The 253,551-nt window shown below is 38.5% G+C and overlaps 5 protein-coding genes across 8 annotated transcripts; 1 reads left to right on the top strand and 4 right to left on the bottom strand.

Moving 5' to 3' along the window:
• Positions 1 to 3,720: 3,720 nt before the first annotated feature.
• Positions 3,721 to 118,203, bottom strand: KCNT2 (potassium sodium-activated channel subfamily T member 2). Of its 4 annotated transcripts, XM_062497192.1 has the most exons (29): positions 118,109 to 118,203; positions 90,192 to 90,271; positions 84,173 to 84,272; positions 81,419 to 81,475; positions 80,682 to 80,730; positions 79,339 to 79,398; positions 76,042 to 76,116; positions 75,455 to 75,538; positions 74,783 to 74,877; positions 54,780 to 54,960; positions 52,515 to 52,679; positions 50,821 to 50,957; positions 48,901 to 48,964; positions 43,864 to 43,972; positions 38,395 to 38,503; positions 34,908 to 35,057; positions 33,551 to 33,780; positions 32,636 to 32,852; positions 31,252 to 31,357; positions 30,852 to 31,024; positions 29,151 to 29,222; positions 25,826 to 25,960; positions 21,556 to 21,667; positions 17,751 to 17,852; positions 14,318 to 14,401; positions 12,867 to 12,995; positions 6,125 to 6,425; positions 4,175 to 4,259; positions 3,721 to 3,832 (listed from the first exon to the last, which is right to left on the bottom strand). In XM_062497192.1, the coding sequence occupies exons 1-29, from the start codon at positions 118,201 to 118,203 to the stop codon at positions 3,721 to 3,723; spliced, it is 3,468 nt and encodes a 1,155-aa protein (XP_062353176.1). The 4 variants fall into 4 exon arrangements, with proteins under 4 accessions (XP_062353176.1, XP_062353177.1, XP_062353179.1 ...); XM_062497193.1 differs by lacking the exon at positions 81,419 to 81,475; XM_062497195.1 differs by lacking the exons at positions 29,151 to 29,222; positions 34,908 to 35,057; positions 81,419 to 81,475 and adding an exon at positions 10,571 to 10,591.
• Positions 118,204 to 128,572: 10,369 nt separating this feature from the next.
• Positions 128,573 to 155,960, top strand: CFH (complement factor H). Its single transcript, XM_062497451.1, has 24 exons — positions 128,573 to 128,633; positions 132,430 to 132,615; positions 134,434 to 134,539; positions 135,237 to 135,313; positions 137,046 to 137,240; positions 139,416 to 139,586; positions 141,040 to 141,219; positions 142,690 to 142,890; positions 144,128 to 144,304; positions 144,658 to 144,834; positions 145,690 to 145,866; positions 146,024 to 146,197; positions 147,246 to 147,428; positions 148,107 to 148,289; positions 148,745 to 148,927; positions 150,222 to 150,401; positions 150,773 to 150,979; positions 151,611 to 151,787; positions 152,417 to 152,593; positions 153,553 to 153,729; positions 154,185 to 154,367; positions 155,048 to 155,248; positions 155,520 to 155,714; positions 155,859 to 155,960. The coding sequence occupies exons 1-24, from the start codon at positions 128,573 to 128,575 to the stop codon at positions 155,876 to 155,878; spliced, it is 3,948 nt and encodes a 1,315-aa protein (XP_062353435.1). The 3' UTR covers positions 155,879 to 155,960.
• Positions 155,961 to 158,042: 2,082 nt separating this feature from the next.
• Positions 158,043 to 166,621, bottom strand: LOC134046720 (coagulation factor XIII B chain-like). Its single transcript, XM_062497428.1, has 11 exons — positions 166,540 to 166,621; positions 165,252 to 165,452; positions 164,614 to 164,799; positions 164,078 to 164,185; positions 163,783 to 163,959; positions 162,421 to 162,591; positions 161,997 to 162,089; positions 161,142 to 161,324; positions 159,501 to 159,704; positions 158,957 to 159,139; positions 158,043 to 158,266 (listed from the first exon to the last, which is right to left on the bottom strand). The coding sequence occupies exons 1-11, from the start codon at positions 166,619 to 166,621 to the stop codon at positions 158,043 to 158,045; spliced, it is 1,812 nt and encodes a 603-aa protein (XP_062353412.1).
• A 1,221-nt stretch (positions 166,622 to 167,842) lies between these two features.
• On the bottom strand, positions 167,843 to 194,645 carry ASPM (assembly factor for spindle microtubules). The gene is made up of 29 exons (XM_062497265.1): positions 194,337 to 194,645; positions 192,868 to 193,011; positions 191,146 to 192,502; positions 189,184 to 189,285; positions 188,330 to 188,476; positions 187,500 to 187,745; positions 187,278 to 187,345; positions 186,598 to 186,739; positions 186,390 to 186,520; positions 185,965 to 186,140; positions 185,719 to 185,864; positions 185,555 to 185,640; positions 184,047 to 184,259; positions 182,975 to 183,185; positions 182,746 to 182,891; positions 182,515 to 182,643; positions 181,423 to 181,617; positions 175,902 to 180,527; positions 174,830 to 174,979; positions 174,368 to 174,537; positions 173,401 to 173,560; positions 172,689 to 172,898; positions 172,008 to 172,157; positions 170,567 to 170,758; positions 169,936 to 170,128; positions 169,296 to 169,450; positions 168,577 to 168,753; positions 168,186 to 168,358; positions 167,843 to 168,107 (listed from the first exon to the last, which is right to left on the bottom strand). The coding sequence occupies exons 1-29, from the start codon at positions 194,643 to 194,645 to the stop codon at positions 168,002 to 168,004; spliced, it is 10,410 nt and encodes a 3,469-aa protein (XP_062353249.1). The 3' UTR covers positions 167,843 to 168,001.
• A 528-nt stretch (positions 194,646 to 195,173) lies between these two features.
• ZBTB41 (zinc finger and BTB domain containing 41) lies at positions 195,174 to 212,451 on the bottom strand. Its single transcript, XM_062497270.1, has 11 exons — positions 212,383 to 212,451; positions 210,482 to 211,685; positions 209,125 to 209,332; positions 208,341 to 208,410; positions 205,813 to 205,960; positions 204,988 to 205,117; positions 204,290 to 204,385; positions 203,654 to 203,760; positions 202,137 to 202,242; positions 201,050 to 201,138; positions 195,174 to 200,297 (listed from the first exon to the last, which is right to left on the bottom strand). The coding sequence occupies exons 2-11, from the start codon at positions 211,602 to 211,604 to the stop codon at positions 199,654 to 199,656; spliced, it is 2,721 nt and encodes a 906-aa protein (XP_062353254.1). The 5' UTR covers positions 211,605 to 211,685; positions 212,383 to 212,451; the 3' UTR covers positions 195,174 to 199,653.
• Positions 212,452 to 253,551: the final 41,100 nt, after the last annotated feature.

Here is a 253,551-nt window from a genome sequence, read left to right on the forward strand (position 1 = left end):
ATTGCTTCTAGCAGATTATCAAGAATATGCAACCATATTCTATGCACATTGCTTTGTTTTATAAATGCTACATTTATAGCATTGCCTTGAAGAAGTACTTTTTGTAACTTTGATGTACAAATTGATGTACCTGCATAGCGCTGCTTCATGTTATTAAATAATTTGCATATTTTAGTGACTGGTTTCTATTGGCTCTCAAGCAGAATTCAATGCTGCAAGATCTCATTTCAGTGTTCCAAAATTACAGAATGGCTGCTCTCAGCCCTAACTCTCTAGAAACTAGAGAACTGTGTGTTGCCTCTGCTGCATTTGATGTCATTTCAGTTTTTCTCCACTGCTGAAGACTGAAATTTATTTGTCCTTTAGCTTTTTTTGGCACATCAGGAAATAAAGATGTGTAATATTCAGTAGTATGTATTTGCATACCTGGAAGTTGTTAAAGTGTAGTTGTAGTATAAAGTTGTTTGAGAGAGAAAAAATATCTATGCTGGCAAATAACTGTTCTTTTAATTTCTGAGACAACATGTCTTCACTAATTCATTCATGCAGGTTTTAAAAGCTCAAGAACTTTATGCTTTTTACTTTGTATGTGAATTTCATGTGTGTCATGGAATTGGAGTGAAACAATTAAGGAAACACACTGCATACCACTGAAAGAGTTCTTGTGATTTTTTTTATTGCAGACTAGGTAACACATTTTCATAGGTAGGTCTGGCTTTGCTGGACATTCCCTTGAGAATGAAGCAGTTATTATCAGCTAGCACTCCCCTCTCTGGGTCTGTGACTCTGGGTACCAAACTGCTTGGGCTGTGCTAAGGCAGTGTTGGGGAAGAGGGGCATCTTTGGGTTGTTAATAGAAATGAGCCAGGAGGAAAAATACATACAGTTAAGCACTGTATAGGATAGAAATAATCTTTTTTTTTCACAGCTCCACATTTCTCTCTCTGCTGAGTGAACTGTTGCCTGCTCAAACTCCTCTGTTCAAGTCATTTGACTCTGCTCATTCTAGAACTTCATTGTCGCTCCTCCAGCCCTGAGCCTTGAGATTCCTGTTCCTCTGTCTGGTCTCCAGTCCAGTTAGACTTGTCTTACATTTCTGATAATCATGATGAGAAAAAGTGTGTGAACATAAGATTGCCTGTAGGACGACCATCAAAGAATCACCTCCCTGGCCACTGAGGGACTGTGCATACTGTCTCATTCAGGGTTAATGTAGTGGTGCTTAGGCTGGTCTTGGAAGATCAAAATCCCACTAGAATGCAGTTTGTCTGTGAAGATATTCCAGAGGAAGCAAACCTGTTCTGCTTTCAACATGAAAGACAGTATTATTCTGAATAGCTGAAATTTGTGGTATATTATTCATGGGTTATTAGAACTTCTGCTTCATCAGAAGCTTTTGTTAGTTTTTACTACCTTGCTTGTCTTCAGCAGATTTAAGAGAACTACGTGTTTTGCTCACAAAGATTGCCTTGCATTCATTTTAGGGACTCCAAGTGTCTCCAGGTGTCTTTGTGTTTGCTTTAGCAAATCTTCTGGGGCTAATGAGCAATCAGAAATTCATTAAGCCTGGAGAAATACCAGGTCACATTAGATACCACTACTGCAATCTAGCTGAGCAGCAATTCTGCTGAGTTAAGTGAGCAAATGGACACACCTGACTGCTTGTTTCTGCTGCTTTATGGGCTGTTAAATGTGAGGACTCCAGCTGTGGATCCTTTTGGCAGAGAGTCCTTAAATCAGTGGTGTGTGCTATACACACACACAGGGAATTTCTGTGAACTGTGACTCACACTAAAATCAGAGTATCCAGGTTGCCTGTTGAAGGATTGAAGGATAGCCATGGTTCTGGAAGCCTCTCTGCCTCCTTGAGACTCCATTAGAGAAGCCTTCAGTATGAAACAACAGATCGTCCTAATATTTTGGAATTAACATTTTTAAGAAACTTTCATTTTTTTAAAAAAATATTCAATTGGAGTAGAGTCTTCTCCCTGAAGTTATTAAAAATAGAAAAGTTATTCACACTGCACATGCAAACTCTTCTGGGTAACTTCTATTGACAGGTCTTGGACAAGATCCTGTACCACATACTGTTTCATGAAAAAATGTAGACTTCAGCCTGTGCAGCTGTTTCAATTGTTTGTTTCCCACAGTGATCATTTGAAATACTTCACCTGTGAATAAACTCGTGAATGACTAAAGTGTGGAAAAGCACTGAACAATAATGAACTCTAAGCAGAACCACTGAAATGTTAAACCTCGGAGTCATTAAGAGACAGGCAGAAAGTAAAAGCAGATTTTCTGTCATTCCTAATATGAACGTGATTTGATTTCAATATCTTTGCAATGCTGATAAACACCCTCACATCCAGGAGTTGCTTACTGGGCAACTGTTTCAGAAACAGAATGTACTTCTACCAATTAATACAGAAGAGACTATAAACAGTTTTGACTGATTTTTTTTTTTGTGCAAGTAGGACATCAAGGGAGTTCAGAGAATAATCATTTTTTCCATTTTAGACTACCTGCAAAATTACTTGTAATAGTTCTACCTGGATAGAACTTGTAACAAAAGGGAATTTAAAACCTTGAGTATGTTCTTCCCCATTTGTGACACTGATCTTGGAAGACCATGGACAGAAATGCTTAATTCTGTAGAAAGCTTGACAAACTGTAGCTGCTTCCGAAGCAGAGATTTCAGATCCATAAAACTTTTTCACACTATGTGAAATTACATTAATTTTGTGGAATGGGTTATAAATTTCTCTAATGTTCAGCAAGTTAGATAATTTCATGTAAAAATGGATCACTTTTGGGTAATCTGGATGGCTAGGCATGAAATTATCTGAACAACTGTAGTCCTGGCATATTCATGAAAATGTTAAGGGCTCGTCATAGGAATCACTGCCTAGAGGGATGCTCTCACTTTTGTGTTATAATCTACTCAGGCTTTTATAGACAAGCTCACCAAGGTTCAAAGGCCTGGGCTGCACCTGAGCTACCACTGTATGCAGCTTCACACAGTAACTTCCCAGATTTTTGCCAGTGTGGGGCGGCTGCCTGTGTCAGATGAGAAGGACCTTCCTGCAGCAGAGCTCTTCTTTCATTGATGTGTCTCAATCTTTTAACCTCTGTGGTGTGACCAGGTTGTGTCATTCAACCCGATCTGTGTAAGCCCAAGGAACAAAAACCCAGGTCCTGGAGGCTAAAATAGGACTGAAACTAATCTGTACTAATAAAAATGAGTGACAAGCTGAGATTGAAAGTTATTTCAAAGACTGAATTCTTGACACAGAAAGCCTTGTTGGCAGCTTTAGGTATTAACATATTTGCTACTGCAAATCAGGCATTGTCTCTCTATGGACATCAAATAATCTGATGTCAGTCAGAACTCAGTCACTGACATGCTGCCACCTGCATAAATACGCTTAGGAGCATCTAAGCAAAATGTGGTGGGATTTGACATTTGTTCATATGGGTTAAATAGCAGTGGGTGTCATCATTCTTTTAGGCTGACAGAGTTCAATTACTATACTGAACAGGCCACAGACCTGACAATCCCTGAAGTCAGAGTTTCTAGGCACCACATTTCAGTATTTGGTCACTTATCCACTGTCATTTTGTTTCCAAAATCTGAATAAAACGTACCACTCAGTTTGCAAAATGGTTAGTGGAAACACCATGTGTATAAAATTGTCTCTGAATTTTGTGGTGAGTTACGTATCAAAGCTGTGTCTCCTCCCTGGTGTCTTGTCCCACAGTATTGCAGAAGCTGTCCTTTCGGCTGGGTCCAGAATTTGGAACATAAGTCAATGGATCAGGTCGGATCAAGTATCTACAAAAAGAAATTACAGCTGTTACTAAAATAACATGATGCAAGCCAGGTAAGTGCATAGTTTAGTAATGTTGAAAAGATCTGAGCAAGACTTAGAGACTTACTTTAAAGGTGCTTAGTTTAGTTTCTCTGGTAGCATTCGTTAGATTTTTTCAATTTACGATATAGAGTAAGAGGAGGATGACAGGTTTAGAACATTACAAATATATGTATTATATATTTATATGTGCATTTTAAGTATATACATATATAGTATAATTGGATGTCTCTTTAAATAGAAGTCTCCATATTTCATTTTTTTGCAGGCCTTGTGACTTTTTTTATGTGCGTGATTTAACTTACACTATATCATTTAGCTCTAATCTTGTATCTGGAGAAGGGTTGATCAGGATGTAAGAAAGGGTGTTCTGATGATCATTCATTTCATCTAGAGGACAGGGAGGAAAAAAGTACCAAATAAATTACATTTACAAATAAACTGAGAGAAGCATTACTTCTGACATATTAATTTGATAAAAGTTCATGGACCTGTAAAAAAGTGTCTGGTGACAGAGTGATTTCAAATAAGTTTAGCAATTTATTTTCAACTGTACTCATATTAAAACTACTTGACATTATTCTCTTTTGAGTTATCAGTTCTAAAAACACCCTGTTGTCTAATGTTTTAAAACTCTTCTGGGTTTTTACAGTCATAGTCATTTGAATGTAACCCAATTTCAGGGTGATTTACCAATCTGTCCTGCAGCTTAGGTAAGTTTGTGGTGAGCAGGGACTCCTGTCTGTGCTTAGGTGGTATCAAGTTCAAATGATGACCAAGGTTAAATGCAGGTGTATGGCATTCTCATCCATTTCCAGATTTGGTCAACATAAACCTTTTTTTTTTCCTTTTTCTATTATCTAGGAAGCACTTCCCTTTTATCATCTATGCCAAGGGCTTGAAATGTGAAGGCTGTATACATGGAAATTGATATGTCTCTTGCATTTTTAACTGTTTTCCTAATGATGGGTTGAAATGAAGGCTGATAATTTTTAAGTTTTAAGCTACACTTTTATAGATGCCATTGCAATATCTCTTGTATCTTTTTCTCTTGGCACACTCCTTGGGTTGCTGCAGTGAGACTGGTTTTAATCGTATCAGACTAAAGAGGAGAGGCAAAAGGGGAGGCAATGCTTCTGTGTTAAATCCTCTTTATCTTTTTAGGAAAATATATAACTCAGAATCAGATAAATGTAATCAGATAAAGCATTTATCAAGATTTTGCTGCTTTGTAGATGGTATGTAATAGTCCTAAATTAGAGTAATGAAATAAATATTTACTTCTGGTGTTTAACTAGGATTTTAAAAGAAAAGCAGGAATACAACAGAGTTCTCTTGTTACTAATATAAATATGAATTAAATTTGCAAAACCTTTTTGTGTTTGATCAAATGTTATTGTGGTTTGTGAAATCCCTGGAAAATCTTTAGCCCTGAATCTTTCTGCAGAGAGCTGTATAGAAATACCTCAGAAAGAAGGCATAGAAATTGTCCAGATGGGGTGTGGAATAAAGAGCCTGCATTCACGTATCTAGAAATTCCTGGTATTTCTAGGAAATCAGACCCCATAGTGCTAAGATGCTACACCAAAGGCCAAGGCCAGAGAAAGGCAACGTAGCCAGCTGTGGTGCACATGTTAGAAAGTGTTCCAGAACTCTTGCCCATATAGCTTAAGAAATCCCAAAACAATCCTACAAACTAAAAAGCAACCTGACATCAGCCTTGCTGGAGAATGATTTGATGGATTAAAAAAAAAAAAAACTGGCATCTAAAGACCTAGTGAAACATGCTTTCTAAAAATGACTTTCATATGATAATTTGGCATTATTTTTGAAAACTGCTGGGAAAATATCCTTCACATATAAACAACTCCCTACCTTGACATATGAGTGAACTTCACAACAGCCCTGTCTTCATCTTTATTTAGAGGTTTGCAGAAATATGGTGCAGCCGTTCCATGACTGGGAAATGTTTATAAATTCAGCATCCACATATCATCTACTAAATATAAATGTGACTGACATGCTGCCTTATGAGCCTTCCATCTCAGCACAGGAATGGGTGATAATAGAATACATTAAAAACACTCCAAGTTACTCTTGCTAAATGAAGAAACACAACCCAAACCTAAACCAACAACAAAAAAAAAAAGCTTTATCATAAACCTAGTGTTTTGGTTTTGGCTCCATCATTTCTTACAAATAAGTTCACCTTGCCCCACGCTCATGCTGCTATAGAAGTACTGTAATGGTGGTACCGTATCCTGCTGGAGAAAGGCCCAGGTGCTTCATTCTGTTCTTCACGAGTTCAGCGAGCTCCTGCCTTTCTGACCTCCTGTAGAGGTTCATTCTCTGCTGGCTGATCTTCTCAGCAGTTTTAGCAGAGTGCCTAGGGGCCCTCCTGCTCAGGCGCCGTGCCCACTGCATGCTCTTCCTCCGCAGCAGCGGGTGGTCGGACTGCTCACTGGACGTCGAGTTCCGGTGATTACTGCGGCAGCTGAACTGGTCTTTGGTGTCTTTGGTGTCCTCCCAGTCCTCCACACTGATGGAGATTTGAGACTTGAAAGGAAAATGGCAAGAGACATGAAGGGCTGTATTAAATGGAAGCCGACAAAGATGTTCTCTTCCCAACAGCTGGACATGGGGTTTGCCTGCAATGGAGCTGAGGGGATTCAGCTCCTCATACTTAGCAAATGTTCCTGAACTGGGCGCCCTTTACTAGACTTTGATTTTCATGTAAAAATCTCATTTATAATATAAAGACTTTTAGCAAGTGCAAAAGCAAATAAGTGTTATTTTGTGCCAAATTGCACTGTGATTCTGAGAAGAGCAAATTTTGTCTTCTGATACTGCCCTTCCTGAATCTAGGAATCAGTTCTGAATGACTTCTCCACATTCTTCCCAGCCTGTATATTTTCAGAAATCTAAGTTGTGTAACTGCCTACATGTAACACACACTTACATGTGTGTTGCAGATTCATTAAGTAACGTTTCAACTTTGGCTGCACTGTTTTCAGTACTCTCTTAAGACCACCAGTAGAACATGCCTGTTAACTGTGTCTCAAATTCCCAGGTCTTGCAGCACACATGAAATTAGGATGCAGGAACCTGCAGTGTGATTCAGGGCACCTCTTGGGAAAGCAGTGCAAGACCTGGGAATTTGAGACACAGTTAACAGGCATGTTCTACTGGTGGTCTTAAGAGAGTACTGAAAACAGTGCAGCCAAAGTTGAAACGTTACTTAATGAATCTGCAACACACATGTAAGTGTGTGTTACATGTAGGCAGTTACACAACTTAGATTTCTGAAAATATACAGGCTGGGAAGAATGTGGAGAAGTCATTCAGAACTGATTCCTAGATTCAGGAAGGGCAGTATCAGAACCTTAAAGAACAGTGATATTACTCATATAGTGACAATCCCCCCCCCTCCCCAATACTTAAGAGCCAAAATCTGTTACTCTGTTGCTGTATTTTCCTTGTGCCACCCAAATAAGACCAATGGTATGTGCAGGTACAAGTGCTGAAATAACACAGGTGGATGGACTACAGGTGCATTTCTAACAAACAAAAGTTCCTAGCGAACATAAGAGGAAACATTTCAAAAGATAACTTTTGTTAATTCTTTCAATGTGTATTTTAGATTTAATGAGTTGTTTTAGTTTCTAGTTTCAATACCACTTCCATAACAGTCCTGAGTTCTCTTGTGCTACCTGAATGTCGTTTATTGACAATGAAATGGCAAAGTCCTTGCTGGTGTCAGTACAAGCACATCACAAAGTTACTGGTCACAGATTTCAATGTGGTGAGTGTTTAAAATAAATACATGAAGTATAAAACACAGATGATGTAAATGAACATGCCGAGTTCGAACAGAATATGCTGGTAGTGATCAGCAAATAAAGCAAATTTAATGGAGGAGTTACTCAATGTCCTTTCCCCACTAACATGAAATCTGAAAGGAAGATTCTGTTGACCTCATCAGTGCTGAATACAAGCTTTCTGTAGGAGGCTCACCACAGAACCTGTGACGTTTCCGGAGGCCATAAAACAATATTTGATATGAGTAAGCTGAATACAGTGTGAAAGATACGTGTTTTTCACTTTTGCAAAAACTAGCTTTTACCTGTGTAAAATAAAAAAGCAACAAACAAACCAAATCAAACAGAAAAACAATCAAACCCCATAATTAAGAAGAACACTACAGATGTTTATCTTGTAGCACTTCAAGTAAAATCACATTTTTAATATTCTGGACTAGGATCTTGCAATAAGCCACAAGTAAAGAGCAGCTAATTTATTGAGGCTCTTCAGCTTAGTCTGCAATAGGAAAAGGATTTCTTTATTTATTTTATTTTTAAACAACTTGATTTTTTAAAGTTTTATTTTTGACTCCACTGATGTCAGGACAGAAGAGAGAACCTGGATCCCTTTGAACAGCAATGAAATTTGATTTTGTTGTTTGCTAGACTGTCATTTTGGGTTTGTGTGCATTTTACAGCAAAGACTAAGGTAGGCAGAGTACATTACATAGGAAAAGGTGCTACTTATGGGTAGGAAGGAGCTATTTGGTATGAAAAAACCTGATACAAACTGAATGTAGAGGATGGTCTTGTTTTGCCTTTCTTCCTGCCTGCATTGGCAGCTTTCCTTGTCACGCTCTTGGCAAACCAAATAACCATACTTGCTGACAGCAGTAGTGTAAAGGCAGAGACCAATCGTCATCACTACGGAAAGGTAAGTTACTTTTTGAAACAGAGACTAAATGGGAGAGGCCAAGTGATAGAACAAGTTTTTTGTTTCTGTGAATCTGTAAATCCTTAGCTTGAAGTTTTGAAACACTGGCATAGGTGAGCTGAAAGCAAAAAAGAAGGTGATAAAGCTAAATATTTAATTCAGCAATGATGAAGTTTTTATCATGCCTGTTGAGATAGCTGTGCAGAACGGCCCTTTGCTAAAGGCAAGAGGAAAAAATTCAACTCGAAAGGCAAAACAAAATCAAAGTCCAAACTCTCTTTCAAAAGCAGCACAGAAGTGTGTCTGCCAGTAGCAGCTGTTAAACACACAGAAGATAAAACTCCAGTGCAAAGTACTTCTGTGTGCCCCCCTCTGTTTTAACCAGTCTTGAACTTTATTTAAAAATACTTTTGTAACTATCATTACTTTGAGGTTTGATTGTTTTCACTGAATTTCATTTTCTTGTTCCATAGCAGGCGAATCTGTTGCATGAGAAGCATGACACGTGTCACTCCTGTGCCACAAAGTGAAGCAATATTTGCCTTTAAACCCTTGGTTTTGTTTGCTTTTAAAGGCAGGTTCCTGTCTGACGTATCCCACTGTGTGCCCTAAAGTGTGTGATTGCTTACTCGTGCTGCCAGATAACTATGACCCACTCAGGCATGGTGTTCTAATAGAATGTTTCATGCCCTAAAATCTAAACACTAGACTGGTCACCACATGGAATGGGAATATAGTCACAGACACACCAGTGTGCATATCTGAGATAATGATGATTACAGTATCTGTGGTGATAACACCAAACATTGATCAACTTTAGATTTTTGCTCTCTCGCCTTGCTCCTCTCTGGCAGCTGTGTGTGAAGTGTGATATAGTTTGAAGGTTTAGTTTCATTTGCTCCCTTCTGAAGCAGTGCCTTATTTTTACCTTACTGCAAGGTTCTATACTAACTAAATTTTACTGCTCTGCCTACCAACCATGCTACTTACAACCAGGGTTCTAGACATGCTTTTCTGCTCCAAAAGCTCTCTAAACCAAAGTACAGCTACATTTTCCTTTTGTGATAAGCTTGGGGATTTTGCTCCACTAGCATTTAATGTGTTTAAGCTTAAGGCTTTCACCAGATGATCTTTTCACTGTAAAGAAGATTTATTACCTTTAGAATTCAACAGAAGCAGGCCCAAAAGGAACCAGAATTCCACTGGGCTTCTTTGAAACTCCCAGTCTGTGAGCTTTCAGATCTTTAGCAAGGTGTTTGTGTCCAGAACAATGTTGTTTTAAGATCTGTTTACTCAAGGATAATCCATTGCATAGTTCCATTTCCTGTGAGGATTTTACTTCCACAACTGAACCTAATGTACTGTTTCTGGCTGGAATTGAGCTACAATTTTTCTTAGCAGTCTATATGGGACTATGGTTTGAATTTGTGGTGATGATAATGTGTTAATAATGGGGATGTTTTCATTACTGCTGAGTGGTGATTACAGCAAACCAAGACATTTTCTGCTTCTCAGCCACCCCAGCAGCAAGTGGGCTGGGGGAGAGCACAAGAAGCTGGGAGAGGACACAGCTGGGACTGATCCCAACTGACCAAAGTGATATCCCTAAGCCATGGTGCTGTGCTCTGCAGGAACAGCTGCAGGACGATGAAGGGATGAGAGGACTTAAGGCATTTGTCTTCCCAGCATTGCTTGATGGAGCCCTGCTTTCCTGGAGACAGCCAAACACCCCCTGCCCATCAGAAGTGTGAGCAAACGCTTTGCTTTGCTTTGCTTTGCTTTGCTTGCACACACAGCTTTTGTTCAAGTTATCAAACTGCCTTTACCTGAGCTCAAGAGATTTCTCCCTTTCAGCTTCTCAGTTTTCTCCCCATCCCACCTACGGGGGAGCAAACAAGCCAGCAGCTGTGTGGGGCTTCCTTCAGCCAGGGCACCCAGAAACAGGCAGACAATAAGCAAATACTTACTTGTGAAGCCATTTCTCGTGACTGACAAAGGGAGGGGAAAAAGAAAACAAAAGACAATTTAAACAGAAGTGAATCTAAAGAGACAAATACAGACTATTAAACAGGAGCCACAGAAAAGCAGATGAGCAGGTAATGAAAAAAGATTTTGCATCTCTTTTTCATATTTTTTTAATTAAGTGGCAATGGTGTGGGTCATAGGTGTGATAGTCATTGAGAGGCAGACTAGATTCACTTGTTATTTAGTTACTGGGTCACTGAAAACTTGCTTTATTTTTAAAGAAGTTATGAATATCTGTCAGTGGAGTGAGGGCTTCTTATTTGCATAGTGAAAAAGGAAGTACCAAAGGATAAACTGCACATATTAAATATTAATACTGGCATATTTTGTCCTCATGACTCAAGTTAACCATGTTATTACCTGATAGTATACAGGTATGGGCAATACAAATTTAGTTTCTTATGTCTGTTTAAGCTCAAACTGATAATCACATTGAAGGTTCTCTGAGTTATAAGCCTTCAAATTTATGGTTAGAAATTCATCTTTCCTGAATAAAAAGTGAGCAAACTACTTTTCTCATTTCCATTTTTAAGATCTTACCCTATGACATTTTTCTGGCTTAATGTATTGAAAAGCTAAAATGATAACCCATGCTAATATTTCATTAGTGAAATAAGTAAAAAAATTCCTTTGACTTCAAAATGAACACTTTGCAGAAAGATTAGGGGTTTTAGCATCTCTACGTTTTTAGGTCTCTATCCATAAAGGCCACAGACAGAGATGTTGCTCTTTCATATTGTGGGGAAGAGGTAGATGAGGGGAGATTTCCCTGCTCCCCTCTAGAGGGGAATGGTTGTACAAATTCTGACTCACTAAACATGAAATTGCGCAAGTATTTGTGTGTCTGCATTCAGAGCCTTCAGCTTAAGACGACCAACTGCTTTTTCTTCACTTAATAAAGGAGGAGTGCCATTCTTCCACATTTGTTCAACACCTGATAATTTGAAATTTTAGCTAGGTTTCTCCAGCCTCCCTTCCTTAATCCTCTACCTAATTTAACTCAAATTCCTTGTAAGATTACCTGTGAAAGTTGGTAGGAAATAATAGGAGAGCTCCTTATTCTCTTTTTTTTTTTGCCCTCAAGATAAATAGCCAGCCCTGAATATGAGAATAAGGCATTGCCATGAATTTTATCTTATCCTTATTTCATGAATTCTTAACACCTAGTATGTTCTCTGTTTTGTGGAAAGCTGTGACAGACTTTTTTTCTTATTTGCAGTGAGGCTGACTACATTATTGTCCAAGGAATGATTCTGATGGATTATGTTAAGGCTACTATAGTTCAAAAGACATTGCTGCAGTGACAGAGTCCACTGGCTAAGCTGTAAAAGCCACGTGCAGAGACAGCACTGGTCCACAAAGAGATATAACCACGAACTGGGTGAAATCTTGCACAGCTTTTTATCACCCTTTTGTAATATTAACTTCAGCTGAATGTACTTCCTCAAGAGTAAGGAATGTACCTCCTCTTGCCGTTAAGCGTTATATGCCCAAATGTTTTCTAATATTTTTCTGAAACACAGAAAAGAAAATATAAGTTACCTGTCTTGGAAATTAGAGTAAACTACGTCTGAGTATTTCAGAAGAAAGCAAAGATTTGTTGCTCACTGCTGCATTTAAAGCCACAGTTTAATGAGATGGCAGTACTAAGGGTCATGTAAACAAATGGATAATACATGACAGAAATTGAAGCTGCCCAAACAAAAAAAAAAAGTATGCTAAGAAGTCAGTCAAAAATAATTTTGCTATTTTTTATAAGCAGAGAGATGGAGAAATGTACACATTTATGTGGGAAACACAGAAATATATATATATAAAATATTACCACTGCTCAGCAGCTAAATTTAGAGAGATCCCACAATACTTTGAATAACACTGACTAGAAATGAGCAACAAGAGAATGAATTAGAAGGTCTCGTGAGCAGTGAAATGCCACCTGCTTTGAGACACAGCGCTGGCATTGTTGACACAAGTGCCAGAGGGCTTGGTTCCAGGGTTTGTTACAAACACTGCCCTTACTGAGCACAGTTCCCATCCAGCCGCTCTTGGGCGCGCCCAGCTGCCCCTCGCTTCCCACCCATCCGTTCCCAGCAGGAAGCACAGGAGTCAAAGGCCAGGGGCTCTGGGCACTGCCGGAGCCTGGGGCTCAGCCTGGGTTAGTGTGACCATCCACGTGGCAGCAGAGGCCTCGGGCACTCTGCAGTGAAACCCCTGGAAAAACACGGTGAACTGACCCACCTCGGATGTTGTGAGCTTCTGGGATTCTGTCCTGTAGACTCCAATTGGAATGTCTCCTGTAGAGGAACAAAGCTTCTGATACAGTCTGGCATATGTCCTAATCCACAGATCCTCTTCTGTGATTTTCATCTGAACCAAATAATAGGAGGGAAGACTTTTAACTCTTGAGGGTTTATCACTTGTTTACTATGCTACTCATGAAACGAAAACAAAAAAAACAACTAAACACTAGCTAATAATTACACCATTGTACTGTTGCACCTTTGTTCCACAACAAATCTGCAACTTCTATTGAGTTTGTAAAACTGTTTCTTTTCCTTTCTCCCTGTTTAGAAGACATTGCAGTGGAAGAAGTTTTGAATTATGAACTTCTGGTCTTGGTTTAAGATTATTTAAAATTTGCATAGCAGCCTTCACCCAGCATCTACATTTGACTAAAACATAAATGAATAAACTAAATATTGTCAGCAGTAAGAAACTGGTGTGGACAGACTGGAGTGCATGAGTATTTTGAATTTTAATTTTGTCCACCAGACTGCAGGCTGAATATATGGAGACAAGGGAGTGGGGAGAAAGTAATACACTAAGCAGAAGTGGTATAAGAAGTCTTACATGAAGGTCACTTACTTCATTACTAGCTTTATTTCGAGATGTATAAATTCCTTTTTAAAGATTCACTTGTACTTTCAAACGTTCTTACATTCACTGTAATGAAGCTTAATGACTAACCAAGAAATATGTAATTTTTATTTGAAGTACTTCCTGCCTATAAAGAACTTGTTTTTTATAGATCCCCATAAAGCTACTTGTAAATAACTCAACTTGTATTGATCTGTTTGCTAGCCAGGGTACGATGGATGTGGGAGAAAACTGAAAGGTGGGGATTGTTTCAGTAAAAATTACTTCAGTTGTTTTAAATTTTTATGTGTGTATATACACAGTTAAATCACATTGGGGAATAAGAATAATGACATATATAACAACAAGAGGACTTTGTAAATCCAACTCCTAGTCATTTAATACATCTAATCTTTAAGTAAAAACTAATTATGCCTTTTATTGCCCACAGGAACAGGGACTGGGAGATGGTCCTGGCCAGGCTGCATAATACAGGTAGCACTTCCTGGTTTTTATATACTTAATTTCCAAATTGGTTTCTGAACTGCCATTGCTATTTCATATAAAATGTACTAGTCCTGTATTTTTCTGACTTTCCAATTTTCTGATTAATAGAATGCATTGTATTTTCTTGGAGATATTTGTTTTGCTATGAAACTAAAAATGGGTATGTTTTCTGTTTAGTTTCCTCATCTTCTCCCAGATGAAAAAGGAAACAGATGTTCTTCCTTGAACTTCCACAAAAGGAAATGCCATACAAAGAAAGTTGAAGCATTTGCAGACAGTACAGAATCTTCTCTGGTATTCTGTATTGATTTTTTTTTTAAACTTACAGAACAAAGAAACCCAGATCCTGGTGTGGTGTCAAGTCCCAGCAGAAGTCTTGTGATAGAAATCATATAATCTTTCACAAATGACTGCAAGATTTTTTTAACAGGAGAGACAGAAAAGAAAGAAAAAAAGCTTTAATGAACAGATGAGTAGGCAACCATTAGCACCATGTGTGAATTTCAAAGAAATTATACATCTGTGTTTACAGGCCATCTCTTTAAGATGAGATGTAAGTATCTTAAGATTTATGTACCTTTAAGATTTAAGCATCTAAATCACTATAGGAATACCTATCCCTTTCTTTTTGCTCAATTTACTTACATAAAGTAAGTTTTCCTAAACTGGCTCTGCATGTCCATGCAATGTACATACAAGATTCAGGAGACTAAGGCATAACAAAAGCATTAAAGCAAAGTTGGAAGTGTCAGTGGAAGTGAGGCGTTAATCCTACAAAGTGTGAAATTATAATGAACTCTTCTGTGCAAAAGAAATACTAGCATATGTTAGATGGGTCTGCAGTCCTCAGTGGGTCCCTCTGAGGTGACACTGCTATTACTTTATTCAAATGGGTAATCTGAAGGGTTTTTAAGAGTTGATGTGCCTTGTTGCTCTGCTACACTGTGCGTTGCTATTGGTTAAAAGATAGAAATTAGGTTTAGTGTAGAAGTGTAGACTAAGGCTGAGAACAGACATTAGATCAGCTAAAATCACAAATATTACTCCTCCTGGGTTGAGCTGCTGGAATGAGGGTCATGTGGGTGCTCTTCTAGCTGTGGCTGAGCTATTTTTTGCCACCTGTACTCAGGTGTAGCAGGGCAGCATTGCAGTCCTTGGAATGCAGCACACACTATAGCTCTGCTGGCTTAATGCAAATGCACAGGTAACAAAATGTTTTCACAAAGAAAGACCTCACAAAGGTATTACAGAAATCCTTTAGTGCTATCTGTATTTGTTCAAACTCAGAAGCTAGATAGATTTCATTTGATACACAGCAATTCAACTATTTTAATTTTTGTACTGGTACTGTCCCAGTTGTGATGGGCTAAACACCAAGGAGCATCTCAGAAAAAATTTGTTTGCAAATTAAATCTGTTTGTTATCTTGGCTGCATCATTTCTGCCATGGAACTTGCATTAGATTAACAAGTTTATTCACCAAGATTTGCAAGACCAGGTTTTCATATTTCAGTCACCGTCCTAAAGATAATTCAAAGGCTGTCCTTTCAGCCTGTAATGGGAAGCATCAGCTGAACCCTGACGTTCCCCATGTCATTTGCTGTTTCTTGCAGAAGAAAAAGACAGAAAATGGGACCATGAAAAAAACCGAAGAACTGCTGTTACAGAATTTCTAACTTGGAGTAAGAAAGATAATTCTAGAAAAATGACAGTTCACCTATAAGCAGTAGCAGTTCAAAGGAAGGACAGGTGGAATTAAAGTGAGAATGAGCATGTGAGGCTTTTTGCTTTAAACACTTTCTGCTGAATGGTGTTACTCTGTCAAGTTATAGCATAAAATACTGAAGTCACCTATGAGTTGGCAAGAACTGTTGATGATTGACAGATCTACTTCTATATATGTGTCTGTGGAATTTTTAGTTTTAGTATTGCGGTATGTGATGCTGATATTCTGGGGCAAGATTATGAAGATGTTTTATATGCAAATGCATTTATTTCTAGAACCTTATAATATATATGTCCATATACATGATTCGTTTATATATAAATGACTTCTTAAGAAAAGTCTAGCTCCAGGAATTTTTTCTATATATGTAGGATTTGCCTTTAGGAAATTTATTTGGAAGTAGAATTGCGATGAAAGAACACCCTTCGTGCACCAAATTACCAAGTAAATTAATTTCCCTGTGTCAACCAAAAGTATGTACTCTATCACCACCTGCTGAAACCAGGTGGGGCAGTGATCTTTGTCTTTTCCACAACCCATCCTTCCTCCAGGAAGATACCTTCTGTTAATGGGCAATTGAATCCCACTGCATGACTGATAAAATTCCATCATCCCATTGGGAGATGCTCCAGCCGGAGGGAGGAGCCAAGCATTTCCTACCCAGATAAAATCTGAGATTTGGAACACCAAAGCAGCCTTTTTTCCACTGGATTCCAGAGGAAAACCAGACCTTTCCACATCATCACTGGATCTTCAGAGGAAAACTGCACCTTTCTACAAGACCACTGCTTCAACTGAACCACATCTGTCACTGCAGGACTGCAGCCACCATTTATTTAATGGGACTGCTACCAGCACCCTGACTGATGGGGTGTCAGGTTGTATTCTGACCCTGCCAGTGGTTTGTTTTCTTCTATTATTGTATTTTTATTTTAATTTTCCTAGTAAAGAACTGTCATGCCTATTCTCGTATCTTTGCCTGAGAGCTCCTTAACTTCAAAATTACAATAATTTGGAGGGAGAGGGTTTACATTTTCCATTTCAAGAGAGGCTCCAGCCTTCCTTAGTAGACACCTGTCGTTCAAACCATGACACCCTGTCAGGATGTTTTCCACCTGGGTACTAAAGCACCCACAGGCTATCCCTTGGTAGAGGCAAAGCAGGAGGCTGCTCAGGTGAGAGGATGATGTGGGCCATGGTGGTGTTCCTGCTTATGCTGTGCACCTTGATCCTTGAAGGGTGGTGCTGGGGGCTGCTCCTTGGGCATCCTGCTGTGTCAGAGTGTGCAGAAACGTGGGCACTGCTGAAGAATGAGGAATATTGACCTATTTTCTACTCTGAAACTAGCAACTGCTGCCTCCATTTGTCCTGACTGTATTTTCTGATATTTTTTCTTCAACTCTCTGAAGCTGTGCTTTTCCCTGATTCTCACTGTCATCACTACTTCCTGGATTCTGAGCTACAAGGTTGGTTTGCTGCTCTTTCTTCACCCACTGTCTCTGTAACCACTGAATGCATTCCTTGCAAGGGTGAGAATGGCTTGCTTACTTTACAGTGTAGTGACAGGGCCTCTGCAGGTCTAGTCAACATGAGTAAGAGAGGACACTATGAAGTAATTGAGACTTTTATCAGCAAATGCAGAAGACTAATAAGTTTACAAATTAAAGTAATTGTGTTGTTTCTGTTAGGGGCATGATGCTGTGGGAATGGGCACTGCCTTTATTCCTGCAGAGTACCAGCACTATTGTATAACGTGTAATCTGTAATTAATATAGGCTTTACCAAAGCTATTTGACTATGGAAAGGTACATAAACAGTGTTACATTATGCAACATCAGATTTTGTGCAGTCACAGGGTGATTTTGGGATTGGTAACTGAACTAACACATAGAGCGTGGTCCATTATCTTTTGCCATTGACTGTTCCTGGTATAAACATACTTTAACATATCCTAGGTCAGAAAATAGGGTCATCTAGTAATTAAGCACAATAAAATGTGTGGCAACATTTGTGTTAAGTTACTGTTCATAGTACCTGATAAAGCAGTGTGTCCAGCATGCTGATGCTGAAAACCCTGCCAGCAGCAAAGGGCAGTCGAAACATAAATGCCAGATTAGATCCCTTCTCCCGCTCTTTCTGTTGAGGAATTAAAAAATAGGAAACATTTTTAATGCTGGTTTTGGAAGGACTGTGGCAAAAACACAAAATAGATATTATCTTGAAAGAAGTCAAAAGTGTAAAATTCCTTTACTCTCAACATTGTTTCTTCCTACAAATATGCAGCATATTTGTTCAATAGGTACAGTTTTGCAGGCTGAAAGATACTGATCAATGTATATGTTGTTTCAGTCATCACATCTCAAACTGCATGGGCATATTCCACCAGATCAGTTTTCAAAAGATGGAGGGATATCAACTGTGCTTTAGCTCCTGTTAACCTGTTCCAATTCCTTAGTTCTGGCAGTGGGCTGTCATCCTGGTCCAGGAAGTCTCCTAGTAACAGGAAACATGAACAGAATCTGATATAAAAGGGAAGAAATGGCACAGGGGTCTATCAGTGCCCTGGTGCTGCTGGCTACACTCTTTCTGGTACTGACCAGGATGCCATTTGCCTTGTGGCTACCTTGACACACGCTGGCTCAGGCTGTCAACCAGCACCCCCATCCTTGAGCAGTTTTCCAGCCACCCTGCCCCATCCTGCAGTGCTGCAGGAGGTAACTGTGACCCAAGGGCAGGACCCAGCCCTTGGCCTTGCTAACCTTCATATGACTGCACCAGGCCCGTTTAGTTTCCTTCCATCTCTTCTACAGCCTTGTTTTTCCTTCATTCTTGCTTCAAAGAGACTTGTGAGAAATATAATCCTAGTTTCTTGCAAGAACAAATTAATTTTCTGGTGTTGATCTGGAATAACTTCCTAAGAACCTGTCAGTTCAACAGCCAAATTTGTGTGCTAATAGGTTGTACAATTTTAGAATTTATAAAAATTGTTAAGAGAGCTATGTAAAATAAGACACCAATAATAAGAGGTACCAATCTCTTTTTATAACTCATATGTCATTATTGTTTTTTATTACTTAATGTTAATTCAAATCTACTTAATACCTGAATTACCTTTAAGAAAAAAAAAAACAATGGAGACAGGAAACAGGAGGCCCCATACTGAAGGTCAAAAAAGCAGCCTTAATTTGTAAATCACTGCAAATATACTGGCCCACCCCAGATACATTTCTGCTCACCTAACATCTGTGTGCTTATCCCTGTGGAAGATAAAAAACCACAGAATTGGGTTTGATTAAAAGATACAGGAACTTGTACTTATTTCAAAATGATCACTTACAGCTTTGGAATTTTTATCAATAACACCTGCAATATTTATTCGGAAAAATCCAGAGCAAAATATAGTCTAAATCTTATCCAAAACATTACAAACCCTTTCTTTCAAGAAAGAGGGAGTGGTTACCTCATGTTTTCTCTTATGCAAGACAAATGGAGAACATAGATTTCAAGTTTAGGGTGTGGGTGTTTTGTTTTTCCTTTTCTCTGTAGTCTAAAGGCCACTGCTGTTGCGTATGCCAGTGCTGAGTTTAGTGTCAGATTTATTTATCTCTAAAATAAAAGTTGCAGCTGCAACAGCAGATGGACATCTGATTTGTGTATCTGTCTTCTGCAGCCCATTAGGTTGAAAAGCCAATTTTGGAAGTGTGTTTCACTGCTACCTCAAGGCAACTTGCCTGACGTTCTCAGTCTTTCCGAAAATGAGGTGCTTAATGCAGAAATAACAAGCAACTGTATGTTTGACTGCTTTAGGTAATTTTTACTGGCGTTTTTAATTGCCTTTCATTTTGCATGAGGGAGTTCTGAAACTCAAATGAACTACAGCACCACCTGTGAAGTTCTCCCTGCAAATGTTAAGATGAAGTGCCTGGGAAATACCAACAGCAGGCAAGAGCAATGAAGAAAATGTTCTTTTTTTAAGATAATTTATCTGCCTCTGTTTCAGCAGAGCATAGTTTGGATAGGAAGTTCATTAAATGTTCAGCTTTCAATCTATCTTCATAACTTTTGCACAATAAATTAATAAAGATAGTCAAGAAGTTAAAATACTTTTAAGTATTTCCAGAATATTTGCTTGAAAAGTTAAGGACCTGTGTAAAGAAAGAAAGAACTGAGATAAAAATCCTGGTTTCAGTGCATTGAAGTAGACAGCCCACAGAAGCCCCAGCCAGCTGCTGGCCCATCTTGCCCTGGAAGAACTGGCAATGTATATTCCAGCCAGTTTTACCTTATCCTTCATGGATTTACCACAGAGGGAGGAAGTGCCACAGTGGAGGAGCCACATGTGCAAACCTTAAAGGGTTTGGCATTATCCCAACAAAGCTGAGCCTTCTGCTGCAAACAGCTCCTCTCTTTGCACAACAGCTTTTGTCTGGCTTCCCCACAGCCCTCCAGGTTATGTCTCTGTCAGAACACCACCTAACCACAAGATCAAGCCTTCATGTTATTACAGGCAAAAACAACAAGTCACTAAAGGCCACCCGGATATCTACATCTCGTGGTTGACATGTTAGTGTGATACCCAACCGAGTCAAAGATTTACTTCTCATCCTTTTCCCGTCTCATCCACACAGGCTGAATTTTTGCAGCATTCAATTCCTCTGTAAGAAGGATTCCTTCCGGTGACTGGGAAGATAAGTTTCCATGGAAAGGCTCTTTCCCACTAAGTACATGTTAAAATTACCTATGTAAATATTATCCTGTAAATAGTGGACTCTGAAATCCCTAAAATCTAGGAAATTTGCAGTACAAGTAGGAAATGGAAATTGTGTTAAATCTGTACAATGGTAATGATATTTGACACTAATTCAAGTTCACCAAGATACACAAGATAGATCTGAGGTGCACTGATTGGGAGAGTACATGAGAAAACCCAGCAATCACACTGATGGATAGACTGAGAGAAAGAAAAGAATGTAGTGAAGTATTTCTGCCCTTGAAGACTGTCACAGTGATATTATTTGTATCTCACAAACTCAGAATATGGCCTGAAAGATCATGAAGGGAATATTAATTAATACTTTAAGATTTTGGGAGTACAGAGGTGGGTAGGTCAGATCACCACTGAAGATTTGTGAGAAAGAGGACTGTCCTTGAGTGTAGAGAGTTAAATAGATGCACAATATTACCTCCTTTGCTCTACCTGTTTGAAGTAACAGTATTTTGAACAAGCAGATTAAATTTATCTCCATACAACCACAGTTCCACAATTTGAAAATACCAAATACACAAACAGAATACAAAGGTTTTATCTAACATATAAGTAGTGTCATTGTCCCTCTCGTCATTCTGACAGAAAACAATTCTTCTCAAACTGTCTCAGTAATGCCAGTATCTCCTATACATACACAGATACACAGAAATGTGTACAGAAGACATGATTATAGTGCCTTTAAAATGAAGTTGAATTTAAAAATACATTATAATAAAAGCTGTATGTTTTAAGCATTTAGTCATTTAAAAGATGCTCCATGTTAATTGCCTGTGTCAGCCTCTTGGAAAACCACATTAGCTCTGGAAATTTCATTATCCAAAAATATTTCATTTTCCTTGAGCAAATTCCACTATACAGTTGGTTGATTAATATTATATTGTAAAGTGATTAAATCAAATCAAACATTATTCTTAAATGAGGGTAGAATTTGGGGAAAAAAGTATCTTTTACAGTAGCTCCACAACCATAAATGACTGTTTCCACTTGTTTTGAAATCTTTGTAACAAAATCAGAAAAAGTAATAAAAATATAAGATTTAAATTGAGGGCAGGGGGAGGCAAATCTCCTTACCTTTTCCAGTTTGGACAGAGCAAGAGAATAGCAGTCTTTGGCTCTGAACTGCATGAATCTCATGTTGGCTGGGTGAGTTAGTTCTGTGATAATGCTTAGGCTGGAGAACAACCTGCATTTTAAAAGAATGTAATGTTTATACTCCTAATTATAACGACTCACAAATGTAAGGCTCTACATAAAGCTACAGCTTGTGCTTGTGTCCATGTTTTTAATGAAGTCCCTGAAACCTGTGGTGGGTCTGGGCCCAGTGAAATGCTGGTCCAACAGCACAGGAAACTACAACACATTCTCTGCAGAATTCACAAAGAAGCACACGCTGAGTTCAGAAAATACTTAAATGCTAGAAAGAAACAACTTAGTTTCATTAGCAGAGTTTTTATTTAATGACTGGTACAGTATCAGAAATCTGTAGGAAACAACAAAAAAAGGAAAAATTTAAAGCTTGTATTAGTAGCTGGTTGCATGTAAAGTGCTACTGATTTATGTACCCTTTCCAGTTGGTTTTTCTCTCTTGAGGTCTGTTTGTATGCTGTGACTATAGTCTGAGCAATATAGATGAAAAGTGACACTTGTGGGAGTTGCTGAGAAAATATATGTTTATGTATACTTTATGTTCTCACTTTGAAATATTTACATATACAAAATATTTATAACTTAACACAAATTCAGGCTTCTAAAACTAAAAGCAGTGGAGAAAGCTCAACTGTGAACTGGCTGAATTACACAGATTTTCAAGCAGCAGACTGAAGAGCCCCTCCTCAGCACTCAGGGCTCCAAGAAACAGATAGAAAATCATAGTTTACACTATTTAAATACTAAACAAGCTGAACAGAACACATTCTTATTTAAATCTTTCCTCTACAGATTCTTGTCAGAAAATGAGATGTACATCTACAGCCTCTTTCGCTGATCCTGAGGCTACTCATCTACAGTTAGCAATAGGTAATTGTAGTACTAATTACATCATTGATGTAATTCTTCTGTCTCACTTTTCACGGAAGCAGGATTTGGCAAGTTAGTTTCAAATAGAATTCAATGCACCTTTTTGCTAGTCTTGTCCTTTTCCCTCACTTTTGCAAGGAGAAACATCACTGAAATGGCAATTCAAGCAGAGCCTAAATGTGGGAAAATGTATATGCAGACTATCTGCCAATATGTGTTAATCCCACATTGTATTTAAAAACTAACACTACAGAATTCAGAATCAGGAGTAATAGGAAATTAAAAGCTGATCTCATGATAAAATATACACAGCAGGAAAAAATGCAGGCTGCTATGTTCCTCTTAAAGATGGTTTAGTTTAACACCAAGATGTGAAAAATTATTTATATTAGGAAATCAGTTTCAAAATTTGTATTGGTATATATTACTTACAAGTGCCTTTTAGCTGAATTAGGGGAAATTACCCTCCAGGTAGTCAGGGACAGATTGCAACTTGCCCTGGGTGTAAGGCACGCTGCCTGCCAGCTTTTAGCACTGGAACAGATCCCATTCCAACAAGAAAGGACTGGATGGGAAAGAGAAAGCCTGCACCAGCCTGATGGAAGGCACGGCTTGCTGTTGAACTCGTATTTGGAAGTCAAACAAGCAAGAGAGACATGTAGCTCTTTCCCAAACCACAATGTAAACCCAGAAAACAATGCAATGCCATCACATCACCTCATTTGGTTTATCTCTAAATTGGTGCTGACAGCTAACAGATACCTGTTACTAGCTGTGTACTGCTGGCAATAGGCTTCCTGCAGGATTTGAAACACAGCCTTTAAGTGGTTAACTAGCAAAACTTTATAGCAGTGCAGACCTACTGCCTGAGGAAACGTGCTGTTTTTCTGAGGTGGGCTCACACCTGTCTACAGGGACTCAGTGGTTGGCTTTTTATTTAATTTTAAAACGTGAAAAGCATCTTAAGGTATAGCCCAAGACTACTAATTTCTCCTTTTATTTTTAAGCTGTGATAACTTGTTCTTTCTTAGTCAGTGTGCCCATTTGAGTCACACTTCGTACTCTTGTGTCAGAGAAGTCAGTGCTGTGTCACAGCTTTAATTGGGATAGCACAGCTTGTATCCCTAACGGTGCTAATAACCCTGTCCTTATAAACAATGCATCTGCCTTCCAGGGTGGGGAGAACACTCTCCTGGCAAAGCAGGATTGCTAATGATGGGAATAATGACACAGCTGGTGTATGAGAATTGCCAGCCTAGGCTGAACCTACTGCAGCACCCTCACATGGCTTTTTCAGGCCTGAGTAACTCACATCAGGGGTGTTTAGATCAGCCTGTATCCTCTGAACAGTTTCACCTGCTGAGACTAAAGTGGAATCTTTGACAACGATGTGATATCACTGAAAACAGCACATTAAATCCAGTGGTTTAAAATCCCTCTTTAACACTACAATTGGTGCCAAGTGCTGTTGCTCTCTACCAAGCCCAGTCCTTTTTTCACTATTTTTTGATATTAGCTATTCATAAGTAACGAAAAACTTCCAGTGCATTTTTAAAGGTCATTTACAAAACTATTTACCTTAGTACAATGAATATAGTTTATTCTGAAGATCAGATAAATAACCTTACACCTCTTCCCAAAGCTTACTTATTTCTACAACTTTTATATTATATAAAAATGCAGTGAAATTATTACATTTAAATTATTTTTTTATTAAAAACAATTAAACTGTGTTCTAGGGAAAATTAGAAAAAAATTTAAACAATACACTACTTGTGAAAGTTTAGAAAGTTTTATGAAAAAAGTGTTGTTAAGTTTTAAACCAAGACATTTACTTTAATTTACTTTGATTGAAAATATGCAGTCTTAATACTGAGCCAGACATAGAGTTTGTACATGAGTTAAAGCTGCCATCTAGTTGAAAACAATGTGCAAGACAACTGAAGGAGTGTACAGTAACATCTAATGGCATACCTATTGTATGTAGTTTCTCTTTTACAAAGCAGAACACTACTAGGGGAAAAACCAATTGGGACTTTGCAAGTTTTACATTTGATACAACTCCTTTTTCCATTTGGGGGTAAACTGTGTTTCTGAAAACCTGTTGTATGCAAAAAAACCTCCGTGAGATGCCCCAGCACTGTATGGTTAGGAGTAGATCTGAGTGATGCACAGGTAGAGTTCAATTATAGCTTTAACCTAAAAATTTCATAGGTTGTAAGTATGAAACACACACCTGTGCAAGTAGCAGGTACCAATTCAGAAACTGAAATGTTAGAAAAAGACAGAACTAACACTTATTGGGCAATGCAGATTTTGCTTCCTTTGAGCACATGCAGAAATGCAAAGAGCATGAGTGCATTCTCACAGAGCTGCATTTACAAAAAAAAAATAAAAATAAAAATAAAAGAGCTCCATTGCACTTTAATGAGCTAAGTTTTCTCAATCACTGAAGGGTTCAAAAGACTTTTACTATGCATCTCTCTCTGGTCTTTGGTGGAAGATTTGACAAAGAAAAACAGGTAATTGCAGAAAAAGCAACATTGAATCAATTTTCTTCCAGGTCTGATTAGAATGAACACCAGGAAGTGCTAGCTTTAAGCCCCAAATCAGGGAGGCATTTCATAGCTGACTGTGTGGCATATTTTGTTTTCTGTAAGACTTTTTGGGCATTTTTATTAAGCAAGTAATATTTTTCTCAGCTCAAAGCAACACATTTTTTCATACTTATTGAACCAAGATATTGAACACAAAGGCCTTAATGAGGAGAGCTCTCAAAAGCAACAGCAAATCTCAGTGTTTTAGCTTTTCATCACAGCCTCCCCAGCCTCTTCACTAGACAGATCATAACATACTCTCATGTCTCTTACCACGCTGCTGTCATATGTAATGCTGTACACACGTGCCTAAAAACCTAAATTTTGTGCAAAACTAGATATTAAAAATGTGAACAATTACTACTAACTTTATAGTGATGCACTGCTTGCTTTTCAGCATTAAAAGGATCTGCTTTTTATATGGGCTTTAGCATTATTGTCTTTTCTCAACTATCTTTTGTCCTAAGTCTTCAACAGCAACTTTATTTTCCTTCCTGTAAACCTGACAGCTAACTTTTAAATTGATTATCTGCTTTTGGTATGCAAAGCATTTCATCTGAGCTTTCAGGAGAATACCTCAGTTTTTTAAGTGAATTGCTAAGCAGGGTGGGAAAAAGTTTGCCCATCTAAGACACAAATTCATGCAAAGGAATACTTGACATAAGAAGCATCAAGTATTTCACAATTAATGAGGATGTGCAGATAGATTGCAAAAAAAAAAGCCTTACCTGAAGAGGGTTTGAACATTCACAATTGTCTTGGCATCTGCCATGTAGTCTTCCTCAGCACTCATTGTGCTTTCTTTGTCCACTACCACCATATTAGCTGCAAAGGTGACCCCACACCTCAGTAAGTCATCTAGGCTTTTGTGAAGAGAAAAAGGGAGAAAGAAACAAGCAACTTAAATATGGAACACCTAAAAGATTAGCCATGGTTGGCATCTGCAGATCAGCTATGTAACACCTTCTAATATAATCGCTGGTAACATCTCAATTAATTGGTAGAGTAGAATATAGAATCTACTTCACTAGGTTGTTACAGTCCCTCTCTTTTGTTAATGATAAATTTATTTCTTTTTTTTTTTTTTAAATAAGCCTTTAAGTTGCTTGGGAAGACTTTGGTCTTATCCACTGCAACAACTTGCTCCATTGCAATTACTTCTGACAAGAGAAAAACCCAAACAAATGCTCCAGGTTGCTCTTTCCCACAGTTTTATATTGGTTTCAAAAATGTTAATAAATGAATTGGAGTGTTCTCAGGATGCTTTTAGGAGCAGCTGCAGAGCAGCAGAACTTTGTGTACAGCTGGACAATGTTTGTGTGAAGCCCAACTACAAAAAACACTCACAGACAGTTGAGTTACAGTTCTCATCATGCCTTGTAGCTTTGTCTCCAAAATGAAGCATGTTTCAGCTGTTTCAACAACATTTTCCACGGATCCTAAGCACCTTTTGACAAGTGTGGTGGGTTTTTTAACAACTTATTTTGGAAGAATATATACCATTATTTTTGAAACTGTGCAATGTCATTCATGGTTGACTACAGCAAAAGAAAAACTGATTTTATGTGATCTATGAACAACTGCAGTGCACAAGCAGAAGTCCAAACTTTTTTTCTGAGTAATTTCTATTTCTTCTTTTTCAGACTTTCAGTTGATCCCTGAAAATAGCAGCATATTCTGAAATACCCCGATTTTCTGCATTTCAATGTTTCATAAGCTCAACAGCTGTCCTTATTTTAGCAGTTACATTCAGCTGGCTTGTGGAGAATTTGAAAAATGCTAATGTGGAAGTATTACAGTTCTAGTTTTCAGGTACCTCTAGCTAAAGGTTTCTCAAGACTGACTAGATTTCTACACAGCTGTGAAATCTGTTCAGTTACAGATCTCAAATCCTACCCAAGGACTGGGGGACAGGTACCTACTACTTGACGTGTTTTGATGAAGTGCATCTCTGCTATGAATTTTGGTAAAGCTGATTTTCTGTAAGCTATCTATGTCTAACAAAAAAAAAAATAGAATGGTAAATTTCATGTATTCCTTTGGTGGTTTTCTCTCTGAGATGATGATACTTCATTGCTGGTGAAAAAATGATAAATACTTTAGATACCTAGATAGTAGGTTGGTACTTTGAGAATGTATTTATACCCCTTAAATAACAAAGGATCATTTGCATATTTTACAATGTATTTCTTAGGTACAGATGATCAGATCTGTTAGTTGTACATGATTTTAAAACATGGTGAGGAAAACAGAGGGAATATGTATGAACTACATTTTTTAAAGTATTCTTATTGATGATAACAGATGTCAAAAAAACCCTCTACAAACTATAGCTGCTTATTGCACCAGGAATTAAAGTGATTTTAGTGTCAGAAAAGATGCAGAAGTTCATGCTGGTATTACTGTGACCTTCTGAATTCTGAATAGTCACTTATTCCAAAGACTACATGCTTCATTTTTTTTTTAAAAAAATGCATTTAATTCTGAAAGAACAACAAAACACCATTAGGGAGGGATTTGGCAATTTCCATTTTGAAATAAACTCAGTAAATTTAAACAAAGTTCCATTTTCTACATTAGTAAAACAGGTTAATATCTGAGTTATTAATTACTTTGAATACTCGGAGCATTCCTGTTTTGAGTAAACATTTTGTTGCTGTTTGGTTTTTGCCTTTTTCCTTTTATACATTCTCTGAATTCTTCACACATATATCTGCAGCTCTGCAGCCTATTGTATTAGTTAGTTAGTTTTGCCAGTAATTTTCCATGACCTTTCCCTAGGCAGAAAGACAAAATAAATTCCAGAGCTCCAAGCCCCAGAAGGTGCAAGGCCCCAGTGCTGTCTTGGTTTTTTCCTGGGAACCAAGGCTGAGAACAGATCTTTGAGAAACATCTTCATGGGCAAAGTACAGCCAGTGCCAAGGGGGGGACACCAGATAAGGGGGCTTGACCTGGGGGGAAAATTCATCACCACTTGTCCTCCTAATTGGTGCTTTTTATCAATTATGGTAATTTCCTAAAACGTATAAATTTGTTTTTAATAAAACGTTAAAAAAAACAAATTTTCAATAAAACGTTTCAATAAAACGTATAAAATTGTGGGCTCTTGAGGACAACTTTCCATAACTGCCTCAAGGCTTCAAAGAAAGATCTCCTTTCATATTACTTCTTTACTAAAAATATCTCGAGTTTCATTTCCAGGTTGGGAAAAAAGGCAACAATTTAATTAATTACTCTGCCATCATGAGCTCTTTTTAAAGGAGCCCTTTCTTGCTTTATAGGAAAAAATGTAAAGTAAACAACATTTCTGTGGGCTCTTTGTAAACCTCGAAAGGATTCGGACTCACCAAGGTAAATCTGTAACTGTGTCACTATTATAAGCAGGAAATTAGTTTTTTGGTTTCTACAAAGGGGATTAATGTTATGGGCTTGTAGCCCCAATTCAGTATTCACTATGTAGTGAAGCAAACAGTTCTCTTTAAATTTACAATCTACACAGAGGAGTTTACTAAAATAATCCTGAGTCCTTGCTCTTCTCTTGTTTCTGCCTGATTTTCACATTAAAGTTCTGTTGCTAAAGCCATATCCATAAACATGTATTAGCAGAGGTGAAGACAGAAATGTAGGAGTAAGTGATAATTTAAGTAGTGGAAGATGAAGACTTTTGGACACATTCAAGACTGTTTACATTCTGTAGCTATCTTTACAAAACCTGAGTCAATGAATTCCAACAAATATGTAACTCAGTACAGACTAACACTAGAATCAGGGCTATAATCTGTTCATTTGTAGAGACATATGAACTCACCTAAATAAGTGTTAATCTTATGTTTTTGAAGATATTAACTTGTGCTCCCTGACATGCTTGTCACTAATGAGCTCCTTTATAAATCAGAAATTTGAAATCCCAAATTACAGCACACAGATACAGACAATGCATGCAAAAAGCTCATCTCCAACTACGGCACACACGCACAAAAACATGCAAAGACGACACACACAACAAACCACTGAGACTACAAAGGTAAGTTTTCTAACAGTTATTTCACCTACTTGTCGATAGAGCCCACCATGTAGTAAACCATTGGAAACCAACAGATTGCATCCAGAAAATGCATATCTGGCCTAAGCAGCAGATGGAATTACAAAATGAAACACAGTATCACAACAGCAGCATCTCTTCGAAATCATTTTAATTAACTGGTAGTTGGGTTGGGTTTTTTTTAAATAACTTTCTTAAACTTTGGCATTATAATGTCAGTTTAAGCAGAAAATAGGTTTTCAGAAAGCTGTGAATCGACAGTTTGCTGTGATCATAAAGAATGATCAGAATTAACATGCTTATATTAATAAATGCACCTCTAAAATCAGAAATGTTATGGCACAGGACAATTCCAACTGTAAGAACAAGTGAGCGATGTCAAAGACACACTACCAAGGTATACTCCAATGGATGCCTTAGGAGGACTTAAAATAAGCATCAACAATTCTTGATTAAAATGTAAAGTGGAAATCAAATCATCATTTGGGTTTTGTGCCACCTACTGCTTTCAAGCCCTACTCCCTTTCAGAGCAGGCACAGCAAACGCTGAATAGAGAGCCAACACTAAGGGTGTTCGTTTCATTAGCAAGCAGAGCTTTTACTTCACATTAATCAATCAAAAGTTTGGCTATAAAGTGTCACAACAGCAGTACAGTGTGAAGTTGGGCACTGCTCTGGCAAAAGGAGCTGGCACTAGAGGGCCCCCCGTGCCCATGGCTTTGCTCTCACACTGCCAGTGGAAGTGATTCAGCCTCATTTAGGCTCCTCGGTTTGTGGCATTCACTGTAGTACCTACATAAAAACCTCTGTTTTGCAAACACAGCTGACTAAGGAGCTGCCTGAGGGAAAGTGGGACACTTCACAGCAGGCCTTTGTAGAAAAAAAATCACTTAAACTGCAACACATCTACACAAAGGGAAATGTCAGCCCTGGAATCACAACCTACAAGACATTTTTGCTTTCTTAGTTTATTCTACTATTCTCTGTACAGCTAACCTCCATTTCTGTGTCTTTCAAGTGATTTTAAGCAGCTGAACTGTACCAAAGTGCTGCAAAAAAAAAGCCCAGAAAACTGATTTATTATCAGATTATAAACAAACCAGTCCTGACACAGGTAGATTTGTCTGAAATATTAAAAGCAAGAAATGCAAAATTCCAGTAGTCACCAGAGAGATATAAAAGTAACAACAGTACTGCAAGTTTTAATTTTCACCCATGGCTTTAAATAATTTTAGATAAATTGTGTCTGTGGGCGTCCTTTTGGCTTAAAGAACTGTTTATCTTTAAGTGTAGAGTTATTACAAATATACCTAACTGGTCCAGGCCAGTAAGTGCATTGTGTTAAGTAGGTTAGTGCTGTCATGTAGCTGTGAAACTGCTACACAGCTTGCTTTTTCAGTGTTTATTAAGCCCTTTAATTTTAGCAGCAACATTCACATTTCTGGGGGTAATTTTAAGAAAGTCTTGGCTGAAACATTGGCCATGAAGATTAAGAACATTTAAGTTTACTATGGGCATTAACAGTCAAGAAAAGGTCAATTTTGTATATGACAGTGAACATGGAGAATGATTTTTGTCACTAACTTTTCTCAAAGGTAAGTGTGCCATAATGTTTTTGATTTTCAGTTGGCCATGTGAAAAGGGGTCATCTATTGAAGTTATGGTAAAATGAGTTTAAAACTTTTTAGAAGGGGGAAAAAAAGTCTCCTTACGGGTTATCCAGCAGTAATACAATGGGGTTTAGCTCTTTCTTTGGTCGGTAATATGCTCTGAGTGGGACAATGAAGTTATATAAGCCATTTCCAGCAGTTTCTGCTGCAACTATAATCAATTTATTTTTGAATCCATAGGCTTTGGCATCTTCATGGTAGTTATGCTGGCATCCCTAAAATCAAAGTAGGAAACAAGTTCAGTAATGTGAGTATCAGATGACCAATAGAGTTCTGGTTACATATAAACACTTGAGACGTGATGAAAAGGAGGAGAAAATACAGCATTACAGCAAACACTGCATAAACTTCATCTCTAAGGAGAAATCAGAATTTAGCTCTGCTCAAATGCAAGATACAAATGAGAATGCAGGGTTATCCAGTAGCAGAAACCCCCTTTTACCTTATCTAGTCTTAGACAACAGAAGGGTACTTTTTCATGCAAAAGATGACAAAAGGTGGGAGAACTTCCAATATAAGGAGAGTAAGGAGGATAGCCTTTGGCATACCTAAAATAGAAAAAAAAAATATTTTTCAGTATAGCAAATTACAAAAACACAGCTGCCTACACAAGCATTTTATGGGATGTTTATCCATATGTCCAAGTTTTGGAGTCAAGTACAGGAAATGAACTATGTTTAATGGAGGTCAAAAGAATGTATTTTGCAGCCAGTTAAATAGAACTTAGTGAAAACTGCCATGCTTTTGGGGACTGAAGGAATTTTGCTTGGGATTTTGAAAATCTGTTGTATTTACTGTATCAGTGTGCTGTCAAAGTGTTTTGAACTGGAAACTTCTAAGTTAAAAAAAAGGATAGAAATTTAACATAAATAACTGTGCTTCTGCTCTTCCCTCTCCAATTTTTTTTTTTCAAACATTTACCAAGAATGAGTGAAGTCATTGCCTTTTAGCTTTAACAATGTACTTTCAAAACAGCTGAAATAAATTCTAAATGGCAAATCCTCTTCCCAATGACGTGAAATTTCTAATTTGCCTTAGTGGTTTTTTACATGAGACCTTTTAAATCCTGGCATTTTCAGTCTGCAGATTTAAGATGACTTGTCCTATTAATTTTTTCTCTGGAGCCCAAAATCTTCCCTGGGGCTTCTCACGCTTGTCACTGGTGGAGATGGCAAACTCTGCTGGTTGAGGCACAGCCTTGATTGTGTATTTCAGTTTTAACACCCCGTCAGCAATCCCAATAAACATATTTGCTCATCTGCACAGCAGGATTGAATCTTCTGGGGTTATCTGAGTAATGCATCATTACTTTCAGTAACACACTAATAAGCATTTTGAGTTAGATGTGACAAGTTTGTCCTGTACCGCTTTTTTTTGTCATTCCTGCATTTTGAAGTCACACACCCAACCCCAGCATTCAAAAACCCTGTTGGATGATCTGATTATCACTGCATTCTCATGATAGGAATACTTATCTGTTTACAAATTTGTTGAGTGCTCACGTAGTAATTACAGAAAGTAAAAAAAAAAATATAATAGGCCTAAAATATGCTATGAATGCATTGCAATACAGGACTACAGCTTTTATAACCACAGAGAGAAAATCTCCAGCAAATAGAAGAGTTAATCTGTTGTGTGTTTTTGTATTTCAAAGTAGGTTTATGGCATTCTGATAGCATTTCCTCGATGGGGATAATTCTATAATTTGGCTTCAAGGGACTTGCTTCCTAGAAGTCCTCCAGATTGATCTGCATTTCAAAACAGATTATCGATGCTTTTTTATATAGTATTAACTTTTCACTTTATTTTACATTTAATATACGTACTCTAAGCCTGCAGAGACTTCATCATCCGATGGGGTGGTTTCATCCTCGGACTGGTCACTGAGCAGGTCGCAGGTGTGGAGGGAGGAGGAGTCTGCAACCTCCAGCACTGGGGCTATGCTGGGCCTCCTGCCCTCCTTGCTGCCCTCGGCAGGGAGGGCCAGGGTGGCCCCGCTGGCCCCGTGGCACCCAGTGTCCTGTAAATCGATGGCCACGGTCCCTAGGGGCAGGGAAAACATTTCCTCAGTGCTTCTCAGAACCTTGGAACGAGATTCCCGGATTTAGTGGGGATTGCCTGGCTGCATGGCAAAGGACTGGCAGCAACACTGTGCTGATTGTGTTTATTCCATTCAAATAAAAGAAATATTTCAACTGCACTCAAGGAAAGCAACACTTTTCCCGATAATTAGTCTATGTCTACTTGTTAACCACCTCTTTAAAATCATACCTTATATAATCAGTCCATCAACAACCTGCAGATTTTACTTATGGTGGTTTTTTAAATTAAGAAGCTCATGAAAACTTCTTACAATCAAGTACAAATGACAAAGAAGTACTCACATGATTTACCCATTTGCTTTGTTTGCGTGCACTTCATAATTACTTTTTTATATCACAGTCTTAAGTAGTTTAATTCCACATTGTCAAGTAAAAGAGAATCAAATTCCATTTCTTTGTTCAGGGGTTTTGGCATGTGTGCTTGTTTGTTTTTGTCTGGGTTTTCTTTGTTGTTGTTGGTTTTTTGTTGTTCTGTTTGTCTGTGGGGTTTTCTTTAAAAATGAGGCCAAATGTTTGAAGTTTTTATATTAATTCTTTCTACTCATAATTATAGTTTCTTAAAAGTTTAGGAAGATGATTTAAAATGTATTACTCAATAAATAAGAATATGTTGTGATGTGATTTTTTTTTTTTACTTACCCATGCTGGCTATTATACTGTGTACTGGTAACCTGGAAGCTCCATGATAAGACAATTTTGATTCATGGTTTTTTCTATGCTTTTCTTGCTTCTTAAAAGCAGAATTCTCTTCTTTGGTGATATTTATGTAAAAGCATATATCAGTAGAACTCATGATATATCGAGGACCTGGATTCAGCAAAATGTTTTTGTTATCTTCCTTTCTAACACCAATCAGACAGACTCCAAACCTTAATTAGAAAAGGAAAGGCATGGTTCATTTTGCATAGTCCTGCAAACACCAGAATTTCCATTGTCAAAAATGAACCTCAGGTATATTTTTATTCTTTGCACCTTATGAACATTTGCAGCTTTCTCAACAAAGATGTTTGAAAAATGTGTTCTGTTAAATAGGCCACATCAAATCAGGCAGATTTTATGAGCTCATGAATTCCTAGGCACTTGAGTGCTTTTCATAATGCCCATAGTATTCTCCTAATGTTGTTGTAGTTGATATTTTCTGTCACATGAATAGTCCTTTTTGGGAAAATATTGGTATAAAAATGGATACATGATATGAAAAATTATTAATCATGTTAAATTGTTCCATTATTTATAAGTAATGGAAACCATTTTCATAATTCATTTTTGCAATTCTCTCTTTAAAATGCATTTGATTAGTGATAGAAAATAAGGAATTACAGCAAAAAACCCTCCTCTCCTTGATTAAATACAAGAATAAACCCAGCATTTAGGGTTTGATAAATGCTTATTTTATCAAATATATACAAACATACATGATTTGTGTTTATTTTGCATGTTCATCTCACAGACCAGCACTGGATAAGTGATGCATCATCTGGACCTTAAAGCAGGTATGTTACCATCTAACAGAAAAGAGTTTTACGTTTGACCAACCACCAGAATGTATCATGTGACACCTTTAAATTGAACATTTTCCATAATATGAATATGCCATAAAGGAAGCCAGATTTCCAGCTGACTCCTAAATAAATAAAAAAAAATTAAAAGAATTCCCACACCCTCCCACCCATTCATTTCTAGATTGTTTTGGACTTGCTGTTCTTGCAAAACCTATGAAAAGTGCCTTTTTTTTCTTTTTTCTGGTTGTCCAACAACATCCTGTATATCTTTCCTATTCTATTCTTTTAGACTGCGATGGGCTGTAGAGAATGAACATAAGCTTTTATCTGACCAGCTCCAACTCAGAGAAATATATCCCTATTAGTGGCCAGGTGCTTAAACCCAGGAACAGATTAATGTGCAGTACTGTGCCTTTAGTGAAGAGCTATGCTGCAGGCAAAACAAGTAATTCTTTCTTTGAAATTTTGATGGTTGATAAGAAAAATAAACATACTTTTTATGTGCATGGAAAGAAGCATATGTGAAGCTCTTCCCCTCATACTCAGCAAAAAAAGTACTTTCTTCCAGGTTAATGTGATACACTTCATTACCAGAGCATCTGCCATACATTTTCTGCCATTGTTCTGGTGATTGCTGACTCTCCCTGAAATATAAAGAGAATAATTTAACACTTAATGCTAAGTTCTTATTAATCAGAATGGTATTTCATGTCAATAGAAACTACAAATATCTACTGAAAAGGTCCCATAGGCTAATCTGAAAGAAGTATTTGAGATCAAATCTTGGTAATATTGTAAGTACAGAGATTATTTTAATGGATTAAATAGCAATTTCTGGTAAGTAATAGACATGTAAGAGTATGTACTTTAATATGAGAAGAGAGGTGGCTCAATTACTTTTAAATCACACAAATCAACTAGATCCGTGGCAATTTGAAGATGACAGATAAAACCAGCAGCACTCTCCTTATATTCATAAAGACAGTTTCTTCACATGCTTTGTGGCTCTCGTTCCTGTCTGAATATCATTAATAACAACTTATATAAGAGATAATCATTTGGCTTTGGTCATTTGATTTTTAAGAGAGATTTTTCTGCATTTGCTTATCTTTACCCTCTGGGTATTTTTGATTCCTGTGTCTTGTAGACTATTACAAGTACATAGCTTCTTTTGTCTAGGGCAAGAAAATAAGTGACAAAGCAGATCATCCTTTATGCAGCTGCTGCCCTTAATGCAAACAGTTCAGTGGAAATGTTCCAAACCTCAGCAACCCCAACACTTGGAGCCCTGGAGCTCCTGGGAACTTCCTGATTAAGCTTTACATGGAAACAAAGGTCTGCCTACATGATTTTTACTGGAGGTAACTGATGCCTACGTACGCATATGTGCAGATAGGTCATGAAACTGAAAAGTGTGTTCTGTGTTCTGCCACTTAGAGTGAAGATCTCAAGATACAGGACATGCTCCTTTTAGGCTCCTTTCCACATTTTCAGTACCTTAACACAATTCCTATTTTACTTTAATTTACCACGTTTCATCACTCTCATCATGAAAACATTTTGTTTCAAGATGAAAATAAGCGAACCATTTTTTATTGCAACACTATAAATAGTGTACTAGGTATAGAACTGCAGAACCAGCAATGTAATTTCAGAACATTTTCCCTTATTTCACTTCCCCCCCTAAAATAAAATGGTCACCTGTTTAATGTCTGCTTGGTTCCAGTGAGTTGTCTGAAAGCTTCCCATGGGGCTGTACTGTAAAGACCACATTAACTTCAAGTCAGAAGGGTTATTTTCTTACAGTATTTTGTATCATCAAACATAACCTAGGGTTGTACTACTAGTTCAGATAACCAGAAAACAGTTAAGGATAATTTTAAAGATTATTACTTAAGATTAATAATGAGATTATAAACAAGATTAAAGGTAGAATTTTGGTGTCTCACAGACTAAAGTTTTGAATTGCATAAACACCTGAGAAGAAAACAGGATTATTTACACCTCCATAACAGGTATTTAAAATTTGACTCCTACATAAGGTTTAATGTAGGTGTTAATAGCAACCATGATAAAAAAGGATCATTAAACAGGACCTAATGTAAATGAAAGCAGTTAAGTATTAATATCAGAAGTCCATTTAACAAATTATTTTCATTATGTAGATCTAATTTAGTATTTGGTTTGGTTTATAAATACATGTTTATAGAATTTTTTATTTGTAGTTTAAATAAACTGCTTTCACCTAATCTTTTTACTTAGCCAAACCCAACTGCTCATCTGACTTCATCTTTCATATGCATAAAGGTAATTTCACCAATTTTAACAACTAGCAGTTACTTTACTTCTTGTTCAGCAACAGAAAATATGTGGAAAACAAAAGAAAACCAAACCCTTTGGTCTATAAATTGGTCAAATCCAAAGCAGTTTTATGACTGCAGTACATTGACAAATGCCCTCATTCTGGAGTCTGTCTGAGAATGAATGCTCTAAAGAGTGCTGACTACAGTAAATAAATAATAACTAGACATTTTCACTTTTTCAGTCTTTCTGTATAAATACAGAAGAGTATTCTTACAGTAACAGACATTATACATTCTTACATAAATACACATTGCTTTAATCCTTCTGGATTCAATGTAATGCTACAACAATCTGTGCAAAAACTTTTGTCTTTTTTCTCCTAGTATACAATGACCAGACTAGAAAACTGTTAAATTTATTATGCTGGTTATATCTATCAATTCTGATTGCAAAAGAAATATTAAGCACTTTAGAATTCTGTGACAGTTACTTTGCATCACAGTTAGGAATCTGTAAATGAGCAATGTGACTGTGTTAAATAGTGAAATGCTGAAGTTCCTAAGTACAGCAGAAAACATTTCCCTTTTGTCTGTTTGGTTTTTTGCTGATGGAAAATTCCCTGACAGCTGTTAGGAACACTGCTCTTCTTTTATGTGCATACAATATGAAATAACTGGACAAGGCTCTGGATTCTATGCATGTCACAGAATGAAAGGTAGGCAGATAAAAATGCATGAAGAATGTACTTCATCATGGTGCTCAGCAGGTATCAAAACAGTGTTTTGTTGTCTTCCTACTAGGAGATTCTAGTGCAGACAGTGTCATTAAAATGTTGAGATTTGTTGTTCTCAGTAGTAGCAGTTCCAGGAAGAATTTCTGTTTCCCCCATTCTGGGCAAAGGGCAATACTAGAAATGTCATATTGAAGGTTAAATAACTCTGCTTATATATATACTGAGTTCATGGTTACATGAAAAAGAAGTTAGCATGTTAGAAGATTTACATAGTGTGTATGCAGCTATTCCATTTCTAAAATATATTTATAGATTCACTCTTTATTGCATCTGTGTGCCCACAACATTTCCATCAAGAATACCTTATTATTCCAAGAATACAGCATAAAGGAGATACACCAGATGTGGCAAAATGACTTTAGTGAATTCAGAGAAGTTCTACTGTGACTGTGCAGTCTGCAGAGACACCATAATTCTGCAGCCCTCCCAGCAGTGTGGTCATGTTAAAAATCACATATATTCGTTTGCTTCTTAATGTACAGGCACAGAACAGCAAATACCATATGTCATCAAAAAACACATTTTTTTAGTTAATTGAGGCAGACTTTCCAATTAACCTAATAGGTATTCTTAGGTCCTGTTAGTGCTCATAAGTAGAACTTCGTGACAGATAGAGGCACTTCAATCTACTAAACTAGAAATACAATTTTTTCGTATTTTATATTGTGGAAGTGGCACAACAGCATGCAAAAAACTGAAATAGTAGGGGGAGGGAGCATTCTCCTCAAAACTACACTGCCTTGAGTAAAGCATTTTTATGTTTTTATTGTGCAGAAAATTCCACTTTCTTTTTTAAGACTGTAGTTGTTCCTGTGGGAATTCAGGGTAAGCTGTTTTCCAAAGAGTATCAGCTATGGGGGTTTTTTATGGTACTATATACTTACTGTCCCCTAGATGTATGAACCAGCAGAGTGATTAATGTAGAAGTAGCTGGACATATACAATTTAGAGCTAGCATAGCATATTTGAATTCCTCTTCACATACAACATGATCTGCAGGGAAAAAAAGAAAGATACAAATTGTTTTACAAAAAATACTTTCAATTGAACAGCATTATCACTTCCTTGTCTAGGAAAATAGTGAAGATGGATCAATCAAAAGTTGGCCCAAGATCTTAATGTGCTTGAATCTTGAAAATCAGCTGTGTATAAATTTTCCCTATCTGTGCTATCTAACATGGATGGCTACTGTTTTAAATCCAGATCATAGTTAAAAGCTCTCCAGTGCTTGCTGATGGCATGAAAAGGAAATAGAAATAATTCTTTAATGTAATTCCCATATATCTGTGACAGTATTGAAATGGCTATAAAAAGGGACAAGCACAAAACTTGTATTTGCTTGTCAGTGTAGAAACAAAAAATCAGACAGGTTTTGTAAAATCATGAAGGCATTTAATACTAAGTTGGTTTTTCCCCCTCCGAATTTAGCGTTTGGTTATTTCAATGGGAGCAGAATTTGCTTCTAATCAGAAAGAATATTCTAGTAGTACAGCTGATGATCAAAACATAGGCACATGAAAAATGCTGAGTAAAGGCAGGCAAATAACCTCCCCACCTAGACCTGAACTATGCACACCTGCTTCTGGTTTCACCAACGTGTCACTGAAATCCTTAGAACCACCTTGCCTCTCTAAGATGCTTTCCTGACAGAATTTATAGTACAGCTATAAGTCTGATGACACTTCCTGAAAAAAAAAGTGAAGGCATATTTTGTGTGCCTTCTCCTCTTCTTTTGAAATATCTAGAGGCTTTTCAGTAACAGAATAATTTACTACTGAATTGAGTAATTAATTCTCACATTTTCTGAATATCAGTGCCTATTTGAATGTCATAGGAAAGGGATGAATTCAGTTATATAAAGACACTGTCAAGTGTAGGACAAAATGAGATTTCTCTTCCTGTAAATATATTTCAGCTGTAGCAATTAAATTTTCCTGCAGAAAATATTTCAGATAGAAATATGTTCTTTTCATTGACCATATGCCATTAATAAACCTACTTGAATTTCAAACCAGGGATTTTGAGAGGGTAAGGCATAGTCTGTTGTTTAAATGGAATATCTGCAGCCCATTACTGTTGGTCAGATGGCAAAGATTTACTGAAGTGAATACCAACTTCCTGACACTGAAAGAAAGGGAATTCTCCCTATTTTTTTTTGTATTTGTACAGGATTTTGGCAAATAACCTCCCCTTATTTTTTGTTTGGAATGTTGTCGTATTGTAGCTAAGCATTTTGAAACTACAAGAAAGAAAAATACACAGGGTAATGATTTTATCACCTGTTATTTCAGATCTTGCATTTGAACCCAATTGTACATGCCTGCCTAAATATATACAAGTGGAAGTTAATAAATCATGGATGGCACAAGGCAGATGAAAACTGTAACTTAAATCCTCCAGATACACTCTACTCTCTAACATATATGGTAAACTTTCTTGGCAGATGTTTATGTAAAAATATTATGTTAGCAAAGAATTTAGCACACAGCAAACAGAGATTTCTGTCCTACAACAGCCTCTTAATCATGTCTGTGTCAGATTCACATGATGTTGTTAAGTGTTTTTACATCAGGAGCCTTGGAGCTGGACTTGTGGACTATTTCTGCTCCTGCTGGAGACTGTGACCTTCTGCAGTTAAATTCTTGTATAAGACCAGGCCAAAAATGCCTTGCTCATTTCTCCAATTATTTGGCAGTTCATAGCTTTCCTATGACATAACTGTGTTTTTCATATGTATGCTCAGGACTTGTGGAGGATTACACAGAACTTTATCTACTGCTTTCTTTCTGAAGTGAGCAGGGAGGAAGCTGGATGACAGCTCTCCCACTCCTCAGGTCTGGGACATCAGTCATGTCCCCTGACAGCAGGTACCAGAATCAGCAAATTACTCATCCAGTGTGACAGCAAAACAGCCCCAGGAAACTGTAGTTTATCTTGAAGAGAATATTAAATATGCCAAATCAGCTTCCCAGAAAAATAAATATTTTGATTGAGTTTAAACTACAGAAATATTACATTTTGAATTTCCCTAAGTTGCTGTTTCCATTGAAAATATATTTTGACAGAAGTTTTGTTCCTAAGTCTGTCTCAAATGGATGTAGTAATGCAGTGGGGTGAGTTATGGTTTCTGTGATGTTGCTGAGGATAAAACAGACTCAAAATACTGATTTATGCAGCAGCAGCCATGTGGTAAGAATGATTGAGACCTGGCACAATTATTCTGAGAAACCTGGCTTTTGTCAATTTGGTAAGTTAACATGACCACTATCTCATCTGAGAGAGAAAAATGCCCATCCATTACCTCTAGACTATTTTTATCTGTAACTGGACAAATTAATCATCTGCTGCATTCAATATCCATTTTGGTGAATCTGGAATATGTTTCTTTGAAATAAACTACTGAAGCTTTGATGTCAGACCTCAACAATCTGTGCTAATTCATGGGTGCACTTTGAATAAATAGAGAATGTGAAAATGTATTCCCATTTCTTGGAATTGGAATTATATATAATTTCCAAATATTCAACGTAAAGCATATAGATACACACACACACATTATGAAAGTTTTCAGTTCAGCTCAGAAAATATTGAGTTTATTAGTCTCTGAATTGCATAAATATATTTTGGTCTGCTGTGGAAAATCTTCACTTTTTTTCCCATTTGTGCTGAAATGCAAGGTCAGGAGCTTGTACCAAGGGTACATGACCTTTTGTAGCCTTGTGTGGTCGAAAGAAAAGTGGGAAGATTAAGGATGTAACTGCCAGCATTATTGAAAGAAAAACTGGGAATGTCAAGGCATTTTTATATTGGAAATTACTCAGGAGAAATCAAAGCATTTTAGCTTAAGATATAAGACTGTTGCCTATCTGATCACTGTCATGTTAAGAGTGGCTGTGTATTTGAAGTGTTCACACCTTAAACTTGTGAAGGGCTTTGCTGGGACAAACATTTATGCCATTGTAGCAAAGTAAGTAGTTCAATATTTTAAATAAAGTAGTTAAAATCCACTGTAAAAAATACCAGAAGGCACAGAATGCTAGGATGTGTGTTTGGCATCAGGTGGAAAGTCAGGAAAACTGACTTTCTGACAGGTCCTCTGAGCCTGGCCAAGGTGCTTCCATTCTCTTGCTCTGAGGACAAAAATAAGTTCCCATTCTCTCATTAAAGACAGGAAAGATGTTTAAGTTTTGTTTACTGGATGGGAATACATCATAACAATTACTTTTCCCACGTACTGATTCTGCCTGAGGCAGAAAGCCTCCAGGGTGCAGAAAACCTCCAGGCAGAAAACCAGGCTTTTCCCTCCTATAGGAACATGCAGTCAAGTGTCTCTGTTTCAGGACTGCCTCATGCAATCTAGGAGGACTGGTCAACATAATATAAGCTGCTGAGAAACTGGGCTTCTAGTGGTTTATACATTTTCAAAGTAGTTAAGAGTTAAACTTTAGTTAGGAGGACAATTTGGTTGTACTTCTTCGAAATTTAAGAACTTCATTTTTGACACCTGTAGTCTCTAAACCTGTGTGTAAAGAAAAAAAATAAAAGGAAGAAGAAGAAGAAGAAGAAGAAACACTATTACTGAATATTTCAGGTTCAAAAATATGCCCAGTATTGTTTGGGGAAACCTCTAAAAGAAAAGAGTCATCTTCTCAAGGAATATCAGACTTAAAAGAAGCTTTTACATTAAGGCAGTAATAAAGCAGCCCTGAATCATAATAGGAAAAGCACTAAGAAGGATGTTCCAAAAGGCTGTGACAAATTTCACTCATAAACACTCTGGACAGGTCTGTAGTCTGGGTATGTGCTTCAGGATGATGAAGTGTTGGATGACATTAATACCAAAGGGGGATCCTCTTAGGAAAATACATACCAACAAATATTGTTCTTATGGCTCCAGCAGTGCCTAACCATTTGCAGTAGGTGAACATCCAGTGGTGATGCTGAAGTTCAGTTGAAAGAAATTTTACCAAAAGAGGTTTTCTGGGGTTTTTGGTTGGGTTTTTTTTGTCTGTTTGTTTGTTTGTTTGTTTTGGGGGGCTTTTTTTGTTGTTTGTTTGTTTGTTTTCTAATATGGTCCAAATTCTCTAACACTTCTAACAGACATGAAAAATTGCCTCTGTTTTAAAAAGTCTAGTTATATGTAAGCTCCTACAGAGACAAGCCATTAGGAATAATGAAAGTCTCTTAAAAACACAATTTGGAACAACAAATTAACACAGTTACTGATAAAGAAAAGCAGCCATGGCTAAAGGAGCAGGGATTATGTTTGTGCTGGGTGGTTTTAAGGGGGAGATGAAAAAGTACCATTGTTCTCATCACAGCATGAGCCTTATTCCCCTCTGTGCCAACTCTTAGCTTGAGATTACATTTTATAACTTCAGAACTGCTACTGATGGGTTTTTTTTCTTCTTCCTAACCCAGCAGTAAATTCCGTAGCTTTTAAAATTACAGCTTTAACTGTTGCTCTGGAGCTGTTCTGCTGGAATTTGCTTTTTCATCACATTCTGGGTGATGGAGGAGACTAATATTTTTCCATAGAGTTGTTTTTATATTTGCATGAATCAGCAATCTTTTCTTCCATGGAATATCATTCAAGAAAATTGACCTTTCAAAATGGCAGCTGAAAAGGAAAGCTTCTCTTCTACTTCAGAGCTATTTCTCCAGAAGTATTTGAGAGTTTTTGCACGTGAGCATATGTATGTCTATGTACTTACATATATGACTGTTTGGACATGGACAGAAAGAAAGAGAAACATATAATGCAGAGGAATAGTTTGTCAAATAAAAGATGGTAATCTCTTCTTACAGTGAATTTTTTCAGATTTCTTAACATAATTTTGCATTTTATGCCATGGTTTCTAAGGCACGTATTATAATGGATTTAGAATTAAATTCTATCTCTCTTTCAAAAATATTTGCAAGTAATCATAATAGTGTTTTCCATACCACTTGGTAAAAAACAGTCCAATGAGAAGATTTTTCCCTCAATCATTTGTTTGATGAAATCTGAATAGATCTTCTTATACACCCCGTAGTAATTATGTTAATGTAGACAGAAATTACTCACAGACATGGGTACAGTAAGCTGGACACCTGCCTGGATCTGTAATAAAGGAGTACTTATACATCAAATTATTCAACTCTTTACATTATGTAGCATAAGACTATTGATTCTTTAAAGTGCTTGTAAGTAAGTCTTTACCATTGCTAGGATGTGTATTATCTTACAAAACAGCACATTTAATCAGTTTCTAAGCAGTAAATATGCCCAGGGATTCTCACTTTGCTTGTGTTCCTGAAACAAACTGTCAAACACTAATGAGTGCTACAAATAACTGCAATGTTCCACTTACCTGCAAACTTGATGTGGAATTTATTCTCAGGCTTCAGTATCTGAACATACAAAGGACAATTTGGAGCAAAGTCTTTAACTGCCCATGCTCTTAGAATGGTTTGGTGATCCTAGAAGAAAGAGTACGAGGGGGTGCCAATGAAATACAAATAGCCATGTCAGATTAGAAAAAGAATCTATTATTAGACTGACTCCATTGAAGAAAACTCATTTTAAGACCAAGTGGCACCAGCTGGTATAGATGTTAATGTGCAAGTTATATAATTACTATTACTTATTAATTTCCAGAAATCTTCCACTAATAAGGTATTTTGAGCCTCTCCTATCTTTCTGCAAATGCTAATGATATTGTCATTTGGAAAGGGTAGCATTTGGAGGTGGAATGATCATGTGAAAACTTAAGATGGCAGTGATTAGTCATGTCTAATTAATCAAGAATTATGTAGCATAGATGTCCTTCCAAAGAGACTCATAACTAAAATAGCATTAAATGATGACATCAGGAACTGAGAGTTTAAAATTGTGGGTAATTCTAAAAATATCAGCTTAATTAAAAGCAGATCTTTGTGGACTAAAACATTTGCACAACTAATGTCAGGATTTAGCCAACAATTAACCAAAGATTCCAAGTGATTTTTCAGGCTGTTAGTTTTTGTTCTTGTTACCACGTGGCAAGAATGAGTTAACTGCAGGGTGAATACTGCTATCCATAAAAGTCATCTATGTGATAATTCATTCTTATTTTGAATTTTTGTGAAGTAAGACTAATTCCAGTGTATCATCCATTGGTTTTTATTTATTTGAAAATAAAAAGAAATGTTTCAGAGCTGTATCTCGGAAGCCATGCCTGGACTGAAATGCCTTGCCTAGTCATGATATTGGTGATATTTAAAGATAAAATATAAAGAATGATTCATTACATTTGCTGCATCAGCAGTAAGAAAAGGTTTCAGACTCATGAACACAAGGGAGAAACCTCTGCCTGGAACAGAGTGTGACTGACATATTCAAACCATAATATTTTATTACCAATTGAGATGTTAGCAAGAACTTTTTCTACTAGAAAAACTACAATGCAGTCATAAGAGGGTGGCAAAATATCTTATTTCACATCTTTCTTATTTGTAGTTTTATAGATGTAGTATTGCTGTGCCCAGTCAGGAGACTTAAGAGCTTGGGTGTAACCTGCTGCAGGTTTTCCTTGTATGCAGCCACTTTTTTTTTGCTTTTCTATAGCACGTAGCAAATTACCCTCCTCAGGATTTTTGTTGTGTGTGTGCTGCTCAGTTTTTTGCTGTTTTGTCTCAAGGTAATGACACACCAACACAGCTTAGAAGCAGCAAATGACTGGGTAATGTGCTAGATGGCCAATACACAGATACAGTACATGCCTAGAAATACAGGTATCTCTATGTTAGATATTTTATTGGATTGTTTTTTAAATTTTTTTTGTCTAAAAAGCCTGGTTTTATCAGAATGTGCAATGATTGTTACATATAAGAATGAAGATTTTATTAAAAAATTATTCAAATTACACTATTTTGTTAAAAACTTGAAAAAACCTAGAGCTATAGAAGTGAGAGTTGCAAAACTAAAGGTATGAATCGCAACATTATTTTTTTAATATTATTTCATAGAAAAGGTACTCTTTAAAATTAAAATCTCTTGATGATTATTTGGCACATTGGCAGTTTTAACACTGCAAGATATGCCTTGCTTTCCATTTTCTAGCTCTTCTTTGAACCAGCAGTCCACAAATATGCAAAATATATATATATATACACACATACATATATAGGGTACTTAAATGCCCAAAATAGCTCCATAAGATCAACTCAGTGGGTATGGACTGTTAATTTAACAACCTTGTATTATTGTTTCTTTTTTCCTTTTTCCACTTGGTATATCCATGTGTTTGTGTACAAAAGCTGGTTGTTTGGCTCCCAAGCTTTTTGCTCAGTTATTCTCCCAAATTCCACTCTGAAGAAGCACTCAAGGGGAGAGAAAGAAAAAGACAGGTGGGCACCCTAAGTGATTTATTAGATTCAGTCTCTTCATACAGTATTGTGGCTCTCTGTTTTAGAAATGTAGCAATTTCTGTGCTGTATTGCAGTTACTTTAAAAAATGTCCACCTTTCTCCCAATATATGGTATATATGTACACACATCAAACAGAGGTAACTGAAACAAAATTATGCTTCTGTTCCCATTATTAAACATATGGTTTTTTGGAAGGCAGTGAAAAAATACATTCTCTTCTATGTGATCTCCACACAATGAACTGAAGTCAGTGATCAAAAAAAAATACCACAGATACAAATGGTGATTAATATAGAGGTGATATTTAAGTTCATGTATGAAAAGCTGGAAGTTTTAAAGTGGGTGTATTTAAATTGTAAGAAGTCAAGGGGAAGCATTTAATATGTATTTTAAAGTAGTTCTGTTAACTGAATCTCTTTCTTGCCCCACATAACTTGATAAATTAGTTATATCCTGCTATGTTTGCATCCATATTGTGATGCCATTAAGGCAGTGTAATTTAGATTACCAGTATAGCAGAGTCACACAGTTTGATTAATGAAAGGGGGGGAAAAAAAAGGTGCAAGCTTGAATTGGACTTGAAAAAAAAATCTCTAAATTTTCAGAAAGCCTCAGAACAAAGCTGTCAGCAACAGCAGAAGTGTTATCACTAAAAGTTATTAATAAACAAAATAGCAAGCAATGAACAGCCAGGGGTAACCGTGGCAAATGTGTAAATCCTCTCCCTGAGCATTGTAGCTGGGGGGATAAAAACCCTCACAGGCTTCAAAAAATCACTTGAGTAACAACAGCTGTTCTGGTCAGGAATCCCCTCCTTTTATTTTGACAGCTGTCATACATAGGAGAGGATCCAAGGTTCTTTTATCAATTTGTCAGCTTCTCAACAACAGCAGGGTGGAAAATCAGTGGTACTTATAAAGATTGATACTGGGATGACAGCTGAACTTCCTTCAGCCCAGGGACAAATGAACTTTCTGAATACCAACATGAAGCTGCAGCAGTCCAGGAAATTCAATGCATTTCATTTTACAGCTCTAGGGGGCAGCAAGACAAAATAGTTTTTAAAAAATTTAAGAATTTTCTACTTGCAGTAAAAATAATTGCATTCCCTGTGAAAAGGTAATTTGACAGCAAAAGAGAAAACAAGGCAGAGAGGTGACACCTTGTTTAAAAGGTTCAGATCCCACTGGCCCTGAGACACCATTGTGGCCCAGGGGAAGGTACCAGGAGAGTGTCTTTGGTGAGATGTGCCCGTTTGTGTGCTGCAGGTACAAAGAGAAATGAGATTTGATAAAAGTCTGTAGTGGCAGCTGAAGGGTGCCAGGTACCATGGTGATGTTTCCTGAGGGCAGAAAGGAAGAGCTGCAGTGGGCCATGGCCCCAGAGCCAAACCTGCGCCGTGATGGCCACAATGGATGGGAGCTCCGGGGGCTCCGTGCAGAGTCCACTGCCTGCCCTACGGCACAGTCCAGCAGAGCTGAAAATTGTCTTTTCTTTGAGTAAATTCTGAAGCAGTTATGAGCAGAGATGAACAGCTGACTGGTGGTGTTGCTGTCCTTAATGCTGCATAAACCTTCTCGGTGCAGCGTAAATCACACGCTCTGATTTTATGGCATTTCTCATTTGTAACCGCTGTGCAGCTCTCAAGTACATTATGTGAAATGAGATGCTGTAGCTGATTTGTTCTGAATTAATGGCTGGCTCTTTGGCTGTTTTGGAATTTTTCAGTCTCCTAGAAGTTAGAGGTATTTTCCCAGGTATTTGCAAGAACTCTTGCTTGTTCTTACCTTTAAATACCCCAGACCCTCTGTCACTTCCAAGCAGTAGGTCTGCCTTGCCTGACTACTCTGGGATTACTTACTGCCAGTTCAGTGGCTTTCACTGCTGTATTTTCAGGAGTCTATTGCTGATTAATCAAATTCAAAGTCCCTAGGTCAGTAAGTATAAATGTTATAGCAAGAGCACAGGTTTATTTCTCGGGGAGCTCAGAGACTTTCTGCAGAGGATGGGTCCAGAACAGGGTCTTTATCTAAGATCTTCTAAGTTCTGATGTCAGATGAAGTAATAAGTGATAGAAAATGTATTAAGTAATGCTATGGATAGAATGAAAAGCACTCATTTCCCATTTTTTACTGTATCTGTTTTCAACATTTAGAAAAATAATTGCTATTTCTTACAATGTAGCACTAAAACAGTATTTTTAGTTGCAACTGCTTAAACCATAATTACTGAATTACAAATACTGATTCTGTCTTGTTAGGCAATTTATAAGCATCTTCAGGGATATTCAGACTAATATTGAACCCCTTTGGAGTTCAAAATTGAAGTGAATGAGGCAAGACTGCAATAATTTATTGTAGTGCATATGGTGAAAAATTTAAGTTATGTTCATAGATCCATCCTCAGCGGACTTCTTTTCTGGATATCTGTGATCAGTAGGTAATTTCATTAGCTGGAACAGTTGTAATTCATACAGTTTTATTCTTTTATCACAGATGCATTGCATAGAGGTTCATATTAGCAGTGTTCCTTTGTGGACAGTAACTTACCTGACTGCAAATAACTACCAGCATGGGTAAACCCATAGAAACTTATTTAAAGAATCTTGCCACTTTTCATTTTTGAAAAAAATGGCCAATTTGAAAAATGGTCAAATAGTCTCATATATATTGGTTACTTGTATTAGTCACAAATTTATTTATAAAGTTGAATCCTGGCTTTACTTCATCAGTTCTGAATATACCAGTCAGTTGATTCCTGTCTCTTTTCTGATTTAATAAATAAAACTGATTAAACTGAATATACAGAGCAGCTCAAGTACTTTAAATATTGACAAAGTACCATTCTTGGAAGTGATTAATGACCAATTATCAGTGTATCTATAAGGTACTATGAGAGTACTTTCATGCTATCCTGCCCTTGTTGCATAAAAAAGAACTGAGGGGGAGTAAGGGCAGTAAAACCTGTACATCCTCTCATTTCTCCCTCCCCAACTTACAGCTGCTGTCCTGTCCACCTCACAGCGGCTGCTCAGGATGAAACAGGCTTCAGCATTGTCCATCCTGGAAGAAAGGAGACAAATCTGTCACAGCCCAAGCAGGATTCACTAGTCACTGGACTCATCTCTCACAGTCAGAGCCTTGCAGAGAGAAACAGAACACAAAGTTGAGTCTGTTCTCATTTCTTATCCTGGTGACAGTAAAAGCTTTGCCAAAGCAGTAAAAGCAGAGTGGCCTCAAACTTAATTTGCAAAGTATTTATTTGCCATGAGTATGGAAGATGAATAAATAGCACCAGCCTGCCTGGTGTGTAAGAGAGCAATATGCACAAGTTATTACTGGTATGAATGAAAAAGAGAGGGCACATAATAGACTTTTCTTGCCTAGTGAGAGTAGAAAGTTAGGTAGATATACAAGAATAATGTGTTTGGGATAAATAACAGGCATTTCTCTGTATATATGCATTAAATGAATTATTTCCAGTTCCTGTTGTCTTTGATTAGGAAGAAAACATGAGAGCTCTGTGAGTAATTTCAGCTAAGCATGGGAGACTGGAAGACAGGGTCTTTTACCAAAGCTCGGGGAAAGAAAATTCAGTTAAATTAGAGGAGATTTTTTTTGCAAAAAAATGCAGTCTTTTGTTAATTGGCTATTCACTACCGATGCAGTCACCCAACTTTTGGTATTCCTTTACTTTTTCGTGTGACCTTCATCATGTTATTTTTGACATTGGGTTCACATATAATATATGGATATATTTTGATAATGAGACCCTTCTTGATTATTTTGTTGGTGGTGGTAGCCATTACTTTATTTATTAGAAGAATTTCATCATGTGTCTTGCTATCTCCTCAGTACATTATGTTCTCATTAAAAAGAAATACACCAAACATCTTGGGTATTGGGTTATATTTCATATCAAATGTTCTATTAAATTCCCACTATGCTTCTTCCCTCAAGAGAGGTTGAAAATTATTCTGTGACAGGTACATTCAATTACATGTTCTGCAGGAAAAAGCACAGCTCCACAGCTGACTACCTCCAGGTTATTATAAGTGAAATTCAAGATTATATTTAGGGAACAGCCTAATTTTAATTCTTGTAATGTGCAGAACAAATGTCAGCTAAATCCACATATGAATTCCTTCTTGAAATCAGCAAGAAAGCAAAAAGGATCTCTCCAAAAGAAAATTTCTGACCCTGAAAAAAGCTTGCTTGTCTTGTCAAATTTGAAACAGCTGTAGAACTAGTTATTTCAGTGGCAGAAGTCTGAGAAGATAAAACTGCTCATGAAGCTTCTCACAGACAAGATTCTTGGAAATAACTCCCCTCAGGTAAAGAATGACACAAATAGCCTGTCTGAATGACACAAATAGCCTGTCTGACACAGACAGGTACTACCTTAATTTTAGTAACCTATGACACGGAGCAATGCAGATGAGTTAAATCAGTTATTTGTGAAGAATCACCTTTCCCTCTCTTTAGAGAGTTTAAAGAGATGATCCTTCTACATGAATTCCACCATGAATTCCTTTGCAGCTCGACTGATAGAGCACTGGGGGAGGTGTGTGTGAGGAACTGTGCTTGACTGATGTGTTTTGATAAATGTCATTCACTATTAATTGGCAGAGAGCATCTCTTAGAAGTGGTGGAAGTATGTGGTAAGAGGAGTGCCCTGAAGAGTTCACGTATGTACAGCAGAATAGTTGCTTAATTTTACCAGGCCGAACTTAACAAAACTGTACAGTGGGTTCAAAATTTCAGACACTAAGAAAAACAAATTACATCAAAGAGCTTTGCTTTGCCTTCTAAATAAACATGGCTTTCCTTCTAGCACAGCTTTTGTTGCCTGTTAAACTAATTTATCAAACGGTATGAGTGAAAAAGAAAGTAAAAAAGAATGGTCAATATTTGCCTACTTGGCTCTCAACAGGTCTTGATCTTTTAGGGCTGAGCCTTGCAGGTAGATAACTCTTTGGGACCACATTGGGATTTGTAACACCCTTCGGACCTGAGCATCCATCTCCGTAGGACACAAAATAACCACATAATAGTCCTGTCAAAATACAAAAAAAGGGGAAATAGTCATGGTTATTGTTGCTGGAGAATGAGTCAACAGGGACTTGGGATGTCAAAAATGTCTCAGATAAGACACTGACAGACAGTTTATTTCCTCAACTTCCTCAAAATTTTTCCCTTTGCATTAATGGGCTAATCCAAACTGCTTCCTGTGCTACTTGGAAAAGTAAGGATGGTTTGAAGGATCCATAAGTGTAAAATGAAAAGGAGGGAAAAATGGAACGTGGGAGAGGACAGTGAGAGTTTAGGCCAGGCTGGTCATAGAAATCTTCCTATCTTCAACACAGAGATTTTTTGCAGAAAGCAAGATGGCATTGGATGCAGTGCACCATCTTTATCCTGCAGCTTCTTGGTGCACAGAATCATTAAGGTTGGAAAAGATCTCCAAGACCATTGAGTCCAACTCAATTTCAGCTATGGAGGGAATGTATATAAGCTCTTTTCAGTTACCTGTGTAGTATTAGGGCTTTTCTTCTTTGTCTCCAGTGTATCTCAGAGCCTGACTCATTCTTCAGCTTAGTTAACTAAATGTGTTTCAATCTGTGTTTGTACCTATAAAGAACTGGATTTCTTTGTGCAATTGCTTTTGCCTCTTACTAGCTAATTGTTTCGGGGAATATTTTGGATTTGGGATTTGGCAAATTGCTGCTCAGCCATATGAGGGTTATATTTGTGTGATTCTTGCAGTAGTTAATGAAGCATGATACCACAAGTAACAGAGAAGGTTTACTAAAAGGGTCTATAAAAGAGTCTATAGCAAAGGCAATGATAATAAATCCAAATTGATACCTCGTGGAAATAAGCTTCTAGATGTTCCAAATAAGCCACATGACAAGTCTGCATTACCTAGGGAATATGTGTACACTAATAAAATCTGTGTATTCTGTCAAGGTATTTGTTCTTTAAAGTACATATATTTATTTCTTAATTTCCACAATACCAAGAGGATCTACTCTTTGCAATCCTGTGCAATGTGCTCTAGGTTGACCCTGCCTGAGCAGGGAGGTGGACGAGATGACCCCCAGTGGCCCCTTCCAACCTGACCCATTCTGTGATTCCTAACACTGGCAAAAAACAAAGCAAAATGTGAAAACCAAAGGATGTTTTTACTTGTGAGGAGTTTTTGATCCAGTCTCAAAACAATGGGAAAAAATAAATTGAGTAGCATTCATTTATTTTCTGTTTTGGGGTAGAATCTAAGGAATTTGCATGGTAATACCTGTTTCCAAAAGGACTGGCATAATTCAACAAGGCACTAATTCTACCTATTTAATCTATTCACCTCAATATCTCAATTTAAAATGCCTCCAAACTCTGTATCTCAACTTCTTATTTCAGGTATAGATTCCCAATTCACCTATCTATTCCCAAAATCAGTTTTAAGAATTAAAAACCATTTCAGAAACTTTTCTTTAAAAAACAAACAAACAAAAATAGGACAACAAACGAACATTGTTTGGAAGTTGGGGGTTTTTTTTTTTGTTTTAGTTTGGGTTTTTTTTATTTGTTTGTTTTTTTTTTCCATTCTCAGTACCTGCAGTCTGGGATGGGCATAGAATTCATTTAAGAAATCCATGAGTAAGTCAATTTTCAGAGAGCTCACACAAAGCACAACGTGTTTTTCCGTCTGAGCTCTGTATCTACTGTAGTTTCCTCCGGACTTTTGCCTCTCCATCCACAAATATGCCAGCTGTTCAAACTGCAAGAGATGCCAATTGTCAGTGAAATAGAGACCAGCAGATGAGCACTACAACTCTATAATGACTTGGCAATGTTGCATCGTTCATCTCATGCCTCTGTGAAAAGCTGCCCATAGCCCACAATATCTTTTTTCTTTGTATAATGATCTCTAATAAAGTGATCACAAACCACAGCAATAGTGCCAGAATCTAACACGCACAAACAACACTGGAAATTCATTAAAATACCATGAGAATACACTAAATCACAGGAGTTTAGAAAAGAATGAAGGCTGGTGCCTTATTTCTTTAAGTCTTTTACACCTCTGAGCTCTCTTTTTTCTAGTACTGTGACATAACTGCTTCCCTTATATGAAAGGTTAAGTTTTCACACACATACTGTTAATATACTTGGAGAGGCACTATTTTTTCTTCGTTTGGGCAGCAACTCTTCCCAGAGATTTTATAATGTTCTGGAGGTGATGTTCTGTAAACTCTCTTATGTGCCTTATAATTTCAAATACAACTTAAATACACCACAGTTGCTGATACAGCAAGTTTGCCTTTGTCATCTGAACAATTTATGCAGGTTAACAGCAAACATTATTGTGAATCCTCCAGACCTAGGAGAATATTGTAACAGTCTGTAAAGAAACATAAAAATACCAGTTCAAAGCTTCTTGTAAGTAACACCTATTTGATACTGAGCTCAATTTAACTGTATGCCTGTGTGACAGCATCTCTTTCTCATCCACATTCCACATTGATGGAGAGGCTGGACCATGAATAATAACTGATTTCATTTCATTGCAGGGCAAAAGCTCAGGAGAGAATGCCTCCCTTTCCATTATGTGTATGGAAAGCTATATGAAGCCCCATTATCACTACAAAGGCATAAAAGAAAGTAGCTAAGAATAGATAAATTTATGTGAAATTCCAGTAGATTCTAGTTTATTTACTGCTCCTGTGGAGCTCTTGGGCCTGAAGTACGTATCAGAACTACATTAAGGATGAAATTTCTATGTCCTGGGAAATTCCAAATTTCTTAAACAGAGCATGTTTAGTTTTTGATAGAACATATATTTTACTAATTTTTCACTGAGTGAGAATATAATTGTGTTAGTCCATATGGCTATGAATACATACACTCAGTATTTAATTAGAGTGTTAAATAACTTCAAGAAAATTAATGCTGAGTGCTTGAGTTTCAACCCTCCTAGGGCTTGTGTGTTGTGTGCTCACACTGAGCTTTAGCTCTCTGCCAGAGAAGCAGAGTCTGGAAACTATGGCTATGTGAGAAATTTTGGAGCTTCATGGTCTAGCAGGTCTACTGTAAGCTTTGATAAAAACACAGAGTGTCTCCCCACATCCTCTTTTTCTGGCATAAGGCTGGGTGATCACCACGTGTGGAAAAGTGAACATCTTGGCAGGGTTTCCCGTGTAACCTCGGGTACTTCTTGTCATCCAGCCTCACCTAATGAGCAGCAAAATGTTTGGTACAAATTTAATAAAGCTGACTGACTTCTTGAAATACTTGGATTTTCATAAATTGCTCTTTCCCTTTTGAAATTGTTAGAAGTCTTAAACTTAGGCGGGCATGAAAAATTCCTAACTGTGCTGCTGGCTCTGTGTGCATGTGTTCCACACACAGCTGTGAACCCAATTTGCTTGAGTTGCAGATTTAATGAGATTTTTTTCAAGTTAGCACTGAGCTGTGAGAGTAAGAGAGGAAGTGGAGAGAACCAAGATTAGAAACAGGGAGAGCTTGCAGAGGAAAAGCTGTACTCATAAAGAAAGTGCTGGCTGCTGTTGTGGGTGTTTTTTGTAATTGCTCCATTAATAACAAACCCGTATCTCAGGATAAAGGAAGGCCTCTGTGGTACATGACTGGCACAGAAAACTTTTATCAGCAACAGCTATCAGTGACCCGTTTTTTTAGTATAAATCTAGAATACAGGAGAACATACAGGAAAAGGGAAAAAAAAGCCCACAACAGGAGAGATAGATGGTTCTTTTTTCTGACATTTTCTGTGCAATAATAATAGTAACAATTAATTATTTCAGTTATTGTTCCTTTGTTTCAAAAACAATTCTAAAGAGAAAAAAAAATCCACATTTACCTGTATGGGCAACACCACAAGAGCCACACAGATCATAATGACAACAAGCAGCTTTGAAGGCCATATCTTGGGTGTAACATCCCCAAAGCCCACAGTAGAAAATGTCACTATGCAGAAATAAAGGGAGTCAAAGAGAGTCAACCTGTTTCCTGCTCGTTCCAGATGCTGAATTCCACAAATACTACGTAGAAAAGAATGAATAAAGACATGAAAAATAAAAACCGTTCAAGCTTGATTATACGTGCAGAGAACTATTTTAAGAATTCATAAATTGCTTAGCAAAGACATTTTTTTCCAAGAAAAGTAAAAATTAGTATCAAACCAGAAGTGCTATATTGTTACAATTTTCAAATGTAATTTGCAATAAAATAAACACATTTTTTATTATTCTCAAATGATAGGCACAACTGTTGCTAGGTTTTGCTTAGTGGCTGTTGTGAAGAAGAGGTGGTATATAGAACACCATGGATTGATGCAATTCCCTTCTAAACCAGAACGAAACAGATGGTATAGAGCTGCCACCATTCAACATTTTTTATAGATATGTTTTAACTTTTTCAGGGAGGCTTTGCTGCCATGGCCAAGAAAACTGCACATACAGCTTTCTTTAAATCTCTCTCTTTATGTTGGTCTATGGCCCTTTCTGTGGTGAAAGTTACTGATACCAACCAGTTATGAGAGCACATGTTGCATATTGGGAGGTTTCTGCTGGTACAAGTGGGTACTGATAGTCTGGAATAAACTGAACATGAGAACTGCAGACTACTGAATGATCAGAGGAAAGAGCATCCAAGGTCAGGCTTCAGGCAGGAAGTGGAAGGTGCAAATTGGTAAAATTCTGCTCACTAAAAGTACGGAGCAGAAACACAGGGCTTGGCTGGGTCTGTAATAGCAGAGCAGGTGGAGTTCAGCCCTTCCAGTCACACATTCCTGACAAGAAGTAGGCCAAGTTAACTGGTAATTATTTTTCTTGGAATCAGCACGATGCTCTTTTGGTTTCGAGAAGCTGTAAGAGAATCTCTCCACAGGTCATCCTGCTATTTCAAACATTGCAGATTTCAAAAATACTTCACTTTGTACATATATATCATGGCAAAGAGCTTTCCAAGCTTAAAATATGATATAGTGGAATTACTGAGATCAGTTCAGGCTTTTAAATTATATTCACCAATATTTAAAAAAAAAAGAAAACAACCCAATGTGTGAACCACCCTGAACAGCACTTTTTCTCCCTCGAGCTATCAGGATGATTTCTCCTCAGAAAATTAGAAAAATAATTAATAAAATATACTGCATTCCTCAGTCATTATTCAAGAACACACTAAATATTATTCCTTCATGTATGGCATCCAGATGGTAAGAGTCCCTCATTAATATCTGCCAATGGAAGACCTTTGCATCACCAGGGAGACCCTGTGTTTATAACAGTATTAGCAGTTGTTCTTCTGTTCTCTGGTCTGTTCTCCAAATATAATTTAGCTGTGGGCAGTGGCATTTCCAGAACATATGGATCAAATTCCCAGTTTCCTTTTCACAGTTCTAGCATTTGTAGTTTTCACACATCTCAAAATGTTCTAAAAAGGGTGGGGTTTTTTCCCGTTGTTTGCCCAAGTATGCTTCAGTCAGAACTGATATTTATATTCCCATCCTGTTCGTCCCACATTTTTCACTGCAGTTGTAATCCATATCTTCCATTATTTCACTATGTTCACAGTTTCACTATGGTTTCTTTTTGCTTTTTTTTTTCTTTTTTTTTTTTTAGTAAAAGGATAATTATATTTTTGTCCCTGAAAATACTAACAGAAGGACTGTAAGTAATTATGCTAATGAAGTTTTCTTTTGGTCGCAGACAAGGAAGTTTCTCAGCTAAAGCCTTTTCTAGTTTTAATATGAAATAATGAAGTATACTGTAAAGGCACTGAAGCATGGGAAAAGAAGTTATTTTAATATCAATATTCACATGAAATACAGTCATTTTAAAAGCAGAATGGAGATGGATTTTCAGTTCTTTATTTTATTCCTCTCAATCACCTGTGGGCATTTTCTTCTCTCTAGCTGCCTTTTGTGGATATATCCCAAAAACACATAACCTTAACTTCAGGAATTAAGCTCATAAGGGCCAGGAAAGCAACAGTTACACTGAGCCAGGGATATGGTTCCCCTGTAACAGGACTATTACACCACTGCCCTCAACAGATTAAATATCTGCAGATGAGGTTGTATTGAACCATAATGCATGAGCCTATCTATTTTTTCTGGTGTTCATGACTATGAGATTGCTTGGTGCTTGTAAATGCCAAAGGATCAATTTCACTCCTTGTATCTGACAGGATGGATTAAAATACAAAAATTTGGTACCCTCAGGCTAGTTTTATCTAATTTTCAAGGAATTAGAATTTGTTATTTCTTGCTCTTTTTGTAAAACCTTGACACTTTTTAACAGCTTGACGGCAGGAATATCTCAGGCCTTCAATTATTATTATTGTTGTTGTTGCTGTTGTTGTTGTTGTTGTATTATTGAGATTTCCACAGCCAGCCTACCCAATCATACTTATATATACCACAAACCATTTCAGCCTTTTCTAAGTGCACAGTAGAATTCCCATTGAATTCAATGAGATCAAGATTTCATTTTATCTTACAGTTCTATGCATTCCTATTCCTTGAAGCCATCAAACTAAAGTGCCTGATCCAAAATGCTGTGGATTTGAGATGTTTCTCACAGAACTTAGTGGGCATGAGCCCAATTCTCACATTTAGTTAACAATATTAAAGTGAGTAAGACAAAGGAGCTGCTTCTTTGCTGAAGAAGAAATGCAGCTCTTCTAACAACTTGTTGATCAAATTGATTTCTTTCCTTGAAATTATTTGCACCTCATTTGCAGTTCTACCAAACTGTACTTGAAGCCCTCACCCTGCATACAAGGGAATGAAAAATCCAAAATCAGTTTACCAAGTCTGGGTGTTTTGGTGCTCTGCTGTTTGTCTTTACTAGAGCCAGAGAGCACCAAACTGCAGGAAAAAAATCTGATTTTCAAAGAGACAGCTTTATGGGAGTCTAATTAAAAATTAAAATATTACCTCTGTGACTAATCCCCCAAGAAAATTACACTTTCAGCTCACCAACAATGCTTTTAGAGAAATGCTACTCAGCATTGACACCACATTCTCATCTGTCTGGGAATTACCTGATTACACTGCAGAGAGAGTGCAGTGGAACATCACTGGATGCCCAAGAAGCCAAGTCCACATGGATTAGTTATTCCACTCCCCACAACTCACTGACATCTTTTAATTCATCCCAATTCCTTGGATGAAAATTCCTTAGATGAAAATATCAGCTTTTTTTTTTTTTTTAGAAATTAAGTAATCGTTACTTTTAGCATAAATTCTGCATGCAAAAATACACATGTTCTTGTCTGCTTTCTTGCAGCCTGACATAATGAAATGTGCAGCAATTTGGGCTTCATATTTTGCCCGTTTTGATATTTTTGGTGATATTTTTATCTCCTCGTTTGCTTCCTCTTCCTCTTTCATGTCCTGAAGATAAGTAATTTATTTAGTCAACCTTGGATAAACAAAATCATTTCAAGCAAGAAAGGAACGTACAGTAAAGGCAATGCTAACACCTACTTGATTTTGTGTAGAAAATAAACCACAGTAATAATCAGCACACAGAGAGTCCCTAGTTAAACATGAGGCCAATTCAGCACCTTCTATGCCAATTTTTGGACTCCTGTGAATTCAGGAAAGTTGTCTTTTCACAGCGGATCTAAGGGAGGCACTTACAACAAAACAAAATTGCCTCAACACAGAAGAGACTTAGTATTTCTAAAAAAGCCCACAGAAAGCCAAACTAAGTGTCTGCTGAAGCAAAAGTAGTATCAGAAAATATATTACAAACATCTAGAGGACAGAGGTATGATTCCAAATACTCTGCTACCACTGCACTTGAAAACCAAAAAGTAAAGAGAATAACATGTAATCTCTGAAGATTGGTAATGTTTAGTTTGGGTATTATTTGAACTTTTGAGAGTTCAGTCTCTGTTTTACTGGAAGCTTTCTTTCTAGTTCCAGGAATCTTTGTTTGCTTGAGTATCTTATGTGCCAAAACTAACTCCTGTTTGTAAATAAGCTGTCCCTACATGCACAATAGAAATAAATACTGTGGAGTAAAATAATCACTGAGACTGTCTGTTTTTTATCATACTGCAGAAGGATGTCACAGAAATTGATGTAACAAGAAACATTTGGATAGTATTTTGCAGATACTGTATATTAACTATCCTTATTTATAACCAATTGTTTAGAGTCTATTCGGTAAGAATTTATATTTTCATTTGTCAGCGCTGACAAATTAATCTGATTTCTACATTTTCTTTTCTAGAGAAAATTATTGTTTACACACACGACCTCCTGAGGTCTAAAATAATGCACCAGAGGCTGAGCCAAGTCAGAGCTGCTTCTGTGTGCTGAGGATTAAGCAGCAATTACCAGCACTGTTTTCTTTGGACCTGTAACTTTGAGCTCCACCTCTTACAATTACTTGGACATGTTTACAGCAGCTGGCTGAAGGGACTAGCTAATGAATGTATTTAAATCAACATGGATTAATTTTATCAGATTCAGTGTGATTCTGTGGCAAAGGCTTAGTGCTCCTGTACCACAGAAGTTACACCTGAACTAACTCACAAGTGTAGAAATCTTGCTTAAGCAAATGTCCTCAGTAGTTTCTCACACCTAAAACTCCTTACAAATTCCTCTTATCCTACCAGAGTATGGTGATGCTAGAACAAATTAGAAATTAAGCTCTCATTATTTGATTGTCCTTGATACTGCCAACTGCTGTTCATGTTATTTTAACAGTTTCTGAGCCTACTATCACAGATTTTTTCATTTTTCTTTATGAGAAAAATTGGAATGAACTATCAGTCAACAAAATTGTTGACAGACCACTAACTGTAGGAAACATTCATGGGTAAAGTACAAATACAGTGAAATACTGAAGAAAAGAACCGTGTTGACTTCCCAGATACAGACAAGCATTTGAGACATATTTTACCACTACAGTGACTGTCACTGCTTAAGGAAACTTCCTCAATTTCTACATCAAAATACAATGTACCTGTAGAACAGCCCATTCTTCAGTCTCACTCTAGAAGATGTCATACCTCATAAAAGTCTGATAAATGTATAGAGGTCTTGCTTATAATTGGGAAAAGGTGCTCACTACTTGCCAGGGATGTTAATGTTAAGCTGGTGCCAGTCTGAAGCCCTTGAAATGAAAGTGGTGTTTTATTTGTGCTGTATTTGGAGAATGCCCTGCTTTTTACACAGGAAAACAGTTTTTCATACTAGAAATTGTCTCTGTGGGGTGTTCAGTCTTCTCCAGAACATCATGCAGAGCCAGATGCAGGTTTGTCCCATATTTTAAAATTAGATGTTATGGAACAGCAATTCTCAGTGTGGAGAATTAGTATTCATATAATCATTAGACATGCAATTTTCACAAACTCTGGGTTGAATACTAATATAACTGGAGTGACAAAAAACTGCATTTCTTTTTCATTCCCTGTATCAGATGCATATGGAAATGTTGTCTGTTGACTCCTTAGTGACAATACATGCAGAATGTGAAGATGTTGGTAATCACCCTACCTGTGACCTAAAAACCTGATGCTTTCCAACACAACCCCTGACGCTTGTGTAAATAATGAAGAGCCAAACAGAAAGAACAAGGGATGACAGAAACTGCACAAGTAAAAGAGTGAAGCAACAATCACAAAATACTCTATTAATAAACTGTTAATCCCATCCAAAAGCCCTGGAGATGAGGTTTTAAGTAGATAAAAACAAAATGCTTCAATTTTTTCCAAGCCCTGCACCTCTTCTCTTCTCAGGTCTTTTCTAAAATCAGTGGGTTTTTTCTAATTTATTTCCTGAAAGCGATTTTCCATAAAAAATGTTAAAACAGAAAAACAGCCCCACTAGCTTAAGTAGATGTGTAATTTTCAGAAAGTTAATATGAGGAATCTGGTATAATATATCATGTAAAATATATCAAATTTAAGCACTACAATGAGAAGATGCTATTTTCACCTTTCATTCCAATAAAAGGCTTTAAAGCTATAGGAATTACTGAATTTCAGGACATAGAAAGTTTTAGTTGCATACAAGACAGTGAAAGAAATGAGGGAGAACTGCTGACTAAAAGATGAAGGTTGTCTTGATGCCTTTAAAGTAAATTGAATGAAATTCAAAATTTCTTCAAATACCCTTGCTGTTCTTAATGGGCAACAACCAATCTAACAAATGCAGTAGATCACCTGCAAGCTATTCATTGACTGGACAAAACAGATACTGGACATTGTGGTTTCTTAATATTAAAGGACAAAAGTTGTAGCAATCTCAGACATTTTTGCAACTCTAATGCCACTTCATCAGACAGTTCAACATAAATCTTTCTATTTTTCCAGACAGGATTTTTTTCAGAGACCAACTTTCATTTTCATACAACACGGACCCTTTTCCTTTTTTTTTTCCAGAATCACAATAGGGAAGGGGAAGACTTGGAGTAATTCAACAGGCTTTGAATCAAACTTTTCAGTTCTGTGGGACTTCGAACACAAGTTGAGGTAAGGAAAATGAATTTACTTCCACTACACAGCAATGCCACCATACCGGAAATTAATTCAGACTTTCTCTTCAGATGGAAAAATAATTTTTGTTTCCATTCCAATTTTATCTTTATCCCAAATGATGGTGTTTGATGATATGATTCTTACCCATGGTGTCCTTTATAAGCATTTTCCTTCCCCAAAGATCAGAACATTATATGTAGCTAATGGTTGCAAAAGCTAAACTTATAAAAATAAACTCTCCCCCTAGGAACTCATGTGACTTCCAGCAACTGCAGAACAACTTGTTAAGCAGAATAGAGTATTATGAAATGACCAAGTGTATATAAATATTTGTTTAATCTGAGTGAGAACCTTTCTACTCCTGCTGCTGCCTTCAGTGGGATAAGAAGTGGAGCTGCAATTGAAGAGCTCTGGTCATTGAGACTGCACAAGCAGGGTCCCTCTCTGGGCAACCTTCAGCTCAGTGTGTTTCCACAGGCAAGGCTGTCCACACTTCAGCCTCTAAGCCCAAAGGACCCTGTATTTATGTGTGCTTTCAGTCTGCCCCAGAGCTCTGATGATAAACAAAGTAAATTTTGGCAGCCCAGCTTCAGTGTGTCAACACTGTGGCACCCAAGAGCCTGCTGGAGCCTGAGGTCCTGGACTGCTCACACAAGGAGTTGGGAACTACTCAGGAAACAGGACCATGCAGTCACTACCTAACCACCAGGTACTTCCCAACTGCAGAGTGCTACAGAATTAGATGACATTCTATACCTACCTTTCCTTGGGAAGAATAATTAAGTAATCTATTTACAATATTCAAAAATTATATGTGTTGTGCTGGAGAATTCAAATGCAAACCTCTAATTTAATACACCTGAAATGTTATGCTTTATAACATCGTGTTTAATGTTTCTTGCAACAGTTTTGAAACACTCTTAGGGTGTAACAGTTGTTATGCAAACCACCCACACTCCCTCAATCAAACTGAACTAACAATTAAAAGATTCATTATCTGAATATTTGTTAAATGTGCATAAGAAAAAGATAACCCAGAATATTCTGTTAGCTACTGACAGAAACCTTTTGTTCATTTTCAACCTTACTCAAGTCATGGCATATTTTAATGACAAATGGATTTCATTTTATTGTCAAGTCAAAATCCTCTCATCAGATTTTGCATTTTCATTTGATTTTTAAGGATATTCACGGATCTTCCTTACACTTACATCCATTTTTACATCTCCTTGACAGCCTTTCACCTGTCACTTTGAGTGCAACTTCTTTTTGCTGCTCTCATTGCTGCTATTGAAACAGCTGCTTCAGGACAAGCCAAGTCACCTTACTCTAGCTGCGACATTTTATGGTTCCTAACACCATAATCAAAAAAGAATTTCTTAGAAAATAACAGATAAGTAATATTAAGGAAGAATGTACTTTCTTGCAATGCTTATCCTGTTGTGAAACTCAAGCCAGCAACAAATACAGGCTGGAGTGGTCGAAAACTTGCAAATGACTCAAATCAAATGCCTCTTGTCTTACCCCTTTAACTGCAGCCATGAGGCGTGCAGCCCTTTGGAAAGCTCACAAGTGATGTTTTCCTTTTCAGCTTGAATTTCCATTGACTTTGGGTAATGGGAAACTTTCTACTGTCCTCCCTTCTGAAAAATGTAAATATGGAAAGAATGTTTAAGATAAAAGGCTGTAGTCAGATCACATGAGGACAGTAGTGTACGTTTCTTGCATTTCAAGCTGCCCTATTAAAACACTGCTCATCAATCATCTTTGTTCTCATGGTGAGTTTTTCCTTTTAGTGTTTTGGCTGTTAGGTGCACAAATTTGGCATCATTTAAACTTCTTTCATATGCATAGGTGTTATAAGTGATGACCTCTGTCAGTGAGGTCACCTGTACAGGAAAGAACAAAGGCCACCAGTTACTGTCAGATCTGTAACTTCCCTGTCAACATTAGAAATAGAAAATCTGGCCAGCAAGGTTTGCTTGATCTGGGCTACAAAAGTAAACCCTCTGCATGTGTGTTTAGTTTGTCCTCAATGTAGCTGCTACATTCCAGGACAGTCTTAAGGCAAAGAGAGTTCAGTGAGCTAAATGGAAACATTTGCAGTGTTTCTGCTTGTCAAGGTGAGTGTCCACACAGCTGCTTAAAGGGGTGGCTGTATGGGCAGATCCTACAAAAGTGCACTGATATATCCAGTCTGTCTATTTAGAACACTAGATTCGTGGTGAGCAGAAAGTCCACTGCAGAGTGCAAGATACAAAGGGGTGTATGGAAACTACAGTGTGACCTAAAATATGGCCTGGGTTTTTTTTTAAATACTCGTATGGTATGCTTAGGCTCTTCTATTTCATAACAAATTGTCATTAAAAAAACAAGGGCACACATGAAAGTGAGTGCTACATAAATAAATTTTCCTTGTTCGTGTTCCTTCTGGAAAGGTCAACCTCCTTGTTGACCTGCAGTCTTAGCTAGAGACAACCTTTTGGACAGTGACCAAGGAAACAACTGGCCTGTGAAAAAATGTATAATTAAATACCAGACTTAATGCTTAGGTTTGCTAAAACAACAGAAAGGGGAGAAGTGTTAAATAGAGGCTGTGTAATGGGGTGAAAATTACAGGAGGTAATCTGTAAGGAGATAAAAGCAATATACTCTATCATGCATTACAGGGTAGACTCCTTTATGGTTTGAGCTCCTGCTTGGAAACCCAGCAATTCTTTTAGCTACGAGCCAGAGGGCTTGGATACCTTGAACTCTCAGTTTGATCAGCAAGCTCTGGGACTTCATCGTCATCATTTTCCTCCTGTTCCTCACTACTGTTAACACTGGTTTCCATTGGAATCTGGTGATTTCAATGAAATGTTTTAGTTGAGGAAATATCCTGAACTGAAAACACCTAAAGAGTTTTCTGAAGGTCAGAGAAATTTTCTTTGTGACACCTGTTTTGACAATATGCTTGCTTGAAGAAAAACTTCCAAGTCTAATTTCTTTGGCTGGAATTCAAATGGATCTATACATATTATTCTTTCTAAGAATCATTGAAATCCAAAACCTCACAGGACTCTTGAAAGGTGAGGTTTGACTGTTTAACAAAAACACGCAGGTTTAGGGAAAAAATAGTGTACATGATTAATACTCATCAACTAAAGCAAGGGCACAGGTGGCATCAGAATAACCAAAAAACAAGTTGAAAGAGTAAAAAGGGGAACTTCCTCAAGCAGCCAGGAAAATAGGACTATTGATCACAACACCAGAGAGATGAAGGCAGAGAGGAAGAAGGAAGATCACTGTGCCTACCAGGACTGACAGCATATTCTACAATTTCTGCTGTGTTTTGTCTGACATGTTTTCCCCTTGATTGCTTAGCTCATAGAGAATATTCAGTAAGATTTTATTCTTACTACACACGCACTACTACTCATAAAATTAGACTTTCACTCTGAATATTCAATAGGAAGCATTTCATATTTGTCTTAAAGTTGGCTGAGTATTTTGTGCATTTTTCTCCTTTTATAGTTTTAGAATATTATTGAAGTGAACAAAAAGAGATCAAGGAGAAGGAGTACACTTAAAAGATGACCCACAGTCATTCTTTTTGCCACAGGAAAAGTTAAAAGAGAAGTAAATTTCTTTACTGAGAGGGTGTTTGGGCAGTGCAACAGGCTCCCCAAGGAAGCAGACCTGGCACCAAGCCTGCCAGAGTTCAAGAACCATCTGGACAAAGCTTTTAGTCATATGATTTAGTTTTAGGTAAACCTGTTAGGAGCAGGGACTTAGACTTGATGATGGGTTACTTCCAACTTGAAATATTCAGTGATTTATCCAATTTTAGTAAATGCAAGTACATGCCCATATGTAGCTGTGCCCTCTCATCAGTAACTTTATTTTTAACTTCTCTGCATAAGATATTTGCATTTACTTATTTTTCCTCTGCTCATCTCTAAGGAAAAGAAACTTGCAAAATATAGGACTTTATTTAAACCAAAAAGCAGATTAAGTGCTCATTCTCAGCAGCTGACTAAGGCTTGTCACGTACGAAAGCCAATGGTTAAGATGACCTAAAATATAAAATAAAAAGTAACTGAAATGGAATGCCACAAAGAGTTTTGTTCTGAACAATGCATGCAGTTACAGCAGAACCTTTAAACAGCCTTGTCACTTGTATGATCCCCTACTCCTTCAGCAGGAGAGAGCACCCTGCTTGCTCTGCAGTGTCATTCCATACACTGGGTGTTCTGTGCCCATTGCATTTCATGCCTGTTGTTAACGTTTGCAGCCCACAATGTCAACCCATGGCTTGTTCTTCAGTTTTTACTAATGAACACCGACTATTTTTAGCTCCTTATGGCTGTGACTCAGGCATTTCCACTCTAATATACACTTATATATGGCAGAAACTCAAAACTTCCATAAAAGTGAAGAAATACAGCTGTGTTTATGCAAAGAATGGGAACTTATGTTCAGCTTTAGGCATACATTTGAGTTCCTTTGTAAGTACACAGTCAGCTATTTTACTGATGTTGAGATACAACACAATTCAACTAATTTACTACTTTTAACTTTTTTTTTAAGGTTTTAAATGCCGGTGGAGATACTGAACTCACTAATCAGAGAGCTGTTTATCTGGATTATACACTAAAGGGTTTATATGTACAAAGCACTGTTTTATGTGTTTGTATCACCCAAGTGTGACAATCCATGGTTGACTGTGCCTCTACTCTTCACTTCTTTGAAAAACATCTGTCTAAACATTATGGTAATTTCTAATGGATTACCAACTGTACAGAATATTTTTAAGTGCACTTTAGATGCGATTTTTTTCTTTTAAAAAGCATTGCAAGTGCACTAAAATCCTTCTTTTTAGATGATCTGGTATCACAACCTGATTTCTGCCAAAGCCTCTGAGATGCGCTTTCAACATGCCAAAAAAGCATCAACATGTTTAATACAGACACAGAGTGAATGAATAGTTCCTGGAGGCTGGTGTCAAGTCCTGTTTGTATGGCCAAAGTTATATCAAACAACTTTTTTAACTCTTCAGTTTCTGATTTGATAAATACGAACTTTGCTTAACTTCACACCCTTAAAATATAGTTGGAATATGAAACAGACAACAAAAGTGGACAAAGCACCGAAGAGTTATGCTGATCCCAAATCACCATAATGAGTTCACTGGAGACCCAGAGTATCTGATGGCATCTGATAACACCATTAAATGTGTTAGCATAAACCATCACACACACCAAATCTTTGTAAAGTAAAATAAATGGGTTGTCAGCCTAATAAATCAGTCAATGAAAGATATATTTATTTTTTTAAGTCTGCATGATAATGACTTCATTTTTGAGCCAGCAATTGTGAGTGATGATGGTTTGATGCCAGCTACTGAATGGTGAAGTAACATTCTCAACATAGTTACTCACCATTGTTACACTTGGCATTCTATTTGCAACTGTGATAGAGTATTTTCAAAGACAGCATGTGAGTATCAGGTTTTCATTTTAATGCAAAGACAAAATGAAGATTGTGAAATGTAATGCCCTCCTGTAAGGAAAGAGATGGAAGACTAAGTGTTCTAACACTTATTTTGTGTATCAAATTAGCCCTTTAAGGGGAACTATACCTGCTTTTATTTAAGTCTTCCCAAAACCAAAACCTAAGATTTATTTTGCCAGTATGATCGTACAGTATTTCACATCCTCCAGACTCTGGTTACATTCCAGATCAACTTTCATTCCAGCATTTTATTTTCCTGAAGTTATTCTTGTCACCCTTTTTCTGAAGGTAACAAACATCTTTGCAAATGTAACATTTACATTTTCACACAAGGCATCTACTTACAAGCTTGTGTGTTTATAAACCAATGGAAAGCTTACCAGAAAACCTCCATCCTAATAATCTGCATGCCTGCTCTCTTCACCTCCCTGGCTCCCTATGTCAAATCTGACTCTCTTTTTCCTGTGAATCTTTGTCAAGTGATGATAATTTTCAAGACATGCACATCTCAAATGCATATTGCACATATTAAAATACAGTTATTGTTTGGGGGTTTTTATGGAATATGGAATTCTATTATTCTTTGTTATTCCTTATTTATCCTTGCTCTTTGGACATTCACTTCTATGTTTTATCCAAAAACCATTTTATGACATAGAAAGCACATTTTGCTAATTTAATTTTTTAATTTTACTGAGACATTACATACTCATCACACTCACTCTATTTTGTGCTTTGTTCCTGCAAAAGAACAAGGACAGGAATGCATTTAGACCAACTTTGAGGAATTTTACATGTTGCTTTACATGTGTTGGCAAACAATAATTAATTAATATTAGCAATAAGCTCGATTTTATTACCTCTCACAAAATTCAAAATACGATTGCTGGAGAAAGGACACCATGGAGATGCAGTCTTAGAACTGTATTTCTAACAGTACAAACACTATATGGCTCAAAATAATTTGCTTTTTTTCCCTCCATTTGTAATTGTAATTGGTCTTTGCTGCCAGAACAAGCTCTTCTTGTCATGGTATCTAGTAATATTATTACTCTATTGCAAGATGTCATGATAATAAAAGCTGAAATTCTCCCAATGGCATACTCAGAGTGCATAATGTTTTCCAAAATATTGTGACTCCCTAATATTCGCAATGCATCTTTAATGTAAAGTTGTCAAGATCATTGATGTAAATATTAGCAGCACTTGGTATTTGAGAGAGATTTTTACATCCCATGGAATTTATTGGGGAAAATATTGGGAAAGAATCTGAGTGACATTTTATCTCCTTCTTGGGTAGGGATTTGGCTTTGACTATATGATTTGCACTCTCCTTAAATCTGCATATTCTGATTCCTGAAGTTTCAGTACCTTCACATGGCATTAAAAAATTATTAGAAGAGAAAGATAAAAACGCTTCAGAGGATAGAGGCTGGAACTTTCAGAATGCTAAGTAAGTACTTTGATGTGTAACTCCTATCAAGAGTAAAGGCCTTGCAAGACAGGCTGAAAATTCTTCCCAGTGTCAATAAAATATTGATTTATAGAATGTACTACTAGACTGTGAAATGGCAATTACATTAATTGTCAAAGAATTATTTACTTGACTTATAATGTAGGTGTACATACTGTATTGTACTGAAATACTGAGATATTGTGTGCTACAACAGAGAACAAAAAATGTGGATAAGTTAATTTTGCCTTTCAAATTTATACAAATTTAACTTTGCCCACCTATATCTACATTCAGTTTGGAACTACTGATTTTCAGATTAATAAATGACCTGCAACCTGTGCTAAAAAATTAGCTAAGTAACTTGAAAAGATCACAAGTACATGAAGCTGTCTTATTTTCCAGGGTGAAATAAAAGAACAGAAATCTCTCAATCACATTGTTTAATTGCTTAATTTAATGTTTCTATATATATTCCAAATAGAAGAATTTGCTTATAAATAATATTGTTGATTCCCCATTTTAGAGAGATTTTGTGAAGGCAGCTTTCAGAGCTATCATTTAGTCTGATTATTTTTTATTTTAAGCAAACAAGATGACTACAAATGTATCTCTCATACTAAGAAGTTAATTGAGATTGAACCTTCTAACCTTTATGACTTTTTTCCACAAATCACAGTAAATAGACTATTCAAATTGTTATTAATTTCACTGGTGTCTGTGTCTAGTTTTAAATATTCCATTACATCAGTGGCACAGAGAATTCCCTGCATGAGCCATGGGAAAGATGCTGACCTAATTATTTTAGAAATAACTATGTAGAAACATCTAAAAAGATTAACAAAGGAAATATTATGTCACTACCAAATTAATAACTAAAATAGCATGAAAATCACTGTATAATTACCAGGTTTCCATAGAAACTGTCTTTGATGGGTAGCCAAAAAGACTTCTGATTGAGCTTCAATACTTCTGCTCTCCCTATAATACATGATTTCTGATCTGCCTTTCACAAACAACTAACCAGCATACATCCTTATCCTACACTCTTTAGCAACACTCCTCAACAGCACTAATAACTCACATGCTTTTTTCAGATCTGAACTCTTGAACTTGAATATGAAAATTATTTTTAAAGTGTATTATTACAAAGACATCAGGAAAGAAAACTGAATACAGTAATATTTCTGTGTTGTCACAATGAAATAGTTGCATAAAAATATGAAAAGGCATTAATCAAAGAAACAGTTGTGGGTTTTATCTCATCTTTTCATGGTAATTTTCCATTAAATTTACTAACCTTTTGAAAAGCCTTGGCCATTTAAGGACTAATCACAGGCGTGAAAGCAAATGGACCCCAGCGCTAGCAAAGGTGAAAGAAGTGTGGCTATCCCATCAATTTGTATTCCAAAAGAAATTCTAGGAGTTTTATCTGAATTAGTTTCATTTAAATAAACTAAATTGGCAAACTAAATCTAAACTATTTTTGGCAACACTGTTTTCCCATGTGTCTTATACAGCAGATTTCAGCAAAGCCACCTTAGAAAGTTCAGTACCTAAAAAAGATGAATTCTGTATTCGGCATGTGCTTCTTCTACCAAAGCTCACAAGAATGTTGGCCTTGAGTTCATGCAGAGTTTTTTCCTGGAAGGCAGTATTTTACATGAACTCTAGTTGAATTTATAGATCATTTGCTCACAAATAGTAAGTGGATATTTTAGGAAATGTTTTGCTGTTGACATCCCAGGAGCTACACAGCCTTTTCATTGTCCTCTCACTTAAGGAAGTGTAAAAGCAGTGTCTGAACTCAACCTCAATTTTTATAGCACGCATGTAGAAAGAAAGCACCCATCCACACTGCCCTGGTTCCAGGAATTGAGAAGCAGGACGAGGGGAGGGTGGGAGTTGGTACAATGGATGTGGAAGGAACTGCATGTGCTACTGGCCTACTTTTAGAGCTACCTGCTGATGTTTGGAGAGCACTGCACAGGAATTTCAAAACAAGAAACAGAGATCCCATGTTTGAAACAAGCAGGTTCCTGACAGATCTGCTTTGTTTCAGAGAAAGAAAAGTACCACTGCTATTGCTTCAGTACTTCGTGAGATTCTTGTAATAGCTGCATAATTTCTTTTGTATTATTTACAGTTACTTAGAACTTTCCATTAATGTTGTATAACATTCTGTGATTTAAATTCTGCAACTCTTGTTTATTCTGTTAGCTCCTGAAACTTCACATGCTTTACTACTTTAGAATAATTGGATTCTGAAAGACAGAAGCACAGTCTTATCTTCTGCTGTCCTGATACGCAGAAAATCTCTCTAAATCAAACTGAGACTAGTCCTGAACGCTGATACTGCTGTATCTTTTTTATTATTGCTCTGTACAACAGAACATAACATCACAGAAAGAACTGTAGACCCAAAAATCCATATTTTATTTTACATTATATAATCCACCAACACTTTTCATCCTACTTAAGGCTAGGCATCTCTCTTGGATAACTGCCATGATAGGCTCCTGTCAAAATTGACACAGAAAGGTAAAGTCGAGACCTCCATGGGGTGCTTTAGCTCCCTTCAGATCATCTTCTGAGGTGTTTATATCCACTTATTGATAATAAAGGGAACTGAAGCACTGAGATATATTTTTCTCTCGAAAATTTTCTGTGATTAATCCTTTCTTGGTTGGGTGTTTTTTTTTTCTTTGATACATTGTCCCAGTCATAAGGTTTTGACTTGTCTTGTTTGGACTAGATCATTGTTGGGATTTGTCTTCATCCTTTCAAGCAACTTACTCCTACTGCTTCCTCCTGATGAAAACTGTGAGTGGGTAATTGCCTTTGAGACTACAGTACTGGCATTCTGTATTCTTAGGTATTCTGTAAGCTACTGTGTGGAAACATCCTTATTTTCTGATGCTGAAAGCACTGAAGTGTAAAACATGTTAAGATTGACCTCAGTGAGCTTTCCATGAAAGCGTAAGCAAAGTTTGTGCAAGTTTGAGTATGAAAAAAGTATCTGTCCATCTCAAAGAATTTGTAGCCACCTTCTTCACAAGCTAATCACTCTACACTGGTGATATATGACTAACACTGCTTTAGAATTCAAAATAACTTCTAATAGATGATTCACTGTGCCACAGAAAGATGCCTGAAATACTCATTCACTGTTATTTGTCTTCTTGTACAGTTTACAGAAATAATTAGTATTCCATTTGACAAACAAGTGCAAACATCCATTAGCTTAATGACACAACACATATTATGACTAGGTCTGTAATTCTCACTAGAACTCTCTTAATAGTAACTGCTGAACAGTCTGTCATATTGGAGCACACGTTTCAGATGTAAAATTGCTCTGGTTACAAGGCCACTGAGATGCTTAAAGAAAGAAAAATCATTGGACAGCCTAATCTGTCTTTCAAGTCAGAAAAAGAGAAAAAAAATATCCTTGCATGTAATCTATAAATTACAGATACACTAAAATGGTCTTATCGATTTACTGACCTGCAAATGAGTTCCACCCCCAGATCCATAAACAATTATCACCAAAGATCAAAGAGTCGAGTAGAGCATAAATTTTGTTGTGATTACTGTTTGCTCTGTAATAACATTGAAAATTGTCAGCTGTTTACAAAAACACAAAAGGAGCCTTTCTTTACTATATTCTGAGTGCAAAGGGCAGCCTGAATAATGGTATCTAAAGACTGTGAGATTAGCCAATCAGTTGTAACCTCAGATTATTTTTTTTAACTTTTCATTGGAAAGCTTCCATCTGAGTTGTAAGACATAAGATGGCATGTGCCCATCTGTGCAACCACCACTTATAAGATTCTGATGTGGAGATGTAAATGATGGCTTTACAGATGATGTATGAGGTGAAATTAATTTTCTGTGTGTTTCCTGCTAGTTATGGTAAAGTTATTTTGAAAATACTTATTACATACAGACAGGAACAAGGACAATGAGGAATCTTTCTGGGCATCCTACCATCTTGGACTTCTAATAAAATCATGTAATTCCCATTAAAAAGCTCCATTCCATCTCTGTCTCTGTCTGCCAAAAAAAAAAAAAGGTGGCTTTGAACAGAAAATCCTTTGTTTTAAAGCTATACTGGCTTCACAAGTGCTGATGCTGCTCCTGTTGCAGATGGCACAAGCCTGGCAACCAGGAGCTAAGGGGACTGTGGGGTTTTAATTGAATCCACACAGGGTGTGAGTGTCAGCAGGGAGGCTCGATGAGGGCAGGCACACCCTGAGCATGTCCCCCATCTTTGAAGGGGAAAGTGCTCTGCAACTGAAGGCACTGTACTCAAGCTACTAATCCAGACTTAGTAATTTTGCTTTACTGAAGCCATGGTACTAGATGGAGCAGGGCAGTGTTTCTAAATGGAACCAAAACCTGCTTATGAAAACAGACTGGTGATTACTGAAAAGTTTGTTGTGTGTTGTGCAAGTGCTGGCTCCCAAACGTGTTTGGGTTATTGATCTGGGTACTGCTTGCCTTCGCAGAAAATATGAAAGATGAGTCTGGTGAAAGGCACCCTAAGTGGACAGATTCCAGCAATGGACTTGGGTCCTCCTTCAGCAGGAAGAAATTCATGTAAGCTCTAAATGATGTCTATAAAATTAAAAGCGCTCTCGAATTCGCCATAGATTTAACATAATCAAAGTCACTAAGTTAACTGATTTGGACTGTTTATAGAGTTTGTGGTGTATTTAAAATATATAATCAATAGCATAAAGAAAGAATGTGTAAGAATTCCATTATGTGTATTCACATAGACAAGAGCATCAATCACTTGAAGATAACTCCAGTCTGAGAGAAGCTGAAGATGTCTGAACTACTATTCTCAGTCAAAAAGTGCTTTGTTTCCTTCTTACTGCATTATTAGGTGTCTTCACCTTATTTAGCTTATTTTCAAGTCTAGCAGGGTCAGTCCCTAGGTCAGTAAATAATGAACTATAATGATCTGCAGCTGTTGAGCCCAGCCATTATTACAGGTGAGCTTGCCACTTCCTGCATGTTTTACTGTCAGTTATCATAATGCCTGCTGGTGAGCAAGATACATAATTTGTGCAGCATTTCAGTAAAATATTGAAGTAGGTAGGTAAAAAAAAGGTGAAGGAATATTTACTCAATAGCATCTTGTATTGTAAAAAACTAAAAAGCAAAATTAAAAATGTCCAAGTCCTTATGCATATAAAATGACATAATGTTCAGTAGGAGATTAAACATCACAAAAATTCATTACTGTCGGGAACAGACAGCATTTGTCATTAAGCCCTAAGTGTGTGGCCCTAAGACAATGGGTAAAATTGGACCATTTATTTAGCCACTGGCTAGAGCAAAGTCCTCTTCTAAAAAGCCATGGGCTATGTTACACTTATTACCAAAAGGGTTAGGCAGCACATAACAGTGACTATCAGAAAAGCAAGCTAGAGAAATAAGTAAGAGAAAAATCTAATCACTGTCTCCAAAATGACACACCAAACTTTATCAATGTGCTGACCTAAAGGCATCTTGTCTGGCAAAACAAATACAGGTGATTTAGCCTTTCCACACAAAACCATCTTCTCTCTTCCCTGTCCTCTTGTACACCAGTTTGTATCACACTATACACAGTCCTATATTTCCCTCGAGTACAATTCTCAACTGTCAGGCACTACTGATGAGAAAATTCTGTATGTTAAGTAAGCTACAGAGCTACTGTATAGCCAGACTAATCATGTAGTCTCCCTTATCTGCCTCCAGCCCTGGCTAACACCATATTGCTCTGGCACAATATAGACATGGGGCAATCAAATGGTATTTCCCGTGGATGTAAATTTAAGTTGTTCAGGTCTTACAGCAAAATATTCTTCAGAGTAATACATTTTGGTTGTTTGAACCTACCATCCAGCACCGTCAGAACTCTAGATTAGTACATTCTACACCATCTATAATCTGGATTATTAACAGCTATCCCCTGTAATCCTTAGGGGAACCTGACTCAGTCAAAGTCTTAAGGCTAAGATACTGCACATTCTTCTCTGTCCCAGCAGTCAGAGGAAGGTGACCTTGGTGTGGGTCAATATACTTCTGTTGGTACTCTTCACATGTGAGTGACTTCTCTGCTGAGGTTGCACTCTTGGTACAAATGTAAAGTTCCCCCTGCTTTGTCCTGTGATTTTGCATCACCTGTATTTCCTTCCTCAGAGTGAGAAGGATTCCTTTTTCCATGCATGCACCTTCTGTTTCCAAACCCAGTGCATCCAGACCCCAATAGCACAGGTGATAGTTAACATTTTCACTGAAGTGTTTCCCCCTTCTTATTTCACTGCATGGCTTCCACCAGGCCTGTTGTATCACCAAGTAGGAGAGAAAGAGAAGCCAACATGTATAATAAACACAGAGGGGACTTGGCCACTTACCAAGTGAAGATGAGACATAATAAGGTAGATATTAAAATGAGGACTTGGTTAAACATTGCGGACTGTGTGCGCTGGATGGCTCGGTGAAGATCATTCTGTATTAATGGAAAATAGGTGTTATTTTGGGGTTTGAACCACTAAGTCAGGATCTGATTCTGTAGAGGAATTATGCAGTACCCTGATAGCAATGCAGTCACTCAAATACACTTAAGAGTTTGCTGATAATATAGAAGGTGCAGAAGCACCAGCTGTGATTCTGTGATTATTTAAGTAGTCCTTTGTTGATCACAGCACAATTCTGATCCTATTGCAAGCTGCCTTGAGGTCTGCTCATGTCTAGTTTACAAATTACAGGCTGCAAGGCCCAATTACGGCCTAACAGTTGAGTTCCCTGCAATTGTGTCTGAATGGCAGAGTAGTGAAAGAACCATCCGCTGCCATTTCCTTTATTGGCACAGTAACAATTTATACTAATTGAGATTTCATTTCACGTCTTATTTTTTTTCTAGTTTTCATGCAGAAAGCAGTTTAGTAATGCTTGACCATTTGTATAATCTAAATACAGATCTGGTTAGCTTCCTATTAGGGTGGGACTGTACTGCCAAAACCCCACTAAAGACAATATACTAAAAAAACACAATTCTAGAATATTTATTTCCTTTGCATACTTACGATCATATTTTCTAAAGCATGCTTTGCCAGCCAACAGTTTAAAAATACAGGAATAAACAGGTTTCTTAGGACTGGCCAGAAAATCTGAAAGAAAAATTAACAAATTCATTAGAAGCTTTTCAGATGAGGAATAGAGCTTTACTATTCAAGCAGCAATGAAACACTTGGGAAAAATACTTACTCTTAATGTGTTTCTAGCGTGAGATTTGGCTTTAAATAACATTTTTTGTCTTCTTTTGTGATTAACCACATGCAAGATAATTAGATAAAATAGGAACACAGTCAGTTTTCACTGCAGACATGAGTGATTCTTACATTTCTATAACCAGCTGGTTTATTTTATTGCTTGTACTGCAGGTGGAGTTAGAGGGTTTTGGTTTTGTTTGTGCCCATGGAAGAGGAAGAGGAAAGTTATCTGCATGACTTCACTCCAGTAGCAAACTATCTTCTTATTGTTGGCAAATTTCTGTTCCCATAGGCACAAACTCATCATCCAAATAAGAATAAAATTTTACTTTAAAAAAGTGGGAGTATTTGTACAGATATAAAAGTGCAATGTGCAAATGTATCAATTCAAATATGTTTACCGTGATGATGAAAGGGACAGCATTAATTATTTCCAGGAGAAAGGGTATTCTCAGAATTTGTTCCCAGATATTTCCCTTCAAAGAAAAGGAAAATAAACTCACAATATCACAGTCAGCTTACAAACAGTTTTGATGAGAAATACAAGTGGTATCCCAGTGAAACCCAGGGAATCTCTCCCATACCTGAAATTCGGAATATCATTCATCTCGGATTTAAACACATGACAAATGTGACTATAGAATATAGATCACTCTGGATCCTTTTTCCTACAGTTTATCATAATGTACTTCCCAAGCAAAAGATATATACTTTTAAATCTCCTTCCTTTCATCCTTTGCATTTATCTTTTATCTTATTTTTTCTTTCCCAACTGTTTTGGAAGTAAGGAAGAAATTGAGTGTTTCATATTTGAATTAGGACTACAATATCAAGTTCTCTATTTCTGACACCAACACTTCAGAACACTTCAGGGCTTTTTGGAAGTTGATCTTGCTTCCATGAAATGAGAGGTCTTCCCACATATTTCAGTGAAGTGGTACTGATCTTTTAATTTGCTTACTGCTATCAACAGGATGGGGATAATTCTAACTTTTCCCAAATCTGTCCAGTGACTATGAATGATTAAATGTTGAGATGAAAATCCGCATATTAAAAAAGGAAGGTAGTTGAACTTTAGTGATATATAGCTTTACTAATGCTGTGTATCAGGACTCTGTCATAGGTAATGAAATAATGGTGTAGCACATCCCATGGCAGTATTACAAGAATTTGCAGTAGGGCATTATATTTTCCGTTGCAAAGGCATGTGCATCTTCCCTGAAAAAATAAGCACCTGACACAGCCACTGAAAATGAAATACAAACTCAGTATCATATAAAATTATTTCTCCACTTTTAACTCTTCACATCTGGAAGCCACTATACCTTAGGGACAGGTATTATTGTCTTCCATGTAATTGCAATTGGCAAGAGTCAGACACACAAGTGAAATTATGAGGCTGTGAACTGAGGGGGGTGTGTATGAAGAGTAAAATCAAAATCAAATCTGATTTTTCAAATTGAACCATCTTGTGATTTCACAAATTTCCTCATTTTTAACGTTAGGAGTTTCCTCCTCTGCATTACAGAGAAGAAATGTCACATAATTTACTTGTGCAGCAAAATGCCAGTATGGATGGGCTCCAGGAAATTAGGGATGTATGCAGCTGTAGGATTCTGGCTTCCACATGGAAATACATTGTGAGTTCTACAAAACTGCCTTTTGCACTGAGAATGTATGGTGCTGCTCAAAGCCCTGAGAGTGCCTGAGCACCAGGCATATGCAGGATTGCCAGATGTCTGTGGCAAGTTTTGACAATGGAGATTTTTTGACATAGACATCTTTCAGAATTCTAGCCAAGGACAAACCCTTATGTAATACTTTAGGCTGTGAGAATGCAGATTGTAAACCTCCCATTCCTGGATCCAAGTGATCAGCATCACAACACAGTACTACATCCTTTGCACTCCTCTTCATTTAAAAGCCATAAAATTGTAAATTCACTGTATCATAGTAGTATGACACACTACTCTGCCCTCACTATTCTGCATGTTGAAGCATTTCTCATATGCCATGAACGAGGTATCAGAAAGGTCCATCTCTTGGGAGTGTTCTCTCAAATGGCAGCTTTATTAATTTTACAGGTTATTTGTGAAATTCTAGTAATATGCACTCCAATGCAAACTCAATCATCTTTTTCTTGTTTTCTTGCTCTCTAATTCTCTGACTTGTAAAAGTTAGTTACTTAAATTGTGAAATATTTGAAAAGGTTTCCATTAAGTAAGTAATCTGTCACAGATTTACATGAACCAAGGCACCTTTGTTCACCTTGTCTGTGCAGAAAAGCCTTACAGCGGGTGAAATAACACCCATTCTTGGCTTCAAGAGAATAGTGTAAAACTAGGAAAACAGGACCAGAGGGAAGGAGGTGTTTGCATCAAGTGGACTGATGTGATTGACAAATTCTGTAGTTCCTTGGATTAGTCTCAGAAAGATTTTAGTTCTTTCTCTTACGGGGAGTGGAATCACAAAATTGTCTCAACTTCTGTGACAGGTGTATCCAGCAAATCAGGGTAGTGGAGCTTTCCATCCATCACACACTAATGAGTAACTTCTCATGGAAGTTGATTTGCCAAGAATGCATCTTTTGTATCCACTGAGACTAATACAAATCACAAGCAGAACAGATGAGGAAAAGATACTGCCCAATAAACTCAGGAACACACAAATTGTGATTGCCCTTTACAATTGTGATTGGACTACTTCTGCCCACAATTGATTTGCACTTGTAACTCCCAACACTTAAATAATATATGCTCCAAGGACTAAGAAGAATAATTTTTAGACAGCAGACAACTGCAAGCCTCTTAGCATTATTGGGCACTATGGAAAACATTTATGCCATAATCACTCAATAAGCACACTGAAATACAAGTACCTAAATTCTACTGAGTGTCAGTAATACAAAATATAATACCAAAAAAAAAAAAAAAAAGATTATTCCACAAGATATTTTCATATTTAGAAACCAAATATTTTCATATTTTCTTTGGTAAAGGATTTCAAATGTTTTTAGTATTTTTCTCCTGAAGATACTAAAAATGCAGAGATAGAGCAGAACAAAATGGAATAAAGGAATAATTATATTAGAAAACAATAACTTTTAAAGGAGAATGCAAATACAAAAATACATTGTATTCACATCAAATTATTTCAATACGTTTTCAAAAGATATTCCAATAGCATTACACAGATGGATAACACAAGTATGTAGACAAGTATGTAGATATCCTTTTTGGTTTTTTTTTCTTTTAAGTACTGTCTTGGCCTAGTTTTTCTGTACACAGTTTTAAAGGGCTAAACCCTGAATTATATGTACTGAGTAGCCACGGCTTTGAAATCAAAGACAAATGTGTCCAATACATTATGGACACAAAAATAAAACATCACAATTGAAAAATCAGTGTCAAAAAATCAAGGTCACTTTTGAGAATGTGTTTTCAAATTACAGTGTGCCAGTGGAGAATAGAAAACAGTGAGCATTTAACTGCTGACTTCCACTCTTCAGATAGTAAGAGTTTGATCATGAGTTTGGAAACAGGGCTGCCTGTGTGACAATATGCCATCCTTGAAAACTGTGTTTTTCTCAACTCCCTGCTTGTACATCAGCATGGGCACAGGTACATAAGCTTCATATTTAAACATTTAACTCGTTATTTTTTAATGAATTATGCCTAAAAGTAACAAAGAGTATTTACCTTGTAGCTTAGATAACTTAGCAACAGAGTTTCAAAGAGACTTATTACAGCCACAGACACCTTAAGTGAAGTGGAAAAAATAAGTGTATTAATACCAGCTTTTAGAGAATAGAAATTAACATTACAATGAAAATAAAAGATTATATAAAATAGCTTTTCCATGAATCCTCTGAAACCCTCTCAGCTACAAGCATTTTGCTTGAAACTTAGATATTGTTATTTTTCTGAATTTCATTTATTCCTAAACAGAACCAAAATATCCCCACAAGACAGAGATGGAAACTGCAAATAAGGAAAGGCAGTCAGCTCTCTACATTCTTGTGAAGATGTTATGAATGTGTGGAAAAGCAAATGTTTCTCTTACTGTGTATAATGCAGAAAGTTGAAAGCAGAAAAAAAATATATGGATGAATAATTATTGATTTTAAGATTTAAATGCAGCTGAGCTTGATTTACCAGCCACCAATTAGATTATATGTAGTTAGAGCATGTATTAAATAGTTTAAAATATTTAAATAGTCAAATATCAAAAGAGTAGAATACTTTAATCTTTATAAATATTAAGAATTTACTTAAGTTCTTTGCATAGAAAGTATTTATTTTTAAATGCATATCGCGGGAATATTGCATCAAGATGGATTCTATCAGGCTGGAGCCTGAGGGAAAGCCTCAGGATTTAAAATTTTAAATTAATGCTCCCTACAGCTGAAAACTCTGAAGGGTATACAGTGTCTTTATCTAGAAGTAAAAAAGATGCTATGAATCAGGAAATAATTAAAATACACAAAATTATTAAAATAGACAATCAAAATATATCAGCTTCTACAAATAATTAATAGTTCTAGATAAACTCGGGCTATATTTTCAAATAAATCCCTACCCCCATCAAATAGACATAGTAGAAAAGGTCCATATCCATGGACAAATAAATATCTCAGTATTTTTAAGTCAAATTTAATAAAGTAATCTGAAAGCTAGGCCAAAAATTATTCAAACTGTGCATATTCTAAAGGTATTTTCAAGAGCTTCTTCCCTTAGAAATTTGTGTATTAGGTAGAGGTACAATCATTGCATTGGCATTGCACTAATCATGGTGAGAGAACATAATGGTATAACCAGTCTGGAAGCTTAAGTAGTAAGTATTTTCTTAGCAAAAAACCACATTTCACAGAGACAATCAGTAGAGATCAGCTGATCTTTACGCTTTTGGTGTACTTGGTGTTCAACATTTCCTTGCTGACATCAACATTTCTAAGTACTCTTTCACACTGCTACATTTCTGCAAATCAGTATCATCTGCAGTTGTTACATGGAAATAACTTATTTGGTCATTTACATATTACCTGTAATCCCCATAAAGGTAAACTTCGATTCACCCAAATTATGGGAGACCTGTTCGATACAGTAAGGAAATAAGCACAAAATTAATCATAATCTGGTGTTTCAAACAAACAGACAAACAAACAAAAAAAAGTTGTACATGTGAATGGAAATTAGAGCAGACTTACTGAAAAAATAAATTCTCAGCAATAAAAACTAATACTCGGTAGTTATCTACTGAGTATTGACATGTCTTGTATTTCTAATCCACAGCAAATCATTAGGCTCCTGTGGGAAAGTGACAATCCTTTTGTGTGAACATTTTGCTATCTGTATAATGATATAAATGGTATCTAACTCTTAGGCTGTCATATCTTGGAAGAATCCTATCAGTGCTAACAGGCACTTGATACAGCTCCACAGGAATGGGACACTCTTGGTGGCACAATAATTTCCTGTTAATCATTTACTGCTACTCAGAATTGTTTCGTTAAATTAAGGGCATCCTTTTTCATTTCTGCAAGGTATCAGATCTCACCCCAGCATCCTGTCCAGCAGTTCAATTTGCAATCAAGAGAAAGAATTAAAATATTAAATGTGGTTTGGACATTCAGAAATTGAAGTAACTGCTGAAGATTTATAGAAGCATCCCTACTACATGTTAAAATGCCACCATTCCAGATGGAAATGGATTTGTCTTCCTGATACCTTCCCACTATTCTGTGGACTTTTGGTTTGATGTTTTAACTTAGGAACTCACCAATCAATTGTTCCAGGTGTGTAGTTTTGATTAGAACAACTCCGGTTAAATTCCTGACTGATAGTTGCCGTATCATCCATGCAAAGTCCATTTCCATTAGCAAACGTGTGTGGGAACACAGACATAAAAACATATGGGAGGAAAGGAATATTAATTACATCATGAAGCAGTCTACGAAATGCACACAACAGTTTGAACCTAAGGTAATTGATACATTTTTTAAAGTAAAGTAACTTTCAGAACATACAGCTGTACATGCTCCATATCTGTAGAGAAAGGACTATGACCCATTCCAGGTTACATTTTTTAAAGACTTCTTTTCAAATTTAAAAACAAGACAACTGAAACGATACTTTGTAAAACTGAACAAAGTACACAATATATACTGAAGATCAAGAGACCCCAGAAATCCTAACCCATGGAGAGACTGATACAAAGAGCACATTCTCAACAGGAAAGACTGCAGCAAAGTACACTTGATACCCTCTTTTGAGGATGTGAGGAGTGCTGGAGATGCATGCAGCAGTGTTGCAAGTACAAAACTGGTGATACCCAAGTAAAAATATTGGCCATTATACACATGATGTTATCTTGCCTTTAATTGCTGGCACAAATCTTCCTTTTAAATGGTCATATAAGGTTGTGGGACTATTTAATCTGTTAATGATGACAAATATTCTTGCTCTTCCCTGGCAAGCAAGGTCAGCAGAAAATAAAGGGATCTGCAGCCCACAGATCTACAACTGTATTTGTACCAACTATGAGTGGGACAGTGTTAAATTGTACCCATTTTTAAGGATACTTTATGTCTTAGTATCTTTCCTGTACACACACTGTGCCTGAAGGAGTAAATGAAAAACACCAACTTGTGCAGACATTTCTGAAAAACAGGAAATAAATCTGATGAAAAGAATTCTTCCCAGATTTGCCACTTTAAAACCAACCAGGTGAAAACACCTTCTGTGGCCATGCTCTCAGCACGCTGAGTAGTTTCTTTCATCAGGCTGGGATACAGTACCTAGAAATTACTTTTTCTTTCATATCATCACATCTTTAAGAAAGCATTCAAGCAGGATCAGTATCTCTAGAGAATTAATGAGGTGCCATTTGTTTGTCTGGCACAGCTTCTAAGATTAGGGACTTAGTGGGCAGGCAGAAGGACTTACCTGTATCTTCTCAGGCAGACAAATGTTATTCAGAGACAGAACACACCAACTACACTCTTAGATGTACCACAACACCATGTAAGGGAATAACACGTATAGAAAATATAAATACACTCTCTGGTGAACTGTAAAACACTTGGATTGAAGGACATGCCAGGAAAGGTGTGAGGCATTCAGCAGTCTGCAGATGTATATGAATATGTATCTTGCATATACAAAGTATATTTGGCACGAGGTCTGATATTTTAACCTGCACACCCAGACAGAACCCAGTAGTACAATATACTCATTTGGGCTCACCAGAGGTCTCACAAGGAAAGAATTGCAGCATGCCAGAAAACATGATTCAATGGAAAATATTAAGTCCCTGAGTTGGTAACATGAGTACATTTCTAAGGATGGATTTCCTTTTCTACACAACTTTTTGTGATAACTTTGTGAAAACTTTCCTCCTAATGAAGAGACATTCTAAGGTATATGCAGAGTCAAAAGTAGTTTCTTATGGGTCTTGTTTTTCAGGGAAATTTCTTCACGGCCCTTTTTCAGATCTTACAAATTCTCATGATAAATTTTGACCAAAAAAAATCTCAAATGCATCCTCTGTACTTCCTATTCATATATCCTTCTCTTATGCACTGCTGAATAAAACAAGCACTCTTTACCTCTCTTTGCTTTGGATTTTGTTCTTGTAGAGAATTTCCCCTGTGCACTAGCTGTTTTTTGTGTTACCCTTACTAAATTTAACTGATATCCAAATATTAAAATTAGAAATCAAACTCTGTCCCTTGCCTAACATTGTGTAAAGACTGCTGGTTCTATCATCCTTAGCTTAGTATTTTCTGATGTGCTTTGTTTCTTTCAGCATTTAAGGACAATGAATCAAATCAAGTGAAAGGAAATACGTTAATAAAATGTGATGCTTATTAGCATTAAAAATTGAGGAGATTCAATATTCCCAGCATACAAATACAACAGAAGTACAGGATTAAATAAATTCTAATTTCTTCTACATTTGGTGATTAATTGTGTAACATTAAAAAAGAGGGTCATATAGAATACCATACTGGCAATTCAGAGTCTGCTAAATCATGCATTATATCCATAAATCATTGTGAGTATAGAATATACTTTTGGTCTCACTCTTCTGAAGCATTTAGAGAAAGCAGAAGGCTAGAAAATGATCAATATCATCTGCATGAAAACTCAGTTTCATGTATTTGTCTGTCCATTTCGGGATCTGAGGTTTAAAGTAATTTAGGCAAAATCCAAAAGGAATTGTTGCATAAACTGGCAATCAGGCATTTGCAATTTTACGTAGAAATGTTATATAATAATACATCTAAAATACATGTTTGCACAATTATGTCTGATGCACTGTATCTAAGGAAAGAGTCAGGACTGTTTTAGTGGTAAAGGGAAAAATAATATTGTTACTTTAGTTCTTATTTCCATTCACAATGTAAGACCAGCTTTGTAATTCTTTCAAAATATCTGGAAGACATAAATCCTTCATGTAGTCATTAATTTATTTCTTATAACTTAGATAATGATTTGAGAGAAGAAATGAGGAAGAAAACCCCAAACATACCATCCAAGTCCTTGTGTAGGATCATCCAGGAGCACACGAACTATGTATAGGAAACAGCTTAGTAGCTTGAGAGAGAAATTGAATAATCGTATTCTCAAACCTAGAAAGAAGAAAAGAAAAGAAAAGAAAAGAAAAGAAAAGAAAAGAAAAGAAAAGAAAAGAAAAGAAAAGAAAAGAAAAGAAAAGAAAAGAAAAGAAAAGAAAAGTTAAATATTGTATATAATATTTATTTATTAAATATATTAATTATATATTATATTACATTATATTATATTATATTGCATATCTCTATATGATATTGTTATATCATTATGTATAATTATGTAGCTTAATTAGATAATTATATATTATTTAATATCTATTTCTTTTATATATATATATAAGATTTAATATTATACAGGGGGTTTAAAAGTTTCACCAGCCTTCAAGGTAAAACTAAAAGGAACTAGAAAGATTTGATATAGTAAATAGCAAATGTCTATATAACCAGTCTGGGTTAGGACTCAGCCTGTTTTAATGTAAAGAACAATGCAGTCACTTGTTTGAAAACTATTCTATGCTGTTAATCTTTACTGATGCCATTATTTGGGTCTTTAGTAGTTTGAAAAGTTCTCTTTCTTGGGAGGGGAACCAGAACTACACAACGCTTTTTGAGATACAGGCAACATAAAAAGACATACTTTCAACCACAGGCAGAGGATATGCAGTGGCAAGCATTTAAATATTAATATCTAAAAAAGTCTTCATGCAGTAGCTTCACATACAGAATATATTAACTCTATTCCAACTAATAAAATATTAAACTGGAGTTATTTAATGCTGAAGTTGAATAACTATACATTCAAGAATCAGGACATCTAAAAGTCATGCTGAATGCACAACTGAACTGAATCAACAATTTGTTCTACAGACCATATAAATATTGAGATGTTCTAGCTGAATAGATATGCCACAAATACTATCACAAAATATTACATTATTTCCCAGAAACACAGGTTTAATGCACAAAGACAGGATTCCTTCAAAGGTATCCACATGGACTCTTACTTCTATCACATGGGCAGTTCACTGCCAATCAGAGCCATTATCTACTGAAGAGGAACTTCTTCGTGTTTTTATGTAATTTTGCAGTCATTAGAAGATTAAGTTGTGTATTTTTAGTACTGCTATTGAATTCAGCAGACTTTCTTGCTAGTGTGAATATTTGCATCTGACTCTTAGATGTAAGCATTCATTTACTATCTAAGTTAAAACTATTAGCTGACTAACGTTAAGTGACTGGAGGTCACTTGAGCAATAAATTATTTTTAGTCTTGCAAACTGAGAGTCCAGTTCTGCGTGGCTAAGCCCTTCTATTCAAAGCAGAATACTCTGAGTTTTACCCAGATGTGACTTCCCTTGCCCCAGTCACAGCAAGGACACTGTGCTTTATTGCTGTGTCACAAATACTTCAGCAGGCCTGCTAAACTCAATGTAATTACTTCTGTGGTTTAAGAACTACCCAAATAATGCATACCCAAAGCTCTGTGCATACATTTCCTTCTAAGGAGAGAATCACAATCATTTTATGATACTACTACTTTTTTTTGTAACTTTACTCAGTCCTAAGTTCAAAATCAGCACCTTATAGATAAAACTGATAAATCAGTTCTTATGTCTACCAGTTCTTTTCCCATTAAAACTCCATCTACTACAAATACAGAAAAATAGAAAAGGGATTCTTAAATATTTTACCACGTAATTTCTGAGAGAAATCTTTATTACACAAAACTGCTTATTACTTTTAACTGTGAAGTTTCAGTCATCACATAAGAACTAGATGGACTTTTACAACACTTTTTTTCTGTGCCTTTTTTCTGTGAACTAAGGGTTAAAATGCTGTTGTCTGTGAGAAGTCCCACAGCTGCTAATGGCAATTGGGTTTGAGAATATTAACCGAAGGATTCCTGCTCCCCTATCAAGAGTAATTAGACACAGACTATTTATTCCTAGAGGAAGAAAGGAAAGGAAAGGAAAGGAAAGGAAAGGAAAGGAAAGGAAAGGAAAGGAAAGGAAAGGAAAGGAAAGGAAAGGAAAGGAAAGGAAAGGAAAGGAAAGGAAAGGAAAGGAAAGGAAAGGAAAGGAAAGGAAAGGAAAGGAAAGGAAAGGAAAGGAAAGGAAAGGAAAGGAAAGGAAAGGAAAGGAAAGGAAAGGAAAGGAAAGGAAAGGAAAGGAAAGGAAAGTCCTATTATTTGACTTGGTCAGTGCTATGATCCTCATTTCTAGCTTTTTTGAAGTGTTGCTGAAGAAAACATGAATTGTTTGTTTGTCCTAAGCCTTTTGAAGAAGTCTGCTGGAATATGAATGGTTGCCCTAACAACCAGGCTATTACAACTAGAAAAGTAGATAATGTACAAAAAAACCCCTAATCCTAAACAAACAAAACAAAATATAAAGCCTACCAATTTTGTGTTGTCTAACTTTCTCAGGCAAGTACAGAAGTCTGTTGCTTTTCTCCTGCTTTTTAGCTCTGTAAATGTTATTCTTGGTGTGAAACACTTGTTTTCTGCATTGATAATGGCCTGGTTTTTAATCATCCTTTGAAATTATATATTGGTTTAAATGCCAAAAGAAAACTGTTCTTTTCTGATTAAAAGCTATATCAATACAGCAGACTGATGCTCCAGCCTGCTGCCCTAAACCCTTAACTCTCAAATCGTAGTTCTGATAGATCTAGAACTCAGGCTCTGGATATCCCCATAGGAATGGCTGCTTCCCACAGAATGGAAGGCAGGATTTTCAAACCAGACATGCTTTCATCTAAGGGTTCCAGTCAGCATCTCTAGCGATTGCATTTCATGGCTGGGGTTGTTTATAAAGCAAAGCAAATGACAGGTTCTGTAGCATAGGTGATTGGGTCAATTATTAAAATATAAATATGGAAGAACAGGCTTCAAGTCTATCCTGGGTCACCTCTCCTTGCTCTGCGTGCCTCAGCCATTAGTAACATATGCAACCACCTTGCTACACTTTGGATAATTAGTGGAGGCCTAACAAATGCATTTTTTCTCTGGTAGAAAGATTCTGCAGCCTCCTATCTGGGGATTCACATGTGAGTTGGAAGCAATGCATGTGTCCCACTATCATGGAGATGTAGGATTTCAAATGTGGGAAGGAAGGGCACAAACACTACAGAAGGCATTTAAAACAGGTTTTTAATTATTATTCTGGTTCAAACGAAGCATTTCATATTTGTTTGCTTCCTGTCTATTTTTGTTCTGTATTTCACATTCTGTCAATGGATCAACACAGTCTGCTTGACTTAATTTCTTTTTCTCCATTCAGAGCCAGATTGCTTAAGTAGCAGGGTCATTGGCACAGAATATCTCTATGTTTTGAATATGAGTGGTGCTTGAAACTTTCCTCTCCACCTGTTATGTAGTTATGTATTGTTTAATGGGAATGCAATTTGACTGTGTCTATGTAACAAAGTTGTTACACACTCTTGTCTTACTTAAAAGAAGGATTGATAAAAACATTTTAAAATCTATTTGTTTTGTGAACTAAATATAACTGTCAAATCTTAACATTTCCTTCTCAATTTAAACAAGTATTTGCTATTTTTGCAGGCATTTTTAAGTATAGAGTGATACATTATATTTTACCACTTCTGACTGTGACTTTCACTTTTATTATAAATTCTTGATGCTCTCCTTGCAAGCATTTTTGTAGATTAAATGTCAAATTTAGAGATGGTCTAAACAGAGTGATAGATACTATACCAGATGAGCATTTTAGAATCACCTCCCCTTATTCCTTTCCCATAAATCACAATATATCGTTGATTTTCAGCAAAATCATTTCAGTGGCAGCTGGCTTTAGGAGATGGACCAAAATATACTCTTAATAATTCATATCCTAGTGATAGTTATCCTTCATTCCCTCTTCATTGACTTGAAACTTCCCTTGGTTTTTTCCCCTTCGAGACTTAACATTGGCTGTGATAATGCAGTGTGGTCCTGGCAAGTACAAGCAAGTCATGCTTGTACGACCATATAATTTTCTCTTTTTCCTTTTCTTTGGGAGAGTGCTGAGTGACACCTTTGTAAGATACTTTTTTATACATTGTTTGAATTTGATTAGACATGGGCTTGCAGAAAGATTGAGTGGAAACTAGATTGGCATGAGACAGATGAAGGTTTGTTTCATCAGTTTAAACAAAGATAATAATTAATAAAACAGTTGGTATTTCAAAATACTGGCCCATATGTGATTTAGATCAGGATAGTATTCTGTAGAATAGACCTGACTGCTCTGATTGGCAAAACCATGTGATATTATCAAAAACAGTTTGGTGAACAGGTTTGATTTGTCACACTATCCAAAAAATTTGCTGATATCCTATTGACAATTTTTTTTCTCAATGACAGCAAGACCATCTTTAATATGTGAAGGAAGGTTTTCAGTGCTCTCACTGAACACTGGCTAAAATCTATTATCTTTGTTTATCAGCTCCCTGGTACCTCTGGGCAAGAGACTCCTCCTGTTTCAATGGAGTTTGAATGAGTACATGGGACTGAGTGGCAGGTTACTGTGTCACAGCAGCTTTTTGGAGACCTCCTTTGAGAAGATTCTGGTTCTGAGTACTTGAACATGAACCAAGATCTCCACAAGCAGAAGGAGTGTTTCAGCTTACTAATACTGACTACTTTGGCTTGGGGATTTTTCTTGTTTCATTCAGTGCTTTGATGGCTATCCACAACATTCCTAGGCTATTTCAGCACCTGAATTAAGATGAATTTCCCATGTGTGTCTAGGTAAGTGTAATAACTAATGCATTCCCTATGGATGAACCTCCAGAAGCTTTGTTAAACCTGTTTCTCTAGCTAAAAACCAGGAATTAATTCCAAAGCCCATATTGAAAATGTCAGTTATTCACAGTCCAATGCTTTTTTCTTTTCCCTTTCCTTTTAGAGGAGTATCTTTCTTCCCGCACTTGGAAAGTAAAAGAAGCTTAGCCAATAAAATTATCAAGGTCTGTGATGTAAAGCTAGTATTCATTTATTGCTACCCCTTACAGATAGATTTTTTTTTTGTATGTCTTATTTTTAAAAGCTTCATCTAGTCTCCCCTAATTTTATTTGTCGGGGTATTTTTAGACTGGGACATCAAAAAATTTCTTTTATTTTTTCTGTCTTTTTTCCAGACACAAAACCATTAAACAATTTCAACTGTACAACGGAGAAAACATATTCTTTGTAATCTAAAAGCTTTATGCATAAAGTCATTGTAATTTTAGTTCTTTACATATGAAAGGCAAAGAGAAGGAACTTCAGTCCTGTGACACAGAAGAAAATTAAGGTCAGTTACTGCTCTTTTGATCTCTGAACTTCACTGTCCTAACCAAGATTGGATAATATCCCATGTTTCCACCCACCTGGACCAGCTGCATAGATATATATAAAAAGATTAATATCCTAGTTCCTACACATTATTCTCTTCCATGATGGCCAATGACAGTAAGCACAGATGTCAATGAAGATATATTTAGGTTAGACTACTCTGTTAAGATTTTAAGTAAAGTTAGACTATAGGCTAATGACAAGGACTACATTTCTGAAGTGCCACATCTCCAATAGTCTCCTTTCCAATTTCTTTTTTTCAGTGCAGATAAATTTGAAATTTTAGGAATACATAATAAAATAGAACACTTCAAAAAGCTGGGTATTTTTGCAGCTTTTTTCCATTACCACCTCAAGTGTCTTTGCTTTCCTAGTCCCAAGGTCACGACTTATCAATGAGCATTGCTGCCAGATCAGTGCAAATTAGTCAACTTGATCACGACACAGAAATAAAATCACTATTTCATTTAACAATTCATGATGCCACTAATTGTTTGATCCTTCATGAGCACATTATTTTCAAGCTTAAATATTTAAACTCAGAAGAAAATTAATAACTTCACTGTTGCCTTTTACTGAATTTAATTTTACTTAAAGTATCACAAATATGCTTAACAGAAATTAATCCAACTGCTTACTTGATCTTTGGTTTTTGATGAAGAAGAGCTTTAGTCTCTCTTTAAATGTATTTTCATTCATATAGAATTCAACTTGCACCCTGAAATAATAAAAAAAAAGAAAGTATTAGGATTGGATATGAAAAATAATTAATCAGTATTTCAAAATAATTTGTTTCTCTAACCATCTATTCTTGATATATAACTGGAGGGACTTAGAATGAGTGTTCAGCCAAAAGCCCACGTGGCTAAATGACTAATATTGAAAGTTTAAAAAATCCCAAACCACATAAACAAAAACAACCCCACCACCACGAAGCGGAAGACCTTTCATTTATCCCCTTTACATACAGAATAATTTTTTTTGTTACTCAGACAGTCTACACTGCAAAATAAGAAGGCTCTATCCTTTCGGGATTTTAATTGGATGACCATTCTCCTATTTGCATATTAGTAGGGAAGATTTCCCTACTTGATGTCCAGGTTAATCTTCCCATCTCAATTGAACTCCCTTCCTGTAAAAGTGACATTTTAATGATCCTTCTTTTTTCTATCTTGTTCACATTTCTGTTAAATGTTCATGCCTCAGTCCACTTGTTTGTACTCACCTATAACCAAACACTCATGGACCAAACAAAATCACCCTCTCTGAACTTGTTTTTGTCACCATGAAATAGTGAGAGCTGAAAGCAAGATTTATGTTGCAATCCCCCCAGTAGTGTGCAGAAACTAACTCTCCCCCTGATTATATTAAAGCAACAGGGGCATCTTTCTTCCATTCCCTCAGATCTACCTGGATATGTTTCATCTGTCTGTCCCTCAGCTCAGCCTGAGTACCACTCATGCAGTAGCTACACAGACTACAAGAGAGAACTGTTGCAGGGACTGGCCAGGGAGGAAGTTGTGCATTAGTCCTGTAGAAAAACCCAGGCTGTTCAGAGTTGTGGAGCTCCAGTGCTTGCTGGAAGATGAGAGCAGCATTAGTTTCATTCTCACTGAAGTCCCTGTTCTACCCAACATAATGAATCTCCCTCCCTAAGCCAGTTCTCCCCCAGCAATGAATCTCTACTCCAGCACATCTGTGTCTTCCTGAGAAGTCAGAGCTCAGCTGGAGAAGGTCTATTATTGCTAGAGAATAAAGTAACACCATACAAGTGAGTTACTTCCCTACATCTCCCTTTCTCTGTAGATCATCATGTTTTGCACAGCTGCATGTACTTGTTCTGTTCATAAGCATGCTTGAACTTTATTTCAGCATTTCTTCTCAGCAGTCTTTCATCAAATAACTGTACTTCCACTACTTGGTTTTATATGTAGTCATATTTTTCTAGCAGAATCCTGACTTTAGTTTTTCCCTTCTTGCATGTGAAGCCTTTTGCTGAAACAATTTTTGTATGATATGCAGTTATCTGTAGTGTCTCTCAAATAGTTGTCTATACCAGATATTTCTGTACACGTACAGAATTGGATAGTTGTTCACTTATGGGCTTAGAATGGGTGGAATCACAGGCAATGTGACTTTTCATGCCTGCTTATTACCAGAAGTTTAGGCATATCACTTTGTAGGACAGGGTAATAAAAATAAGGCTCTATGATTCCCTCAGTGAAGTCAGTTAAAATTAACTAGCTATTGCCTTTGGTGTGTTTTATTGTAGTGTTCCTTGTAGGATGGGTAATTACACTATTTCCTATTCAGAAGAAGCACAAACACAACCTTATTTTTAAGAATCTATTTTCCAAGGTACTTACTGTCATTAATGCAGTGACAGCTTTAGTGGGAAACATCTCCCATGATTTGGCAGCTGCCACATGCTAAGTGTACATACTTAATCTTCAAGGATATATTTCAAGAGGTAAACAAAATGGCACAAGCTATCAAAGTAAGGGATGTTATCGAAAAGATGCATGGTGGTTTGATTTTTTTTTTAACACATTCTAAATCAATCTATCAGAGTTTTGGTAAAAAAAATGTCAGTAATCACTTATCGTGAAAAAGCAACATGTAAACAGTGGACCATGATCTAATGATAACGAGGGAAGAGGATGCAGGAGCTATTCACCCTGCTATCACCAGCATCATGAATTGCTCTGATAGCCTTCTAACAGCTGTCTACTTGGCTTTTCTTAGAAACCTGTGCTCACAGCAGCCTGGGATTCCACAGTGCAGCAGTTTCCATGGCAAAATGGATTATAATTGCTGCTTATGCCAGTTCTGTGGCTCCTTCTCCTTCCCCTGACTTTTTTAAACTTCAGTAGAAACTGTAGTGGCCTTCTCCGTTTGCAGAAATACATTATCACACATCTATAATCAATGCACTTTCCTCATACTTTGGCTACCAGAGAGTATTACACTTTGTTCCTTCAAGATTGCTATTTACTAAGTTAAGTATGACTGGCTGAAGGACCCCCTGGCAAGGACAGAAATCTCTAGATACAACTCTTTCCAACACTGCTTTTTATTTCTAAGGAGAACACTCATTCTACTTGAATGTTTATTGCAGTCTTTTAATGGTTAGTATTTTACCCCAAGTATTTGCTCTTTTCTGTACTTTTCCCACTATGAAGTGTAGCCTAGAAGAGGAGATTTTTGGGAACCTACAAAAAAAATTCTGATCACCCATTGAAATATTGAGAACATTTTGTAGCAGTAGTGGCAAAGGGCTTGAACAAGATTTTTCTGGACTAAATTAGTACAAGTTATTAAGGATGTTTCAAGTGAGGGAGTGAAATTCTTGTGACACACTTACATAAAACTTGATTACTCTATCACAGGATATTTGAAATTTTATTCCAAGCAATTGGTTTTGACAAAATGATTCGCCATGCAGATCAGGGTGATAGTACATGTACATGCAGACCACTTGGCCTACAGAATAGATTTGGGTTTATTCTGTATTTATAGTGTAATTTGAAAGTGTAGTTTCAACAATTTGTGCTTCATGTTTATCTTCCTGTAAAAGACAGTCCACCCTAACCAGAAGGAAGTCAAGCAGAAGGATTAAAATGCTATTCTTTAATGGTGGTTACAGGGAGAGAAATGGTTGATGAATGTAAGGATTTTGTTTTTGCAGTAAATTAACAGCTTCAGAAATTTTCAGTACATTGAACACTCCAAGAAGTTAAAAGAACACGTCTTATACTTTACTGACTCTTACCTCAGCTGTGTTGAAAATGCACAAATAGCTGATGTGCTTGTAGCAAAAACAACTGAAGTTGTATTACTGTCCTGGAAACACAATGTGGTGTGTTACAGCTCAATACCATTGGTAGTGGTCTTCACTAGTTTAAAACCAAAGAACAGTGATGCCACAGAAATAATTTTAAATCTTTCAAACTGTAAGAATAATCTTGAAGTACCCCAAGTCCAACTACTCACTGCATTGTTATAATTCAGTTAAGATGCAATTTGAGAAGCACATTTTAATCTAATACATAGCAGAAAAACTCTAATTCCTGTCAAGGACACTAATGCAGAGCACTGCTGGTGGCTGTAAAACACTGGGACCAAGTTGTCTGCTCTCTGGCTACTTAACTTGCATTTTTTCCATTACTATTTACAATGTCTGTCATTGTAACCCCAAAGCCACACTTTCCAATAGTAACAGTATTATCTTGCACCCTCGAAGCTACAAATTGTCTTTCTTTCATGTTAAAAAACAGATTTGGCAGGAATAATCACTTCACAAATGAAAATATGAGCTGGATTTCTCACTATGTGCATGCCAAGAGCTGTAAATGTTTATGCTTATTGATGCTGGAATCAAGAAAAGGTATTAAGTGTACAAACAGAGACAATCTGAAGAAAAATACTTACATTTATTTAAATCCATCATTTTAGAAAAGGATATCTCATATTTTCCTACAAAGAAAGTCTTGTAACAGAAAAAGAATGTAGGGGTTTTTAACTGGGATTTGCCAATTCAATATATGTGAAATCCCATTAGATTTTCAGACCTGAAAGCTTATCATGTAGGGTACAGACAGGTGCTTAAAAATGAAGCACCTGAACTGCTAAAGTAAACCACTATCACCAGATCTTATTTTACTGCAATAAAAAAAGAAATTGGCTTTTTTTTTCTTATAGCTTTCATTAAAAGGATTAATGTGTTTTAAGGATGACTGTAATGGGCAACACCTCTATTTGAAGTTTTACAAGTTCTGAAACACTCAGAACTTGGTTTCAAAAGCACAGTAAGCACACTTACTGAAGGTCTTTGCCATGCACTGGGCTGATGAAACCTGACTTTTGCAATATGGTCCTGCACTTTCTTAAACATGATTCTAACAAGTGCAGAATACTTAAAAATGACAGGTATAAGGTAATTTTCTGGTAACGATTTTTATCAGTTTAATAAGAACAAACCAATAAATATTTTCAAGAACTCTGCAGAACTGTGTTTGTGTAATATTGTCTTGCAGATTCTTTATGATTTCTCACAGTGGGAAACTGCATGACAGAACACAGGTTCTACAAGGTTTTTTACTTAGAAGCTGCCTTTCATATCAGTGAATCTGAGTTAAACTCTTTAGTGATGCTTTTTCACGTGATTATGTAACTGAATGTTAACATACCTAATAGGTTTATAGATACCAGTATCACTGTAAATAATTATCTGCATTAATGAAGCAGAAATAGCATAAACTGAGTTAACAACAAACTATTAAATAAAGGATTAAGGATGCATAAACAATCCTAGAGATTAGAACCGTACCTTGTGCTCAAATTCTGTTTAGTGTCTCCTTTCCATAAGTGCTGCTTTGATTGAAATAAAACTAAGACAGCATCAGAAAACTGGCCAAATCAAATTTTTCAGGTTGCACAAAGTAAAAATTTGTATCTTCAACCACAAAAAATTACCTTCTATGTCAAGGCAAATTTTTCCTTTACTTCACTGTTCAAACATCAAAATGCCAAAAAAATCAGCCCTTAATTAAAGTTATCTTCCTTACAATTTAAATAGTACGTGTCTATATTTTTACGGATATAAATAGAAATGTATCTTGAAATCTGATTGTAGCCAGCTTCATGCTCCTTCTCACAATCAGCTGGCCTCAGTAACATAAAACTGGTTTTGTGAAACCGATACAGGTCTACGGCCGCAATTTAATATTACAGCAATGGAGAGAGGAAATGACATTATCAAACATTTCTGTGGAAAATATCTTCATTTTCTCATTCTTTTGAGGGAAGGATTTTTAAGGGAAGACTAACAGCAAGAGATGAGACTCAGCAGCAGGTAGCATGAATGCTTTTTAATCAATTAATAATACTTTTTTCTTAATCCATTATTCACGTCTTGAACATTCAAAAAGGAAATTATTATCTCATTCCCACACTCATGAACATCCAGCAAGAATTCCCCATTCTAGTAATGGTGCAGTAATAAAAAGAATGAATTTACAATCTGTATTAATTGTCATTAGAAATTTTCTTAAAGGAGAAAATACTACTGCTTTACTATGGGAAAAAGAAACCTCTAAGTAGTTTCTCTCACACACTTGACTTTTTACTGCAAATATACTTTTTTGCTGCAAGTCCATGAGCTGAGGTGAGAAAGTTAATAAAACAAAGGTGAATGATGCATTAAGAAATAGAGCACTTTGAAGCTGAAGTTTGAAAGAAAACCACTGTAGGAAGATGCTTGATAAATTTAGTAGATTTTTTTAAAAACTTTTTTTCATAAAAGGTGAGGAAATGGATATTTTGAAATGTTTTTATTTCATGTAAAAATAGCTCTTTTTAACTTCTAGCCAAAAATAATTCACATGTAGGATATATACAGCACAGAGCTGCTGCAAAGAAAATCCATTATGAAAGGTTTTTTTTACTGGTTAAGTCTGAGTAATGGGATATGCTCCATGAGTTTGATTCCAAGCACTGTTCAGTTTTATGGAGTTGTGCCAATTAACCAGATCTGAAGAGCAGGAAAGTTATTTTGTTGCTTTTTTTCCTTTTATAATAGTGACAACTACCTGTCAAAAGGAGACTCGAAACAAATTTGATGAAATCAGGAGTTTTGGGGTAACTCCTTTCTGTCAACCTGGCTTTAACTCCGGATTAGAGCATAAGGATCAAAACACAAAGTACCCCATTGCAAGCTATTTTTTCCTACTGTATTTCTCTGTATCACAAGTGCTCCTTCCTTATCAGCTGTTGATCTTCTAGCACAGACTCCTCCCCTGCAACTCCAGGAATCTCCCTGTCCCCTCCCTGATAGGAAAGGCACACACAGGGTCAGGCAGTTTGCATCTCACACACAGAAATTACTTTTCTTAGAGTAACAACACGTCTCAAGTTGCTGACTTAAAATTCAACAGTACATTCTATTAGATGTTTTTAATGCTGATCACTGCACACCTATTTGAAGCTACTTATTTTTGCTTACCAAACTTCTGTATGTTGTAATGTTGCCAATTAATTGTTACCCCAGTAAGACACTTGTTCTCCCAAAAACAAAAAAAAAACCCTTAGTTATTTTCCCAAGTTGTGTCTACCCTGAATTCAGTCTGCAGGGTCAGGGGTAGTTTTAGGAGTTTGGTAGCCCTCCATCCATTTGCCTTCTTGCCCCCAGTCTCTTTCTTTGGTCCTCTGAAATCTTTTCCCTTTTACTTCATCCATTCTCAATGACCACAACTTACTGTCCACAGTCCTCTCATTTCACCTCCTCCATCTTACTGTCCTTCCATCCAAATTTTAAGAAACCTTCCAGTTCCTTCTTCAACCATTCCTCTTCTCTAGCTCCTTGCAGATTTCACCCTTCCTTCCTTCCTTCCTTCCTTCCTTCCTTCCTTCCTTCCTTCCTTCCTTCCTTCCTTCCTTCCTTCCTTCCTTCCTCCCTCCCTCCCTCCCTTCCTTCCTTCCTTCCTCCCTTCGTGGAACTACACAGTTTCACTGTCTCACTTGAAAACATTGAGGAAATGGCACAGTGTCCCACCCATGGGGCCTTTGCTCTAATCCCCTACACGGATCTTTGCTATTAACATTTCTGTACAGTCTCACCATCTGGAATTGTAACTCAGGCTCTGGACTTAACTGCTCTTAAAGTTATCATTTCATGACTTTCATAAATCTGACTTTTGAGATGTTTATCTTTTCTCTTTAATTATTCCATCAACTTTTGTTCTACTTCCACTACTGCACACTAGGGTAGCCAACAAATATCAAGGCTTTAATAAATTAACTCTGCAGCACTACCTAAATGCCACATGGGCATCTATGTTTTGGTGCTATGGCCCTTAAAATTCCTTCTTCCTCAAGCCAAAGAGAAACTTAATGCTGATCACTTGTGAAAATATCTACTCTATGTCCAAAATAGATGGATGGTAGTGATGGACTTGAGTCACTCCCACCCGAACACTTAACATGTGATGTTATTTCTCTGTAGATTTTATTTTAGTAAGTTTTGATTCAATTTGCTCCCCATTTAACACTTTTCTCTTACAAAGCAAGCAGTAAACAAGATGAGGGACATTGTCATGGAGATTATCCAGATAAAGATAGAAACAGGTGTTCAGAGAAATAACAGCCTTAAACTGTTCTGGTAGATTTTTGTTATGTCTAAAGAATTACATGAATAAAAATCTTAGATATACTTTAGATATGGCAGCTTATCAGTCCATACACCTTTCTTACACATAAAGAAATACCTGGGAATGAACATGCCATCTTTGCGTGGTTTTTGGTTTGGTTGGTTGGGGTTTTTTTGGGTAGGTGTATTAGTCCAGATCTTAAACCAGTAAAAGACATTGTGTAAACGTTGGTCTCCTGTTAACATGAGAAAGGATAAGCCCATGTCTTGATTTTGGTCCTTTGCAAAGTAACTTGAGTTAGCTTCTGACTACCACAGAAATTCAAATCACTATTTACTTAAAACTCTACATTTCATCTCTAAGTCTCTGATTGCTCTGTTACTACTCTTCTGTAAGTTATCTTTTGCTTCTCATTTTTCACAATTTCATCTTTTCAAAAATAGCAAGTAGAACATGGCTGAGAGCCTTGGTATCCTCACAGATTAGATGGCTAATCCCAGTTTTATTTTTACTTTGAAATTAAAAGATTTGATTTTCTGAAATCGCAGCAGAGGGAAGAAGTAAAAAAGCAGATGGATAGAAAAATAAAAAAAAGGAAGAAAGAAAATTTTGTGGGTGAATCCCAATCTGTCATTTTTTAAGTATTACATGACCAAGTGTAAAACATAATTTTAAATATGTCTCATTAATATGTTACCTGAAACCAGAACCCTCTTCCTAGTTTTGATGCAATGCACACTGAGATTAATGGAATATCCTATTCACTTAAAGCTGAGTAAAATAATCAAATAGTAAAAATATTCAAACTAGATATTTTCCTATTTCTTTAAGCTTTTAATTTTTCTCCTTAAAGAAAGGTAATTTTCTTTCTATGTCAACTGTACAATGCATTTTACATAAAACTGAGGTCAGTCTGAGATTCAATAGAGCATATCGACATATTGACTTTAATATAATTCCACAGCTTTTTATTGTCACCATCTTGTTCTATTATTACTTCTGTTTGCTAGCTTTTTCTTCTTTTGTTCTTTTTTACTGTATTATGCTAGTTATACTTGGCAGTCTTCAATTATAACCAACAATTTATTCAGTGCTTCCTGAAACAAATGCACAGTATAATTACATCAAGTCAGAAAAACAAATTTCAAAGGCTTTGGGTTTTTTTCCAAATTCAAATATTGGGATTTAGTAAATTAATCTACATTTTTACCAATGACATAGTAAATTATAGGGGAGTATTAGCTGCACCTACCCAAAAGGAAATGGAACGTTATGAAAAATGGTCTTAAACTAGAGCATTCAGTGTGAATTTACATCGTCTTATATGGAGCCTTACCCACTGATTAACATTTCATAAGGAGAGAAGTTTCAGAAATGCAATGTTCTAAGATAGAAATGTCAACATGCCATGTCAAAAACATGTCCTTTCTTTCCCTCTGAAAATTGTTTTGTTCAATGAGGTGATTATATTTTATAGTTTCTTTACTGCTCTTTAAGCAGAATATAGACTTGTTTTTTTCCAAGAAAAATGCATTCATCAGCCAAAGTATTGTTTTGCTTTCATTTCAGTTTTAGTACTACCTGGGATTTTTGACCCAATTAAAACAGAATGTGCCTTCTATATTTCCTGTGATGTGATGTGATAACATGATGCCTCAAAACCTGACTCACATAATTCCCTCAAACATTCTAATGCAGAAAAAAATCTTGCAGGTAAAATTCATCTCCAATGAAAGTTTGGTACTCAGTCTACAACTCACCCATGCCCATTCTGCAAAGGCAATCCAGGTACGAGCTACGTTTTCAGACACCAGCGGACTTACTGCCAAGTCACAGGAAAGCAAGCAGTGAAATTCATAAGACACAATAACCTTCACATATTTAGATTTGACTTAACCAGAATGAAGTTTTAGTCTTCAGTGCTCTCATCTGCAGTTTGTGTCTGCATCTTCACACCTGTGACACACACATCTTTGATTCTGGTTATTTGACCTCTTGGCTGTTTCCTCCAGCTCAGGAGATGCGAAGGAAGAAAAGTGCTCAATTTCACTCCCTGTTACCACCTTTGCCACTTACTCCTTTCCTCCCATCCCTAATCCTCACAACTTCCTCTTGCCACCCCCCCAGCTGTCAGCACAGTGTGCTTTGTCACCTCCTCATCCCCTCCGGAGAGGGATATGATGAGTGTGGAATAAGTGCCAAAGGTGCTCTCCAGGGCCCTCTGCAGAGGAGTCACTCAGAGCAGCTCATACAGCACAAACAAGGCTGGCTGAGAAGTGCTGTGTGGAAGGTAAATCCTTGTACATATCCATGCCACAACGTAAACATTTATATAGGACTGACAAGTTAAGATTATTGTACTTCCACAGAAATTGCCTGAAAACTGTGCTTGAAAGGTGCCTTGTAGTGCAACAGAGTGTAAATAAGTCTGGCAGTCCAAATCACTATTGTAGCAGTAATCCACAAAGGCCAAAATGATAGCACTTATTTCTCCAGTTGTGTCTTTAAAAAAACCCCACAACTAGAAGATAAACAAACAGAAACATAAAAGCATGAGAAAAAAATGTAACAAAGGAGTCCTAGCAAGCAACCACCACAAAAAGGCTTAAGCACAGTTTGGTGGAAGCAGTAGCAAAGCCTTATGATGTGGCAAATAAAAGCAGCTGCCCAGGATTTCAGTGTCTGTAGTAGCAAGTACAGAGGGTCATCGGGCTCAGGCTGCTGGAACAGAGGGGCACAAAGTTCCCTTTCTCCTGCAGCCTGCAGAGCAGCAAAGAGCTGCCCTGAAAGGAGGACAGGGCCAAGCCATGGGCTTTGGTTTGAGCTCGCTATTAGAGACCTGCCAGAGTCTGACAATGCAGAGGGGTTCAGGACAGGAGGTGCATGACTGATAAAACTTGCAGGCAAGGGTATACACAAGTTGGGAAATTGTGGGGGTTTTTTGTGTGTGTGTGTGTGTGTGTGTGTGTGTGTGTGTGCTCAGCATGGACTCTTTTATAAGTATAGATTTAGGAGCTCTGCAGAAGCAGCAAAATCATTAAGGAATGGTCAGCCGCATGCCTTCACTTAATCGTCTGTTGGATACCTATCAGGCTTTCAGGACAGTCATCTAGGCAGTTTAGTTTATAGAGGCATTTAGTTTATAGAGGCAGTAGCTCTTTGATTTACATTTGTAACTAGACAGTTGTTTATTTATGAACACATAGTTCACTGCTCTCAACAATGCAATTGTTTGCCAGCTATCATTAAATCTATCAGTAGTGCCCAACCAACACTTGACTTGCTCATTACCAGATAAACCCCCAGTAGGGGTTTGTGTACAAACCAGATATAAACTCCAAGTCACCCAAATCAGGTTGTGCTGACTGTTGGCAGACAGCATTAGGCACATTGTCAAGTTAGGATACTGTTTTATGACCAAGGGAAGAGGCTGCCATCTGTACCAGTGAGGGAGAGTGTCTCTGCTCACACCCCTACAAATGGGTGATTTCTAGGTAAGTCTGACTGGAACTTTGCTCTAACTGGAGACTGTCTATATTCTTTCCCATGGAGATTTTCAATCAGATCAGTCTGTTGATCAGACTTCATCGTTGTGATTCTTACACCTAATGCAAAGGTACAGCAGGAACAAGCACTCTGGGACAGTGGAAAAGGCAGGCCTCCAGTTGCACTAGCAGTGTTTGACTTAGAGTGATTGCACTCTCTTTGTATTGATGTAAAAGACAGGGGAAATTTGCTGTCATAAGTTAACAGACCAATTCTTAGATGTCCAAGTAAACAAAATAATGGGAAGAAAGGATGGGTGAGGACACCCGAAAGTTCAACAACCAAAAGTTCTGCTCTACGATTGTACAGGGTGATGTTCAAGGAACTGCATTCCTAATTGTGATCACAGAGGTAGTTTTTGCAGAACACATCACCTTTTTACTTGACCGTGTTAATAATCATCCGTTCAAAGCCCTTTTCACAAACACTAGTTACTCCTCTCTAAGATGTTACAGATGTTTCTCTGCAACCTTTCCTTACTGACATTGCCTGTAAATGTTAACTAACAGAAAAACTCCAGAGCATTTTAGCACTTCAGAACACACCACACAAAACCACATGGGTGTCACTGGGAAAATGCTGATTATAATAATAACTATATTGATGGTAAGAACAAAATTAAGACAATATGGAAATGTGTGGAAATGAGATAAGTGTAGATGGAGGGAAATGTTCAAAAAGGGAGTATACCAGAATGAGGCTGTATTAAAATAATATGGCAGTAATATTTTACTTGCTCTGCTCTTACATTATCTTCTCTTATCACTTACCACTCTCTGCTAAATAAATGACCAAACAGACCAGTTCATTCTACTAAATAAGAGACTAAGTCTGCCTTTGTGCAGACACATTTCAATTTTAAAAGAAACCTAATCAAGCAAAGACAAATATGATTGGCCAAAAAAAAATATTATAAGAGCTTTCACCCTTTTAACTATGAGATTTAGAAAACTTTGAATCTTAAATTTCGGCTGTGTAAATTTACACCATCAACTGAAACAGCATTATACACTGCTAGCTTACTAAAATAAAGCATTCTGTAATTTCCTATTTCAATTTGTAGTGTTTATAAAATCAAAATTGATCCTTTTACAGGCATAGTCAGAAGTGCAAGTCAGACATACAAGTAAGAAGATTCACAAACACAGTATTCCCAAAAGGAAGCTTTTACGGGTCCTATTTTTGTGCTAAACTGATTCTGGAGAAGCTGCAGCTGCCCAGAGTCAATAACTAAATCCCCTGACCCAGGCTACTGCACAAACACAAATCTACACCTGAAGGCGATCGAGCCACTGCTCTGCCCAGAGGAAGGCTGTGAGCCATTTATTGCTGTAATCTTGGCCATCTTTCCTGCATTCATTATTCCATTTTCAAGTTTGCTGTCTTCAAATGACTTTCAAAAACCAAGCCAACCTCAAAACCCTCTAACAAGTGTCAAGTCTCTCAAGTGTCATGTATCTTCTAGATTAAGGCTAGTTTGGTACCCTGAATTTTTCATTGTTCAACTCATATTTGATCTATACATCCTGGTCCTGTGCCCCATGTACTCGCTGCACATGGATTAATTTCTGCCCTACTCTTTTTGTGAGGGAAATCCTGTGCTGCAGTTTCTCTACAGTGACTAGGCTCCAATGCCAGACACTGAGTTAACATATTTTGTAACCACATTATTACAGATAACAGTAAAATTAAAAATAGTAGGTAAATAAAACCACAGCAAAAGGCGAACCAAAATATTCTCATAATGTGCATCTAGAATGACAAAAATGTAAGTACTAGTTAGCATATCAACAAGAGTTGAAAAAAGAATAAATGGCACCCATACCAAGATCTACAAGTTGGATTAGCCTGGGAACAAACTAAGAATGAAGCAAATGACAGATATAAATAGACTATGAGCTGCAGCACTCTGCTCCATTATGAGATAATTGGAAGAGATAGATAAGGGGGAAGTCTAAAGTGAACATCATGTACTAAAATTTTTATAAGGCATTTCAAAAGGTTCTCTGGAGATTGATACTGAAGGTTAAAAAAAATCACATGCTCATACAAAGGAAAGGAAGTAAACAACACAAAAAAGTAAAATAAACATGTTATTATATAACATAAAGTGAGTGCCTATCCTCAGTAAAAATACCGTGGAAACTGTATAAACATGCCATTTTTTTGTATTTTTAATATAATCAATCAGCTTAAAAGTTACAGAGGAAAAGAACCTACTGAATAAGAAGGTAGCAACTTGAAAAAAATTATAGCACAAAACCCCTGTTCCATAAAGGAATGTGCAGATAGAACAGAAAGCCTTCTAATAGAATACAAAAGGTAACTTCTTACTGACCTAGCAAAGCAGAGGCTGGTTGCACCTATAAAGCAGAAATAAAGCAAAGCAAAAATTTATCTTTCTTTGCCTTGAAACCAGACAATAAGTACACTAAACCAACAGCATTTAATAGATATTTTTCAAATTGTACACATCTACTTAGTTGAACTCGAAGGAATTATAAATCCACATACTTTACTCTCTTTCTATGCTGTGGATATATTAATTGTTTAGGTAAAAATGTGTTCATCAACGTTTATTAACCAGACGCTGACCTCTGTGCATCTGGTCATAGAGATGCTAAAAAAAACCATATACATGTCCCCCCTAAGCAGACATACATCCTGCTCCATTAAATGAGATTTTTGCTGTTTGTCTCACCACAGGTTAAGAATTCACCTTCATATCTCATAAAGCAGGAGCAGAGGCAAGAACTTTGATTTGTGCTTACTTTTCAATCTTCATCCCTTTATTATAAGGAAATTACTTCAGTAACTCTTCAAGCTCAGGTTTCCTGATACTATACTGCAACCACCCTTTCCTAGGATTTTATCTCGTAATGCAAGTGGAGGGCATATGTTTTCAACAAGGGAAAAGAAGTATGAACAATTTCCAGGATTGTGCAACTTAGAAAATCAAACAGTTCCAAGGCCTTTAATAATTTTTCTTCCTTTCCTAATAGCTCTATCCATCTTTCCCTCCTGGTACCTCTGTGACTGAACTAAGGGTCTCAAAAATTACACGAAAGGCAATACAAAGCTCAGGACTTGCAGTTTACCAACTTCACTGGAAGAGCAGGAAGACAATGGTTATGTTGCTAGCTATGTTTTACACATCTAACCCACTCATTTTATCATAGGTACTTATGAGCAGACATGCCCATCTCCTGCATGTTCTTGATTCAAATCCCTGCTGTAGCCTGGGCTTCTCACATTGTCTGTGGTCACTTGCTTATTTCAGCACTCCACTCTTCAGCTCTAAAAGGTTTCCACAAAAACTACAAAGAGATAAAAGTTTAAAAAATCATGCTCTCATACCTCAGAGTGCTGTGAAATGTACATCATAATCACTGAAATGCGAATAAAACAGTCTCAGTTAAAATGATGGAGTGTAAAATGCCTGGTCTTCAAAACACTCCAGATTCTTCTCACTAATGAAGCCATGCAATAATGGCTGACTTGGGGGAATTTCATGAGAAAGCTGTAGCCAATTCAGTCTAGACTCAGAGATTAAATAAATTAGTCTACCTGGAGTTTTGGTTTTGTTTTTTCTCAGAATCCTGTTTTTGGTTTTTTGGGTTTTTTTTCAATTCTGCACAGTTGAAAGGGAAATTAATATAATTTATCAATAGAATAATTTTATTCCAGTTGACTGTATTGAACTATTTCTCCTCTGGAAATGGAAAACTGTATTTCAGGTATATTCAAATACACTGTTAAATAGCATTCCTTCTGTATTTATAGAGTCTATTTATGCCAGTATTTCAGCATTTATCCAGCAATCCCACTTATGCTGCCATATAATGGGTGAGATGATCAAATACCAATGGGAAATTTTATATACCACTCTGGCTTCTCTCTACCATGCCTTTAAAAATCACCAGATTTTCAATGAAGCTACTGAATTAACTTTAAACACCTATGACTACATTTTTTTTATTCTGAAGTCAACTTGACATGTATATGCTTATCTTTGTAACATCTTATCAAAATCTCAGCCAGGCTTCACAGTAAGATTTAAATCTTCTGTCTAGGTTTAGAGAGCTATGTAGTAATTTATGAGAGACTTCCTTGTAAGGTTAATGAGAGCAAAACTTCCTCTTGGCTACCCAAATGCCACCTACTTTAATGCTAGCTTATCTCTGATGATATATTACATTTTAAAGGAAAGCTTTACACACAAAAGAAAGAATATTTCAGTTTATTATCTGGCACTGCAAACTTCAGCCTGGGGTACTTTCCAAGTTAAAATAAGTCAAATTAAAATAAATACTGGCCATACTTTGGTTCTTAATATAATTAGTTTCCCAGACTCCTAATCCTCCAAATTAGCCAGTTTACATTCTCTTGAAATAATACTTGAAATGGGACCTGGTGCTAAGGTTTGCAAGAAAACCAAGTGCTACAATAAACAGTTCTCTTTTTTGTATCTGCTCTTTGTTTAGTGTTGGACTTGTAGAGAAGCTGTATTTACAGAAGCACCCAAAGCATCTCCACCCTTAAAATACTGAATAACAACAATTTAGCATATTATTTTCAACATTTTGACCAATACATGTCTTATCTGTGAACCTCTTGATCTCCTAGAATATTTTTAGATTGTCAAACACTGGTGGCTAAGATGTCACCTGAAATATTCTATTTAGGAACTGACAGTATGCACTGCCATTTCAAATACATAAAATAAGAGGGATACACTGGCAGAATGCTCCATGAACCTCAGTATAGGATAGCATAGGATGGGTTCCAATAATTACTAGTTATACATACTTCCCAACTTTGCAGGGGTTGAAAATATAGTCATGCATTTATCAACGATTCATTTATCAAACTGAGACTTAAGAGTAATAAACTATTATGTGACATTCGATAGTGAAAAATTCAGCACAGAATTTACTGGATTTTTGTTTCAATTATGTTTCTATTTTACCTATTATGCCTATATTTATTCTAGTGATAAGGGCAATTGAAGCTAGCTTTGAGTTTTCCATATACTGGGAAATCTCTGCAGTTATATCTGCTTCCGTAATAAGTTACACTGGATCAAGGTGCAATAAATGAAGATTATCAGAAGCCATGATACTGTATTGCCTGGTTCTTCAATGGAAAAAAAACATTTCCACTAAGACTGAGACCCATGCAATTAACTCCTATTTAGAAGAAGGTGGTACTAACATGAAAACATGAAAATCTCTTGGCAAATTATTTTAAAAAGTTTATACACACCCCAATCCTCCATAACTGTCGGGGCACTTTCTGGCTAACTTCCTTCATGTAGATTTAGTAGGTGTACAGTACTTCAATCACACGTGGGGAATACAACTCTGGCCAAAACAATAATGTACACTAGTGATGGAGAATTTATACATATGCACTTTAGGTGGCATGGCAATCTCACAGATAAAATACTGGTGTTTGGCCTTCACAGTCTCCTAGTTTCAACTGTAAATCTGCTGGAGGTGGAGTGACTAGGAAAAGAGGAGAGCATGGCAAATAAGGAACAGAGCTTCTATCTGGGTTTTTTATTCATCTGTAAGGAAAAACACCCAAAGCAATACACAATGAAGCTTAATTTTTATAGCTCTTTCTTGATTCTAGTCATAGCCAGCAGTATTCCCAAAGGAGAAATATCACTAGTTAATAACAGCACTCTTAAAGGAAATGAAAGAAAGAACTATTTTTAGAGTTTTTAGTACTTTAAAATATTACACCATTATCTTTTGGATCACATTTCAAAATTCTATACTGACCATTGTCACAAAACACACAGGAGCATGGAAAAACATCACATCAGATCACTTAAATTTTTCTTGCGTGTTTATTTCTTCTCCGAGCTACCTTTTTCCTTCTAGGTAGGATGCAAGACAATGACATCAAAGGCAATACCTAAAGTTAGTTTAAAAGCTTAATTCTTTTTCTTTTTCCGTACTCTGCTCTATTTCTCACAACAGGTTTCTGTCCACAGATTTACTCAGATGAACTATATTTTTTATTACAGGGCAAGAAATTATGGGAACCATGCCTGATCTGGAAGGGAAAAAGTCATAAGAAGTCAAAAGAAATTTGTCAGGAGCTTCCCACAGACACCTTAACAAGCCTAGAAAAAAACTTTTCTGAGATTCCATTTATAGCTGAAGTGTTAAAAAGTGAAAAAAAAAAAAATTATAACACATATGCTTTTTACACATGCCCAGGAGCAGGGTAACTTTATAAAAAGGAGTGGTTTTTTAAAGTTACATATTGAGACAGTCCACATATGCAATCTGGAAACACATAGATAACACCCCAAAATATGCCATTAGAACGCCAACAACTTTGAGAAATAATACATGGCTGAATATCAGATTATAGCAATTTTCCTGAAATGATGGGAGCTGTGTACACTTGCAGTCTCCCACAAGCACGCGTTTACCAGCTACACAAAAGGCAGATTTAACAGATAAATACAGAGAAGGAGCATTCAGGCAAATACTCAGGAAAAGACATACAGCAAAAGCCCAGTACTTGACAGGAGGTGTCTCTCCTGACGCTTCCCACAGACGCAGAGAAAGTCTCTCCTCTCCTTCACAGAGAAAGGTTGTGGAGACTCCATTTCCTCTACCAAATCATCAGAAGAGTGCTGATGACATTTCCTGCTGATGACTCCTTCCAAAAGAATTGCACCTTGAGACATATCCGTCTTCATTCTCTAGTATTTAAAGCTACTTTGGCTCCAATGATGACATCCAGATGGAGGATAAAATATGTAGAATTTCTGAAGTAATACTTGTATACACTTAACATACATACACAGTGCAATATATCTAACAGTGGATTGGAATTGATTCCTTCCTTTCAAATGCAGCCTGATACAAAGATATGATTATTGTTTTACATGGAAAAAAATTACAAAATTTTCATATAAATTATAAATGTCTCATTAAGGAGTGGCAATGATTCAAGAACCCTGAACGCGTAATTGAACAAGTGCTTTAAAAGTCATTATTATCTCTAAAATGTCACCTGTCTGATACTGTTCTCTCCACAGCTAACAGGGTACATATAATTACTGACTTCACATAAATCTCAGTCTCCTTACTCAGAGTGAGCTATTACACTTCCTGATTAATCATAAGGCATGGTTTTAATTACCTCTTCATTAGTTTAAGAAAAATTTAAAATATCAAGTTTCATAATATTTTAAAAGTTTAATTCTGTCATCTTTATTCATATTAAATAACACTTAGTACTCTCTGAAATAAAATGCTGTTCATCAGTTTTATGGCTGGCAGAACAGTTTGCCCAGTATTTAATTTTTCAGAACAATGACATCAAACTTTCAAAATATGCCTTGTGTGTGTTTAGAAAATCATTTAGCAAGTGCCTTCAGAATACTGGCCTAGACAGTGTAAACACTATTTTCCCCCTGTAAACATAACTTCCAAAATGACTGCACAAATTTCAGATTTTGCTGTCTCTTTTGACAATTTAGTTAAGATCTCTTTAGCTAACTGTACTGGTGAGGTGGGTCAGGACAGATGCTGTTCTGCTGTCTTGTTTTCAAGGGTGACACAGCCCTTAGCGCTGCTCAGATTTACGTGGGATATACGGATGCAGTGAGGAGAGGTTGTGTTCGTGGACAGAATTGGCTGGATGGATGCCAGGAGGTCTGATAGCCAATTCTCCAATGTCTAGGGTAATACAAGAAAGCACAGCAATATTCCCAGTATTCCCAGCTCCCTCCATCTGGCCACTTTTATCACTGTAAAGTGGCTCTGCCATCTTAGAAAGGATAGAAATTTCTAAATGAGAAGTTCAGCTTAGATTGAAGTCAAGTAGCAGTAGGGTGCTACACAACTCTATGTCCCCACTCATCTGCCTTAGAAGACATTCACCTCATAATCTTGGCAACAGCTAACAGCTTGTTCTTATGTGAAATTAGGAGCAAAACCTGAGGTTTTCCACAACCTCAGTCTTTATAGTCCAGCAGATTGCCTTTTAGAGGCTCCTGAAATTCTCCTCTCTCCTACACGTTCAGAGGTACTTCCTGCATAATCTGCCTTGTTCTTCCTACACGAAATTCTGTTAACACTGAAATCCCAACATTCTGAATCACCAGTTGAGCTGGCCACAGTGACTGCCACAATTAATTGTCTTAAATGGATTCATAATGGTCACGTGAATTTAACTCACTTTGTTGTGCTTTTCTGAACTCAAACTGTGATCTGTCAACTGCCAAAAAAAAAAAAAAAAGAAAAAAAATGAAGGAAAAGCTAATCAAGACTTTAAAATTAATTCAGTGCATTTTGAATGTTGTTTGTACCATTTTAGCTAAATTGTAATTTTCATGCAATCTGCGGTCAGTGCCAGTACAAAAATAAAAGATCGTGTGGGTCACTGAATGCAGTCCACAGTGTCAATGAGACACACAGTATCTGCAACAGCACTTGTGAGATTAGCTTCTCTTCCATGATCATTTTAGGTGGGTGGAAAATCTACTTACATTTTGATAGTCTTTATAAAACCAGGTTCACTAATCAACATCTGCACATCTGCACATAGAGTCATTTGCTCCACTTTTTGTGTTTGTATTATGTTCTTTGAATTACTACTGAGAGAGTAAAACAGTAATTAAAGACTGGACATTATATACAAAAATGGCTTTTCAAAAGATATTTGTTGAACTGAAACCCCTTTGAACAATGATCAATTCTAGATTGCTGTACACAGTGAAAACATAGCTTGCTCACTTCTCAAAAGGGTACATTCAGCTAAATATAGAGCTTAGCCTTTAGTCCCTCTGTTACAGCTGTCTCTGCTCCATGGTGAGAACTACAGGGCAACAGTGATAAGTGACCAGTGCCCTCACTTTCCTTTGAATTTGGTGTGAAGATGAGAAACTAAATCCCATTCCAGGGTCTGGGAATGTTGTGTATCAACATTTAGGTTGTTATTCACAACCTAAAGCATAACCACAGTTTTCCATCTGCAGTGCAGCTTGTTGGGTTTTTTCCCGTTGGCATTTGGTACAGATTAGGTTTGGTAACCCTGGTTTTGTCTGTACTGCAGTTTTCTTGAGCCACAAGGGCAAGAGAAAACAAAGTGAGAAAAATGTAACATCTCTAGAACAATAAATGAGCGGGGGTATTTTATAATGTTTACTCCTTATTACATACTTTAACAACTGCTATGCTGTGAAGGAGCTCTGTAACTTTAAACTACAAATACAGCAAATGCCATTAACTTTAACATCACAGAAAGCTAAAGGGCAAATCTCTTTTCTATACAAAATGCCAAAGGGGTTTGACACAGGGTGCAGAATCTAGGAGGGAGGGCCAGACCTTCCTGGCAGAGGCAACCCATATTGAGGACTGTTGCTCAAGCTGTGTCATTGTCCCTGCCAGGCACATGACCCTTGTGCTGGTGGCTGCTGGAGATGCAGTTATTAATGGCTACATCTGGCAGGTGACTTGTCACACCCAGGCTCAGGGGTAGGCATTCTCCTCTCTTTTGCTACCTCAGTAGATAACTTGATCCTAACCTAGTGCCTTCCTTCTTCTATAGCTTGGTACTTGGCAAGGCAGGTACAGAGATGACAGACTTGGCAACCTGCTTTCCACCACAAAAATACAGCACTTCCCAACAGATATCTCCCTAAGTGAAGGAAAGATTTGTCCCTCAAGATACTTCTGAGTAAATAATAATATCACTGTTTTTATCTGTGAGGATAAACACTGGGTTTTGTCTCCTAATGACTGTTTCTGTTTTATTGCTACTTCCCACCAGGAAGTCGACTGCTAACATAATTAGCAGATGATTGCATGGGGGAGGCTGAAATCTTTAACAGCTGTTTTAGGGCATTCTGCACCAAATCTTCTGCGCTGCAAAACACTTACAGCTCTTGAATGGCATTCTCTCCAGATGAATTATGGGACCATGGAGTGGAGGCCTCCAGGAAGGACATAACTTGTTCATTTACTTGGGAAAAAAAGTGAAGAATCCACATTTAAAGTGTTTAGTGAATTAGTATAAGCATTTGGGCATACTGCGTCAGAATTTAGGTACGATGAAAATCACCTTTGATTGTGAAATCTAGAAACTAAATGTATATCACAGAAATGGCCAGCAGATTTTACAACTTTACTTTTTCTATAAAAGGAATTTTAAAGCAGACATTTCTGATGCTCCAAGTGATCTATTTTTTTTGTTAAAGGATAAAGGGAAGACAGTGTGAATCAATGCTACAATTTGTTATGGAAAAGTCATTATGAAAGGCAAAGTGCAGCACAGAGCTTACTATTATAAAATAAATAGTCTTAATCATTGGATGTGATAGAATAATAATCATAAAATTAGGAGGGAAAGAACTGCTTTAGCTCCCTATGGAGTATTATAGAGTCTGCCAGATGTAAAGTAGTATGTGTCAAGTTGGAGATGGAAAAATAAGAGCTTTAGCAATAAATCCATAATTAAGTAATGATTGAAGTACCAAGTACATTTACAAACTGTGCATCATGTAGTCCCAGAGGAGGAAAACTGCTTGGTCTGTGAGAGTTTTCAAGATGAGGCACTTAAATGCTTTGTGCAGTATAAAACTTGCGGGGATGTGCTACCAACATCTTCTTTGGACAGATCCAGTCATAGCAGCACTGAAATTCCTCTTTCCTTTCCCTGTCCTTTCCCAGTTCCACACTGTGTGCTAGATTAAGTGGAATATAGAAACACAGAAATAATGTGTTTTGGCCTCCATTGGTGTTGCAAGAAATATACAAAAAAATATAAATTAGAATGAGGCACTGCCTGCTACAAAGCATTACTTCCACTCCCTTTCACACAGGTGTTTTATCTGTTATTGGGACCCAGTAAAGACAAATTTAGAAGGCTAGTGAGTAGGAAAATATATTAACAGTTTCCTTTCCTGGAACTGTGCTCCTAAACCTGCCACAAGAGTGTAAACTCAGGCCTCTTGCTGTGCAAGAGTTTTGCATCAGTTTTATGAATGTAAATATTTTTCTTTATTACTTTTTTAAGCAGTGAGAAAGGGCTTGACCTGTACACACAGCAAGTTTTTTCAGGGTTTAGGGAAAGTCAAACTTTTCAACTATCACTATGCAGACTCTCACTGCAAGATATGAAAAAACTTGCTCTCTTAAGAGAATTAGACTGTTAGCAAGATTTTGAGCAATTTCAATCGAAATCAAGTTTTTACATTAGAGTTTAGGCGTCGTGGTTTTGAAAATTTAGTTACAAGGGCAAATTAAGATAAATTTGACAATATCTGCTCAAGTCCTTTTATTTGTAGCCTTGGTTAAATGAAGAAATTCTTGGAAGTTAACATGTTTTCTAAAATGAGGAGGCCAAATTGACTAAAGTATTTCTTGAAGGAAAGAGGAGGATTATTTTGAAGAAACTGTAATAGAATTTTCTTTTGAGGAAATTATAATAGAATTTTTATACAAGTTGAATCTAGACTCAGTTATTTTAAATCACTTGAATGAGAATCGTGTGGGCTTTTTATCCCCTTTTAGTTTAACAATCTCAGGTGATTTCCAGAAGGGAAGGCAAAGGGAGGGCTTTACTCACTAATTCTCACCGTGACAAATGACTGTTAAAGTGCCTTCAGAGATTTACTGTGGGGGGTTGTTCCTTGAAAGCCACCAGTCAACATGACAGCCAGCAGGATACAATTGTCCAAGTGATGTGTGGAGGTGTTCTGTATTATGTGACTCTCCTTCCTTTCCAGATAGGTGGTAACGTGCATTTCTGCAGAAAGCACACCAGAATGGAGGGCTGGTTTTAATTTAATCCTATAAGTACTCAGTGTAAGAACAGTTCTTTCGCAAAGGTAAAATTTAGCTCTATAGTTTTAAAATTAAAGTATATACTGTAGCAAAATGACTCAAATTTTAATCTCAATACAGAAGTTGGATTTGAAATGAATTTCCAGTACCAGTTAATGTTCTTGTTATATCTGCACAGAATAGAAAAAAAAATTACAGAATTGGAAAATGCAAATTTTTGTTCCATGACTGAAATTGTAAAAATATCTTTGCAGCAGCATATAAAAAAGTTATGAAATCAGATGCTTTGAAGGTAAAGGCTGCACTACCCACAAGGTATCTGCTCATATTGCTTCCTTGGACACTCAACTGCCAAACCACTTCCACACAGTTCAAGACATTTTTGTCAGAGCAGGCAGAGGAGAATTTGAACAGTTCATCAGAAAAATCAGTCATGCTTCAATGGTGGGAAACATTCCTGTCTTGCTAGAATTCACTAAACCAAATGCAGTTTTTATATCTTCAAAAGCTTCTAAAGAAAGGATTAAATGTCTGGACATAAATGATTTAAGAAATGTGAGGTAAACTGTGCTCTGCAAGATACTAAAAGGCCTTAATAAAAAGGCAGTGGTATGGACAGAATGTAAATGCGTTTATTTTTTAACTTAGAATTCTTTCTTTACACCTCTAGTGTGCTGTGGTTTGGCTGTTTTGAAGCACGTGGTAACTATTTATGTACACAAAAAAACCTCTTCATGATAGATTTCCCAAACTTTCATGGTAACCTAAAATAAATATCCTTTTTTCTCCCCTCTGCACAAATTATTTACTGTTATCATCATTATTATTATGACTTTGAACATGTCACCTCTTCACCAGATGGGGTGTTTTCTAATTTTATTTGTGTTGCTTTTCCACACAGCTAGTAAGAATAAGGGCTGATGATCAGTAGGGTTATGAAACATTTCATTGCACAGTTCACTATTACAATCACAATTTAGTGAAATCTGGCTGAATTAACGGGTGAATAATTGTGCTAATCACTGAGCTGCCCCTTTATTTCTGCTCACTTCCCAGCAGCCAAACTGAAAAGTAAACTGCATTATGATGGTCAATAAACATCTCAGAATATCCAGTAAATCAAAACAGACTGTTTCATTTTCAGATACATTCAATAATGAAAGCAAAGTGTCAGATTTGCAAAGGGATATTAGTGATATTTATAGAACAAGTGAAAAAGTCAAGGATCCAATCTTCTCTTTGCCCTCAGCCCAGTGCCTGGGATATTTCCACAGCCAGAGAAAACCTGATCCACAGCCTTAACTTGCCACAGAATTCACCCACTTGAGACACACACGTGTTCTAGCTGGGATGATCTTTTACATGCTGCCTTGTAGAAGTGTTCTCCATATAAAATGAGTGTAGTGTAAGCATCAAGCTTCATCTCCAGTATTCAAAGAGAACCAGGTTCATTTGAAAATCTGGCTTTGCAAAAACCAAATCTGGTTTTAACATCCTTTTTTTCTTAAAAAAAAAAAAAAGAAAGAAAAGAAAACCAAACCACTCATCAAACTCAAGAACGCCAATAAATTATTCGAAGTAGTTTTTTCACTGAACAAAATCATTTGTCAAAGATTCAGCATGTTCTTCTGCACACAGCAACTTCTTTTATGAAAAATAACATGCAATCCAATTTGGCGGTTTGTGGAAGATGACAGCCCAGAACCCATCTGTTACTGAAGCCAACTGCAAGGCTGGCTGTGAATTTAAGCTATGAAAGTAGAATTTTTGGGAGGAGGGGACAGAAGTGCAAAAGCAGTGAGAAGGATGTTGCTGTATTGAAGAAATACAGGTAAGGAACAGATCATGAACTAGGTAACAAAAAAAAAGTCTGAGTAAGGCTCTACTACAGGAGAAGTCCCCAAAGAAAAAAAAAATAATAAATGTTAGAAATCTGTCCTCAAACAGGTAGAGACCTAAGAACAAAATTCCTGAATGACAGTCCTGTGACAATCAGCTAAGCATTTTTGCACACATGCATTTTATAAATTAACAGGAACATTTAAAAGAAATAGGTGATAAACTCTCGCTCTAAGGAAATGTAACTATTAAGGTTTCAAAATTGAACTACGACTATGTCAGAAACTTAGCTTTCAACAAAAAGAGGAGAGATCACAGAATTTCAATCATATTTATTATAAAATACATGACATACAATGGCAATATGTTATTAAAACTGATTTGGTGACACAGAATCCTGGGTGGGTTGTGGCAGGTGAGAGGAGTAATTCCATCACCTCTCTGCTCTAAAAAACCAACAAGCATCTGAAAACCAGGAGATGGACTGGAGAAAAGAGAGCCCCCAAAGGATGAACACACTGGGAAGATCAAAAAGAAAATGGAACTTAGACAAGGCAGAGTTTGGCTGGTAACAGACCTGAAGTTGAGAGATCACACAGATGGAAACCCTTAGCATGCAACACACTGCCAGAGTTGAGAGCAAGTGGAATTAAAAAGTTGCAGTGAACCGGAAATAGGCAGAAAAATATTTGCAGCATCTCAGCCAAAGTCCAGTAACTAAAATGAACTATCTTGATCATGTGCAACCACCCTAAAAGGTTACTTTAACTGAATTTCAGGATTCAGATATTCCATTTGTAGTTAACACCCATTCAACTGAAGGGGTTACAAGCAACACCTCTGGCAGTATCTATATTGCACACTGCTTAGAATAGAATACAAAGGATGTGCTTCACCAAAACCAACCAAGAACTGTTTACCTAAGAGTGCAAAGACAAGACAATAAAGCAGACAAAAATTATATATACTTGTGTAATACCAAGCATTGCAAACTAGTAAGAAGCTGATCTCAGGGTCCCCCATAGGTCTGCAGTCTTTCTCATTCAATAGCTCCTGGAAGTACGTCTAATATTCTTAATATTCCTCTTAACACTATTTCTAGGCAGAACATACATGCTTTTTCTATAATGGATAGCAGCAATATTCCAGCAATGTAGGAAGGAATTAATATTTCAGTATTACACATTATAGCCTCCAGTTCAGGAAAGGAAGAATCTGGACAGACAAACAACAGATAATACTCAAGATGTTTGTAAGAATGGCTCTTGTTCACTTACTGGAAAGCTGGTATCCAAAAATACTGCTATGGTAACTTGCAGAGCTGGAGGAGAGAGTGTTGCTATCAGGGCCACACATAAAACACAGTCTTGCTTGCATTGTGGGGAATCCCCTGCACACCTTCCTACCACTGTGCAGCTGTGCCCAGCCTCAGCGCAGGACAGTGCATAAAGATCTAGAAAGGCCATTTACATTTTTGTATTTCAGATTGTGCCAGAGATCCTTCTTGTAATGCTTGCTGGAATATTAATGAAATAATTAAAATTTACTATGAATTTTTCACCAGTTCCTTGCTGCAGTTTTCAAATGGTAACCACGCTCTAGGAAACTTTCGTGCTCTCAAGACTGCTTTAAGGATTATTTACTTTGATATTGTTAAGTGCACATAGACCTGAAATAGACAGTAGCTAAAAGGATGCTCTGGGTTGTGCAGTTACACTATTTGCTGTCTGAGACCAGATCGTGCTTCTTCCGTAGAAGGTAACTTCATGAAGTGCAAGTCAAACAACTGGCATCAGGGAGCGCTTGACAGAAGTTTAAACTCGAGGTGGAAAAAGTGTTAAGCACCAGAGTGATCCAAAAAGGTATACAAAGCATATTTTGTAAAACTTTAACCATCGAAACCCAGAACAAATAAATAAAGCTATTAAAGAAAGAAAGGTTGTGGAGTTTTTTTTTCCTATTCCAGTAGGGAATAAGATGCAGGTGTAAGATGCTAAGATTACATTTTCTAAAATCTCAAAGAATCAGAAGTAATGACTACATCACAATATACTTATCATTTCTAGAACAGTAAAACCATGCTTTGATAAACATACCATTTAACTCTCCACTATGCAGATACAAAGCTGTCATTTCCAACCAACAGCATTCATTTTTCTGTGACTATATTAAAGATGTCATTAACCATTTCATAACTGTCTTAACAAGCACCATTTATTTAACTGCTTCAATGTAGAGCATATTCTCCTAAACAAAGGCAGTATTTAGTGACATATTTGCACAATCTTGTGATTATCAAAAAAATAAGATTCCACATTTTCTTAAGAATGAAAACCTGAACGATGTAGAACAGCATTAAAATCGAAGTTACTGACTGCCAAATTAAAGACATACTCTGACAATGCAAATTACTGAATTAAAATCTATCTAAAATGTTGCCAATTTTGCTTTTCTGACATTTGACTACAAGAGAGTGTTAGGACAAAGCAGATATGACACATAATTTTGCAAGATTGGATCATGTAGCAGTCTATTGAGACACAGGGTTGTATGGTCCAAGAGAGTGGAACGATGCTGGTGCCGTTCACGAACGCTGTTGATTCAACATTTTGAAACTGAACACACATTCCTGGTTTGCTTTTTTTCTTTTAATATAAAGGGCTCTTTATTATTCTTAAGGACATTTGACGTGAAACAAACAAATCTTTTTCTATCGGGTGCGATTAAAGACGCTGACAGACTTGAAAGAATTCATAAAGGAATAAAATCACGGTAGTTGCGTCCATGCCTAGGATCCCAGCACGCAAAGAAACTGCACGTGAAGAAGCCTAGACAGCGAAAGGATACCGCAATTCGCCTTCAGACAAACGGGAAATGCACGTTTTGTTTGGGACGCTCCCTCCGTGAACGCTGTCACAGGAATCTCTTACCCGTCCGGCTCCGCTCCTGCCGTGCCGCGGGGCAGGGCGAGGCTGCGCCGCCGGCGGGAGCGCTCCGGAGCCCGCGGGATGCCCCGCGCTCGCTCAGGGGCTCCGGCCCGGCTCGCCCCGGCTGCGGGCGGGGCGCGGCACCGCAGCCCCCCGGCGGCCCTCGGACCCCGTTCCCAAAGTTTCCCCCGGCGCCGCGTTCCCGCGGGCGGAGGTGCCCTGAGGGAGCGCTGCCCGGCCCCGCGACCCCGCCGGGGACGCGGCGCCCCGCGCTCACCTGTCGTCGCTCTGCCAGCCCTGGTCGCCCAGCAGCAAGTCCCGAAAGCGGTACCGCGGCGGCAGCGGCGGCACCTCGCTGTCCAGGTCCACCATGCTGCCCGGAGCGGCAGGCGGGGGGCCGGCCGGGACACAGGGGAAGCCCCGCCGCGCCGCCCGAGGAGCGGCCGGACCCGCCCGGGCGTGTGGCGGGCAGAGCCCGGCGCGCCGGCAGCGGGCGGGCTGGGGCGGGCTGGCCCCGCACAAAGGCGCGGCGGGGCTGTCCCCGCGGTCCCCGGCGGCGCGGGGGGAGCCTCTCGGCCCCGGGAGCCAAGTCCCGCCCCGGGGGGAGGCAGGTGCCGGCGGGCGGCGGCCTCGGCCTCGGCGGCGGCGCGACCGCCCCCCGCCCACGCCCACCCTCAGGGCGAGCGGCGAGCGCGCCGCCGCGGCCCACAACAAAGGGCCGTGCCACGGCCGGCTGACACAGGCCGCCCCGGGCTGGAGTCGCCCTCCCGAGCGGCTCCCTGCCTGCTGGGGCTGCCTCAGGGGTGCTTTTCTATAGGCCCCGAAACGTGAGCAGCGGGCGCTTTACCGCAGGTAGCGAGCGCACAGCCCCGGTGTTAGTGACGGTGGGGTCACGGAGCGCGGCGGGGCTGCCGCGGCCTCGTGTGCCGACCTGGCACACCTGGGCAGCGCCAGCGGGATGAGCCTTCGGTCCGTTCTTGCGTCGGCTTAGTTGGGATCGGCTTAATTGCTGTTGGACGTGGCAGGTGGTGCAGGCCCTGTAAAAAAAGAAAAAACAAACAAAACAAAAGAAAACCCACAGAGAAGTTGGAACTATTTCCGTGGTTGAGATTTGCAGGTAATGCCTGAAAGTGTGAGACACTCTTAAGAGTATTTTAATTCCATGCTTGACTGATGAAGCACAAAATACCAATATGGTGGGTTGATTGAACGTGCTGGCACTAAGAGAATAGTGGTTTTAGATTTGCCCTTAAAGGGTTACTTTAATCTAGACTGTCATACTAATCATCTAATGTTCTACTGAACACTTCTAATAAACAGTTTTAGTAAACACTGACATTACTGCGGTTTCTGCTACCTGTCCTGGTTTGCTTTTCCGAAGAGAAAGAGATTAACTCTTCACCTAAACTATTCAATTGTAGCAGTTGTTTCCTAGAATTAAGTCGTGCTTAATCTTAACAGTGGTCAGTTTTTAGATTCAGATTTAGATTTTGCTGGATCAGGAGCTAAGTGATAAGAATTTATTTCCTAAATGTGGCTTAAATGCCATATATTTAATAAAGGGCTTGCATGGGTTCATTAGATGTATTGAAGAGAGAACCTTGTATTTTCCATTCAGCTGGATTTCTGTGTGGAAGGTAAACTAGTTAAAAGCTGGACATGCAGGATCAGCTCATGTATGGCAGCCTGGAGTGTATCATGTAGCAACGTGCCCTGCTGAGAATCCAGCTCTGAGCTCCATGCTGTGATGCAAAGATTTCCTCAGGTAACCAACAGGTAGCTCAATTCAGGACTCAGATTACCTGCCTCTGCTGTTGTTACAGTCATTGTATCTTGCCTTGCTTCTTTAGCACAGAGCTCTTAAGCACAGCTTCAGTGCTGCTGTTTCTTTAGAGAGCTGCAGTGTAGAGTCCCAGGCTATATAAAATGCTGGGATCACTGGAGTATGATGCTTACCCTTTTTCACAGCTTGCTGCACTCAGCATTTACAATGTGCTTCTCAGAAAGCTTTGTTAGTTGAAGCAAAACAGATGCACCTATGTGGCAAGAGTTCAAAGGTAACTTGCTCTTTGCTTTGGCTGATATGGGAAATAAATTAAATAGTGAATTATTCTGCATCCACGTTCTTGCCAGTTTTACCATGCTGTGTTGTGAAGTCGGAGCTCTCTAAAAATCTAATTAAGAAAAAGTCCAGGATCTTTCTTTAGAATATTTGTTTTGTGCTACTCACTTTGTTCTTTCTCATCTTCTGCTCCAGTTAAAGGGCCTCTCTCTTGTAGGAAAACATTGTTTCTTTTCTCTGCTTGGGTGTCTTTCATTTTACCAAAACTTGAGGTGGGGTGAAGCCTGTATGTTATAATGTTTTGTTGTAAAAGCAAAGCAGGCTGACTGCAGTAGTTTTCTGGAGTCTGTGAATCCTAGACTGGCTGGGAAATTAATGGTGTTTCTACTCTATTTTCTAGCAGCCTCATTAATTTTTCCACCTGAATTGATTAATTTAACATGTGTTTTCATACTTGAGGAGCTAAGTAGCAGGAGAAGCTTTTGCTCTTTTTCTACCATGGAAATGCACTTCAGACAGGTAATAGCTGACTGGGAAATGAGCAACCTGGTGAGCAGTTGAGCAGAGCTAATAGAAAACAAACTCATTAATGTGACTATAGTCATGCAATTTATTGAGCTGCTTAATTCTATGCTCCCAAGTAATAGAAACTCTTTACAATGTAAAATGCGTTTTTACATGTCTGATGGTATGATGCTTGATCCCTCTGAAAAGCTCTAAGTGTATAAAATTGGGCAGAGAGGGGATTTTAGTTAGCTAAATCCAATATTTTGATTAGTAGCTCAAAACACTTGGGCAACTTTTGTCTTCCAGCAGAGGAGACACTGAGTCATCTGCTTGGAGACAAGTGCTGATTATGAACCATTATACTGGGTCACTGTGCTCAAGCCAGGTGTTCCTTGTTAGGTGTTTGTGTTAAAGAAAAGCTGTGAGCCACACTCAGGAACAAATGTAGGTTTGTACTTTCGGGATGGTTCTGGCCCTGAGAAATGTCAGAAGCATCTGTGACCCTGACTTAGGGACTGAAAATAGACTTTAATCCATCTAGGTTTTTCTGTTTGTCAAAGTGGGTAGGTGCAGGTGGGTAGCTCTCAGTAGCTGACTGAAGTCTGAGAAAGAGAGGGCATTTAAGAACTATGTAACTGAGTTTACTGCTGGTGATTGGATTTAAATCCTAGATCATAGTAAGGTACAGAAAGAACAAAAAAAAGGTAGTTGGTTTTTCTTTTTATGTTGGCATGTTTTTGATGGCATATAGGTAAAACAGACTGAAGCAATGCAAATTGCTTCTGGAGTTTTTGAACAACTGTAGTGTATATGGAGGGAAATATAGGTTATTAACAATATTACATAGGTTACGCTGTTCTTAATTCAAGATGTTCTGCCCTTTTCTTTAAATCTGAATTATGCAATCTACTGTAATCAAATTTTCAGGTTAGGTTTTGATATTTCGCTCAAAATGCTTGCAAGGTTCTCTTTATAAATCCGTTTAATTATTGACACTCACTGGGACATTCTTTAGTGATGATATAGATACCGAAAATTATTCAGGTAAAACAAAGCCAAACTTTATTGGAGGGAGTTGGAGAAGCATCTTGGCCATGATAAACTGCTCCATTTCAAACTCTGAATGTGTTGCTGGTCCTCAGCATTGCGGTGCTGAAATAGTCCTGCCAGACAGTTCTGCCCTGTTCCCTCCATTGCTTTTCAGATGTCTCCCATGACTCAGAGACTTATCATCCCCAGCTAAGCTTATCAACCTGACCGTTGTTTTTATTCTCCTAAATAATAGTCTGAGGCTAGGGGAAGAAAAAACACCAGTAAATATAATTTTTTAAACAAAAGGGTGAAGAAGGATGAGGTTTATGGAGTGAATGCACAGTAGTTGTTTTTCAAGAGTTCTGTAACATGAGTAACTTGCATTTATTGTCCTTTCAAGGAAGGTAGTCTGGTATTGTCTGGATGGCATTCAGGTAACTCAGCAGACATACACAAGGCACTTACTCTAAAGTGTAGTCTGGTCTGCAGTGAAAATTCCCTCTTTGCAGAGTTTGTGTGTTTATTTTTTATGTGTCTGTTTGTGTTACTAAAGAGTTAGGCAGGCTGGAAAAGTGATTGGCTAAGAAAGATAAATCCAGCTCATTTGAGTTTTTTTCCCCCAAGTCTTTTTTTTTTATTATTTTTTTTTATTTTTCTTCCCCATAATTAAGAAGTATCTGGATGTTTGTGTTGCTGTTGGAAACTTTGGAACTCATTTCTGCCAGGTGATCAGTTCTCACTCAAGTATGTCCGTGGCTTTGGGTTTAATGCTAGAACAGGGAACTAGAGTACTGACAGTGCTGGCAGTCCATGGAACAGTTCTACACCTTTGGCAGCATTCAGAGTTCAGAAATTATTTGGGGTTTTGATTAGTAAACTGCACTCCAATAATCTTTTATTTACTTTGGCTGCAGTTTCACTTCCAAAATAGATGCCATAGAATAGAGGACATATAGATGACTATATACATTAAAATGTACCTAGATGGAAGTCTGAAGAGTCCTTCTCGATAAATATTCCTTACATCAGAAAACTGAATTTCAGCATTAAGAAAGGTATACTTCCCAGTTAGAAAACAACATTTTTTTTTTCTTTTTAAAGAAATTTGTTACCATTTTTCTTTTCCCTGGGGCTTTCAGACCATCAGCTGCAAAGGTAATGTTAGCTCTGAAGTACAGGTGCCTTATCAGACTAAAATTAGGTGTGCTACACTGAGTCTCAGCATCCTGGAATCCGAATGGATCTGAGATGTTAAATAAAATCAGGAGCAAAAACTGCTCTGGTGAGAGGTGTGTTTTGAGGACACTCACAGTTTACCTACCTTTGGTACAGGATTGTTATTTAGTGGTGTGGAGTGTAGGACTAAAGACTATACCAGTGAATGTATAAATGGATTTAAACTCGTTGACTGCAATTTTGGATTTTTAAAACTACTGCACATTGATAATCCTTAGCATCCTGGCCAAGGTCCATTACTAAGGGGGGCACTGAGTTGGAGGAGGGCAAAATGACCTGGAAGTTCTATAGCCTTTGGTTTACCCAGTATTTGTGCTTCTTGAGGCTGAAGGAGCAAGCAAAGATCTGTTGCTGAGCAGTGCAACATTTGTAGAGCCCACATCACTTTGAGATTGTACTTTTATATTCTTGGACATTTGCTTCGTGTAATCTAAAATACAATTTCTTAGGCCCACTTTGTGTGTCAGTTGCTGTTGGGTAAGGGCAGCCTGTTTTATCTCCTCCATTTTTGTGACCATAACACCAAATCTGCTAGATCAAGGAGCAACTGTTTATTTCCATTTCAACTCCAACAACTGCATGGACTCCACCTTATTATTTTCTGTCATTTCCTATTCAGATGTTATTTGTCTTGCATCTTTCCCTAATAGCCTCTGTTTGCAGACATTACAATGTGAAAGTGTCATCATATTGTTGCTCCTCCCTTGCTGCAAAGAATTGTCACTGCAATCCCACTCTTCTCTTTCACATCCCTTTCTTAAAAAGGACTTGCTAGAGAGTTAATGCAATGTGATCTTACTGGGTTTGTCCCTTTTTTGTTTGCTAGTTCAAGCACACTTTTGTTACACCTTACCAGATTCTTGGCTTTTGGGGATAAGGCCCATTTTCAGTTTATTCTCTATTTTAGTACAGTCTGGGGGAGGGGTCTGAGTATTACCATAGCATAAGAAGCTATGTAGCCCAGTAAGTTACTGCAGAAAGAAATGCTTGTGTCACCTCCTTGCTAGGTAGCTGGGTTGTATGCTGGACTAGTGTCCTGGTATAGGGCTGGTTTTGTTATTACAACTAGTAATAGGGAGAGTTAATGGTAACTTTAATTGTCCTTTAGGAAAGTGCAGCCATTGGGGCAATACTACTGATACACAATAAAACTTTGGAAAAAAAGCCATAATCATAATTTTTTACAAGCTGCAGACTACTCCATGCTGGTTTTGTGTTTTTTTTTTTTTTGGTTTTGTTTTTTTTTTTTAATGGACTATTTCTATGCAAGTCTTGCTATTGTTATATACCTTTAAATTGTTATTTGTCCTATTTACTTTTTATTGTCTATTTTGCATATCATTTTACTTTATGGTCTGCTATACCTTCCAGAGTGCAATGCTGCAAGTGTTTGGAATTGTTTAAACTTCAGGAGAAAATATGATCTTGGAGTCTTCCTATCTTTCCACTTAATGCCTGTTTTTTTTAAATGGCTGCGCAGTAGCAGTCTGTTCTGCTGGCATGAAAGGTTTGATAGTGATTCAGAAGCAGTAACAGACTGAAATAGCCCAAAGTGAGAACAGAGTTTTAAGGTCACTGTAAAGCTCAGAAGCTAGGGCAGAGAGTGAAATGAATGATTTCAAATGTGATAATTCCTCTGAAAGCATTAAAAAAAAAAAAAAGGTGGTTTCATGTATCTAAATAAAGTGCAGTGTTGGTGGGTAGAAGGCATGTTTTCCATTGCCCAGTGAGCAGGACTCTGTGCTGCGAGCACAATCCTTGGAGTTGTTTCATACATAGGGCATCCTATATATATATGTGTGTATATATATATATATATATATATGTATCTTTTTGTTCTTCTGTTGTAAGCCATCACAGAACAGATCTGAAAAGGGGCAGTGCACGCTTAGGGCCACACAGGGCCTGGTGCACCCCAGCCCTCTGGCATCTGTGGTGACTGACCTGGAAAGGAGCTGTAGGAACAAGAGAACAGCAGCACTGCGTCACAGGAGAGCAAATTGCTGGGAAATGGTGATAACCTGGGAACTGCCTTCCAGTAAATCTTCACTTGGCTGCGAGTAGGAGGACTTACTTCATTTAAAAGTAGGGTTACTGACAGCTGCTTTTATATAGGAGGAGAACAGGATTTTTTTTTTTTTTTTTTTTTTTTTTTTTTTTTTTTGTGTGTGCAAAGAACACCTTTTCAAGTAATTTTCCCTTCACTTTTGAGTATAGAGCACCAAGGCAGGAGAATGAGGTGGGACTTAAACACAAGTAATCAGAAGTGGGATTATATTACTTTTAGAATTGGACATGCATGTGCTGTTACCTAATTTACCTTAGAAGAAATTGAAGGAATATTCCTAAAGAATTCCTAATGTTGTGTTTCTGTTGCAAAGGTGCTCCCATGTCCCGTTATTGGTAAAATGGCCTGAACAGCAACAGCTGTTAAGACAGGAATGCAAATTCAAGCATTCAAACCTGTCTGGGAGTGCCTCTGCCACAGCTGATCCTGTTAAAGGGGATGACAAACCGGTAGGGAGTTAGCAAGTGAGCTCTGAAATGAGGGAATGGCCAGTTTGGAAATAAATGTATGGGACAAATGAAATTGGAATAGGAGGGAAAACGGTGGAAATGGAGCAAGTGGTCAAAAACACAAGAGGTGGGTTTGACACCATTTGTTGCACATTCATCCCCTGGCATCAGAACCTGTGTGGACGTGCCAGCAGCCTTTGTCCAGCTGGGGCAGTGGCTGGGCAGGTGTGCAGGTAGCACTCTCAGCTGGGGCTGTGGTGCTTCCTCCCTGCTGTGGGCATTAGCAGGTGGTAAGGAGCAGCAAAGTACACCCTGAGTACCCACATTTCCTACAGGGGTACCTGTGGGAGGAGAGCTGTGTGTACAGCTGTGGGTGGGTGGGTGCACAGGTTTGTGTGCATGATTAGAGCTTTGGGGGATTAGTGAAGAAAGGTTCTTCATTTATTAGGTGTTTATTAACTTTTTGTTTAACAGCGTATTGCCCATACTGAACCTTAAAGTATATTCCACTGATTGCTTAATTGTGTTCTATACATAAATCAGTAAACCAGTTTGATTATGATTTGGTTTGAATGAAGTAAACTGAGCAGTTTTTCCCTGTCACACCCTTAGGTTGTGATTGTAGCAGTTATGTGATGTGTTAATGTAATTATGAGTCACGGAAGTTGTGTGCCAGTGGGAGGAGAGACAAATGTTGAGGTTGCAAAGATGATCTCACTATTAATACAGTGGGATAGGAAATTTTCATGACAATTGTTGCAGAAAAAGCAGTGGCTGATGCTTCTGTGTGCTCTAATGAGGTCATTAAACTCAAGTGTGACAGCAAGCATGCTGTTAGAACATGCTGAAATTATTCTGGCCAGAGATGCTATTTCAGCTGTGGCTGATTAAGCTCCTATTACTAGTTATTATTAGTCCCCTATGGAATACATTGACTTCCTCAGACCTGTTTTCCTAACACAAAATGGCTTCCAAACACTGTTCTCAAAATTATTCTGGTTTGAACAGACGCTCTTAACTTTGATGTTAAGCCTCCATGTTGAGTAAGGAGCTACTAAAAATCTGAGTAACTTATTCTGACCTCACACTGACTCTGCTTTGTGGGGGAGTTTTGAGCAAGGTAACTTCCAGCCTGTACTTTCCTGTGATCTCACACCTTGACATGCAGTTTTGTTTGTACAGGGAATATGTGGTGATATTGTGGCTGTCTGGCTGTGTCCACGGCAGTATTTTGGGTACAGTCATGCCGCTTCTCAAAGCAGTAGCTCTGCTTCCTCTGATAAAATCCAGCTGTCTTCAGTTGCATAACTAGTTAGATGTTTCTGCCTTTCTCATGAGTAGGAGGTAAACTCTAAAGATGAGGGTTTTTTTCTCCTTGCCTTAGAGGTCCTGAGGCATGGTTTTCCTGTGTGCTCTGTTTTGGTAGAGACTGGAAGTGGCTAAACAATGTGAGAGCCAATTAAAGACAATCGATTTTGAACTGATAGCCCATGGAAGGGGTGAGGAAGGAAAGAATTAAGCTCCTGATTCTATTTCCATTTGCCTAGGGTAAGTTTAATAAATGACCTAAGAGGATCACAAACCAGGACTGGAAAGGACTGAGTCTGGTCCCTTGCTTTGTGATTGAAGATGGTTTCTTTGTACAGGCCTATGTTATGCATATCCAAAATTGCTTCAAAGCTTCACCAGCTGAGTCTTCTAATTTTCAGCTTAAATTTATTCACAGACATTTTATATCTGTTTTTGCATGCTGATGTTATCTTTTAGCTTAAATAGTTTTAGCAATGCCTGTATTTATAGAGAGCAGTCAGGAAATGTATGTTACCATTTCAAATCCAGTTCTGGTTCAGCTGTACCTGAAAGTATGTTTCAAGCTGTATTTCAAGCCCATAATTATTTGACAAGTGGTTTAATAACCCAAAAGCAGTTTAACAAAACCCAAACCAGTTTGAGCTTGCTGACATCAGATTATTTAATACTTAAAATGGGAGCAATTGCAATTTTGACAGGGGCATGAAATATCCATTTACTGATAAGGTGTGCACCAGTAACTGCAAACTGGATGCAGATCGATCATCACAGGGTCATGGAGCACAGTGAGAGTTCATTCTCCACAAGAGTCATTTGTCAAGGGGAGGGGAAAGGAAGAGACATTTTGCTCTCTGAAGTCATTCCTGTAGGAGAAACAGCTGAATGCCAGTTTTTCTTAGACTGTTTCTTACAACTGATGACTGAAAACACAACACAAAGTTAAAAAAATATTCCACCTGCATTTTAAGAAGAGAAAAAGTTTTAACAGCTGTAAATGCTGTGGAATTCAGGTTTGATTTGAGATCTTGTTTTTATCCTGTAGCAGCACACTAAATAAGCTATAGTGATTTTTAAGGATATGTTATGTGGGGTTTTGGGAGCATATACAAGATGGATATGTGTGTACTCCATCCAGTCCAATATCACCACTGTGAGGCATCTGGCCTGTAGCTGTTTTATGTCCTGCTATGAGCACTTTGTACTATTACATTTTTTCCCCTAAATCTCAGTCTCAGGTAATTCTCTTCATCTGATTTACATTTCTACTTGAGAGCACTTGTAAAGCCAAGACATTTTGTGAAACTGTTGATAAGACCATTGCTTACAGAAACCCATGGGAAGTTCCTTTGTTAGGCACGTAGTTATTTTTGCACATTTTATATCTTTCTTTGGAAAGTTCATTGTTTGTGATATAATCCATTAAAATCTTCTCCATCTTATCATTTCTCATGTGATACTGAAGTGCTTCAACATCACCTGGGTTTATTTAATGAGGAATATGATCAAATACATTTCTTTTGCTGCGGGTAGTTGGTTACCTTCTGTAAGGATCAGTGAGTGACCCCTAAGTCACTCTGTACTTTTGTCTGCTTTTTAATTTTGATTGTTTGAAACATGTATTTTGAAATATATATCTAGAGAAGTTCATTTTTACACAAAATTAGCATGAATTTGTTTTCTAACTAAACATACAATACACAAGGAATTGCAAAATAATTTATTTGTACTACTTTTAGGTATCAAAACACATAACCTTATATGATCATGGAAGGGATAAATATGAAAAAATGTGATGTGAAAACAAGCAGACCACAGGGAAAGGAATGTGTCAACCTAAATTGCCAGACATTTGTTTATTTATTCATTTAGCAAGGTTTAGAGAGGGGGTTTAAAAAAAAAGAAATACTTGTGTGTTGCAAGAGGTTTAGGGGAAGTGACTGCTGAAATCAGAGTATAAATGTTTTGCAAGGTCAGTCCATGGACCAGTTAAGTCAAAAAGGAGTGGAAATAACAAAGTAATGAAAAAAAAGTAGGCTACAATAGAGGATGTGTTTGCTGAGTTTTTGAATCTCTAGAATGTCGTTCTTGGGCTATGCAGCTCTGCTCTTGTGTTGGCTGCACTGTGCTGCACAAAGAGGTAAGCTTTAACTCCTATCTTGGAGTGCATGTGGAGATGGTAACTAAAGCAATATGCAAAGGTAGTGTAGGCTTTTTCATTAACTTCTGGCAATAATTGACGTCTCTTTGGCAGCATTTAGCACCTCTAGTATTTAATGTCTTGTCATAGGATTACTTTCACCTATTTATTTGGATAACTACTGCTATATTAATCTGTTGCCCAACTTTTTGCATGGTTGATGTGACTATAAACTGAGCCAGACAACTAATTTTCTATTAATTGTGTTTGCTAATTATTCTAATATCTAAAACCAGGAAGCAACTGGTAAACTAAAATAGAAATGCACATTTATGAAATATTTTGTTTCTGTCTGGAATAACCTGTGAGGTGGTCTGAGGAAGATGAATGATTACCACTTTGAAAAGCTTGCTATATATGTATTCACTGACTGGTTTTAGTCTAGGAAAGGAGATAAATATATACAGGTATGCCTTTTCATGTTTAAAGAGCTAGCTGGTGTTCTATGTATCTTTTCAGAAACCTCTGATGCTTTCTGTTTCTCTGTTTGTTCAATGTATTTTTCTTGGTTTGTGTTTATATTATTTAGTGTATCCTTAGTTATTTAAAATTTGTTTGCTTTATGTCTGAATTTCTTTGCATAGGGTGTTGTGTGGAGGGTACTGCGTGGTTTTGAGCTAGTATGGCTTTGCTTGGTTCAGGTTGGTTTTAATTTTTGTTGAAAGTTATGAAGACCTTATTAATCCAAAAGATCCAGTCGATTTTACTTTGAAAAACTGAAAAATCAGGAAATTAAAGGAATGTCCTGTCTTAATTAAATATAAATAAATATTGCCTCAAAGCAACTAGTAGTTGAATTTGTTTGCAAAGAAGTGCAGAAATGTCCTGGAATTTTAAATGAAAGTTCGCCTGAATTTGCACTTTGTTTTCACAATGCTTTCTTTAGGTAAAGGAGATTGGAAAGAAATGTGAATGTAGCAAAATTTGATTTATCTAGGACAACACTTACTATGGGTCATGCAGGATTCTTGTTTAAGCTTCATGCTGCAAGTCCCAGAGTTGTTCTAAGAGCTGGGTTTTGCCCAAGGACAGAAAGCTGCTTGTACCTGGATTTGTAATTGTGCTTGTACTTTTGTAGAAGCTGCTAACAGCATATTGTTGGCAAAAAAAAAAAAAAGAAAAAAGTTTGAGCTATTTCTAACTGAGGTCAAGCCATGTGTAAAGACTGAATGGGTTAATTCCAGCTCTCCTGGTCTGTCAGTAAGGAATTTGAAGGTATCTATTCAGTGCATGCTTCTTACTATAGAAATAAAACCCTCCAGTATTAGTGAGTGTATGATGGAATTAATATAATTTTGAAGTACAACCTGCCACCAAATTTATTCAGCTCAAGCCATAAGAAACTGCCCCCACACACACATATATATATATTTATATTTATACACACACACAAACAAAATACTCTGACATTTCACAGTAACACACAGTTTAACATCAGGGCAGGAGTGGGGAAGAGTAGAGATAAAACCCAACAAGACCCAGCACATCTTAGTCATGGTGAAGAGACTAAGGAAATTAACTCTTATTTTGTTTGTATTTGGTTGGTTGGTTGTTTTGTTTTTTTGTTTTTGGTTTGTTTTTTTTTTAATGCAAGGAAGAGTTAATAGGCTGCGTTCTGTACAACAGACAATAAAAATATTATACAGTTCAGAGGGAGGAATAAAGAAGTTCTCACTGTATTCAATAACCTATTTTTTAAAATTATAGATTTCAGTGTGTGCTTTCAGCTTGCAAACTGAAAGTGCTAACTCAGACAAGGTCTAATTAGAAATATGTGGAATTAGAAACATTATTTTTCTCACCATTACAAAGAATTTTTTTTGGGTAAACTAACCATTTTTAACTCATTTGAAAGAACCAACCAGAGGATTCCTGTGGATTTTGCTTATTCCTATATTTTTTAAAAATGTTAGAATTTGTATCTGTCTTTTCTTGCTAAAAGAAGTCTCTCCTACATTTTCTAGAGTAGCCTAGTACCTTCTAGTGCACAAAACCAATAATTTTTGTTCAGATGTAATTATTCATATGAGGGAGAATACTTAATGAAAATAATTGGAAAAAATGTGAATGTGTGTTGTCAAAGTTTGTCTAATTCTTCTGGCTACTTAAAACAGCCAAACTAAAGTTATTAGAGCTCACAATAAACATTACTTAATTTTTATTTTCAAAATGTCATACAGAACACTTAAAATTATAGCTTTTTCCTTGCAACAAATATTTTTTCCAGTTTTTAATGCAGTTTTATGAAATTATGCTTCTAATTTGGTCGGTACTCCCCTGACTGAAATACAGTGAGTGAGTTTTCAAGGGTGTGTCTTTGTAAACTCAAGCAAAGCTCACTTTCCATACTTTGGGATTTCTAACACAAAGTGAGCAGATAAAATACACCTCCTTCCACATCAGCTACTTCATGTGTGGTGTGATCTCTGCAGTGCAGTTCAGTGAGCTTTAACTCCACATCCATCACATGAGAAAAGATCCCAAAGATTTTTCCCATAGTTCTATTTCTAGGCAGCACCTGGACAACCCCTGGGGAGGTTTCAGTGAGAATATTGCTGCTTTCTCAAACTCCTGTCCTTGCAGCTAAACTGGGGAGAGAATCTGTGCCAGGTGTCTGCTAAATAATGAATCTACTCACCAAGGGATTTCCTTCCCTGGTGGATGTTTCTTCTCCCATTTACTTTCTATACAGAGATTTCATTCCTTTTCCAAGGCTTTATTCCTCAGGGCTTGTTTTATTTATTCGTGATGAGCCTTTCACGTTCAGATGGAAAACAGAGTTCATTGCATTTGATTAGCTGGGCTGGTCAGACTCTGTTACCCTGGGTGAAGCTTCGGCTTCCAGAATGGGTTCATTTCAGTGACCCAAGCACTGAAATTAGGCCAGTCATTTCTTGACAAAATAATTTACTCTTTCATTAAGAGCTTCCCAACATTTGCTTCTTTCCTCTTTAGTCTGACTTCTCATTCTCAAGCTGTTGAGGAACTTCTTAATAAAATGAATTTAGGTTTATTTGTTGTTGTTTGTATGGATTTGGCTGTACATTTCATGTCCAGAAGAAGGCCCAGAAAGGAGTTTTGGGCAAGGAGTGTATAATACTGAGCTGATAAGAAATGCCAGACATCACCATCCACTCTCCAAATGGAGTCAAAATGCTTGGAAGCTACAGGTCAGAGGGAATACCCAGAATTAATTATATTGTGTAGTAAGGAGCAAGAGGAAACAAGTTTTGGAGTATCAGGTGATCTGAGCCTGGAGAGAAAGTTCAGGCTATGTAAAGGTGAGAGAAGGTTTGGCAGAACTTAATCAAATGACATGTGAAATAATGTCAGTAAAGGTAGTGGTGGGTGGAGAAGAAAATAGTTTGAAAGGAAGCTGCAGAGTGCACAGAGCTGTTCTGTGTGGCAGTGGAAGGACAGGCCTGGAGCAGCTCCTGCAGATGGAAGGGTAGGAGGTGTCTGTGGTCAGAACTAGGGCACTGATCTCCTCTCAGGCTTTGTAACTAAAATCTAGTTCATGAGCCACCTGTGTCCTGGCTATGTCTATGTCCTTCTATTCACATTTGTGCAAAATGTGGATCCTTGCCAGTGTCCTGTTTCGTGCTGATTCTGTAGAAAACACGTTGGTTTGATCACAAATGGCCCCAGGATTTCTTGCTACATTTCCGATTGCAAGTTTGTTTTGCTGTTTGTAGAGTGTACTTCAGTCACCAGTGTTTTCATTTAAAATTTTTAGCTTGTGAAGAACCTCCTCCTAGGAGGGTAAAAGAAGTGCCTACTAAAAGATGGGACAAGCCTCCCTATCCACATGGGACTCAAGCAACGTACAGCTGTCGGCCTGGATATGTAAAAATTGGAAGAGTTGCGTTTCGGTGCATTGATGGAGAGTGGAAGCAGCTGACCCCAGTGGCAGAATGCAGAAGTAAGTGTTTATGTAAAATATCTGCCAGACATTTGATCTGGCAGACCATATTCCTTGCCAGTGATGTCAATATGAAATTTTACCTTTGCTCGTTAATTACTTCTTTCTGCACTCTTTAAAATACCAAATTTAAAAGGGTGTGTGAATAAGGGAGCTTTTTAAAGTTCTTTTTCTCCAGATCAGAGGATTTTTTTTTTTCTTTACAGATGATCTTATTCTAGGCCAGCCTTATTAACCCAATTTACATCATTAAAATCAATGATTAAGTTCTTAGAAGCTTGCTTTCAAAATATTTTAGTCTAAGAAGGGTAAAGCACAAACCTAGCTTCTGAATGTGAGTCAGGAGACAGTTGATTCAACTAGTTCTATGAAAGATATAATTTCTTGCAAGTGGGAAATTATTTTTCCCTGCCTTTTCTTTTAAGCTGTAATTCACAATTAGGGTGAGAGCTGTTATTTATTATCTCTAGCATACTGTGCAGAGAGTTTTCAAGTATCTCACACCTTCATACAGAATTCATTACTGAAGAAATTGAAGTTTGTTATCATTAATCAGTAGATACTTCTTTTCTGTAATAAATGAGCTTTAAACATAAAGGAATTTTAGAAACAAAGGGTTATGTTTGTGTATCTAACATACAAAATTTTTACTAGTACAATATAAATATTTTATTTGAGACTACCAGTCCTGGGTGTTGTTCAAAGAGAGATTGATACATACCATAAGTAAGAATTAATAAATTACTAAAAGCTTTTTTTTACATTTTTGACGTAGTCAAATTGAGACTACTGACGTAGTCTCAGCGTTTAGATTCCGTTGTGCAGCTAGTCGGTGAACACAATATGCAAAGCACAATACTGAGCACCAGATGCAAAATTTGGTGTGGACTGTAGCATGTTTTATCAAATGCTGCCACCCAGTGAGCAGCTGCTGCCACCGGCAGGGAACGCGTGGGGAGAGGAGGATGCTCTGCCCCAGGCTGGGGGAACACGGTCCCTTGGCAGGACAGACGACAGAAACATTGGTCAGGAGATTCCATTTTTTCTGAATCCCACTGGAGCATGTTTAGGGCCCACTCAAACGCATCTTTGTTGTTAAAAACGGAGGATGTTGATGCGCCCCAAGAATTGAATTGCCTTGCTTGACAAGAATCAGGAAAGATTTCTGCTGAGGAGGGGTAATAGTTTTCAGCTATGCAGTTTATTTTGCAGTCCATATTATGAAATCAGAGGGGGATGAGTGGGAGGGAGGCTGTGTTCATCTTTGCCACTCTTTTGGGAATCCAAAGCAAAGAGTTAGGGCCTGGCCATAAGGAAAGTCCCATGGGGAGCTTTGAGCAGCAAGCACTAAGGACCAAAATAAATCTGTGGCTTTAGATGGCCCCACTTCACTCAGCACAATCCCCAGCAGATGTTGGAAATTTCATTTCTAATCGTAGATGGATTCTCTAGTGGAGGTTTTGGACCAGATTATGTCACAAATTATATAAAAATTTCCATAAATTTGTCCTAAACTGATAGGAGTCCAGCCTTTTTAAAGGAATAAAACATGCTAATTTGTTTTTTGGGGTTTGTTGTAGGTAGGTTGGTTTTGTTTGTTTTTTAAAAATAAGCATATTCCATCAAGTTAGCATTGAAAACTATGAAAATAGTGATAAGAAGGAGAGGTTAATCAAATATATGCTGAGCATTTCTGAATTTTTGGAAGCCCTCAAAGACCCATACTCACTACTAATCACTGGGAAAAGGCTGTCTTTCTTATTGTCACCTTCCTATGTATGGTGTAAGTAAGGCTTTTTCCCTTTTTTTTTCAACCAGATAAACCCTGTGGACATCCTGGAGACACTGAGTATGGTTTCTTTGAACTTACCAGTGGAAGTGAATTTGTGTTTGGTGCCAGAGTTGAGTACAGATGTAACAATGGGTAATACTCATTTAATTCAATGTATGGGGATTAACAAAAAGTGTTAATGATACTGTCAGTTATAGATTTGTTCTCTGTAGTACAGCTTACTAATATTTAATGCTTGTTTATATGCTGCAAAAAATATTTGAAGGAAGACATTTCTGGCAGACTCACTCACGTGTCTTCACTGAATGCTTTAAAGAAATCCTCTATCCGTCTTCTCCAGTGAAAACTGCAGCAAGTCAAATACATGGTGTTGTGCCTGTGTCTAGATATTTTATTCCTAAAAAGCAAATCAGCTTTGGTACAGTACTTTAGCCATGCTTTTGCAATTGTTATGTAACTGGAATCTAGCCTGAGTTCCAAAATCAATATTCTCCTTAATCCCTTCAGTTCCTCATTGTCATTTCAGAGTAGCTGTCCTTCCTCTGGGTGCATTTGATAGAGCAAGCCAAAGCTTTCTATCTCTGTAATGAAGAATCCTTCTTTCTTATTCCTTCCTACTCTCTGATTTGAATTTATGTTTTCCAATATGCAATTAAAAGAAAGCAAAAAGGGAAAACACAGGTAAAAGACTACTCAGTGCTGTCACATTTTGGTTATTCTGTGCTGGAACACCTGAAGCCATCTTCCTTTGCTTCAAAACCAGCAGTGCTATTGTTTCTGTCACATAATGAAACTGTACTTTAGCATTTTTTATTTTTTATTTGGTAAGATACCAGATGCTCAGCCAGAGGAATTACCGTGAGTGTCAGGCAGATGGATGGAGCAATGACATCCCTCACTGCGAAGGTAAATGGAGTTTGACATTCAATTCTCTATCCAACTGTCTTTTTACCTATCTGATATTGTCTAAAATAGTCTGTGATTGCTTTACTAGTATGAATTCACCTATGTTTAAATTCAAGTTAGGCAGCAGTGAAGCTCTTACAGTGACTGCTCAGCTCTTTTAGTCCAACAAGCTTTTGTTAAAAACCCTTCAAGAAGTGGAGTCCTGTCACTTCCAGACTGGCTTAAAGCTCTGCCTCACCTAAAAGCCCTGATAGAGTAGCTGTCTGCAAAACATGCTTGCAAATGACATTTGAGATGATGAGTTTCAAACCAGTGTGAAGGCATGTGTGTTTTTAGCTACTTTCTTCCTCCATCCTTGTGAAAATCCTAAGCATTTTGTTCAGGTCTCCCTGTTTAGCATACTGTGGAAGACATTCAAGCAAGAGTGAGAGCAAAGGGGATGCAGACATCAAGACTTAATAGACTGGATGCCACAGATTATGGTTTTAGAAACCTTTTCATCAGTTTCAACCTGTATGATCATGAAAATAAGATTCCTGTTCTTCACAGGGATAATTTTTACAGCTTTATTTTAACACATATAGGCAGCAGTGACATTTTTGTTTGGGTTAAGCATCTGATGTCAGGAAAGGGTCTCTAAGAACAAATGAAAGTAGATATCTTGACTAGAGCTTGTTGTCTGTGGCTTGATATTTCCTTGGATTTAGATACTTTGCATTTATTTTACTGGATTTTGAGGCCACTCACACTTGGGTATTGATGCCTGTCTGCACCATATGGAGCAAGGGTTTTCAGCATTTTTTGTCATGTCTCACCAAGATACTTCAGTTTCAAAGTCCTCCTAAGTTATTTCTGTCATGGTTGAGTTTTCATTGAAATATGATTGGCTACGAAAGAAAGAAAGAAAGAAAGAAGTTGTAGAATTCCTAAATGTGAAGAACCCAGGAGACAGAATATGAGCTCATGGAAAAGGCAGATGACTTCTAAGATGGCAAATGTCAGAGAGAAGTAGCTTTGGTAAACAAAACAGAAGCAACTTTTGTACTTGCTCAGTGATATCCATGTAAACATCTAAGAATGAGCTTTGATAGTCATTTCCCCATTAATAAGACATATCTGATTTCATAAGTTAATGTTTATTTCTTTTTTCTGCAGGTACAAAATTGGGAGGTACAAGAACTCTAATTAATGAAGGCCACTGTGTTTGTTTACTTTAATAATGTAATTGCTCTGATACCCTTAATTAGAATTTTAGTTAATAAAATTTAATTGAACTGTTGTAGGCAGTGTGTAATGGAGCACTGTTCCAGATGTCTGTTCATAGCAAACTCAGTTTGGCACAATTCTAAACAAAGTCAACTGATTTTGGCAAATTTTAATGGTGTCAGGCAAGGTTCAGCTAACCATCCCTAGAATGCAGGATCCTAAGATAATTTGGATTGGGTGAGGTCATCTAATTCAGTCTTTAGCCTTCAAGGATGGAGATGATGAAGAGAGGGTTTAAAAGCTTCTTCCTATGTCACTCTGTCTTTTTGCTTTGGGCTTTGTATTACACTTGCTGCAAATGGTATCTGAATACCATTCTGAATACACTAGGGTGTATATTTTTTGAATGTGTAAGAAAATTAGAGGGATTTTTCTGTATTTTAACTTTTTTTGTGTCAGCTTATTTTACAAACTAGACCTTAAAATTTCTTTCCCCCCCATCCCTTTCCTTGTTTTGTTTTTCCAGTGATAAAGTGTTTACCTGTAGAAGAGCCTGAAAATGGAAGGATAATTATGACTGGTGCATTTGAGCTTGGCCAAGAATATTCCTTTGGCCAGGTTGTAAATTTTGAATGTAATGCAAATCACAAGCTTGTTGGAGCTAGAGAAATCGTTTGCTCTGCTAATGGAAAATGGAGTAATGATGTGCCTCAGTGCCAAGGTAAAAAGGACACTATTTCTTGTGTGTCATTAAGAAGCTTTGTTCTCACAGACTCCTAAATCATGGTTGCCACATGGGAAGCCACAAAGTTTTCACTTTATTTCACAGCAATTAAGTGTAGTTTGTCTGTAAACAATCTCCACTGCATATATGAAAAAGTAGGATAAGAAAGAGAAATATAATAGTATTGGATACTAATTTAATGATAACAGACCATCTGTTTGTTCCACATTTTTCCTGCAAGCTGTATGTTTTGCCAGGCTGCAGTTAAATTCTTTGATATGTCTGCATAAGAGTCAACCACTTCAGTGTTGATTTAACCAAAGTAATCAGAAACAACTTTGAATATGTGTGAACCAAGTTTAGGAAACAAGCAGGATTCTAATTCTTAGGGTATAATAGAATATTAAAAAAATGTTGAATTTTTCTTTCCTCACACTAATGTGTTTGGGAAAGTTGGAAGGTTCGTGTTTAGTTTTTACAGAACCCCAGTATCAGTGAGGTGGTGTGGGACATCTGAAGGTCCCTCAAAGCAATTAGCTGGGGCGAATTGCTCAAGAACATGTTCAGTCAGCTTTTGATGTCTCCAAGGGTGGAGATCCACAGCTTCTCTGGGTAACTCACTGCGGTGGTTGAACTCTCTTTAGTAAAAACTTAGAAGTGGCATTTCCTGTACTTGAGTTTGTGCCCACTGCTTCTCACTGTATGGCTGGTGGCCAGTGGGAAAGGTCCAGTACCATCATCTTTACTTTTGCCTGCCCCACTGGAGCCAGGAATTTACACATGTGAAAAAGACTGTCCCTCCTCCTCTAAGCCTTCTTTATTCCAGACTCTCTTAAACCTCTCTCCAGCTGTCAGTTTTTCCAATTCCTTAATTATCTTCCTGTCCCTTACTAGATCTGTTCCATCATGTCCCTATTCTTTCCTCTAGTGGAAATTCCAACCTGGAAAAATGTAGAGGGGCAGGATCACCTCATTTGGTCTGCTGGCAGCGTTTTTCCCAGTGGAGCCCAGGGTGTTTTCTTTGCTGCAAAGGCTCATTGCTGGCCCCTATCCAACTTACCCATCAAGACCACCAACTTTTTTTCTGCAAAACTGCTTTTCAGCCAGTCTATCCCACGCTGCCCTGCCTGCAGCTGGTACTCATGGATGGGATTATCCCTCCCAGTTTCTGAGCAAAGAATGGATGGGATTGGATTGTCAGGGTATGAGAATGAATCCCAGGAAGATGATGGTAACAAACAAATATTCAGAACATCAAGCTTCTTAGATTATTTCTGTTATTTGATCATGAAATACGTGTTTAGAAGAGCAGAATACATGTGTCAGGATGGCAAATACATTTGATTTGTTCACAATTCCAGTGCTGCATTTTGCTGCTTTGAAACCCCTATTCGTTATATTTGTACAGCATGAAGTGGAATTAAACCTTTATGCTTGTAACATTTGCAGAATATAGTGGATTTCATTAAACAATGACAGTTCCCATATTTCATTCTATACACAAAGTAAATTCAGTAAAAGAGTCCAAGAGAACTCTTTGGTGTCCTGTTCTGTGAGGTAGGAAACAAACCATTGAGTATCTTCTGGCTTTATGAATGCATTTTTATGAGTTGCAGGATCTTGGTGATTTTATTTCGTTTGGCAATAAACTGGGAATATTGATGTTCTTTTAGAGATATTAAGCATTCTAGTGTCAATTTTTCAGATACTGTAATTATTTTCTCCTTTTGATGTCATCATTTAATTCATAACCTGCTGGCTGTGAGAGCACATTAGGTTTGTTGGAAATCACAAAGAAATTATCTGAAAAAATAGAAAATCCTAATTTTCAGCTAGCCTAGTGTCTTATTTAGGAATGTCTTCTGCCTTATCTCTTGATTCTAAATCCATTAAAGTCCAAAATAAAGCCCTGAAATCTGTGTCATGAACCAATTTGCAATTGAAGCTGTGCTGCACCACATTTTCCATCTGGAACCCGGAATCAAGTAAGTGCTCAAATAAGTTCCAAGAAGCTTGCAAATGCAAAAGCTTTTGTGAATTTAGATTGACACTCCCCCTCCCCACCCTCCCCCCCCAAAAAAAAAACAAACAAACCAAAACTGAATTTTATTGTCATATAGATCTATTCTTAGAAAATAAAATTAAATGGATTTTTGCCTGTTTCAATTTCAGAAATTACCTGTGAAGTGCCAGAAATTCCACATGGATATGTCCGTTCTCCAAAGAGATCTTACAAGGAAAATGAAGTAATGCAGTTTTTCTGTGAAAAAGGATACAAATACAGTAACAGAGCAGATGCACTGTGCACTGAATCAGGATGGAATCCACCTCCCTATTGCACTGGTCAGTCTTGCCTAAAGTGGTTTTGCACTTAAGTTGGGTTTGGAAGTAATTTTAGAGATTAATAAATCCATCCACATCCAGTATTCCTGAAGACTGGAAGGATTAAGTTCTAAGGGGACCAAAGAACTGGATAAGAGTTTTCCATGAAGGGCAGTAGCAAAACCAGAATCTTGTGAATCTTTACAAATTAATATATTTACAGTGCTAAAGCTCCCTATTGTTTTTTAACTCTCAAATGCCTTCTGAGCATTTCATGTGACATGAACATGCAAATCCATATTTCCTGAGGCTAGTCCTGTTGGACATCAGCCCTCTGGGTCATGGATTTTACTTTAGTTTAATGCAGTCACAGCACTTAAAGGCTGTATTTAAATCTCCCAATATGCACATTATATCCCAACTGAAACAGTTTGATGAAATTTTGGGGAATTTATTAGTGCCTTGAATTTTCTTCAAGAAATTGCCAATATCTTGAAACTGGAAAAAAAATGTTGGCAACAGGGCAACATTGTAGGATTTTATGCACCACCCACCTTCCTGGGACCGCTTCCAGAAAGACTCCTTTGGAAATTAAGACTTGTTGTCAGTCTTTGGGCCCACTCAGTTTTTGACCTTTCTGATTCAAGATTAGTAATGATACTAATTAATATGCATTGCCTACAGTTTTACAGCACACTGCTTTCGAGGAGTGCCAAACAAAACATTCTTCTAGACACTGGTATTGCTGGGCTCTGGTATTTGGGGTGTACTCAGTGGTTCTGGATCCTACTGGGCCTGTCACTGGACCTAGAGGATTCAGCAGGGCATGCATGAAAACTGATTTACCCACCCTCACTCCACAGCAGAAACAACCTGTAGTTACCTTACAGTCATCCCCTCCCAGTCCTCTGGGTGTTGGTGATATTTTGTGAGCTGGAAGAAGACACAAAAAAGCCCCAAAAGACAGGCTCTGGTTTATAAATATGTTTTCCTGACTTCTCTGGGCATAAAGATATCTTGAGTATTTTCAATTGTTGAAATACTTCCAGTGTCAGTGAAGGACACTAATCTTACACACAACCTTTGAATGAGCAGTTCCTAGCCAAGTATAATTATTTCTGCAGTTAGGGCTTGCCAGTGAAACTGCCCTCCTTTGGGACAGTGTCCATAAACGAGCCCAGCAAACCCAGCTGCAGAATGATCTGGGAAAAAAATTAGGTTCAGTTTGATGACTTCCAGTTCTTTCTCCAACCATTCTCTTGGCAATTAAGTTTTAATATTCTAATTAACGTTAGTAACAGATGTCACTCTTCTGTTATGGAACCATACATTTCTAAGAGTGAGGAACAAATGTAACCTTTTCTTTAAAAATAATCGAACAATTGTATGCAGTTATGAGCAATAAACCATGAAAACAAGAACTTGTGCAATAAATTTAAACATCATCTTTTTTTTTTCCTCTGCTTTTATTTAGAAATTATATGCTTTCCTCCAGTAATTTCGTCTGGGAACTTTAGACCTCAAAAGGATAAGTACACACTGGCTAATAAAATCACAGTAGAGTGTGATGAGGGGTATCATTTTAAAGTGACAACTGGCAGTGCCACATCTGAATGCACCAAGAATGGCTGGGTGCCTGAGCCAGCTTGTGTCCGTAAGTAGCTCTCATGAGTGAAGTTACAACATAGAATTGTTGCAAGTATCTCAGAGAAGAGAAGTTAAGAGCAAAACTTGAGGAGCATTAGATATGACAGTTGCATATTTTTTTCTTTGTACTATAAAACTTAATTTGATGGTTTAGGAAAATCACCTAGAAAAACAGTGGTATAATCCAGATTCACACTGTTTTTATTAACACACATATTACCTCTTACTGCATTTGCAAATCTGTTAAAATGTGCTATAGTCAGCTCACTGTCAGGAAGGCTTGTGCTCCATCTGAGGAATAGCATCCCAGTCAGGATTAGAGGACATGGGGAGTTTAAAGTAGCCAAACCACAGGCAATGGTTGGAAAATAGCTTTCCTTGTAGTATCACAGCTCTAGATTTTTACTTGGTGTTGTAATTTGGTGTTATGGACAGTCACTGAATTTCATCTATTTTATAACCTGTCAGATAACAAAGCAAGGTATTCTTGATGATTGAGTTCTTTCTTGGGTTAAACTTCCCATAACTGCAATGACAGTTTTGTTCAGTAGGCACAGTATTAAAAAAATAATTGTATAAATTAGTAGGTAGCTTCATAATTTAACACTCTTTGATATTTGATCACTGAAAATAAAATTTAGAATGTTAGAGAAACCCTGATTAAATCAGTCTTGTAAGAAACCGTTGGATAAGGAGCTGTCATGAACTATTTCTGAAGCATGCTCTTTTACTATCTGAGTTAATGTTTTCTCTGTATCAGCTGGGTTCTAAAATTCAGGTGTTATTCTGAGCCCACTTCACTCCTTATTGAATGGTCTGTCCAGTGGGTGATCTGCTCTGCCCTGGCATGTAGGCTCTGGGTCAGAACATTTTAGGAGGAAGCTAGGTAAACTTGAATGGAAGCTTCTGAGAATCTCCTCCTATCCTGGACTTGTCCCTGGAAAGGGTCAGTTTTTTTGTGGAACCAAGTGGAGAAAATTTAAATGCTGCAGCTTTAAAATAAAAATGAGAAGAGGAAGAGCTTTTGCTGCAGGATCCCAAAAGCTACAAATGGAGATGGCAGGAGTCATCTCAATTTTGAGAGTTCACAGTTCAGCTTCTATATCTGAGTCAGATGACTGGGCTCCCTTTATGGTCAGAATAGTAAATTTAATCAAGACCCTCTACAGTGTCATCTCACTGCACAATGAATACTAACCTTTGGTCTCGCAAACCATCCTCAGGAGTCTGCTGAGAATGCTGGCTGGATTTCTGTTGGCTGCAATGGAATTGAGGGAAGTAACACAGATAGAGGCACTGACAAAGAGCCCAGGAGCAGTGCGTGACTGTTCCTGCACTCCTTGGGATCTGCCAGGGTGTGCAGCCCTGGTTCTCTCCGTTTCTCAAAACACTCAGATGATGAAGCCGAATCTGAATTGTGCCCTGAGCTTTTTATTGTGTATGTGTTGATATTGTTGCTGTTACATTCTGTTTCAAGGGAAACCGTGTGACTACCCACCTATAGAAAATGGCAAGTTAAGTGATACATATGAGAACTACAAATATTATTACTTCCCAAGGAGATTTGGACAGACTGTGGATTACCACTGCCTCCATGGCTATTCAACCCCCACTGGAGCTTACTGGGTTCGAATTACCTGTTCTGAAATGGGCTGGTTTCCACAGCCAAAATGCCTGAGTAAGTACATTTCTCTATATACTTAATTCTGTTTAATTCAATCTGGTTTAATCAAAGGTGTGTGCAGCAGAAGTTGTTCTGATGAAACAGTTTCTGAAAGTCAAACTGCTTTAGTTGACCACCGGAACTACACACAGACTGTCTCGCTATCTGCAGAGCACAAACTGTCAGCTGGGGACACTCTGAAATTATGCTTTTGGATTTTGAAGATTGTTTACTCTTGAAAATATTCATTAGAGTAAGAAATATATAGTAAACCTTCCTCTTCTCTGGATTCTGGGTAACATGCAAGCACATACTTCCATCTGCACCACAGCTGCACACACACACAGAGTTTCTACTCTATGTAAATATATTCTGCCTTCGGTGGCTTGGGCACTTTGGCACTTAGTCTTCATCCTCTCTGAGAAGCATTGCCTGGTCCCTTTGGAAAACTTTTAGAGCTGGAAAGGTGTCACACTTTTGCAATAAGATGAAATTGATCATGGTAACAGCAAGAGAACCACATACACTGACTCAGATTAAAAATTAATTAGATTTAAAATTAATCTAAAACAGCGAGATGAGGCCTTCTCTCACACATCTTCAGTCACAGCAAGTACCTATCTACTGGTAGGGCACAAAAGTGGATTGCAAAAGGTTGCTCTTTCCTTAATGCCCTCAGTGGGGTGGTACTCAGTGCAGGAAATGAGTGGAGCTCTGCCTGGAGGAAAGGAGCAGGCACTCAGATAATATAACATTACTTCAGCCATCTGCCTTATGTCTGGGCTCCTGGGGACAGGAGGCCTTAGAACCAGAGTGCTAAGCTGCTGCTGAAATCTCTAGAGCTACACTTCCACAGAGATGATAAAATCTGCTGGAGGCAAATGCTGGAGTTCACTCTAGGCATAGATCAACATTTTAGAGACATACCAGAGCATAGTGATGTGAGAAGCACTGAACTTATTGCTTGTGAATATTGCTTGTGAACAATAGATAAAAGATTTTTGATTACTAGGCCACCTCATATCACTTTATGTAGTAACTTCCACTTCTGTTCCTGTGGTCCATTAATCACAAGGCACTGAAACAAAACCTGCTTTCATTCAGATTTTCACACGAGTATCTTTTTGCCATACAAGGCTAGAGAAAGGTGCTTGGAGGCCTGTTTGCTAGTAATGCTACTTAAACATGAATTTCCCTCAGTTCTTGCTGTAGAAATTTGTATCGTTAAATGTACTTTTCCTTCCTTCCTTAGAAAAATGCTCCATCAGAGAGCTGGAAAATGGTTATTTCGCAGGCCGCAACTGGAATGATTTTTACAAGGAAGGTGAAAGTGTCAGATATGGCTGCTACAATGACTACCAAGCTCAGCATGAAGAAGTCACATGCACAAAGGATGGCTGGGCACCTCCTCCGAGATGTACCCGTAAAAGTGAGTGTGCTTGTATTTTGGTGAGGTTTCTATCTAAAACTATTTTCTGTAGCGTTAATTTCTGAAAATGAAGACTCTCCTTCACAGAATGATTAAGCAGTAAAGAATTTTAACATACTGTGAAAGTTTTCTCTCATAATATAAGACTGAAACATCCAACCAAGGCTTTCATCCATTTAAATAATATATTATGTATTAACAATGTATGAAATTAAAAAAATTATTCAATTTACCATATATTAAACAATTTGCTAAATCCTACTGCTGCTTCTGTTGTCATCATTCTGTTGTGATTTTTATGCATGTAGTTTAGCAGTGGTTTACTTGGAAGAAATCTTGTCTCTCTCTTTCAGAAAAATGCGAGGGTATAATTTTTGAGAATGGGTATTTGAACTCAGGGAAGACAACATTCGATTTAAAAGAGAAGATCTCATATCAGTGTCACACTGGCTTTGTGACTCCAGAAGGACAAGAAACAGGACACACACAGTGCCAGGAGAGTGGCTGGACTCCACCTCCAAAGTGCATCAGTGAGTAGCTAAAGGTTTTGGAGTTCTGTCATTGTCACCAGCATGTCCTGTGGTCTCAGAGATTTGTCACCTTGATTTGTAGAGGTTTCTTACTGGGCAGAGGGATACTCAAATAATGGGCTGATCCTCCAGAGATTAACCTCTCTCAGGCTTCAAGAAATAGAGAAAAAATGTAGAGGATCTGTTTGGATCTCTTTAGCACTGAATTAATGGTAATCACTGACCTTTCCAGTGGTTCTTACCTGGTACAGGGTACATTTGCCCAAATTTACTCCAAATTTTTGAAATAACATCTGTGAACCGAGGCATTCTGCCAATCAGAACTTTATTTAAATGTGACTAAACTGGAGACAAATTGGATTCATTATTTCAAAGTTCCTTCCTCTTCTGAGCACAGGTGTAGCACAGTAAGAGACTTAATCTTATATTGTTATATGTTGGTCATAGTACTGACCAACTTTTAGCTGTTATTTTATCTTGTCCTTTTATTTCAGACTGCCTTTACCTAGGATTTTGTGGCTTTTTTCTAATTCCCAAATGATCATGGGAACAGCAGTACAAACCATTTGCTATGACACCTAAATTAATACTGATAATAATGATAATGATAATAATGTGTAGCAATAGGAAATAATTGAATCTAAGGAAAATATATTTATCCTAAATATTACTTGTAGACACATTTTGGAAGATTAATGCAATAGATAATACGTGAATATTCTGCATATTCTACAATAATATTCTGACAATGCAGAATTATTGATGTTTCAAATATACCTGCAGGGATGATGCTTCCAAAGGGCAGTGTTTCTGGATAACCAGATACACTAACTTTGTTGTGTTCTTTATATACAGGGTCATGTGAAGCACCAGGACACATTTTGATTCACCACACAAACAAAACTGTTTTCATGCCTGAAGATACAATTGAGTATTCATGTTTGGAAGGATACAAAACTACAAATAACATGCCAACTGATACCACAATGTGTGACGAAAATGGAGAATGGAGTCCAGCACCCCAGTGTCATGGTGAATATTTTTGTGTTTGCTAATCAGTGTCACTCTCTGTGTACACTCGGTGAACCTTTTTTTTTTAAGCCTTCCTTTGCTTTTGTTCTAACCCATAGCATTTCATGTACTTTCTGTAGGTTGTCCACTATGAATTAAAATATCTTTTTCTCCATAGAAATCGAATGTGCACTGCTGGCATTGAGCAATGGAAATTTCTCTCCTAAAGAGAGTAAATACCTCAGTGGGGCTGTTGTGAAATTTACCTGTGCAAAAAACTACATAAGGGTGGGACCTGCCTCTACTCAGTGCTACCACTTTGGATGGTTTCCATCACCACCAGTGTGTCAAGGTAATTCTTCTGCAATCCTGAAACTGAGCTGATAAATGGCTTGCATAAAATATTAATCAGGTTATTGACTTGAATATTTGAAAAAAAAATTTCCTGTTCAAAACTGTATAAATAATGTGCAGTATGGCAATGATTAATCTGAGTAGTGTCCTCTCTTACTATATTCCAAAGGTCCTAGTTTTTGCCTTTGCCTAATATTGATACCCATGAGATATTGTATCCTGTGCTCTTTTTTTTTTGTGATCACGTGAAATTGAAAGGAAAAAATGGTTTTGGAGATGACACAGAGCTGGACCCAAATAAAAGAAATCCAGTTAAGGATTTTCCTGTAAAATTCTTTGTTCCATATTGTAGAATGAGCACATTCATGCAGAAGGAAAAATATGAACCCCTGTACTTGGTACTTAGAGCACAGCTTTCTGGTGTCTGAGAAGAGCTTCTTGTGCTGGTGCTGACTCCTCTCATGAGATGCATATTTTTTCACAAAGCTTGAGAGAAGAAAGGGACCTCCCTTTCTTCCCACTTTTTTGGTGACTTTTACTCTCTCATCCTGCTTTTTACTCACACTCTTTTGCATTTAAAAGCAAGTCTATTTCATATATTTAGTTTATTAGATCAGGAACATTTTAAGCTCCCTTAACAGGGGTTCCACTCACTGCATCAAAAGTTAATTCCTTTAATATACTCTGATGTACTCTGTGTGTGTGTGTATATATATATATATTTTTTTTTTGATTTTTCAGATATAGGTTATTCCTTGCAGAATTGTCAATTTTCCCTTAAAACTGGGTTGGTTTTCTCAGAGCAGACATTGACAGTGCATGGAAGTGAGAGACAAGAGTGAGCCTAGGTCACATATATCTGTTTGCATTATCCAGCCCAGCATGAATCCAGATATTCAAAGGCATAAATTAATTACCTGTTTAACCCATTCCACTGATTTTTCCTCACTTTAAATGATACATTAAATTTGTTTTATGTTGTATTTAACATATAACTGTGGTGAAAGTACTGAGTTCAGAGCATAAATTTGATCTCTTGATTTCAGCAAGTGTCAGAGGCTGTGGACCTCCCCCTGAGATTACCAATGGAAGTATTGTTGATGGCTCCATGGAACAGTACCAGCATGGGGACAGAAAGCAATATGAATGTGATGGTGAATTTAAGTTGGTTGGATCAAAGGAAATAGAATGTATTGATGGACAGTGGTCATCTCCTCCCTCTTGCATTGGTAATCTACACAGATCTTACTTCTGAGAAGTCTGTAATTCTCTGCAGGCTATTACATCATAGACATTTTCACAATTAAAAAAATACGTATTTGCAGATGTAGTGTTCGATTCAAAGTAACAAAATAATAAGATAAAATTGAATGACAAGAAATTATCTTGTGCTGTCATTACCACTGCAACAGTGCCAGCCCAAAGCAGGAACTGCAGTTCTCACAGGCAACACCTGCAGAGGTGACAGCTCTGCAGCCCTCTAAGAGACCTTACAATCGGTTTCAGTTCTTGCAATAATTCTATCTGAAAGGGCACATTATGAATGTGCATGTGTATGATCAATTATAGTTTTGACTGCTCAGAATCAGTGATTCAGGTGACTTGAATTAATTGAAGTTTTCCTTACTCTTTGTGGTTTATGTACCAGCAGTTTGGGAAGGTACTGTCCACTGAAACTACCTCGTGGTCATGCCAGTGTTGGAAGAAGAAGGGAAAAGACAGGAGAGCAATTTAGCAAACTGGCTAAAAGATATGCATACTCCAGCTGTGTTGCAATATAGTTGCTGCAAATTAGTGGGTGTAGGCTCAGTTTACCAAATGCAAATATAGCTTTTTTATTTACGTTTTTTCAGCTATTGATATGTGATTCCTGTGTTATTGTGGAATACTTCTTCTCTTTTCAACAGAAGACAGAATGCCATGTGAATCACCTTCCTCTATCCCAAATGTTGTTCTGCATCAGGCAGACCAGACCCAGTATTCACATGGGGATGAAGTAACTTGTGGATGTAAACCAGGCTCAGACAATACTGAGGAAATGAAAATAAAATGTCTTAATGGAGAATGGAAGCCTTTACCTGTTTGTGCTGGTAATCTGTTTCTGTAATATTTGAGATGTGAGTGTAGCATAGTTGTATACAGAATTTGAAGGATTTCAGCCATCAGTATGTAGCCAGACACACTATAGTTGGATGCATCAAAACTAAGTGGTTTTAATTTACTCCTTTTAAATGGAAGGAATATACGCTTGCCCAGTGTTTAAAGTCAATTATTAAAAAGATTTTAAATAATATTAATAGTCACAATGTGTTAGGCTTATCCCACCCTAACCACTTATATGTGGGTTAGTCTTTCTCACAGTCACAGAATGAGTAAGGTTGGGTGGGGCCACGTGGGTCGTTTGACCCAGCCTCCCTGCTCAAGCATCCACCCAGTAAAGTTCTACCTCAAATTAATGTGGAACTTCTGTACAACTGATGACATCTTCATCAGTACATCTTGTCAGATCTAAATCTATTGTTAAAGCTCTTTTTATTTTTTTCAGATGCATCCCCTCAATGTGTAATTCCAAAGCATGTTGAGCTGGTGCGCTCTAGCCAGTATCCCGTGTCAAGAAGGAAGACTGGGTTCCGTAAAGTTATACATTACATGTGTACATTAACTGATAAAAATGTTAAACAGGCAACTTGTGTGTCTGGGAGATGGATACCAGATATTGCATGTACAGGTGTGTTTTTACATTTGCACCATTTCTTTTGATGCAGGCATGATAAATGCTTGTTATTAAGGATTCTTAGCATTGCTGTATGACTAGGCTGAAATAGAAAATACATATATATTATACATATAATATATATGTATATATATAATATATATGTGTATATATAATATATATGTGTATATGTAATATATATGTGTATATAATCATATACTAAAGGGTAGTTGTGGCCATCATTTGAGCAGTTAAGTAGCTTTAGAGATGCACCACTTTAGTAAGGCAGACTTAATGCTCTCTACTCTGGCAATTGGAATGGTTGTCACTGGCACTTCTGATGTAAGAAAAGAGCAATGATAAATTTAAGCTCAGTTCTTCAAAAGGGCTTTACCCTGATGCAAAACAGAGAGCACATAGTTCAAGCTCCAGTCAAAGTTCCTTTATTTCCTCTAAATCTTCAAAGCTTTTCTATTCTGTTTTTTTTTTTGTCCATTTTTACAATTGCTTTCTAGTGAGACAATGCAAAAAAAGCTGAGCTGGCCAGTGAAAAATCACAGACCCTGAGGAGGCTGCCCATATATAACACACCCCAGAAGTCAATATCTTCAGGGCTGACTTTATGCATGGCAGAGCAGAATATTGTCTGTAGAAAGTAGGATTGTAAAACAGCCATTGCCTCAATCCTTGCTTTGGTATACCAGATTTATGGGAAATGATGCCTGGAAGTGGGAGAAGTACGGCAGTCACTGTCCCTACATTAGTTTTCTGGAACCACTAGCAGCAAGAAACCAAGCTCAGGAAAACTCCTCAGATCTCTGTCCTAGATCTACTTCTTTCTCTCATTTACTTTCCTTTGGCAGAAAGAGTCCTTCATTCTTGGGGTGGAAAAACTTTAGCCTGTTTCTTTCTTTTCTTTTAGCTTTCTTATTTAGTTCTATCAGCTTAGTCTGAAGAAAGAACTCCAGATGTTGTTTCAGTTTTCCTAAAATAGTTCATTATAGGGAGAAGAGCAGGAAAAGCACATGAGAGTGTCCAGCTGTGTGAGAAGGAAAGGCAAGACTACAAGAAACTCTGCCTTAGCTTGGTGTAGACAACTGTGACTGTGTTTTCTGACTCTGAAAGCATATGAGCACCTGAAGGCAGCTCTGGTGTTTCCGAAACAGAACAAAATTATCATAGGATTAATTAAATCTTGAGATAGCTGTTGGTGTTATCTAGCACCAGTGTTGTCTTGGTTGTGTTGTAATCTGTGCTGAACGGCTACGCTTTCTCTTTTTTCCATTGTAACATGAATGTGTGTCCTCAGCTGAGGAGAGTGTGTGCCCACCTCCACCTCAGGTGTCTGGTGCTCAGCAGACAACAGTAGGGAGAAACAGCAGGAATGGGAGTAAAGCAGCTTTTTCTTGTCCCGATGGTTTCCAGCTCGTCGGTACAAGGGAAATAACCTGTACAGAAGGGAAATGGCAATCACCACCTCACTGTGTGGGTCAGTACTGGCATATTTCTTTCTTTTCCATCATTTTGTTATGAATATCTGTGTTACTCATTTGCAGTCATCATGAGCAGGAGGCTGCTGTTTAAGACTACTATGAACAGGGAACTGCAGGAAAGCAGTGGAAAAGGGTGCAAACAGCTATAGTCTTTTCATTTACAGACTTAACCTGAGATGGCATATACAGTTTTCAGGTAGTCCCTCAAGAAACGTGTGCTTATTTTTTTTGTTTAGTATATTGCATAACAGAGTCTCAGTTTTGACTGGGGGTCTTAAATAGTGTCCTGCATTCTGTAACTTATTTATTATTTAGTTACAGTTGCAGTACTGATTGTCTTGCATTATTGTTTATCTGTGTTTTTTAGAAAGACCGTGTTTGCCACCACAATCTGTAGAATGTGCTGATGCTCCCAGGCTGCAAAATCCACACTTAAAAATTGAAAGAGAAGGGAGAACAATTTATCTAGCTGGTGCTAGATTTAAATATGTTTCTCATTCTGGATACACGTTAAAGGGACCAACAGAGACAATTTGCTCTATGGGAAAATGGACTGAAGCTCCTTCATGCTTGGGTAATATCAAAAATTACTTTTTCTGAAGTGCATTTAGCAGTGAAATGGAAATAATTTTAAACTGCAGGTTAATCAGTAAAAGTGTATTTTTCCACTCCATATTTTGCTGTGGAATCTTCCATCTCAGACGTCTACAGAACAATCTTGATTGGATGTAAAACTGACTTTTTGGAATGCAGCTTAGTTTTTAAATATTCCTTCATATTCTTGTGGTTTTTGTTCAGTTCATATCTCTGCCAGATGAATCCTAGGCATATCCTCCTGATCCGAGGATCTCTTTTCTACAGAGTCCACTGGCAATTAGAAGTTGCTGTGGTGCCTAAGGGATAGCAATCACATCAGTGTAGCAAAGGACAAAAACCTTGAGTAAAATTTTCTGGTATGTTTAGAAACAGAATTGAAATACTTCAGCAGCTGAAATCTGTATATTTGGGGGAATTACTTATCTAATCTTCTGTGTGCTACCTTTTATACAATGATTAACTAAGTATAATTATACAATTATATAATCCACTGTCAGATGACTATGCTGATGTTAGAAACAGCTCTCTAAAGCACCTGTTTGGAAAAAGTACACTTCTTCAGGGTGTATCACAGTAGCACAAGCATTAAATTTCTGTTGCCTTTTCAGAAATGCAATGTGGAAGTGTTCCAAAAGTTGCCAATGCTCAATTTGAAGGCAGAAAGAAGACATTTTATGAGCCTGGTGAAACAATTCGCTACCAGTGTGATTCAGGGTTCCAGATCGCTGGTTCCCCTGAAATTATCTGCAGAAAGGGAAATTGGACAGCACCACCCTACTGTGAAGGTACAGATTCTAGTTCTAAGTAATCCATGATCCTTCTTAGCATTTCATGTTGTGAATTAAAATTTTTACTTGGGCGTGCAGGTGAGTCAGGCCAATAGAACCAACAGGTGACTTGCTTTCAATAGGCTGCTACTGCACCTATTTTTCTGGCTTCTGGGAAACAACAAGCAGGGTAGATCAGCAAAGCAATCATCTCCCTGTGGGCTGGAGCTGGTAGCTGAATCCTGGCTCTCTGTTGAAATCAAGCAGGCAGATATTATGGAGGAATGCGTGCTGACTGCAAAGGAGCAGGCAACTGTAGGGTAATGGATCTTATTTTCACTTCACTAAGCATGACAGTTGCTGACAGGCACCATCAAATAGTAAATAAATTATGTCACTCTCCAAAAATGGTGGCACATGATGCTGTGCAGCACAGCTGGCTGATTGATCTCTCTTTTTTAGTTACTTTAGGCAAACAATACTGGGTGCTGAAGCACTGCAGAATGAACCATATATCAGAATAAACCTTCTTTTTCTACCTGTAGAAAATGATGTGCATTACTCAAAGTGCTTTTGCTCCCCAGGATCTCTGGAGTGCCGTGTGGTGTGATACTTGTGTCGCTCACTACACACTCCTCTCTTTGCAGATGTCAGCTGTGGAGCTGTGCCTGAGATCCCCAATGGGCACGTTGCAAGCCCTCCTCAGGAGAGGTATCTGCCTGGGGACAGAGTGCACTATCAGTGTGAAAGCAATTTTCAGATGACAGGTGGAAATTACATCTTTTGTTCAAATGGTCAATGGTCACAAGCACCAGTTTGCAGAGGTAGGAGTCTGTCCATTCCCCTTGCCTGTTAGCATGGAGGAAACCGGCTCTCTACCTAAATACTCTAAAGACTTCGCCTTTTTTACTTGTTTTCTTTGGCTACCCCAACTTTGAGCTAACTATTGCTTCCTTGCACAGCACTTTAATTAAACTTGATGTTTCTAGAGATACTGGAATATGTCCATCAATAGCAAAAACGTTATTGAAGCAGCAGAGCCTATAATGTTCTGCTCTGTCATTCTCGTGTATGCTGTTGGTATTTCCTGTGTCCACCACTTCAGTGACTTTCAGTGGACAGACACGTAAGGGTTTCTCTCTTGTGTTTAAAGCTGAATGGAAGCAGCTGTAGGACAGAGAAGCAGCTCTTCTTCTGCAGTGCTCTACTCTGACCAGTGCAGACCCCAGCAGAGAGCCAGATCTAAACCATGTAAGATCTGCTAGGGCCATGGAAGTGGAAAGATTGTTCCTGCAACAAGGAACATTCAGAAGCTGTGCTCCAGAGTCCCCCATCCCAGTCTGTGGCTACAGCACGAGCACAGCTCCATGGAGCTGGCTGTGCTTACCCAGCCCGGAGCAGCACAGGCTGGCAAGCTCCTCCAGCACCACCAGCCCTCCAGAGCTCTGCACTTCAGCAGGGAATCAGTTTGGCTGCTACCCCTGTGGTTTCAAGGAAGGCCAGGGCTCCCTGGGGAGAGACAAGGCTGGTGTGGCTCTTGTACATAAGTACAGAAATACTGGCTTTTTCTAGAAACTCCTATTGACCCTGTCATTTCCTGAGAGTCCCAGTGTTCTGCTGCCATTGCCACAACTCATTGCTTTCCCCGTGGTGAGCTCCTGTGACCCACCTGAGGCAGAAAATCTGTACAGAAATTGTAACAAAGCTAATTCATTTCACTTCTGGTTGTATAGATGAATATCTTAAAATCTACAAAGGTGACTGAAGCCATGTCTCTTTTCAGATGTGACATGTGACCCTCCTCCAGAAATTGCTGGCGGTAGAATTGAAGGTATGAGAAAGTCCAGGTATATCCCTGGGGAGAGTGCAAAGTATCAGTGCTGGAAAAATTTTAAGATGACTGGGGATTCCACTGTAGTGTGCCAGAATGGAACTTGGACAGACCTGCCAACATGCAAAGGTAATTTTTCTTTCTCTCTATCCAGCCTTCTGTCAGTGATAGCATCATAAAGCTGCCTCATTGTCATTTAGCATCTCAGTGCCCTTGTGGTGCACAGCTGCCATGGTTCTGGCACACTCAGGACAAGACCATTTTCCCAGGTCTCTGTTCAGATGGGATGAGTTTACCAAGCTGAGTGACCCAGGTGGCTTCACTCAAGAGGGGCCAAGTGCCACACCTTATGCAGGACAAGATGAAATCCTGCAGATAGCTGCAAGCACTTAAGCTGTGCTCAGATGGGGTGACCTGGCAGTTGTGAGCCTGAGCACTGGAGAATCTTACTCCTGCCAGCTGTTTGGTTTTCTCTCTGCTTTCCTCCACTTCCCTGAGTAGTGCCAACATATAGTGTGGGTGGGATTTCTGACCAGACCTTCTCTGCAGTTGAATGTCCTCTCTGATCGAGAAATTTCTTTCAGGACAAGCTGGGAGATGTGGCACACCTCCAGCTATTCAAAGTGGAGAGCTTCTTGTCTTCCCCTTGCAAGAATATCAACAAGGTGATACCGTGGAATACAAATGCCCGAATTTCTATATCTTGAAAGGATCTCCGGTAATCACCTGTCATAATGGGCAGTGGACGAGCCCCCCAGTTTGCCTGGGTAGGTTGAAGCTTGTGCTGGGTGGCCAAAGGCTGTGTGACCGCTCCTCTTGTCTTCTCAGACCCCGAGGGCAGCACTGGTGCTGGGGCCACAATGCTGGCAGGGCAGAATAGCAGCGAGTCCTCCTGCTTGTCCTAAAGGAGCTTCTTAAACTCAGCTTGTGTAGTCCCCTCTGCTGCCAACAGGTTCACGAGGAGGGGAGCTGGCCGAACCCTCCCTGTGAGAGGATCTCCATTACTGGTGCAGAGCTCCTGAGTGCTCTTGGGTTGGGGACATGGCTCCACCCAGCAGGCTGGGAGCATGGGTCAGCATGAGTGGCAGTGCTGGGAAAAGCCAGGGATGCCTCCATGATGAGAAAACAAATTTAGAGGAGTACTGAGCAGAAGGGAAGGAGTGATCTAAAAAAAATAGATGGGGAAGTTCATTGGTGCCTGGTGTCTTCCCCACCTGTGCTCCTTTCTTGCCATGACAGTCCCAGGACAAGGCTTCTCCCAGGGCTGCTTCTTTTTTTTCTTTAGCTTGGATGTGAATGTCTTTTCTGCTGCAAGTAGCAGCAGGTTCAGAGCACATACTTGGAAGCACTTTTTGATGTGAAGAACTTCTGTAGGTTCTAGGGGCATAACAGTTATATGTGGTGTGTCTGTATGAAGTGCTGAGACTCTTCTCGTGACTTTTTCAAGTGGCCTGTACGGCATCAGAAGAAGATATGGACAGAAACAATATTGAGCTGAAATGGGTTGTACAAAGCAAGCTGTACTCCACCTGGGGTGACTATATTGAATTCCGTTGTAAACCCGGATATCTGCCAGACCCAAGTACTTCCAGCTTCAGAGTACAGTGTGTGGAGGGGACGTTGAAATACCCACAGTGCACACCAGGAAGTAAGTCATCCCCTCTTCAGCTTTGCTGCTCTGTTGTTGCATTTTTTAGTGCTGAAGGGAAGCAGAAAGCCCTTGCAGTTCCTGGCTGTGAGCCAGGGTGTGGGAGCCTCCTGGAAGCTGCAGGAATGGAGGGGCAGTGACCCCAAAAGTCATGACCCAGCACACCTGAGCTGGGGAGACTGCTGGGGAAAGGGCACTCAGGGGGTCCCAAAAGAGCATCAGTTGTCCAGTGTGAGATCTACAGGCTAATAACAGCAGTATTTTTCCACAGGGAGCTGCGTCCTGGATGTGAACACTATGGAAACAAACAACATTCAGCTGCAGCCACTGAGCCAGTCGAGCCATTACTGTCACTCAGGGGACTCTGTGGTGTTTGAGTGCAAGCGAGGGTACAGGCCGCTCTCCCAGATAGGAAAATTCAGAGCACAGTGCCTGGATGGAATGATTACATATCCTCAGTGTGAAAGTAAGTGCTCACTGCCAAAGACGTGGGGTGAGGGTTGTAGGAGGCAGGTCTGCTGAAATTGCCTGCTCCCTGCTCTGAGGAGCCCCTGGGGTCTGTCAGGATTGGTATTAATGTCTTTTTCCCCTCTTTTTTCTCTTTACACAGAATCATGGTGGCTTGGGTAAATGGAAATGGCAGGAGGGAGCCCAGCTGTGGAAATGGAAGAGCCCTCAGCAACCCCAGTAATTTGAGCTCAGCACTTCCTGGTCTTTCCCATTTTGCTGTGCTTTGTTTGCAGCTTAACCAAGCTTCTGTCTTGGAATTAGTTCTTGTTTTTATCCACATAAGATCTACTTTTGTAAATGTATTTACATTTTATGCAACCACAGGGTTGTGCTTGCATTTTATCCATTCTATACTGATCTGACTGTATTTTATTAACAATTGTGTCCTGAAAACAGGCTGGCTGTGGTGGCATACTGAGACAAGAATTAAAGCTGACAGGTAATTTGATTATCAGTGCACAAAGTGTGTTGGGCCTTGTCTATTCCTACCTTCTTCTCCATGCAGTTGCTTGGAAATGAGCCTGGGGTGAGTCTCCTGAATGCCTGAGAAGAAAAAGCAAGTAAGTGGAATCTCCTTTGAGCAGCTTAAGGAAGTCTCTAGCCAGAACCAGTTCTTCTGGGGGGACTTGAGCCAGATCTTGCCTGCAAAGGCAAGATGTTGGGGTGCAAGTAATCAGGATTTCCGGGACCAGGAGAAAATGCTTGTGGAGATCAGTGGCAGCCTGGCTGTGGTAGCCATGTGCTAATGCACTCCTTGCTTCAGATGGGAGAGAAAAGAACAAGTACCAGAGTACAAATCATATACCTCAGGTGAGCAGACTTCAACTTACTTAGGAAAAGAGAAGATGGGAGTGCTTGGGAGTCAGAGGTGTCCAGAAAAGCTTAGAGGTCTTGAAGCACAGAATCCTGCAAGCACAAGATTATTTTTAGCTCTCATCTTCAGGAGGAAAAACACATCTACCTGGACTGGCTTCTCTCATCAGAGACTTCATAAAGAGCACTGAAGCAGAAAATAAATCAATGTACAGGGGCTCGAGGCAAAAACAGGCTCCAAGGTGAGCTGTCCGTGGAATTGATGTGGCACGTATGGATAATGTTAGAAAAGATGAAGGTGAGAGTGGCACTTACGAGGGACATCAAGGGGGGGTCACAAGAAGGTATTATATTGCTACTCTAGGACTAAAACAATAAGAAGATGGGGCATGTCACTAAAACAGGTAGGTGATTTATTAGCAGCAGCTCCTCCTGAAGCTCGAGTATCTGATGGATTCTTTACCTCAAAGTTTATCAAGAAGATGCTGCCTTCATGTCTGCAATCCCCCTAATCCTGTCCTGTGCTCACAGCCACAGCCAGTGTTGTGTGCACTTCCAGAGGAAGTGATAGGGGTAAAGGAATTCTACTTCCACCAGCTGTTCCAGCAAGGGCTTTTTAGTCCCTTTTGCTCCATTTCCCTCTCTTTGCTCTCTGAGAGAAAGGGTAGTGCTCTTAAATACAGTGTGTAAAGTGTTTTTATCAACATTTTTTTCCACCTACTGGTTGACTGGGTTTTAATTAAGTAAGCAGAATTTATCTATTCCTGAATGCTTTCATTTCTTTTTCTGACTTATTCATTCATGTAACTTGAAAAAGCCTTGGAAACCAATAGAGAGCATCATACATGTGATGGTTTCACATACACATTGGATGAGTTTAGACATAAAAGACAGAAGACACCCTTAGATTGGCTTTTTTATTTAAACAGACTAAATGGATACAATGCAAACATTGTCTAGATTCCTGGATTTTCTTCATAGATGTAGTCACACTTGTTCTCAGGCAGAACCTTAAGCGTATCAATATTCAAGTGTCATAGGAAATCATACAAAGGACTTAGATTTTAACATTCTTGAAAGTTTTAAAAATAACTATTAACTTCTCAGTAAATTTGTATACTTTTAAGTAGTTTTACAGATCCCTTAAGAACTATTTTTATACTTGCTGTTTTCTGATGTTCTTCAAGCTCAGTCCTCTAGAGGATTCTTACCTGTGAAGGGAGACATGATTGCTGTTATCATGCACAACTCCTTCCTCCAGCTTTATCCATGTGTATGTCAATATTGCAGCCCTGTGCTGCAGTGCTCATCCTCATCCCACAAAGGCCTTTCCCTTCCATCCCCCTCCAGCTCAGACTCGGCACTCATTTCCCAAAGCGGAGTGGAATGACCTGGAGAGCACGAGGCCACCCTAATTCACCTGTTAGTAAGAGATAAAGAACAGGTCCTTACCTTTCCTACAGGGCTTTCTTCAAGTCCATACTTGCTTTCCTCTTTCAACACACCTTGGATATGCCAGCTGTCCCCTCTCACACTGTACTTGAAATAAAGTTGTGCCAGATTCTGCTCCAAAATGATTCTGTTTACAGTAAAATCCAACATAATCCCCATGGTAGAAGTAAACTTGGTCTGCATAGAATGCTTGCAGCAGCACATTATTTTTTTCCATTTCAGTTTTTGACAAAGTGCACGGCTCTAAAAAAGAGAGACTTGATCAGTGCTAATAAATTGATTATTTAAGGAACAGAATATTCTGACCAGGCTCCAATAAAACTGTAAATTATTTCCTATTGTCTTATTACACTGCAGGCATATCATAGTTAAGGAAATTAAAAAAAAAAAAACACATCAAATGAGCTTAATTGGCTTGTATTAAAACTTCTATATGTCACTGAAGACCCTGAAATTGAGATTTAAAAGTTCTAGCTGACAATACTCAATTAATAAATCCTAAGTATCTGATTTTAGAGAGATTTGGGGTCGTTGAGCCAGATGAAAAGAAGGATCCAGGGAGACCCCACTGCACCATTCCAGAATCTAAAAGAGGCTTGTAAGAAAGATGAAGACAGACTTGTCAGTAGGGCCTGGAGCAATAGGACAGGGGGTTAGGGTTTTAAATTAAGAGAATAGATTCAGCCTGGATAAAAGGAAGACATTACCACCAGTGGGAGTGGTAAAACACTGGAACAGTCCCTGTTTTCCCTTTTCCCAGAAAGGCAGTGAAAGCCCCATTCCTGGGAAGAACCAAGGTCAGGCTGGACAGGGCTCTGAGCAACCCTGCTCACTGCAGGGGATTGGACTAGATGGACATTACAGGTCACTGCCAGGCTGTTCCTTGAGGCTATGAATTATACAGAGAAATAAGTGCTCATTTATCACACCTACCTATACAAACTGGTGGCAAAGTCCACTGTCCTTCAGAGCAGTAGATTGTCTCAGAGCCTTGCAAAAAGTGATAGTCAGAGCAAATATACTGAACTGAAGAACCACTGTCATACTGGGGCAGCACTGGGAGAGTAAGATTTCCATTTGCAATAGAGGGTGGAGAGCCACATTTTTCTGTAGCAGCTGCAATAACAATAAAAACATGTAAGAAGAAGAAACTAATAAATTGACACCTTTATCACAAATTAAATGAGCATGAAGGTTTTCTTTTCACAGCTCTCTTTTCCACAGAGCTTTCTGTTTTCTGGGCTCGGAGAACAGCTTCCCCCTCCCTTCCACAGCCTTGCCCACCAAAGGAAGGTGCATCACTTTTCCAAACTTGGCTATATTCAACAATATAGTACCCTTGTGCATCTCTATTTTTGAAGCCTAAGCAGTGATTATTTACAACAGACTCCAGGCCCACACTAAAAGCAAAGCAAATAATTTCTAAATAGATCTAAGATGGATTAACTAAAAATGTAATAAAAAATTATTTCTTTACCTTGAATAACACATTTTGGATATTGCAGTCTGCCATGGTCACACTGTGTCCTCCCAAGAGAGGGAATGGCAGTCTGGAGAAAATCATATCCCTGTTTACATTCAAACTCTATGAGATCTCCATGTAGGAAAATTAATTCTTCCCGTCTCCATTTCAATGTTAAGTTGTTGCTGTCCATGTCAGTTACATTAAGAATACATGGTTCTAGGAAATAAAAGTGAATTTTAATAAAAAGCCACCTTAACTGATTTCTTAGCTCCCTTTTGTAGGGGCAAAGAAAGAGAACCCCAGATCAATAGTTCTAAAATGCTTCTGAATCTTGCAAGACAAAGAACTACAGCTGGATAAAAGAATGCAAATGGAAAGAAATGGTCTGAAGTGCCTACAAAACCCAAGCAGAGGCAGAAGGGATGGATGCTGACAGGTTCTTAAAACGCAGTGCCAGGATCACACTGGGGAGTGTGGCTTTCCATGAGACAATTACCCTCGTGTACTTCTGAAACCACTGCTCAATATCACTAAAGCCTAACAGAGGGTCACCTACAAAAATAAATTTCTACAAGCTCCATGAGAATCATTGGCTGATAAAGGCCCTTAGGGATGCTTTGCTGAGGGAAGGGCAAGGAGAGCCCAGTTATTGGCAGTCTGGTGACAGCGCTGTAACACCACATTCACATGGAATTTCCCTGAAGCTAACATCAGTGTGTGCTCCCTTCTGGTCTGATTAGGTGAGCGTTGAAAAGAAGTCTCAGAAAACATGCAAAGGATGATGGGCTTATTGGGATACTTAAGAGACAAATAATGCTCACAGGAAATGAGATTTCATTATTTCGCAAGGTTTGTTAAATCTGGTAATCAGATCCAAAAATTAAGACCTGGACCTTTCAGTCTAGATGAGGTAACTTCTGTTCATTTAGAAATATGCAATTAAAACTGAACTGATTGTGTATTTTCATGGTAAATTACAAACTGAAAGGTGAGCCAATTTAACAAAGGATGTTAGTAAAATTTAATTATTTCATTAGAGGAAGGAAGGAAAGATAAACAAACAACACTTGTTTGTATTCCTGCTACCACTGGTAATTTTCTAGTGGGGGAGTTCCATATATTGTTTTAAGCAGCATACATAAATGCAGCACAGAAAAATTTAAAAGTCCAGGCCAGGATGAAACAACAGATAAAAAGATACAACATTAAAATAAAGAAAAAAAAAAGAAAAAAGAAAAAAAGCCTGAAAGCTTAAAAACAAAAGTCTAAGAAGTCATTGCTAATTCTTTTTAAATTGTATCTAAAAGCCATTTTGGGAATGACCACACCATTCCTTCTAATCATCTATTGAAAGACAGGAAGAAATTAAGTGAATGGACAACATGGAAGAAAGAAATTGGAGAATCCTCCCAGGAAACAGGGATAGCTGCATACTAAAATAGCTCACCCAGGATACAGAGGAATCTATTAAATTGTGTGGTTTCAAGAACAGGCCAGAGGATACCCAGCAGGAGTGGCCTGCTAAAGATCTAATTTTGGTTCATCCTCATATTTCTGGAATCCTTATTAACTCCAATAAAAGAGAAAAGATGCTAATGAAAATATTATTTAGGGGCTCCTTCCAATTTTCCCTTTTTTCCTTCCAGGACTCACCTAAGCAGGTTGGTTGCTCTGTCCAGTTGCCCTGGTCACAATAAACAGTACTGGGCCCATCCAAAAAGTGGTAATGCTGACAACCATATTCTACCCAAGAACCATTTTTGTAACTTGCCAATAACGGGCCCAGGACACCCCCATTTTTTATGGCAGGTGGAGGGGCACAGTCTTGCTGCATTTCTGATATGGGATAAAGAGAGAGGCAATTAGATCTTGATTAGATTACAACATTGTTAACACTGGTGAAAGGATTAGACCAATATTAGACTGAGTAAAAACACTTGCAAACAAATAGAATCTAAACCAATATAAATCCTTTTCCAAATTCCATTTTCAGAAACTCTAATTCAGAAAGGCAAGTGTACATTTTAGGCATGAATTTTATTTCCCTCTACACTTTACATCTATGCCTACTTTTGACTCTTGCTGGTTTACACTCAATACAGATTATTTCTGTTTATGTGACCTAGACTGTCTTATTTGTTACTTGAAATGTTTCATCTATGTGTGGTTCAAAAAAAAAATTGAAAGAACCCTCTTTGGAAGTATTAATCAAAGGAACAACAAAATACTCATTAATTTGCACATCCAGATAATATTAAAGGGTACAAAATGACTGGAAGTAAGTGCTCTGTATGAAATAAAATTACAAATATAGAGCAGGCTTATTGGTGTAATTTAGAAATATTGCAACAATGGCCTTTTATTTATTGGCTACATTGACCTCTGTAGTTCATGCAAGCATTTTCACAAATAAGGAACTGTCCTACAGCAAAACAATAAAAGTACTTATAAAACACCTATAATTGGATTGGAGAGTCCCTTTTAAATAGAAGTGCAACGTTCACCTACTCATATCTTCATTGTGATGTGTTTGGCTTGCCCTTATTTCTGCATCTGCCTCGAGTGGTGGTGATGCCCCAGATTTCTGTTTATCCACAGTTCCTGTAACCACAGCAGAGACTCAGAACTAGTTTTCACAGAAACAGCTCATTCTGAAGTACTAAAACAGACAGACACAACACCCTGTAAAATTTAATAATCCCAGTTTTCCACTGAAGATGTCATAGGTGGCAGCTGAATTCACCCAGCTCATCCTTTTTTAATCTGGAAACCAAAGATTGCCTGCAAAATATTCAACATTTTGCCTCTCAAGCCTTTTAAGGGAGGAAGAATAAGAGTTCTGCAGCTATAGGAACTGAGGCTCTCCATAAAATTAAGGCATGGGTTGAAGAATCATTTCAGTTCACTTGTCAGCCTTCACAGAAGTACTCACCAATACAGATAGAGGGTAATGTCCATTTTCCTCCTTCACACTGGATTTCCTCAGATCCTCTCCTTCCCAAGGTACACTGTACACGAACTTTGTCTCCATTATGATATGCTCTTCTGGCTGTGCTGATATGGCCATGAGGGAATGGTGGTGGAGGACATTTATTTTTTACATCTGAAAATAAAAAATTGCACGTTGTTTTCTCTCTTACCAAAACCACACACACAATTAAACTCACCATACACAATGTAAGCCTATCACTCAAAAGGCTTTTTTGGCTAAGCCAGAGTAATTTCTTCATGAAATTTTCCTAATTTTCTTAATACAATGGGAGACCTGAACAAACAAGTGATTTTGCATTCCACAAATATAAAATAGAAGTAGTATGTCACTGCCATAAACAAATTTGTAATTTCTCCACAGAGACTTAATAAAATGCTCTTTATAGGACTCCAGGAAATAGAGATTTCCCATACCCTCCATTTATATAATATTTAAAGCAGATTATGTATTAATTCTAGTGCTACACAAGAAGCAATAATCATAGTCCATTTCCTATCTCTAAATTAGGTTTGTGATTACCGTACCCTCAAAAGTAGATTTAGGCCTTGTTTTCAGGTTCCTCCTGAGCATCTCCACCTTCTCGGCATTCACTCCAAAGTTCCTTCTGTGTCATGATAATAAACACAGAGCTGGAGTCTAAGCTGAAGTAAAGGTTGTTTTGTGCTGCTTTCTGCTCAGTTCTATATTTTACCTGGTTCACCTTTCATTATTTTGGACCTATTCTTACAGAAACTCTCCATTACCCTGCAGTGACTGGGGAAGTGATAGCAACTGCTAAAGGTGTGTTTCTGTCCTCAGGACAACATTTTAAATAGTTCTGTTCAAAACAAGGAAAGCTGGGGAGGTGGTACAACTCTGAAAAGGACCACAAGCTAAGGAGGACCTTGTCATAAATTTTATTTTTAATGCCTCTCAAGAGGTACATCCCCATCCTATGAGGTAGGATTAAGCAGGCCTGGTTAAACCTTCATGTATTCTGAACACAGTAACTGAGCTTCAGGGTCTAAAAACTCCCCTGTAACTGTTGATTCCTGCTTCTCCAAGATACTGTCTCTTACTGTTGCTTCTTCAAGTTGTATCTGTTCTACTGTTAAGAGTTCACTGAAATGTAGTTCTAAATACCATCGCCTCCCTTCCTGCTACCTTGGCTCCCTGTCCTTTGTCTAACACTGGATTTACATTTAGGCTACAAACTGGTACAAACCCTGTATTTTTATTTTGTATTCATAAAGTATTTCTTGAAAGAAAGTGCGAGCTTCCTCTCTGAGAATTTGACACAGTAAAGCTATAAAAACGGGGTACCTTCACACACTGGAGGGTCTGGATACCACCCAAAATTATAGCACTGAATTAAGTCAAATCCAGTGAGAGAATAATGTTTGTCACAGAAAAAGTGAACTACATCTCCTTCTTCATAGATTTTCTTCACAGGATAGAAACCTCCATGAGCTACTTCACTCAAAGTGGAGCAAGTTATTCCTGGAAAACACAGCAGTGAAAACCAATTGAGGAAGGCTCCTTCCCCCCCAGCTGAGGAAAGAAGCCTGTTGGCAGATTTTTAGGTGTGGAACGAGTAACTTTCCAGCGGGTGACGTACCGGTGCAGCCGGGGGCGAGGCACAGCGCTGCCGCGGAGGCGCTCCCTGCGGCGGTGCGGGACCCGGGGCGGCAGCTGCCCTGGAGCAGCCCGGGCACCTGGCACGACTCTCCAAGAAACAAAGCACAGGAACCATGTTGACTGCTCTTTTTGTTGCGAGTATTCCAAAATTTCCCTTAGTATTCCAAAATTTCCCTTTTGCACGTGCCGGGCAAAATCTTAGTAAATAACAAATAATTACAAATGCAGTCGTTGGCACAAGTTTTCCACTCGGCACTTGGAACAGAAAGTTTATATGGCAATGGATTTATTTGAAGCAGTGTGATTTCATCTCTACTGAATAATTTTACATACCTTTACAAACGTACAAAACCAGCAGTGTAAAACCTGACAAGTTTTATCCCCAGAGGTACAGCTGAGAACCTGCTTTAGGAGTACTCCAATGACAGAGGCAGTTTGGCCCTACAGGTACAGCAAGGACAGTGGAATTATACACATCTGCAATAGATTAGAAAGGAGAAGAATTCAGAGTACTACCAAGTTTTTCAGTACAGCTTGGCTGGAAGGACCATCCTTGTGGCTGACACTGCACTGTATCTTCAGTAGCACCACTTGGGGAGAGGTAGCCTGGGTTACATTTGAATTGCAATTTCTCATGGATTTTGAAGTCCATTTCTGTACTGTAAAAAGTGCCATTTTCCAAAACAGGCTTGGTGCATTTTCCTGAATGAAAGAAGACAGCTTGGTCAGAAAGAAAGAACTGAATACTGTAGCTATACTGATCTGATTTCTTCGACCCATTGAAGAAATTCTGCTCCAATCATCAAACAATACATCAAACCACCAGTAACCACATGGAATACAGCCAAGGAATATCTAGAGCTAGGGAGACTCAAGAAGTTACACATCTAAGGGAAAACTAATAGTTTTCCTAGACTAATGAAACTGGAAAACTTTATGTTCTTATAAAAAATACGAATAGGTAAATGCCCTTAAAATACATTTTATTGTAAGAATATTCCATACTTAAAGCTATGTAGTCTCAGCGTGAATAACTGATTGCATCCTATACATTTTATCCCTTCTGTTATGCAGCTTTTCCTCTATGTCCCAGGAAAAGCAGCCAGGAAGTGTTCCTGCTGGAAGCAATGAGGAGATGAATAAAGCTAACTCACTGTAGCATCGTGGCACTGGAGACCATCCTTTTGCTGTACAAGTTATTCTTCCCTCTTGAGTCCCACTTTCAGTTGTGTAACCAACCACACAAGAATAGGAGAGTTTTTTTCCTTTATGCATGGGGAAATAGTAACTTTTGAAACTGTAATAGTACTGGGCAAGGTTTCCATTTTCTATCTGTGGCAAATCACAAGGTGTATCTGCAAAAAGACCAATATATTGCCCACTAAAAATTTCAGCCCAGATATTAATGCTTTTGAATTAATTTATCTAGTATCAGCTTGATTCAGGCTTTCAAACAAGAACAAAATTCTGAATACTTACAAGCATGAAGGGCCTTTTAAGGCCTGCTGAAATGAAGACATACCACAATTTTATCAGCTTTTCCTCTTAGGGATCATAAGAATATTAGCTGTGGAATAAATCCTTCTATTGTGAACTGGGCAGAACACCTTTACTTTCCTCTCTTTTGCCCAGAAGCATGAGAACCATTTGCTGCACAAACACACCAATGCCTACTGTAAAATTCAGTGACAAGTGTCAGGATTAGCAGTGCCTCAGCTCTGCAATTCAGACAATTTTCTAGTTACCAGAAAACCAGGAAAATAGGACAAGCTGCTAGGAGCAATATAGGAGTCAGGCATGCTTAAGAAAAGGAACTTAGGAACAGTTGACAGAAAAGAAAAAAGAAACCAGAATGACAATTTAAAAAAACAAACAAACAAACAAACCCAATCCCCAGAAATAGGAGAATACCTTTTTAAAAGAATAGTGCTGAAAATGACATTAGGTTACTATTAGGTTACTAAACCTCAAAATAACAAAATCAAAACAAACAAAAAACCCAAAAACAACAACCAAAAGAAATCAGTGCTGAAAATAGGGATAGAAAATGCAGGACTACCCCAGATTTACTTCTGCAGGTTCTGTTTAACTTCTGCTATTTTGTTTAGCAACAAAGTGAAAATATTTTAATCCCAAGACACTTCAATATATAAAATGTTTTAATAGTACAAAATGCAACTTGTATAAGTGCCTCAAAACAGCTCAAAGACATTTCTAAAGAAATTTCTTCTGAACTCAACTCTGAACACTCCAATAGTACAACTCTGAGGCTTAGACAGGAATCAGCAACAGCTGAATTATGATCATCAGCCATGTCACAACACAATTGTACTTAAACTTGAAAACCAATGTTTACTCAGTAAAGAGATGAAAGACCATGCACTTAAGTTACTAAGATTGCATATGCTAGATTCAATGTACAATAGAATTCAGTGTATTTACCTTCTGCAAAGAGTTTGCCTGAACACATCGTAACTAGGAAGATAAAATAGCTTTTAAATCTCATCTTCATTACTCTCTCCATCTACAGTTTCCACCACCTGTGAAAACTCCCTAAGTATTACTTTTGTAAATAATTAACTGAATTCTGAAAGGTATTCAAAAAAATGCCTTAATGTCTGTGGTATTTTGTAACAAGTTAATTCACTGGAAAAACTATTTTCATTTGCATTAAGTTCTCAAAAGACCTTAGCACTAGACTGGCAGGATTCTACTTCCATTTGACACACTTTGTCATCTGCAATTTATCATTTTACAGTGAAATCAGGCAACGAGCTTATGGAACAATTTAAACTTTCTGATCACTGTTCCCCTCACAACCTCCAGAGTCCCAAGTTTAAAGGGCATCCTGTTATCAGATTATTTTATTTACCTTGGCTGAAATCAGAGGAAACAGACAATTCTCCTATCCTTTAGCCTAGCCCCTGAGCAAACCAGGCAGTTGCATGCTATAGATATTCATTATTTTGGACTTCCTTTCATGAACATAGCCACCACTAGTATTATATCTGAGTTGTGTTGAATACAGCAAGCCTCTTCCAAGCATTTTTTTTAAACAAAACCAAAACAAAAAATGAACTTCATTTACAGTCATCTCACTAATAGTTATCATTCAATTTAGCATCATTAGAGACATAATGCTTAAATTTTGGAATGGGAGGGTATAATTTTACAGTTTGCATTATCTTGACCTTTCTCTAAAAAATGCAATTCTGAGAATGCAGAAGAGAACAGAATGAGCAGGGATGCGGTGATGAACACAATCTATTCAGCTAGAGGAGATGCATGCTTGCATGTATTCCTCACTTGATAGGAAGAAAAAACTCACAGACCACCTCCCTTAAAATGTCAGGTCAGTATTTCTAAACTCACCCTCACAATACCCTGTTGTTCCATCACTGTCTTGCAATGTTTACACAACAGAAATTGTATTTTCTTGGTGTCACACATGACCCCCCAAGTCATTATTGAGGTAAACTCAAGCTTCCCAAAACCAGCCAGTTTTGAAATCCACAGCCCAACCCTCCCTTTCTACACCTCTCTAGATCAGACATTACTGTCCCCTACTGTCCCCCACAAACAACTGCTTTTAACAGAATTCTACAATCGGAGTGAAGAATGCTGTTTGCAATATTAACAGTTGTGTGACAACAATGTATTGCTGCACCAGTGAAATTTCCAGTAAAATCCAGTTAACTGATTTTATTGTACAATTGCTTTGATAGTAGTACAAAATGGGGTTCCAAAACTGAATGCAATACAAAAAGTTACCAAAATGTTAATACCAATCTGAATAAAACATTTCCAACAGCAGTTTAACACTTGTTTGCTTTTTTCAAAATCATTTATCCATTTTACTACATACATACTGTACAAATAGATCTTCCTATACATCATTTACATTTCAGTAGCAGGCAATACCAAGTGTGTCCATCACCATCACAATTGCTTGCAGAGGATCCACGACTTCTTGCAATTTATCTTTCCTCAACACCCAATCTGGTTTAATCCTGTGAAAAGATTAGTGGCTTGCATTAAAATACTTCAATGCCACATCATAAATAGAAGACTAATTTTTAAGCACCTACCTTGAAACTGTTTTTATTCTTAGAGGAGTTACTGGAACAGAGGAGCTCCCACCTAAGGCAGTGTTTGTTTTCTGCTTCACAAGTATTCGCTCTGCATCCATCCTGTGTTTCCGAGCTGTGAGTTTATAGAGGCTCTGGATGCAAGAAACAGTTCTTGGCATGCCTCTGATTTCCTGAGGAAAGGTGAAAACAGCACACAGTCAATACTGTAAGTTCAACAGCAGCTTAAATCAAGAAAATATGAGCGTTCACCATCTTGAAAATGCATTTTTTTTTAAACCAGAGTTCAGTCAAAATTAATATTACAGCCATAACAGGTATGGGAGGGAAAAAAACACCAAAACACACAAGAAAAGTATATTAAATTGAACCAAAAACATTTAGGGCTTACCAAAGCTCTTTTTGAGTCCTTTGAAAGGATGGCCAACAAACAACAGGCCTTTGTGAAAATGCTTCCTCCTTTCTCTGAAACTTTGTCCCCAGCTTTGCCTCTGTACATTTGCAGTAGGTCTAGTAAAGTATCTATAGAATTTTCAGCTTCATAAACTGCTTGAGTAGTTCTTTCATACTGTTAGACAAGAAAGAGACAAGAGAGCTTCTATAGACAGATCTTTAAAACAATCCTTAGTTCACAGTTTACTCTTTAGAGTTAGAGGAAAAAGCAAAGCCCATACTCTCCCCTAGAATAAAGTTGTAGCTGAACTGGTATCCAAGCAATATCCAAATCACTTCTGTATTTACACAATTGTAACAGATTATAAAAAGGTGCCTTTTGTGTTTCCTCCCTTGTTTAGAAGCCCATAGAATCTCATTTTATATTTAAAATAGAGAAATAAATTAGAATAATTTCAGAGAAATTTAAAAATACTTGTCATACCTTGCACTGCCTTAAGGCCATGAAATATTTTTTTCCCCAAAAACCTCCATATAACTACTACAAGGTAAATAAATAACTGGTTTCAAAATAACCGTGAAAAATCAGAACCTATTTTTATTCAAAGCTACTACTTTTGTTGCTCCTGATTAATTCAGAAATTTTGTGGATAAACAAGTACTAAAAATAAAGTAGCCCATTGCTTATAAACCTGCAAAAGAAAATATTCAAGTTACCTTTGAAACATTGAGTAGAACCTGAACTGAATATCTGATCACATCCATGCATGGAACACTTCGGTTGCAGCTTCGAATCAGAATGAAGATACTGAAGATTGCTCTGCTCTGGGCCATATTTTCACAACACACTGGGGACAGCCTGGTGGCCACCTCTAAAACAATTAAAGAAAAACAAATAGAGAAAAATCTGAAGTTTGCAAAATTAGTGCAAACCAGGATTTTCTCTATTATTAAGTAGGAGTGCAAAGTAAAAACTGCAATTATTAAGTGTTTCTAAAACAATACTTTTAATATTCCAGACTAAAAATTTAAGCAGGCAAAACAATCCTCAGAGAACATACACTGATAATACAAATTATAATGAACGCAGGTATAGCACTACTAGGACTGACAGGAAATTAGAGCAATCATACAGGATTTCCTTTCTCTACATAACCATTTTGTTGAATATTTAAGAATATTGTTCTTAAATCAATAATCTAATTTTAGTCTGGAAAATCCCCCATTATACCCTCTAACACTCACATTTTATAGTAATGCAGAAAGCCAAAATATCATTATGAGCTCTCCTCAGCTGAAAAAATCCAGTTTTTATCAGTATTTCAGAAAATCAGTTACAGTAAAACAAAATACTGACCAAGATGCTTTAGTGCTGCAAGAATGTAGGAGAGATGTTTGTATTTTAGAAGGTGGTCAATTGCAATTGCAGTTCTGTTGCCCAGTTTGTTTTCCTCTTTGCTCTTTTCATTGGCCTTTTCTAAGCTGAGTCTTAAAGCTCTGGTTTTTGCTGTGTCAGTCATCTTCCTCCAAGAATATCCCCTCCACAATGCCTACAGAAAAGGAATTCCACGAAGACAAAAGGTTGTAAAGGAGAGACGAGACAACAGAACTTTCATCATCATTCCAAATCAGTTTTACACAAGTCTGACAAAGTACCGAATAACCTTGGATATTCAGTTTTAAGTCACTGACACTCAGTGTTTATCTTTCAAATACTGGATTTTCAAGGCAAAAGGCAAAATAATCCATGCATATTCAGTCCACACAGTTCCCACCTAAGCCATCTCAATCATTTATCTGCTCAATATACCTTCATGATCTGTTTGCCTTCAGCTTTCATGACTAATCCAAAGCTGACCTGGCTTACAACTTCACTGATAGTCATCACCCAAAGCAAAGATCTCTCTTCTCCCCACAAACGCATGAGGAAAAAAGACAATAAAAATAAACAAACCCAAACGCGTTATTTTCTTACGGGAGGCGTTTACCTGAAATTTGACAATTCCCACTGCCAGTCTCATCCTGCGCCTGCGGGCGAGCAGTGTCCGCGCGTTCCTCTGGATGACGGCTGCTGCCCCGTTCCTGCGGCTCAGCCAGCCTCGCACCGCGCGCTGCAGCTGAACCACTCTTCGGTAATCTCTTACAAATCTCTGCCGTTGCAGTTTTGCTCGGAACCATCTCTGTTTAAAATGAAAGTACCTTTCTTTGTTTACCTAAAACTCTTCCCCTACATTCCCTTCCCCCCACCTAAATGAGCACTGATAAAAACTGAGCGTTTTAACACGAGCTTTGACAGATACAGGCACTATAAACATCATCAGTCGCAATAACCTCCGTGACTCTGACTGGCCTCGTGTAGCTGAAATGCTAGACTGCACAATGAAATCTTAACTAGGAGCCACTAGGGAAGCATTGAGGAAAGAAGGGTAGAGGAAGGGATAGACAGAATGGTTTCCATTAGAAAGGACCTACAGTGATCATCCAGACCAACTGTCTGACCACTTCAGGGCTGACCAAAATATAAAATATGTAACTCTCCCAATTTATACTTGTGTCCAGCATTACTATGCCCTAGGAGTGGTCTTTCTCTTGGCTGGCTTTTAAGCAGAAACACCACTCCACTCACCTCATTTCCCAGCTCTGTTTATTCCCTTCTATAAATAAAGAAGGGAGACAAGGTACTGTGCTCCAAATCAATGCAAAAAACCCCTTTTCCACCCATTCTCTCTTGCCTTAAAGAGAAAATCTAACTCATGGGGAGAAATAACAGATTTGTATAAACGAAGAAGTAGAAGGGCAAAGTTTGCCATGACATCCTTGACCAAAGAACAGCCATTTCAGACCTCCTATTTAATTTATCCAGTGCAGACCTCCCATAATGGAACTAATTTCATGGTCAGTTTGGAGACCTGAAAATGATTTTTACAATTTGGTAGTGCTGCCATACAGACTTGATTTTGATCTTGTTGTTAGATAAGTAAAACCTAGTTTTATTAAAATGCTGCAACCTATGCAGACTCTGATACCACTGGCAGATCGGAAGCATCCAACCAAATAAATTACAGTATCCCAAGGGATTTGTTCATGTAAGGAGATGCTCTACATTTCACAAACCTTACAGGTTGTTGTGTCTGATCTTTTCTACTTCCACTAGGATATAAAGAAATAGGCTAAGACACACTCAGATTTCTTTAGCAAGTTTGAGGGTGTGAAGGAAAGAAACTTTCCCATCCATCCTCAGCTTTCTAATGCTTAAAGCCTCCAGAGCTTGCTTAGCTAAGTATAAGCAGCACTATTTAATAATTCATAGTCTCTTAATTTAGCTTTATTTTCACATTTGAAGGAACTACATTGTCTTAGTGCTACAGCTTAGCTCATAGAAAACAAGTAAAACTGTTACACAAATCATTCAGTCTTAATCGGACCAACCTGTATAGTAAGAACAGATGAGATCTGGGTTTGTGCAAGTTTTAAGGTGAGGTGAATCCTGTAGGCCCTTTGAATTTTAATTGCAGAGATATGATGATATGCAGCTGCTGTAAAATAAAGAAGTCTCTTCTTTTGTTTCTGTTCTGAAATCTGTAGAAGGAAAACAAAAGAGGGAACATCATTAATTTGCATACTCTGAGGTAGCTGGATGTCCACACAAAGAATACAATCCACAGCAATATACTACTAGATACTGAAAATCACCTCAGAACAAAAGTAAGCTATCCCTCAGCAGTACTAGGTCTCTAATCTAAATGGTAACACACAGAAGTGATCGTAAGAAACATCATCAATACATAGCAGAGAACAATTTCATTGCAAGCATTGTGCAGAATTGCATTGTTTGCAGAATTATCAGTTATAGGTAAGCCACAAAGATCTCAGAAGCTAAAGCAACACCCAACAGTGAAAAACTACTTGAGTTCTATGAAGGACTGCAAGAAAAGGCTCAAACTGTGTTTGATCTGTCCTGATCTGCCCAATACTCAAAGCAGCCAACAAGAACCTGATTTCAACACTAAGAAATCAAGTTTTCCTCTCCTTGCCAGTCAGAATTAATGGTAAAACAGCTCTAGAGATACTTCACATCCAAAGCAAAGTTTTAATTTCAATTATACCAACCTTTTTCCTGACTAAATAACCCCGGATAAATGCTTGCAGTTTAATGACAGCTCTTCTAGTCTTATTGTATTTCATAAATTGAAGCCTGCCTTCCTGCCAAGCCCGCAGATGTTTTTGGATAATTACAGCAGCAGCTTTTTGTTGAACAAATTTCCTTCTTGCCTTGAAGCCTCTATATGCATTTTGGATCAGACATGCAGCCTGGTGCTTCTGAAAAAGATATTGAAGAATGTTATTAAAGAATATTGATTAATTTTTTGTTCATTCATGTCAGGATCAATATTATTTTAAGTTCTAGACATTTTTTCCATCATAATAACAACAATGGAATGAGAAATACAAGTAAACTCATACAGTAGCAGTTTACATAAAATGCACTTTCACAGTTTAGAAGGTCTTTTCACTTACCTAAATGAGGTCAAAACATGGGCTTAATCTTTCGCAAGCAATAAAGCCAGCAGAAAATTTGGCATTTTATTTTGGTGTCAGTATATAGAGGGGCAATTCAACAATTGGAACCATTCAAAAATCAAGAATCAACCCTGTTGCTTAGAGCAAAAAAGGATATTTAATATTTGGAAGAGTGTTCAATCTTTGCTCTGGTTCCACCTTTTCTTTGCTTCTGTACATTGATGATAAAAATCACTCAAAAAAAAGAAATGGAAAACTTTGAAAATAACCATGACACATCAGAGTGCAAGTGAAAACATACCTCTCTTAGAAGTCTCCAGGCCCTGTACTGCCTGTATGCCAACTGAATCTTCACTGCAGCACTCCTGGTTGCCAGAAACTGCTGCCGAAGCATTCGAGCAGTGCAGGTCGCTCTCCAGGCTCTTTGGATAGTAAGGACACAGGACTTCATTTTCAAAAACCTAACGTGGAAATGCATTTGTAAGTAAGAAAACAGTGATGCTTTATGAAATCATAGATATTGGGAAGCAGAGCTGTTCTCAACCAGATCTTGGAACACTAAGAAATGGGAATAGACAGCGACACTGGCAGAAAGACTGATTTTAAACAGAAGATAGTTCCTGGTTTCTCATAGGAAGTATTTCCCTAACTTACTGCCAAAGGAGCTGGGGAGGGACACAGCAGCTTGAAAGGCATTGGACAAATTGACACACAACAGGTCCACAAAAGGATAACAACAGGAATAGGCAAGGATGTTTAAGAAGCAGGGATACTGAATAAGGACCTTGTATTACTGAACATTTCCTACTGCTACTGGCATGGGACAGTTGAGAATGAGATGAACCACCAGCCTGATCTCATAGCAAAATAAACATAAGCCAGTTTAACTATTCCATTGTGGATTAAAATGAAATAGTTTTTCAACCAATAAGTGGTATGCTGGAATTTTAACAATTTCCAGAACATTTTTCTTGCAAAAAAGTGGAAAAAGATCAAGGCTTCCTCTTTCTAGAGCCCCAATAAACATAATTTAAACTTGTGATGGAGCTTTCATTCCAGGAAAACAATTAAATGTAATGAAAATTTTGTGCAAAACAATAACCCTACCCGCACCAGTAGGGTTATACTCACATACACACACGTTACAAGGATGCTGCAGGGGCAGAGCCTGAGAACCTGAAGAGCTCTAAAGAGTGCAGTACATCACTACATGATAACATGGCAAAAGCTCTGAAAAGCAAAATGATGTATGTCAGATTTGCTATTACCGAGCCCGCAGCTGTTTGGCCCTGAAGTGACTCTGGATAACAAGGGCAGCTCTGAGCACAGATGTGTATTCCTTCCGTGCCTTGTGACCTCGGAACCACGCTTGGATCACTTGTGCTGCTCTCCTTTTCCTAATCCACTGCTGCCTGGCTTTATAACCCCTGTATGCTGCCTATTAGAGAAAGAAAAATAAAAAGAAATCAGAACTGTTAATGGAATGAACAAAATTAAAAATACCACATCAACAGGAACAATTTTTAGGAATTCTAGCTCTAAAATACTACAGATATTTAATTTCTCACAACTAGAAGATGTTTTCAAAAGCAAGTGAAACATATTCAGGGAAATACCACAAATACCACTCTTTAATATTAGTCTGCAAAAATAGCTATACTGTGAAGAAACAAATACAAGAGATTAAAAACCCCAAACAAACACTCAATAAAAACCACTTTTATGATTACCTGAATTGTAATGGCAGCCTTTTTCATTTGATGGAATCTGTGTTGATCAACATTTCGCATCCGATGGGCTCTGTAGCGCTGCTGTATTAACACAGCAGAAAACTTGCACAGAAGATATTTCTGTCTCTGAATAAATCCACGGAAAGAGGCCTTCAAAGAAAAAGATAAACTTGGAATATCTCAACTTGCATCATATCAGCCAGGAACATTTGCATATTTCTATGTACAGCTGTACTCACTGGCTCATTATAAAAACAGCAATATAAATAAACATCTTTCCCACGTCAAAAACTAATTCTTTTTTCTACCTTTTAAGGAAAGTAACGATCATTATGTTGTTCAGAAAATAATTAAGCAGCGACCAATCCTCCCAAAACATGGTGGTGAAGAAAGCACATCCATCAGTTAAGCAGAGCATGTGGTCTCCAATAAGAGAGTAAAACCAACCTAAGAAATTCTCATAGAATCCTAGAATGGTTAGAGTTGGAAGGGACTTTTAAAGATGGTCTAGTTCCAACCCGCCCAACATGGGCAGGGATACCCATTAGATCAGGCTTCTCAGGGCCATAAACTATTATGAGACATTATTTATTTCTCTTTCTTCCTGGATTTGCGGAAATCTGCTTCCTTAAATTCCTTTTCAAAATGTTAGGCACTTTGATTAGTCTAGGGACAGTTAGTAAACCCAGGAGGAATAACATGATTGGTTTCCTCACACCTTCTTAAACATGAGTCTTTAAGAATGTAGCAATTGTGGTTTTTTGCCATTTATGTCAATTTATACCCCCTTACCAGCACCCTCTTACACAACATCAAGACAGCTTTCATTCATATTCCCATCAAAGAAAACATTCATTAAGTCACTAATATTTAGAGGTGAAATCCAGTTATCTTAAAGAACCTTATTTCTGTGTACTGTGGTAGTAAGCTTTATACATCTACCCTTTAGTGTGCTCCAGGAACTGACTCTACTTTAGCTTTAAACTGTGGTTTGCAAGAACAGTAAATCTTTAAAACACCTACAAATGAAAAACAAAACACCCAGATCCTAGTATTATTCACTCAACAGTACCTGAATTTTAATTGCACATTGTTTCATTTTGAGAAACCTCTTCCTTTTGATGTATCCTCTGACTGTGGCCTGCACAAGGATGATGTTCCTCCGGGTTTCTAAGTAAGCCAGTCTCTGGTGCTTCACAGTCAGGTGGGACCGGTAGTGCCTCTGCAGGACAACTGCTGCTCTTTTACAGCTCATATACTGGGATTTACATCTATGCATTAAGAAATAGGATTGCAGTGTAACAGCTGCTGCTCTGAGTTGGGTGTATTTTCTCCGCTGCAGAGCCATCCGAAGGAAAGACTGAATCTTTCTCGCGGCTCGTAGTTGCCTTGCCGTTCTTCTTGCTTTCATAGCTCGGAAGGCAGACTGAATAACTACTGCTGCTTGTCTTTGGGCCAGGTACTCTGCCCTCTGTGAACGAGCCCTGAGACACGACCTGTACCACCTCTGAACAGAAACCACAGAGCTCCGGAGCAGTGCATAGCGCGCCCGTGCTCTTTGACATCGGAACATGGACTGGATCACTACTGCTGCTGCTTTCTGTGCAAGAAAGCGTCTCCTCTCCACGCACATTCGTAGCAATGACTGAATGTGCCGTGCAGCAACGTTGGCTTTATACAACTGCCTGGCTTTCCTAGCACGAAAAGCAGCTTGAAGGCAAATGACGGCCCTTCTTATTTCTGCATAATTCCTCATGGCAGCTTCTCTTGCCATTTTGGCTCTGAACCTCTGCTGTGTGACTGTGGCAGCCCAGCACAGCTGTTTGTAACACCGACGTTGCACGTACATGCGATAGCGGGACTGTATTACAACTGCTGAAACGTGCAGGAGTTTCAGCTCCTGCCGTGCCTTCATGCCTCTGTATGCTGCTTGAATAACACAAATTGAACTCTTCATTGCCAGATATCTCTTGCGTTGGTTCTTTCCTTTCAAATAGGATCGATAGTAGTTCTGTATAACCACAACTGCAATCCTTGTATTCTGATAAGCTCTTCTATCCCTGAGCATTCTGTAGGTTGCCTGTATTGTACTGGCAGCTGAATGCATGTGCTCAAGACTCCTCCTCACCATGACACCTCTGTACACAGCCTGGATGTGAATAGCTGCTCTGCGGAGAGAGCGATATTCCAAAGCATGCTGCCTTGCCAGAGCCAAAGCACGGTACCTTCTCTGAAAGACAAGAGTAGCTGCTTTAAGAGAGAGATATCGCTGACGTCCTCTGAAGGCTTTAAAGTTTTTCTGAACCATAGTTGCAGCACGGTGCATTTCTCGTTGTTGTTTTCTCGCTCGCATGTCTCGAAAAGCCCTCTGGATACAAGTTGCTGCTTTCTTTAATGAAGTGTAATGCTCTACAGCAATTTTCCTGAGCCTGTGGGCTCTGTACCTCCTCTGTATTAGCCGTGCTGCCCACTGAACTCTTCTGTAATGACAGTACTGCCTATACATTCGGTAGTTTCTCTGTATTATAAGTGTTGCCTCATGTTGTCTCTTCAGGAAACATCTTGCTTTCATTCCTCTGTAGGCAGCTTGAAGAATTAAAACAGAATTGTACAGTTTTAAGTACTTTTCTCTCTCACGCTTCCCTTCCCTGTAAGCTCGATAGCGTTGCTGTATGGTTACTGAAGCAAGCCTGAGTGCTTGATAAGAAGCATAAATTTTATGCATTCTTAACATTGCTTGAATAACTGTAGCAGCTTGATGCATTTGCTGCATATTTTTCCTTACCACAAATCCTCTATAAGCAGACTGTATGATAACAGCAGCATTAAGGAGAGAGAGATATTTTTGACGCTGAATATTTGCTAGTTTTGTTGCTCTGTATTTTCTCTGAATTACTCCAGCAGCTGACTTCATAGAAAGAAAACGTCTTCTTTCAAGGAAAGTTCTAAACCTTCTTTGAATAACCACAGCCGATTCATTCATGGTTCTGATGAGCCTTCTTGTTTTCATACCACGGAACGCAGCCTGGATGTGTAGTACAGCATTTTTCATAATCTTGTAGTTGTGAACCTCTGCGTCTCTCTCCTTACAAGCACGGAACCACTGCTGAATCTGCCTCGTTGCAAGCAACAACTTCTTGAAATCTCTCTGTTGCTTGTGCATCCGATAATAGGACTGGATTATTGCTGCTGACTGGTGCATTGTTTTTAAGTCTTGTCGGACTTTCATGCCTCTGCAAGCAGCCTGGAGGATAGTAACAGACTTCTTCAGCTCTAAATACTTTTTGCGTTGTACTTTACCTAAACAAAATGCTCTGTATTGCCTTTGAATTCTTATTGCTGCCATTTTCATTGACTGATATTTTTTGCTCATGAAATACATCTTAAATGTGGCTTGGATGCAAACAGCTGCTTGATGCATAAGCTGAACCTGTCGCCTCACTCTTACACCTCTGTAAATTGCCTGCACTTGGACTGTGATTCTTTTTAAAGACAAATACTGCTGCCGCTGACACTTACCGTGAGCTACTGCACGGTAACGCCTTTGAATGGCTATAGCTGCAGATCTAAGTCTTTCATATTCCTTCTTGACAAGGTAAGATTTGAAGGCAGCTTGTATAGTTGTAGCAGCTTTGTTTAGTTTGTTCAGTCGTCTCCTCACAGTCATCCCACGGTAAGCAGACTGCAAGACTAACACAGCTGCCTTGGTTTTTAGATAAACTGCACGTTGGGTTTTCTTCATACAGTAGGCTCTGTAGTATTTCTGAATCACCAAAGTGGCTTGTCTGAGTTCCTTGTATTTTAGCTGATTTATGTGCATTCTGTAATATGACTGAATAATTGTTGCAAGACAATGTTTCTTCTGAATAGTTTTTCTCACAGCTTTCCCCCTCCATAGTGCCTGAAGACACACTGCAGCATTTCGCAGCTGAACATATTCTTGCCATTGCCTCTGGCCTAGAACCTTGGCTCTGTAATGCCTCTGGATGGTTAGCGCAGCATGCTTCACAAGCCTGAATTTCTTCACAGCCATGAATTTTCTGAAGGTACACTGTATCCTAGTAGCAGCAACATGCTGTCTTTGAATCTGCCTTCGCACCTTCCAGCCACGAAAAGCTGCCTGTAAAGAAAGCACTGCTGTTCTTGTCATTAAGAAGTTCAGTCTTTGCCTCTTACCACCCTGACAATTTCTGTACCACCTCTGAATCACAATGGAGGCCTGAACCATTTGCTTGTGCTTCACTCGTGCAGCATGAGCCCTAAAAGCAGTCTGAATTTTAACAGCAGCTCTGCATTCAAGTTCCAGCCTTTTGCGTGTTTTATAACCCCTGTAGGCTGCCTGTAAGCACACAGCTGCTTTTCTAACTTGCAAGAACTCCTGCCTGTGACACCGTGTCTTTTTGCAGGCACGATAATGTTGTTGAATGACAGTGGCAGCACTGTAGATGCTTAAGTACCGCTGCCGGTCCCTTTTCATTCTGTAGCAGGCCTGAAGTAATATTGCAGCCTCTCTCCACCTCTGCATTTGTTTCCTGACAAAATAGCCTCGAACTAGAGCCTGAATTCTTATGCAACATCTCTTCAACTTCCTATAATCTTCTTTCAATTGAAGAGCACATCTCTGAGAGCGATACCTTCGCTGGACATAAAGTGTCGCTTCCCTCAGCGCACAGTAACGCTTACGGACTTGCCTCATCTTTGTAAGAGCTTGAATCTTCACTGCAGCATCTCTCAAGTTTTTAAATCTCTTCCGGGCAACATAAGTACGGAAACTGGACTGAATTCTGATCACAGATCTCAGGATCCGAGCCTGCCTCCTGGCTTGCATCCCTCTGTAAGCAGACTGGAGAACAATGGCAGCCAGGCGCACCCTCTGGAAAGCGGCAGCTGCTTTCTTAGCAGCCACATGTGCCCTGTACCAAGTTTGAATTACAGAAACAGCATTCTTAATATCTCTGTATCTTTTTACTTGTTGGTATTTTCTCACGTGTGACTGCAATGTAGTAACAGATTTTTTCAACTGCAGGAATCTTTGCTTCTCTCGTTTCATTCTCCACAGTGATTGAACAACACACGCTGCTTTTGTTTGTCTGTACAGCTTTCGTGCCTTCATGCCTCTAAAAGCAGTTTGGAGAACTATCACTGCTGCACACTTCTGCAAATAAGACTTTCTCTCAGCTTTGCCCAGTTTATAAGCTCTGTAATACTGCTGAATTGTCACTGTTTTTGCCCTGTGTTCCTGGTAAACATGTCTGGCCAGCTGACACCTGTACCAAGCCTGAATCTTAATAACACTTTGCTTAACATGCAAATACTGCTTCAGGTCTCTGTGCATCCTGTACCACGACTGTATGACAAGGGCAGCCCTCCTTCTCTTAGCCAGTTTTGAAGATTGCCATTTCCGGAAATAACTCTGAATCACCAAAGCTGCTTTAATTTTCTGTTGAATTTTGTATCTTCTCCATCTTCTGAATGCAGACTGAATAGTAAGTGCTGAAGACTTTAGGATTTCGTATCTTTGCCGATCTATTTTTGCCAACTTAGTTGCACGCAGACGTCTCTGAATTGTAACAGTAGCCCAAACAATTCGTTTATATGCAGCAACAGACTTCACCATCCTTATCCTTGCTTGTACAAAAATAACACAGTGTCTTAGCTGCAAGTATCTTTTCCTTGCAGAGTATCTCCTCCAATAAGTCTGCAGGTGAAAAAAAGCAAAAAGTTTAGTATTTTCTTCAGAGTATGTGAAGCATGAATGAGGACTGTCATCTTCAGACTTCATAAGATTTCTTACTCCTATACTTATCAGAGAACCACAGAATATTCCGAGTCAGAAGGGACCCACAAAGATCAAGCCCTACACTTGACTGAATGGCCCATATCAAGATCAAACCCATGACTTTGGTGTTATTAGCACCATGCTCTTACCAGCTGAGCTCATCTCTAGGTCTTAATCCCTAGGAAGTCAAAAAGAAAAAGCTAAATGTTTAAGCATTTTAAAATCTGGGAAAAGCCTCAATTTGCCTCTGCAACAGCAGATTCCCTTTTACACTACCTGATAAATCAACAATTCTTTAATATCCGTTCTAAAACGTCCAAGAAGTGCAATATTTAACTTTGGGTAATGGTGGTGAAAGTATCTTGAGAAACTGAATTAACTGCCCCAACTACCATTGCCACGTCTGCCACTCTGAATGTACCCACCCACTGCAGGTGATACAACACTAGGAGAGTAATTTAAAATATTTTAAAGCTTCTTTAAGTAACGTTCAACAGCTGCAAAGAAGAAAACCAACACAATCTCATCACTCTTTACATTAATTGTTTAAGGCCCTGTGTTTTAAAGCTTATGGTAGTCCAAAATATTCACCAAGAAAGATTAGTTGTCAATTTAATAGCACATTACCATCTTTCCCTAGAGAGCAACACTTGGTAAACCTCTCAAAAACAGAGGGGAAAAGATAATAAAAAAGTATTATATATCATGAAAGCATTAATTGCTGCAAGCCGCACAGATGGTCCTTAGCGAGGCTCTTTTCTAAGAGGTTTCAGGAGGTTTCCTTGCCATGCAGTCTCACTTTAGATTGTATTACCTGAATGACTATGGCAGATTTATTTCTGGCTTCCTCCAGTTTTGCCTTTCTCAGATTGAAGAGAGTCATCCTGGCCAAGTATCCTCTCCAGTGCTTCTGGATGAAAACAGCTGCGTTCTCTTTCCTCAGGACGCGTCGGCGAGCCAAAAAGTTCATTGCAGATTTTTGAATTATTCGAGCAGCTCTGTCTCTTTCCTACAAAATGTAAATTTCCACTGGACATTAGCTATGGAATTTTCACTCAAATTTTTGATTTGAACAACTATCTACAACAATTTCATAAAATTATAGTACACATGTGCACACTGTAAGATTAATTATTAAAAATAATGCCTGCAATGTTTAAAGGTTTTTGGTTTTGATTCCTTCTACCCCACCAGCATCTTTACAATAAGTCATTTCAAAAGAGTTGTAAAGGGAATGTTTTGTCATCGTCATTAAGGTTGTGTAGATTTTATATAGTAAAGAAACTGGAGACAAAAAAAAGCAAATAGAACCTCTGTCCCTTTCTATGGCACAGATTCTTGGAATATTTCACTTGAACACTGTTCCAACACCAATATGTAACCCAGCAAAACACAGCACTGACATTTATCAACCTTAATGTTGTCATAGTTTTAAAACCTTCACTAAATGTAGTATAACTACCACAAAATCAAGATACAAAATACCAGAACTCATGAAATTCAATTCGAAAGACTGCTGAAGCTTAGCTCCTTAACAAAAATAGTAAATCCAGCAGAAGTTTAATTACTCCTCTCATCTTATAGACATTAATAGGAATTAACTACTCCTTCAGTTTTAAGGAAACAGTGCAACTATTTTATATGTGAAATACTGTGAGAAGAGTTTAAGGGGCGACAAACAAGAACCCAGTAGCCTCTAAACACCTGCAATTACTTTCAAAGTCTAAAAGAAATGTGGAATTTAGTAAATTACACCACCAAGAAGGCCACATATTTTGATGACAGAAATAGCACTCGTTAGTTTAAATGCCAATATTAGTCCAACAAACCTGTATTTCCCATTAAATGTATAGTCTCCTTTTTTAGTTAATATAGAAGCTTTGAATATTGCACAAGCAAAGGGTACCTGAGAGAGTTTCAGTTCCCTTTTCAGCCTGTAGTTCCTCCAAGTAGTCTGAATTAATCGTGCAGCTCTCGTTTCTTGACGAAGATCGAGAAGCCGTGAACACAGAAATGAGAGGTAGGTGATAACAACCTACAGAAACACAGAACACTGAAGGGTACGGGCTCTACAAAAGAGCAGGACACCTTCACACAAGGGCAGAACATGTTTACAGCAACTCTAAAGGCATTTTACCTTCTCATCAGGAATTGTATTTGACATGTCTGCATGATGAATCATTGCTGGTATCCCACCTAGGTCAGAAACTGCAGCATTGATCAGTTGGAAGTTTTGCTTTTCATTGTCCAAGAGTTCCTTGTAGAAGACTGAGGGAGTTACAGCTTTGCAAAGACAAAACATGAGTCAAATCAAACTGTGCAATGAAAGAGATTTAACATGAACTTCTGTACATCAAATAACTCACTTTGATCAACCATTTCTTCCACAACATTCAGAGAAGTATCAGACTCAGATGAGGAGGAAGAGTTTAGTCCCACTGTAACAGTTCCTGAACATTCTACAGTTTGAGTTGTTTGTTGGCACACAGCTTCCAAAGGCATGTAACAGGGGTGATAGTGATGAATCAAATGACATAATACTCTGCCATCTGAGAAACACACTGTGAAGTTTTCCACCTGTTAAATAAAATAAAATACAAATTCCTTTAATTTTTTTTACTAGTCTATTGATATAAACTGGATATAGTTTCTTTTCTTCTACCTTTAAATGTGACCAAGTGCAAAATATTTTTTAACAACAAAAAAAAAAAAATTAGGGAGCTAGTGCTTCCTTTGAACATCTACTGTAGTGACATACAACTGTGAGAGCCCAGAAACAGAAGAGGTGTGAGTCATTATACACTGAATCTACAGAGGGAAACATTTATGAAACCAATCTTTCTACAGCAGGATCTCAAACTTCTAGGGACTTTCTAGGCTTTCAAATGCAGAAATAAGTTCTGAATTTGCAACAGTCCCAAGAGCTCTGTTTTATCCTTCAGAAAGACTAGCAGCTGCTACTATAGTCTGACCAGAGTCAGGTCTCTGACAAGGGCATCACTTCTTGGAATGAGCAAACATATCCCTTCCTAAACAAACATCTCGGAGGAGATGAACTGACCTTATGCCAAACATTAGTTTAATTCTCATAGTTTTAATAAACACTGTACTATGCACAAGTACTTTTAAAATGAAGGCTCAGTAAAAGTCCACAAACAACTGCCATTCCAGCAAAAAATGTTCAATTTTTAAAAAGTATTTTTATGCACAAGACTAACTTGAAGGGGAATTATTTTGATCAGATTTGTTTAAAAAGTGTTGCAGCTAAACACACAAAACAATGGTTATTTCAAATCAGATTAAACAAAGTCCAGAAGAATATTTACAAATAATTACCATTGACTCCTACTACATATCTGACAGCTTGAAGAACTCTGCTCTGTAAAGAATTACAACAGCACAGGGTGTCCTTGTGGAAGTGTACACAGACCTATTTACCTTGATATTGTAAAACCTACAAACAGCATTAACCCATGCCATCAGCAGCTTCACATTTTCACTGTAAGTCTGAGATGAGAAGTTACTATCTTCCTGTACTTTAACATAATTTGGAAATGTCTTGACAGCACCCAATAGTGCTTTTCTCTTGTGTGTGGTCTCCAAAAACTCAATTTCTTCTTTTAAATGTTCCCTATTCAGAAAAACATCCACCTGTTAGGAAGAAAAACAAAAAATGGACACGTCAACAGTCTGACATGTCCTGCATTACAGGTGCAGAGCTTTAGGCACGGCATTTTAAAGAGAATCTACTACTCACTTCTTAGCAGTACCTGCCACTCAATCAGGAGTAGATGGCAGATAAAAAACCCTAAATCTACTCTTCCCACTGTTCTGTGTAAAAGAGTTATTGCATTAGTTAATAGTTGGGAGAAACAGGGAAATTCCCTGTGTAATTTAAATGTGCTCTCAGATGAAACAGCAATTTCCGAGTCCTTCCTGCAGTTCCACTGAGCCCTTGAACAAATCCTCCTCTTTTAGGGGGTTCCAAAAGGACTTGAGCTAGCTGGAGAACAAGCAGCATATCCACAGGGCTTGGATAAAGCCACTACTTGCTCAAATTATTTCTCTAATCAAAAGCAATACAACTGTGATGCATGCATCAGAAGAACTAACTAAAGGAAGTTAACTACTTAATAGTGTAACAGTATTTAGGAAAGAAAATAATTACACTTGCTTTTTATTATATTGTCCTAGCTTAGTGATAGTTCTGTGGCTGAAGTCTTTAATATTCTTGCTTTACATATACTAAATTGCACTTACATTCCTGACCCCTTATTGGTGAAATTCCACCTCAACTTTTACCTTACTTTGGCTTTCATATATTATGTTCCTTCCAACTGGATTTGTCAGTTGGACACTTATTTTTAAAATACCTCTGACTCAAGGTAGAGGGTATTTTAAAACAATCTTAAGAAAACTATTTTTACTTCCTCTATTAACTTTTGGAATGTCATTGCAGTCATGCCTAAGAAATCCTCATTCTTACTTCAAGACTGTTTCATCAACAGTTTCAGATAAAAGGAAGAAAAAGTAGAAGAGCTATAGCTTCACAGATTACTCTATAATTGTCTATTAGTGTAACCTCAAAAATATCCTTTTCAGTTGCTAAGAGTCTACCTGCAGTTTGACATCAACATTATTTTACTTTCAAGTATCAATTCTGCTACTATACAGCATAAACTCAGAAGTTCATTTTTTTTTCAAAAACTTGAATGAAATGTATCAGAAAAAGCAAAGTTAAAACACCCAAGCTGTATTGTAAGGGAACAATTAGCAGTTTAGTAAAGTTTACATGGAGCTTTGAATGCACAAAGCAAATTATTTCAGTCTAAAATGTGGTTAGTAGAGGCTTTCACATAAATAAAATATTCCTGAAGGAGTGGTGTTTTCTTTATTACTCCTTTGCAACTAGCAAAAACAAAAAAAAAAAAGTAATTCAATAGTACCTGGAAGGCAAAGACAATTTTCCACAGCAGTGCTAACGTTCGTTCCCTGTGTCTATCCACAATATCCCGGGAGTCAATTGAAACACCTATCAAATAAAACAAGGGATTAAAGTATGCACAGGTTATCTGATGCACTTAGAATAACCCTGATTTCTAGGCCTTACCAGTTTCATCTTTCAAGTGCACTCCTCGCTCCTTAAGGACATTGAGAACAATATCAACATTATGCATCTTCTGTAGCCGACTTATTGCAGGAACTCTCAGTTGTTTTGAAAGGCTCCAGTTTTTGGTCAGAAGCTCCACTGTTCTCCTAAAAAAGGTAATGGCATGGTTTAATGCCTCTGATGAGCTCACATTAAATATGATATAAAAGAAAATAAATATTTCAATAGAATTCTGTATCAACGTACACAAGACGAATGCCACATTTTAAGTCCACAGCCAGGTTTGTTACAGCAAAATCGAATTCATCCAATGGAGTTTGAATATGACTGACAGGTAGTCCTAAGAAGCTCAGATGGCGGGAAAGGTCACCTTCCCCACTCAGGAAGTCCCGGGAAAATGCAAGCAAAAGGTCTTTGCTAGCCTAAAGTTCAAAATGAAAAAAGAAAATCTTAACAGTACAATATTTGTCAATCAGAACACAATTTTCACCCCTTGTACCTCCCAAATTACATTTCATAGTTCCTTGTCTAAGTCTCAAAATTACGTATTTTGTTAAAAATTGTTTTAGGAAGTCACACAGCTTTAACTTTAGTGAAATTAAAAACAATTTAAAACTCTACACTGAGTCTTAGGACAATACTGGAGGGAGACATCGAAACACAGCTCTCACCTTGAACTCTGCGTCCTTACAAAAGAGGCAGGGGTCATGGTCAATCAATCTGGACCGTTTGGCACAATCCAGAAAACAAACCAACAGCAGCAATTTTTTCAGTGTGAACTTTGACAAAGCTTCTTCGTGACCTAAAATGATAGAACTCAATAAGTGATAGTTTAAAAATTGAGTTTTACAAAGAAATTATTTTGGAAGCAGTTGTTACCTTCCCGGTAAAGGTGGGGCACGACGGGATGTCTGTATTCAGCTGCTATGTCAGGGTTCCACAGCAAGCGATTAAGGATAAATATTGCTAAACCCATAACATCACTATTACTCTCCAAAGCTATCAGTTCTCCATAAATAGTCTAATATGAAAGAAGAAGGGAAAAAATAAGAAGTTTCGAAAGTTACCTTAAATACTATGCGATTTTTTTTAACAATATACATTTTTTAATTTCTATAATAATAAATGGCAATTGGTCTCTAAATATCAAGCCGTTTTCAAGTGAGTCCCTGAAAGGTAAAGCCAAAGGAAATTTCGTAAGATCTATTCTCATTTCAAAACATGCCTGATCATGTACACCTGAGAGATCAATCAGGAACTTCTTTAAGATGACCGCAGTCTTCTTAGTAAAGTGAAACTGATAGGGAAATACTTTTGTGATACTGGTCACAGAATTAACTTCTGCTATCCTTGATTAAATATTTTCCTTCTTAAGGTAATCACTTTTTTAAAGCAAGCATGTTACAACAACTTTAAATATATATGCATCATGCTATAACTGAATTGAACCTACCTGAATTAGTATGACAGACAATATAAAGAAACCAAAACAACCTCTACTAAAAAAATTGCTAGATGTCCATTAAACTTAGATTATAGACTATACACAGTGCACTTACCTCCAGACCTATACGTAGCCATAAAGGGTTGTAAGATAAAAGCCAGTTAAGGACTTTCTGCCTTTCTCCTGCAAGAGAGCATCTTTTAGCATTAGATCCAGCAAAAATTTCATAATAATGCAAAAATTTCTATTAACCAATTTTAGATTAAACAAACTCAGTGCATGAATAACCCTTTTCCTACTTACAAGAGGAGAGAATTCCAGGTTTCAGTCCCCCTACCTATGTCTTTCCAGAGGTGCCTGTCCCTGCGGACCAGCAGGCGCCTGGTTTCGATCTCCACCTCGAGTTTCTGGATGGCTTTGACCATGGCCTCGGAGGTGAACAGGAGGCAGGCTGCACGCCGCAGCCTGTTCAGCTTTCGGCGAGCTGTGTACGCCTTCAGGGACGCCTCATCTTTCGTGGGTGCCTTAGGAAGGCTCCTTTTGTGATAGTTCTCTTCCCCCAAGACAAGGGCAGCTGCATTTACTGTTTAAACACACACAAACAGCATGCATTTACCTCTCAAATAAAGGTACCTTTGCACACCTCGCTTACTTTTTCCCCTCTTTAAGCTGACATCCTGTTATTTTTAAGCTGACTGATGATTTATCCTTCAGGAAGCTCATCAGCTGTTGCACTACATATATGTTGTCAAGTACAAGAATACTAGTCGACTATATAAGAATACTTATTAAATAAGTGAGAAGTGCTAGGATCTCAGTTTTAAGATACAAATGAAGCTAAAGATAGAACAAAAAATAGGCTATCCTTTTAGTAAAGTGCCAGCTATAATATTTTCCAGCAGGTGGAGATTCCCCACTCACCACCCACTGAAGTGCCACAGACACACATTCCAGTGTGTTCTTGTTGCAGAGCACCCTCCCCGTGCAGGGGCGTGTTGCGCTTGCCACAAGCCAGTGAGCCATCCACAACTTATGAGAAGAGGAAAAATATGACAACATGACTCCAAAAAGGTTTAGTGTTAAATGACTACTACTACTTGTTAGTATTAAGAAAGTATATTTCATAAAGCTTAAGAAAATGAGAAGACAAAATTATTGTACTCTTACCTTGTGAGGTATTTGTTTTTACAATGAAGTCATCCGGGGTAAGCACAAAATTTAACCACCAGGTGAAACCTCGTTGCTGCTTCTCCTTCCAACGTTCATCATAAAACATGTTTTTAGCAGCAAAAGGCATTGGGTGCCTAGGGATGACTTCAAAAAAGAAACCACAACAACAAAACCTTAAGTCTCTGCAGTTCTTGAAACGTCTGATAAGCAACATACATTTCACTGTGGAAAGGATTAATGTTTGACACTCCATTTAGCACTATAGCCAAAAAAGCAGATAGTTAAAATCTTCCGTGATTTGCAGATCAGACACTATTAAATAAATTTCAGCCACAAAACATGGCTTGAGCTGTTGCAGCCCTGGAACTAAGACAAGACACCTAGAACCCAGGCCATTTGCAATGGGGCAAACCCAAAACGAAATGGATTACATTTGGGAAGAACCATTTTATAGATGCATTTTTCTGATCAGATCAACTTAATATTCTTAGCTCTGCAGAATTTCTCTTCTGGAGTATTCTGTTGTTGACTTGAAATGTTTTCAGATATGGAAGAGGCATTTAACTGATAGCCACCAGTAAGCTGGGAGCAGAACTGTAATGTAGCTTCTACATTTACAGATCAATCTAAAAAAGTAACATTTACTTTTAGGTGACCATTGCAACCAATCTTCTTAAAAGTAATCAAAACAGATCACAAAAGGTTACACATATTGTTCTACTAGGTACTGATTCATTTCAGATACTATCTTCTATTTCCTCTCAGTCTAACCAGTTAGGTCTTACCTGACACCAGCAGTACAATTGTGACATTCTGTTCAGTGTTTTACCAAACACTAGGAGTTTGCCTACCTGTTTTCAGTGGTTTCACAAATGTCAGGTGTGACTGGGCCAATCCCGGGACAGGTTTACTAATTCTCTTGGTAGCTTTAGATGCCTTCTGAAGTGAAGAACCTACAAGCATTAACACACAAATATCAACAGCAAATATGTCAGTGAAAGTTAATGCATTAAAGTTCATATCACTTCTAATGTACAGAACTAGAGTAATTCCCCATGAACCATTCAAAACATATTGATGATTTAAAAAGAGGAGGAAGGAAGATGTGTGGATGCAGGGAACTGCAGACTGGTGAGCCTCACTTCTGTGCTTGGGAATATCACAGAACAAATCCTCATGGAAGTGATGTTAAAGCACATATAAGACAAAGAGGTGATTCAAGACAGTGAGCACAGCTTTACTAAGGGCAGACCGTTCCTGACCTGTCTGGTGGCTGTCTGCTGTGGAGTGGCTGACACAGTCAACAAGGGAAACCAACTGATGTCATCTACCCGAGCTCTGCAAAGCCTTCCACACAGACCCACATGGCATCCTCATCTCCCCATTGGAGAGATATGGCTTTGGAGGGTGCACCATTGGGTGGATAAGGAATTGCAGACAGAGAGTTGTGGTCCATGCCCAGGTGAAGGCTGGTGATGAGCAGTGTCCCACAGCAATCTGTGTTGGGATTGGTGCTCTTTAATACTTTATCAATGACACAGAGATCAAGCACACCCTCAGCACATCTGCAGGTGACAACAGATTGGGATAAGAACTCAGAGAGAGCAACCCTGCAGAGGAGGACTCAGGGGGTTCTGGTGGATGAAAAGCTGGACATGAGCCAGCAGTGTGCACTCTCAGCCCAGAAGGCAAACTGAATCCTGGGCTGCATTGAGACAGGGGTGGCCAGAGGTCAAGGGAGGGGATTGCTCCCCTCTACTCTGCCCTTGTCCAGTCCATCTAGCTTTATCCTAAAGGATTAATAAAAATAACCTGGTAGATAACACACCTATTCCTGCTGCATATCAATACTTTCAGCACATTGCTTTTATGCAGACTATCTTTAAAAGCCTAACATTGAAGTGCATTACTGAAAGCCTCAAATCAAATCCAGATCACAGAACAGATCATTCAACTGAAGAAAGCAGCATGTGCTATTTTGACCTGAAAGCCATGATGATTTTTTCCTGGTAGTTAGAATTTCTATATTAAACGCATTTTTAAGTTCCAAACCCTCATTCCTTTCAGGTTCCAGAGCATATTTGGGGTTGAAACAGTTAAAAAAAACAAACTAAACCAAAATGCAAGCCCTCAGCATTTTCTGATCTTCAAGCAACAAATTATCTTCAGCAAACAATAAAGCAGAGACAAACACAAATGTTGAAAAGTTAATCACAGACAGTAGAAGGCAGGCAGAATGAAAAAGACTTAGGAACTTCTTCACTGGAAAGATGGTTAGGAATTATCACAGGCTGCCCAGGAAAGTGGTGAAATCACCATCCCTAGAAGTGTTGAAAAGGTGCATGGATGTGGCACCTGGGGTTATGGTTCAAAGGTGAAGATGGTGGTGCCAAATTAATGGTTGGACTCAATGTTCCAAGAGGTCTTTTCCAACCTTCACAATTCTACTTTTGAAAATATGTGACAACAGCAGTGGAGGCAAACATTCACACTGCTAAACGTACATGTGACAAATACTGTGCAGCAGATTTCCAGAAAATTTGATTTATGTAACAAGGTCTCCGCTCAAGAGCTTTTAGATACTTTACCCATTATTGTCATTAACAAATTTACACAGGAAAAAAGTAAATTTGAAGCCAATTACATAACCAAAATGCTAATCTAGTTTTCAGTTTTTTAAAACACATATACCTAACAAATTGCAAAAGCCCTAATTTCAGAGCTGACTGTTGCTAGACATTTCAGTTTGCTATACCCATTTCCTAATCAAAGGCATCTTTCAGAAAGTGGAAAATAAAGGAAACACTGCTCACCAGCTTTCTTTCTCTGCCCTACTCTGTCTCCACTTGCAGGTATGAAGGCCGACGGTCGTCTGGTTGTGCGTGTTAGATTGCTCATGCTGGAGGTAAAAGCTCTTTTTCTTTCTACTTCTTCCACAAGCACTGGAGCTGTAACTCTACTATTTCCTACATATATTTCACTTTTCCTCTTACGACATGAAGAGGCTGATCCAGTAGGAGATGACTTTACCTTACCATTGTGACACCTATTTTCAGATGAAATGGGAGCTGTAACTGGCAGGTGTTTAGTTGTTTCTGCTTCCACATGTCCAGGAGCCACATTAGCACATCCTATTATTGCTTTATTAAGGCATTTTTTAGATTTTGGCTGGCGGGTTTCTGTTCTTGTTTCTTCAGTAACACCAGGTTTACTTTTTATGATAGTGGCAGAAAGAATTGGACGCTTTTTTGTTTGCTCTCTCTGAGAAGGATTGTCAGTCTGAAGTTCCTCTGCAGAAGGAAAACTGCAAGGATCCTCCTTGGGTTTATCACAATCAAATGCCTGTGATTTTATATTATGCAGCTCAAAGACTTCATTTAAGCTATGCTCTACATGAACATGTGTTTCTGTCTCCACACCTCCATCTTTTTTCCATTTTGAGGGTAGAAATCTCTTAACAACGTAAGTCTCTGTGGTGGATGATCGTAACGCTGCCTCGGGTTTAGGAGTCTTTGATGGTTTATCTGACAAACTGTCTTTCACAAATTGATCAGGTGACAGTATTGGAAAAGGCTGTTCTATTACATCTGTATCCACTTGATAATTGTCATTTACAAAAGCATCTGGACTTAAAATTCTTCTTGTACTTAAAACAGGCACAGAGGCCGAGTGTTCCGGAGTGGAAACTGGTGAGAGCGTAAAATTAAGAACTCCTCCATCATTTGAAATTGGCAATTGTGCTAATCCAGCAGAACTGGAGGCACTTTCAGGTTGCAATTGATTGTGCTCAGCAACACATTTATTGATGTTACAGGTGTCTGTCTCAGGCAACAACTCCTCATTTCCAGAGGCAGCAATATCCCCAAATGTCGTAGACCTTCTCAGGGCAAGTGGTGTGTGAACAGTACTGCCTTTTTCCTCTGGCACTGGTGCAATAGGAGATGGAGGCAGCTGATTTTCTGAGCCAGCAAGAGGGTCAGTTCCTTGGGACACACTATTCTGCACCATGTTCTGATTCTCACATGACTGAAGAGGATTTCTAAGTCTATCCACCTTCTGAGAAACTCGAAATGTTTTATTAACATTTTTAATTTCTAGAGTATTCTTCTTAACTTTTATTGCAGATGTTCCTGAAGAGTTCTTCTTTTTTAATGTATCCCAAAGACTCCTCTGAAAAAGAACCATACATAAAACAGTGTGCTGATTTTTCTAAATTCTTCTGCATGTAGAAGTAAACATTACTAATATACCCATTCAAAGTTTAAAAAGACTGTATAAAGAACCTCTGATTAAAAATTCACAATGCCTTATTTGCAGGCTTGAAAACTGTTTATTTGGTCATGTTTCAGTTTTATTCTTTAAGCTCTAGTACCTACTTTTCAAGCCAACTAAAATAAGTTGAGAACAATGGGCATTTCCAAAGCATCATTTATCACTTTATAGTCCTCCTTCACTGAATTTCCTACTAATAAAAACAATATTTGCATCAGAGATACCAAAATAACAGACTTAAGATACAATATACACACACTCACCTTTTTCTTCGGGGGCTGCTCAGCAGCACCAAGGAGCACAGCTTGATGTTTTACAACATCATTAACAACAAAAGTCACCAGTTCTCGGATTTTTCCCTCTTCTAGTGGTGTCCATGTGATAGAAACAAATATTCTTTGTCCTGACTATTGGAGAAAAAGAAATATTTAATATCTAGCATTTAGGTATACTTAGGTAACATTGAAGATCAAGTAATCAACCAAACAACAAGCAGTATACAGAAGTAATATATATTAAGACAACATGAAATGATAAAAAATTGTTAAATGTTTAAATGTCAGTCTTCCCTCAGAAAACTGACATATTCCTTTGACATGTAAATTTAAGAAACACCTATCAAAAATGTTGTTTTGCTAAAAGGTTGGATGCCTCTAAATCAAACTACAGTGGAAAACAGGAAAGAATATATATAACACATAGTAGAAGGAGAAGATTTGAGTAAAGGCGAGTAGAAGAAATTACATAATATTTTGGCACATATTAACCAAATAAGTCCTCTTGGGTAATTTTGACAGTAGTATGTTGGGACAAATAATCAGAGACTGATTAACTTAGGACCTTAGCTAACCCTAAATATAAGTGTCAATTTTTTTTAGTGAAATTTGCCATACAAGTTCTTTTAAAAAAAAGACGCTGCAAATTATTAAGGAAGTCATGAACCTTTCTATTCATTAATTCCTAGACGAACATATTATTAAGAATAAAATAAGCACTTTTCAGCGAGACTTCACCCTAGTTTTATAAGCCCATAGTTGCAAGAGAAGTCGAGAGTGCTTCTTCCTCTCTCGCAAACACTCCAGACAGCGTAGATAATTGTAGATACATGCTTGTCTAAATTGTTCTTTTAAAAACTAGCATCGATTGGACAAGCCACAATTTGCATTTCCTTCGGTATCGTAAATGCTTAACCCTATTTTAAGCATGTCTTGATTATGACAACACGCAGAACAGAGAACTGGCATCCTCTCACCTCAGCCTTTTTCCTAAACGCGTGCCCTGAAACATTTTGACAGGTCTCTATCTTTAGAACAACATCCCCAAAGAACAGTTAATTTAATTTTTCATTTTTCTAGCCTTACTGCAAACACCTCTCGGTTGAACCAGGTTGTAGCGCCTTCGCAGCGTCGGCAGCCCCCAGACCGAGGGGCGCGACGCCGCATCCCGGCCTGCCACCACCCTTCGGGCCGGGCCGCGGGACGCGACCCGCCACACGCACCGCCCTCCCACATCCCGCAGGGAATGCCGGCCGCCCCACATCCCGCAGGGAATGCCGGCCGCCCCACATCCCGCAGGGAATGCCGGCTACCCCGAGCACACCCTCACCATGGCCGCCCCACATCCCGCACGGAATGTCGGCCGCCCCGAGCACACCCACACCGCTCCTCCCTCGCCCCCGGCCCTGTGGCCGCCAGAGCTCCCGCCCGTCCCCTGGCTTGTTCCATCCCCGTACCTCCACAAAGAAGCGGCGGTGCTCGATGCCGAAGCCCTTGGCAGCGGCCGGAAAGCGGTCGATGACCACCTCGGCATCATCATCGTTGGGGTTGTCGATGCCCAGTAGACGAGTGCGGGAAGCGCCCACACGTAGGCGGCCGAAGCTGAGGAAGGGCGGCCGGGAAAAGTAGCTCAGGACCAGCACGGCGGGGTCCTCATCCGCGTCCTCCTCGCCGCCCCGCAAGGCCCAGCGCCGCCGGCCGGGGTTGTTGGCGGGGCTGCGGTCCCGGTCGCCCCGCGCCGCCGCGGTGGCGGAGTCCGCGGCCATGACCGGGAAGCGCGGAGCAGCGGCCTCACGCAGGCAGCGCAGCGCCAACCGCCGCTCGCCCGTTCAAACTCAAGGCTCCGCCAATCCCCGCCCGGGCCGCTCCCCCTAGCCCCGCCCCCTCTCCCATCAACCAATCGCAGCGCCGCTCGAGCCCGTTCTAACCTACCCCACCTCGCCCGCCCGCCAATCAGCGCCCGGAGCTTCATTTAAACAGCCCGAGCTCGCGGTCCCCCGCGCACTGCGCGAGGGCTGCGGGGCTGGAAGGGCCGGAACGGAACAAGGGCGGGGAGCAGAGCGCTCGGCTCCCGCACTGCAGCACCCACTGGACGACTCAACTCGCACGGCGTTTAGAGGCCAAAAGCAGAACGAGACACGCAATCTGATGAAAACATCGGTCTCATTTGTTTCTATTCCATGGGCTTTGAAACGGAAAGACGCGCGGAATAGTGCTTTCGTGATGTCTAAAAACAAAAGAAATCAAAGCTCAGCGCAAGCACCCCTGCAAGAAATCCTGTGAAGCACACAATGTTAAGACAAAAGAACTTTACTTTTCCATAGCAAACAGAATTACACATAGGACTGAGTACTTCTACATTTACAGTACACTTCCTAACCTTTCCTTACAGCAAAGGATTTCCCCTAAGAAGACAACTTTAAAGACTTCCATCTAAAATACCAACCTGTACAGATCACATTTAAAACACATCTCAATATACAGTGACAAAATATTGAGTTCTTTTCACCTCATTCTTTCATATAAAAGGACCAACATTTAATATGATCAAAATGGTTACGGGGAATTCAAAAAGTTTTGTCATTTTCACCTTTAATCCATCGAAGCCTTTTAAACTAAAACATTTCTAACGAAGCACGAGAAAGACCCTCTTGGCCTTAAGCAAGGTGACCGCCCTGCATTGAGTTCTGCCAGTGACATTCCTCAACGCACAGCATGAAATACCCAAACTTGTGAGCCTGTGTTGTAAAGCAAGATCCCACAGGACAGGAGTCACAAGGACCTACAGATAAACGCCTCTGCTTGCCTTTAGCCTCAGGCATATGGGGAACACACGGTCCAGATCAGGTGTGCTTGTGCATTCCACACAGAAAAATTTCACATCTTTTTTATTGTTATCGGGGGAGGGAGGGGGGGAAACCCTTATTCACCTACAACAGAATTCATTCATAATTCTACATTCATTAACTCCTACACAGAAGTTATTTTAATTTTAAAAACCTGTGGGTCATTTATTCCTTAGCAGTCCATAACATGTTTCATGTTTGATCAAGCACATTGCAAGGTGACGCCTTGGAAGCGTTCTTCAGTTCTGGAGGCTCTTTCACATTTCTTATAGGCAAGTAAGCTCAGCTCTTTGATGACACCAAATACATCTTTTGTCACTGTGGTCTGGCATGACCCACCTTTAGAAACAACTACTGGAATTATAATCCAGACTATAGTAGTGCTATAATTTTAAGGAAACCACCGCCTCACAGAAAAATGTCTTCACCATTACAGTGATTGATATTCAGCATGAAAAGGACCCATGAGGGATACACCTATGTAAGAAAAGTGTCAGTGCTCAAAGACAAAATTCCAAAACAAATACATAAACTGAACATAGAACCCACTAAAAGAATTAAAGGCAGTAACCCAGTCCACAACCAGAAATTTGTATAGCAAAAAAAAGATAGAATTTAATGTTTGAACAGAACGAGTGCAGTAAGTTCTCAGAACCACACAGCAGTCTGGAGTACCAGCACGGACTGCATTCTTCTTCCCAAAGGTCAGCATGTGGAAAAGACCAACTTTTTGCAATGTGCCACTAAGCAAACACTCTTTACAGATCTTTTTAAGAGACACCTGCTTCTTCCTTCTTTGGGAATAAACACTCAAGTGATCTAGGGACTGTCAGATAAAACATTGATTGTAAATGCCCCCTCCACATCAACAGCACACACAGTCTCTGATGAGCACACATTGAAACGGGGGGAGCACACTGAGGAATTCCAACCAAGCTGTGAGGCTCAGACCCCTGCCCTTCAACCCCAGTCTCCCTAACAGGGACTATCTTCTATCAGGCAGAAACCAGATACTTTCACCTACCAAACGAAGTCCCAGTCCATGAAAATTTACTTTGCTCATATATGAATTTTAAGTAGATGTAAAGCCATATGAATTATAGCTCATATTAAATAAAAATAAAAACTATGTATCTAGCACATAAGCTTTCCTATTGTCTTTCACTGTCAACTGGCAATGATCCAGCCTGACCAGCAGGTACAAACACTAACTAGTAGGGTAATCTGCAAACAAAAGAACACCAAAGAACTAGTAGGTAATTTTTTCCAGGAATGACTAGTAATTCTGGTCACCCAAACAGCAAAGAGCACACTCGTTTTTCTGAAAAACGAATCCTTTTATAGTCCATTTCTTGTAGGGCATGCACAAACATGGAGCCCTTTGAAAGTTACTGACCTTCATGTTTTCTGAATAAACAACTTTTTTCTTTCAACTAGAGAAAAAAGCCATTCTTTAGAATAGATATAAAAGGCACAATTAAGAAAGAAATTTTAAAAGGACATTATCAAGTAAATATGCTCCAAATTCCATTTCAGAATTTTCCTAGAGTGCCTTCCCCACAGACTGGACTTTAAGAGAAACAATTATTTACCAACCACTTTGAAGCTACTGTTTTGTCAAAATCCTACAATACTTATTTCTACTGTAGGACAGAAAAGGCAAGAAATAGCAAAGAATTAGGCATTTAGTCTGAGCACTGCACTGATACCACTGATGCTGGGTTACTTTCAACAGTACAATTACAACTGCAGCAGAAATAATTTTTCTTGTGCACATGAATAGTATGACTACGATACACACACAGCTAGACTTGAAAACTACACATAAACGAGCCATTTTCAAGCCATGGAGTGTAAAGGTGACAGAAAGAGTTTTATTTTGAAAGGAGATGAAAGGTGGAGTTAAGAAAGCAGGAAGGGTAGTACTTGATAGTGTCCTTTCAGAAGGTGGCATTCAATGGCCTTGTTATTGCTGTGTATTTGCTAGTCTTCAGCTTCTTCCCAGATCTATTTACAGCATGTCAGTCTGAACATTCCCAGAGCACAGCTCTAAATTTTACTTTAGAGATACAAACATAGAACAGTTAGTAGTCCTGTTTTAGAAACTGAACTTTTTAAAGTTTAGGACTTCTATTGTGCTTCTTTGGCTAAGTCCTATTTAAATATTGGTAACACTTAAAATTCTATAACTCTGCCACTATTTAACAGCTAACAGAAATCTTTGGTGTGTTTAGGTTAAGAATCCATTAGAGTACAAGCTCCAAAATATGAACATTCAGGCAGTTCTGGCCCCTCTCCTGCAAACTTTATGCTCAACACTGAAGCAGATGATTAATAGAATCCAACACCAAAGTATCTGAATACATTCTCAAAGGATCTGTGCCACTTGAGAGTTTGTAGAGCTGTGATAAGAGAGCCACCTTATCACCACAACTCCCTTGTGCTCAGGTCATTGAATAAATTTAAATTACAATACACATAAATCCAGTTTCCCATTTTAAAGATTCTCTGAGATAATAATTTAAGAATAAGGAAAACTGGGGGAAAATTTCAATCTTAATTCTCATCTTAGTAAGATGGGAATCTTACTATGCAATTCTTGTGAGAAATTATGAAGATTATAAAATTACTTCAGATACTTTCTTTGGCATCATATTCACCAAACAGAGACAGAATAATTATTTTTAAAGTAGACTTAAAAGAGAAAGCTAGATGAGGCTAAACTATACTAGATTTCATGGTGACACCAGACTTGTAGTTCCAAATGGGTTTTTTTGAAAAAAACCCTTATGTCTAGTGAAGAAGGAGCTAAAAATAATTAGACATAAAATACTCTCAAGAGTTTAACTTTGGTTTATAAACACAGTACAAGAAAGTGAGAAACAAAACAATTTAATTAGCAACTCACAAGAGATTTATAATTACTGGGAGTTTTTTTTTAAATAGAAATGAAGTACTGTTCTGGAACAGTCTTTAAAATTTCTCCTCTATCACAGATAAGCTTAAAATGGGCACATTAATGTGGGAGCCTGATATCATTTATGCACTAGCAAGGGTAAACCATGCCACTCCTTTGTGATTGTTCATGGATTAAAATGACCCTGCAAATACTCCCATTTCTTTTGAAGTTAGAGTGTGGGGTACACTTTAGAAGACAAAAAAGACTGAAGAAGCAAGAAAAAAATGCATCTTAAAATTCTACGAACTACGTGTAGAAAACTAGACAACACCATTGTCTAGCTCTTCCCACATTATTCAACATTGGAGACCAAAGAAGAACTAAGAGGCCAAATTTAGGCAGCCTAATCGTACTCAGGGGATCATTGAACATCTTGTTTAATGTCTTCATAAAGTGTCATAAATCACTTTTCAGAAGAACTTAGTGCCTGTGTTCACTGGCTAGGCTCAAGAGTCCAGCCACCTCTAAAACCTTCCAAAAAATGTCTCAGGTTCAAGGAAATTATATATTAATTTCTGTATGAAACATAATTCAAAGTTTGTGTTTCATATCCCTGCCTGCCCTTACTAATTTTCATGAGTTTTAAATAGTCCTTATTCTTTTAGAATGCTTTCTATTCCACTTAAAACATTAACTCCAAGTGAGATGCAGAAAGGCAAACAATTTTTTAAAATTAATAGCCAGATACGTAATTACATTTTCAGCCACTATCCTTAAAACATATTTCAGAGCATTATTTTTAAAAGACCATCTATAAGATTTTTAAAAACTCTTAAAATCACAAGAAACACTTTCGTATGCATCAAAATGTGCCTAAATGTTCAAATATCATGTAAACAAATTGTTTTCCCAAAACTATGCAGAAGACTTAAGGAGTCCAAATAAAATATAAAATATAAATCTTAGTTGCCATAATCAGCCTTCTGGTGGCCGACGGCTTAGTAAATTCGGTGGAATGTTACGGTCTGATCACGAATGTTCGTTGTTTGAAATATTCTGTACAGTCGGAGTTGTATCTAGCCCCAGTAATGTTCCAAGATATGACTGGTCTCTAGGATCCAGCATTTGCTCAGGCCTTACAGGATGAACAATATTTGCAGGCTGTGGAGTCAGGGTGTATTTCTCGAGGAAGGAGAGCTCCGTTGCTCGCTGATAATCCGGCTGCTCCGGCTGCGGGGGAAGGATGCCGTGGGACTGAGCACTGTGCTGCACCAGCTCTGCTTGGGGGTCTGCCATGGGAACGGGGACCAGAGTCACAGGCACACACACTTCTGGGGATACATTCTGCAGCAGCGTTTTGGCTTCTGATTGATATGCTTTGGACTGTTCCACATACTGTTTAGCCTCAGTTTGGTAAACTTTGTCATCAGAGGTGTACTGCACTGGTAAGGAGACTAGCTTTTCCTCTGGAGAAGATGCCAATGCCTCCTCTGCAGCCTTAGGTCCATGAACATGATCGATATGATACTTCAGCTTGTCTTTCCGTTTAAATGTTGCATTGCAGTGTTGGCAGTTAAAAGGTCGAGCATCTGAATGAATAACCATGTGTTTCGTTAATGTCTTCTTAATTCTGAAAGACTGATTACAGATCTGACACTTGTAGGGCTTCTCACCTGTAAAGACAGAGAAGTAACCATTAGTTATTCTGAGTAACATCAAATCACACATAAATATGCAAATGCCTTCCATGGATTACTGGCATCAAGGCCTACTATAAAACAGTTTTACTGAACAAAAAACTAAGTTCAGCATCTATTCTGGAATCAAGAGAGTCATCAGGAATTTGTTTAGAAGTTGTATGGGAATACTCTTCTCCTTACATACAGTTCTCTCAGTACTCTGGATTTATGTTAGAACACAAACTAAATTAAAAAGAACAGTCTTTCAACTGTTATGATATTGGGATTAAATGAGCTCAGTTTGTACGTCTGTACATTTCAAAAGACAATGATTTTCCTAAACACAAGTCAGGAAAAACAAAGTCAAACAGAAAGGACATAACCCTTTCAAAAGGGAGTTCACTCCTTGTTTAGACTGCCACTTGAAATGCAGTAATCTCTGGAGCACAGAAACATTTAGAAGGTCTAGTTAAATCTGGCAAGAACACACATACCAGTGAACTAAAGGAGGAGGTGCAAAAAGTGGCCCACAAACCTGAACTGAGATTATCAGTATTCCAGCTAAACAATCATACAGTATTCGGGAATGGCTAATACACAAGAATGAATAAATTCTTGCTGCTTTCTCCTACTCTGGTCCTGAATGCTCAACAACCATAATGAATAAAGTAATTCAATCAACACTGATGCATAAAAATACATTCCTACATGTTCTGTGGTTTAGTGGGGGTTTATTTTCTTTTTACCTGAATGTGTCCTAAAATGCATTTCCAAACTTGATTTCCCTTTAAAAACTTTCTTACAGACTTCACACTGGTGAAATGTTGCTTTATATCTTTAAAGAAAAAAAGACATTTCAAGTTATTTTTTTGTAACCAACTAACAGTAATGTCCGCAGTCCTTTCTGAAATCTTCAACTGCAAAACAGCTAAATACCAAACTTTCCAGATTTCCTCACTTATGTTCCTGTTTCCTGACATCTACATACCAATAAGGTCAATTAGATTCTTTTCAATATTCAATTAATTATTCTCTGTCAGGATGGCACTAAGTATTCAAAGAACAAAAGACACTAAAACCTTTTTTTAGCCCCAAAAACCTCCTTTAGTAACATTTTATTTTGCCCAACACTCACAAGAAGCTTTCAATGTGACAGAATTATGCCATAAATAAGGTTCTAGGAATGGCAGAATTTCTAGGTAGGCTACTGCCTATCAAGGGTAAGAAACAGAGTAAGTAATGTACTGTACTTTGAAGTCAGACAAATCTTTAATGGTTTCTACACAACACTAATGAGTACCAACAGCTAAAAAACATCATTTGAAAAACAAGAACTGTTTATTTCAAATCTCTGAGAGGTTTATTTTTAGAGCTCGAGAGTTTTAAAACCCTATTGCATTTTCAAGTTAGAGAAACAACTTGGGTTTCAAAGTTTTTACCTCCTTTTTGTTGCCAGCTTCTAAAATACCTTATACATGAGATAATTCCCCCAGTGCTTACATGATGACTAATAATTCAGTTTTAACTACTCTGCACTGAGAATATTACAGCAAACCATCAATTAAGAAGAACACTGAGACAAACAAAAATCTGGTTCTTTTTAATGCTTTTATTTACTTAATTGTAAATTAATTTTCCTACAAAAGAAATATCTAGTTTAAATTGTGGAGGCAATTTTCTGACATCCTCTTCACACTGTAATATCTATATGAAGCCTGAGGTACAGGCATGACAAACACACAGACTAGGAGAATTCTGCTCACACATGCAAGTCCCAACAGAATCAGTTACAGTACAGAAGTATTTATGCAGTTGTAAAAACCCCACACTTACTTCTGCCAAACTTTTTCTCCTAGATGAACACTTTTATAATGAACAGTAAGGTGATCTCGACGGCCAAAACATTTTCCACATTCCTCACACTGATGTGCTTTTTCACCTACAAGGGCAAAATTCATTAAGTTTTGGTTCAGTCTTTTTGGAACTTATTAAATGTCTATGACATATAATCATGTTCCCAAAGTTCAGCCAATCAAGCTCTTCCACACCTCACTTGGAGGATTCTCTTTATTAAAGAAGAAAATTTAGGAAGCATGGTGGACCTATCAGAGTAAGGACTTTACCACTTGTTATATAGGACTAGTCCATATCATTCCTACAAAGAACTTTGTGTTCCAAGTGAAGAGACACTTCCCCAGTCTCTCACTGCATGGGAGGTGCAAGTTAAAGAGGGAATGTACTCTCTTCATTATGACCTGAAATGTGGTACCTTCAATAGTTCAGCTGTTTTAAGGAGAAGCTTATTGAAACATATCAATTATTTTCAGCTACTATTTTGTATAATTTAAAATTACACCTCAGTATTTATAATTTTAATCATCCTGGCGGACATAGTTACCTTTTTGTTTTATGCTGCTGTTTAAAAGTATCTTGATGCTTTTTAGTCATCTTGAGATCTTCCACAAAGTGGCAGAATATTTCTTCTCATGTAAATAGGGGTGTGGACAGTCAAAGAATGTAACTTTCTAGAGGGGGAAAAGCAAATAGAGCAGAAAAGAGGATTTTTTTCCTTTTCTTTTTTTTTTTTGGTACTTGGAGTTTTCAAAGATTTCTTTATTTCATAGCAGACGTTATGATTTCAACCAGCAGGAAAGAAGCTGTCTTTCACATAAAGACTCAGGAAGTTTAGACTGATCACTTTCATACTTCCATGCTGCCTAGAAAGTATTTTGCCTCCTAGAAGGTGGTATTTCCTCTGGATTCTGTTGTGAAAAAGTCACTGGTGCATCTTTACTCTTCCTATATATTTGATAACCTCTTGCTCTCAGAGCAACAGATTTTTTTTCTTCCTCCTGATCATCCCCATCTGTTCACAGGGCTGATTCCCTCAGCCTTCCTTCCCTCTTCCCCACAAGAGACTTCAGAAACACTTCTCTGATGTTCTTACATTGACGTGATCAGTGTACAAATTTTGACAGAGACTCTGACAGCTTCTTCTGTGTTGTGGCAATAATGTTTCACACAATTGCTATCAAAAAAAAGAAATCTGAAATCATTAAAAAAATCCTCCTTTTTCACTTTTGCTTTTTGTATTTATGATTGTTAAAGCAATTCATTGTTACATGTTTTTGACTGTCCCTTGGCTTTCTATGGTATCATGGAGGAAACATTTGGCTTTTAAACCTTTCAAACATGTAAGACTAACTCTAGTAGACCTTATAAAGAGTGGCAGGAACTTTTATCAGGCCTAAAACATTGCATGTACTGAAAAAAAATTCCATAATTAACTTTTTATTTGGTTTTATTTCAAAACAGTAAGTCTGAAGTCAATTTCCAAAGAAAATACCTACCTGAATGTATTTTTTTGTGTTTTGTCAGATGGTCATGCCGAATAAACGTTTTCCCACATTCTTCACATTCATATCTCTTGTCATCGTGATGCACTCTTAGATGAAGTCTGTGTGTTTAGCCATAAACATGACCATAAAATGTAATTTTGTTAACATAATCTGTACTGCCAACTCAATGCAAAATAGCAGAAAATGCAGTCTTTAATGCTGCACGTAAGTATCAGGAAGTAGTTGCAGCTGAAATGCACCTGAATTGCTCTGAGAAATCAAGAGAGAACTGAGTTGAACTCTCTTATGTGAAATTAATTTAGTGGAATATTTTAGTCCTCTGCTTATTATCTCTTTGAATAACAAAAGCACAGAAGTTTTACATCTGCAAAAAAACTCAGCTTTGTGAAAAGATTTTTAGGAGGTTCTGTTTGTCTTTAAGCCATTAATGTATTAAAAATTAAATGAATTCTCGCAGATAAGCAATATATTTTTAAAATTGAAAGATGTTTAGAACATTTACTAATGCGCTCAGAGGTGGAGTACATCAAGCACATACATTACAAAGAATTATGTCAATAACATGAATGCATACATAGCACCAAATAAACCAAACAGTTTAGCAGCTTGTTCAATAAAAATCTATACCTGTAAGAGCTTCCATGACGAAAACTCTGCCCACAAATACTGCAAAGATGAGGCTTCTCTCCACTGTGAATTCTCAGATGTTCTTTCAAAGTTGTTCTGTTTAACACAACAGTAGCCAGTAAAATTTAATTTTAAGCAATGTCCCCGCCACTTCAAAATTAAGCATACTATCATTTTCTCAATTTCTTTTACTGTGATGGATCACAGTATATCCAGATGACCGTATAAATTCAGATATACACACCAACACATGCATTCAAAGACAGTCTGGCAACCTATTTACTGAACCAACTGGGTCTAGAAACAGTATCAGGAAAGAAATAAAACACTGTCTCACTGTAAATTTGGAAAACATACATTAAAGAAAACATCTTTCCGAAGAAATTGCAAGATGTTTTTGCACAACAGAGAAACTTAAAGTTTCTTAACAGTAAGAAACTTAAGTGAAGTGAATGAGAGGTAAGACTTCTCTTAATATCTCTGCACTTCATAATTAATTACCTACAGCTGTCACCCTTAATTTTAGAGGTGATCAGCAAACCCCATGTTACCTGTGGCTCTGACACTACCTTTTAATACACTAACACTCTGAAATGATCGCATTTATGTTAAAAACTCCAAGCACATTCAACAGCAATCATGGCATGCTAAATATTGCTGTGTTCTTCTGAAGTTCAAGCTGTCAGCCAAGTGCTCACCGTTCCCTGACAGACTTCCCACAGATGAAACACGTCCATTTCCTCTTTCCCCCGTGAGTACATTCGATGTGGCGTTTCAGATTCCCTGTGTCGTTAAACTGGCGGCCACAAATATCACAGGGAAAAGGCCCTGCAGGGAGACAGATACACAGAGTGGGACTGACTGTCAGCTAAGCTAAACAACAAGCCCAGACTGGTTACTTTTGAAAACCCTCATCAATTTACAAAGCAGAAGTTTTGTCTAACAAATTATTCATCTTTAGTACAGTCAGCGTATTTTATTAGATTTTGTGAGCTTTCTGCTAAGTTACTTCTAAAATATGGCATTTTGGCAAATTTCATGATTGGAAAGCAAAAGTTTAGAATTCATAGTCAAAAGCAATTAAGCCCACTTGGACCACTTGAAAAAAAAAAAAAATCACTCATCTAGTTCCTACCCAGCAGAAATAACCAATAGTATAAAAAAGTCTGCAGAACACTTCAGGAGGAAAGGAAAACGTCTTTTGAAAACTTCAGTAAGAATCTGACTCCCTAGCTGAAAGAATCAATTTTGTGCAAAAAAGTTTCAAACCAAACTAATTTACTTTAATTCTTCTTCCTCCCCGTCTGACTTTTTTTTTTTTGGGTACAAGAGAATACCTCAGAAAGAGAGGTAAACACAAAAGTAAAAACCCAGCCAACAAAAAACCCTCAAACAACTCTCCCCCAAAATGGGAGAACTGTAGAAGGAGGTGGGGTGGAAAGCAGACTGACCAGGACATAAAATGGTGGGGGAATGTTTTACTTTAAATCTAGTGTTTAAATGTCAGAAGGAAGTTTCTATACCAAGATGGAATTTTTCTTGATGTTTCAGTCTTGCAAACCGTGATTTAAAATGCTCTTCACAGTAGGTACATTTGAAGGGTTTATCCTGAGAGTGAAGGATCATATGCTCTTCTAAGTGAGGTCTTCGAGTGAAAGATTTCTTACAAATCTGAAATTAATAACACACTTTGTCAAAGATACATCAGTTATAGCCAGATTCTTTTCCTATTCATAAACTCCTAAGTTTATTTCATCTGCTCTCTGCACCAATGTAAGATTAAACATGTATTCTTCAAAAACCTACTCTATGCCAGAATGTAAAGCCTTGCAGTCAACATCAAAACCAACCTGTGCTCTATCTACATAAACCATAGCAGACTGTACTGTATTGATTAAGTTGCAGATCCATGGCAGCCTAAATCAACTCTAGCTACTCTTGCCTGCAGCTATATGTTCCTCCCCACTCCTTCTTTCCACTGACTCCAGCACTTCCTAGACTCCCTACCTAGGGTGTTACAACACAGTAACTCAGTAGAAAATAACCCAATGGAAAAAAGCAGATAGTACTGGCTTGGTTTCCGATGCTGAAACAGTTTCGTTAGACCGTGGTAAAAATCCTTGCAGTATAAGCTACTGTAGTACCAGAGTCATACCTGTTCCTTTATTTCCCCTGGGAAATTATCTGACAGCAGGTATTAAAGAGAAAATGACAATACCAACAAAGAAATATAACCCAAAATACATTTTAGAACTACAGGACCATCACAAGCCTATCATTACATGTGCTTTTCAGTACTGCTTTCAGATTAACCGAAACCTAAATGTTCAAGAATTATTAGTGACTTAAGTATGCACACAGTACAGTTACAGAATTGGTTGCACAGCTCAAATTTAGGCATTTAAACCAGGTAATACAATTTATCATCAGGGTCCTACACTTCAACATAAACCAACAGAGTGCTCACATATTTCCCTGTGAGACTCCTGCTGTTGTTTATGACAGCTCAGCTGAGCACTACAACTCCCACACATTAACTCCTGCAATCAGCTCCACAGAGCACACATGAATAAAGAAATCAATACCAGTAGTTTTGTTTGTTTAAAAACTCATTAATGTTATGAACAGGTGTAAGAAAATCCCATATTTGTGCAAAGTATAATAGCCCTCTTGCTTTTCCTTGCTATTAATATATATTGTTTGTGTAAATTCACTCATATTCCTAAGGATTAAAATATGGTCAGCAAATCTTGTTGTTTACAAACAGATTACAGTATGAAAAAAATAATCTAAGTGAATCCTGCATCTTACCTCTGTGGCACCTTTGCCCTCAGAACATACCACACAAACTGAAAACAAAGTCACACAGCACAGCACCCAAGGGTCCTGTTCAATGTCCAACTACTGTAAAAGTTGGAATTCTACCTGCTTTTAATTCAAGTCCATTTTCAATGCACATGAGCTGTACAGGAGCAACAGCTCACTTCTTAAAAAATTTCTACTTATAATGTTCAATTTAAAAAATAAACCCACAAACCAGGGAGTGGAGTTTATCAAATCATTTATCTGGTAGCACACTTTCACCAAAATGAATGTCAACAATGTTGCACAATTGATTCCCACCATGAAAATGTTTCTTATCTAGTAACAAACAGAATCTGTAACACATTCACACAATACAATTTCACCTGGAAGATAACATCCTTTGATGAACCATGTAATAACCTTGAACCATGATCCCACCAGCTGCACAATGAACAATACAAATTGCTACAGCTGCTATCTCCCAATTTACTACTGCATGTTTACAAGGGAAAATTCCCAAATAAAGCAAAGTGAGTAATTATGTTACAGCCCCTACTATTACAGACATACAGCAGCACACAGAAGCTTGCATAAACAAAACAGCTGCCCTAAAAAACAAAAAGGAAACAAATTCCCTTAAAAAAAATAACAACAAAACCCCACATCTGAAACCTTAAAACATTATTTGGCAGCATACACATAGATAATGGAAATTCTACAAACTCCTTAGAGCGGATGTAGTTTCACATATATACCTCTCCCAGGGAAAATCAAGGAAAGTATTCTGTGATATTAGCACAAATTTACAACTCTGTTGACATACATATGCAGCTAAATGAGAAAGTGTTTTATATTTAACATATATTTTCCTCAAAATTGAGAGATCCTTCCTATAACAGTATACTTTATGGTCAGTCCTTGACGTGTGTGATTAACAGGAGAGCAAATACTGTTTTGAAAGCATTCATAACACTCAAGTCTAATAATCTGTGAACTGATGTATTTGAAAAAATACTGCCTCTAACTATTTCAGAATTCAAATTGGGATTATTTATCTGACCAGAGGCTGTACATACAGATAACAGATAAAGTTCCATCCTTAAATCAGCAGATAAAGGAAATGTATCACTTAAAGGAAAACCATTCTTTAGAAAGCTTTCTGAGATTTCACAGAAACACACACCAGATTTTCATAAAGGTTCACAGAAGGTAAACTCCATATGAAAAGTACTGAAGGATTACTTACATCACATTTCCAACCTTCACTCTTTGTCTTCTTGATAGAAAGAAATTCTTGTACATTCTCTGGATGAAACCTAGGAGAAACACAGAAGTTGAAAGTAGTCATGGCTTTCCAAGATGAAGATAACACAAATACTAAATATCTATTTCTAAGCTTTATGTGTCATGGAAGTTGACCACCACACTGGCAGAACAGATTACTGATGCTGAAACAATTCCAGTGACACAAGTAACTGGAAAGCAGCAATGACTATGGACTCCTGTAGAACCTCATACAACATTTAAAAAGATAGAAGGCAGTTTCAACCCATGGATATTTACAAAGAAAAATGAAAAAAAGACGTATGTAAATAATAATACCTTATAATTAGACCTGCCATAAATTATTTATCTAGAAGAATCTGAGCAGAAATGGTTTAGACATCCCTTATCATCAACAGCAAAGCACTGACATCTAAAACAAGAGAAGTTATTTTACTCTGCCTTCAAATTAAAAGCAGTCAGGTAATTTTTAAGCCTGATGTGCTCTGACTGTGCTAGCTCATCTGAAAGATTCTAAAATTTATAATGAAAAACTTTTGGCAGAACCCCCATACAACCACTATGGCTATTTCTTACAGCAGGTTAGGTGACACTGCTAATCCCCATGCCCTTTGAAAAGGTAGTTATTTGAAAAAAGTTATAAAAATAATGCAGAATATGCTGTGTTTATAAATATGCTTATCTTCACTTTTAAAATGAAAAAAAATGCTTCTTCAGAAATGCCAGACACATGATGTTATACTTGCCTCTTCACGTGCTTCGCTAAGGTCTTTTTGCTGGCATGCAGCTTATTGCAGTAGGGACATTTGTGTTCCTTCTTGTGGAAGTCAGTGTCACTGGAGTGTTTCTTCCTGTGCACTGTCAGGTTGGACTTGGTGGAGTAGCGCTGGTGACAAATATCACATTCAAAAGGCTTCTCACCCGTGTGGACACGTGTGTGGCTCTCGTATTTGCCTGGACAACAAAGTCAAATCTGTTAGCAAGAACTGTAACAGGTATCACCTGCAATAAGCATGTTTAGGGTTTGTTCTATAATCTCTCACTTGTAGTCAAAGCCCTAAGTACACTCCACACCCATGTAAAGATCCCTACTGGCTTACACCACTGAAAACAGCCTATGTGCTTGATCCAAGGCCCCTCCAAACACTTCCATCTTCCTCTAAGTCTGTGCAAGGGTTACAAGTCACTCTTATTCAACCCTGCAGCATAGGGTTCAACCACTCCTATTCTTTCACTAACTACACTGACCATGAGTACCTCTGCAAAATGGGGAATAGCCTCACAACAAACTGGGAATCTTAAGGTACGTTCAAATAGTAGAACACCGAATGAAAGATATAAACACATTTTACCTGTATTTGGGATCCAGCATACAAAAACAGAACTAAAAATGCTACTCTCTCATTTCTTTCACGTGGCTTGTATTCCCTCTTCTGTTTGCCATTTTCTTTCCTGAGGACAAAATTCTGTCCTGTGGATAAATCTACCTTGAGTCAATAGCAGCCTCTCTGCTTTGTACTAGATCTTACTTTTTTCTCTGTAGAACATACATGCATGCTGCTGTATAGTACTGTAAATTTATGAGCTGCAGAAGCTCATAATTTAAACATGTTAGTCCATTATCCATTGTAATAAAAGCTTACAAAGAAATACTTTATGTATTGCTTGTTTTAATGCATGCTTGTCATCGATTTTTTGAGCACAGAACTAGAACTCTGAAGTTATGAAAGTGCAAAGAGAAAAGGGCTTCCACTGCATGCAGAAACCAAAATGTACCATTCCAACCCCAAATACTCACAGCCCATTTATTTCTCCACAGTAGTTGTGCTTTTACACACTGCTAACAACCAGAATCCAGAGCAGAGGAAGAGAAATAAAGGTAGTATTTGCTGATTTTTAAAATCATGTGCTCAGATAATTCATCGAAACTATGTAGCACCACAGACATAATAACTTAGTACACTTCAAGGAAACAGCAGCACACTGGATCAGTGAGGTGATCCAGAAATTCTTACATTGCCTCTCCTGGACAGAGAAAAAGTTTGGTTTATTTCCCACATAAAGAGCACCACCATGAACGAGATCAACCTAACTCGCTCTTACCTATTCGATCAAACTTTTTGTCACACTTGGGACACTGCAGTAGTTTTTTGCTACTGCTCTGAATGATGACTGGAGCTAAGCCTTCAGGAATATTCCCCATTGAATCAACTGCCTCAGAACCCTCTTCAGCATCATTCTGCTCCTTTTCACTTTGCTCTTCAGATTCCGAATCTTCACCTGACATTTCCTCTTCCTGCCCGTCTTCATCTGCATTGCACTCACTTTCACTGTCTTCAAATTCACTTCTCTCAGATGTCTCCTTGTCAGAACTGACTTTTTCCAAATTGCTGTCAGAGGCATCACCGCTTTCATTGTCACTGATATCGAATTTCACTGGACATTTGCGGCTTCTCGTGGAGCGCCTGGTGGAAAAGCTGGCCTTCTCAACCATTTTTAACCCATGCTTTCGCTCCAGGGAAAGGGGTCGGTGGGCTTTAGCCAAATGATTTTCTAAGGACTTCTTGTAACAGAAACTTCGACCACAAAAAGTGCACTGATGACTATTTAATAGTTTACCTGTCAGTTCACTGAGTGTTTCTGCCGGCGTAGGTGCATCAGTTACCACATCAGTCTGTACATTGGAAAGATTTTCGCTATTAAGCAACTTCACTGCATCTATGATATCTAAAAATTTTGCTGCTTCCAGCACTAATGGAATTTCATTTTTATACACAAAAAACTCAGAAGTATAAAGAAACTCAAGCAAATGCTGAAAGACAGAATGAGTTACATGATCTAATGTGACAACATCGGTGCTTGGATTTTTGCTCAAACAGGCATGAAAGTAGCTACTCCCAACAGCCACAACCACCTTGTGAGCACTAAATTCTTTTCCTTCTACAATTATGAGTAAATCACAAAATGATGGATGTTTCTGTCTATCATCATTTAAGTATTTAAGTAGATTTTTATTATATTGCAATGAGCTTAGGAGCTTTCTTTGTTCTGGTGACGGTGAAAGTTCTTGGGAAGATTCAAGCTGATCTGCAGGAGCTATTTCTGCAGACTTGGAGACAATTTGTTGTGCACAGTCCACTACAAGAATCTGTTCTGAAGTATCCTTCTCATGGCCAAGATGAACCTTTTCATTTAGACTTGCAGCGAGCCGTCTCCTTTTCTTCATTGCAAAAGTGCAACTTCAGGATCAGGAGCTTCATAGGTGATTAGCAGAGAATTCCCGTGAAGACTCAGTTCTGCTCCGGACCTTAAGAAAATATGAAACAGTAATTTCATACTCTGCAAAAGAATTGATAAAAGTTACTCTTAGCACTTAAACATTACTTCAATTTTTAATAACACTTTCTGTATTTCACTGTTAGCTTTATTTATTTATTTAGCCTGTGTAACTGAGGCTTTTATTACATCACTAAAATCCCTTTGCGTTGCAGACCACGCCGTACCCTGCTGCGAGCCAGTGAGCAGACACTGCCTATTATTAGCTCCAAGGCGGCGGCCGGGTTGGCTTCGCTCGGCTCCCGGCCGCATTTAGCCTGTGCCCCACTCCGGGACGGGCGCGCACTGTTGTTATTATTACACCGAAGCTCGTTCTCTTCCCGTCTCACCCCAACAAGGCCAAGCCGCCCCAGCTGCTCCTCAGGCCGGGCCGGACCCGCCCGCCTGCCGGGGCCGCCTGGTGTGGTCTGGCCTGGCCCGGCCTGGCCCTGCCGCCTGTCCCCCCCGAGCGGCCGCGCTGCCCCTGGCCCGGCCCGGGGGCGCCGCTTTTGTCCCCGCCGAGGGCAGGGCAGGGCAGGGCAGGGTGGGGCAGGACCGGCCCGAGCGGGATCAGCGGCACCGCCCGCAGGGACACCGAGGACGCCGCGGTCCGGCAGCGCTTAAAATGGCCGTGCCCGCCGCCCTGTCCCGTCCCGTTCCGTTCCCCCGCGCGGCCCCGTCCGTCGCACCTGCGCGGCGCCGGGCGCTCCCCGGGGCCGCTCGCCGCCCAACGCCGCTGCCCCCGGTCCGGCCCCGCGCCCGCCGCTTCCGGGCCCGCCGCCCGCGTCAGCGGGGTCACGGCGGCGCTTCCGAGCGGGGCGGGACCGGGGCCCTGAGGGGCCGCGCCCTGAACGGGCCCAGCGTCGGGACGTGGCCCGGAGGGTGAAAACAGCGGGCAAGAACCAGGAGAGCTCGCTCCGACAGCGCCAGCGGCTCGGGATGGCCGAGCTGCCGCCGGCTCTGCGCCGTGACACCCCACTCAGGCGGGCTCCTGCTTTGAATGCAGTGCACGTAGGGGCTTGTGAAATTACCGTATTTCGCGCTTCCCGTAGTTCTGTTCAATAATACGAGTTGTAACTTGTTTTCTGCTTGAGTACGTTGAGGCTCTTGACATGAAATTCCCTCTTTTCGTGCTTCCCGGGTGCCAAAAGGAGCGGCCCCACCGGTGCCCCGGGCTCGGGGACGCGCTCGGCTGCAGCCCCTCGGCGCATCGAAGGCGCTGCCTTCTGCTCTTCCAGCTCCGTCTCCCCTCTCTCCCAAGATAACCAACTGCCAGTGACAATGTGGCACGGAAAATGAGCTTGTTTTCCTGACAGCCTTAAAGAAGGATTAATGCAGGATTAAGCTTTATTCCTCGACATGCATTCTGTACTTATGATCTGTAAATGGATACTGAACAAAGTGCGACTCGAAGGTCTTGCATTTTTAAATAAAAATACAGTAAGAATGCTGAAAGTTCTTAAAGCATTTTCTACTACCTGAGTGTTGCTGTATTCCCTTGTACTCACTGCCCTGCACTTTTCTTGAAGTCTACAAATATTTAACTTTGGCTCTGGGTTTGTTGTTGTTTGTTTTTTTATTATGATTATTTTTAATAGTATATTACAATCAAATTAATCCGGTAGCAAACTGTTTCAAATAATATTCTAAGTAGTATCTGTTCTTTTATTCAGTTACTCTACAATGAAACAATGGTATCAATAAAAATAGAGCAATGAAGATTACTACAGTTTTCTTGCACTGAAGACAAAAATCTACTTACCTCTCAGCCATCTGCTCTTTTAGGATGTTCCTTGTGCGTGGCCACCTTTTATTTCTGCAGAATAGTTAAACTGTACATAAACTGCAAAAATAAGTTTCTCTATTTGGTAAGTTTCTCTGTTTTGATTTTGCATGGAAAAAGTTCTAGAGCAAGGTGCTTTAGATTTTAAATTCATCCTTAACATTTCACTCTAATCTGAATAACAAGCACATAAAAACACCATTAGTGGGTAACTGGCTTTTTGGGTTCTACTGTTTCCATAGCAAATCCCTCATTTGGAAAGTATAAAACTAAGTGCTTCATCAGTTTTCATGAGTGAAATACATAAGGAAAATGCAGCCTTGATGAGAACTCTTTTGCCAGCAAGCATAACCAAGCTAGGGAAGTGCTCCCTGGGACAGGCCTGACACTTGCATAGTTTCTTCTGTGTTGCTGAGGGGCTTGGGGAGGGGTTTGGGGTTTTTTCCCCCCTAGATAACTACCTTGTTTTTTCTGTATTTGCTGCTGCTATTATTTACTCTGTGTTGAGTACAATGTGGTTTCTCAGCAGTCTACAAAGCTTATTGCCAAACTACAAGTTCAGCGGGCATTTTGACTTAGCACAAGCATAGGTAACACTTTTTTTCTCTTGCTATTTTATGATACATGAAGGATTTAGTTCAAAGAAAAATTGTACAGTGCTAAGTGATCCATTACCATGCCTGGCATTGCTGCTGTAATTATGCTCTGGAAACAAAATATCCTTGAAATCTCACGTCATAATGGTTCTTTCAGCATTAAGTCTTCTGCAGTTGTACAAAGTACAAGAGGTACAGACAAAATTTAACTATATTAATCCCTTTTGTTCCAATGCTTGTTCATCCTACATTTTCTTGCCAGTTTAATAGACTATCCCACATAGGTTATAAAGCTGACTTTTACTTTAATTAAAGACAGCATCAATCAAAGAATAAGCACTTGCTCACCTACTGTATAGAATTTGCAAATGCAGCTGCTTTGATTTGTCCAGGAAAACAGTATCTATATCAAATAAATAGTTTTGAATCATTAGAAATTAAGAAATAGCTTTGTGCAAGAAGGCTTGGTATTGAAGGAGGTGGTTTCATCTTAACATACTTGTTCTCCAGCTGAAAATCTTCCCTTCTGAGATACAGTGAAACCAGAAATGACAGATATTTGAATCAAATACTGTTTAAACAATAAGCAGATAGGGAATCAACTCTTTAAGTTAAGCAGTTAGTTGCCAACTAAACAGAAATAAAATTACATAAAAATAGCATGCAAGTTTTAATACCTGGCTGTGAGTAATTTCAGTTTATTGCCAATATATTCCTTAAGAACTGATCACTGTAAGCACCCAGTTATAAATCTAGTAGCACATACATTCACATCCTCCTTCAAACAGCTGCCTTTACTTTGGCCACAACATTTTTGCTAAGGTAAATGTCTCTCTCTCTAGGAATTTTATAGCTAATTTGCCATGGGTTCATGGTGCATGACACTGCTGAAACATGACCCATGCTGTCATTCTTCCTTTTTGTATCCCAGATGTGTCAGTGATGGGTGGGACCTAGGGAAGAACCCACAAAGCCTATACTTCCTCTAGTCTGAGATTTTTCTGTATTTTATTGCCAATCACCACATACACACAAATGTTTTAAATTAGGCTGTGAAGTGAAAGGGTTATAAGATTGCCTAGAGACTCCAGCAAGTTTTCTAGCCAACAGTGCTGAATAAAGTCCACTGCTGGAACCATTGCCAAGAAATTCTTTCACATAGGCCATGAAAAGACCACCCCGGTCTCTCAATTCAATACTCTCTGAGGCACTAATCAGCTGGAGACTGGTTGTACTATTATGGATGCTTGACATGTGAATCATGTTGATCAGGCTTTTCTCCTTGTCTCCTCTCTGAAGTGCAGCAAGTGAAACGTGGAGAGAAGGAGGTCAGATCCTCTGACTATCAGCCTGCCTTGTTCCATCTGGGAAGTTTAGTGTGAGGAAGGGTGGACACCACCTCTGCTTGGGTTTTGTTTTCTGGAGTGTTCTGTAGGCAGACTTGAGTTGAATAACAAGGATCTTGGCCACTGCCATCTTTTTCCAGAGGATTCATATAGTGTGGAAGTTGCAGAGAGCATATGTATGGCTACATATTCCACAGAACAGATTTATTCACGGAATGCTAATTCAGTGCAGCCCTAACATGAGATCAGCAGGGGCCAAGAACAAGACACTCCCTGCTGTCACAATAAACCAGAAATGCCAGGTCTGTTAATTCTGAACTCAGTACTAGGCCAGCTCTACAGGTAGATTCACAGGTGCACTGCATTGCCTTCACACTTTGAAAAATATGGCAACTGAAAAAATCCTGGGTAGAGGGAAATTGCCCATGTGTTTTCCTGCCACCCCTGGCACCTCAGGGGAGAGAAGGGCGAGAGGAAATCTGAACCAGAGAGAATAGCACTGGAGGAAATATCTGTCTGCCCTCTACTGATACAGGTCTTAAGCAGTGCTACAAAATTACTGTAAATTGAAGCTGTAAACCTGCCTGAAGCTGTGTAAAGAAGAAACAAGGACTTAACATGTTTATTTTCTATTGTTTTGGGTGATGTTTTTAACAGAGCACATTAAACCTTTTGTAATAATGCACCGCTAGCATCAGAGGTATTTTCCTTTAAATGAACTGGGGAGAAGTGAAATATCTTTTTTTAGTTCAGCTAGTGTATGTCACCACTGGAACTAAAAACAGTGCCCCAGCTCTGGGGGCACTTGAAATGACTTCATGTGCCCAAAATCATCTTTATTTTTCCAGCTATATCAGCTGGTTAGTTAAAGGTATTGCCCCTTCCAATAAATCCTGCTTTATTTATTGCCTTAGACCATCATAACTGCAAGAACACTATCAAGTAAAACAAGCATAACCAGACCTTCCTGTACAGAAATAACCTCGATTCTCAAAAATATATTGTGAAAATGTATAAAGTAAACAGCATGAAAAGGTTTCTCTGTGTCTTACATTGCTGCATTTCCATTGCAGTGCCTGGTGAGAGACCTGTAAAGCTGCCAGAGGACCCTGAGTGCTGAGGCCCTGGTACGAGACAACAAGAATTTCAGTCATGGAGGGTAGCAGGGAGCTGATGTCACTGTCACTTTTTTCAGTCAACCAGAAACCAATTATCCCTGGCTGACAGGCCAAATGAAATCACTGGGTAGGAGGAGATGCCAGCTATCCTCCCTTAGATTAGGTAGCTGGGGCTTTATTACACTCAGCCCTGGTGCTGTTGGTTGGGTCACAGAATACACCTAAGAGCCATTCTGGTCTATCTCTCTCTCTTTCCATCCTTTCCATAAGTATTAATGTATTTTTAATCCCCAAGAAAAGCAGTTGTGTTTTACATTACAAATGGTAATCTTTTCATACATATAATACTAATAGATCCTTCTATCTATCCAAGTTTATAGAGAACATGAAGTTAGGAGTTCTGCCATGGAAGGCCTCAGGTGGCAGCTTTGTACTGATTTATACTTGAGATCCCAGGTTTTTAGCTAGTACACTTGCAAGGATATACAAAGTTTTTAGTTTATACTTCTTTGGAACTTAAGAGCATGTTTGACATAGTATCAGGCTGATTTACTGAGGGGCTGCCTAGTTCACTGCATGGATTGTTTGGAGCGGAAGAAGTGAGGCACTTGGGTGTCGAAGTCCACTCTAGTTCAGGTTAGCACCTAGCTGTGTCAATCCAAGGTCTTCAGGAACATAATTGCTTGCAACGACACAAGGAAGTGGTACTGAACTAGCTAGTTCATTTAAATTACCAAGGTTAAAAGCTTCTTACATTGCCCAGTAGAAAGCAGATTTTGGCACATGGGGTAAGATACAACTATATGTGCACGTAGAAACCTGGGTGTACAATGTGCTAGTAGTTTTTATTGAAGAGGGGAAAAAAATACATTTGCTATTGAAGACTATTCAGAAATAGAGTATAATGCATTGAAGTTTCTGAATGGGATAAAAAAATTGGAAAGCTGATGGTGGTAATTTGTTGGAAGGTGAACACATGAAGTTGACAGATTACCAGCAGCCATTGAAGCCTTTGTGCCTTCAGAAAATATCTGCTGTGTAATTTTAAGGACAGCTAGAAGTACTCAGATAGGCCTATCAGTTCAGTGTTTATCAAGGCTTCCCAGAGCTCTTCTCCTTCCCTTTGTGATGAACCTTGACATGGTTACAGTTGTCTGGGAACCAAACTCCATCTCTCTGCCAGAGAGGCAGAGTACTTCAAGGAGTATGAGAAATTTAAATGCTATTCTGCACCCTCCTGAATCACTATCCATGTAATTTGTAGAACCTATTTGTTTTGAATTATAAAGTCAAAAGTATGTATCATCTACAACACAATTTTCCCTGAAGATACACAATTTTAGAAACTCAAGGATGTTTTAGTGTTAGATGAGCTTTATAACTGCCATTCTGTATTTGTCTGAATTCACATATTCCATGATGTGTTGTCCATTTACTCACAGTCAGGTTAAAAGGCTGCAGTTATGAAGCTTATGAGCCTTGTGTAACTGCCCACTGTTAAAAACAAACATTACATAATGAAAGCATTATATCTGTTTCTGGAGCAACTCTATAGTGTAAGAGAGAATTTCAGGACCCTGTTTTATTTTAGATGACATTAATTATTTGTTCTCTCAATTACATTTGAATAGTAATCACAACATTTTCCTAAGAAAGTATAATTAGATTCTGATATGAAGAGGTAGACTACAAGTACATTCATTAGGCTTTGAGGCCACTATTAATAACCTGGAGCAAGACAAAAGTGCTTCCAGTCAAAAAAGCAAGCACACAACACAAAGAAAAATGTTTTAACCAAAAAAATAAGGAAATACAGGATTCTGCTTTGTTAGCAATGCAATGCACATAAACAGCCCGCTTGTACAATAAGCTTGTACAAGAAATGGCAACAGGAAAGTTATTGTTAAAGAATTATACTAATCATAGTAAAAAACCTAACAAGTAATGGCAACTGAGTTAGTAAAATATCTGCATAAATAACTGTAGTAGCAGGAGAAGAACTTCTTATAGTCATTCTAAAGTAAGCATAACCCTATGAAATAATCCTGTAAGAATCCCCTTGTAACAGCGACCTTCCCAAATGAAAAAATGAACCAAACCCACTTGCTGCCTGGGTGCCACTGGAGCTAAACCTCTTTCAGTGAATTTTGGTATGTTATGATTGGTTGCACATGTCTCTTTTGGTGTAGTTTTGTTGCTATGCCAAGAGTAATGTTATTTGGAAAGAAGTATTCATTTCCAATAAAAACAGTGGAGGTGGAGAATCAGTTTGTAAATTAATTTCCTTTTGTTAGGCAAACTTGACAGAGCACTGTAGCCCTTCAAAAGGCTACTTGCTTTCCTTCTGGAGCAGTTATAGCTGCTCATTCTTTTCTGTGGCTGAATTTTATGCCACCCATCCATTTGCCAGCCTCAGCCACAACAACCATGGGTGTTTTTAGTGCTGTTGGGTTCTGTGGCAAAAGGGCTGACAGGAACTTGGGTACCTTTACATGCTGAAGATCTGATATTGCTTTTCTCCTTCTGAGTGGCTTTTAAATTCTGTTTCCACTAGTGCATGTTATTTGAATCAAGAAAAGGAGAAGAGACTTCAAAGTAAATCTGGGAGTGAGATTGCTTTCTTCTCCTTTGAAAATATTTTTCTTTTTCTGAACTAAACCACAGATTGAAATCTTTATTATTAGTTTATTACCTTGAAAATATGTGATATCAGAAGTGGCCTGGATTAGTTGAAAGGTTTGATTGGAGGAATCTTAGTTTATGTTTCAAATTTTTCAAAACACCTTAAAATTATTTTACTTGTTCAAAGGAAAAAAAATAGCAAGAAGGTAATACCTTTTAAAATTGCCAAAACTTCATTTTCGGCAATTTTAAAATAAAATATGCTTTAAAAACCTCACAACTACACACAACACACAGAAAAATAAACTACAGAACCTCACCCACTTCCTTCTGAAAGGCTTCAAAAATTTCTGGCCAGCTTCACTTCAAAGACCAGGTGGTTTAGAGAGACCACCATCTAACTTTTAATTCCTGCTCAGTGTTGGGAAAAGGGGTCTCACATTTAAATGGCATACTGTACAAAACAATTGTACTTAATGTTACTCATGATAAATGTGAGTGGATAAATTTACCTATTATTGCTAGAGAACATGTTGAATTTGCATCAATTTGGCCAGATAGAGGATGTTTCTTTCCTGTCTTGAATTACAAGTATAACACTTATTTTCAGAATCACTGTGGCTTGTGACACATAGAGGAATATAGTCCAAAAAGAAATGCCAAACTGTTAGAGAGTCACACTGAGTGAGCACAAATCGTGCAGTCTGCTGGACTCGTTATTTCCATAACTTCTAATGGAGAGAAGATCAAATACAGTACATCCTATATGCCCAGCCTTCAGAAAGTTAATTCCATTTCTTGAACACTTGTGATTGCCATGTCAGAATGGAATTAGGTATCATTCTTGTGGGTTATTGGTTTCCCAGCTAATTTAAATATGGTGTTATACAAGGACATGTTACATTAATCTACTTCACCAAATTAATACTGAAGTCTGACTTAGCTGCTGCAGGAGTCAAGGGGGTCAAGGTTAACATGGCTCAAGTTTATCCATTCTTCAGTAGTCAGATGCTGCCAGAGACTGTTTCATTCACTCCAATTAATCTTATTTTGGATGAGTGAGCTGTTTGAGCTGTGTCTTTAGACTACAGTCCATTTAGCAACTTGAAGGGCTACATTTCTGAAAGACCTCATCATTTGCCATTCTTCAGGCATGTGAGTCATGTCCATAGGTTTAGCTGGGGACTAAAAGTTTTTCAAAAGTGCTATGGGGGTGTGGAGCTTCTCTGTCACACCAGTGGCAACGTCCTCAATTCTGAGTGCAGTTGGGAGCTAAGAGGAAATCTTATCCTGCCAGCATGAGGAGCTCCTGCAACACGTGTGGGCCATGCTGCTGTGGGGATTTCTTGTTTGCTACTGTGAACACATCTTTTTTAACCAACTTGCTTATAGTCAAGGCACTGAAGATGTAGTTTGACACCAAAATCTTGTTCTCCTCTGATAATGGTAATTACATTGGAAGTGCTGGCTTAGAAATTCTTGTACCCCAGAAACTCTGAAACTCTCAGATTTAGAAGTCTCAGTCCCACAGAACTGTGTTTGGTGAATGTTGGTGCAAAAGTCAAATCTGGGTGCCAAGACCAGAGGTCTCAGTCCCTGCCCATGCACAACAAGTATATTCACCCAGGCTTTCAGTCTATTGGAAGAACTTACTATAAAAATACCATAACAATTTAAAAAAAGAGAAAAAACATGAAGAAGACTTGATATCCAAGAAAACGGAAAGCACTGCATGAAGTTCAACAAAGATCTCAGCTTGCCCATGCATAAAAATCAAGATGCAGTTCAGCAACAAAGCACCTCGTGATTTGAGGGACTCTCTGGACACTTGAAGAATATAAGTCAGCTTCAGCAGTAATGTCTCCTCCTTCCCCCTTTTACATCCAACATGATGCTTAGAGGACAGACTGTGCCCCCTCCATCCAGGGGGTGTTTTCCATTCATTGGCATTGGAACATGGTGACAACACATGAGGTCAGCATCACCCCCCACTGGTTGAAGTAGGTGTGAAATAATCAAAATCAGCACAAGTTTGGAAGCCAGAATATTTCATTTTACCTTGTGAACAATGTAATTCAAACTGACAAACTTTCATGATTTAGCCCAGTACAAAACTGTAGCCTTTGAGAAAGGCATTGGCATTAAGATGAATGCTGTCTTACTCAATCTTAGCAGAAACTTGAAATCCCTTTGGGGCACCTACCGCTGCTTATTGTTCCCATAATATTATCTAATACTTTAAAACAGAGGCCAAGATTTCCAAGAGGAATTTAGTGCTTGCCATGATCCACACTGAGACACTTCAGAGATGCCTACGGGGAAATTTTGTTTTGTGCTTTCTGGAAGTCACATCCTTCAACTGAAAACCTGCAAATCCAGGAGATCCAAATTGTCAGATGCTTTTCAAAACCTTGTCACATTCAATATACAATGACTGAATACAGAAGAGGGGAAAACAATTATGAGGGATATTAGAGATCACGAAAAATTAAGAAACTTCTCTATTTGCCTGCTACAAAAGTTACTTTTTGAGCATTATGGTGTTTCACATTGCAAATGTAACTACCTCAAAATGATTTATCACTGCGAATACGGTAAAGAGAACCAGGGAAGAATTTGTTTTGTGTCCCTCAGCCCAGTGCTTGGCCTGTGAAATCAAGTGTGTTGCCACCTTTCTCTATTTGCAAACACCAGAATTCAGTTTTAGAAGCATCTCCTCCTTCACAGCCTCTCCACTTGACATCATCCTGCCCTGTCCCTAGGACAGTGTTTACCAGAAGTAAAATGTTTACATGCAAAGCGTGTGTTAAAATCAAGCATATTTGGATACTAATCCTGCCTTCCTGAGTCTTGCTCTTTCTCCTCCCCTACCCTATTGCCTGCTGGAATCGTTGGGTCTGAATTCCTTCTAAAACCACTTTGTATTGATCAGACAAAATAATGCTACAAACCTATGTAAATCTTTTCCAAATACCTTTGAAACTGTGGCTGAACTATACAACTATGTCCCCTGTAACAGATAGGATTTTCAATTTAATTCCAATACTTTCATGTTTAGGTCTTTCTGGTTTGTAGTATGAGTTACCTCCCTCTGAAGGAAATTTAAAAAGAGAATTAGAAGAGGATTTGTAAGACTCTAAACACATCTTGTCTGCTGAAGTAAAAAGCATAGAGGAAAAAATAAATGTGAAACCCATTTAAAACTTAATATATCAGTGCTTTTGTAAAAACACAATTTCCCTCATTTTCTCAAGCACTCCTATAACCTTGGCACTCACAGGAAGCTTATTGGTACAGACAGAAACTTCCTGATTAGACGGTTCATTAGCAGCAAGGTACAGAATACTAATTGGCAATTTTCATCTGCATTGACAAGGCCTGACCTAGCATTCATCTGATTGAAATTGCTTCCCTGGTGATGCCTCTTGATTCCCTGCCACACACAATATGATAAAAAATGTTATTTCACAAAAATTCATCAAAAATATGTGAATCACACACTTTATTGACTTCTGCAGGTCCCAGGGGAATCCTGTCCTACCTTGCACAGCCACTTTGTTTTGCCTACCTATGTGTAAAATACTCAGGAGAGACTTCATATGAAAATCAAAACAGCTTTTATTTCTCTCACTATTTCTATCACATCCAAAATTAGATCTGTCTGAGCAAATCAGCCTGACGCTCCTGTAATCTTTGGTTAAATTTGTATTTTAGGTTAGCAAGTAAAAATCCCTCATTACTCAGTAGGAAAGTGGCTATGATGGGAATCAAAACAGTAGTCGTAATTTTAAAAAATGTTTTACATTTAAGAAAGCAATATGCTTGGTGGGTCTTGCAAAATAATTTTACATTTTCAGATAAAGCCCTTCAGTTTCATAAAAACATTAGCAATCTGAAAATAGGCAGAACTGGCAGGTTGTGCTCTGGCACTTTACTCTGGCTAAGAAAGACATAGAAGGAGCAAAGCAAGAGTTCAAAGCCCCAAATACTTGTACACCCCAATAAAAAGGAAAATAAAGCTCAAAAGAAGTAACATTTATAGACTAATAAGTTAAATATAGTAATCAAATTTTTGTCTCTGGAAAAGTACAGGCCAAAGGAGATTCTGGTTCTCTCTTGCCCAGTTCTTTGTGGGTGGTTAATTTTGCAACTGTTGCAGGAAATCAATGCAATCAGAGTTATTCTTGTTGCAAGGAGCCTAATTAAAATGCAAATATAGATCTATAGTGGTTTTGTTAATGAGGTAAACAGCTTCCTCTTACAATACAACTCTATCTACAAGATCTTTAAGCCATCCCTTATTCACATTGATTTATCCACTACCTTGGTTTGTACACTCGTAATTACCCAAAGTACAACAAGCTGAAGAAAATAAATTTTCTATCAGTTGTTCAATGAAGAGGTACATAAAGTACCATTAACAGGAAGATGATCTGGATGACTTGGTCAGGTCCATTGTTTTAGGAAATGCCATCATCCTCAGTTTTCAATAAATACTTCAGAATGCATTTTAATGCCCAAACCAGGATGTCAGACCAGAGTGACTTCATGCTTGAATGCTCCATAGTTTTTTATAAATGAAGTTCTCCCACTGGTGAACTGGGAACACCAGTGAAATTTAGAATCCCAAATTCATCCCTGATGAAATTCAGCAAGAACTTACCAGAATATATACACAAGAAGCACCATTGAATATAAGTAGGGAAATGACAGACCCCAGGGAAAAACAGGGACTATTTCATAAACAGAGACTTTCTGCATTAGGTATGCAGAACTGGGGACTGAGCTAATATAGGCTGGTGCTTGTGCAGGAAATTTAATGCTATAGGAAATCTCTGTATTCAGAGAATTGCAGGAATACGTGGTGGGAAGGGACCACCTGCCCAAAGCACATCTAGTTTGAGCAGGTCGCAAAGGGCCACTGTCCAAATGAGTTCTGCATATCCAAAATATTTTGCTAGCTGAAGTTATCTTCAGCTCAGTCACTCTTCCACTCTTCCATGAAATCACTCACCTGTTCCTGACTATTACCAGCACCTTACTTGCCAGTGAACAAAGGGGGTTTTAATAAAAGCTTTAGGTTAGTCAGTATCAGGCATTTAAAAAACTCACATCTTCCACTTGCAAGATAATTTTACACTTTACATTAATTACTCAACTGTTCTAATTTCTGTTCATTTTGTAGTTTACACTAAAACTACGAAACCATTGAAAAAGAAGACCCACTTACTTAGGAAAATCGCCTGTAAATATATTTGACCTAGAAAGCACAGGATGTCATCAGTAAAAATTGCAGTTTAAATTGGAGCAACACTGAACAATCAGAAAACATGCCTAGTAGTGAGAAGCAGAAGATACACAATTAATTAGTACTGCTGTCATCTGAAAAGTGAAAACACTGCTTATATCAGGAAGCAAAAGATGTTAGATAATGAAATTAGCCGGACAGAGTTGCATAAAATATCTTAGAAGAGATGACACTGACTGGTGTAGTCTGATATCACACCACTGTGTCATTACTGCACAAAAGCAATCAGAAAAGGCAGCATGTAAGTGAAAGCAAAAGACAACACAAACCCCTTTCCCCAGAGAAACTGGCATAGCCTCTGACTTTTGTGACTGCAGAATCTCATTGCAGCTAAGCTGTACTGAGAAAGCACAGAAATTTCATTTAGATGTTACGTTTTTCACTGTGTACAAATGATATGAATGCAGAAATTCAAGCCTCCTCCTCCTCCTCTTCTAGGCAACTTAAGGAATTAGGGCAGTGATAAGTTAATCTAGTTTATTCCCTACATGAAATTCTGGGATATGAGTAGCTCACAAAGAAGAAACGTTTGAAAAAAGGCATTAGGAAATGCAGAGTTAAGTTTCAAACATGTTGAAAAAAGCAGCTCTTTGGGTTATTCTGAAAATGATTACATTTTAATAATTTTCAAAATACCTAGGAGGTGTTCCTATACTTGCTGGATGGTTTGTAATTACCACACACTTGTGGCAGAGTATTTAGTTCCAATGTCAACATATGTGTTAACACAATATATTTAAGTTCTTAGATTGATGGCATATCCTCATGTCTGAGAACTGCTAAATTTCCTTAGAGTACATATTTTACAGGTGCGTGTGCATTTTTCAGAAAAATATCTAGATTTAATAGATGGGACTGTTTTCTTGAAGTATTTGCCATATATTCCTCAGAATTGAAAACTGTATTTTCTTAAATTTGGGGTTTATCTTTCTGAATACTTACAGGATTTCTTTTTCAACTTGACTAGAATATGAATCTAGAAAATACTGTTGTTCTAAGTAAGTTATATAGTGACAAATTTAAATAATAATGCACTTAAAGCAGGCAATCAGCACTGAGCTAAATTGCATAATTTAGCCTGACAAAATAATTTCCTGATGACAGTGATATTTTCATGCTCACGTTGTAGTGATTATATATCTTACTGCATAATTTCAAACAGAAATGAAGTAGACAGATGACAAGGAGGAGAAAACATCCAAACAACTACAAAGGCAAATATAAAAGAAAGGGGATTATAAAATTGAAAGAACTGAAAACTACAATTAGCCATTTTATTATATTAAACTTGATAGTTATCTAAGTACTTTCCACTAGGAGCCTTATTCATCATAATGTTCACAGCCCATGACATTTGGCCAGGAAATCCAGCCTGGGTTGTCATCAGAGAGATCGGAGCTGGTGAGTGGAGTAGGGAGGCTCAGGGGAGTGGGAGGGTGGAGGCTTCCTGGGAAGCAGGTGATAGAGCACTGCTGGTGCCAGGAGAAGGGAGAGGGGGTCTGGAAAGATGTGCCACAAGGTCAGCAGTGGGTGAGTGCAGCTACACATTAATGACGTGGGAAAGAAGGAGGAGCTGTGCTGCAGGGAAAATTTTAAAATCAATCAGTTCAGTGAGCTTAATGAGTGATGTGAAAGTACCTACCTATTATAAACAGCTTTAGTGAATTCATGTTGGCATCAACCGTCTGCTCCCTACTCAACTGAGGCCTTCAGCATATCCTTGACTTTCAGCTTGTACTTTGTTCAGGTAAGTGTACATGTAAAATTAAACTCATCATCAAAGGCTTCCTGAAGCAGGGATTCACGTTCTGCCTCAAGTGGGGAGGAAAAACACAATACCAAATGTATTGAGTGTTACCTGTTTGACAGTATCATAACGTAGCAACGACCAAGCAGATTTTCCAGGCTGTTCCTGGGCTTGGGAATGCCTGGATTCTCATTGAGGCAAGGACGGTAAGTGCCAAGAACCAAAGCCCAGGAGGATTGGTAGAGGTGAAGGCGGTGGCAGGAGGAGATTCAGTGCCAAACAGGCAGCTCTCCTCTGTGCTGGCCTCAGAGCCAGAACGGTGCTGGGGCACTCATTGCTGTGGCACAGCTTCCCCTCAGCGGATGCACAGACTGGGTTCGTGAGGTGCCAGAGGGCCAGAGTTTGTAGTGGATCATGGCGTCAATACTGCTCCTGCGGCTGCTGCTGTCTGCCCTCACTTTCCCTTCTGCTAGAGCAGGACAAGGATTTGATCCTTGAACAAAGCTGTGATCCATGGATGGGGCACTGCCCACGGACAGCGCTGGGCATGAACAGCGCGCTGCCCGTGCCACACGGCGGGGAGGAGCCGCCGTGGCACTGCCCGAGTACGGGCGGGCCGATGGCACTTCATACCAGCTATGGCACAGCAGCCCTGGCTAAAACCAAATGGAGCCCATGCCCTGCTGCCATCCCCTTCTCTAATCGACCCTGCTGTGACACCTCCTGCTTCTGGAAGCGACTGCTTCCTCCACGGGCAGTTCAAGATTACGGCACAACCTGATGAAGCTCAGAGGCGCTGTGCCAGCTCCTAGGAGCGTGCTTTTCAGTCCCTGCAGCGTAAACAATACCAACAAAACAAAAAATTAATACTGAGCAAGAGAGCAGGCTAACATCTCTCTAACTAAAAAGACTGAGAATGTGGATGTTTGTTTCATCTTTTCACTTCACGTGCTAATGGTGTAATGTAACAGAAGACATTCGGAAAGGAAGAAAACGTCATGTGTGCGCACGGTGGGTTAGGAGCGCCGTGCAGCCGGGCTCGGGGGCAGGCAAGGAGCGCCCGGGTCTGGGCACTGCGGCCGTGCCCTGGCTCGCTGCGGGGACAGCCGGGCAGAGCAGAGCGCACCGCTCCCCGCGCCGGGAGAGACTCCAGTCCAGCTCCACACAGATCTGCGCCAGGTTTCAAAAATCGCTGGGGCCCGCCGAAGTAAAACCTTAACAAGCACAAGTGCCTTGTGAATCGGTGTCCGCGGGTCTGCGGGGAGCAGGCTGGTGGGGGGCGCGGGCAGAGGCGGCTCGTAGGGGGCTGGGTGCCCCGGGTGTGCCCTTAGCTTCAGACACGAGGAGAAAGCAGCGAGCATCAGCACCAGCCCTTGGACAACAGGCAACTCGGCGGAGGATGTCCTATCAAGATGAATATGGCTCATTCAAGAATTAACTCTCCACTCATCTTCTACCTCAATTTTTTGCTGCTCATCCATTTAAAAAGTAAGATTTGCACTTTTTCTTATTGTTCTGACATGTCCTCTGGGGAGATGCTTAGACATTCACTTCTAGCAGAAAGCTTGTGTTGTCAGAAGGCTTTAAAAATTTGATGGAGATGCCAAAAAAATTTGGTCCGTGAAACTAAGTTGTATGAACTCACTGCTTGATAGCTTTCCTGATTTCCATGCTTTAACTTTTTTTTTTTTTTAATAAAGAATGAAGGCATTTTGTTGCTTCACATATTCAAGGTACAGCAATAAATTGTTTTGCTAAAACTGTACCTATACTTTAAAGTCTGCTTTTTGATACCACTCATTCGGTAAATCTAAACCTTTCTGATTGAAATCTAGACTAATTCATCCTCTGTTTAAAGTGTTCACGTTATGTTTTTAGTAGTATTGCTTTATTATATATACTTTTTAAACTACAGCCTCTAGAGAAAGCAGTTATTAAACAACTGTGATGTATTTGGTGTTGTAAAATATGTCCATTATGAGGGAGCATAAAAGTCCAACTATTTTTATAGAGAAAAAATGTTCTCAGCAAACTTCCACATAAACAGAAGTGTGCAAAATACTGGAAGTCACAATGGGTTTCCTTGATAATTGTGTCAGATGGCCGAGAGTAAATACAAGCCAAGGAGGCTAAATGGCCTCAGCTGGTGAGGCTGCTGTGTGTGTATGAAAAGCAGCAGCTCTTGAACATGTTTAAAATGAAGATCTGTGGGATGTGTGCCTGAGGAGGCTGTTTGATTTGTGTCTGTTGGATGTGAATAGCAATAACACAAAGCTTTGAGCAGCTGCCATTAAACAAGAAGGCTTGGCATTAGCATACAGTGTTGTGTAATCTGGGTCACCTTCTGTTGCTGCATCACTCAAATTGTTACTTGGACAATTTACAGCCCAACATAAATTAAAGACTAAAAAGCAAACAGATGCAGTTGAATCAACCAGCACTGGAAAAAAAAAATCCTACACTTGAAAATATCAGAAAATACAGAATGTCACAGAAACATCATTTTATGCTAGTAATTTTCTTTCTGGGGATGTACTGATGTGAATCAGGGAAGCCAGGACTGCACCTTTAACTTTCACAAAGCAATTTGCAAAGTCTACATCCTTTAGGCTGAACAACCAGAAAGTCTCTAAGACAGAGTCTGCTATCTAAGTTAAGGAAAGTAATAGTAGTGTTAGTTAAGAAAATTTCATTTATCCATGAGGCAGGCAAATCAGAAAAAAAAATGTAAAAGCTTTGGGAACGGGAGTTAAAAGTTAAGTTCTTATAAATTAAGAAGGTCACATTAAAAACGTGATGCACAAAGAAAACATTGGTAGAATGAAAACAAGAAAAAAAACCCCAGGAATCAGTCTAAAGAAAGAAGATAAATACAAGTTTTGGCTTTCACCTCAGGTGAGCTTTGCTCAACGCAGGATGCCAAAGGCAAGGAAAGTAATTGTATGTCATTTTATGCCTTTTCCTTAGGCCACTTAACAGGGATGACATCTCAGATGTGGCATGGGTTTTCTCTGGGTTATGGCCATATGGCCAGTCTCAAGAAGGGGCCTTTCAGTCTTGGAGAACTTTCTCAGATAGAAGTGTGGCTGTTGCCACAGTGTGATACAAATTGGTATACTAGGTTGGAGCAGCTGTATCAGGAAACAGAATCAGGCTCAGGACCATATCTCTGTCTGTCAGTGCCATATATTTAATGATCTTAATAGGTGTTTTCATTTTAGAAAGTTTATATCCCATTTGAAACTGCTAACAGTTTCTGTTAATAAAAACATAACTGTGAACAGATTAGATAGAAATAGAAGCAGAAGAATTGACTGCAGTTACTTCCCTACTTAAAAATTAAAGCTGAGAAAGTCCAAGACAGAAAAGCTGAGGATAAAATAGAACAGAGGTGAGTGAAGATATTTATAGAAGTTGTATCAGCCATTATGTTTTTAAAATTAATTTACTGGATTTGTCTTCCCCCAAAGGATTCTAATCTTAGGTCTTGCTTAAAGGCAGAATGTTCCCTATAACTATTTATTCTAAACAATTTGGAAAATAAATGGTATTTAGAAGCCATGAACTCTGTATGCAAGCATTCAATACAAGTTGGATTTATATGGCATTTTGTGAACATCATTTGTTTCTACAATCATACCAAATAAACTACTCACAGAAAATTAATCTGGGGGCATCCAGAGATGCCCAGCTCTGTGTGAGGAGGGACCATGAATCATTATGTGCAACAGGAATCATGTCCCAAATCCAGAACAACACTGATAACTCATTGCTGCCATACTATTGTCTATCAGGAATTACAAGAATGAAACTGTGGGCAGAGCTGCTTATGAAATAGAGGAAGAGAAATTCTGATAAATACAGGTATATTCACACATCAGTTTTGGAAGTGATTCTGTCTGAAGTCAAGTTCAAAACATTTTGATTCAACATTCACATACTGTTTTTTTAAACAAGTTTTACAATGGATTACCTATCACTACTGCAGAATTGTCTTCCTTTCAGGAAAAATACAGAAAAATATTTTAAGGTCAAAACTATTGCCTATATAAGGTGTGGATGCCCTATCTCTGAAAGTGTTCAAGGCCTGGTCTAGTGGAAGTTGTCCCTGCCCACAGCAGGGGTGCTCAAAATTGAAGGACCTCCTTTCCAACCCAAACCATTCTGTGATTCTATTTTTCTCCATTTTAATGACTTTTCAGCAGAGCTGATAAAACATATTATTTATTTCAAAATGAATGCTTCATAAATTGTTCAGATCTTCATAAATTAAGAATAGAAATCCATTTGGGATTGCTGTTAATGTGAGCAAAATATCTGAACTTTACTTGCAGCCCTCTTCCACCCCCCTGAGATGCTTGGCACTATGCAATTTTTCCCTGTGGACAAGAACTCTTAATTTTGCACAACTATTCCCATTACTCACACAACTTCTAATTACTGCTTAATTACTGTGTTTGGAATAAAGCTCTGCTTATAAAGAGATTTGTGGTTTTGCTCACCCTGCTCATCCCTCATGCACACTCAGATGATGTGAGGAGCTTTCCAGCAAAGTCTTGTTAGTGTGGTTTGATGAATTCACAGCCCATTTGGCTGCTCCTCATTAGCCCTCCCTGGAGCTGAGCCTGTCAGAGCTGCACTCTGAGCACAGGCACCAGCAGCCCTGCCTCCTTCCTGGCTGTAGCACATTGCATCTGGAGCACAGCAAAAATGAAACATCTTTCAGATGTCTGCCATCATCTCCAGTAGGTTAAAAGCAGTAGATTCTAGAGCCAGTTGTAATGGTACTGGGTTGTTTTTTTTTTCCTTTTCATATATATATTTTATTATGCATAACATATCCATCTCTGGAATTAAATTAAATCTTAAGAATGAAAACTAGTAGCCCTGTAACTTTGAAAAAAGGCAGTAACTTCTGCAAGATATATGTGTAAAAGTGGCATTAAGAACATCCGAGCCACAACTGTACTTGAACCACTCAGTTCAAATTCTTACAAGGCATCCTTAGGGTGCTACACCTACCATTCCAAGAGCAGAGTAAGGATCCAGGTTACAGACCCCCTCTCTGTTGTGTGCTCTGTAACTTGGGAACTGTCACCACTGAGAACCTCTGGAGATTAAACATTTCCCCACATCCCATTTTGTCATTCAGAAATTACAGTGCAAGATGCCAGATTCTTCAAAAATTTACCCCTCAAGTGACAGTGGTTTTGACAGTACAGGACAAACCACTGTATGATGCATTCACAGTCACGGGACAAAAAGGGAATTCTGCAGCAAGGACAAGGATCAATCTGTAAGCAGGTTGTTTGTGACTAATGACCTATTAGGAAAGAGTCTGATGGGCAGGAAAGGAGGGTGTGCAAAATGGTGTTTTATCATTCATGCTTAACCAGCAGCAGAAACCTCACACAGGTCTTGAAACACTGGTGTATGTTATCCTGTATCTGTGATAGTGTCCTGGAGAAGCTGATGCTGGAAAGTTAAAGCATTTCATACAAGCAGAGGATATAAACCTAATGCTGTAATGTATACATAAACCTTTCAAAGGTGTCCCCACACAAAGTTTACATTATCTATCTATGCACAGTTTTTTTCTCCCTGTGTTACTTGGATAAACCTAAAGCACCTAAGGGAGTCTTTTCCTTGTGCAAATCTCTACACCTTTTCCTCTCTGTTAGAGGAAGCTCAGAAAAAAACCCAACCCAATGCTATTTAAAGACTGCTCAAATTTTGATGGCCAAATTGGGCACTTCCCCACTGAAAAGTTACAGGGAAAGGCAAATAACATTTTGCTGTTGTGTGTTGACAGTAAAATGACTTGTAAGGCACAGGAGAGCAGTCAAACCACAGTTCAGTACTGGCTGTGTCCAGTTTTGAGGGCTGCTGTGAGCAAGAGAGAGGCAATTAGGAAAATGCTGGAAAGGGACAGCAGAAATAGAAAGACATTTAGAAAGATGTGCCCTGTGAGAAAGGGTCACAGGAAGAGAAGCCTAAGGGAAGACATGACTACAGTCTTACCTCCACAAAAGAGAATGGCAGGCAAGGGCGGTGATGAGATCAGTCGCTCCCTGTCACCTGAAGAAGGGCAGGCTCTGGAAAAATAATAGATTCCATGTACATCAGGGAAGATTTGTGTGAACTTTCCCAACTGAAGGATAATTAAGACACTATATCAGAACTTTTTAATGAATGGGTTAGATAAATATCTGCCAGAGATTGTCTAAAGTGCTGTCTCACAGCTGGTATAACACCACCACAGGCAGTCAGCACCACCCTGGGGGGATCTGTGAAGGTCTCAGGGGACAGAGCCCCAGAGAGGCACAGGTGGGGACTTGTCCCAAGGGCTGTGGTGGCACTGAGGCTCCAGGACAGCTCAGGCATAGCTCTGAGGCAGGGTGAGCAGATGGCACCCTTGACTTCTGCACAACTGGGGATTATGTGCTGTGCAAAACAAAGGCGGCCCTGAACCCAGCCCCCCATGTTGCAGCAAAACCAGAATTGTGGCCTAAATTTCAAAGAGAAAATAGATTACTCTCATTCTTTGAGACATCAAGAACTCTTATTTTTTGGTACCCTAGACTTAAAATAAGCACTTTGGCCACTGAAGGCACTAATTGCAATGAGAACAGAAAGTACCCCCATTGTAGAGATCATGTATTTTGATTTCCAGCTTTTGGATTGAAATCGCTTATATTTTTACTTGCATTTTGAGAATACTTGGCATGTTGACAGTATGATGAAAGAAAAATTAATTAATGAATGGATTATCAGTATCAAAATTTTCATGGTCAGAAATCTGAAAAGGAATGGAAAACATGGGTTGCCTGCTGAACCTGCCAGCTTCTCACCTCATATAAAAAAAGCAGTGCAAGACTGAAACTTACTGCACAAAACCAAATAGTAGTAGATTCCTATGAAACTGTTCTAACTGGCCATTTTGGATACAGTGCAACAAATTAGCATTACAGTAGGAGTTCTGCTTCATCTAAGCAAAGTTTAACATTTTATTTTGATAGCAGCAAAATCACTTATTTATGAAATATCAAGGTTTTAATATATATATCCAGCCAGCTATAAAGCAATAAATAAATATGTTTTAGTCCATGTTACTTAACTCTCTCTAATAAATAAGTTGGAGAAATATCAACCTAAGTGCCTTTGATCCTGCCTACAGGGGTTTGCAGCCAAAGACCTCCCAGGGGTACTTCTACTTTTGAGTTTGTTTTTATAATTCACATCCCAGCATTAAGAAAATTTTCTAGACAATGCCTCAATCTCTAGGCAACCTTGAGTATTCCCTTTGCTGTTTGTGGTGGCCAAAAAATGGAAAAAAAGGTCCTGATAGTTACTTTTTCTAAGGGAAGCCTTTAAAACTAATTGACTCATCTGGAGCAAGGAGATAAGTAATACATATTATTTTCCAGATTGATATCACAGATCAGTTTCTTGGGTTTTAGGCACTGACATGCTTTGTCAGTTCTCAGTGTATTTCTCTGTTTCCTCAGCCATTACCAGTGCCGGTAATGAAAGCCCTCTCACACCAGCAAACAGCAAAAACCCCAACAACCCAGATGAACCCTTTCCCAATGAGATTCTTATGTTTACTTTATACTGATTGTATCTTACTCACCCATAAAATGGGTCAGCAGGAAGCTGCTTCCATCTTTTGACAAAGACTGCAGCTGACAGCGCCTCTGGGCGGGCACCACGCAGCTGCCACTGCAGCTCTGCAGGGCTCCTCCAGGCCCAGCAAAACATCCCTCTCCAGGCATCAACAAAACAAGGCTGCTGCAACTTCAGGGTTAGGGCAGCTTCTGCCTGCCTGGAATCTTATCAGCGGGGACAGAAATCAGAATATTTCAAGGGCTAAATATTTCTGTGGGTTGAAAAGGGGCGTGGGCTGCTAACCCATTACAGTGTCCCCTCTCCAGCAGTGAAGGATCGGGGCACTTGCCTGGTGCATCCTTCTGTGCTGGGAAATGCTGTGCCTGAATAATTGTGGCCTGGGTGGATGCTGGCAGGCAAGGGGAGAAACTCCTTGCTTCTTTTTTTTTTCTTTGCCAAGGCTGAGCATCCTGGCAGCCTAGTCCCTTAAACTTTTCCTTGAATAATGAGACAGACAAAGCATCTTTAACTGCATTAGTCAGAGGCTTTGCAGATAGAACCCATTCCTTCGAAGTGTCCTCAATCACAGTGATTGAGATCAAGGCTGTGAGTAAACAAACAAAACTTGGTACCCCCTCCTTTAGAGCTCAGCCAGGGACACAGTGGCCTGACAGTTCCTTTGCTGAGGTTTCTGAAAGATACAACTATGTTCCTATACTGTGGTGCTCCCAAAGTCTGACTGTGCTCTGAAATAAAGGGCAGAGATGCTCTCACTCACATCCAGACTGCCAGGGAGGCTACAGACAGCATAAGAGGCAGCATACACTGGTCACACTCTTCCCTTAACAGTTCCAGTCTCCCTTGTTGGGGTTTCCAACAGGATGATACAGAACACTGAATTAGCTCTTTCTTCCACAAGGAGGGCCCTAGCTCTGAACTTGACTGTGATATATTTCTTTCCTTCTTTGAATATGAGCTAGAGGACTTTGAAAACAACATGATTTGACAGAAAGCCAAAGCAAGGACTCAGAATGATAGACAGTCATCAGTCTGCAAGGACCAAAGCAACTGCAATTTAAGTAACCTGTACTGACAGGTTACTCACAGCAGGAAACCCAAAACTCTCACTGTAAAAATGTAGCCTTGGAAAGAGACCTGTATACAGCAGTAGCTTCAGAGGTGTTTAGTTAAGCTTTGTGGCCATTTGTAGGTGCTTCCAAAGCAGCTGTGATACTGCTCCTGGTATGGCAAACCACCCCTGAGTCTGAACATAGTGAGTGCCCATGCAGCTGAAAGAAGAGATCAGTCCTTGTTACCTGCAGTGAAGAGCCTGCAGAGGAACTCTTCAACCCTCCCACACACACACCAACAGCTGGAAAGAGAGCCCCTGAGAGTGTGTCTGAACAAACACACATCACCTTTCTGCTCCTTAGGCATCAGCCACCTCTGTTGCAGGAAGGGTGCAGCTGTGGGGGCTGTAAGAAAGGCAAAAACACTACAGAGGTCTGTCATGGTGTAAACAAATCCTAACTGTGCCTGCTCTTCTCTAACAGCTCCCTGACTTCCTTTGATAACCTCATAAATTAGATGCAGAGAGAGAAGGCACCAATCTTGTGAAATAAGCAAACAGAGGCTGCATCACAAAAGAAATGTGCAATGCCAGTGAGGAGAAGCCAGGAATGACACTGATATATCAGAGATTGCATCAGATCTATTAAACGGGAAAAAAATATGCAAGGCCCTTGTAAGCTCTTCTTTTCTCTGTTCAACCTTAAAAGAATTCTGAAAGCCAGCCTCTACTGATTCCTACCACAAAATTTAGGAAAACAGGAAAAATATGTTTGTGGAATGATAATCCAAGGTTTTTGACCCCTGTCTTTACATATATTTGGAGCAGAATGCAAGTAGGTGCCTCTGCAATGCAACTGCAAAAAGCAAATATCTGGCCATCATTTTGTAGGACTCACCAATTCAATTTTTCTAACTAAATCCATCCCTTCTCTCTCATTAAATACAGCTGCCATTTGTGATTCAAGTTGTAATGCTAATGGTACTGAGCATTTTGCAAGCCTCAATCCATGTAAAAATGCCCTCAGTTTGATATAACAAGAACTATCTGTTCTGTTTTCTCATGAGTATGTCTTAAATGCCTGATTCAATTTAATCCAACATCTTCCCATTTTGAAGCTCATGGAAAAGTGCAAGAAGATTAAAGTTACTAGAATCAATTGCCATTTTCACATTCAAAAGGCTATTTCCAAAGAGTATTATGTTTCCTAAAAAACAAGTGGGCAACTTGGGATTGCCACCTTTTTCCACAGTACTGAAGTGACAAGACTGAGAGGTGTTTGGAGCAAAACTTTAATGGAATTAAACAGGACTGACACTGAACACCTTTGAAGGATCTGGATATAAAAATCTTTCCAGCAAACAGACTGACCTAATGATCTGACAAGTGATAGAAAAGAATAAAAAAGGGAGAAATGTAGTTTTCTGCACACAGCAGAACAAAATCAGATCTATTTTTACAGTGCTTTTACAGCCTTAAAGCCATACACACTGCATTCTTCATTTTGTTTGGGGAATTGCCCAGAGATCCATGCAGGCACTTTGTGTTCCCAGAGATCTCTGTCAGTGTTCTCACTGCCCAGGGACCAAGGCAAATACCCTACAGTGGCCCTCTTCTATCCCCAGCCAACACCTCCGAGCTGGCAATGGCTTTGCTGCAATCACACAGCCATATGTTGCCCATAATTCTGCTATTCTACAAGGAACCTTGAGCAGAGTTGATTTCAGTTTCATTTTTTTTCTGGGTTAACTTCCTAACCTTCATTTCAGTGAAGATGCTGTGTTATGTCCAGTGAGGACCAGCATGGCTTTACTTATGAAACCAGGAAGTCAGGGGTTGTAATCAAGAGTGATTTCTTTTCAAGGAGATGGAGAATTATGTCTTTTGAGATATCTGAGATTTTGAGATTGATACTTTGATTGGCTGGCTACAATTACTCTGCTTGTTATATTCCAGCTGTTAAACTAAACTTCCGGGGAACTGCACTCTTCATACTATTAGAAGCAAATGGAGACTGTTATTACACTTTCTGAGATTTTTGTGCAAGAGAAGCAGCATCACAAATGTGTTTGCATCTTGAATTGCATAATTTTTAATTTGACCTAACATAAAAACATGTTCTAGAGGGCCCTCACACAACAGCTGCCAATGCTATTTAATTGTGCCTCAGTTTCAGACATCTTGTGTCAACATTTCTACAGAAAGGGGAACCCTTTCCTTACTTTTATTAGCATAACTGCAAATACCCAGAGAGCTGAGAGATGGATTTTGGTGTCTTTTAAACCTACACGTGTTTTGTGGAAGGGCTCTGAACCATCATGAAGAATTCTGGGTCTTCATGGGTGACTGCTCCTTTTCTGCAATCCCTGATAAGCACCAACACTTTCATTAACCACAGGCATGTGGTTACACATGCTTACAGTAAACCTGGCTTTCCAGAAATAAGGAATTTGTACTAAAACATTACAGAAAATTCCAAGAAGTAGTCACATCATAGGCAATGGGTGGTGAGCTTTCTGCTCTAGCTGATGCAATGGCTTGGACTAGATGACCACCAACAGTCCCTTCTAACACTTTCTGTTCCATGTGAACCACTTGGGTTTTAGCTGAGCCCATTACTACAATGCAATCACATCAGGGAGTGTATTAGAAGTGCTGTCTCACCAATTCAGATGTGTTTTTTACCAGTCAGTAACAAAAGGTCTTTAGATTCAGAAGCTGGTTAGTGACAGGAAAAATTGTGAAGTGGAAAGTATGAGGGAAGAGACTGCAACGTGTATTTCAGACTCCTTTTGAAAACAAACAAACAATCAGTTACTAGATTCAGTGAAAAAAAACAAAACAAAAAAACAAAAAAAAAACAAAGAAAAAAACAAAGAAAAAGTCTCCACTGTGTTACCACTGTAGTGCAGACTCAGTTACTATCTCTTCAGGACCCCCTGCAAAGTAGTAGGAATGTGAATGTGGTCCTGAATAAGACCCCATGCTCACAAATGTATCGAGATATCAAGGCTGAGAACAATCTTAACACAGAGGAAACTCCTATGTGCACAACAGGGCTTGAATTCTATAATGAATGTTCAGCTACCACAGGGACATCTGTAAAACTTGTCACTAGCCTTTAAAAAAGGTCTAGTGTTTTTAAAATCTTGACCTCGATGAGAGGTCCAGTGATTCAGCCTTTCAAACTGCAGTCACGCCCTATTCCAGCTATTATATGCCTCATTTCTGTTAATCTTCTCTAATTAGTTCTGCTTCGCAAGTGAAGTCTTAGAATCTAACATTTTCTTGTGCTAATACCAAGGGCTCTGCTTTCATGTTCAAGGTCAGTCCAGGATTTCACCTTGTAAAACTCATTTGTCCTCCCTGCACTTACACTTGTACATTGAGTTTGAATTTAGACATCAGTTTAGACTCTCAAAGACATTTGCTGACTTTAAAGTTATCCTTAAAGGTGTGGTCGTGCCCATCAGAGTCATACAAGTGTGGAGGAACAGACTTCTTTTAGAATCTTTCCCATGAAAATATGCAGAGAAAATTTCTCCCATAAAAACAATTTCAGCTTTTTCCTTGTGAGGGATTTTTCATGTTTTACAACACATAAGCACTTTGGGCCTCAGAGCCTGCAAGGAGGCACATGACAGTTTTGTAGGTGAGAATGCTGAGTTGAGACGGGCAAGGTGAATACCTTGCTCGCAGTGAGAGAGCTGTGAACACAATCCAAGTGATCTTCCTGCTCAAATCACTAAATTTAGAGTTTGTGTTTCTCCCTTCACACACATTAATATAGATATGTATTAGCAGGAGGAGACACATACAGTTTTCCAGACTCTTCTCATGCCTGAGAGATCTGTAATATGGCAAGCATTTATTTTTTTAAAATGGCATTATTTTTTACTCACTCTTATAACAATTGGAGGCACTTTTTGTATGTGCAATTTCCATTGCTGACTGTAAGAATTTATATATCACTTCTTTCATTTGATCACTCTTAGCTGCCTCTTTTGCAGGGATCAGGTCATCACTTGCCATCCCACAGCCCTTCCTTTGTGAGGACTGGGGAGATGCAGCGATTACTAGAGGCACACGATGGCTGAGGTGTGAACACTAATGGGAGGAGGCATCTGAGCCCCAGGCAAGAAACACACTCTTCTCCAGCTGATGCTCAATCCAAAATGGCAGACTATTTTCAGGTTAAAAAACCTTAACTGGGCAAGGGGGAAAAGTCAGCCTTCAGTGATATATAACCTAGGCTGCAATCAGTTTAATCAGCTTCCTTTGAGCATTGCTGCTGCTGCAGCTGGGGATAAAATCTGCAGTTCATCTAAACAGGTCACCCGGGCTTGATGCTTTTCTACTTAATACTGTCATGAATTGCAAATAAGCATAATGCAGCAATAGGATAATGGCAGAAAAGCAGACACTTTTATAGTTCAGTTGTTTCATATGCAACAGGTAAGAAAATCTGTTAACAATTCAACCTACCTCCTTAAAATAAATTCTAATAAATGTGTGAATGCAATATATGGAAAATACTTGGCCATTTCAATTTTGAGTATTTAACACTTAATTCTTGTATCTGAAAATAGAATTCTTGAAGTATTTGTTGGATTTTATGGAACTATTTATGATTCAATTTTTCTTATACCTCTCCAGTGGGATTTATAATGTTATTTAGAAATCATTGACAAAAGGGTGTCTTTTTTTCCAGAACTGCAATATATTGACAAATGTCCATCTAAACCCTCTTATATCTAATTATTCTGACATCCAGAAAAAGGACAGAAATCCTAGAAAACCCCTTCATTCTCCCCATCTCTAAGGCTGAGGAGGAAAGAACAGCACATGCACAAAGACCAAATTCACAGATTTTCTGCAAGACCAGTGCCTAATTTTCAAACCTGAAAACTGTTCTAAAGGTTAGCACCTCACTCTGCACAAGCCTTCAGTAGAGATGTACTGTAGTACAGGGCTTTGGAACCAGAATTTAGCCCCAGATGAGCAGTGCTTCTGTACTTTGCTCATCCTTGTGACAATGTGTCACTTTTCCAAGGATATTTCAGGAAAAAAAATACACTGGAAGTAAATTGTGCCTTAAGTCTGAACTGATTTGGGAGCAGGACACTCAGCACCTTTCAGTGCTACTATGCACAGAGGTCTTGTCTCATGACACCTAATAAAGTGTCTGGCAATCACATCAAGTGGGGAAAACCCTTCACCTTCCCTTGGTGGGCAATGCAGTATCTTTCCTCCATGAGGTACACAGCTTAGAAAGAGAAAAAAAGTATTAGGGAGCATCATCTAGGAGATAATATGGGACAAGAGTAATGGACAAAAGGCATCCTCACAAACTGCTTTTCTAAGTTCTTCTTTACCTCCAAGTTGTCATCCAGACATGTTCCTGGTGCAGTAACTTAATTACCTCCACTTTATTCTCTCTTGTTCAGCGCATGGTGACAATGGTTTTATCATGGAAATATTTTCTCTAGAGAGCACGCTGAGTACTGACAGCTCTTTTCTCTTTCCCTCTTTCACACTGTCACCCTTCTATATTTGCCTTGACACTGTCTTCACATTGTCTTGACATTGTTCTGACAGTTAAGAAAACTCAATCACTGCAGCAAACAGCCATGGCAGTATGGAGAAGAAAAAGTGTTATGAAAATTGTTGAGGAATTGTGACGATTTACAGGCTAGTGAAAACAAGATTTTTCTTTTTCTAAACTCACATTCCCGTGAGTTTTTAATAAAAAGTTGATTTAAGAAAGTCTTCAGCCAAGGCTGGCAAAAGTTATCTCAAAGGCAATTGGCAATTACAGATTCTGTACCTAAAATTCAGGTGTTCCTAGATAACAATCCTTCTTAGTGCCATGAGTTCAGGTACATCATGGAAGATACTTCAGCCCATGTCCTGGGGAGCAGGGATGCTGAATTACTGTGAAATGCTGCCTTGAACTTTCCAGCTACACTTTCTCCCAAGTATGCCAAACTGGGATCCCTTCTGGGGGCAACCAGAAAAGAAAGAGGGCCATAGAAAAAAAAAGAAACCAGGTTAGCTGAAGCTTTAGTTCCCTTTGCTAATAATAAAATAGAATTTTGTTTTGTTGGCTCACAAATTATAAGACAGGAGCCTAGAAAGAAATAATTTCAATCAGTCTGGCAAATGCCAAATGTTGTGATAAAAGGTAAAAAACCCAGCACAAGTGGGGCAAGTTTAGTATCTACTTCTCTGCTTGAATTAAACTCCTGAGCAACTCCTTAACTGGGTATAGCATGGACATACTAAAATGTTGTACTTGACAAGTTAAGCTTTGTGATTCAAGAATTTGACAAAATGACTGTTGATTTGAGTAGGAAGTCTGATCGTCAGGAACCACATGGGGAGGGTTGATGGGTTTTATTTTGTGGTTTGTTAATTTGATTGTTTTAGAAAAGAAAAACCCTGCATATATAGTTTTGATACTAGTTCAAATTATTAGTAGTTACAAGAACACCTACGAAATAAAAAAAATACCTAAAAAAATTAGTTTATACTATCTTGGCATGCATACAATCCACACCTTACCTGAAAAGTGCAGTTAAAGTTCATCCCTTGCAAAGCAGAAGCTCATCAACACTGTTCTGTAGGACACCTGTGGTGCTCCCTGGAGGTCACACAAGCACTGCTTCTCCAGGAGGAGCATCTTTTTCCCTCTCCATTACCACAGATTGCTGTCTTCTCCCTAAATAAATTCGGGAGGGAAGCCATCTGAAGCTTGCTCCCTTTGCCTCAGAGCCCCTGGGAACAGCAGGGCTGGTGGCCAGGCACTGCACTGCCCCTCTCCTCACAGAGAGAGGCTCTTCTCCAACACCTCCCTAACTGCAGGGCCATCCTGGCATCCAACAGCCAAATGAGGTGGCACAGGCGTGGGCTGCAGGGCTCGAGACCTTGGCCCAGTCCCCCTCCAAGTCCCTGAGCAAGGAGGAGCAGGGGCCTGGAAGTGGTAATTTGTAACCTGCTGACAGACTTAGACCTGCCCCTGCATATGCACCCCAACAGGAATGTGACCCACCTGGCTGGGGAAAGAAACCCTCTGCTTTCTGAGAGGTAACCTGTGAATGCAACTCAGTAAATCCTGAATACATCTCTGCCACACATCTCCAAGATTGCAGCATGAATAAAATGATGATCAAAGCTTCTTATGAGACCAGAACTTACAGAAATAAACCTCTCTCAGTCAACTAACATAATTTTTTGACGACAAGGATGAATCAACACATGGTAAGAATAAAGTGAACATGCACACATGTAGATTGATGCTCACCTGGTTAATTTTTATGGCTAATTTCATGTGTTGAATCATGATGACCATAGCACAGGTAAGACAGAACAGAGGCAAAATTAGGCACAATTAGCCTAAAGAGCCAAGGCAGAAACAATATGTTTCTATTTATCTAGAGAGAAAATTAAGCTTCAAATGCTTTTGCCTGAAATCACTTGATGAAGCATGGTCTAGGTACAATAAGAAAATGGCACAAAAGTCTTTATGTAAGTGCAGACACTTCTGAACCATAGAATATAGCATTTATTCTAAATGCTGCATTGGATGGTTATACTCTGACTGCTCTAGCAAGCTGAATGACAAATGTGTTGGTGCTTCCTTCCTACACTTTTATGTCTACAAGCTCCCTTTATTATTAATGGCATAATATTTGCTACAGTAGGCTATCATGGTCAAATCAATACCAAAGTGCCTTGAAAAGACACCAGAGCTGAACCCCTAATTAAGTACAATATTTTGTTCCTTTTAAATGAGACGCTGTTTGAGGAGTACAGTAACAGTGCCTTGTTCTGTTCAAGGTATCTATAATTAATAACCCAAATGATCAAAGGAAATGTGATCCTACGAGGAAATGGCTTTTGAGGATCCCTAGGTATTAAGTACTGAGAACCACTCAATCTGTTCTGCAGCCTCTCAGCACACTATGATGTGTGATGCCCTTTGGGATCATAAAACAAGCCCCATCATAGATCTCTCTGAAAAAAATACTCCCAGCAAGATAGTCACTAGATATTTATCACTTATTCATTACTGCCATGAAATCTTTCCTAATGTTTTTCCTGGCCAGACCCTTACTGTCACACAGATCTCCTTTATTTGTTTAGTACAATTTAACATAAAGCAGGGCAGGATGCTGCTCTATAATATACCCTGTACTGGCAGGTCTGCACTGGTACTGTGATGAAGGTCCCTTCCCCCAAAATAGGGTATTCCTTTTGTTTTTTTCATCATTGTATGGCACCAAAGTTTCTTGAGGCAGAATAAGCACCTGGATGTCAAACCTTGAAGGCTTTAGTTCCCTGCTCCTGCTTGCTGATTTTATTTTCCACTCTCCAGCCACCACACCACCAACACCCAGAGCTCTCTCTGTGTGTTTAAAGAAGATTTGTGTGAAACAAACCCCCCATCACTGCAACAGGATGGTTAAATCTGATGTCCAGGGGAATAGCAGGCCAGAGCAGCAGCATTGTCCTCTGGATCATTCCGAGGAGTGTGAGCACTTCAGCAGAGCACAGAGGCATCTGTGTTAGCCCATAGTGCCACGGTTGACATTGTGTCCTGGGGCTGCAATTACTGAGGGCTCACTCACCAGCCACACAAACCTAGTGTAATTTCCCATCCCTGCCCTGGAAACCCAAGTCTGCTCTGGGTCAGGCATCAGAGGAAGAAAAGGAGAATGCATGGGAAAAAATCTAAGGCAGGGAAGGGAGAACTAGGAAAGGAACGAGAGATAAGGAGTTAGATCTACCTCTTCCATACATTAGACAGAGAAAATAAAGGAGACTATTGATGGGAAAATAGAAATTTAAAAAGCTGTCAAGAAATTACTATACTGTTTGCTACTAGCGAATAAACATTCATTCATTTATTCATAGTTTAAAATTTTTCATCATTTTACTGGCAAAAAATGGTACTGATCTAATTTGGATAAAGGTTTGCTGGATACCTCTTCAGTTGTAGCAGATATTTAATGCCCTAGTGGCAAGTGTTTTTTATTCTAAAGCACACCATCACATTAAGCTTTAATAATTTGACTTTTAGTGATATTCTTCTAATATGGAAGGCTTGATGAGTTTTTTATTTCTTAGCATATTCCCTAAAGAAGGCTCCAGGACATACCCTGATGTTGGTGAATATCCTGGTTTTGTTTAACTTCTACAGTGAAACATCTTAAAAAGGTTTAAGAGAAAGGTATCCCTAATTATATAGTGGGTTTTCAATGCCTACTTTTCTTTTGAGTCAGTTGCTCCTCCTCAGTGCTTCTGAGCCTGCTCTGGAAATAAAAAGTGGTAAAACCATGAAACAAATTCATTCTTATTGTGTTACAAGTCAGTAGAGTTTTTAGGATATTACAGTACAGGTAGTATTTTCCTGCAGGTCAGGAAAGCTGCCACAGATTTTTATCAGAGCCATGACTGTGTTCACTTTCACAGGCCACTGGAACTAGTGCTCCAAAGGCCAGCCCTCTGCAGAAGTTCACATGATAATATCCTTCTGCTGGGCCTGGGACTGATTTCTGTCTCTGTGAAGTTGGTGAGGGCAGCTTGTGCAGCTCATGATCACATCACAATGATGTTTTATGCCCTTGTCCCTGAGGGGAAGCTGCCCTCAGCACAGGGGCTCAGCAGGACAGCTGAGGAAATTTGGGTTGTGCCAGTTCCCTGTGACACTCCAGCTTGTCCCAAAACACAGGAGCTGCAACTTTCCCCAAGTGGTCTTGAAATCCCAGTTGGTAATTAGTTCATGCAGAGCCAATTGTAGGTGATTTCTATTGAAAATAATTTAGCACATAACAGAAAGGGCTGGAACGTGAACTCTTCTACAAAGTTCATGCTGGAAAAGCACGGCCTTGCTTTCTCTACTTATTGCCCATTGTAGCCAAACTGAAGCTTTCTTCTAAGTCCTGTGGCATTTAAAGAACAGTGCACTGCATTTCCAGCCACATAATGCAGATCTGTCACAGGGCTGACTACTTTTTTTTAAGTCTGGGGAGACAGGACAAGCAGCATCATGACTTTGATATGCTGCAGTTTGATGTCATCAGGAGCACGTAGTCCTCAGTTGTGTTACTGAGAACCTATGCAGGCCATCTCAACATCTGCACACATCAGAACATGGCTTTCTACCCAGAGACTTCAAAAGAGTTGCCCCATGTTACAGGCTGCTATGATGCACTTCTAACAATCAGGGCTTTAGGCTTATCCAGTTATGACTCACAGAAAGAAATCCTAACTGGGCCAGTGTTACAGACATTTGAGGCTACATTTTAAAAACAGAGCACCTTTATGTGCTACTGTATTATCAGAATCACTGCTTCATGCTCTTTTCATATTAAAAAAAAGGAAAGAAGTAATGAATGGCAGAACCACAACTAAAGGACAGTGAAGAGGATATCTTGTAATGCCTTTCAAATGTGGACCCAGAATTTGGACGTGAAATTAATTTTGTACTCAGTTTTTAGCTCCTATACTGGAAGGATTCTTAGCAGCATTTGGCAGCACTTCTGAATGCCTTTTCTCTCCTGTGTTAGTGGTTGAGCACAGTGGGAGCTCGGCTGCTTGCATGTTCTCACCTAAACCAAACCTCAGCACTGCAAGTCAGCAGTAGCTGGTCTGCTTGAGGGGGAGCACCCCCAGCTCAGCCAAGCCCTCAGCTCCTTCCTGAGGCTAAATTCAGGAGGAACCAGAAGCTCAGTGGCAGCTGCCGGCCTCTGTCTTACAAAAATGCCTTAAACTCTTTCTGGACTCCAGAGAAGCTGTGAGACCTTGTGTCTCTCAAGGTGAGATCTCGCATCTTCAAGAGACAAACTTGTCCTTTGCTCCATACTCTCCACTATTTGGAATTCACACAGAAGCAGGAGTAACTGGATTTCACCCAAACTCACAAACAGACAGTTTTTTGCTGTGTTACTCCCTCTGTGTTCCTGAAAATCCTCCCCTGATGCAGAGAAGGAGACCATGCTTTTGTCTTTCTGCAACCCTTTCTAGCCCTGGCACCATTTCCCTTGTTATTTTGCCAGGCATCCACTTCCCAGGTGCACTTTGTCCTTCCTTCCTAGCACAGCTGCAAATACAGCTGGTACCTTCCCAACTGCAGGCACTGCTTTCACCTTCCCTCTTCCCCAGCACCACCTGCACCCCTCAATGTGTTCTGGTATCAGGTTTACAAACAGCAGATTGAGCTTCCATTAATTTTGCAAGACTTGATGTAGATGCTTGTGGCTTTAGGAACCAAGGCAGGAGACACACCTCTCACCACAAATCCACCCATCCCAACAAGTTCATCTAGGCATGCCAAGAAACCTCACCAAAGGCAATCCAGGATAACATTTTAAAGTGTAAGACATAATTCACACCCCTAACTAAACCACTAAGGTTTTCTCTCTTTATTTCTGGCAAAACCTTTCATCTCACAGGAGAGATCTTCACACATGTGGCTCCATATCCTGAGCTTTAAGAGCAGTTCAGGCAGGAAAGGTATTGACTAAATCCTTGGGACAAGGATATTTAACCCACAAAATCACCAATCTTACCTATAAACAATCAAGCTTATTACCTAAATAAAACTGCTTCAGATTTTGAGCAAAATACATTTTCTATGTTCTTTACCTCTGAAGAGGTGATAGAAAGGCAAGTTTGAAGCTGGCCCACAGGTTCCCACTACCATGTTTTGCAGCTGCTGCTCACCTGTCTATTTATCTCCTACGTCCCTGTGTGGAGCAGCCCTGTTCTGTACTATTAAGAATAAATTCTGCTGTGTGACCTCAACTGAAAAAAAATTTCAGCACGTTGAGAGGGACAAGGAATACCTCATTATACTTGTGTTGCTTCTCTTCTGCAGATTTAGAAGATAAAAATACGGACGAATATAATGAAACTCTTAAAGAGGAGAGCTACATTCAGGGAGAGTGTGTACAGCAGCAAGGGTTGCACAGCAGAAATCAATTCAGTTTCTACATCTGTGTCCACATAATTTACTGTAATGGATATCAGCTGCCTCCTGGCCTGATCAGCCACTGTTCCACATCTTAGACGAACAAAAATATCTGTGCACAGTAAAAGCAGGATGATCACTGTACACTACCGCCTTAAACTGCAGTGCTGTAGTGCTAAATGTAAAGAAGCAGAGCATAAAAATCTTTCATTCTCATTACAAACCAGTCTATTTGCATTGCTAGTAGCACTGTGCCTTGATGTCCAATTGAACCAAAAAATCCTCCAAATTCAATGCATAGGAGCCCTGTGAGGCTCCTGGGCCTGATTGTCCACCTGTTCCCAGCACAAACACTCAGGTATGATGCCAAATAAAGCGAAAGATAGAAATTATTTAGAACTAAAGAAGACATTTACCTCATTTTTGTTTGTTTATTTGGCACAGACAGTGCCATTGCTGTAGTGCTCAGTACAGTCAGTGGAAGCAGCTGTAAGGGCTGCTGCAGTGCTCATGGGGTAAGGGAGTCTGGGGTCGCACAAATGTTAAAAGACAGTGAAGGACAATGACAGCCAGCAGTAACTGGCTTTAGTCTCAAGGACCAGCAGCAAGTCAGTGTGTACAGAAAATTTAAGCAAGAGTGAAATGCAGACATTGGTTTAATAACCAGTTCTGCAATTTCAACCACAAACAGCTTTAAAGTGTTGCCTAAACAACATTTTAAAATTTTAATGATGTTCTACTGTTACTCTTACACTAATGTACCATACCATTTCTTCAGAAAATAAGTTAATTTACTTTCCTTGATTTTGCTGATACAAATGTACCTAAACCCAAATTTGGCTTTTTTGATAGCAATGGAGTATTTGTGTAACCACCCTTTTTCTTTCCTGCCTGTGTGTGGTGCTGGTTACTATGGTAATAAACGTGACTCAAGATTTAAAGCCTGAAAGTGGTTTCTATAACAACATGCTAGGATGTTTTGGACACACAATTGAAGTTAAAGACTCAGGATTAACTCTTTATGACCACAGTATTTGCAGACACAACAAGTGCTTGCTTGTTTGGCAAAAGTTTGACCTTCCCTTCCCAAAGTAGGATTTTTGCATTGAGCAGATTGAGTAATAATGATTCCAGCTGTGGACAGAGCAGGTAGGGTCTGGGGGCTGGTGACTTCCTCTCAGGTGAAGCTTGCAAAGGACAAATGGCACCACAGTAACTACAAGCTGCTCATCACAGTGAATAATTAAGATGGCAATACAAATGTATTGGGAGATGGGAAGGGGTAAAATTGCATTAGTGCAATACCTAGAAAGTTTGAGACTGTGTTGGAAAAACCAAAATTATTTGTTTACATGGAAAAGCTATTTTGAGAGCTAAAATAGCCCCTTACCTGGCTCTTTTTTATCCAGACCATGGTTTCCTGTCCTTTCCTTCCCCATCTGCCAAATGCTGATGCAGGAGTGACATCTCTGCCTTTCAGTCCATGGTAGAGGTACCTGATCCCAGCTTCTGTCCCTGCTGATTATGCAGCTGTGCTTATCTCTTCCCCAGTTCTTCAAGATACATCAAGATTGAACATTTATCTGCACACCCACGACCTTCTAAGGATGTCTTTGCAGGGAAGTTTTCATCATAGTGATGAATTGTATTTTTTGTGTCACAGTGCACTGCAGATGAATGGAGAGAGGATTAGTTACACCAAAGCCATAGCTCCTCAATGCAGCAGTAAATGCCTTGGGCAGTATTTTAATATTTCCAGTTAAATGATAATTATTTCAACATCTCAGTATAGTAACAGAGCTTGATATTTCAGTGACACAGGTTCACACACTTGTTTTAAAGTCCCAAGGGCAGGTTTCAAACAAGTAATGACCATGAGCATTGAAGTTTCATGTTTCTGACTCCAGCTACTGGGCTATCTAAACCCTTGCTACCATCATGTTTTCCTGTGACTTTTTAGTGAGCTGATTTGATCACAATGTAAGCCTTTAGCTGTGAACAAATGCTGTATGCTGGTTTTCATTCAACACAATCCAGACTGAAATAACAGCACTAAGATAATCAGTAGTTGCTTCATTTGTGATCTAATTTTCTTTCTAGTGACTGATTACCACCAAGATGTCAATAATATATGCAATTCCAACAAATTAAAGAAACAAAATCAAAGTAAACAAACAAAAATACCCCAAAAAAACAAACACCAAAAAACCCAACAAACTCACAGTTAATGCATTTGAGTTGGGGTTTTTTATAGACCCAAACATCTTGCTATTGCAATTCAAACCTTCTTTCCTTAAAAGCATTTTTAAAATTTAATCTCTCAACTCACAGACCAGAGTTTTTTGCTATCCATTTTTTCCCCCAAAATGTATGACTCAGTAAAAAGTTAGGTGAGAAAAATTTGTGAAAAAAGTCAGGTATTGTTGTGAGCTGCTTTATCTGCACTGGCTGGTGTAGCTCCCTAGTTTTAATTCAGATGTGTAAAGTAATAACTCTTTGTTTAAAAAAACAGGGAAAGACAAAAGTCCTTAAAGCACAATAAAATCATCAGTGCTGATGACTACACGGGTATCAAGAAGTTCCCTATCATATCATAGATTTTTTTTCCCCTAGAAAATAGATTGGCTCTGTTAAGAAGGTCAGAAAATCTTGCAGCATATGTAAAACATTCCGAAGTTGTTAGTGTTGAGAGCTTCTGTAAAGCTCAGAGTCCTCCTTCAGGGGGAGAAGGCACATTTGAAGAACAGCACTGCAAATTACATGCAGCCTTGAGGCACAATGAGATGATTAGTAAAGTGCAGGCATGGCCACAGCCAAGTGAACTCTGGTTCATAACAGCATGATTAGCAGTGATTCAAATTTAAATTTAAATGCTGCCACTGATTATGATATTTCACCAACTCGTAGGAGGAGTCGTGTTCTGAAAGAACAAATCTTCGCTGAAAGACATTTCTGACACAAAGAACTCAAAACGGATTGCAAAGGATTTATCTGGGGCATTGAGTGGCTGAGATTGCTAATTGTCAGAATCTGGGATCATCAATTCACTTTACTTTTGAGCTTATCAATCTAACTTAGAAGAATATTTTGGAAAATGGACATGAACTCACTAAATCTCTGATTCAAACAGGATGTAAAAAAAAAAAAATCTCGAAATTGTCAGGAAAAATATGCAGATGAGCTTTTCAAAATTACCTGCCTTACTGAAGAACAATAGTTTAACAATCAGATTATCTGTGCCAAAATGCTTTGGCTGTTTCAAAATCCCTGCCCTGTTTATGATAACTCTTCCCTAGTTCAATTTTGGCCTATCCTTATTGACATACATTTCTAATGTATGTCATAAAAATTGTTTTGTATCACTACAGTAGTTTCTGATCATTCAGATGCCTTTACCAGCCAAAATCATGCTTTTTTAGTCCTGATTAGCTGTATAAACTCAATTATTCATACACTAACAAGATCACTCCAATGAATTTAAATAATCTTATCCAAGAGCAAAAAAACCAAAGCTAAAACTGTCTTTTTTCTTGGCATTTCGTAAGTTATTTGTGCCAGTTCCTGTAATAGCTGCAGGTATGGCCACGTTTCTGGTAGTATGGGTGATGTGCCAGTAGATGGCAAGCTTTACTGCAAAGAATTGCACTGCCAACCATCTCATCTGTATCTCAAGGATTTAACCATGGGGCAAAACGCTTGGCACTAAATCCTCTCGTAATTAGATTAAAGTACCACTGTTTATAAAGAGACTGATAATTATCTCAAGTGTCAGTCAGTGTAAATCCAAGGCAATCAGCATTTTGTTTCCATTTTTTCTAACATTAAGTACAAGTTTTAAGACTCAGTCAGAACAAGTCACCGCTGAAGTGACCTTAATTGCTTAGGAATGAAAAGCTACTCCTCTGCACATCTGAGGCAGAACATGAGGCTTTTCCTGGTTATCCTTCCACAACATGGCCAAAAATCAAGCTCCACTGAAACATTTCTGTCCCTTTACAGCTCTTTCTGCGAATACAGAAGAGAATATTCTAAAGGCATCTGCTCTGCCTGAGACAGTCTTTGCACCATCACATTGCATCACAGGGCATGCAGGAGCTTCCACCTGTCATACTCTTCATCCTCTTTCCATGCAGTTCCTAGGAGGTTCCCAAATTTGTCCTTCCACATCACCCCGGGGCACCAGGGAAACTCAGTTTCCACAGGGCAGCAAGGCACGTAGCGCAAATAACTTACCTGAAATAGGTGGAAAATGGTGTTTGAACTAGCAGAGCAGAATCCAAGGATTAGCTGAAGCACTCACATCATTCAGGAACATGATTTTTAAATAAAATAAGTCGTGGAAATTACTATTGATAACCACGGTGTGATAACTGCATACCTTTGAAAACCACCTTTTTGAGATGCAGTTTTGCGGCTGAGGCAAACTCCCATAGAGTACCCTTAAACTCTTTGTCCCAGCCTTTAAACCACAACTAAACTAAAACTCAGCATGATTACATCTCTGCTAAGACCTTCAGAACTCCTGTGTTCCTCAAAAACTATACAAATAATAAAAACCATTGGCACGGTGCATTAGAATAAAGACAGAACACCAAAGATGTTGCCCTTTCACTAAACTCATGTCCTACAAATCAGACAACAATATCCTCTAGAGAGAATTGGATTTATTGAATTGTCTGTTGGCAATTTCTGCATTAGAAATTCATTTTATAAAGGCTACAAAAGTTGAAATTAAAATACTGCTTAAAAAAAAAAATCCATGAAAGGTTTTTTATTTTGTGTTTTTTCCCATAGAGATGTCACCCTGGAGAAAAATTGGTTGTCTTCACTACATAAAGACAGTGCTTTTAGGGCTGTCTTGCTCCTTCCCTCATTTTCCATCCACTCTTACTGCCTTGGAGAGCTATGAAGCTTTTTAACCAGTGCTCACAGCCATTCTTGCTATCAAAACTGCAGACTGGCAAACACGTCATGTCCTCACACAATCATTATAACAAACCCAGCCTGCTGCATGCAAATTATCTCTGGAAAAGCAGTAATAATTAACTAAATTGCTTCTCATGTCACCGTGATTCTGTGTAAGAAAGCATTCAAATGATTGACCTCACCTCTTGTAGCTTACACAGTAAAACAGTTAGACAACATTATAACTTGACCATAATTAATTTCTTCAACTTTGCAATGTTTCACCAAACATGCACTTTAATGAATTTTAAGTAGGTACGCAGACTGAAAGGAAAGCTCTCTAAAGTTGTACAAGGAAAAAGCAGGATGCAGAAGTTCCTAAGGAACACGGTTTTGCTCATTTTAATGGTAATCAATAGATTGCAGTAAACTCTGTATTATCCAGGCTAAAGAAAAAACCTAAATACATGGGTAAGGCACAAAATTATGTAAATCAGGACATCAGGACATATATGAGAGTGTGCTGAGGAAGCGAAGGGTCTGAGTTACTGCTGACAGTGGTGCAGGCCAGTACACTTGACCAATGTCTTTAACCTCTGCATTCAGTACAGCTCTGAGCTGGAGCAAGTGCAACCAACACTGCCTCAGGATGAAATACCTGCTCCCAAAACTGATTATTAACAGGTTTGGGATGGTCATTTTAAAGGCAGGCTAATCAAAAGGTTTTTATTTTCATCCTTTTTTCCTTCAGAGAACATGAGGTAACACTCCAGTTCTCCTCCTGCTAATCAATGTTTAGCTTGATTTCTATGTAAACCTTAAGAGCACTGCTGGTTTTAAATCATGGTGTCACTGTTGCTATCAATGTTACTACATAAATCTCTATTCCCCTTGCTCAAACAAGTATTAATTAGTTCTTTGGCTCAGTAAATGTACCTATTTATGAACATCAAGTTCATTCAGACTGGTGCTTTTAATTCTCAGAGGCACTGCTGCTCCTGTGTACACCTCAAGTCAGAACACAACAGTCATGCACAGATAAGTTTTCAGCCTTTCCATTTGTTATCTTAATGTCAAATCTACACAAGCAGTCTTTCCTAAGCTAGTTAAGCCTTCTGATACTTCCTTCTTCCACTTCCTCCTTCTAGAAGAACAACAGATTAAATGGTATTATATATTAAAATGCACACTATGGAAACACACCACGACCAATGAGTTTGTATTCTCTGACACTCCTCCATGGTTGGTTGCTTGGTATCCTCAGGTGACCAACCCTAGCCTCTCCCTTTTCCAGGGATCTGTCCCAGGCCTTTATCAGTGTTGGTCTAACTCCAGTTACTGGTATCTCCATCTCTACTCACTACTTCTCTTTCAGTGACCCAGCTCCACCTCTACTGTGTCTGTTCTCCTAGTCTCAGTTCAAGAGCTGGGAAGAAATTAGAGACTGCTGGTAGATGGGTCTGAATTCCTCTGAGAGGTTCAGCTCATCCACAGCACCCTGTTTGCACAAACACACACTATTCTGCTGCTGGAGAAGACACATACCCTTCACATATCAAAACAAAACTCCATATTAGAAGTATAAAATCAATAATAATAGTAAAAAAGATGTTTACAGGATTTACATATATAGATAATTTAATGCAACTTTTGTGCTCCAGCTCATGAGTCTTTCTCTTACAAATTGCCTTCTCTCCTAAAGGAGCATTCAGCTTCATTTCACACAGTCTTGACCCAGATACAGCTGCTTCAGTGTATCCCAGAGGTGGATTCTGAACAGTG

Source organism: Cinclus cinclus, chromosome 8 (assembly GCF_963662255.1).
Source record: "Cinclus cinclus chromosome 8, bCinCin1.1, whole genome shotgun sequence".
NCBI classification, from domain to species: Eukaryota; Metazoa; Chordata; class Aves; order Passeriformes; family Cinclidae; genus Cinclus; species Cinclus cinclus.

Excerpts from the sequence above, each read along its gene's own strand:
- KCNT2 (XM_062497192.1), bottom strand. The coding sequence starts at position 118,203 with ATGGTGGACCTGGACAGCGAGGTGCCGCCGCTGCCGCCGCGGTACCGC. Across the intron at positions 31,358-32,635 it reads GAAGTCTCTGCAGGCTTAGA|GTATGCCAAAGGCTATCCTC; the intron begins GTACGTATATTA and ends TTTCTATTTTAG. Across the intron at positions 31,025-31,251 it reads GTTGTCTAAGACTAGATAAG|GGATGCCAGCATAACTACCA; the intron begins GTAAAAGGGGGT and ends CTTTGATTTTAG.
- ASPM (XM_062497265.1), bottom strand. The coding sequence starts at position 194,645 with ATGGCCGCGGACTCCGCCACCGCGGCGGCGCGGGGCGACCGGGACCGC. Across the intron at positions 173,561-174,367 it reads GCCAAACAGCTGCGGGCTCG|GTTTTTGAAAATGAAGTCCT; the intron begins GTAATAGCAAAT and ends TTTCCACGTTAG. Across the intron at positions 169,451-169,935 it reads TGCAGCACTAAAGCATCTTG|AGGTGGCCACCAGGCTGTCC; the intron begins GTCAGTATTTTG and ends TAATTGTTTTAG.
- LOC134046720 (XM_062497428.1), bottom strand. The coding sequence starts at position 166,621 with ATGGAGAGAGTAATGAAGATGAGATTTAAAAGCTATTTTATCTTCCTA. Across the intron at positions 164,186-164,613 it reads AAGCTGTACTGAAAAACTTG|AGTCGTGCCAGGTGCCCGGG; the intron begins GTAGTACTCTGA and ends TGTTTCTTGGAG. Across the intron at positions 159,140-159,500 it reads TCCAAAATGTGTTATTCAAG|CTGCTACAGAAAAATGTGGC; the intron begins GTAAAGAAATAA and ends TTGTTATTGCAG.
- CFH (XM_062497451.1), top strand. The coding sequence starts at position 128,573 with ATGTCGTTCTTGGGCTATGCAGCTCTGCTCTTGTGTTGGCTGCACTGT. Across the intron at positions 146,198-147,245 it reads ATCACCACCAGTGTGTCAAG|CAAGTGTCAGAGGCTGTGGA; the intron begins GTAATTCTTCTG and ends TCTTGATTTCAG. Across the intron at positions 154,368-155,047 it reads GAGCCCCCCAGTTTGCCTGG|TGGCCTGTACGGCATCAGAA; the intron begins GTAGGTTGAAGC and ends GACTTTTTCAAG.
- ZBTB41 (XM_062497270.1), bottom strand. The coding sequence starts at position 211,604 with ATGAAGAAAAGGAGACGGCTCGCTGCAAGTCTAAATGAAAAGGTTCAT. Across the intron at positions 209,333-210,481 it reads CAAAAAGTTTGATCGAATAG|GCAAATACGAGAGCCACACA; the intron begins GTAAGAGCGAGT and ends TTTGTTGTCCAG. Across the intron at positions 205,118-205,812 it reads TCAAGAAAAATTCCATCTTG|GGCCTTTTCCCTGTGATATT; the intron begins GTATAGAAACTT and ends GTCTCCCTGCAG.